The sequence below is a fragment of the Rhododendron vialii genome, chromosome 4a, assembly GCF_030253575.1.
Source record: "Rhododendron vialii isolate Sample 1 chromosome 4a, ASM3025357v1".
In the NCBI taxonomy this organism is placed as follows: Eukaryota; Viridiplantae; Streptophyta; class Magnoliopsida; order Ericales; family Ericaceae; genus Rhododendron; species Rhododendron vialii.
Window position 1 is genome coordinate 13,667,890 of NC_080560.1, and position 286,371 is coordinate 13,954,260.

At 37.3% G+C, this 286,371-nt stretch overlaps 21 protein-coding genes, 1 long non-coding RNA gene and 2 pseudogenes across 54 annotated transcripts; 8 read left to right on the forward strand and 16 right to left on the reverse strand.

The window, feature by feature from the left end:
* Positions 1-17,124: 17,124 nt before the first annotated feature.
* LOC131322412 (zinc finger protein 8-like) lies at positions 17,125-18,112 on the forward strand. The gene has a single exon (XM_058353732.1). It carries the CDS (start codon positions 17,331-17,333, stop codon positions 18,033-18,035), a length of 705 nt encoding a protein of 234 aa, XP_058209715.1. The 5' UTR covers positions 17,125-17,330; the 3' UTR covers positions 18,036-18,112.
* A 7,592-nt stretch (positions 18,113-25,704) lies between these two features.
* Positions 25,705-28,213, forward strand: LOC131324877 (large ribosomal subunit protein eL21z/eL21y). The gene is made up of 2 exons (XM_058357059.1): positions 25,705-26,033; positions 27,787-28,213. The coding sequence occupies exons 1-2, from the start codon at positions 25,797-25,799 to the stop codon at positions 28,042-28,044; spliced, it is 495 nt and encodes a 164-aa protein (XP_058213042.1). The 5' UTR covers positions 25,705-25,796; the 3' UTR covers positions 28,045-28,213.
* A 7,572-nt stretch (positions 28,214-35,785) lies between these two features.
* Positions 35,786-37,243, forward strand: LOC131324878 (uncharacterized). 2 transcript variants are annotated; one of them, XM_058357060.1, is made up of 2 exons: positions 35,786-36,057; positions 36,929-37,243. In XM_058357060.1, the coding sequence occupies exons 1-2, from the start codon at positions 35,880-35,882 to the stop codon at positions 37,123-37,125; spliced, it is 375 nt and encodes a 124-aa protein (XP_058213043.1). In that variant the 5' UTR covers positions 35,786-35,879; the 3' UTR covers positions 37,126-37,243. The 2 variants fall into 2 exon arrangements, 1 of the variants encoding a protein (XP_058213043.1); XR_009199477.1 differs by having other exon boundaries at positions 35,978-36,057; positions 36,731-37,243.
* Positions 37,244-47,634: 10,391 nt separating this feature from the next.
* On the reverse strand, positions 47,635-57,306 carry LOC131324876 (F-box protein At3g58530). 7 transcript variants are annotated; one of them, XM_058357055.1, is made up of 13 exons: positions 57,044-57,306; positions 56,231-56,290; positions 55,922-56,005; positions 54,538-54,668; positions 54,367-54,442; positions 52,190-52,260; positions 51,794-51,880; positions 51,612-51,684; positions 51,457-51,524; positions 51,306-51,374; positions 50,600-50,705; positions 49,122-49,235; positions 47,635-47,869 (listed from the first exon to the last, which is right to left on the reverse strand). In XM_058357055.1, the coding sequence occupies exons 1-12, from the start codon at positions 57,215-57,217 to the stop codon at positions 49,170-49,172; spliced, it is 1,065 nt and encodes a 354-aa protein (XP_058213038.1). In that variant the 5' UTR covers positions 57,218-57,306; the 3' UTR covers positions 47,635-47,869; positions 49,122-49,169. The 7 variants fall into 7 exon arrangements, 4 of the variants coding, with proteins under 4 accessions (XP_058213038.1, XP_058213037.1, XP_058213040.1 ...); XM_058357054.1 differs by having other exon boundaries at positions 47,635-47,862; positions 57,044-57,305; XM_058357057.1 differs by lacking the exon at positions 47,635-47,869 and adding an exon at positions 48,277-48,299.
* A 1,791-nt stretch (positions 57,307-59,097) lies between these two features.
* On the forward strand, positions 59,098-68,159 carry LOC131322687 (uncharacterized). 2 transcript variants are annotated; one of them, XR_009198919.1, is made up of 3 exons: positions 59,098-59,253; positions 61,359-64,506; positions 65,426-68,159. It is a non-coding gene; the product is annotated as an uncharacterized LOC131322687 (long non-coding RNA). The 2 variants fall into 2 exon arrangements; XR_009198918.1 differs by having other exon boundaries at positions 61,359-61,607; positions 67,480-68,159.
* A 1,785-nt stretch (positions 68,160-69,944) lies between these two features.
* LOC131323502 (uncharacterized) lies at positions 69,945-74,600 on the reverse strand (annotated as a pseudogene).
* Positions 74,601-77,658: 3,058 nt separating this feature from the next.
* On the reverse strand, positions 77,659-97,683 carry LOC131322788 (uncharacterized). 6 transcript variants are annotated; one of them, XM_058354252.1, is made up of 8 exons: positions 96,748-97,683; positions 95,481-95,900; positions 88,271-88,549; positions 85,441-85,809; positions 80,187-80,561; positions 79,284-79,370; positions 79,072-79,136; positions 77,659-78,289 (listed from the first exon to the last, which is right to left on the reverse strand). In XM_058354252.1, exons 1-7 carry the CDS (start codon positions 97,681-97,683, stop codon positions 79,086-79,088), a joined length of 2,517 nt encoding a protein of 838 aa, XP_058210235.1. In that variant the 3' UTR covers positions 77,659-78,289; positions 79,072-79,085. The 6 variants fall into 6 exon arrangements, with proteins under 6 accessions (XP_058210235.1, XP_058210233.1, XP_058210239.1 ...); XM_058354250.1 differs by having other exon boundaries at positions 79,272-79,370; XM_058354253.1 differs by lacking the exon at positions 77,659-78,289 and having other exon boundaries at positions 78,422-79,136; positions 79,272-79,370; positions 88,271-88,289; positions 88,461-88,549.
* A 90-nt stretch (positions 97,684-97,773) lies between these two features.
* Positions 97,774-99,558, reverse strand: LOC131323701 (disease resistance protein RFL1-like). Its single transcript, XM_058355548.1, has one exon. It carries the CDS (start codon positions 99,556-99,558, stop codon positions 97,774-97,776), a length of 1,785 nt encoding a protein of 594 aa, XP_058211531.1.
* Positions 99,559-100,627: 1,069 nt separating this feature from the next.
* On the forward strand, positions 100,628-104,576 carry LOC131323277 (uncharacterized). 3 transcript variants are annotated; one of them, XM_058354984.1, is made up of 5 exons: positions 100,628-100,859; positions 101,098-101,912; positions 102,041-102,941; positions 103,854-103,984; positions 104,074-104,576. In XM_058354984.1, exons 2-5 carry the CDS (start codon positions 101,163-101,165, stop codon positions 104,176-104,178), a joined length of 1,887 nt encoding a protein of 628 aa, XP_058210967.1. In that variant the 5' UTR covers positions 100,628-100,859; positions 101,098-101,162; the 3' UTR covers positions 104,179-104,576. The 3 variants fall into 3 exon arrangements, with proteins under 3 accessions (XP_058210967.1, XP_058210966.1, XP_058210968.1); XM_058354983.1 differs by lacking the exon at positions 100,628-100,859 and having other exon boundaries at positions 100,925-101,912; XM_058354985.1 differs by lacking the exons at positions 100,628-100,859; positions 103,854-103,984 and having other exon boundaries at positions 100,925-101,912.
* A 1,172-nt stretch (positions 104,577-105,748) lies between these two features.
* On the reverse strand, positions 105,749-107,545 carry LOC131323702 (disease resistance protein RFL1-like). Its single transcript, XM_058355550.1, has one exon. The coding sequence runs from the start codon at positions 107,543-107,545 to the stop codon at positions 105,749-105,751; it is 1,797 nt and encodes a 598-aa protein (XP_058211533.1).
* Positions 107,546-108,614: 1,069 nt separating this feature from the next.
* Positions 108,615-112,563, forward strand: LOC131322612 (uncharacterized). Of its 3 annotated transcripts, XM_058353991.1 has the most exons (5): positions 108,615-108,846; positions 109,085-109,899; positions 110,028-110,928; positions 111,841-111,971; positions 112,061-112,563. In XM_058353991.1, the coding sequence occupies exons 2-5, from the start codon at positions 109,150-109,152 to the stop codon at positions 112,163-112,165; spliced, it is 1,887 nt and encodes a 628-aa protein (XP_058209974.1). In that variant the 5' UTR covers positions 108,615-108,846; positions 109,085-109,149; the 3' UTR covers positions 112,166-112,563. The 3 variants fall into 3 exon arrangements, with proteins under 3 accessions (XP_058209974.1, XP_058209973.1, XP_058209975.1); XM_058353990.1 differs by lacking the exon at positions 108,615-108,846 and having other exon boundaries at positions 108,911-109,899; XM_058353992.1 differs by lacking the exons at positions 108,615-108,846; positions 111,841-111,971 and having other exon boundaries at positions 108,911-109,899.
* Positions 112,564-113,596: 1,033 nt separating this feature from the next.
* On the reverse strand, positions 113,597-139,959 carry LOC131322614 (disease resistance protein RFL1-like). Of its 2 annotated transcripts, none has more exons than XM_058353997.1 (4): positions 139,704-139,933; positions 139,514-139,610; positions 137,871-138,031; positions 113,597-115,619 (listed from the first exon to the last, which is right to left on the reverse strand). In XM_058353997.1, the coding sequence occupies exon 4, from the start codon at positions 115,530-115,532 to the stop codon at positions 113,736-113,738; it is 1,797 nt and encodes a 598-aa protein (XP_058209980.1). In that variant the 5' UTR covers positions 115,533-115,619; positions 137,871-138,031; positions 139,514-139,610; positions 139,704-139,933; the 3' UTR covers positions 113,597-113,735. The 2 variants fall into 2 exon arrangements, with proteins under 2 accessions (XP_058209980.1, XP_058209982.1); XM_058353999.1 differs by lacking the exon at positions 113,597-115,619 and adding an exon at positions 121,723-123,606 and having other exon boundaries at positions 139,704-139,959.
* LOC131322613 (uncharacterized) lies at positions 116,602-120,550 on the forward strand. Of its 3 annotated transcripts, XM_058353995.1 has the most exons (5): positions 116,602-116,833; positions 117,072-117,886; positions 118,015-118,915; positions 119,828-119,958; positions 120,048-120,550. In XM_058353995.1, exons 2-5 carry the CDS (start codon positions 117,137-117,139, stop codon positions 120,150-120,152), a joined length of 1,887 nt encoding a protein of 628 aa, XP_058209978.1. In that variant the 5' UTR covers positions 116,602-116,833; positions 117,072-117,136; the 3' UTR covers positions 120,153-120,550. The 3 variants fall into 3 exon arrangements, with proteins under 3 accessions (XP_058209978.1, XP_058209977.1, XP_058209979.1); XM_058353994.1 differs by lacking the exon at positions 116,602-116,833 and having other exon boundaries at positions 116,898-117,886; XM_058353996.1 differs by lacking the exons at positions 116,602-116,833; positions 119,828-119,958 and having other exon boundaries at positions 116,898-117,886.
* LOC131323703 (uncharacterized mitochondrial protein AtMg00810-like) lies at positions 124,138-124,560 on the reverse strand. The gene has a single exon (XM_058355551.1). It carries the CDS (start codon positions 124,558-124,560, stop codon positions 124,138-124,140), a length of 423 nt encoding a protein of 140 aa, XP_058211534.1.
* Positions 139,960-147,920: 7,961 nt separating the features above from the next.
* On the reverse strand, positions 147,921-152,810 carry LOC131324306 (probable protein kinase At2g41970). 3 transcript variants are annotated; one of them, XM_058356227.1, is made up of 8 exons: positions 152,335-152,810; positions 151,486-151,586; positions 150,796-151,052; positions 150,457-150,583; positions 149,834-150,107; positions 148,930-149,062; positions 148,754-148,840; positions 147,921-148,299 (listed from the first exon to the last, which is right to left on the reverse strand). In XM_058356227.1, exons 2-8 carry the CDS (start codon positions 151,577-151,579, stop codon positions 148,171-148,173), a joined length of 1,101 nt encoding a protein of 366 aa, XP_058212210.1. In that variant the 5' UTR covers positions 151,580-151,586; positions 152,335-152,810; the 3' UTR covers positions 147,921-148,170. The 3 variants fall into 3 exon arrangements, with proteins under 3 accessions (XP_058212210.1, XP_058212211.1, XP_058212212.1); XM_058356228.1 differs by having other exon boundaries at positions 147,964-148,299; positions 151,486-151,668; positions 152,335-152,804; XM_058356229.1 differs by having other exon boundaries at positions 147,964-148,299; positions 151,486-151,668; positions 152,212-152,346.
* Positions 152,811-153,566: 756 nt separating this feature from the next.
* On the reverse strand, positions 153,567-159,242 carry LOC131324308 (DNA-3-methyladenine glycosylase). Its single transcript, XM_058356231.1, has 6 exons — positions 158,828-159,242; positions 157,723-157,794; positions 157,062-157,185; positions 156,309-156,379; positions 154,579-154,636; positions 153,567-154,492 (listed from the first exon to the last, which is right to left on the reverse strand). The coding sequence occupies exons 1-6, from the start codon at positions 159,200-159,202 to the stop codon at positions 154,239-154,241; spliced, it is 954 nt and encodes a 317-aa protein (XP_058212214.1). The 5' UTR covers positions 159,203-159,242; the 3' UTR covers positions 153,567-154,238.
* Positions 159,243-160,224: 982 nt separating this feature from the next.
* Positions 160,225-173,720, reverse strand: LOC131324302 (wall-associated receptor kinase 2-like; annotated as a pseudogene).
* LOC131324310 (uncharacterized) lies at positions 163,320-164,855 on the reverse strand. Its single transcript, XM_058356235.1, has 2 exons — positions 164,419-164,855; positions 163,320-163,396 (listed from the first exon to the last, which is right to left on the reverse strand). The coding sequence occupies exons 1-2, from the start codon at positions 164,790-164,792 to the stop codon at positions 163,393-163,395; spliced, it is 378 nt and encodes a 125-aa protein (XP_058212218.1). The 5' UTR covers positions 164,793-164,855; the 3' UTR covers positions 163,320-163,392.
* Positions 173,721-190,691: 16,971 nt separating the features above from the next.
* LOC131324304 (wall-associated receptor kinase 1-like) lies at positions 190,692-200,578 on the reverse strand. The gene is made up of 4 exons (XM_058356224.1): positions 199,886-200,578; positions 195,555-195,858; positions 193,115-193,300; positions 190,692-192,108 (listed from the first exon to the last, which is right to left on the reverse strand). Exons 1-4 carry the CDS (start codon positions 200,534-200,536, stop codon positions 190,889-190,891), a joined length of 2,361 nt encoding a protein of 786 aa, XP_058212207.1. The 5' UTR covers positions 200,537-200,578; the 3' UTR covers positions 190,692-190,888.
* Positions 200,579-233,164: 32,586 nt separating this feature from the next.
* LOC131324303 (wall-associated receptor kinase 1-like) lies at positions 233,165-242,203 on the reverse strand. The gene is made up of 4 exons (XM_058356223.1): positions 241,535-242,203; positions 237,367-237,670; positions 235,417-235,602; positions 233,165-234,446 (listed from the first exon to the last, which is right to left on the reverse strand). Exons 1-4 carry the CDS (start codon positions 242,183-242,185, stop codon positions 233,227-233,229), a joined length of 2,361 nt encoding a protein of 786 aa, XP_058212206.1. The 5' UTR covers positions 242,186-242,203; the 3' UTR covers positions 233,165-233,226.
* Positions 242,204-256,017: 13,814 nt separating this feature from the next.
* On the reverse strand, positions 256,018-260,819 carry LOC131324311 (uncharacterized). Of its 10 annotated transcripts, none has more exons than XR_009199296.1 (4): positions 260,409-260,819; positions 259,732-259,837; positions 259,542-259,612; positions 257,318-259,255 (listed from the first exon to the last, which is right to left on the reverse strand). XR_009199296.1 is itself a non-coding variant. In XM_058356236.1 (3 exons), exons 1-3 carry the CDS (start codon positions 259,499-259,501, stop codon positions 258,281-258,283), a joined length of 243 nt encoding a protein of 80 aa, XP_058212219.1. In that variant the 5' UTR covers positions 259,502-259,656; the 3' UTR covers positions 257,318-258,280. The 10 variants fall into 10 exon arrangements, 1 of the variants encoding a protein (XP_058212219.1); XR_009199290.1 differs by having other exon boundaries at positions 259,477-259,612; positions 260,409-260,713; XR_009199297.1 differs by having other exon boundaries at positions 259,732-259,864; positions 260,409-260,708.
* An 8,785-nt stretch (positions 260,820-269,604) lies between these two features.
* LOC131324309 (thioredoxin-like 3-1, chloroplastic) lies at positions 269,605-274,383 on the reverse strand. Of its 2 annotated transcripts, XM_058356233.1 has the most exons (6): positions 273,925-274,383; positions 271,284-271,358; positions 270,471-270,537; positions 270,359-270,376; positions 270,107-270,215; positions 269,605-269,617 (listed from the first exon to the last, which is right to left on the reverse strand). In XM_058356233.1, the coding sequence occupies exons 1-5, from the start codon at positions 274,221-274,223 to the stop codon at positions 270,117-270,119; spliced, it is 558 nt and encodes a 185-aa protein (XP_058212216.1). In that variant the 5' UTR covers positions 274,224-274,383; the 3' UTR covers positions 269,605-269,617; positions 270,107-270,116. The 2 variants fall into 2 exon arrangements, with proteins under 2 accessions (XP_058212216.1, XP_058212215.1); XM_058356232.1 differs by lacking the exon at positions 269,605-269,617 and having other exon boundaries at positions 269,787-270,215.
* Positions 274,384-276,184: 1,801 nt separating this feature from the next.
* Positions 276,185-278,439, forward strand: LOC131323704 (protein trichome birefringence). The gene is made up of 5 exons (XM_058355552.1): positions 276,185-276,657; positions 277,010-277,205; positions 277,321-277,514; positions 277,621-277,779; positions 277,978-278,439. The coding sequence occupies exons 1-5, from the start codon at positions 276,185-276,187 to the stop codon at positions 278,303-278,305; spliced, it is 1,350 nt and encodes a 449-aa protein (XP_058211535.1). The 3' UTR covers positions 278,306-278,439.
* Positions 278,440-278,760: 321 nt separating this feature from the next.
* LOC131324307 (homeobox-leucine zipper protein HOX11) lies at positions 278,761-281,884 on the reverse strand. Its single transcript, XM_058356230.1, has 4 exons — positions 281,543-281,884; positions 280,433-280,818; positions 279,934-280,013; positions 278,761-279,340 (listed from the first exon to the last, which is right to left on the reverse strand). The coding sequence occupies exons 1-4, from the start codon at positions 281,826-281,828 to the stop codon at positions 279,091-279,093; spliced, it is 1,002 nt and encodes a 333-aa protein (XP_058212213.1). The 5' UTR covers positions 281,829-281,884; the 3' UTR covers positions 278,761-279,090.
* Between the last annotated feature and the right edge of the window lie 4,487 nt (positions 281,885-286,371).

Genomic DNA, 286,371 nt, shown 5'->3' on the forward strand with positions numbered 1-286,371 from the left:
TGCAGCCGCCATCTTCTCCTCCTATTGCCGCCCCCTTTATTTTTGTTTTCTTTGGTTCAGATTTTTGTTTTTTGTATGGAGCATGTGGTTTTTGTAAATTGAGCATGTGAATTAACAGTTAACACTACTACTTAACAGTAAAAAATCAGCATTTAGGGTTTGGGGATTGAAAACACTGGTAATTAACAATTAAAATTTAGGGTTATAGGATAAAAATACAGCTAATTAACAGTTAAAAATTAGAGTTAGGGGCTCAAAACACAGCTAATTAACAGTTAAAAATTAGGACTTCATAGTTATGGGATTGAAAACGTTGCTAATTAACAGTTACAAAATTAGCAGTGTTTTTAAAGAGCTAAATATGTAAATTTTGAATATATAAATTTAAATTAAAAAAAAAACAAAAAAAGGAGGAAAAAAGAGAAGAGAGAGGATAGAGAGAGATGAAAGGGTATTCTTGAAAAAAATATATGGCCAGGATCTAGTCAGCTATGCATTCTTTTTTATTTGTGCGCTAGGACTTGAAGGGAAGAAGTCCACTCCCATAGGACCGGCCAGGAAGAACTCCTAATTTTAAGAAAAAATTGGAGGTCCAATATACAACATCTATTGCCTTCACTTAGACGGGCCTGTTCATTGCGATTAGGGATCAGTATGATGCTTCCTATTGTTCCCAACTATTGGATTGTACGAGTGGAACTCAACCATTGATTGTCAAAATATCTCAGTAGTAAATGTAGTTATTCAATGTAGTAAGTGTTGCCATATAACATAACTAGTGCTTACCCGTACCTACGGCACTATCCATCTTGCATACTTGGGCTTAGTGGCAGCTTTGTAATTTAGGAAAAAACGATGGGCATTTTAATAAATTTTGAAGAATGCCTCTCAGCCCTTGGATCAAATTAATTTCAATCATTCTAACAACTTGTCCCTACATCATTGTGTTTTATTATATATATAAGTATTGCTTTTGTAAATGACATGTACATTATGTATTTATGGTAAGTATTATTGCAATTTTTTGACAGAAAAATAGTAAAATCATCTCGTTTTTAGCAAATTCACTTTACTTTTTTTGGGTGATTTTGATCTAACTGTTGTGATTTGCATATTTTTAAATCTAATGGTCCAGATATAATCAATGAGAGCATCATGCTCCCATACTATATACTTGAGAGCATGGCAGAAATTCTCTGTTGATTGAGATGGTATAACAACAATAAGCACAAGAAACTGGAGTAGTAATTAATTAAGAAAGGGACTAATAAGGATATCACCAATTAAGCTTGAAGATATGTATGTATGTGCCTAGCTAGCTCCTCAATGCATGCATGCATGTGTTTAATGCGATATCTGAAAAAGCATGCCTTTAATTTTATAATATTAGTGGTCCATCCATGCATAGCTATCTCAGTCTCCCAGACAACAACATGGCAATAACCATATACACGTATACAGTGCCATTCCCAAGCTTTTACGTAGTATAAAGAATTCAAAGAGCTATCCCTTAATGTATTGTACGTATGACAGCTAGCTCAAATAAAATCACTAGACGACGGATTCGATAGAAAACATTTATATATATTATATATAAGGCCCACATTTTTAATTAAACCTTGAGAGATTTTGAACATATTTTTTCCACAATCAGACACAATGTACGTACGTTTTCAGAATATAGATTTGATGAGATAATATAATTTGCTAATTACTATTAGAATTGTGGCTCATATGTTAAGTATGAAGAGATACTAAGGAGTTCTAAAAAGAATGCCAGATGCCGAAGCGGAACGAGTAGAGTGAAGCGCAATGAGTGGAGCGTAGCAGAGCAATGAAAGTAGATTGGACAGAAGGCCTAGGCGTTCCGTAATTTGGGGGGTGCGGAGGGCTACGCCCCTGTGGTATGGTACGGTATCGTACAAGGGTATTTTTGGGATATAGACCAAATCCCAGGTTAGGGCCGATTAGAATAGAGTAAGTATAAATACTCTGTATTGTGAATCCTATTTCGTACTATGATAATTAATAAGAATAGTAGCCGCTCTCGCTCCCGTACCCGGTATTAGAAAACCACGTATATTTCTGTGTTAATTTTTTTACTGTTTTATACTAATAAATCATGCGTATGTGTGTCGATCGTAACAATTACTAATGAGCCAAAATTATGAACATACAAAAAAAAAATAAAAAATTATGCGTACCAGGCACCAAAAGCATCCGTACCATTGTCCAAAACTATATATGAGTACTTATACCCTCAACGCACACCCTGCGTTTATCTGTCGGATGGGTCCTCTCCTCCTTTTCGTTTTCTTTTTTCCTTGTGATCTTGTTTCCGTTGCTTGTAAGCGCCTGTGCTTTGTGAGCTTCATCTCGATGTACCCTGTTTCAAGCTAATAAATTTCTTCGTTTTGCCGAGAAAAAATAAAAAATAAAAACCGAAACATACACAAAAAAATCTGGGTTGCATGCACCAAAAAACATTCGTAACATTTCGATGGCCCGTGTGGACGTGTTTTGATCGATGTGACGGGCTAGCTAGTCTTGTGTTCTGATCTCCTCCACTTGTATAGATAAGCTTTTGGTTTTCAGTGTTTTTTTTTTTACCACCATCCGTACGGACCTCGGCTATGTTCTCAGCTGCTAAAAATATCTATTCCAAACTAGTATTAAGGCTCTATTTGATAAAAGTTGCCAGTTTTTTATATATGAAAAATAAGAAATGAGTTTTTTTTTAATTTATTAAAAAATAAATAAAACAAACATGTTTGGTAACCATAATAGTTTTTGTTTATTTGTTTTTTGTGTTGCCAAAAGTGTTTTTCAAAACAAATGAAGAAAACGCAACTTTTGTAAACTCGTGGAATTAATTATGTATTTTGTAAATAAAAGCAGTAATACAAACATATTTATGGTGGCTGTTTCAAAAAAAATATCGGAAACAAAAAAAATGGAAATAAATTTTTTTACAAACAAAACCTAAATTCGCACAGTTGCGTACAAATTTGGAGTCACTTGTAAATTTGTAATGGAAGGGCAATGAGCAATTAATGTCTTAAAAACCCTTTCATAAGCTGACTTTAAAATTAACGTACGAATAGCCCCAAGTTATCCCAAAAGGCAACGAACTCTCTACTCACAGAAAATGACTTGAGCTCTGGCTGAGGTATTCTTCTAAATGTCCGGTATTCAACGTTCTCCGATTACCACGTGGCATTGCTTACGTGATACTTCGACCGTTTACGTACTTAGTGACGAATTATGTGGTAAGAGACGTTATCGAGCATGATTCTTTTTTATTGGGTGGTTGGAAGACAATGAGTGACCCACATTATGTGATGACGATATTTATTTGCAAAAAGTAACACACGACAATGTCATACGATACTTTGGGAATACCCAATAATTGACCCATCGTAAGGTGCACCGGAGCCAGCAATATTAATTGAATTTTTAAGTGTGGTAAAATAAGAATAAATAAACCACTAATAAGACAATTATTAAACAAAGTTACACGTGTTCGAAGGTTAATAATTAATTGATTAAAAAAAAACCAATCCACAAATTCTAATGTCAATCATCTATCAACATAAATAAAAATAGATTACCAAGTTATCGTAATGGAACTCGATGCTCTTTCAAATATGAAAAATCGTCTAAATTTAAATCAAAATCAAATTTCAAAGGTATTTTATTTTCAATGTATAAAAGCGAATTGCCAGATTAAAAAATACATATTTTTAAACTGGGGTCACACGTCCTCCCCTCTCTTTACCTCCACCTTTGGACCTTGTAAATTCTTTCCGTGGGCGGTAGAAATCCACCACCGCCATTTTGTCTCTCAATGCATTAATCGTAATAATATATTAATATGAATTGTTCATCTTGTAATGCTCATAGATCGAGTTGTATATTCACCCAAAAAAATTAGTTTGATCGGACATTGATAGGCATATCAAAAATTATGTTTTGGTTTATAAAATAGACGGTGGTCACATATAGTTTAACATTATTGACAGAATCATATTGTGAACTCCAATGGTCTTTTCCTTTTCCTTTTCTTTTTTTTTTTTTCCATAAATCTGTCATCTCCAGTGGTCTCTCTCCTTCAAGTTATAATCAATTAGGAATAAGTTTACCTCAAACTCAATGCTAGATGTGCTCCACCTCTTATATCGATGCAAAACTTGAAAGGGATTGTCTCTGATTCTCTATTCCACAATTATATATAGGAAATTCAGAGGATAATATGACCTTGTTCCGTTAAGGGTTTTAGATTTTAAATTTTAATCATTATTTTATTTTTCTCTAATTATTATCCTTATTTTCAATCATTATTCTATTATCTCTATACTTATTACCTACAAATTCAAATTCAAAATTCCAAAACGAATGGGGTCTATAAGTTTTTCTTTTTTGGGGGCTTAATATTTCTTTTCCAATTTGAATATATAGGTTAATTAACTACAAACCCAAATTTGTCTTCCTAGTCACTTGAAATTCAGAAACAATTAAGATAACACTTGGTTAATGAAAAGTGGTAAAATTATATGAAGCTGAAGTACTTATCATATATATATAGTCCACATTTAGTAAGTTATTTTACTTTTATTTTTGCAAATAAACAAACAAAATTGTACGTCCACATCTCTTAACTACAAGCCCAAGAGAGGATATGAACAGTAGACATCTATCCCATTTGGTCCACAAATAATACACAGATGGGAAACACACGTTGCTGGAGAGACAAAGATTGAAGGTCCCAAGACAGGAGTTCATCAAATGCAATGTCATTCTCAAAGCCAACTAGTAGGAACAGAGATGAGGAACAACAAGAGAGTGACCTCTACTTCTTCTTCTTTCACACACACACACATACGTACAGAGAGAGAAACACCCAAATGAGTGCTTTTCTTCGGTGTGTAGCGATCCATCAAGTAGGGTTGCAATAAAAATTCAACTTACCACTAAACGGGTCCAATCAGACCGAATCAAACCGTACGTTTTAATCCGGATTCTTAGATTAATGGTACGATCCAAGCTTAAAAAGTTTGAGAATTGCGGTATAATACGATTTGGTCCATGGTTTTTTGGTATGGAACCAGTGGATCTGAATCGGACTATTCTTTTTTTTTTTTTTATATTTGATCTAGACACATGTATGTTTACTTATATTTATTGTTATCCATTTAAGTACGGTTTGAATGACAGAAATCAAAGATCAAGAATATGTATTATTCATGGGAATCTCATTCTCAGTAATGTGATACGTGGATAATCCTATCTAGGTGTTTGGTTCATGTGGGAATGTTATTAAGGAAAAAAAAAATGATAAGTTCCTATTTAAGCGTTTGGTTCGACCATTAATTGGAGCGAAATGATATTGGTACCGACGGGTACCATCCCCAAATTGTACCGACAGGCTCACCGGGCCCACTCCGGCCACAGGACGGCCGATCCGAGCAGTCCAAAAATTCTAAAAAAAAAAAAAATGAGGGGCCTGCGCTGGAATCAATGGCATCCGACGCGTGTAGGGTGTTCGATCTAAACACTCCATTTTCGTATATATACACGCGTCGGATGCCGTTGATTCTTAATTCTTAATTCTTCAGAAACACCCTTTAACAACTATTCATACATGACACAATTCCTACACGGCGATAGTTAAACAAGAGTAGACTGTGAAAAATGTCCAACTACTAAAACACTTGCCAGTAGCTAAACAAACTCTAAAAATGTCGCACCACTGCAAAAGTGAACTACTAGAACATTAGAGAACCAAAGAACAAATTAAACCAACCACCAAAATTGGTCTCTACTGATTGAAGAAGAATTTTGCCAAGGATTGAAGAATATATCGGTGCATTAAAGTAAACTTTCCATGGTCCCGGCCATGGCCTGGTCCCTTCACAACCTCTGGAACTGTGAATTTAATTGCGAAGAGGGTTTGCATGAATGAAGGGTGGTTGTTATTGGGGTTGGGTGATGTGTGAGGCTTTTGAAGAGGCAATGTTGGTTTGGGGTCCAATTTTGATGAAAACGTACTTCCATAAATAAAATGAAGACGAATAAATATCTTCCCTAAAAAAAATATTGAAAATGGTAATTTGTTAATCATATGTAGCGTTATTGGGTTAGTGCTTAATTTTTTTTTATAGGCAACAAGTTTATTAAAGAAACTTGACAATGAGTACATCTAGTCAGAAAAGGGGGTCCTGAGTTGAAGGCCTGTCTATTTATAGCGACAAGTCTCCAACTCAATAAACCCCCCTTATTCTGCAGCTCCAATGCTCCATTGATATGGAACATTTTTAATTTATTGAAAAAAAAAATCATATTTGCATTCCCAAAGTGCACTACAACAAAAAACACATTTGGTGACATGTAAAAATGTCACTAAATGTCCAAATTTTGTCACCTATTATTTTTGGTGACACAAGAAAGAGTGTCACTGTATCCATGACACTGAAAGTCAAGGGTGACAAAATTTTGTAGGTGTCACGGAATGTTGTCAACGGAGACAAAAATTTGATGTCACCGAAGACAAATTTTCCGTGACACAGTTGTCACCGAAAGTAACAGTGACAACAATATGGTGTCACGAAAGATAGATTTTCTGTGACAAATGTGATTATGTCACAGATAGTAACAATGACAACACCATCGGAAGAGATTATTCTGTGACAAAAATTGTCACTAAAAGTACCGACCATGACAGCCGATTGTGTGTCACCAATAACCTTTTGTTGTAATAGACACACAACAGTGATAATCTCTTTTGTCACCAAAAAGAGGACTTTAGTAGCAATATAATTTATTCCATATATTGTTTTCAACTGCTTACAAATTAAATTTTAGATTTTTTTGTATCTTATAATTCAACTTAGCAAAACTTAAATTGCGAAGCCAAATATAATTCATATCAAATATCCATTAAGTCAACATTCATCATCCAACTTCAAAACGTTTCAAAAAATTCATCCTCTAACAATAACCACTTCAAACATAACATTACCGAAACTACAAAACATCCATATCCAAAAAGAACTCAAAACAAGTGTTCCATTTACTCCATCTTGGTTAGCTTCCAAAAATAACTACCAAAAAGTCTTCAACTCCATCTTGGTTAGCTTCCAAAAAGCAACTGCATCTCCTTATTTACCTGTGCAAAATTGGAAAAAAGAAAAAGTAATTATATATGTAACAATGTCCGACACATGGACAGGCTCCGGACACACTTGAGACACGTGTCTGACACATGAACAACATTAATTCAAGCTTTATCACACTTTTAAAGCCTGAAAAAGCACGATAGTTAAATTGTACGTAAAAAAACAAATTCAATTAAACCACATAAATCACTTCTTTTCATGCACAAATGCTATGTTCTATTTACGTATTTCTTTTTCCCAAAGTACATTAAAAACATCATAAGGCAAGGAGGAGGTATGAGAGGTGATCAATATGGCTTAACTAGCCATAACACAAGAAGTCATACAGTCAAATTAGAAAATAGCAGCTAGTTTTTGCCACGTCAACCTCAATGATATCCTCTCGAACCATAGAAGTGCCACAAGTTCCCTAACCTTAGCAGTGGGCAGTGGCAAAACACAAAACTAGAAGGATGCTACTGCACATTGCGCGGCATGGCCACCAATGAGTACATGAGAGAGCTTGTACAGGTAAAGATAACCAACTGCAGCGAATATAGACTGCAACATCCTTGGAGCTTTAATCTATGAAAAACACTAAAACGGTGGCAATTGTCATGAAGGAATGCTATGATACTAAATTTGAAAGCACATAGACCACATGTTGTGTACCCAATGACAAAAACCAGCCAAAGACCAAATGTTAGAGCTTGGTAAATTGGTAGCCAAAGTGAAACAAACCAGTAGTACAAAAACAAAAACTACAATTACTGTACAGAAACTGAAATTACAATTACTGTAAGGAATATAGCTTAAAATAGCTCTAGTTCCTGCAATACAGCTCTAAGTTCCAATTTTTTATTAGCAGCAAACTTGCTAATTTTGGTTTCATGGAAGGGCAGAAAAGAGCGAATCCGTTGGCACCAATAGGTATCTCCATCTATAGGTCTCCAAAGTGTCCCAAGCCCCCAACAACACACCAGACAGAACACATTCGTGTTACAGCCAAAGCATGAAGCATTCAACTTTCAGTATTAGAACTACTTTTTTCCAGAAGTCTATAAATTATTGGGATTACAATCTCCCATCTACATGAGAGGTCAGAATATATTCTTTACTATCAATTGTGAGCTTCTTGTACCTGGGCAATCATTAAAAGTGGATGTTCCAACTCCAAGTGTCTAATTTGGTTACGGCGTTAGACAATATCACATATCCATGGCCTTATCCAATCCTATAGACAGGTATTTGGAGGAATGGAAGAGTTCATTTCACAATGCATAAAACCATTGGTACAGTTCACATGACATTAATGAGTATATACTATATTGTACTTGTACCATTTAGGACCTTGCAAAAGAATCCAATGGTTGATGTAGTATATGCATAAATTCTTATCTCCTAAAGTTCTTTATCTATCTAATAATAAATCAAAACTTTGTCCCACCAACAATGACTTGGAATCCTGAACATTTTAAGATCACAAACAATGCTTAACATAAACTTGCCATATATGACTTGAACTGGTAAAATTTCCGAAACTTTAGAAGGGGGTACTTACCTTGGGCAGGACATCCTTGAGAGTTTGATGATCCTATCCTAATTATAGAAGAGCCAAATTTGACCTGCACATAGAGAACATATTGCCATTTCTTTAAAAACTCTGCACTTAATACTATAGATAAGGATGTTAGGATATTTGAACAACTAAATAAGCAATGCAAGAACAGTATAAGTCCATATTCTAAGTACCAAATATAATGTAAGCAGTAGACAAAACACAAACACATAAAAGTGTGGTTCCAATGTGTGCAGATTCAAATTTTAGTTCTTCATAACAAATTGATACTCCTGCCATTTAAAAAAAAAAAAAAACAAATTTATTCCCAAAGAGATACGAGAGAGAATACCCAATTATGATTCTGAATATGCTAACCCAAGGATTCTTGAGAAGACTCCAAAATGAAATCAAGCCTATCAAATCTTCAACTCTGCCACTGTGGGTCAGCCTAGGTCTATGAGGGAACTGAGAAATTTAGAGAAATCAACCTGAAACAAAAGAGAGTAATACACTAAAGAAGGTAAAATCATAGTTACCAATTTTGTAAATCAAATTCTCTCAATCACTCGCATCAGTTTGCAAACTCATATAAAACGCAACAAAATATAAGACCCAATACACAATAAAGTTAACGAAAAATTGAAAACCTTACATAGAAATCAGAGAATCGAAATCACTTACAGGAAAAGCAATTGGTGCGCCATGAAATCGAAGCTTAAGAAACCTTCCCCAAATATTTGAAACCCCGATCTGCCCAATTGAAAACCCTAGAGCATAGCTTGCGTCTATATTGTATACACGGATGAATATACCTACGAAGCCGAATCCAGAATATTCGAAATCTTCCCAGCGAAATGGCGAAACCCTTAAATATAGAGAGGGGATTTGAGGTTCAGAGAGATCGAAACCCAAAACTTGATCTAAACCGAACTCTGTGCCTGTGTGTGATCCAAATCGTGTGACAACCAAACAGAAAGGTCGATCAGGAAGAAATCGTGCGTACCTGCGACGCCGGAGAGAGAGATCGACGATCAGTGAAGATGCCAGTGAGAGATCAATGACGATCAGAAAGGACTTGGGGCTTTTTGTTTGAGAAGTTTTCGTTTGGGGGCTGAGGTTAAAAACTTATGAGCTTTTAGTTCAAAAGAAAGGGAAAAAATAGGAGGGAGAAGGAGAAGATTTTGGGTACACAAAGAGGCGACGTCGTTTTAGGAGGGTTGAAATTTCGCAGGTGTTTCTGAAATTATTGACGTGCATAATCAGATTAAAAACGGCATTTTTTTTAATAATGCCGGTTGTGGAAAGACGCAGAGTAAGTGGAGAGAGTAAAGTTGAAGTAAAATTAGGGCTGGTTTTTCAGTAATGATTCTACACAAGTGTATTTGTACATATCATGCACATATATTTTTGTAGGGCTTATATTGGCCTCCCACAAAATAATCCAAACCTCTCATTTTTTTAAAAATATTTTTTGGAAAGTTATTGTAAAAAATCAACTCCAAAAAATATCGGTAAGGGCTTTCTCAGAAATCGTAGGACGAATCAGAATGAATCAGAATGATTCGTCCTACGATTTCTGAGAAAGCCCTCACTGATATCTGTTGAAGCTGATTTCTTATACAAACCCTCCTAAAAATATTTTCAAAAAGATTAGCGGTTCAGATCATTTTAGCGGACCCCACAAAAATATATGCGCCAAATATGTGAAAAACATCTGTACAAGTAGCTAGCATGGTTGCTTGTTTTTGTGATAAGAAAAACTGACGTCGTTTTGAATGAAGAAAAAATTTATTTAACTTTTTATAAGCGTGCCAAGTTCTTACCAGGAAATTCGGATCTTTCAGTGACAACCTTACGCTTGTCACCAAAATTTGCCTTCGGTGACAAATTTTTAGACCTTTCAGTGACAACTTTACACTTGTCACCAAAACTTGTCTTTAGTGACAAATTTTCTGTCACCAAATCCCCTCATTATTTGGCACCCCAAGGCCTGGTTACCCAAAGGTTTTCAGTGACAAGTAGTCAAATTGTTTGTCACCATTGAGTATATTCCGTGACAACACCATTTTTTTGTCACCAAATGGTGTCAAAAGGTGTCACTATTGGTGTTTTTTGTTGTAGTGGTGGGGAAAAAGTCGTGCATGATATATATACTAATTTTTGATTACCACGTGTTCGGGTCAACTTGCGTAGTTGCGCACACCTGAACTAATTTTGCAATGTGTGTTGGACGAGCAGGGTATATAGAAATAGAACGCAAATACCGACCGTGGGAGAAAAAAATTTGTACGGGCAAAGTTTCTTTTGTTAGCTTCATTATACCTAGAACTACTGCTAGTCTCGAAAAGAATATGTGGATGTGCCCAAACCAACAACTCCCTCCGTCCCTATACTTTTGTCACTCGTTCTATTCCAACCGAATAAAAAACTTATTATAACTTTTAATTGGTAATACAGTTTGTATGTAATATGAATATTATTTGATAGATCTCAATGAGATCTTTTAAACGATGGTTTTAAAATCAGCTAAAAAAATTATGGATTGCAACATATAATTAATTGAAAAGTAGTACAGACTCCCAAAAGGGACTAAAGAATAATTGGGACGGAGGGAGTAACTAATACCCAAAGGCTCAGTTTGGATGACAAGAATCTTGAGGAGAAATGGGAATGTGACACCATACTTCTATGATTTTGACGTTTGGAAAGAACATGAATAGGACTGTGATGCTACACTCTCAGGATTCTCATGTTTGAGAGAGACAAGAATAGGATTGTGATTCTCGACGACACATCCGACCAGGAATCACATTATCAAATTGAGTGAGAATCTGATCTCTTCCCTACCCCATGGGAATCTTAGATTCCTGGCTTAATCAATAAAAAAAATGAAATATTGACTTTGATAAGATTTCAAAAAAATTGATTCCTACATAAGATTACTGAATTAATCCAAGCAGTAGAATGAAATTATTTCAAGTATTGTATTTCTAGGAATTTGATTTCTAGTAAATCATATTCATATTTCACTACAAGAAATTACACAATTGCCGACTAAAATTCCCGACTAAACTAAATTTAGTCGCCAATTATTGAACAATTGCCGACTAAAATTATTTAGTCGGGAAATAATTATGTTTGCCGACTAAAATTAGTTTTAGTCGGGAAATAATAATGTTTGCCGACTAGTAAATAAATTTAGTCGGAGAATATCAATTTTCTCCCCGAATTTAAAAACCAATTAATGAAAACGATTTCCCGACTAAACCATTTAGTAGGGAATATTAATATTTGCCGACTAACATTATATTTAGTCGGCGAATATCAATTTTTTTCTAAAATTTAAAAAATTAAATAACGAAAAAAATTTGCCGACTAAATAATTTAGTAGGGAATATTAATATTGGCCGACTAAAATACATTTAGTCGGCGAATGTGTATTTTTTTCCTAAATTTAAAAAATTAAAGAATATTAATATTTACCGACTAAAATACATTTAGTCGGCGAATATCTATTTTTTCCTAAATTTAAAAAATTAATGAAGGAAAAAACATTTCCCGACTAAATAATTTAGTAGGGAATATTAATATTTGCCGACTAAAATTACATTTAGTCGGCAAATATCTATTTTTTTGCAAATTTTAAAAATTAATAAATGAAAAACATTTTCCAACTAAATAATTTAAATAATTTAGTAGGGAATAGAAATATTTGCTGACTAAAATTACATTTGGTTGGGGAATATCAATTTTTCCTCTCTTTGAAACAAAATTTCAAGAAAATCAATATTTGTTTCAACGACATCGATCACACGATGAAACCTTCCCGATCGAAACCGTTCAATTTTTTTTCCTTCTTAATCATAAGATTTCTGTAAATTTTTTGCTCGATTGGGTTAAGGAAAGCTGTTTATCGGCACACAAATTGTTAATTAAAAAGAATATTATTGTCTGATCAAATATCTATTCAAATAGAGTTAACTTCATTCTTGGTATGAATGATTAACTTCATTCTTGGTACAAATGATCTAATTTGTATTACGTAAAAGATAGATGATTTGGATTGCCAAATAAGGCCTCAGGCGGGGCTCGGTTAGTGCACTATAACACTTAAACGTCTCCGAATGCATTAAATATGTTTTTGATTATGTGGTCGCTGATATCGAATGGTCTTTGATTTTGGTGACGATGCTATAATTGGTAAAGACGTGAAATCCTAACGGTTCAGATCGAGTATTACAAAAAATTACTCGGCAGTTATGTTTACAATCTATGCTTTTTTTTATTTACTTGATGATAGTCAACTAAGTCTTATGTTGCACTCATTGTTACAAAAGCCACACGACCACGAGAAAAATATTACGATCGAGACTGTTCATTTTGCTACGCTCGGTGAATAATTCATTCTCATAAATTTGCGGCTCGATTAGGTTTAGAAAACCCCTTTATAGAAAAAGACAAAAAAAACCCTTTATTGAGACACGAACTCATTAGAATAAATAGTATTTTCATGCAATCAATTGTCTAATAAAAAACAATCAACTATAATCTCGGTAAGAATTATCGTTTAAACCATATTTAATAAAAACAAAAGATAAGATGGTTTTAACCGGGGGAAAAAGGACCTCAAAGTGGGGTTTGGGTGATAATGTTCGAATTTGTGCATTGAAGAAATAGGTTCTGTTTGTGAATGTGTGATTGAAATAATTCTCTTTTAGTGTGTGTAAGTTCTAAAAAAGATTATGAACTGCAGTAATGAGTTTTTTTTTTTTTTTTAAGAAAGTAAATTTAAAGAAAAGATAAAAAAAAAGTAAATTTAAAAGCTTATCAAAGAAAAAAAGTAAAGGTAAAACAGACGAAACTAAATAGTATAAATATTTTTATTACTGAAAAGTAAACCAAGTACAGCAGTGGTCGAGTGGTCAGGTGCGCGTGTGATGAAGGCGGAGGTCTCAGGTTCGAGACCTGGAAGTGCCATATTCCCATCAAATGAATTGGGTGGGAAAGGCAAATATATCTCAAAAATGGAAATGAAAATTTTTCACTTTGGTCCCCTGATTTTTTCGTAATGACATTTGATGCCACAATAATTATTATTGCCGACTAAATATTTAGTCGGCAAAAGTTAATTATAATTGCCGACTAAATATTTAGTCGGCAAAAAGTTAATTTTTGCCGACTAAAATAGAAACCCCGACCAAGTTTTTTAGTCGCTAAAACCATACATTAGCCGACTAAACCTTATTTAGTCGGCAATTACATTTGCCGACTGTCATTCTCCGACTAATTTGCCGACTAAATTATTTAGTCGGGAAAACCCTTTGGCGACTAAAAAGTGGACATTTGGCGACTAAAACGTTAGTCGGGAATGGTGTAATTTGTTGTAGTGTTTCCACTCAATAAAATTTCTAGAAATTTGATACTTAATAATCACATTTCTATTTCTACTGAAAATTTCGGTCATCAGACTTGAAAATTGAAAAGCAATAGAATATCTATTTGGGAAACAACCAACCTTCTATTCCTAGAGAATATTTAGCTTGTTACCCAAACATAGAAAAATTAAAGGTTCTGGATTGAGCTAGCCTCTCCAACCAATGAAAATGGACTGCATCGTCTAGTTTGCCCATTTGTATGTGGACTTTTTCTGGGTCCACTTTGATGATCCAAAATGTTCACATATTTTAGAGTTCGTTGAGAACATCAACTACACTAAAAATCAAGTTGACCATATATGGCTTAATATGATTTTGAAAGACATTTGTCTTAGACTATAATAAGAATACAATACCATAGCCCATTTAATCCATTTATATCAAGAAAAATGCATTATGAAATTATATTAAACCATATCCGATCAACTTGATTTCTGGGTGTGACAAATGTTTCCGATGAACTCTAAAATATGAACGATTTGAATCGTTTAACTAAGTCCGGAAAAGGCCCAAAATGGGCAAACTGTACGAGAGAGAGAGAGAGAGAGAGAGAGAGAGAGAGAGAGAGAGAGAGAGAGAGAGAGAAGAGAGAGACTTTGGCAGGAAGAGCGAAAGGAGGGGAAGAGGTAGGACAATTATTTGGTTTGCCAGCATTCAAGTGAAATGCTACAGGTTAACATTTTCAGGACCATAAGTTACAAAAAAAAAAACATTTTCAGGACCACTTTGCACGAAACCCTTGTAAACAGATATAGTACTGTGAAACCAGGCATGCACGAGTTATAAAGAACCAGCACCGACTACTGATACCTGGTCCCCGACCGAGAGAGAGAGAGAGAGAGAGAGAGAGAGAGAGAGAGAGAGAGAGAGAGAGGTCAGAGAGAGAGAGAGAGGTCAGTCATTTCTTTCTCACCCCATGAACTTACCATAGGTGATATATACTATGAAATTGGCTGACCAAAACATTTTGAGATATGACAGTACGTAATTGACATGCACCCTGCTAAATGATACTCTCTCCGTCCCTATTTAATTGTTCATTATGGTTTTGCGTGCATTTTCGACGGTTTATATTTCTCGACCTATATTGTTAAAAATATGCAATATAGATCTTGTTTGATAGATCTCAATTTTTACTATAAGATAACGATTTCAAAAACATAAAACATAATATATGTCGAGAGATATAAGCTGCTGAAAATGTACGCAAAATCATAGTGGACAATTAAATAGGGACGGAGAGAGTACTACAATTAGACCATGTTCGGTTTGGGGTTATGAGAAGGGTTTTTGAGAATAATGAATAGAAAGAGATAACTAAAGAAATTTATTAAAAATCGTGTCCAGAGATTTTGAGACCGTAAAACAATCAAGGCCTTAAATTTTTTGTATCGGTCTGGACACCTGAGTTATGAAAAAAAAAGTCTTCGTACAGCGGTAACAATCCTACTTGTAATTAATACGATGATAACACCAATAGTAGTACGTACGTGCTACTAGCCTAATAGCATTGATTATATATATATATATACACATATACAGTCAGGATCAAGTCAGAAGGTGTGGACCGGAGCTCCTGTCCGCATCTCCCTATTTATCACATTTCCCGATTGAATTTCGATGATCCGAGCCGCTCAATGTGATCAGAATGTGATTTTAAGGGTACTCGCATGAAATCAGCAAACAAAAATGACCGGGAAGGGCTTGATCTGAGCAGTTTTTTTTGAGTTTTTTTTTGAACGGTTCAAAAAAAACTGCTCAAATCAAGCCTTTCCTGGTCATTTTTTTTGCTGATTTCTCGCGGGTACCCTTAAAATCACGTTCTGAACACATTGAATGGTTCGGATCATCGAAATTCAATCGGGAAATGGGAGGTGCAGACAGGTGCGGACCGTAAAGGTGTGGACTTGATCCGGATATATATACATATATCATGATCCTACATGTCATACAATCTCGAATTCATAATGGCACATAATTGTCATATACTTGGTATCAATTATAACTTAAATGATATAAAAAGGAAATCAAGACTCCATCATCTAAGATATGACTCTTTAGATCGATTTTTGAAATGGGCATGTGTAAATTAACCCCGTTCGGCTAAATAAGTTATTTGGCTTATTTTTGTCCTTATTTAATGTTTTTTTGTATTTGTTAGTTTTTCGTCAATTTTTTGAGAATTATGACAAGAGGAATCTGAAAAGTAAAAAATTATGATCGAAATCCAAATATTTTTGAATAAAGAAGAAAAAATTGGCTTGTTGACTTATTTTTGTTTTTATTCAAAAAAATTAGGTTTCGATTGTAATTTTTTACTTTTTAGATTCATCTTGTCATGATAATGCAATAATCCTCAAAAATTGATTAAAAAACTAACAAATATGAAAAAAAAATTGAATAAGGACAAAAAAAATAAGCCAATTAACTTATTTAGTCGAACGGGGTAAGTATGAAGTACTAGCTACACATGAGTTGATAACAATATCAAGAGTTAAGTATGAGATGACGAATAGTAACTTACTCTACGTTTCCAAATGTACCCTCCAATTTATAAATTCAAACCTGCATTGCCGAGCCTGGTTGGACCCTCTCCAGCCTCTAGGCTTATGGATCAATTTGTTTCATATCAGAGAGCGGTGATGGAGACGACAGTATTCGAAGGACCAAACTTTTTACAACCAAAATGGGGGGATTAATTTTCGAAAAAACTGTGAATCGAATTAAGAAACTGAAGTTATTAGGTGGAGAGGGTCCAACAGTTATATAGTAACTAAAATGAAATGATAGTAGTAATTCATTCTATCCCCACATCTACCTCAGTTACCTTCCCTTCACCCTCTTTCTACTACTACAAAATAAGCTGAACACAAAAATTTCAAAAATAAACAAACAAAAAAAATCTAGGAATTAAGCAACAATTGCATGGTACTTGAGAATCCAAAGGCCACTCTCTAAAAGATGGGTCAAGCTCCCCTGTGTCCATGTATTTGACCCTCCCCTTTACATCTCTCTCTCTCTCTCTCTCTCTCTCTCTCCACATCCTCATTCTCCCCTCCTAGACCCCATTTTCCTCCACTCCAAGTTTAATTGTGCACCTCCCCTCTCACCTTTCTTTCCACCCATATCTCCTCCGCCTCTCGCCACCACAAACCACCACCACCATCTCTCCTCCTCCCCATGGAGAAGGAGACTCATGACTTCATGAACGTCGACTCCTTCTCCCAACTCCCTTTCATCCGCCCCACCCCCCTCAAAGAACCCAAATCCACTAGCATTCGCCTCTTCGGCATCGAATTCGGCAACGACTCCGACTCCACCACCACCGTCTCTGCCGAAGCAAACGATGACAGCAACAACAGCAACAGCAACAACGGAGGAGGAGGAGGAGAGAGCGGCGACGGAAGCCGGAGGTTCGAGTGCCACTACTGCTGCCGAAACTTCCCCACTTCCCAAGCCCTAGGGGGCCACCAGAACGCCCACAAGAGAGAGCGCCAGCACGCCAAGCGGGCCCACCTCCACTCCACCATCGGCAGCCGATTCCCCGACCCACACATGTACTACCGCCTTGCCGGCGGCTCCGCCGTAGCGCCGCCGCCTCCGCCGATGAGTTATCACTCGTGGGGTCCTAGTATTGCTGCCGCTAGCGCTAGCCCTAGGTTTTATGGGACTTACTCTTCCAATCATCATGCACCCATAAATGGGAGCCCTACGGGGTTTTGGCGAATCCCAGCCGTTCAAAGCTCGGCTGCCTTTAGTCGTGATCATGATCCGTTGCCGTTGGTTCGTAACGGTGAGTGGTTGAAGAAATCGACGGTGATCAGCGGGTCTGGTACTCAGAAGTCGAGCGTACAGGATCATGTGAGTTTGGATCTTCATTTGTAGTATATAATGTAGTAATTTTTTCGGATCAGGATATATGTATTATATGGTAATAATTAAGAGGTAAAAATTTATATTCTTGTGCTGGGAATGAGGCCCCGTTCTGCTGAAGGTTTTTTTGCTGAGCAAGAAAATTTTATTGATCTTAGAAAGTATATAAAAATTAAAAGGATCTCGGGCATATCGACAAAAAAAGCCACCCAAGAACCAACTCAAAGGAAGTAAAGAAGCCAACCGAAGCCCCACAAACAAGACCGAAAAAATGCACAACCTACGCCTATAACCGAAATCAAAAGGGCCAATATATCATCTTTAATTCAAAAAATAAGTACTTATTTCCCTTCGTGAAATGGGCCTGAGATGCTTCACCTAAGTTTTTATTTATTTATTTATAAAACACATTACCACAAAATAAAGTGCTTCCATAAGCACAATTTCGTTAATTAAGCGGGTATAAACTATTTTAAAAATAATCCATCATTATGGTTCATAATCTTAAAAATGCCATTATCGCTTCAATTTAGATGAATTTTGTGTGCTCGTTTCATGCTTGTGGATAATTTTCCACACCTTTACGAGCATAGGAAAATAATTTCCGATTTTATTTTTTTACAAAAAAACCCCATCTTGAAAAATGTGACAATTATATTGCCTTTTCTTGGTATTTTAGTTTCAAAGGAAAGGAGCAGAAAATACCCCACCTTTTTTCCTTCCTTACAAAGTCCAAATCCCTCTTATTTGAAATTCAATTATATATTTTAAATATTTCTTTTATCCAAGTCATATCATATAAAATTGGCCAATCAAAGAAGAGGAGCAGTCGAGAAATTTGTCGCTTTTATATCTTCAAAAACTCAAAACACGTGGGAGGAATATACTTTTATTGGCATTACTATACTCAAGAAAAAAAAAGTTTGGCATTATTATCAAACAAGGTATGTTTATAGTCTACTATAGATGAGGAGAGACACACGTGTGAGTATTGAAAACCTATGTTTTTTAGATTATGTAGACGGAGGGGATAATGAAAAAGTGTGTTTCCTTTCACTAGAATACAAATTAAAAGAAATTTAACCCTGGCCGGGTTGGTTTTGTGGTCAAGACCTGAGGCTTACTGCTAGGTCTCAAGTTTGAAACCTCTCACATGCTGTTATTTTCTTTGGGGTCGGCCCATACAGAATTTTTCTCTGGCTGATCTAAATGGGAACCCTACAAGTGAGCGGTGAGATTAGTCTTCAAAAATTACTCCGCGGTGTGTGTAAGGTGACCATACACCTGATTTATCAAGAATTAAAAGAAAATTTTCCATGGCGTGCCTGAATTATTAATTTGTGAAAGAACTCCGCCAGTTTCTCCGTGGTATTTGTAAAAAATGTCAATGTAATGCCTGTATATAATATTCCATTCCATATGGGGTAACTTCAATATTTTTGAAATTAGGAGTCCTACTGGGTAGTTTTTAATTGGTTGCATTGCACAGAATCATATATATTTTTTCCCATCTCTTATTAAAAAAAGGAATTAATTTTCACACTTTTTTTTTATATTTACGTTTTATTTTTCGTTTTTTAGGTTGAAAGTGTATGTATTTTTTATTTTTTATTTTTTTATTTTTGAGAAGAATGTGTTATCGAGGGAAACGGAAACACTATTTTTCACCTTCATGTTCCTAACAATAATAACTTGCTCCTATATGAAAACTTAAAAGATGATAGTAGTTTCGAAAACTGTTATCCTGTAGTATTTGTGTGCATGTGTTAACATTAATCCGAGAGAGAGAGAGAGAGAGAGAGAGAGAGAGAGAGAGAGTTATCAGTTATGACATGGGCGATAGAGCAAATCATGTTGGCAGATTTATACCCACTAAACTAATCAATAACGAATCAATTCATTAATTCCAAGATGCAAATATCCCCCCTAAAGTCTCGAGAGAGAGCTCTAGAGAGAGAAATAGAGCTGGGCAGTTGGGTTTCTCCTCCCAACCCCGCCGCCCTCCCTTTCCATTTTCCCCCCTCCCTTTTTTCCCCTCAGTTCTCTTCCTTCTTCCTCATCTCTCTGTCCCTCTTCTGCTCTAACCTCTCTCTCTCCTCTGGTCTCTTCTCCGACCCCCATGGTTGTGATTCGGTTGAAACTCTCTTCTTAGGGAGGGAGATCTTCCCTCACCCATCATTTTTGGACTCGGGAGTCCTAGATCTGGGGAACCGGGTTTGGGTTTTGGCTCTTGACCTGATCGTTCTTGGCGACAGGTTTTTGAGCTCTCCAACGGCATCGATGGTGGCATCTCCAGCGGATCCGATGGTGTTCTGGTTAGATCTGGTCCACCCTCCTTCACGAGTGTGTCTGGTGGGTTTGACTTCGGCGCTGATTTGTTACGGCTTTTCTTTGTTTTGTTTGTTGAACTTTTTTTATTTTTTCGGATCGATGGAGTTCCAGTTCTTTGTATTTTGATTGTTATATATAAATCGAGTTTAATTCTGAAAAAAGAAAGAAAGATGCAACCTGCCCTCAGACCCCTTAATTAGGTATAGGAGGCAGCCCTGAGGTAAAGCTCAAGAGGCAGTCGCCTGAGATTTCCTAAAAAAATGTTCAAATTATGCTATACCAAATTATTTTTAGCACAGTACCATCCGATATTAAAGCTTATTAAGCATATGAGCCAAAAAAGAAAATTTTGAGCCGATTGTTTGAAAATTCGTGTTAGACCTCTAAAATGTCAGAACCAGCCTAGTTAAGCATATAAATTATTTAACTTGAATAACTGATTGAATCTATATGGAATAGATACATACCTCTAGATCTCCATTTGATTACAGATTTTGTTTGATTCAACGAATACCCACCTCTTAGCAAATACTCCTCGGATGAAACGGAAAAACTCCTCGAATAAATCCACGGATGAATACTTTGCGAATGATTTCACAGATCGAACGAAAAGCTCCATGAATAACACCATAGATAACAAACGAATAACTCTCACTTAGCAATCCACTAAACCCAACCCAAAACGATGTTGCATGCCTGTTCGGTGGAAGTTCACCGACTTTGTAGTGTTTTCGTAACAGTAGTAGTAGCTTCTTAACCCTATATGTTTTCATCTAGCTGTGCACATAAACAAGGCTGACCCAGAGATCAAAATTAAGATGAAACTTGTAGTAATAAGCCAGTTAATTAATTATCTTTTCACTTGGATGTTCGATTAAATTAATTTTTATTTGACAATTCCTATAGAATTAGGCAAGTGAGAATAGTGTATGAGACTGTGTGTCACTTTCTTGTTGAAAGTCTAGGATAGAATGCATGGGGCATGGCCACTCTCTTATTCCTGTTTTAACAAATTTTTGGTTACTAGAAAAAACAGTATAAATTAAAGTTTTTATGCCTTTTAAAGGATTTACTTATTTGATCCCTAATATATTTGCAAAAGGCCATATTCGTCCTTCAAATATTGATTGCATAAATTTAGTCCCAAAGTTTCAAATTGTGTGCCAAATAAGGACATGCCTTCCATTCTCACGGTGGAAAATGAGAGGGAGTTTTTCGAAACCATAAATGCAACTTTGCCCTTCCTTCCAACTCAAGTGCCTTCACCCCAACATTTTGATTGTTAATTAAGCGTCATGAATTGAGGTTGCAGCACAATTCTTGGCTGAGGCTAGCTAGGTGAGAATAGTGTATCAACTGTGTGTCACTAGTGCTCTTATTCCTGTTTAAAGTCTAGTCTAGGATAGAATGCATGGGGGCATGGCCACTCTCTTATTCCTGTTTTAACAAATTTTTGTGGTTACTAGAAAAAACAGTACAAAAGTTTTTATGCCTTTTAAGGATTTACTTATTTGGTCCCTAATATATTTGCAGAGTGCCATATTCGTCCTTCAAATATTGATTGCACGAATTTAATCCCAAAGTTTCAAATTGTGTGCTAAATAAGTCCCTAGGTCACATGCCTTCCGTTTTCACTGTGGAAAATGAGAGGGAGTTTTTCGAAACCATAAATTCAACTTAGCCCTTCCTTCCTTCCAACTCAAGTGCCCACACCCTAACATTTTGATTGTTAATTAAGCGTCACGAACTGAGGTTGCAGGCTTGCAGCACAATTCTTTGCTAAAGCTAGCTAGGTGGTAGCCGGGGGAAAGAACCAGTGTGAATAAGAGAGATTTTTAGGTAGGATTGAGACAAACTCCAAAATATGATTTTGTGTACGAAATGCCATAAATACCCCAAATCCTAATGACGAAAATTGATGACATCTGACCTACATACCTATGGAGTATGGAATAATTTGACACACATTAATTCTAATTTTGGGTCAAGGTCTTTTCAACTTTGAGGACCAAAATGACACTTTGGGAAAACATGGGGGACTAAAAGAGTAAATAAGCCCTTTTAAAAATGGCAAAACCAACCATCAGATACAGATTTGCATTCCGTACAGCTGGCTTCAAAGTAACAGATGAACCATGGAAGTAATTTTTTTTTCCAAAAAATAATCTTAAGGTGTCTTTGTTAATTCACGCGTGCTTCAACCAATCTCTAACGAGACAAATTCCACTGCCAACTAGTAGAGAGTCCGGTTTTGTTCACCTTTCTAAAAAGTTGGTGAACATTACCCATCTTCTTATTAGTAGTTGATACTAATAAGATAATTACTTTTCATTAGTTCTCTTTTAACCATAGTTAGTTAGATTAGGTAAAGTTAAAGTCAAATATTGGTAAGGAGTTTCAAATCCTAATATCATAACATGTATTCAATAATGCAACGACGACAATTGGGGACGTAGGGGGGCTTATTAAAATCAGAGTAGCTATGTGGGAGAAGATGAAGTTTGATATATTAATTAAGATTTACACGGTGGAGAATTTTAAGGGCTTTTTTTTTTTTCTCGGCAAACGAAGATTTTTATTAAGTTCAAAGGGATACATTGAGAAGAAGAGAGAACAGAAGGTGCCTCTCAAAGAAACAAAACGAAAAAACAAGCAACCACCATAGCATCCAACCAAAGGTTGGATACAAACACCTCACCAGAAAGTTAAAATTTCAGTTTCCGAATCCCATCTAAATACCCCTTAAAGTCCTCAACCGAGTATATCTTAATGTCGCGTTTGGTCCTCATCCACATGGCTACCCTTGTTTTAACAAGATCCGCCACATCCCAAACCAGCATAGAATTTTAAGGGCTTGCCTTGATGGAATCGGAAAGGTGAAACTTTAGTCTGTTTTTGGGGCGTCGTTGTATCCAATTCTTAGTTGGACTGATGTCTCTTGTAAATTTTTCTATTTTCCTTCTTGAACGAATGAGTTAGTGTCAACCAATCAGAAAGTGGATAACATTCATCCAATTTTTAAGTGGAGAAACAAAATCGGACTCGCTAGCAAAAGGATCAATTAAAATCGCGACAAAGTCCCTCATGAAGCGACCCTATTGGCCCTATAACAATCGATAACACCTAAATCCTTTCCAACTTAAGATCTTAAAAGAGACAGTAGGTTATGATTCTCATGAAGCATGGTAGTTAGTACTCAGCCATCTTTACTTATTTCCTCTTCTTTTTTACCTCAGCTTTTAGGCCAGAGAGAGAGAGAGAGAGAGAGAGAGAGAGAGGGCATGAGGATTTACATTCACTGCAAAATTGAGCAAGTTAGTGGTACTGATATATTGCATGTGGCAGCAAAAAGAGCTAGCTGGCTGCTGCTGCTTTTTTTTTTTTTTTCCACGATGCGGGAGATTATAGAATTCACAAGAAATTACTTTTTTCGCGATCAGACTATAAGAATCGAGCCGTGGTCAATACGATGGGGAGCAAACCCACGGAGGTACGTAGCTGGCTTTGACATGCTAATAAGGGACACTCTTCAATGAATTGACCTTACAAATAACAGAGGTTCAGAGAAAGTACTCAAATAATGCTCTGATCACTGCGTTCTTCAATTGCAGGTAGTTGTATCTTATATGCTCACTGCATACGTGCGAAAGCGCAAATGTTTTAGGTGCTGCCTTAAGCTAAGTATAGCAATCATCCTGGAAATTTCGGGTAGGTTTGTCGATAGACTGGATTAAACTGAATCCGATCCGTTACATTTATGAAAATTCGATTTTTGATAGTCCGTTTGAACTGTTTCTGCTAATTGGAGTACAGATCGGATTCGGATATACCCTGTTTATGAATTCGATCCCACCAATAATTCAAATGAAGGATTTTGGGGGTTGCATGTTCTTTTTTTTTTCTCTGTGATTATTTATTAAGTAGTCCATTTCTTTTTCCTTAAACAGTTGAGGTGCGCGCAAGCACCCAAACACCTTATTTTGAACCGCAAGCACCCAGACACTTGGTTATCAAAAATAAAATAAAAATAAAAAAACGCAATAGGGTTATAAGCTGTGAAGAAGCTAGGAGTGCTAAGTTATAATTATTAAGGGGATGGCAGTCTCGCCCCACCAAAAATATATGTCCGTCATACTTTTATACAGTACAATTTTGTCACGAACGAGGAGAAATTAATATGAAAAGCATCATCTATAATTTTAATGCATGACCAAATTCCATACGATAGCTTAGAAAAATTATTTTCTCTCATAAATTAGGCCTCACTCGAGTCCAAATCCTGATTCCGGGCCCTGCAATAACTTACATCTGCAGCTATAAAAATTAAACAAGTGGATATTTTTCTGCGTTCCATCCATGATTACTCCAGTAAATGTGCAATTTGAGTTCTTTTTTGGGTACAACAATTTAAGTTCATTAATTTGTGAGGTTAATGTGGAGGTTTTGTTTTCTAAACAAAATTAAGAAACTTTCCCTTTCCTGGGAAATCCTTGAAAAATATTCACATGGAGATTAATTAGAGGGTGTTTTTTTATGCCTAAGTGGGGATGAACCCATTTCTCAGAACAAGTTTAAATGACTGCATGTCAGAGTTGTAAGCCCAAAATAGTATTCTATAATTTGAGTAAAAATTTGAGTCTCCCTGAATTTGAATAAAAATTTGAGCCAAACTCACAGTGGTATGAGTATGCAGTCAAGGGTTGGAGTGAGGTTTAGGAAGTTTTTACTCAAATTTTGAGTTTGAGTTATAAATAAAAGGGTAATGGCTGGAGTTGCTCTCAGTACCATCTTAAATTTATGTTCTTTTTAAATAAAAACTACGTCTTAAGCTCAATTTTCTAACGTAGGAAAATAACACTGATAGCTATACATTTGGAACGGTACCCAATATCTTACAGGTTTGATACCAATAAAAAACCCAATACGGCATTCGGTATGTTTCATACATACTTAGGCCCTGTTTCCATAACCAAACATGTAGACCACAATTTTTTGGTTTCTACGTTTTTGGTTTGGTTCTTATTCAAAAAAAATTTGCGTTTGTTATTTTTGCGCTAAATTTTTATGTATTATTGGTCCGTTTAAATGAGAGGAATCAAAAAAGTAAACAGTTATGACTTTTTTTTTGATCCACAAAAAAATTATGACTCGTACGCAAGTGTTTTTGAAAATATCCAAGAAAAAAAACAAAAAAAACCGATCAAACCAATTGCACACAGATTAGATTGGTTTGGTTCAAGAACTCCGTTTATGATCCATTTATATTTCCAGTAGCCCAATTCCAAGCCCAACAAAACAACTAAAATCACCTTCAAGAATATCGGCCCACAAAGGCCCACATCACTACCCAATAAACGCCTGAAGACACCAGTTTAGGGTTTTACCGCCCTCAGCCACACGCAGAGTCTAGAGAGAGAGCGAGAGAGAGAGAGGAGAGAGAAGATGCCGGCGGGGCACGGTCTTCGGTCGAGGACGAGGGATCTGTTCTCTCGACCGTTCAGGAAGAAGGGAACGATCCACCTGTCGACGTACCTGAGGACTTACCACATCGGAGACTACGTCGACATCAAGGTAAACGGCGCCGTTCACAAGGGCATGCCCCACAAGTTCTACCATGGGCGCACCGGTCAGGTCTGGAACGTCACCAAGCGCTCCATAGGTGTCGAAATGAACAAGCAGGTTTTTTTTTTGAATCATCTGGGTATTTTCATTATTTCGTATACTAAGACGGGAGTATTGATTTTTTATTTTTATTTTTTATCAACATGAAGGTGTTGAATTTGTCTGAATTGGTGTTTTGGGTTTGTTGAAATGGTGGAGTAATCATCTGGGTATTTTCGTAAAATTGTAATTATAGAGAGGAAATGTTGGATTGATTTTTGACAACAAGGTGTTCAATTTGTCTGATTTGGTATTGTGAGTTTGTTGAAATGGTGGAGTAATCTCTGGGTATTCGTTTTAATTTCGTATATCTAGACAGAAAATGTCGAATTTGTTTTTGATACTGGTCATTTCGACCTCTCACTCGTATTTAAGTAGTTAGTATTCCATTGTCTGATTTGAGTTTGGTGTCTTGTTTTGGTTGGATCATATGGGTGTAGTTATAAGAAGAGAATCTGTTGAATGTTGAATTTTGAGCTTATGGGGGGTCTGATCTTGTTTTGGGAGTTTTGCTCGTGTTCGAATGGTGGGTAATTACCTTGGTATTTGTATAGAAGAAGGGAAAGGATTGAGTTTGTGTAACTGATACAGACGTTCCATTCGTGTAATTGTATTGTAAGAGTCTAACTAGTTTTGGGATTGATATGAAGGTTTTGATTTGTAATTGTTTTAGTTCCTATGGATTGTAGGGTTAGAATAATGGTGGAGCTTGGTGTTATGATTGTAAGTAGCATGGGTCATTTATTTTGCGGAACAGTATGCCTTTCATGCGGGTTGGACCTTACCCAACTTGGCGACAAGTAATTTCAATAGTCAATAGCAGTACCAATGGCATCTTTAGAGTATACGAATCAGTATTGCTGTCCTCCTTACGAAATTGGTGAAGTAGAAACTTATTAGATACCATTGCACCATATACTGCCGGACCATAAAGACGTGATAACTTGAGTGTAAATCTCTATTAAATACTTTATGAATTTGCAGTTATGAAGAATGACTGCTGCTTGATGTGGAGTCGATATTACAAAAAAGAGGATCACAATGACTTTTTTTTTTATAGTTTGCTATTCTGCTTTAGTGTGAAGGATTTATTACTTCGTTTGCATTGTAAAACCTGTTCTAGTTTCTTCGTAAGTAGAAATATCAAAGCAGAAACGTAGTCAGTGGCCATGCTACCTTAAAATTTAGAGAAAACATTGATTGTAGCTTATTAGTCAATTCGGACCTCTCTTCCCATTATAATTGATCTCCATGCGTCCGGTCTCATATTGGTGTCTAAGAAGGCGTAGCAAATATCTAATGGTAGACCTGCCATACTTGGCAAAGTTCAAAATTAACAGGGGAATACTTGACAGAAGTAAACTGAAAGTTCTAATCGTAACTTCAAAACAGAACTTATCTAGAACAGCGGAAGGAGAACCATGGATGTCTTGAAAATTTTGCAATTTCTTTCTTGCCATATTTATATATTTATAATATGCTACTGTAGCCAAGCTATTTTTCCCAGGATTGATGACATTTAGAAACACAACCAAGGTTGCGGACTCATCCTGACTGATCTGAATCTGCAATTGCTTAGTTTTACGGTTTTACCTGGCATAGTACTCATTATTTCACTGCACCTTCCTTGTTTTCTATTGCATATGCTACTTGCCCTTCCTTGCTCTTCCTTGTTGGCCTTTATTTTTTACTGACACGGTAAGAACTTCTGTGCCTTCTTTGCAAGTGGTGAAGAAAATCTAACCAGTCAAACTGCATGCAATACATATAGGTAGGGAACAGAATAATTAAGAAGAGGATCCATGTGCGCGTAGAGCATGTTCAGCCTTCAAGGTGCACCGAGGACTTCAAATTGAGGAAAAAGAAGAATGATGAACTCAAGGCAGAGGCCAAGGGAAGAGGTGAGATCATTAGCACAAAGAGGCAGCCAGAAGGCCCTAAACCTGGTTTTATGGTGGAAGGTGCAACCTTGGAGACTGTTACTCCTATTCCGTATGATGTTGTCAATGATCTTAAGGGTGGTTATTAGGTTGACTTATGGATTTCTTGTTTCGGTTATGCGCTCTGAATGTCTGAAAACTGGTTCTTGTTTGAAGTCTTTATTTTTATGTTGGTTTTGAGGACTTGTTATTATGAGTTAAACGTAGACACTGGTGCTATTCAAGTTTTGCAAATCAAAGAGATGGTTTTGGCTGAAACTGCTCATTAATCTCTCCTGTGCATGTGTAATTCTCTCTTATTTTCTTGTTGATTTTAACTTGGTATTGGAAGAAAAACCGGCAAGCAACAATTGTCTTAACAAGTAAACGAGCGAGCATCGGTGTGGATAATGGGTGGTTCCATATGATTTGGTTTTATCGAACCTTCTTTCGTGTCATTTTGTTCTAAAGTTTGGTTTAGTTTTGGGTACAACTGCAATATCTCACTCTCTATGTGTATATTAGTGTGCTCGGGCAGGGCTGGGCCGGCTGGCCAGGGGGTAAGCCCCGCAAGCCGGCCGGCTCGGGCAACAAAAATTTTTTTTTTTTGTATGTATACAAAAAAAATTAGAAATTCAGCAAAAATATATATTTAGGGGCAACCAAGTGGAAGGTTAGGCTTGGGCAACCCAAATGTCTGGGTCAGCACTGTTCAGCTCGGGCATGAACATGTGCCCGTGTGAAACTTGCACCCATCTGTGGTCTTTTGGATGACATGTTGATGGTTGACAATTGAAACATGAGAGTCCATCTATGAAGCATAGAAATTCATCATGAATGGGACTCGAAATTATTAGTGCAGGTTATGAAGAAAGAAATGAAGGTAGACTGAAGCAAGAGAGTCCTGGTTAGCTGTACAAAAGTGAGTTTGGTATACAGAATTACATTTGTTAGATCTTGGATTTGTAGGCGGATGTACGGATGGGAAAGGTTGAGTATGTGTTTTAGATATGTACGGCATTGTTAAGTTGCACGGAAATAATGGAAAATGATTGAAAAATATTGTAGGACGCACAATTTAAATTTTTTAACGGGGTAAAGATTTTCTCACAAAATGGATCCTGCCCGAGAGTCTTAAGAAAAATAAATTTCATTTTTCTTTATCTCACTTCACTTATTTTGAGAATCTTTTTCCATGCATCATTCTTGACAACTGAATGGAACGTGAACGGAACAAGGCGAGGGGAAAAAACCAACAAAGTAGAATTCTAAACTTTTCGTTTCATTTACACAATAAACATTTTACCAACCTATTTGAATTTCTTAATTTGCTCTAAATACCTAAAAAACGGTTAAGCCAAGATACCTTAGCACCCATAACGACGAAATTTATATTGCTATTGATGTACTTGATGTTTTATTTTTTTTTAAGAATCTCTATTTCTGCATATTTTTGGGGATCAACAAAAGAATTGGAAGGAATAGGATTCTTTGATGGAAAGAGAATCTATGAACAGTTTCGATCATCAAAGTAAGCCCCGGAAAGAGTTCAAAAAAGACCAAATTGAACCGTCTAGTCGGGGGAGAGGATCCGTATCCTATTTGGTAATGAAGCCAACAGAAAAACTTCATATGGAATTGAAAAACAAAAGGATTTTATGAGATGTACTCATTGATAGCAAACACATTAACCCGAAATTGTTGCAATTGCTTCATAGCTCAGGATACTCCTATCTTTCTTACAGGAAAGTGATTTCTGGTATAGATATTGTCAAATGTCAACCGTGTTCATAGCAACGGATTCATTCATCCAACCCTATTAGATGGCTCGGTTTGGTTGATTGGTTGGTGGTATATTATGACCCGAATTTGAGTTTCGGAAGAATCCAGAAACTACACATTGGAATCTAAAAAACCTCGATATCCATCTTTTTTGGGAAGCCGTTGCAGGTTTTGGTACCGGAATCATTTGGATTCCTAAGGAGACATGTAGCAGGGAGATTGAGTCAAGCAACTGTGAGTTGGGGAAATGCTCTGAGGATTGTTCTAAAGCAGTACCAGATGGTGAGGGGACCTGCAGAGACTCCACACTTGTATCTGCATCTATCATTGGAAGGAACACCCAGTCTAATTATACATGGTGGGTGATCTTTAAAGCTAATGAGTATTTCGTGTTTCTTGAAATTTATTTGACAAATATAGGCGTTGAGATAAAAATTCATTCAGAATGACTCGATAGTTGTTTAGATGATGTATTAATTTACAATCAGGTGTGTTCGCAAAGTAAAGACTACATAAATACTTAACTGCTTGATATTTCAATTGAACACCTGAAATTGTGCTAAATTTTTTGAATTCGGCGCCCGTCGTCAGCTTCTGTCAAGCATCTCACAGAAAATGCTGAGATGATAATTTTTCATTGTGATTTGACCCTCGGACGTTGAGATGACAATTTGTGGAGGAAAAACCTCATGAACCACATTTCAGAAGAAAAATGAACTTAAGTAGCTCCTAGTGTTGTCCCTCTTTGGGTGATGTTTTGGTGGGCGGCGGCAGTGGGGTCTGGGTGATATTTTGGTGTTGGCGGGTGTGTGTAGCTAGGGCGTGTTGTCTGTTTGGGTTTTATTAGTTGGGTTTGTCCCATGTTATTTGGGCTTTTAGGCTTTTTGGGTGTTTGAGCTGCGTCCCATGTGTTTTAAATATTTTATCCGGACTTCTAGGCCTTTCGGTGTTGGGACTTTGTTCCCATTAGGTGTGGCCTGGTTGGCATTTTGTCAATTATGGGATTGGGTCTTGGATTGAACTTTTCGTTCTCTTCTTGTTCTATTAATCTTTGTAACAATTTCAAAAAAAAAAAAAAAATTATTTTTCGCCGTTGAAAAAAAAGTGTTCTACCTCCCTTTCTCTGCCTTACCCTCACTTCATTGTGGTTGCACGCATTAGTTGTTTTGCTGTCATAATTCATGGAAACTGCCATTCTTTCGAGCATTGTGGCTCAATTTGAGTCATAAAACACAAGCTCTACACATAGAGAAATTGCTCCATCAACCCCGTCTTCAAGCATCCATTAGTATGTATAAGAATCAAACTAAGAGCTGAAAAACAATTATTAAATGGCGTAATTCCCTTTGTATTGTTAGGATTATTATCTCTCCTTAACATATTAACAGGGCTATTAGTTGGGTCTGGCTTATACTAATTTCGGACTTGCTTTCATCAAATAATTTCGGACTTGCTTTCAGTTTGATGAAATTCTGATACTCAAATTCTCTTACCACTTATAATAAAATATAAAGAAGAAGAAGATGATGAAGAGCTATTAAAGCTCTCTTAATATATTGAACAATATTGTGGATTTCTAAGCATAACTGCATTTGTAAGTACAAACACAAGAGGCTGCACCGTCATGGGAAATGCATTTTGGAATGCCATTGTGAGCTTTAACACACCGTCGGAAACATTCTGCTACGTCGCAATAAAAGGGGTTAAGGATTTGATTGCAGAACTTAACACCTGTTTGAGCTGTTTGAGCCGTCGTCACTGCAACTGCCAAAATAAAGTAGGGTAACTGTAAGAAAAATTATCGAATAAACATTGAAAGTAGGTTTGTTTACTGCTACATTTTTTCAAATAAGCGTCAGCATAGTCCTTCGCTAGCTTTGCAGGGAGGCGATGTTTAGGTAGTGTCTCAGTATCGTTGTTTCTTTTATCGTTTGTTTTTTCCTATTGTGGGTCTGAAAATTTTCTTTGCTTTTTGGTTATTTACATTTGTATGATCATATGTCACCGTCGTTTATTACTAGAATTAGTTACATTAGTAAGGTTACCTAACTAGCGTAACTAATTCTAGTGATACCCATCTATTATTCTTAGTGTCATGATATTTTTTACGAATATATCCATATATTAAACGTTTTGCTAGAAGTCAAACGGACACTTATATAAAGTAACAAAGTTTGGGAAATTAAACTAATTTTCTCATCTCACTTAAAACATTTCACAAAGAAACTTTTGAGTTTCAAAAAATCTTCACATTCCAGAAATAAAAGTGTTGTTTGCCCATTAGGCTTGAGCTTCTCTCCTGTTACTAGAGAGTCCAGTCCAGTAATTGTATTTACCTATTGCGCATCGAAACCGGACAATATTCCAGTAACATGAAGGCTTTGTTTTGGCTAAAGAAGTTAGATGAATATTTTTTTTGTACTATTTATTTTGTTTCGCATCAAATTTTTATGACTAGTTGATTCATCTGAACAAGAAGAATCGAAAAAACAAAAAGTTGTGTGATTGAGACTCATAATTTTTTGAATAAAGATAAAAATAAGTCAAAAAGACAATATTTTTGACTTATTCTTGTCGTTTTAAAAAAATTAATTATGAGTTTCGATCAAGTTTTGCTTACTTTTTCCGATTTCACTCGACGAAACAAATTAATAAGTCACAAAAGTTTGACGCAAAATTAACAAATACAAAAAAAAAAATTGAATAAAGACATAAAAGAAGTCATTCTGACTTATTGAACCAAAACAAGCCGAAAGAAGCCAAACCTCATATCGTAAGGGTACTACGAAGAATCTATGAACACCAAATCTACCATATGTATGCACATTCAAGACCAGGAAGCGTAATGCACAAACCTGATGAAACAAAGACAAGGAGCGAGATCAGACTAAGATAAAATAACTTGGCCATGTCTGAAAGAGAAAAAGGTACCCTAACAAGTGCCTAGCAAGTACTTGTTTGTTGCTTTTTTCGGAGATTGTGGTGAACTGGAATTCCAGCTCCGGTGGTATTTATACAGGGGAGAATGCATATTACAAAGAATGCAAATTACTCCCTTCTATATATGTATACCGATTCTAGGGTCCAAAATATAGTAGAAAATATAAGGAATTTGAAAACAACCCTTCCATATTATATGGAGTAGATCATTTAACAACAAGAGTAAGGAACAAAAAATTAAAAAAGGAATCTATATATCTATACCAAATTTCATACCAAAGTTGTTCCTGGCTATATGAGATATTCTAAAAAACGGTCTTGCTATTGTCAGCCTACTGGGCTGACGATAACACATCATGTATGTTAATCTCGCCTGAGCATGTTAGTTTTACCCGTGCATAGAACGGGTTGAACACTACTTATATATTAAAGCAAAGTGGTTATTAGTAAGAAGGAACCAAGATGCGACAAGTGCCAACTTTTACTTCTTCTTTTTTTTCAATTCTAACACTCGAAAAATATTCTATGGTAACACAATATCTAGAGTGATTTATATATAATGGTAACTTTTTCTTTTTGTATATTTCCCTCCTAAAAAGAATGGTTTCCCCATAATATTAGCTCTTGATTTTCCCTATAATCTTTTATATATCCTTCTTATTGCTTTTGCTCTTGATTTTCCCCCATAATTACCTTCTGTACATTTGGGAATATTATAGGGTAATTCTGCTCTTGATTTTCAGACATAATATTAGCTCGAGGAATGTTTTACCTGTAATCAAGTTTAATTACGATACTAAATGGAATGGTTTCCCGTAATTAGCTCCTGATTACGTACACATATAGAATTGAACACGTACTTTCGAATGATTTGGAAGCAATGATATTAAGGCAACCCATTATTCGCATTGACAAGAATGATTTCCTTCACATTCTCAAAAACAGTACAAAGTTCATACTCAACCCAAAAAATTCGTACTCTTTTTTTCTTTTTTGCTGCTTCAGAAATAATTGTTCTTCCATATTATTTTTCGGGTGCTTCAAGAATATCAATATTCTACCCTCGTAACATTGGGGTTATCGCACAAAGGTTATGTTTGTTTGTTTGTTTGTTTGTTTTTTTTAGCTTTTTTTGGAAGATCAATGAATATTATTGATAGCAAGAAAAGTACAGTGTGTTATCGCCGTTACAAGAATTAAGAGATGCCAACGACGAGTGTAAACCGAGCAAGATCCTAAGGAACAGAACACAAAGTATTGACTGCAAACACAAAGAACTATGCTATCTCCAGAAGATGAAGGCTAACAAGAATTAGTTTGCATGCTTTCTTTTTTATCGCCCCAATAATATTTTTTTGGTAACTCATAGTCCCCCCTATAATTGATTGGCTTTCTTAATTTTCTTGTAGGTAGATGCCGAAGAAAGAAGACGTCCCTTACTGACTCTAACACATTTCATCAATAGATCCCTCCCTTGAATATTCAAATCGAGCATCGTAGAAGGTAATAATAACTCAGGCCAAGAAACAGATCCCTATGCTCTTGTATTTTCTTTGAAAAACATGTTTACTCATTCCGGTGGCAAATCGACCTAGGAATTCCATTTACTGGGGCACCTATTATTCACAATTTTAAAAAATATTTCTCTGTATGCATACCACTAAATTATTGCTCAATCATTTAATATTGATCACTCATTCTATTCTGCAACTGATTTTTGACAATTTTCATGACTGAAAATACTCTTTCAACTGTCGCGGTGGCAACTGTAAGATTACCAATTAGTCAAGTGAAAGTAAACTAAAGAATATAGTAATTTAGTAAATTTAATTTTCATAATATTTTGGATTGGGAGGAAAACACAAAGAGATAGGAAAAAAATGGAAAAATAAAGGAAAACGGTAGAAAAAAACAAAAAAAAAGAAGGGAGTAGGGCGCCTGAGATTCGAACTCAAGTGTCTGGAACTTATCTCAGCGCCTAGAGTAGAGCCACAGCACCTCGGTAATGTTTTGTACAAGTGTATTAAATTTTTATTTATTTATATCAAAAATAATAATTAAAAAAAAAAAAAAGGCGTGGGTCCGCCCCTGCTTGATTCTTTGTTCGTAGATTTTTTTTTACTAGCTAGTATATACGTAGTATGTTATAACCTTTATGTTGAGAGTAAGATTATTATCTATTTCCTTATTGGAGTAATTAGAAGTTATTTTCAGTGTACAGGATGGATTGGAAGAAAGTTGGCAATTCAGAGACACATGTGGGATCCACATATTATGTGAGAGAAGGGAGTATACCGTTCATATACTCTTAGAGTACTATTGAATAATTAATCAGAAAGTTGGTAAAAAATTGTAGTTTTGCTTGAAAATGGCAATGACCGATAATGATCGATGGTCTTTCTTACTCCATCCGTCCCTTTTTAAATGTCCTGCTTCGTAACTCCAACTTATTAAAAAGACATCATCATTATACCTTTCACATCAACTTTTTCCCCCACTTTCCCTACGTACCCATTATCATTACACTTTTATTCACTAACTTTTCAAAATGGAATCTACTTTTAGGGACAAAATAGACAATTCACCAACTTTTACCCACTAACTTTACAAAATGGACACTTATTAAGGGACAGCCCAAAATAGAATACTGGACTGTAATAAAGGAACGGAGGGAGTATATTAGAAGACTAGGAGTTGTGCAACCAGCTAGAATGTCATAATTAATAAGCATCATATGTGTGGCATTGTACGTTAAGTTGCACGGAAATGATGAAAAATGATGCAAAAATATTGTAGTTGCACAGAAATGATGGAAAACGATAGAAAAATATTGTATGACCCACAATTTCAATTTTGTAACGGGTGAAGATTTCTCACAAAATGAATCTTGCCTAAAAGAAGGAAGTTTAGTTTTTTTGCACGATTCTTTGTCAAGAGTCTTTGAGAAAATAAATTTCATTTTCTTTTATCTCGCTTCACTTTTTTTGAGAATCTTTTTTCACGCATCATTCTCGACAACTTAATGGAGCGTGAAGGGATTGATCAAGAGAAAGGAACAAGGCGAGGGGGAAAAACCAACAAAGTGGAATTCTAAACTTCTCTTTTCGTTCACACAATAAACATTAACAAACTGTTTGAATTTCTTAATTTGCTTTAAATCCCTAAAAAACGGTTAAGCCAAGATACCTTAGCACCCATAACGACAAAATTTATATTGCTATTGATGTATTTTTGTTTTTATCTTTTTTTAAGAATCTCCATTTCTGCATATTTCTGGGGACCAGACCTGTTATATATACTCGGGAAAAAGAAACTTCGACCGGATATTGGAACGCAGAAGTTAGAGTTGATTGTATTCTCCACATTTCCCATCATCCTGCTGCTGCTGCTTATTGCGTCAGGTTAGTCATGATTAAACCTGCTCTCTCTCTCTCTCTCTCTCTCTCTCTCTCTCTCTCTCTCTCTCTCTCTCTCATGTTGATGAAGGTAGACAAAGATGCTATAAGTGTTTCATGTTTTACTGGTACACTTGTGGATTACCATCTACATTCTTGTTCTGATTACCATCTCAGTTCTACATTCTTGTTCTGTTTTTGCTATTGTGGATGTATCTCAAAGAATCATTTATGTTATTTCTTCTTAGATTTATATAATCTTGGGAGTTGTTTAGAAGAACGAACTTAGAACGTTTTGATTCACGGTGAAATTTTGAAAGAAACTATCATTAAAAGTACCATATTCACTGATACGACAAAGGACATACACGTCATGTAAGGGGCAACAAAAAGAACAGATCAACAAAAGAACCGGAAGGAATAGGATTCTTTAATGGAAAGAGAATCTATGAACAGTTTCGATCATCAAAGTAAGCCCCGGAAAGGGTTCAAAAAAGACCAAATTGAACCGTCTAGTTGGGGGAGGATACGTATCCTATTTGGTAATGAAGCCAACAGAAAAACGTCATACGAACTGATGAAAAATGGATTTTATGAGATGTACTCATTGGTATCAAACAGATTAACCAGAACTTGTTGCAATTGCTTCAGAGCTCAGGATACTTTATCTTTCTTACAGGAATGTGATTTCTGGTATAGATATTGTCAATCGTGTTCATAGCAACGGATTCATTCATCTAACCCTATTAGACGGCTCGGTTTGGTTGATTGGTTGGTGGTATATTATGACCCGCATCTGAGTTTCGGAAGAATCCAGAAACTACACATTGGAATCTAAAAAACCTCGATATCCATCTTTTTTGGGAATCCGTTGCAGGTTTTGGTACCGGAATCATTTGGATTCCTGAGGAGACATGTAGCAGGGAGATTGGATCAAGCAACTGTGGGTTGGAGAAATGCTCTGAGGATTGTTCTAAAGCAGTACCAGATGGTGAGGGGACCTGCAGAGACACCACACTTGTATCTGCAGCTATCATTGTAAGGAACCCCCAGTCTAATTATACATGGTGGTGATCTTCCAAGCAAATGTGTATTTCGTGTTTCTTGAAATTTACTTGACAAATAAAGGCGTTGAAATAAAAATTCATGCAGAATGACTCGATAGTTGTTTAGATGATGTATTAATTTACAATCAGGTGTGTTCGCAAAGTAGAGACTTCGTAAATCCTTGAAGTGCTTGATATTTCAATTGAACACCTGAAATTGTGCTAACTTTTTTGAATTCGGGACCCGTCAGCTTCTGTCAAGCATCTCAAAGAAAATGCTGAGATGATAATTTTTCATCGTGATTTGACCCTCGGACGTTGAGATGACATGACAATTTGTGGAGGAAAAAACTCATGAACCACGTTTCAGAAGAAAAATGAACTAAAGTAGCTCCTAGTGTTCTCCCTCTTGGGTGATGTTTTGGTGGGCGGCGACAGTGGGGTCTGGGTGATGTTTTGGTGTTGGCGGCCATGTGCAGCTAGGGCCCGTTTGGGCTTTATTAGCTGGGTTTATCTCATGTTATTTGGGCTTTTAGGCTTTGGGCTGTGTCCCATGTGTTTTAAATGTTTTATCTGAACTTTTAAGCCTTTAGTTGTAGCGGCTTTGTTCCCATTGAGTGTGGCCTAGTTGGTATATTGCCAATTATGGGATTGAGTCTCGGATTGGACTTTTCGTTCTCTCATTGTCCTATTAATCTTTGTAACAATTTCAAAGGTTAATAAAAAAAAATTTCACCGTTCAAAAAAAAGTGTTCTCCCTCCCCTTCTCTGCCTTCCCCTCACCTCATTGTGGTCACATTAGTCGTTTTGCTGTCATAATTCATGGAAATTTCCATTCTTTCGAGCACTGTGGCTCAATTTGAGTCATAAAACACAAGCTCTACACATACAGAAATTGCTCCATCAACCCCGTCTTCAAGCATCCATTAGTATGTATAAGAATCAAACTAAGAGCTGAAAAACAATTATTAAATGGCGTAATTCCCTTTGTTTTCGATAGGATTATTATCTCTCCTTAACATATTAACAGGGCTATTAGTTGGGGTTTGGCTTATACTAATTTCAGACTTGTTTTCAGTTTGATGAAATTCTGATACTCGAATTCTCTTACCGCTTATAATAAAATATGAAGAAGAAGAAGATGATGAAGATGAGCTATTAAAGCTCTCTTAATATATTGAACAATATTGTGGATTTCTAAGCATAAGTGCATTTGTAAGTACAAACACAAGAGGCTGTTCCATCATGGGAAATGCATTTTGGAATGCCCTTATGAGCTTTAACACACTGTCTGTAACATTCTGCTACGTCACAATAAAAGGGGTTAAGGATTTCATTGCAGAATTTACCACCTGTTTGAGCCGTCGTCACTGCAACTGTCAAAATAAAGTATGGTAACTGTAAGAAAAATTATCGAATAAACATTGAAATTAGGTTCGTTTACTACATTTTTTCAAATAAGCGTCAGCGTAGTCCTTCGCTAGCTTTGCAGGGAGGCGATGTTTAGGTAGTGTCTCAGTATCGTTGTTTCTTTTATCGTTTGTTTTTTTTTTCTCTTGCGGGTCTGAAAAATTTCTTTGCTTATTGGTTATTTACATTTGTATGATCATATGTCAGCGTCGTTTATCACTAGAATTAATTACATTAGTTAGGTTAGATATCAGTTTTCTAATTTTATTTTGCCTTTCAAAAAAAATATTAGAAAATTAATACCTAACTAGCGTAACTAATTCTAGTGACAGTACCCGTCTATTATTTCTTAGTGTCATGATATTTTTTACGAATATATCCATACATTAAACGTTTTGCTAGAAGTCAAACGGACACTTAAGTAACAAAGTTTGGGAAATTCAACTAATTTTCTCTCATCTCACTTAAAACATTTCACAAAGAAACTTTTGAGTTTCAAAAAATCTTCATGACACACTCCAGAAATAAAAGTGTTGTTTGCCCATTAGGCTTGAGCTTCTCTCCTGTTACTAGAGAGTCCAGTCCAGTAATTGTATTTACCTATTGCGCATCGAAACCGGACAATATTCCTGTAACATGAAGGCTTTGTTTTGGCTAAAGAAGTTAGATGAATACTTTTTTTGTACTATTTATTTGTTTTGCGTCAAACTTTTGTGACTTGTTGATTCATCTCAACAAGAAGAATCGAAAAAACAAAAAAGTTGTGTGATATTCGATACTCATAAATTTTTTGAATAACTTATTTTTGTCTTTTTAAAAAAAATAATTATGAGTTTCAATCAAGTTTTGCTTACTTTTCCGATTTCTCTCGACGAAACAAATCAATAAGTCACAAAAGTTTGACGCAAAATTAACAAATACAAAAAAAAAAATTAAATAAAGACATAAAAACAGCCATTCTGACTTATTGAACCAAAAGAAGCCGAAAGAAGCCAAACCCCATGTCGTAAGGGTACTACGAAGAATCTATGAACACCAAATCTACCATATATATATATACGGGGCGGTTCCGGGGACACCTAAAAAAACACCTAAAAAAACACCTCATAGCTCCCGATCAAATTTTGATGATCCGAGCCGCTCAATGTGATCAAAACGTGATTTTAAGGGTACCCTAAAGAAATCAACAAAAAAAATGACCGGGAAGGGCTTGATCCGAGCAGTTTCAAACAGTTTTTTGCTGAACGGTTTAAATAAAAACTGCTCAAATCAAGTCTTTCCGTGTCATATTTTTTGCTAATTTCTTGCGGGCACCCTTAAAATCACATTCTGCACACATTGAACGGTTCGGATCATAAAAATTTGATCGGGAACTATGAGAATGAGATTTGGGGTGTTTTTTTAGGTGTTTTTTAGGGTGTCCCTTGAACCATCCCGATATATATATATATATATATATATATATATATATATATATATATGCACATTCAAGATCAGGAAGAGTAATGCATGCACAAACCTGATGAAACAAGGACAAGGAGCAAGATCAGACTAAGATAACATAACTTGGCCATGTCTGAAAGAGAAAAAGCTACAATACCAAGTGCCTCTAGCTACTTGTTTGTTGCTTTTTTGGGAGATGTGGTGAACTCGAATTCCAGCTCCGGTGGTATTTATACAGCGGAGAATGCATAATATTACAAGGAAAGTTAATTACTCCCCTTCCATATGTGTATCATTTAACAACAAGAGTAGAGAACAAAAAATTAAAAAAGGAATCTATATATCTTTACCAGATTTCATACCAAAGTTGTTCCTGGCTATGAGATATTCTCTTTAATTAAACAATAACTGCTAATATAATCAACCATTTTGTGTACGTTTTCCTGTTTTGGCATCTGCCTTTGTAGGTATGGAGATTTTGTATGTAATTAACGTCTATCTTTCTTCCGGACTTCGGGCTGGTGATGCTGTGCGGCAATGCTGCGTATCTTCGAGCCGTCGGATCATGCATCCGACGGCTCGGATCACATCTCGGCAATCAACGATCGAGAGCCGTTCATTACCGAGATGAGATCGATCTGAACCGTCGGATGCACAATCCGACGGCTCGAAGGTGCGCATACCACTGCACAACACCATCTCAATTCCTTATATAGTAGGGTAAATTTCACTTACCTCTCTCCCCAGAGGTTTCTGACGAAAACAAAAACCTCCACTCAGGTTTTTGAAATTGCTCTTACCTTCCCTGTCACTTGTCAGTCTTGCACTTACCTTCCCTGTCACTTGTCAGTCTGTAGGCTAGCTCCTGTTAATTAACAGAGAAATTGTAAATTTACATTTCTACCCCTTCATTGACCTCCCATGAAGTTTATAATAATAATAATACATACATACATACAGACCTCCCCTAAAGAAAAGTTAATTTTTTGTAATTTCTTTCACTTTTAATAATTTCCTTTCAGTAACAAGGCAAAAAAAAATTGATTGAACATTGAACTAACATATTGTAACACCCCATAGCACTTATTTTTGTTAAGCCAAAAATATATTTTACAGTTTATACAATAGAATAAAAATTATTTTAGAGTGGTTTTATTTACATACCTGTGGGCATTTGAATTTAGTAGAATGTTGAGAGGAACGCATACGTGATGTGGGCGACTGGAACTAACACCCAGACTTTTTGGAACAAAAAAGAATAAGGAAAAAGTAAGAGGGTAATCATTTAACGGACCGCTTACCGTTAGGATTTAGAAAGTAAATTGTTTGGGACTTAAGATATAAAACAATTAGAGTAGCATATGCATGTGTCAATTATTAAAACGTTATTGCCTTAACCCTATTAACGACATTGTGGCCAAGGGAAAGGACATAAGTCCCCGCGAGACAGAGAACCGAAACAAAACAATCCGGAAATAGGCGACATCTCATTATAGGGCGAATCGGATCAAATCCTATTATAATATCCCTAGATTTTGTAGGATATACTTAGATTTTATTAGATTATATATAGATTATTCTAGATATTACAAGATATGATAAGATTATAGTTGAATTTTATTAGATTATATATAGATTATTGTAGATATTACATGATAAGATTATAGTTGGATTTTGTTAGATTATAAATAGATTATTCTAGATATTACAAGATATGATAAGATTATAGTTGGATTTTATTAGATTATACATATACAGTCCGGATCAAGTCCATACCCTTACGGTCCGCACCCGTCCGCACCTCCCATTTCCCGATTGAATTTCGATGATCGGAGCCGCTCAATGTGTTCAAAACGTGATTTTAAGGGTGCCCGCGAGAAATCAGCAAAAAAAATGACTGGGAAGGCTTGATCTGAGCAGTTTTTTTCTGAACCGTTCAAAAAAAACTATTCAGATCAAGCCCTTTCCGGTCATTTTTTTTTTGCTGATTTCAAGCGGATACCCTTAAAATCACGTTCTGATCACATTGAGCGGCTCGGATCATCGAAATTCAATCGAAAAATGTGAGAAATGGGGAGGTGCGGACCGGAGCTCCGGTCCACACCTTCTGACTGTATACATATATATATATATATATGTATGTATAATATGTATATATATAGATTACTCTAGATTTGGATAGATATTACAAGTTATAGTTAGATATGGTAGAATATTCTAGACATACATAAGAGCTTGCGATCCAACTCTATAAATAGCCCGCTCATCTACTTCACAAGCACACACCACACACACCACTCTCACACACTCAACTAGAGAGAGAGAGAGAGAGAGAGAGAGAGAGAGAGAGAGGAGGAGGAGGAGGAGGAGGAGGAGGAGGAAAGAAGAGAAAAAGAATTAGATACGAGTCCTTCGAAGTAGTTGATCATAAGCCAAGTTGGTCGGAACGAAAGGTGAGTTATGAATTATCCATGTTACATGAATTTTCGTAAAGTTTATGTTTTTAAATTATGGTTATTTAACAATAAAGTTTTTTTTTTGTAGGAAATATATCGTGGAATTATAATGTTTTGAACAGTTTATGGAAAAAGGGCATTATCGATACATTCGAACAATGTCCCTGAATCTAGAGGACGTTAAAGATACTAGTCAAAATGGTGTTATAAGAATGGAATGGAAAAAGGGGCACAACCAGGTGTCTAACTGAATTGATCAATTCATCATGTTATGTTGGGGGTCACTCCCTCATTACTGGCGGTAATCGTTGGATGGTATATGTAACACCCCGTCCCACATCGGAAGTCTACATGGATGATTTTAGGCATATAACAAACATTGTGGGCTACTACTAGTACCTTGTGCTTAAGCTTTTGGGCCATGTGGTGTGGCTTGTGGATCAAAATCAGGGTATTGGGCCAGTGGTCTGCTTGGGGCGTTACAGGTGGTATCAGAGCCATCTATGTGCACGACCATGTGGGCCTTGGAGTTTGGTTTGATTTGGTTGTTGGTTTGATTTGTATTGGTGATTATAGTGCTCAACCCCTCGCGAGGGCGCGAGGCTATAAAGTTGGGGAGATTGTAACACCTCGTCCCACATCGGAAGTCTACATGGATGATCTTAGGCATATAACAAACCTTGTGGGCTACTACTAGTACCTTGTGCTTAAGCTTTTGGGCCATGTGGTGTGGCTTGTGGATCAAAATCAGGGTATTGGGCCAGTGGTTTGCTTGGGGCGTTGCAGGTCATTGTAACACCCCGTCCCACATCGGAAGTCTACATGGATGATCTTGGGCATATAACAAATCTTGTGGGCTACTACTAGTACCTTGTGCTTAAGCTTTTGGGCCATGTGGTGTGGCTTGTGGATCGAAATCAGGGTACTGGGCCAGTGGTCTGCTTGGGGCGTTACAGTATAACGTATTATTTTTATAGCATGTTATGTTATATACGAACTTGTTTATGATATTGGTTACAGTTTAAACCATATAAAACTGAAATTATGGTTTTGGTTACAATTGCAAGTCATGAAAAACTGAATTTATGATTCCTATTTTTCTTTGATAAAAAGAATTTCATTATAGCTCATGTAACTCTGGTAATTCATAATCTCACACAAACAGTGGCTTATGTTATTGAAATCTCTTCTTTTCAGGTAATCAAAATTAGAAAGATGGGCCAAATATTAGTACTATTAAGCTTAAATCATGGATATGTAACGAATAAGAGAGGATGTAGCCATGTTTCCGTTGGCTGTGAATAAATCTAGTTGTTTTTATTATTATTAAAAATAGCTTCCGCAAATGTTAAGTTTACTTCTATTTGTAAAAAAAAAAAAAAAAAGAGTCCTTTGGTGAGACAAACTCATTAGCCGGTTACGATTTTTAAATCCGCTTGATTTGGGTCGTGACACTGGGAGCTTATGGGCAATTAATAGGGTAGGTTTTGTTATGTGATTTGTAGTTGAAAGATAAAAAAGAAAGGATGTTTAAGTTTGTAAATGCACGCACTGGCTAGAGTGTTCAAATGGTAGCAACGTAATTAGTGACCTTTTTGGCCAAGGAGATTATGCATGCTCGGTGATGGTTTTAAAGTTGTTCAGAGGGTGACAAAATACATAAACTAATCGGTAAGTATAATTTCAGAAGCATGATAATTAAAGTCGTTCATCTAGTATATAAAACATAGTTTTTTCAGCTAATCTGCAAAAGGAAAACAAAAGAAGGGCTCAATCTCAACTTTTGGTAAGTGTTTGATCGAGATCACTTGTCTTAGTTCAAAATATTAATCCTGAAATTTAAACCAAGAATGCTCAAACTCTTACTTACTGATATTCAATTGAATTCATTTTCGTAACATGTAGTTCTTTTTATCAATATTAATGTAAAGTGTTTGAAGGTGCAATTTTTAATGAATGTGGCCTTTTATTTTTTAACGAATGTGGCTCAGAAAGTCCAAAAGTTCAGGAAAAAAATTCGGTTGAAGAAAAAGGAATTTGGGACTAAATTAAACTGTTAACATGATTTTTTTTCATTGTAAAAATACATCGTATAGGTTGTAGAATAAAATTATATTATTCATATATTTGAGAATTTTTTGTTATATATTCTTTGCAAAAAAGAAAAAAAATTCAAGTATCAAAAAATGAAAAGGTACTCTAATTTATTTGTGTTAATGCCTACATATGTATGTGGCTTCAAAAATAATCAAAAAAATTTGAAGCTTCAAATAGGATTAATTGTTTTTGGGTAACTCATAGTCCCCCCTATAATTGATTGGCTTTCTTAATTTTCTTATAGGTAGATGCCGAAGAAAGACGACGTCCCTTACTGACGCTAACACATTTCATCAATAGATCCCTTCGCTTGATTCAAATCGAGCATCGTAGAAGGTGATAATAACTCAGGCCAGGTATTTTCTTTGAAAAACATGTTTACTTGATTCTGTGTTCGTAGGTTTTTTTTTTTTACTAGCTAGTATATATGTTATTACCTTTTTATGTTGAGAGTAAGATTATTCTTTATTTCCTTATTGGAGTAATTCGAATAAAAATCATTCATGAAGTTTAATGTTATTTTCAGTGTACAGGGGATGGATCAGAAGAAAGTTGGCAAAAATTATACAGTATACTCCCTCCTCGGAGACACATGTGGAACCCATATATTATGTGAGAGGAGGGAGCATACTGTTCATAAACTCCGAGAGTACTATTGAATAATTACTCAGAAAGTTGGTCAAAAAATGTAGTTTTGCTTGAAAATGGCAATGATCGATGGTCTTTCTTATATTAGAAGACTAGAAGTTGTGCAACTAGCTAGAATGTCATAATTAATAAGCATCATGTGCATCCTATAACAAGAAGTTCAGGTGTGTAGATAACATCCGCCACGCCACATTACAAACTTCCGGTAGACGAGGATTTTGAGTTTGAGTCCGATGGAGACCAAATTATAGAGGGATATGGAGAACATGGGGAGGAGTAATTGACTACTAATTTCGTACTTGGTTTCATTTACGTTGAACTTTGTAATTGACTAGTAATTTCGTACTTGGTTTCAATATTTGGTTTGAACAATGAACATTGAACTTCTAATCGCCAAGTACTTGGCATAGAAGGTGGAAGATGGCCGGCCGCCTGATTACTGTCAAGCGAGTTTTAGAATATTACGCGTTGGATACAGAAATTAAATAGAACAAACCCAAGAGTAAACCAGTCGATAATTCTTAAAATTAATTGTTTTTAATTTTAGATATGTTTTGGATATGCCGGGATATATATGGGATACAGCAGGGCTTAGAGTTAATTAATTATTCTATAGAATCAATTAAGTAACAATTATAAGGGCAAATTGAAAATATAGTATCTACATAATGATGAGAAGATCTATAGATAGAGAAAATAAGTGACTAAACAAACCCCCAAGACCAAACCAGTTGATCATTGTAATTAAAAGCTTGTACAATTTCTTCTGTTTCTGCGAGTTGTATATGTAGGTTGATTTTTTTTAATTTTTTTTTTTAGAAATCTTATACCCTCTTTGGTTTATTTTTTGATCGGCAAAAGATAAATTTTATTAAAAATAGGAAAAAGGGAAGGGGATCCAACAAACTGTTGGATAAAACACCATAAGGGCCCAAACCACCCAAAAGTCTACCATGATCCACAACATATAATATATTAAAGTCCGACCCAACACCCAAATAAAACAATAAAGCCCAAATACCCAAAACCGGTCCAAGCCTGGACCATCCCACCCAAATAAAACAATAAAGCCCAAGGTTAGAGTGGCCAGGTATGGACACAGAGCAAACTCTCTTAGATGGACCTGTTGCACTAATTTGAGCTCGTCCCCACGGCAGACAGAAGGTTGAAGTCACTGCAGATGCCGCCATCGTTGCCGTTGAACTGGTTCCAAGAAACCAGATCTAAAATCCTAGATCCGGCACTTGAGTCCAAAAATGATGGGGAGAGTGAGAGATTTCAGCTCCCTAAGGACAGAGTCTCAACCACCTCACAACCATATAAAAATAGGAGAGGAGGAGAAGGGAAGAAAATTGAGAGGAAGGAGGTGGAGGAGCTGCCACACGGGAGGGGGAAAAGAAGGGCGAGACAGGAGAAGGAAAAAAAAAAAAAAAGACTTTCCCGGACTCTTCTTACTTTATATTTGAACAAAAAGTTTTAACATTTTTTTTTTCTCATAATTGGGAACCTATATTTAATTACGGAAAATAAATTATTTACACCGACGGTGTAAACATTGGTTTCATCCAAATCATTGGAGGAAACATTAGTTTAGCAATTCCTCTCTCTCTCTCTCTCTCTCTCTCTCTCTCTCTCTCTCTGTGTAGACTCTATAGTATACCCCTTATTGACTCTGTCACTACAATCAAACTTCTTCTTTTTTTTGGCATAACTGGACCATTACAAGTATAACCAAAATCAGTGATATATATAACCAAGGTCTTACAAGGCATAACCCCAAACATTCTTGGGTTATGCCTTGTAAGACATTAATTATACATATCACTAGTTTTGGTTATGCTTGCAATAGTCCGGTTATGCCAAAAATTATGGTGTCTCCAAAAAGAGGGTAAACACCATAGTTTTTCCCGTAATCCTGTATTCTTTGCTAAAGCTATTTTGGGCATTAGTCATTGACTAATCAAATGGAGTAAATACAAATTGGAATCATGCGTGTTATAAACTTGTAACTAGTTAGTATTATGTTCTGTCAAGAGTCCCGGGGATTCGACTTCTTGGTTTTTGTTCAATGAGAAGTCCTGAAATCATGGCAAGTGGTTATTGTGTTTACAATTCCTAGCAGCTGGTAAGCTCTCAAGTGAATTCTGGAAATACTAAGCGAATGTAGATCGCAAACCTCCCCTTGTCGTATCTAGCAGCTATGCTATGATTGTGGTAAGCTACCAAGATCGTAGAAAAATTACAATAATCTCCTGTTTCCTTTTCAATCTAAATGTGTTGAGCAATACATTTAGCTGTTCTGTGATTTATCCTGGAATTCGCTTGCAACGGCAGGAGGTTTGTAGCCTACTGTTTCTGTTACATGCTTCGAATTTCGTAGGTGTTTGTTGTGGCCTATAAAAAAGGGAGAGTTCTTTTCTCATTCCTCTTTCTTTTTTCTTTTTTATTTTTCAGCCATATGTATTATACTAAAACGCAAGAGCTCCATGGAATATATTTAGTTTTAGGATAATATATGCTTTAAAAAAAAAAAGGGGAAAAAAAAGTCAGATCATCTGCCTATCCATAATTAAGACTTGAAATTTTTCCCCAAATGTACTTCACATAGCTAACCCAAGACAGTTAATATACGCTATGTCACATACATGTCACCACATGTTTCCATGCATCAAGCTCATCTGCCTACCCAAAATTTCTCCAGCTTCATAGGCCTGCAAACTCCACAAATAGAAACATCTCATTAGTTTTTTTTTTTTTTTTTCTTTCTTTCTAACTTATATAGTTTAAAGACTCAGAACCAATAGCTATGAAACATCGACGAAACAGCAACTTATTTGGAATTCTAACTATTATTCCCAATAAGAATCGCTGCCAGAAAAAACCTGCAAAAAACAGGTTTCAGTTTCGGAAAGCTACAATGCGAGAGATAGAAATATACTTGAGAAGCTACGGGTTGTGATAAATATGACAAAATTTCTAACTCCATAACAATACATCCAACTGTGTATACTTTTTAGTATTCCCACATAAACTCCTTTTCTTTTATAGTGATGATGAGCAGCAAGACAATTATCTAGTGATTAGAAGTGTTTAGCATAGCATGAGTTTCTTAAACCATCAACTGTTGTGTATCAATTTGCCACATTGACTTGAGTATATAAAAAGTAAGTAAAGGCTGTCACAATCGATAAAATATTCTTTCTAGCATAGTTTAGGTCATGTTGGTAACCATTCTATTTACTGTTTTCTGTTTTCATTTCCAGAATTTCCAACAATTAATTAACCTTAAAAGTTCGTTTGGTGCACTACTTTCACTTACAAATTTTGGTTATCACTTTCACTATTTGTAAAATTTCTGGAAGTTGAAAAACCATGCTTTCACTTTTTGCAAAAGCAAAAACCGGCTGCCAACCCACGCAAGACGGAGCTTTTTTTTTTTCCGGGTCTTTATGATAACTTTCTTCTCCATCTTCCAAATTTCACGCTCTCTCTCTCTCTCTCTCCCCACCAAATCCCTCTCCTGGTTTCTATCACCTCCAGTACTCACCTGAGACCTAGCCACCATTGATCCCATCGGTTGAACCCCCATCTGGCCGAACCTTGCTGGACCACCTTTGTCGCCCCCACCACCTGAACTCTGTGTGAGTTGAGCAATAGGGTTTCAAATCTTCTCCGTTTCAAGCAAAAGGATGGGCTAAGACCGTGCTTGTTTAGGTCTTCACCCGAAAATTTTAAAAACCACCTAGTAATCCCGTGGCCCAGTAATCTTTTGCTTCTTTTTTTTTTAAAACTGGTTGACACAAACATATTTTTCGCTTTCACTTTTTTTTTTAGGAAAAGTAGAAACTAGTTTCAGCAAATAGAAAATAGGAAACAGAAAGGTGGCAGTGTTACCAAACATAGCCAGAAAAGTGGTTACTAGTTCGATAAATTATTTTGAGCAAATAAATTTAGAAGGTGGGATGCTCACACTGATGAAAGGAGATAATCATGTATGGCTTCTTCATAAACCATAAAACTAGCTGTGCACTTTGAAGCACCTCAGATGTGGGAACAACTGAAGGAGTTCTTCACGGCTTCGTCTCTAGGAGAGAGGTATGTAGACATCAACAAAAGATCCATTCCAATAAATATCACAATATAGCGATTAGTGTCTGAAACTACAAACAAATACACTTTTAGAAGAGAAGAATAAAAGACCAATCCTATGAAGCCATTCTTAATTCTCCCAATACCAAGTGGCCAAACTTCCAACTCATCAGATTGACAGCCACCATAGAAAAAACTAGGCTCCTGAACCTAATGGAATTTATGGCAGCTTGTAGGTATTTGGGTAGTGAAAAAGTAGTTGGATCTGATTAGTTCAACAAAATACATTAAAAAGACGGCTGCAGAACGAAGGAAAACACCCTAAGTACAAGTACATAATATCAAAGGTGATATTCAAGAACAAATAAACTATCATGAAATTAAAAGAGTTTTTTTTCTATAGTCATGAAATCAAATTGAGTAGATATCACCATGCAAGCTTCTGAAAAATTATTTGAGCAACTATAAAGATACAAGTTGATAGCATGGAAGTATTCAACTTGCTGCGAGCAACCTAGCCTGTTCTACAGTATGACAGTAACTCAGGGTGGGTTTGGATTAAAAAGTAGGGTAACTTATTTTTTTGTATTTTTGTATTTTTTTTTGCATTTGTTTGTTTTACGTCAAATTTTTGTGACTAATTGATTCGTTTCGACAAGAGAAATCGGACAAATAAAAAAATTTGATCGAAACTCATAATTTTTTGAATAAAGATAAAAATAAGTCAATAAGACAACTTTTTTTACTTATTCTTTTCTTTTTGAAAAAAATTATGAGTTTCAATCATAATTTTTACTTTTCCGATTCCTCTCGTCGTGACAAATCAATAAGTCACAAAAGTTTGACGCAAAATTATCAAATACGAAAAAAATTTGAATAATGACAAAAAAAAAAAGTTACCGTTTGAATTTTGAAGCCAAATTGGGCCTCAATCCAGGTTTATGTTCCTAATGAAAAGAAAGTGGCCAAAAACCTACAGTGCATTAGAGTCATGGAAGCTATGAGAAAGAACATAACAAATGCAAGCCATGGCTAAGTAGTAGGATTTATCGAGGAAGGTTTCAACGAACCATTAGTAGGATTAACCAATTAAGGCTTCAACGTACAATTAGTAGGATTAAACGATTGAGGCTTCACCGTAGTAGGATTAACCGATTAAGGCTTCAATCCATTTAATGGCTAAGCCATCCTTGTTATAATGCTTATTGGGGTCTTTAGTGAGTACATGATGCAAGCAATAAATGGAGCATTGCCAGTTTTCTGATCCATACTTCTTGGTGAATGACTAAGTTCTGTAGCTAAACTTAGACAAAAGCAACACGGTGAAAAATACATTTTTGACAAGTCAAACTCAGATACCTTGATGCCGATGCACCCATTCACATCGAGCGTTGTAATTGTGCTTGAGCAGAACTTCGACAGGGCCTCCAAGCACTTATCAGTCACACCGACAATTCCAAACAAGCTGCAATTTTTGTTGTTGTTGATGAAATCATTAAAAAAGGCCATCTCAATAGGAGACTTTTAATAGCCAGAACATGTCCATGGAGTTTCCCATAAAAGTACAGAATGGTAGCATCTTACTAGTGCTCTTATGCTCAAAATCCAATACTACCTGTTCATGTCACAGTCACACTAAAGCTCTTGTAACTGAGAGAATTACTACTATCAGACACATACCATACAGGTGTCAGGTGCAGGAATGTGCCTAAATTGTGATTTACCCAAATTCCAGGACTGAAAAATAGAAACATGTCATATAAATGTCTTTAATCTTTTTTTTATGCATAACAAGTGTTTCTAGGTAACATAAGACATTAAGCATTAGAAACTTAATGAGACAACTATATACAAGTAACATAATAAAGCACACATCCAACGATGGTGTTTTCCACATTTAGAGGCATCCATGTAGAATTTCGTGCAAATAGCTCAATGAATTGGGACCGCTTTAATACCAAAATGTCCAAAGTTTTACTTGTTGGCCTAATGGCATGCTAAGCTCTTCAGTGAATGCAAAATCAGACATTGACATTCAGAATACTCTAATCTCATTGAGATTTACCTGAGAAATTCAAGAGAGGTGCAACCTTCTGCAAGGGGGATGACCCCCTCATCAGTGACACGCACACACCTGTCAAGATAAGAGGAAGTGGTCCGAGAATTCAAAACACAGTTTGTTTGACCCAGATTATAAAGGAAATTAGCTTGCTCACCATGTCAAATTGAGAGACACCAGATTATTGCATTTGGCTATACAGGAAAGTCCATGATCCGTAAGATTCTAACAACACCCAGTTATATGTCAGTCTAAACATATAGCCAAGAAATCAAGCGTAATGACTATAATAATCTATCATCATGAAATCACCTGGGCACCACATAAATCTAAGAATTTGAGTTCGGTCAACAAGGATATCTTTTTGTAAGCCTCATCTGTAAAGCTACATGACATGAATACAGCCAGTCGTACACATTATAGATCCCAATAATAAGCTATTGTAAGCGTTTTGAAAAAAAAACCTTCCAAAAAAAAAACTTATAACATAATACCTTGAAACAGCATAGAGGTTTAGACTGTTAAGAGAGGAGCATTTGACAAATATCTTACACAAACCACAATCTGTTAGCTTGATGCACCTAAAAAACACCCAATGGGACAAAAATTTAGTTCTCCGATTTAACTTGTTTGCTGCAATGGTTGCAAAAAGTTTCAAATATTAAGAGTTTGAAAAATCATCAACTAGAGGAATATCAAAGCTCTTGTCTGACCAGGCTTTGGGCCATTAGTAGACCATAGCCTACTTTAGCAAACTCTGGATTTGTGGTCATTATATCTTCAGAGAGGTATGAACAAGCTTTTTCTTCTTAAATGAAATTATCATGCTTCTAGTTTTCAATAAGTACATCGAAACAAGAGTCGAATCTACATGAGACAAGCTTACATACCTAGTGAGGTTTAAACACTCCAAGTGTTGGTAATTATCAGCAATCAGTTGTAAGCTTTTGTCTGAAATATTCTGCAATTCTCACATCAAAGCCCACAATTCATAGACGATTCTTCTAAGAAAATGGTATTGAGCTCAATAGCTGAGTACAGAAAACAACTTAAAATTGATAAAATATACTAAAATCCAAGGGATATATGTCCAGGACATTCACATGATACAATCTTGAAAGCGAATCAAACAAACCTCCGTATGTACATGTTTATTTTGTAGCTAAGATTCTATCGCGAAACTGATAATGAACTTAAAAGCATCTCATACAATCATTTTGTAGCTAAGATTCCATTGCAAAACTGATAACGATACTTAAAAGCATCTCACACAATCAGAAACCAATAAGTTTTCCAGTTTTTCCTTTTCTTTAGTTGACAAGCGCACGACTTCAATGACTGCGACACACCATCTACTATTGCAGCTAGTAAGAAAGCCCAACTACTGCCTACTTGGGTTTGGCAACTTGGATCCTAATTTCCTATATTTACAATGGGCTCCCAAGCACATTGCACCTGAGTTCAGCCCAAGACAATAAAAGAATTTCCATCCCGAGGTTCTACTTTTGTGACCCTAAGCATCTCCAACCTTGGCTTCAAAGTTGAGGATATCAAAAAAAAAAAAATTGGAAGGCTTATGTGGCAATTTGACATGTTGAATTTGACATCATGTCAAAGTTATTACTCCCTCCGTCCCACTTTGTTCCGCCTGTTTTCTTTTTGGGACGTCCCAAAAAATTGTCTATATCTCATAATTTATAATATTTTATATATTTAATATGGATCTTGTTTGATAAATCTCAATTTATTTTATTAAACAAAGTTTTCGAAATCATAAAAAACATTATAGATTGTGAGATATAGACAATTTTTTCGGACATCCCAAAAAGGAAACATGCGAAACAAAGTGGGACGGAGGGAGTATTTAAGAAAGTTTTGAAAAGTAAAATAATGACAGACAAATTTTGACATCAATATCAAAGTTGACGAGAGATGAGATGTCAAATGACACATAAGCATTTGACGTTTTGGTTGGACTTGCTTCACATGCCAATTCTTCCACTTGGCAATGCCATGTCATATTTGACATCCTTGGTTGGAGAAGCCAGTCCTCTACTTACAAAAAAGCTCCTTAAAAATTGAAGCCATGTAAAACATAGCCAATGAACTGAACTCCCAGCACAATATCCCTTTATTTACTGTGAGTCTGTGACTAAACACAGGTGATGCCCAGCTGATTCCAAGCCTTCTCAATCCACAAACCCTACTTTCTTTCTGCATGGTGAAATTGATTCCACAAGCTTCCGTAACAATAAGACCACCATCATTTCAATCCTTGGTGCTAGTAAAGTAATTTTTGAAGTACTGCCTTATAAACTCTTAGCTGCTTGCCGTTCAAAAAATACAGCTCTTAGCTGCTTGGTATGATATGTCAAGACAGTAAAGAGTTTCTTCCGCTTTCATAGTCCCATCCAGCCAATATGTCTTTGCAATCCTACACTAAAGGATGAGCTTCGAATTAATGTAATTGGTCCCAACGAAATAGATATTTTACTCAACAGTTGCCTCTGTTTCATTAATGTTCTCTGCTACAAAGAGTTGACTCATATTTAAGTAGCTTTGTCAGGAAAAGTTATGACTGATTAGTTGTTTGCTCTGATTCAGGCTTGAATTGTTTTCCCTTTTCTTGTTCAAACAACCACGTAATCACTTTCCCATGAGTTCTCCATTCCCCTTCGAAAGAAACAAAATTTGATAAAATAGCAACCTGTGCCTACATGCACATTAGGTGTGACAAACACACATGTGAGTTTCTGAGTCACTCCTAATTGCTACAACATGCAAAGTATGCTTGCCAGTCAAACTCCACTAAATAATCAAACCTCAGAATTGCTGTATGTGATGAAATTGTGCAAAGCCATTTATATGGAAATCCATGCTAAAATTCGATAGAGATGATTGTATTCATAGTAAGTAAAAAAACAACTGTAGAGGGTGTAAAGATAATATAAGAAGGAAAATTGGTAGCAAAAAAGAAATAGAAACTTAAGAATGGAAGAAAACATAAAATTCAGTTTGATAGTGAGAAATAAATAGAGTGAACTTGCATTGGTAATTGATCATGTACCTTACAGCCACTCAAGTTCAAATCAACTATATGCTTGCAGTTCTTCACCAAATGCTCTATACCAGTATCTGTAACCCTGGAATTCAATTAGTATACCCAAACTCGTCAATTCGGTTTCTTGAAATTTATAATACTACCGCAGATATACAGTGATAAATGAGCTTAAAGTACCTCACATTCCAATAAATGGAGAAGACCTTCAGATTTGGACAAATTGACGTAATAGCTTCCACACCCCTATCCGAGATTTTTTGGCAGCCATTCAGGTTTAAGGACTCCAAATTTTGAAGGGAATCTGAACACTGTTTAATCACCCAAACACGTTCAAGCCTAAAAGTATGATAAAAGCATCTGGATACAAAAGTATGCATGCTTCAGAGGTATCAGGTGTGTGCATGAGACATATGTAGAACTTGAAAATCAATTGGACTAACTCCAAATTTCATCACAACCTAGGTAGCATGGACACAGATATGACAACCGACACCCCGACATGCAAATTTTCAGAAAATGGGGGACACGACACGTTTAGGGGACACGTTATATATGATATATATAAATATATATATCAAAAATTCAAAAAAGATAAAAGTTTAATAATATCACAAGCAGATAGCCCTAATTCTGATCAAAGAGAGAGAAAGAAAGAGAGAACACGTTCAAACACAGAGAGTGTCCCTAAAGTATCCCCCGGAAGTGTCCCTAAAGTGTACACTTTGATCCATTTTAAAAGTTCTTATAATTGCATTTTTACTCCCGAAGTGTCACTAAAGTGTCTTGAAAGTGTCCGTAAAGTGTCGGACCCCAAATATGGGGAAAAAAACCAGGACACTCCGGGAAAAGTGTTGGACACATGTTGGGAGCGTATCGGTGTTGGACACCGGTACGTCGCCTCCAGCGGAGTGTCGGTGCTACATAGATAACAATGAATTTTGTGCTTTAACAACTAATGACATTCTACCCTGTACTGAAATGTGACAACCAAAAACGAAGGTCGTACCCACTACCCAACACACAAGTATCCTGCGTACAGCATTATCTGGGAGAAGTAGCATCGAAATACCCATCATTCCAATAGCACATACCAAACTTTGGAATTTTATCCGAACCTAAGAAGATGCTTAATTGGATGTTATCAGCTATCATGAGGCCTCAATAAAGTCAATATTCCACCAAAAAAGTGCCGTACCAAATAGATAAGTGGATGCGATAATCCATCTTTATATTGTTTCTCCTAGCAAGCAACTTCCGCATAAAAGTAAAATCCAACTTCTTTCTCAACAATCAAAACACGAGATAAACTACCACTAAAAATCTACATGACATATGATAACTCAGCACCAGTCCCTAGACTCTTCACCTAGTGGTCAGAGCCCTATATTTACTTCAAGTAAACCAAGTGTTAATCCAAAATGAACCTCCAATGGATTGTATATACAATTGTATAACAGGAAACCTAGTTGGATTAAATTCTGCTTCTCATTACCATGTGCATCTCAACTTCTCCAATTGAAGGCATCAATGCAAAGCTACATACTATTGCCAAAAATATTACCTTGCTTTTAATGATATCAAAATGTTTGTCTTCAATGTCTTGTGCAAATTCAAGGCTAATCTGCTTCACATGCTTATATCTCAACTGTGAAAGGAAACAAGAACACAAACTACCAGATCATCATCGTTGTTAATTGTTCCCTCGTCTTTGCAGCAAATCACAAACTTTATATTGCTTCTACCCTTTGCAGAATAGAAACAGATCAATCCAGCAAACAATAGTAATACTATTCCTTGTTCGCATATGATCATTATGCAAATAAATTAATATATTAAAAGCACTGAAGAATTCAGAGTTCTTAAAGCTGACCTGTGAGAGAGTGGAAACAAGTCGATTCCCAGCATTGTTCATCTCGCGGAAATCAAGAACCTGAGACGTCATAACTCAAAACAGCCAAATTTGAACTGGAAACATATGCAGTTATCTACGACTTCCACCCGAGAAGTCAAATTCAATTCCATAGGCATAACCAAAAACAACCCAAATTTCAGATTTGCAGGAATCGAAAAAAAATTGAAACATAAACTGAAAGCATACAATTAACTACCATTTCCATCTGGAAAAGCAAAATTCAACCCCAAAACCATCAACCAAAACAACCCAAATTCCAGATTTTCACGAATAAAAAAAATTGTGCAATGTGCACAGAAGGCATGTGCAGATGATTTTCATCTGACGAGTTAAATTCGATTCCACTACCATAAACCCAAACAACCCAAGTTCCAGGTTTTCATGTGTTCGAAAAAGCAGTGAAATGTGAACTAAGGGGGCGGTTCCGGGGACACATATCTTGTGTGAAACCCATTTTGGACTCCCACGCAAATGATCGGAGCCATTCAATTTGTTTAATCATGTTTTTCGTCAAAATATGTGCCCCAGAACCGCCCCGTGAACTAATAGGCTAATAGCACGTGCAGTTAAGAGTGACACGTTAACTGAAAGCTTATGCAGTTATATACAATTTCCAACCGGGACATCAACATTCAATTGCAAAATTATAAACCAAAACAACCCAAATTCCAGATTCTTGAAATTCCAAAAAAATAAAAAATAAAAAAGCTATCCAGAAAGTAAAGATATACTATATGCATTTGTTTATGTATTTATAGAAGTGAAGTATACCAGCCAGAGGGAGGGGTGGGAGGTGAGAGTGCGGTGAATCCAGGGACTGGCTAGTAAGAGAGATATGAGGTCTCTCTGAGGCAGTCTTGTGCTTACAATCTCCAAAACCCTAGGTACTGTCTCTCTGTTCCATACCACCCCTTCTTCTTCATTCGCCCTTTCTCTCTCTTCCATCTTGGTTCACCGGCTCTGGTGCTATTCTCACTTCTCGGAGCACAAACCTACCTAATGGGAAAGAGGGAAAACTGCAACTGTTAGTAATAACTTAATTCCACTTGTACCACTGTACTTGAAAAGATTTTCAATGATTCACCTTCAACTACGAAGTTCGACAACTATACCCAGAATCTATTAAGGGGCGTTGGGGGGCCAATTATTTTTTAGATTCTGAATTCACATGTGAATTATAGATTTTTGACTTACAATGAAATTTTGATGTATTTTTAAGTAGGTAATATTTGTAGAATAGATTTTGCATTAAAGTTTTGTGAGTGAATATAATCAAAATCCAAAAAGCTCTTCTATGAATAATTTTCAGATTTTGCATTCTCAAGTTTATTTTTCAAAATGCATTTCGACATAAAATCGGCTCCCAATGCATGCTAAATCCAAAAGCAAAATGCATAATGGAACAATATATTCCACACGCAAACAGGAATCAGGAAAAGCCAGAATCTTTATTATGATATGCAAGAGAGAATGTAGATAATGTTACAGGAAAAATTTGAAGAAAATTTTGCCTAACGGCTCAATCCTTAGAATGAATATTGATTGATTAAAGATGATTCTTGTTGCTTAGCTTTTGTGCATTAAGTATTTATTCTTTAATAGATGTGATGTTCTGCTTTCTTTCTTTTTTTCTTCCTTTTTTTGTTCTATGGGTTTGGGATCATGCAATTTGACAAAAAAATTGATTATTGAGGATTTGTCTATTGTTCCATGTATTGTCCAAGTGTTTATACAAATCTCAAAACCCTACAATTTTTTTTAAAAAAAAAAAAAGCCACACAAAATGCTCGAAGTGTCTTACATTTGACATAATTATAAACAACCATAAGAGAATAGTAAGTGTGAATGGTACGAAGAATGATGCATCAACTTTAGCTTAATAATCAGGCAACAAGGTGTGTGACATTACTTTTAGAAAATAATAAAATAATTGCTAGACCAAAAGCACAAGTAAATCCTACATATATATAACTTGTCGAGTTTTCATTGTTACTAAATATTTGTATGTGCAACTTCTTGCAATCATTTAACAGGTGGGAAACGAGTTAAAAGATAATATATTTTCAACGCGATCTCATTTTTACATATGTGATCTCCCTTCTTCGTTTAATTGTAAACTCTATAAGATCTTAAATGAGACTTTAAATAAAAGTTCCAGAGGCAAAACATCATTCTTGGCTCTCTCTCTCTCTCTCTCTCTCTCTCTCTCTCTCTCTCTCTCTCTCTCTCTCTCTCTCTCTCTCTCTCTCTCGCTCTCCCCTTCCTGCCACGCATCCCTTCCTCTGCTGTGTTGGAAACCTTAGGAAAGTGGGAGAAAAGAAAAGAAGAGTAAAATAATAGAGAAATTATACAGTGTACAATTCTAAATTTTCATCTTTCTCTCCAAACCAAACAATGGGAGATAAGTTTGTTAAATTTTTTCTTCCTTTCTCTTCTTTTTCACAAGTTCCAAACGCACCAATGAAGTTCACCTATAGAGATAGACAGACTGAATAGTTTGCGTCTTTCTAAGGAACCTAGACAGTAAGTTGTTCAATTTAAAAAGAGAAAGATAAGTGGGATATAAATGTTTTGACATAAATGTGTTTGAATACGTACAATGTCACTTGAATCCCAAATGGTGTGAGATTCAAGTGCAACAAATGGGCTTTGCATACATGGGTGATAGGTGTTCGATTTGTATGTTAACTTCTATCTCGCTTTGTATATTAGAATAGATGTCTGTTTTGTTTTTATCTAAAAGTAAGGGTTCCATTTGTGACACGAATCAAATAACGGGGCTTACTGTGTTATTTTCTCGTTAATACTAGTAACAAAAAGTCAACTGGCATTGGAAATTCGGATCTTATCCTCCAGGGGGAGCCCCGTCGCCCCCCTTTCCCCCTCTCTCGCCCTCAAACTCCAGTGTTTGCACTTCTGCCGTGCAAAAGAGACCACCGGATCTATCCAGCAAACGGCGCTGTTTGAGAAGCCTTAATCAGGTATCCGAAACATGATTTGTTGCCATACCAAGTTCCTTCGTTTAGTTTTTTAGGTGTTACGTTTCCGAGTATTTTTCATGTTTTGGACTGTTATCAGTCCTGGTTTCATGAGATCTGTAGTGAGAAATCAAAACCCAGAAACCCATTATCCCCAGTGCCAGAAACATCTGGGAAGAGTGAACCTAGCAGTCAGCAGGATATTTCTTGATATTTTGACATTTCTTTGTGTTGGAACATGTGTGAATGTTAAGTCTTACGGATAGACATAACAAAGGTTGAGTCTTAATGGCTTCCTACTTAAAGCCTTAAGCGTCTAACTGGGTCTGAGTTCATTAAGTTATAGGGAAAATTATGGCCCATGACGTGTTTTGATAATTAATAACCACCAAGGACATGCTAAGAACATTTGTTAATACTGAAAATGTCCTTGGCGGGTATTAATTATCAAAACACGTCCTTGGCCGTCATTTTCCCGTGTCCTTGGCGGGTAGTAATTATCAAAACACGTCCTGGGCCGTCATTTTCCCTAATAAGCAACCAGCCTAATTGTATATGTCATTTGTGAGTAGGCATTTTACTACCAAAGAGATGATGTGCGTGTTTGTTGCAACTGAACTTATCATAGAAGTTGATTATTGAAACCAAAGTAAAAAACACGCATCTAAATGGAACTTCTCAAAGATCATATATTTTTGGCCTTTTTTGAAGTTGTTTTTTGGAGTTTTCTGAATTTGGAAAGTCCAAAAGTTGTGGCACTTAAGCCACAAAGCCAAGTTATCAAGTTAAGGTACTATTTCATCAAAGGTTCTAAAAAGTTTGGAATGGCCGCCGTATCTTCTTTAGCCCCTTTGTGTCTCTGCCCCTGTTGTTCTTCAATAGGGGTGGATCTACGCAAGGGTTCAAGGGACCATGACCCCCAATCTCTTGGAATCTATGGCAGTTCAAGTACTTTAAGCAAAAAGTATAATAAAGCACTTTTTAAAGAATTTAAAATATTCTCCACTTAAAGGAAAAAGGAGAGAAATAAGAGACGAATTTACCTCTAGACCAATGTTGAAATGAAAAATCAGATAGTCAACCTGTTCTTGCTTATCAAAAGAAGGCATGCAAAAGAGCCTGTGCCCTCCTTGCCATGGAAGAAGCCAAAAGGCTAAAATTTGGCTTTTGGCTATTATAAATGCGAGGGAATGGTGCAGTTACTTGGATTTTTCTTTTCTAGGTGGGTTGAACAATTTGGCACTTAAGCCACAACTAACTCAAGTTATCAAGTTAAGGTACTACTACATCAAAGGTTCTAAAAAGCTTGGAATGGCTGTATCTTCTTTAGCCCCTATGTGGCTTCGCCCCTGTTGCGCTTCTACAGGGGTGGATCTACGCAAGGGTTCAAGAGATCACGACCCCCAATCTAGGGATTAGTGTCTGAAATTGCAAACAAATACACTTTTACAAGAGAAGAATAAAAGACCAATCCTATGAAGCCATTGTTAACTCTCCCAATACCAATTGGCCAAACTTCCAACTCAAGTTCAAATAAAATAATTGCTAGACCAAAAACACAAGTAAATCCTATATTTAACTTATAGAGTTTTCATTGTCATTACCCTACTAAATGCTCGTATGTGCAACTTTTTCTTGCAATCATTTGGCAGGTGGGAAATAAGTTAGAAGATAAACCATTTTCTAGCGCTGTCTCATTTTATCTTTGTTATCTCCCTTCTTTGTCTAATCATGAGCTCGATAAGATCGTAAATGAGACTTTAGACAAAAGCTAGAGGCAAAACATCATTCTTGGGCCTATTTTTCTTTGCCATGCATCCGTTCCTTCAAGTTCACCTATAGAGATGGACAGATGGATAATTTGTGACTCAGGATCGTGAGTTGTCCAATTTAAAAAAGAGAAAGATAAGTGGGACGTAAATATTTGGACACATATCTGTTGAAATACATACGATGTCATGTGTGTAGGGCTCATATACATGGTGTGAGATTCAAGTGCAATGGACGGGATTTGAACACATAGGTGTTTGATTTGGATGTTAACAACTTAACGTATGTACTTGGCATAAAAAAACTTCTTAACATATGTCCATTTTGTTTTTATCTAGAGCAAAGGCCAAAGGGTTCCATTTGTGACATGAGCGAATCACAGGGCTTACTGTGTTAATTTTCCAGTAATAATACCAAAAGTCAACCGGCGTGGAAATTCGGATCATATCAAGTAGGATCGTCGAACCTTTCCCCTCTCTACAAAAATCGCCATCAAACTCTAGGGGTTGCACTTCATCTGTTCAAGACCACCGGATCTCACCAGAAAATGACACTGTTTGGGAAGCTTTGGTTTTACCTTTAATCAGGTACTCGAAACTGGATTTGTTGATATGCCAAGTTACTTTGTTTTGTTTTTTAGGTATTATATGCTTCCCAGTATTTTCATGTTTTTGATTGTTATTGTCCTGGTTTCATGAGATTTGTAGTAAGAATATCGAAACCAGAAACCCATTACCCTGAAGTGTGCCATATATCCCTTGGAAGAGTGAACTTAGTTGTCAACCCCAACGTGCTGGCCTAGTGTTCAAGGCATGGGACTAGGGGGTTTCTCCTTCCTAAGCTCTCAGGGTTTGGTTTTGATCTAGTGTTCTATTGTCCATTATGGTCCAGTGTGCGGCTGGGATTCATAGTGATACATTCAAGGCTCCAGATCAAGCGATGTTATAGTTCTGTTAACTCCATTATGATGGCCTGAACACCTAAGTTATGAAATAAAGAAGAAGAGTGAACTTAATAGTCAGCAACATATTTCTGGATATTTAGACACGTGTCTTTATACAAATATGTTTTCTGCCAATAAAAAGTTGCACCTGCTTTTTTCCGTCCATGAGCAGTCATTTTACAATCAAAGATGCATGTTCGTTGCAACTGAACTTATCATAAAAGTTGATTATTGAACCAAGTTATTTTTTGAAGTTGATTATCATAAAAGTTGGAACTTCTCAAAGATCATGTACTTATAGCTTTTTTGAAGTTGTTTTTTGGAATTCTCTGAATTTGGAAAAGCCAAAAGTTGTGGCACTTAAGGCACAATTAACTCAAGTTATAGTTAAGGTACTACTGCATCAAAGGTTCTAAAAAGTTTGGAATGGTCGTATCTTCTTTAGCCCTTATGTGGCTCAGCCCCTGTTGCGCTTCAATAGGGGTGGATCTACGCAAGGGTTCGAGGAACCATGGCCAATCTCTTGGAATCTTTGGTAGTTCAAGTACTTTTGAGCAAACAGTTGAATAAAGCACTTTTGAAAGAATTTAAAATCTACTTCACTCAAAGGAAAAAGGAAAGAAATAAGATAATAATTCAACTCAAGACCAATGTTGAAATTAAAAATGCCAAAAGTTGTGGCAATTGAACCACAACTAACTCAAGTTATCTAGTCAAGGTACTACTGCATCAAAGATTCTAAAACGTTTGGAATGGCTGTATCTTCTTTAGCCCCTATTGCGCTTCAAGAGGAGTGGATCTACACAAGAGTGCGAGTTCAAGTACTTTTAAGCAAATAGTATAATAAAGCACTTTTGAAAGAATTTAAAATTTACTCCACAAGGAAAAAGGAAATAAATAAGATAACAATTCGACTCTAGACCAGTGTTGGAATTAAAGAAGCCAAAAGTTGTGGCAATTAATCAGGCCTAGTTTCCCAAAAGTGTTAAGGTACTAAAAATACTAAGGGTGTCTCCAATGGCATAACCAAAATCAGATAATCAAAAGTTGCCACATTAACTTTTAGTTATCCATTTAAGAGATTGGTAAGCTTAACAATATTGAGGTCCACAATGGTCCATAATAAAAATTTATTTTAGTAGATACAGATAGAGAGAGAGTAAGGAATAAGTAGAAGTAGATTGGTCTATTGATAGTGATGGAAATACAGAGAAAGAAAAAAGAGACAGTGGTCCTCATTCAATTTAGCTATCCAAAGCGAAAAAATTGCTAGTTTTGGTTATCTGAAGGCCAAAATTTGGTTATTGATTAATGGGTTGCTAAGTTTGGTTATACCATTGTGAGGCATTTTTTGGACAAACATTGTTAGGTTTAGAAATCTTTTAGTTTTTGTTGGAGTTTGTCCCACATCGGTTAATTAGCTTCTCCAAAACTAGTATATGAGCTTGGACGGCCTCTCCATTCCTTGTCAATTGGTTTGGAGTTAAATGCTTTAACATGGTATCAGAGTTAGGCTTTTGGAGAATTTGTATCCCCTTGCTTGTGCCACACCGTTGTTTGTTGTGATCTAAATGTTGTGGATCGTTTGTTTATCTCTCCACGTGCGAGTTGGGAATTGCACTTGTAGGAGAGTGTTAGAGTTTAGCCCACATCGGTTAATTATCTCCTCCAAAACTAGAATATGAGCCTGGTTGGCCTCTCCACTCCTTGCCAACTGGTTTGGAGTTTGATCCTTTAACAGTTTTGATTATGCCATTATGGATATCCCAAAGGGGCTTTTTTCTTTTTGTATTTTGTAAAGAAAAAAAGAAGAAGCATCTTTAGTACTTATAGCAACTTTGGGAAACTAGGCCTAACTCAAGTTATCAAGTTAAAGGTACTATTGCATCAAAGGTTCTAAAAAGGTTTGGAATGGTCGTATCTTCTTTAGCCCCTATGTGGCTCCGCCCCTGTTGTTCTTCAATAGGGGTGGATCTACGCAAGGGTTCGAGGGACCATGATCCCCAATCTCATGGAATCTTTGGTATTTCAAGTACTTTTAAGCAAACAGTACAATAAACCACTTTTGAAAGAATTTAAAATCTACTCCACTTAAAAAAAAAAAAAAAAAGGGAGGAAAGAAATAAGATACTAATTCAACTCTAGACCAATGTTGGAATTAAAGAAGCCAAAAGTAGTGGCAATTAAGTAGGCCTAGTTTCCCAAAAGTGCTAAAAGTGTTAAAAGTGCTAAAAGTACTAAAGGGGCTTTTTTCCCTTTGTATTTTGTGAAGGAAAAAAAAAGTATCTTTAATACTTTTAGTACTTTTGGCACTTTTATCAACTTTGGGAAACTAGGCCTAACTCAATTTATCAAGTTAAGGTACTACTGCATCAAAGGTTCTAAAAAGTTTGGAATGGTCTTATCTTCTTTAGCCCCTATGAAGCTCCGACCTTGTTGCCCTTCGAGAGGGGTAGATCTACGCAAGGGTTCGAAGGACCATGACCCCCAATCTCATGGAATCTTTGATAGTTCAAGTACTTTTAAGCAACAATATAATAAGAGTTTTTTATGAAAACATCCCTCGAACTAGTACCATTTTTTCTACTTCGTCCTCAACTATCAAATTCTCCTACTTTGTCCTCGAACTATCCAAAACCCCTCCTATTTCGTCATCACCCTAACTCCATCCAACTTTTCCGTCCAAAAACACATCAAATGACATATTCTCCCCACCATTGCAAGGGCAGAATAGAACTTCCACCCTCCCCAACACTTCTGGCAGCAAACCAGTGCCAAAACTAGGGCCCGTGCCAGAAGCTTCAAGTTACACGATGATCAAAAAAAAAAAAAAACAGCTTCAAGTTACACGAATTAGGAAGCCTAATTACAAGGAAATGCGCATAGGCGCTCAATCTGACGCCTTCTTTTTAAAAATTCTTGACTTTGTATTGTTGTTTGAATCGAAACCCATGATCAAATCCATGGCTATGAACTTCATGTCTTGGTTTTGGGAAAACCAAGCAGGATCGAAAACTCAACGAAATTACCAAAATTATTAGAGAGTGAATGAAAGAGATTATCTAAGAAGAAGAAGAAGAAGAAGAAGAGATTAGCTAAGAGGGAGGAGGGCGGCGGTGACTGGTGATCGCGGGATGATTATTATTTAGCGGGTGCAAAATCTGGCAGCGGTGTGCTTCCCTCCCACAAGGCCAACACAGTTACTTTGCAACTTGAACCACAAGAACAACTGCTTCATCCGCTGAACCTCCATCTCTCTCTACTTTAAAACAACTCTCTCCTCAGTTTCTTCCTTGCATTGGTGGGGTCCAGGGGAATATGTCATTTGATGTGTTTTTGGACGGAAAAGTTGGATGGAGTTAGGGTGAGGACGAAATAGGAGGGGTTTTGGATAGTTCGAGGATGAAGTAGAAAAAGTGGTGATAGTTTGAGAGATGTTTTCATAAAAAACTCTTAATAAAGCACTTTTGAAAGAATTTAATATCTACTCCACTTCAAAGAAAAAGGAAAGAAATAAGAGACTAATTCAACTCTAGACCAATATTGGATTAAAGAAGCCAAAAGTTGTGGCTATTAAGTAGGCCTAGTTTTCCAAAAGTGCTAAAAGTACTAAAAGGGCTTTTTTTCCCTTTTGTATTTTGTGAAGAAAAAAAAGCATCTTTAGTATTTTTAGTACTTTTGACACTTTTATCAACTTTGGAAAACTAGGCCTAACTCAAGTTGCCAAGTTAAGGTACTACTGCATCAAAGGTTCTGAAAAGTTTGGAATGGCCGTTTCTTCTTTAGCCCCTTTGTAGCTCCGCTCCTGTTGCGCTTCAACAAGGGTGGAACTACGCAAGGGTTCGAGGGACCATGACCCCCCAATCTCTTGGAATCTTTGGTAGTTCAAGTACTTTAAGCAAAAAGTATAATAAAGCAGTTTTTAAATAATTTAAAATCTATGCCATTTAAATGAAAAAGGAAAGAAACAAGATACTAATTAAATTCTAGAACAATGTTGAAAAGAAAAATCAGATAGTCAACTTGTTCTTGCTTATCAAAAGAAGGCATGCAAGACAGCCCGTGCCCTCCTTGCCATGTGAGTAGCTAAAATTTGGCTTTCGGATTTGATAAATGCGAGGGGATGGTGGTTGGGGATTTACCTGGAATTTTTGTTTCAAGGTGGTTTGGACAATTTGGCATTTTAGATATATAAACTCTGACGGAAGAAGTCAATTTTGGTCAATCCCAAATTTAACATGCTGCAATGCCTAAACTTCTCTCCAATCCTAGAATGCTGGAAAAATAGCCATTGGTGTTGTTTTGGATGATATGGCAATGTCTGACACATGCTCCAAATATAACTACAAGATTTGCATTGCGGAAGTTTGGCAAGACCAACGAAAAAGAGCTTTGGCCAAATTTAGGGAATAGTAGCTTATTTGGCAGTTGCATTGGAGATGCTATCACTATGGACAAGAACAATAGAAATGCAGTTTGCCAAAGTAAATCTTGATTGAAGGGACTAAATACAGAAAAAGCTCTGAAATAAGAAGAGCCCAACTTATAATCTCACACATATTCATATGACTAACGTGAACACTCTTGAAAATGCTTGCAAAATGATTTTGTAAGGCCTAGATATACATCCACACTTGACTCTATATAACATAGACCATGGCAAAAAAAAACAGAGTTTGAAGTGCCTTGGTTCCTACAAACCTCCCTAGCTTTTGCTTTTTCTACGCCTTGACAAGGGTGGGTCTCTGGCAGGGGCCAATGAATTGCCCAAGCTTCAAAACCTTTTCTACTCAAAGTACCCTTTAATAATTGGCTTCCTTGCTGCTATTGCCAAACAACATCCCAAGTACCTTTTTTTGGTCTTGAATGCATAGCTAAAATATGCCAAGTACATGGGCGAATTTGTAAATAGCTTTCTTTTGCCAAACATTGCCACATAATAATTCAAAATAACATTTTTGGACGATATTGAAATAGTATGTATGCAAATAGAAAGTTACAGACTATAGGTAATTTGAGTGGACTAGTTGTGAAAGGGATTATTAGTAGCAGATTATGGTATTGTACATCTATATTTCATGGTCTATTTATCAAACGGATATCTAATGACCGTGAAAAAACGAATATATGAAGGATATGTCGCCCTCTTTGATTTATCGTTCAATCCGATATTTTAATTCGTAGCCTTCCTTTTTGTGGTAAAAAAATGGTCCTTTTATTTTAGTATTATTGATATAAAAGATGTTATTTTAGCTATTCGAGCCAAGGTTATCTGGGGGGAGATAGAGAGAGGGGTGACTTTTTACCCGAAGGTAATCGTGATTTTTACGTATATATAATAGAATTGGTGGTAGGTATAGTAGTTGCTCATTTAATAAAATTATGAAGCCATAATATAACTTGGCTGGTCAGATTTGCAATGTGAACATTAAAATGCTAAACATACGGATACACGAATATTTGTGGATAGAACCTCACCAGAATGAGTTTGGTTATATCCTTATTTTAATTACCAGAGAGAGATGTCTGGAGGAGAAGAAATTGTGAGAGAGGGAGAGATGTGTGGGAGGGAGTGATATTGTGCTGTCCGAAGAAGAAACTGAATGTGAGGGAGAGATGTCTGGAGTAGAAGAAATGGTCGCAGAGGGAGGGGCATTGGTAAAATTGAAGAAGATCATCGACCATGAGCATCCTCTGACTAAGATAGATGGGCGTTTGTGTATGGATGAAAAGCTGCAACCATTGTGATCTTTACATATTCTGGCGTACTAATTTCGCTTGCCACACTTGCAAGTTCTTCATCCGCACTTGTTGCCTCAAACATGTGAAAGAATCAGTTACAGTGGCCGCCAAAGGATCAGAGGATCAGCTCCAGCTCCAAGCTCAATCAATTGCGAATCAGTTAGAGAAGTCAAGCTTTAGTTAGTTAGGCTTGTCATGGGTGCAATTTTAATAACATGTGATGAAATTCCAGAGTCTGTGGCAGAGTGATAGGATCTACTATTGCTATATAAGGAGGTGTGTCTGTATTGTTGAATTTTTTTTTTGGTCGGCGAAAGTCAACATTGTTGGTTGTAGTTAGTAATATTTGAACCATGTCAAGTGCATAAGAGTGCATGTGGTGTCAGTTGGCTGGCACTCCACTTGCCTGTATTCTGGAGTTGAGTTGAGAAAAAGAGAATTTATTTGTTATGAAGTTGAGTCTATTCATCTTCTTCATCTCCTGATTCATTGTTCTACATTTTGAAGTAATTAGTATAGCAAATTTTACAGAACTTCCCTCCGAGATCCATCACCCTCTCCATCCCTGTCACCCTCTCACTCCATCAAGTCCGCCCTCTCCCTCCCATCTTTTACAGATGTTTCTATTGTGAATCGCGTGACCGTGTTCATGACGGCGACTCCTACTACTGTGCCGAATGCTCTTTCGTACTCAAATCCCATTGCGCCCTAACCATACCAACCGTCCTCCAACATCTTAGACCTTTGCGACTATAGGGATGCTCTTATTTATAGAAAGACCACCCTCTGTAGATGCCAATCATGTTGAAAAACATATTAAGTCAAGTCTTGCTTTTGTGTCACAAATAGGGCTGCCTGGCGGATGGACAGATCTGTTCAAACCGAACCGCCAATGAACCAAACCAAGGTAGGTTAAGGATGGATATGGATCCTAATTTAACAATTTTGGCAGATATGGATCGGTTCGGTTGGCGGTTCAAACCGAACCATTTGCCTAAAACAAAAAAATATTTAAAACACTGTAAAAGGACTAAAAGGCAAGAGCAAATTGAAAATGTTAATAACCTTCTCTATTTATTTGGTACATCAGAATCTGAATCTAGTTCATGTTCTAGTCTAGCTCCAAGTTCTAAGTAATGTTGATTTGGTGGATGTAATAGTTTATCTTTAGACTTGTTTGGACTTTAGGATGGATGAATGTTTAGACCTTGTTGGGAAAATGATGGCTCATGACGTGTTTTGATAATTAATATCTGCCAAGGACATGCTGAGAACATTTGTTAATACTGAAATGTCCTTGACGGATATTAATTTTCAAAACACGTCATTGGCCGTCATTTTCCCAACTTGTTTAGACTTGATTGGACTTGAAGTTTTGGGGCTCTATCTTTTAATTTTTTGGTGTATATAAAAAAAACAAATCGCATGCTCAAATCCACCCAAACCGCATCCAAACCACCGACCAAACAACTCTTTAGAAAGAGTGGCTCGAGCTTAGCAGTAGGTCGTTTTTCCCTTTTTTTTCAACAGAAAAATATGTGAGATTACCTTAGAGTTCAATGTTATGAAAAAGTGAACTTTTTAAATTTGAAAAAAGAGAGATTACCTTAGAGATTAATTAGCTTTCCCAAAACTTAACAAACTCGTAAACGAGTTTGGATACCTAGCGGCTTTATTGTTAGAAAATGCCAAAATATGACCATAACACCGACATGCATGTCAGCACACCAGTCACATGGCATGATACTTAAAGATCCTTTCTCACCACACATAGATATGAGCTCCACCACGAGGCCCTCTTTCCAAGATTAGTTCAGCTGCCACCGTCACCGGCATCCCTCCACGGCCTCAACCCCAAAATAGATTTCTTTCTCGAAATCGCAATAAACATTTATTTACTATCGTTTGAACTCCTGCTTAGGTTAGAATTCCATTGTGGGTATTTCTCACGATTTCATATCTGAAATTAACAGTACCACCGGGCTCACAATAAACTTCAGAGTTCACTGTTCATAATAGGTACGTTTTTCCCATAAAATCACCGACCAGATAATAACATTGGATTGTGTTGAGCACAGAAAGGAGTGAAAGTAAGAATACTCCCGTTAAGGACATCTACCCGAACCGATCTGCCTCAACCGGGAACAGCTCAATTCACCCTTGTTTTGTGAACAATGAATTACCTACTTTTTCCAAACTAGCTAGGAGCTGGTACTTACTGAACACTGTAAAGAACCAGTAACGTAAAATTGCATGAGATCAGATAGAATTTCTATACCTATCACACAAATGAGATAATAGCGGGCAAAAATAATGAGTGGTCGAGTAATATTTATACAGCTTGGTAATCTCTATCTCCTATGATCAAGTCAAGAACTTGTGTCCTTTGGTAATGAGTTCAACCAATACCATACATTTACCACTTATCTTTTAACACCAGTTGGAGTGTACATGCTGGATTATCTCCCACTATGCAGATCAGGAAGACAGTGCCACAAAGTCGACAAATCTGTCAAGCAAACATCAAGTTCAGAAAAGGGACAGTTTTCCTGTCAAACGACTTAAACCACACAATTAAAACTTGTACAACCAGAATAGAAAAAACCACCACTGAGTCTGTGAGCACATGGTCCACGTTTACTGTCGATATCAAGATATGTGCCTAGGGGTGCTTCACCCCAGACAACAGGAACAATAATCCGAGAACACAAAATAAAACTGGGGATAAATTCATAACCAAGCACTGTATAATTATATGGTTCATATCTAGAGTCTGTATAATATAGGCGTTGTGCCCAGGGGTGCTTTATATCACAGACAATTTGAATCAATAATCCCTACTTCTTTACCTGCAGAATCAGAGTATGCCAGTGACTCAGTGAGTGAAGCACCCTCGCTGAAAAATCTCCAAAAGATTCTCATCTGTTCTTGACACCAACCAAGCCTGGAAGAGAAATGCACACAAATCAAGAACGCAAATGTAAAAGCAAAACGTTAGATCATCACAACGGAAACAAAATATCAAATTAGGAATATCACCTACAAAGCCAGCTAAGAGTTCACAGTTCTGCAGAAGCAGCTAATGTCTTGGGTAATATGATAGAAAATGAAACTAGATTAAAGACTGGAAAATATAACAAGTGAAAAAGAACTGAGCGAAGACCCGTGCAGATTCTATTCTAAAGAGCTTAACCGGCATTTAGAAAGCAGCAACTCAGATGAACATGGTCAAATCAGGCCTACTGAATATGTTCTGCTCCTCGTCCTCCAGCACAGGATAAGCAGCCACAAGTGCGTCTTGTGCGCCAATATACAGTGAGTTATAGATCTTCCAGTCCACTTCCCGAACCTTCCTTGCTGGATGGAAAAGTCCCTGAAGGCAGTAGTTGAGCACTACAGCCGCACCCATTGCCACTCTCATCCCCTCAATGGCTTCCATGACAGCATTTATAACGTGTGGGGATGTCTCGAAAATATTTGGCCAAACGTAGTTCAGCAAGTGGATTAAAGCATCCTCGCATCCCAACCCAGCAACTCCTAAAGCCATGTGCTTCACAGCAGAAGCAGAGTCTGCCTATGAACCATATCCCTGTCCATGAGAGCATCCTCTAGCAATGGAGTCACTGCATAAATGTAATCCTTTCCCATTTCACCGATGTATTTGAACAGAAACGAGAGCGATTTCAGGACTCCATTCTGGACAGTAAGCTCCGGCACGCGGTATTTGTTCATCAAGGCTGGCAAAACTGTAAAAGGAGAACATGTCTCCGCCACGATTGCAATTGCAACAGTGGTACAAACACGATTCTGACGTTCCTGCACCTTGAGATTATTCAGTAGTGTCGCCAGAACATCTTGTGGTCCAATAGCTTTTGCAATGTACCCAAAAGTATTTACAGTAGCTCTACGGATACCCTTTTTGTGAGCTTTAAGCATCTCCAAGAGCTCAAAACAGATCCTCATCCACTCTCTCGCCGGTACAAACTCAGCACCACGGTCAGCAATTCGACCAACAAGGTCGATACAATTCTCCTGGACTTTCTCCTGACTATTCTTCAAGATTGGTGTCAATCGAGGAAGCAAATCCTTTACTGGAGGAGTCGTTTTCATCATACCAATGACATTAACAATTGCCTTGAGAGCTCCAAGTATCGACCCCAAAACTTCTGGATACTCCTCTCCCAAATACTCATGGAAGACAACCCCAAGATGGCCCATTAGTTGTTCCTCCTGGCACTGCTTCATTACCACTGCAATCCTGGAGATGAGATCAGCTGCTTGCTGCCTTACGTTTGCACTCTTGTTATTCAGATGCCACTTGATAGTACCACATATTTGGGGAAGGCATGGCTTCACTCTCTGCCCAAGAGCATTTACAACTGCACCAAACCCATTAAGCATCACATGAGCATCATCACTGGTCTGCTCCTGGAAGGCGTAAAGAATTCCATCAATCAGCAGCTCCTCCAATCGAGCATCAGTGTCAGATGCTCCCAAATTAGCAACCACTTTTTCAATTGTTTCCATAACCATTCACCGGTACGGTTCACTCTCATCTTTAAGGTCCTCAACTATTCTTCCAACAATGTCAGCAACACCAACCTTGTTAGCTATCCGACAGTGGTTTTGACAATCTGTCGATAGTTTCTGCAATCCAAAGCCATCCTTCTGACCCAAAAGTTTTTGAAAAATTGGGAAGGATGTCACTTCGGATGTAATCAGCCTCTACACCTTCGGTACTCACACATTCCTTCACCACTTTCAGCACGATTTTCTTCATCTCTTCATCGGGCGATTGAAACTCACGGATTAAAATGAACATCACTCCATTTGTAAAGAAGCTGGCATGTTTTGCATCCATCAGAGGAATGATGAAACCAGTTGCGTTAAGGAAGGCAGCCAAGACTTTCCCTCGGTGAGATCTAGTAGCCTTCCACAAAGGCTCCAGAACCGAGTCAAAGCTTTCAATACCATAGAGAGCAGCAGCCTCTGCAAGAGCAGCCAATGACAGAGCTGTAATAGTTCTGACCTTCTGATTTTCATCATTGAGACCATGTTCAATGCTTTCCACAAGAGACGTCAAGTGCGGAAGAAGGGCACAGCCTATCAAAATAGCAATCTGCTGAACAATCTTGATTCCAGTGTGACGAGCTTGCCAAGATTTCTTACTCCGACACACAGCTTTCAAGAATGGCAACAGCGCAGGAATGCCCAGTGCAGAAGCGACGACACTGAAGGCTCTGGCAGTGGTGTTCCTCACGTACTCATCTATGTTATCAATGTCCGGACGCATTGCTGCAATCATGGTTGCAAGGCCAGCTGCCTTGCTGAGATTGGAAATGATCTCCCTGCCCTCTACACGGGCATAATAATCTTCATCAATCAACAGGGGCTCAATCACCACCAGAATTTTGTGCACGAATGGACGGACCAACTCGTCCAACTTATACAGCACCCTATCAATAACCTTAACCAAAAGATGTCTCTCCTGATCTTCCAACGTGGGTTGCATGAGCAAAGGCAAAATTCGATTAAACAGTGGCCCCGCACCCAATTCTTGAGCCTTGTCCGTGAGCTGTCTCAAAGCAGTTTTCCTCTGCGGAGGAGTCCCATTCTTGACCTTGAACAGAAGTTTCATAATTTTCCATTCTTTCTGTTCGGCTGAACTCCTCCTCCTCTTCTTCATTCAATAATGCCCCAAAGTACTGATAGTCCTCTGGCTTCATGAACGGCAACCCACCCGGCAATTCCTTTGAAACATCAAACTGTTGACCCCTGTTTTCCTCAGGAATCGAATAAAGAGGAGTCCCTAGCGGAGACGGCGTAGCAAGGAGCTTCCTAGCAGGTGTTCTAATGGGCACATACGAAGGAAGGGGTTCAATAATCTTATACCCCACCATTGGAAACATTGCATTGAGCTCTTCATCTGTCAACGGGCAATTCCTCTCCTCAATATCTTTCTCCCACCTCAACAAATTATACTGCTCGGGGGTTATGGCCCCACGCAAATTAATAGCTCTGGGAGTAGGCGTAGCAAGTTCAATCCCACCAAGAGGAGTCACACCAGGGGTATATGCAGCAGCAGGAGTAGCACCGGCCATAGGCGTGGCACTTCCAATTGTTGCAGGAGTCTCATCCCGCCTCGACCTCTGCCGTTTAGGAGTGTGAGTAGCAAGCCCAGCTAGCTTAGGGGTAGCATCCCAAGTCATCCCAGCAGGGGTAACCCCACCAGCAGACGGGGTTGCTTCAGAATCAGCCAAACGACCGGGTGTGGGAGTCTCATCCCACCTGTTCCTCCTCGAAAGGGAAGGAGTCGCGTCGCCAATAACCCTACCGGGGTTGGGGTCACATCCCACCTCCCAATCCCGGGAGTTGAATTCGGTAAATCCCAATCAGACTTGGCTTTCTTCGCAGCGTTATCCTCCTGCGACTGACCCCACCTGTTCCTCCTCATCTGGCTAGGCTGCCCAGCAGCAGCACTACTCTCCTTCTTCCCTCCCGCCGCCTTCCTCTCCTCTTCCTCCTCCTCCTCCTTCGCAATCGCCCTCAATGTCTCATCCCTCTCCCTCTCCAACTTCTTTTCTTGCATCACAACCTGATAAGTCCTCGCAGACGCATCAGGGGTCTTATCCCCGGCAGCAAAAGCATCGTGCCTATCCGGAGAAATCACCCCATTCAATATCTTCCTCTTGTACTCATCCTTCCTATAAATAATGCTCCGAGGCCTCTTAAGCCCCGCCTCGTCTAAATCCTCCCCCGTCCCTCTCGGCATATCCTTCAGTATCGACTTGGGGGCCGTGTACGAAGCCAGTTTCCTCGCCACCTCCGAATCCATCGCGCCCAAATTCTCCTCCTTGTCGTTCACTGGTATCGATTGCTCGTAATCCTCGAACCGGCTACCGGACGGTTGATCCGAGCTGTTCAAAAATTCTAAAAAAAAAACTTAGTGGGCTCAAATAAGAATCAACGGCATCCGATGTGTTTAGGTGCTCCGATCCAAACATCCCTATATAACGAAAAAATGGGGTGTTTGGATCGGAGCATCTAAACATATCAAATGCCGTTGATTCGTGCGCGTAGGCCTACTCGGCTTTTTTTATAGAATTTTTGAACGGCTCGGATCAACCGTCCGGTAATCGAAGTGAGCCCCGCGCGGCCGTCTGTGGCTCCGGTTGGTGCACCTCGTCAATTTCCTTAGCATTAGCATTTTCAAAAATATTTGGGTAAAAGTCGTGCTAATTTTTTACTTTTAGTTTGGCACAAAACTAACAAACGTGATTTTTTTTAATCTTTTTGGGTTTTATTTTAGATATTTTAAAAAAATATGTGGATAAAAGTTATATGTAAGTTTTTACTTTTAGTTAGTACAACACTAATAAATGCGAAAAAAATTTGAATAATGATAAAACTCGAAAAGCTCCCGAAAAAGCTAGACAGATTCTTAAAATCAATAGATTTTGAAAAGCTAAAAAAGGAATGAAATGCTAAAATTCCCAAAGTTGGGGTAGCTTGTGGTGCTTTCGGATAAGATTTTTAGATATTATCTTCTATATAAAATTTGATTTTTCATCTTTTTATCGAAGCAATACCAACTTCAACTGTTACTTAATCATAAGTCTTCTACTAAAATTTAAAATCTAGGAATTTGCAGAATCTAAAGATATAATCTAAAATTTGTACATTTATGGTTATTGCCAACACGCCAAACATCTAAAAGCTAACTACTCTTGACCAAGAATCTAAATAGAAAAAGAAAAAAAAAAATATTTAGATTCTATTGTACTCCAATTCTAGTAACAATACTATCATTTTCGCCAAAAGAATTCATTGTTTAGAAAATTGAGGCACCCAACTTACCTTATTTTCCTGTCAAAAAAACTTACCTTATTCGTGTTGCCTTCCAACATTAAATACATTTCTTTTTGCATGAAATTGGTTATTTCAAAACTATCCCATGTCCAAATGAGCCCTCTCCTCCCTATCATCATACTCCATTACTCCTATTATCCTTTTTTAGGTCATATGTTGGGTATATTTTTTATCGGGGAACTAAAAAATAGTTCTATTTTTTTTTATTCTTAATTCATCTCTTACCTCATATATGGGTATGGCCATTAATTAGCTCCTCAAACTTGGAAGCAGAATCTACTGCCAGATTGGCCACCTCGTAGAAGACATTACACATTTCATCAAGGCGATATCAGGCGCAGGTACGATAGTAACGATACCCAATGGTTACGTCTTGGCTATGATGCCTCCCTAATTGGGAAGAAAGAGCCTTTGTTGTGCGGCCAATATTATCAGGCGCTTGATAAGGTATATGCTATGGAGGATTTTAAGGGCTTTTTTGATAGTATCTAGATGGTGAAACTTAGCTGCTCATCATTATTTTGGCCGATTGATCTTCCAATATGCTAGTTTCAACAACTCTCGTTCTTTACATTTTTTTCTAGCTGCTTGGCCTGTAGTAGGTATCTGGTTCACTGCTTTAGGTATCAGTACTATAACTTTTAATCTAAACGGTTTCAATTTCAACCAATCTGTAGTTGATAGTCAAGGCCGTGTAATTAATACTTGGCCCGACATTCAATGCGGGCTCTAGTAGGGTTTTTGGTGTGGTTCCTTTCAACTTTCGGTTGGATGCTTGTGTGTATATTTCTTTCCTTTTTTCTTTTTTTCTTGAACGAGTAAGCGCTTTGTGCTTAGTGTGTTCTTTTTCGATGTACCCCTTTTGAGTTTTATAAAATTTTGTTTGTCGAGAAAAAAAAAATCAAGCGCCTGATTATTTGATTTGAATCTTTTGTCTTTTTTTCTCATTGATCAGGTGACCTATAAAATTCAAGTTGATCGGATTTTTTTAACTACATCATATAAAGATGTTCATCTTGAAGAAAAAAAAAAACTCAACTAGAATTATATTGAGAATGTTCTATGAGATAAATGTGTTTCGCTCATATGACGAAAAATTTGATCAATTAACTTAGAATTTGCATGAATCATGTATTCAACGAGACGGTGAAATTGAACGGTTCAAATAAAATATTCAACTTTTGATGGGAATGATAATGACTACACATCAAGCATGCTATATCATAGCTCCCTATCCCCCTAATTGGGGTGGGAAAAATGGATATTTCTTCTTTCTTTCTCTATTGTTGTGAATCTAAAAAAATCAAACATTCATCTTATTAATCTTTATAAAGGATTACAAAGATTAAAATGATCAAAGGCACACCGGCACTAAGCCACCCGAGACCTAAAAGAAGACAAGACGCTAACTGAACACCAAAAAACCACAAAAACCAACAAGAAACAACCAAAATCCTAAGCGAACCTCGGACTCAACACAAAATCCCCATCATCAATCAGCCAGAGAGCCAAACAAACACAAAAACAAAACCACTGAGACCTAAAAAGAAATGCCACCCCCCAAAATAAAAAAAATCATTCTTTTACCTCCGCAAAAGACTACACTGCTATCTCTCCCTCTCAACTAACACCTCGACCAAAAGAAGCAGCCAAAACCGAAACCAAGAGACCACTGAGCAAAACCAGAAGAAACAAAACACCATGAACCTGCCCAAACTCATAGTCAAAAGGTCACAGAGTGAGAGAGAGGCTTCATCCTCTCGAAATCAATATCGTCCTCCGAGATAAACTCTTTCTCAAAGTCATCTAGCTCTTTTCCGTTAATTCTTTCTCTTGCATTTCAACAAATTTCTTTAGATTATGATTTCTCCCTCCTTTAACTTCAATGTTCAAAGCAGAACTTACATCCAACATCTTGCAAGTTTTCTTAAAAACCATTAAGGAATAAGGGTCCCTCTTATTTCTATGATTCAACTTATTGAACTTAGTCTCAATCTCTGTGAGATGCTTTTTTAATTCATCTTATTGCTTTCTCAACTGATCGAGAAGGAGTATAACACAAGCATCAAAAAGCACAACGGACATTTAGGTTAAGTTCATAAGTTCACGAACCTTATTATTACAATCACAGAACTCATCCGATATTTATTATTACAATCCAAATCACAAACATTATTACAGATATAGTTTGCAAAACAAATGTCCAAGAAGCAATCTCACAAAAGTTCACAAACATGAGAATACGAAGGACTAACAAGTTTCCAATGTGAGGTCTAGCTCGAATTGGAAAGGATCCAACTCCTCTGCAGTTAGACTGTAGAGAAGTCTTGTTCGTTCACTTCTTCAATCAAGGGTTCTGATCTAATACAAACTATTCGTGTGAATAAAAGACTATTTTCGCGAATAGTCTTTCGATAAAATCTAACCATTCAAAATACTTTTGGACGATTGAGATTGTCCGGACCGCTCTCTGCAGTCCAAACGCAGACTGCAGAGAAGCCATATAAAAGCGATTGTAGCTTAAAACACAAACAAACTTGAAAACTAGAAAATTCTCCTTCTTATGGTCCAAATAGAGAAAAGCATCATCGTCAGATGCACCTTCAACTGAACAAGTTTTGCACCTGGATGTAGGAGGCTACTCCAACGCATTCTTGTCTTCCCAGCAACCTGAACGGCGCCCATAACTTCCGGCCAGCGCAAACATTAGGTTTCCTGTTGCATAAAATATATTGATTGTAATTATCAAAGAAACTGAAGCCATGATATTCATTAGGATTTAGGACATAATAGAAGCAGAAAACACCTTTGTTGCAGACTATAAATTAATGCAACTTTTTTTTTTTATAGTACGACGAATGTAGAGATGGAGAGTTGAATTTTTCTCGAAACTTCTTAAGCATGTCCTACTACACTGATCATATGAATTGGTTGTTTGAACTAATTTACTTTTTGGGGAGGAGAAGCGGTATTATTTAATGTTTAGCTACTTCTTTTAATTTTAGCTTTTCGTCATAATTTAGTACCTCGGATCTTTTGTCATGACGAGAGGAATAAGAAAATATAGAAATTTAGACCAATATTGAAAAAGGTTTATATAAGACAGTGCTAAATACACAAAAGACTGTATATTTTGTCATTTTTTTTAATCTTAATTTGTTCTTCTTTAGTGAACTTTTTTTGATTTTGGTTCATACTTTTACCTTTTCCGATTACTTCCTTTTAGACAAACGATTAATCCAAAAATTTGACCCGAATCTAATGAAAATTAAGAGAAAAAACCCAGGAAGCCTCGGTTAAAAAAATCAAAAAAATCAGGTCAGAGGCCGTATCATTAACATTATGATAATTCTTTAATAACAGCAAGTGACATGATTACGTTTGGGCTTAATTTGGCTATCAATAAAGGGAATAAGAAAGAAAAGACAAGATCAAGTTCTTTGCTTCTAGAACAGCCACTTGCTGATGAAACTTTCACATATATTATGTAGCCTTACCATCATCATGATCTTCAGCCTTGTTCACCATTATGGTCACTTTCTTTGCCACTTGTACCACATTCCTAATCCAAAGAAAGTGGAAAACTTAGAAGCTAAAATAAAATTCAAAATCTGAAGCATCAGTCGAATAGTTTCTGGTAAGTATTCACATACAAGTGTTTATTAAGTGACGAAAACCAAGTAATTAAAATCCTAACCTCCGTGGATACCTCTTTCGTAGGGGCCATCTCGTTCCAGAGAAACTCTAAAGTACCTTTAGGGACTAGTTTTATTGTCTCCAATACTGGGAATGCATCCTGCAACAAAATTGATGTCATCGTATTGTTAGTAACTATAGAAGTGAATAAGTTAGGCTAATTGGAATTAACGTTTCCGAAGATTATTGAGGCATGTTCATCTAATAGGAGGAGCAAGCTAAGGATCCACTTTATCATCCGTCAACAGATTACGAGATATAATGGATATATTGTTGCACGATAAAGCCATATGCTATATTACATGGTCGTGGACAAATACAAAACCTGTAGGATAAAACGTAAGGTCATGAGTAATTGACTAATTGTCGGACCGTTTTTCTACTATCAGTACTCCTAAAACCAATTTGTTTTAGGGAGGGTTTCAATTAAATCTTTTACGAGTATTGGACATCTTACTACATGCATGTTTTTAAAGCGGTCGCAGGGAATGATGTTAGGAATCGAACTCCACGTACAATGCACAACGCCCCCTGTGGATCTTAAAAACTATCGATCATAGAAATCACATGGCAAACAAAAATAGTGCGTATGAAACAGAAACACAAAACCACGGAAGCCACAACAGTCCACTGTAATCGAAAAAATAATAGAGTACAAGTCTAGATCTTCTCTCTTTTTTGCCGAAAAAAAGAGTCTTCTAATTTCTTCTCTTTGAGAATAGTTTTCTTTAGCCTCTTTGTTGTTGTTTTTTTTTTCTTCCTTCTGATGAAAATCGAATTAACCCTAATCTCAATTGCGGATCAACTACTCTTTCTCTAATTGCAATGAAACTACAGGATCATACATGTGTGCCCACTATGTTATGTGCTTTCCATGACCATGACTAAGTAAAAAGGGTAAAGACCTTAATTTTACCTTGTTGGAGAAGAAGAGTTGCGTTTCAGTACATAAACTTTTGAGATTAGGCAACTCATTAAGTTTCACGGTCTTTAACTGAGGGAACAAAATGGTATCATTGATGGTGGCTTCTTTCTCCTTCGGGTTCTTTGAGATTATCACCTCCATCTTCGTACATCCGCATATAGTGAGTTCTTGCAGATTCTTTAACTGAGGAAGCATATAGAAGGGCAATATATACTCCAAGTGCACACAACACAGAACATAAATGTCCATAAGTTGGTAGAAGGATTTAGCTTCTTTTTCTAGTTCTGAGAGTGGTTGGTTGTCCCAAATTCTTGTTATCTTATCTAAATTCTCAAAAGACAAACTTTTCAAGACAGGAAAAGCAACCTGCAAAGTTTACAAAACATTCGTTAGTAATTGAATAGTTATGAGGTCCACACACACACACACACACACATATCTATAATATATTTCACGATGGTGTGGGGACTACATATCTCTACATGATAAACCGTTGGATTTATACACATTTTTCTACATAAATGTTGACCCTTTATTCAACCCTTGACATTTTGATAAATACTTTGTGTTTTCTTCTATAATATATTTCACGATGGTGTGGGGACTACATATCTCTACATGATAAACCGTTGGATTTATACACATTTTTCTACATAAATGTTGACCCTTTATTCAACCCTTGACATTTTGATAAATACTTTGCGTTTTCTGGAATAAAACAGAGCAATAAATGGAAAGTTTATATAAAATCTAATCAGCATCTAATATGGCTGGGATTGAATTTCTAATTTGACCCTACGGCTAATAAATTAACAGAAAATTAACATATGGGGAAAGTTTTCTAATTTGAACTACAATAAGTCTAGGTACATCACATCAAATCACTACACCATCCACTATATTTTTGGGGGTCCACTCCGGATCCCATAAAAATACAGAAAAAAACTGCACAGTTTTGTCCTTACGAATCTAGAAATAATACTTACCAATATTCGTTGGAGCTAATTTTTTATAGAACCCCATAAAACATCATTTTAAAATTTATGGATATTTTTTTTGTATTTTTGTGGGACCCAGAGCGGGCTCAAAAAAAATGAAACGAATGGTATAGTGGTTTGATGTAGTGTATGAAGCATCCCTCTTTGAACTAATCAACAAAAATTTTTCTTAGACTAGTAAACATGGAGTAACATATGGGGATGACATACCAGCCTGAAAATGGCGTTCTTCAACATTGATGATGTTGCTAGGAGCATTAGGGGAGGATGGACTGTCAAGTATAGTAAATAGTAATAGTTGATTTGGGCGACCGAAGACTCTGATTGGCATAGTAGCTCCAAATTTTGGGGTAGGTGGAGTACTATATTAGAGGTGGTGGTTTGTAATGGAGGTTGCTAGAGTTTTAAGCTGTTTCTTGTTTGTGAGTTCGTGAGTGTGAGAGAGGAGGGAGTAGATTTTCAAAACAAATGAAATATCAATCCACAAATCAATACATGATTGTTTTTTTCCCCAGACAAGAGGATATTAGAGCATCTTGAATAGGATAGCAAAAAGCGGATGGCTAAATGCACTTTCCTTTTTAGTATTTCAGTAATGGTACTATTATAAATGAGATGTAAACCTTAGGATAGGGTTGAGTTTTGCTGATATATGAAATTATAAAAAGTATTTTCTTTTATGCCAACTTTTGGGTATTCTATGTAAATCAATTATTTGTTGTTTGCCTTTATTCTTGGATATTCTCAGACTAAATAGGTTTGAAGGAAGATTTGTCATAATCTTGTCGCCTGATCTTCTTTTATTACACGCTTAATTCGCTGCATCACACACAAACTCTCCCTCCGAGTAAATGGCCAAACCTAGTGAGTGAGATATTGATCAACAAAGTTATCAACTTATTTAGCTAATTCATTAGAGCAGATTTTTTGCACATCCACTAGTTAATAATTAGCCACCCAAAATTTTTTTTTTTGTCACTAGATAGATGTCTAGCCTACTCCGAAGGGGATATGAAAGTGCTACCTTTAAGCAGCATACACGTGGAGCAAGCCCAAAGGGCATCAACCATCACACAAAGCACTCACACTCATGGTGGGAATCGAACCATCACCTTCCATTTGGAAGAGGTGACAAAACGATATTGGACTACAAGCCCGTTGATGTTGGCAATTAGCCACCCACCTTAATACTAAGGGCTCGTGTGGATGGGGTATTGAGAAGGGGTATTAGTTTTTCCCCCTCCTAAGACCACGGGCCTAGGTTTATCACTTGGTTTGGCAACCCAAAGCGCAAGGATATTTGGTTTCCCCCCTCTTCTCTTGTACTGGCTAATACCCCCTGCGGGGGGATTATTTATGAGTGGGTTTTGGGGTGTTATTAGTTAATACCCCCGGATAAGGCCGAAACAATACCCTCTCCTCCTCCATTTCAACTACAAAATAATTATATCCCCTCATTTTATCTCTCATCCAAATCAAGTACTATTTTATCCCCCATTTTTAGTACATCATCCAAACCAACTACTATTTAAACCTTTTTTCATAAACTTCACATCAATGTGGGCCATCACTTATTAACCAATATCCTCTACTATTTTATCACTACTTCATAAATAATATCCTCAATTCTTATCCCGCATCCAAACGAGCCCTAAGTGACTTATTGAGTCTAATGGAGATGCTCTTAGCTATTAGTATAAGTTAGATTATTGCAAGGGCCAACATTCTATCCATAGGTATCAAATCCTAGACCTAATGCTACACAACCATTGGGTCAAATCGAACCTAGGGACCCTGTTGCCTCTTAGGGACAACATGGATGTTGTTCCCTCCAGGCCATCCAATTACAGCAATTAATGGACGACTTTCATCTCGACAATGGACAGATGGCAAACTGAAATCTGTTCAGCTGAGATGAAATCTAAGTGTCCATTGCCGATATAGACGGCCCGGGTGGGGACAACATCCATGTTGTCTCCTAAGGGACAAAAGGGTCCTCGAGTTTGGTCAAACCCCAAGTTAAGACGTGACTATTAAAAAGTTGATATGTTTCCACTAAGCCTTCTTAAAAGATAATTACTTATTTGTAATTTTTAAGCTTAAAAATAATAGATTTATTGAAATATTTTTTTGTGCAATATGAATCTTGTATGATAGATCTCGATGAGATTTTTTGAATAGCGCAAAACAAATTGAAAAATTATGTTCGTAAATATACTACCCACTATGTCCCAAATTGCTTGTCCATTTCACTATTTGGGACCTCTCAAAAAATTATCTATATCTTTTAATTTGTAGTACTTTTTATATTTGATATGAATTTTGTTTAATAAATCTCAATTAGTTCTATAATATGATATTTTTGAAATTATATAAAATATCATAGATTGTGAGATATAGACGATTTTTTGAGTGACGCGATTGTCCAAAAGGGACCAACAATTTGAGACGGTGGAAGTATTTTTAAGTTTGAAAGTTACAAATAAGTATTCTATAGGAGAAAGTAAGTAAGTTCATATATTTAATACATCAATCAATCGATTAATTAATCAATACTATGTACAAATGTGTTAGAGCCTCAAAAGCCTCTAATTTCCCAAGCCTAAATTCTTAAGAGTTTTACTTTTTAATTTGTTAAAAAAGAGGAAGATTTTTTGTGGGAGGGAAACGTGCATGGGTGGATTGGATGGAGAGAGAGAGAGAGAGAGAGAGAGAGAGAGAGAGAGAGAGAGAGCATGGCAGTTGGCTAAGGGAGGGGAAGACAAATGTGACACGGGGAGGGTTGGATTTTGGGTATCGCAGTTTTTACTGTTCTTGTTTGTTAATTTATGCTCTACGGCATTTTCTTCTTATTTTCTTTTTTAATTGGTAATGATTTTTTTAATTTATACCTGCACATATGTAATAATTACTTTAATAACGAGCGTTGTGTCCCCTTCAATGCAGAAAGCAACAAATAAATTTTATATTTCAATGTTTTTTGGCTATACCGTGCATAGAATGAAATACAACACTAGTATTCTCTAAGAGAAAGTAAGTAGGTGCGTATCTTTTTCCTCCTGTAGAGGATAAAGCATTCCTTCAAAATATAGACGTCATTGTAATTAACCCTTGTAAACATAGAATGGAGTATCATATAGCAAAGTACGTCACGGGAACCCGCGCTGGGTTCAAAATGTGTACCAAAAAACCAATATTGGGAGGGACTTTAGTTTGGTGGATTCGTAGACACCTCTCTCTCTCTCTCTCTCTCTCTCGCTCTCTTATTTGGGGAGGAACTTTCAAATGCAATGAACCACGTTGCCTCACGGACTCACCCCAATCGAATCACCGATTTGCCAAAATCCTATGTTAGGAGGGATATACCAGCACTAACACAATTAAGGCCAGGTTTGACTTAGTAAGCCAGTTACCTTTTCTTAATTTTTTCTTTATTAATTTTTTTTTGTATTTATTAGTTTTGTGTCAATTTTTTTTTTGTGAATTATGATTTAAACTCAAAAAATTTTCTTACCAAAAAAAAAATTCTTACCCAAAAAAACTCAAAAAAAAATTTCTTGAAAAAAGACAAAAGTAAACCCAAAATATTGTCATTCGAAGATCTTGACTAATAGTATTTAGATCGTAAAGTTAACAATTGAATTAATTTATAATCACTAGAGACCCTAATTTTTTTTAGTAGTGATGAAAATTCTTGACCTATTAAACAATCGTTACTCGACTAGACTCACTTGTTTTTTACTGTAAGCCACCGTCCAATATGAATGAGTGGGCCATTTTAGCACGTAAACACCTAGAGCTAGCCCATAACCGAAAATGCTCTTCACTACATCTGAAAACCTATCCACTACCAGTTTGGTCTCCTTCGTCAATAATCTCTCTCTCTCTCTCTCTCTCTCTCTCTCTCTCTCAAGGTCACAATCAACCTGTCATCACCACCTCTCTGCAGCACCTCCTCTCTGGCCTCTGGGCTTACTCTCTTCTTATATTTCCCCTCTATATCTCTTAGACCCAAATCCCTAACTAAACCTCGCCTTCGAACTACCGTTGTGTCTCACATTGGGTTGGTCGAATTAACGAGGTTGTGTGGCTCCATTATGTTGGGTACACGCTACAGGTAGTGTGGCTCTCAGTTACAGATCAAGTCTTTATCCAATTTCAATCAAACTACAAGATTATAGATTTGTGCCCGCTATTATGTACTTTTCATGGCCATGATCAAGTAAAAAGGATAAGGACCTTTGTACCTTGTCGGAGAAGAGGCCTTGCGTTTCGGTATAGAAACTTTTGAGCTTAGGCAAATACCGAAGTGTCACAGACTTTAACTGAGGGAACACAATGATGTCATGGTTGATCGCTTCTTTCTCCTTCAGTTCCTTTGAGACTATGACCTCCAACACGTCACAATTTTCTATCTCGAGTTCTTGCAGATTCTGAGGAAGCATATTGGAGGGAAATACATACAACAATTGGTTACAGCCCCCAATCATAATGCACTCCAGTTTGCTCAAGGATTCAACTTCTATTCTAGGTTGTGGGAGTGGTTGCTTATCCTGAACCTCTGTTAGCTTTGGCGCCCCAACCATCTCTAAATGTTCCAGGGCAGGGGAAGCAACCTGCAAAGTTGTTTACAACACATTCATTTAGTGATTGAATAACAATGAGGTCCAAATCAAGCTCTAAAACAATCAAAATGAGTATTCATTCTAGAATATTATAAATGTTTCTTAGAGCAACTAACTCCAACCTTGCTCAATATCTTCAACTTAGATTGGATAACAATGAGGTCCAATGAAGCTCTCAAATTAGTGCTCGTAACTCGGGTGGGATTGCTGGGGTATTATTCGAAGGGATAAAGGTGATTGGGTTCAAGGTTTCCATCGGAAGGTTGGCTGTAACTCAGTGTTGGGGGCCGAACTTTGGGTTCTTAGAGATGGTTTGAAGCTGGTTCTTGAGCTAAACTTATTCGGTATTGAAGTGGAAATGGATGCTATGCAGGCCATCTCACTGTTGCTTAATCATCAAATTGGTCACCATTCTCTCAGCTCTGTTATTTGCGATTGCAGGCACCTTATGGAGATGTGTCTTGTCTGTGAGATCCGTCATGTTAGGTGGGAAGCAAACCAATGCGCAGATGGGCTTGCCAAGAAATCTTTTGATTTATGTAATCATGTTTTTTTTTTTTTCCGTTGAACCTCCTATGTTTCTGTAGCAACCATTAGTTGATGACTCTGTAGGGGTTATGTTTGAGTTCTGGTTTTATCGTCTATTTCACCAAAAAATAAAATAAAAATGAAGCTCTCAAATCCATCTCTCCTTATAGGCACAAGATTCGAGTCTCAAAATATGGAGAGCTATAGAAGACATATTGATAAATTTGATCACCTTTCATTCTTCCAAATTCCAGTTTTTGTGCACATCAAGAAATATTTAAATTGAATAATCAAACACATCATATTTGATGGGATTTCCAATTTTCCATTTTATTTGATAAATTACTAGTACTCAGAACCCTATCAGTACCACCAATATATTGAGCTGGCGTAGAGGCTTGAAGACTAATCCTTAAATTGTTGATTATTAGTATAATTAGTTGCAACTCACTAATCTTTCTTTTCATCATTAACCGTAGTCCCTTATTTCCCTCAAGTTTCATTTGAAAAATATTTTCATTCAAATATGTGCCTGAAGTTGTGAACTATGATTAAAATAATTCGAATGGAAAGGATATTTTAAGTTCTCCTTTTTCGATAAAATATAAAAAATAAATCACGATTTCAGCAAACACAACTTTTCTAGTTACTCGAAATCCTTAACTAATATTTATCCAAAGTCAAATAAGATTTTTAAAACCAAAAAAGGTTTTAACCACTTTGCAACGAACCGTCAACATTTGAATATGACGAGTGCAGCATTGGATTGTATGAGACTTGGACATAGTTGGAGAAAACGAACCACTTGATAATACAAGTAATATCAAAGCCCATTTGATCGACGAGACCAAGGACTGGCTCATGCTATTGATTGGCTCATTCAACCTATGATCGTGACCCCTGCTACATCAAGAACAGACTCCTCCTGCTTATAGCTATGGTAGCAAATATATATGCATAGACACAAAACTTCAAGTAAGGGCGTCCTTATTGTATTAAGGACGTTCCTTTTCCGACCAATTTGCGATGATCCGAGCCGGTCAATATGTTCAGAATGTGATTTTAAGGGTACTTGCGAGAAATCAGCAAAAAAAAAAAGACCGGAAAAGGGCTTGATTCGAGCAATTTTTGTTTGTATTTTATCGAACAGTTCAAATAAAAACTACTCAAATCAAGCCTTTTCTGGTCATTTTTTTTTTGTTGATTTCTTACAAGTACCCTTAAAATCATGTTATGAACATATTGAGCGGCTCGGATCATCGCAAATTGGTTGGGAAAGGGACGTCCTTAACTTAATACGGTAAGGGCGCCCTTACTTGAAGTTTTGTGATTATATGAATTGAATCATAGCATCATATAATTTTTCAATATTCATATTTTTTTTTTTTTTTGGGGTATGTTATCCAACAAATTAGGTAGGCAATGACTAACGATCAACTAGATATTTTCATGCATACTCGGACAAGAAACAATAAGACATGAACAACATACTATCTAGTCCTCCGTGGACTACTGAAGAGAAATTCCTAATAGCAAGAAAAAAACAAGGACTTGAAAGACGTCATTCCCCTAGAAAAGGAGGAAAATGATGGCAGAATGAGCTCGGATAACGTTAGAGAGTAAGGGTACTAAAAGAAGAAGAACAAAGAATACTGGGTCATAAAAAAAGTACCATCCATTATATTTATCTGGTGTGCGGAAAAGTGTATGAGAGAGAGAGTGAGAGAGAGAGTGATAATGTCACCGTAATCACATGTAAAGCATGGTATAAGAATCGACAGAAAAAGATTCAAAATAAGGTAGAAGGATAATGATAAAGCAAATGTACCGTTTCATTAAAAAGCGGTTGTGCTTGGATAGTAGCAATATCATAGATTCAAAAGACTTTTAACAATATCAAAGTTCTCAATTTGCTGAAACATACCTCATTTCTAAGTCCATCTTCTTCTATTTCTCTCTCAAATTCAGTTATTCCCTTCATGGTTCCATAGTTGCGTAGTACTAACTCTTTTAGATTCTTTAACAGTGGATGCATATTAGACGACAACACATGCATCAGTTTATTGCAACTTTCGACATGCACGTCTGTCAATTGGCAGAAAGACCCTCGTTCCTCCACGACAGCAATTGATTGATTGTCCCAAATCTTTATTATGTTATCCAACATACGAATGAACAATCTCTCCAAGACAGGAAAAATAGCCTACAAAGTAGTTTAATAGACAAATCATTTGGGACTTCTCCATGTAAAGGTTGCTCGCAAAGCATTATCAAACAACTGCTACACAAGGAATAAGCCAGCTAGTTGTTTGAGATCAAAACCATAACTTACACTGTCCTCCAAATAAGAACCTTTCATTTTTAGGAAAAACTAAGGTACCCCACGTTATGGGTGTGCCCAAATTAAAAATGTTATCTTTTTTCCTCGTGAATGGTGTACCATTTGTTGTGAATGTTATGACGGGGACAACATAAAATGTGTTATTTTAAGAATGCTATGCCATTTTGAAAAATATTATGCATTTGCTGAAATGACACGCATTCTTTTGAATGTGCTTATTGTTACATCATTTCTTGTTTTGTTGCTACACCCTCATATGGTTAACTTTATGTATTCGTACGGTGAAAGACAAAGGGGATAATAAACCCCATACAAAGTGGCGCCGGATCCCCTGTCCGACCCCCACTCGGACTGGGGTCTGTCCGACTCTCTCTCAGTCGTTGATTTTGCAAATAAACGGCCAAGATGAGCCGAACACTTTTCACAATCTAATAAAACTCATTGCAATCTATTCATTTGTGGAAAAATATTAATTTTTTAAACGAAACAAATGTATCTTTCTAAAGGTTTAGGTTTACGTGCCGAATACTTATTTAGAGACGGAGGGAGTAACATATTTATTAAGAAAGTAACTTACATTAAAAAAATATGAATTGCTTGAATTGTCTTAATGGGTCAAGTCTAAGAACAATTCACTACACAATATTACAAATCTTGCTCCCACTGCTAATAACTGTTAAAAGTATAAAATGTGTAGCCCTTGGTTAATTTAGGCACTTTTCGTAACCAAATATACTTACTTAGCCACGATTAATTTCGTCGCCATGCCACCGAATATAGTTTTTCTTGTAGTGACAGAATTATTCAAATTTTGAAAACAATGAGTTAGTTTAATTTGGGTGAATATTACCTTCTTTGTAATTGATGAAAATTGTGTAAGGTCCACGGAATCAAAATACTCACTACAAGAAAAATTGCATTGGGTGACGAATGAAAATCGTCGCAAATTGTATGTTTTTCGTCACAAATAATATAGGTGACGAAAAAAAATTTGTCGACTAAAGGTTGTCGAGGATTCCTACCTCGTGACGAAATCTATTTTTCGTCACCTATAGTGCCTTTTGGTGACGAAAAATTTCGTCACGGAAAAATGACTTGGTGACGAAATTTTCTTCGTCACCTATTGTGCTTTTTTGATGACAAAAAATTTCGTTACAAATTATTCCCTTTGGTTCGTCAAAGGTGACCCTTCGATGACGAAATTTTTCGTCACGAAAAACATTCTTATATATGAAAATAATCTCACTTTCTTGCTCCTGCGGGGTTTCGAACCCGTGTCTCCCAAGTTTTGCACGCAAGCTTTAACCAACTACACCATATAAACTTTTTAGCATATGTTTGAAATATCTAATATATAACACATACATTGAACATTAAAATATATTTTGAACGGCATTTTGAACTATTAAACATTAAAATTAGCAATTTTAATAAACACGAAAGTCGTAGCTCTTTATGTTATTGTTGAAACCCAATTTAAATTATCTCAATCGGAGTTCTGAGCAAAGAGTTATGCCCGAAATATATTTGGTGACAAAGCGTAATTCATAAATTTCGTCACCAAAGGATAAAATTTTCGTCACTGAAAACGTAAAAAGAAGACGAAAATATTTTTCGTCGCCAAATTGGTTCATTTGGCGACAAAATATTTTTTCCGTCACCGAATAGTTATCTTTGGCGACAAAAAATAATTTCGTCTCCTTTTTTACTCTTTTGGCGACGAAAATTTTATTTCGTCACTAAATAGGAGCCTTTAGTGACAAAAATATCTTTTTCGTCGCTAAATAGTTATAATTGGTGACAAAATAATTTCGTCAAGGAAGTTATCAAAACAGTGACGAATTTATTTTTTTGTCGCCAAATATACTCATTTAGCGACGAAATTAAATTTTATCGCCACTTTTTCGTCACTAAACATACTTTTTCTTGTAGTGACTTTTAGATAATAATGAATTAGTTTGTGGTGGGAGCCACACAATTTCTACCAATATTCACGAAGAGGATAATGTCTACCCTCTTTGAAGTGAACAAAATTATTCTCAAAGTGGAGGGACGAAATGAAATGATAAAGACCGAACCCTACAACTGGACATATGTATATATAAGGGGATAATTTTGTAATTATACTATTTCGGTTCGGTTTGGTTGTGGATCAATTCGGGTATCAGCTGAACCACAACCGAACCGAACCCATTTGGTTATCTCACATCCTCCACCACATCCACACCTGTGGGGAAAATTTCGATTATGCTTCAGGGAAAAAAAGCGGTTATGGTTCGGCTACTCATCAGTTCAATCGAGATTGTCATCCCTAATATGGTTAGTAGGATTAGCAAAATCATGGAATAGTCCTTGAAAAATAAGAATTTTGCTAGTTTTTTACCTATTCGAACGGCCACGTGGCAACCATCAAGGGACTTCGGTTTGCAATCAACGTCTACAACCATTTTGAGCCCCTATGAATAAAAGGAAGTGAGTTTGCAAACATGGGACACATGTCGTGTCTTCAGGGCCCATCTTCGCATCTTCCACTTTATTGACGGTAATACAAGTGGTTTAGTTGTTTCTTGTTTCATTATTGTTATTCACTAAATTATCAAGTCCTTCACAAGCAAGGCATCTTCGAACCAACTTTCACGACTTTTCTCAAAGGGTTGTGACACATTCATCTCAACAGAAGTCAAATCAGGGTACTACGAGATTCTCTGCCTGTTTAAACCACGTCATGGTCTTAGCACGCCTGCAACATGCTCACTCATCAACATTCTTTGACCGTAAACTCATCAATGTTCCTTGACCGTAGGGTACGTTAAGCGCTTTTTGGAGGAAACAGAAATCACCAGGAATTGTGAAAAATTTATAGACTTCCAACCAACAAATCCATCGAAAGTGGCTTCAATTTATTGGGGTAAAACAAGTGGCTTATAATGACAAGAAGAAGAAGAAAAACCCCATGCCACGTCATTTTGGTGGAGTATGATTTGTAAAATAAAACTTAAATTAGCGATTTTCTCTCTTAAAAATCCTATGGCTTAAATTTTCTTCAATTCACAATAGCCTTCACATGCACCTTTTGGATCGTGAATTCGTAGACATATCTCTCTGTCATATTTGGGGAAGAACTTTCAAATGCCCATGAAGCACGTTGCCTCACCGACTCACCCCAATCACCAATTTGCCAAAATTCTATGATGAGAGGGAAATACTAGCACTGAAGTGATGGGCCCACTTTTAAACCTACAGAGAAATCACAAAGGACGAACAAAACAAAACAAGACTCAAACCCGAGCCCCAAAATAAAACCCGTTTCATTGCTCCACCGTGTCAAGAACCTGACCACCCTTGCATCCTTATGAACCATCTGAAACTCACGTGAAACCTTCTACCTACATTTTCCCCCCTCTCACTTTGGCTGCAACCACCAGTCTCCAATTCCACCTATCTCCACCTTGCTGAAAATTCCATAGGAACCATTGCACTCCATCCAGTGTTGTAAAACCATTGGTCTTCGCAATTGAATCACTAGCTACTAAAATTGAATCCAAATCAACAACAGGAGGAGGGTGTGGGTTCGTGCGTGGTGGCAGTCCTAAAGAGAGTGACTTCCTGGTGGATCTCAGGGTGGTGTCTCTGAGGGTGTGTTGGGGGGCAAAAAAGTTATTTGACAACTTTTTAATTACATCATCCACTCATTTTTATCTCCCCTCATCCATTGGACGCGTATAGATTTTTCATGCATCACACACATGAATCTCTATTAACGATATATATAATTATCAATTCTAAATTAATTCCAACATTACATCTGTCTTGTGCGTAGGGGTGTGTGCGGATGAGAGAGAAAGAGGGAGGGAAGGGCATAACTACCAGTCATAATGTTACCCTATTAATATGTACAGCATAGTTTAAGAACCAGTAGAAAAAGATTCAAACGAAATATTGCTAGCAGAGACAGACTAATTTTAAACGAATCTCAAGTAGTTTGGAGTCGGACAGTCAACAAAATATTGGGTATAGAATCTATAGATTATGATGGTGAAGAGGAAGAAGTCGTTAGCAAGATAGCCTTAACAGAGGCTCGGGATGAGGAGAGAGGGCTGTAATTCAAGTCTAATTATGCATTCACAACATCTATTTATTCTACTCTTTCTGCTCCTTTTTAAATATCCACTACGGTTTTGCGTGTCATTTTTAATTGTCTATATCTCTCAATGTATATTGCTAAAAATATGCAATATGAATATTGTTTTTATATATCTCGATTATTTCTATAAGACAATGATTTTAAAAATATAAAACATAATATACATCGATAGATATAAGACATTAAAAATGACACGAAGAATCATAATGGACACTTAAAAATGACAAAGGTAGCTCCTTTTTGTGAGGACTCTCCCTTGAGGCTGGCTCACACTTATATTTCCAAAACTACCCAATAAAATAGGTAGTTTCTACGACTTGCATCGCTTCTATTCTCCAATAAATGTAAGGCTAAATAAGACATTTCCCGACCATTTTTCCCGTTTGTCGGAAAAGATGACAGTGATAAATCGAGATTGGTTTGACGATGACCCTTCTGAAAGAGCAAATATGCTTGCATAATTTATCTGCGAATGGAGTGAGTGCAAGGAAATGGGTCATGCACCCATGTCATACAAGTGAGTCCCATTATTTTTTCTTAATGATTTTGCTTTCCTGTGTATAGTAGTAATAGAAGTAGAGTTTAATCAGTTTTTTAATTATTATTTTTAATGATTTTGCTAATCTCGGATTTGGGTCTCGGATGGACACATGATTGTTCTTAGCTTAGCATAGAATATGATGTCATCATTTCCTTATCCTTTTAATCTTTGTAACAACCTCGAAGATTAATAAATAAAAATTTCCTTTCAAAAATTTTAAAAAAATTAGAGTTTAATCAGTTTATTGACCCATAAGTAGAACAAAATTGACTTCAGTTTTAATTTTTTTGAGAGAAAAACCCAGCAGCAAGACGGGTGGAAGGAAAGAGAAATATATTTCCCTTATTTTGCTTGATCCTTTTCAAAATTTTCCAGGGATAAGGATATATTTTGCTTCGCATTAGTAGGAGGTTATGCATTGAAAATGGAACCATGAGACACACAAAAAAATGTTATACTTTGTTTGCCTTTTATGTACAAGTGAGTTTTAGGAGTAACTTTTTAGCCTTCCTCCTTTTGGACGTGGTAGAACACGTTGATTGTTATTTTTTTATACAGATTTTATTGTTGAAATTCTTATTGATATTTTACTTTATCTTTTGGCTGCAAACTCATTCGAATAATTAATAGTAAATGTTTTTATTTATCATTTAGAAAATGCGTGTGAGAGCAAATCAATTTTGGGATCAATTCCGCCGTACAATATCATAAGTCAATAACCTCTAAGGCCAATAAATAAAGAGAAGCTATTTGGGAACTAGCAATTCCAAAATTCTTGCCTTTAATTGGCAGAATATAGCTTAAGAATTTTTATAATAATTTTTAGAGATTGGTAGTTGTATCGAGTGGTTTCGAACTTGATGATGTATCTAAATTATAGCTGACTGGAGGTCGGAACACATATGATGTATTTGCAAGTCAAATTTTGCTTGTTTTGTCAAAATTAGATTCAACAAACAATAACCAGGGAGAGATCGTGCATATTTTGTCAAATTCGATTTGCACACGCATTATGTATGCCCGATCACTAGTACAGGTGTTGTCCTTGGATGGGGTGAGTTTACTTTGCGAGTCTTGGAACTAATGGTTCTCTTTTGGGTTGCTTTGGGAAGTGTTTGGGGTTATGTAATTTTTCTTAGTAGTTTGTGGGCTTGTTTGGGTGCGGGGTGTTTGTTTTTCAGAGGTTGCCGTTCTCTTTGGGGTTTTGGGGTGCCTTTATTTTTTTCCGGTTATGTTTGTTGATCTCTTGTAGCCTTTTGGGGCGCCCGCCGCTTGCCCCCCTCACTTCTCCTCTGTCTTCTTCCTATTTCTCAAAATGATTGGCATGATAATGAGCCGACCGGAGGCGGTGACTTGGAGGACAATGCAAGCGTCTATGGATCTCAGCTTTTTTGTCTCTTCCTGGTTGTTTATGGGGGCCGAAGTGATGGTTCCTTGACAATCGTTGATGGGGTCATGGATGGTTTGACAAGGTCGGCATTTTCTGGTATGGTTCTCATGGTTCCTGTCTTCTCCCTCACCCCTTTGTTTTTTCCGACCGCATGCCCTGGTCTGTTGGTTATTTCTCCCACGGCATCTCTCCCCATCTTCGCCCCCTTTCACAGCCATATTCTCCGTTTCAATCTCCAGTCGGTCTTCACATGGATGTTCCAATTTTGGGCTAATGGCAAGAAGATCGGGTGGTTTGGGCTCTTGGTTGGCGTGCCTTCCGCCAAGGTCACTGTTGGGTGCCTCAGTCCTCGTCCAATGGTGGGGTTGAGCTTTCGCGGCAGTTGGCTTGTGGTGTGGTTGTGGTTTTTGGGCGACTATGACTGAAGATTTTCAATAGATTAGGGTTTTGTTTTGGATTTTCTTGGGCTAGCCTAGCCAACTTTTGTGGGTAAAATTTGGGTGTTTAAAGCCCACAGGTGTTTAATTGGACTTTGACCCTTTAGGTGTGTTTGGGTTTTATCTTAATGGCTGTATTTTCTAACCTTGGTTGGAATTTTAAACCCCTTCTCCTATTAATAAAATGCTATTTTGTTGATAAAAAACATAGTCTAATTATTTAAGAACCAGAAGGAAAATATTCAAAATAAGATAGACTGATATTGATAAAGCAAATGTACCTTTTCATTGAAAATGGATTGTCCATGGATAGTAGCGTCGTCGTTGGTTGTGCCCGGTACCGTCCCTGATTCAGTACAGAAGCTTACAAGATTTGGAAGATTTGACAAGCTCAAATTAGTCAATTTGTGGAAACATATCGGATCATTTCTGAGTCCATCTTCACCTAGTTGTCCTTCAAATCTAACCACTCCCTTCATGATTCCACAATCATCTACATTTAGCTTTTCTAGATTCTTTAACAATGGATGCATATTAGACGGATACACATGCATCAGTTTATCGCATTCATCGACATTCATTTCCATCAGTTTGCAGAAGGACCCTTGTTCTTGCCAGACTGCAATTGAGTGGTTGTCCAAAATCTCTATTATGTTACCCACCCCACAAATGGTCAATATCTCCAAGACGGGGAAAACAACCTACAAGGTAGTTTAAGATGCGCATCATTAGGGACTCCCACCAAGCTTTACAAAACAAAGGCTACAAAAGGAATAAATCAGCTAGTTGTTTGAAAAAACAGCAACATGCACTATCCTTCCAAATACGATACCTTTCATTTTTGGGAAATACTATGGTACCCAAACCTTATGGTGTGCCCAAATCATAAAATGCTTTGCTTTTACATGGTGAATGTTATACCATTTGTTTTTGTTGGGAGTGCCCCCATAAATTTGATTACACAATGTCACTCCATGTGACCGTTCTAAAAATAGACTTGCGGGGTGGAATGTCAAATGTCATAAAAGACTTAATAGAAACCCTTCCTACCACCAATTGATTTTAGGAGAGATGATGGAAAAGCGGTCCAACAGTTGTAAATGTTATTACAGGGAGAACATAAAATGAGTTATTTTGCAAATGCAATGCCATTCGGGAAAATGTTATGCATCATTTGGTGAAAATGGTATGCCTTCTTTTGAAAAAAATGCACCATTTTATGGTATTAATCTTGTTACAACATCTGTGCTTATGGTTAGCCAACTTTTTTGTTACACCCTCTCGTGGTTGAATTCATACATTCGTAACGTGAAAGTCAACAGGCCATGGGATACTGTATCCTCAGACAAAGTTGGGAATACTTTAGCATTTCCCTTTTTTTTTTTTTTTCCTTTTTTAAAATTAGAAAGACAAAACTTCTAAACTAGTCTTTGAGGGATTGGCTTACCGTCAATGTGGCACTAAAGCCAAATGTTCAACTAATTCCTCAATTTAAATACCCAAGTAAATTACTAAAATACTCCGTAAAAGGTTAACGATAAAGCTTACCTTTTCATTGAAGAGAGGTTGGGCATGGGCAGAAGAACTTCCCATGGTTGTTCGTGTCTTTTCCTTTTTCGCGTAGAAGCTTATGAGATTTGGTAGATCCGTCAATTGCAATTGACTCAGTTTACTGAAGTTCACCGCACTTGTGAGTTTATCTTCATCATTTTGTCCTTCAAATCCAACTATTTCCTCCATGATTTCACAGGATTTTACTTTTAACTTTTTTAGGTGGACAAGTCCTCTTGTGGAGAATGGGGAGAAGAGATACTTTAACTCACATCTTTCAACAATTACCTCAATTAAATTATTGAACGACTTTGAGGGATATAGTAGCCCATGACTTTGGTCAAATGATTTTGGCTCACCAATAAGATATTCCAAGTAATCATCACATGACCTAACTTCGAGGTATTTCAAGTCAAGAAATCTATTATTACCAACTCCTCTGTCTTGAAGCAACTTCTTCAAACCCTCGATGTCCTTGAGATATAGCGATTCAGCTTTGTCCACCAATGGGATGAACTCATTTGGCAAAGAAGACCGTTCACATTTAAATACCCTTGTCCCTGGTAAATTTGTATACGGCGTGTATCTTTGAGAAGAAATATTCGCAGAGTAAGAATACAGTCCCACTGAGATCCAAAATATCTTCAAATTCTCAAAGTTTAGGCCCTCCTTGGGCAATAGCATGACATCCGGTACATTCATCTGTAAAGTGGTTAGTTGGCCAGTACTCAATGACCACCTTAGCTCCTCGAGGGTCACATTTCTTATGCTTTTGTCCTGCCTCTTGTGATCTGTGGCCTCCCATTGGTCAAAAGTATCTGGTAAGTATAATTCTTCCAGGCTAGTCAAATTGGATATGACACCTCGTGGGATAAACTCCAGCTGTCCACAATCTCTGAGATCTAACAAAAGAAGATTGGTCAACTTTTCCATCTCTTGTGGCAATGCCTCGATAGTAGAACCCCGAAGGCTAAGCACTTCAAGGCTAGTCTTTAGATCCCCGAGTATAGCTATGTCCTCCAACTAGCAATGTTCCAGACATAACATTCCAAGGCTTGATAATTTTGCGAGCGATGATGGTAGTTTCTGCAAACTCATTCGACATAAAATTAACACTGTAAGTTGCTTCATCCCACTAAAAAAATTGTCTGGAACTTTAAGATATGAAAATTTGCTATTGACGAACATCAAGGTGTGGAGTTGCGGACATGTCAACTCATTCGGAAGCCCTTTAATTTTTTCAGCTCTTAATGAGATTGCTGAGTACCGAGGCCCATTAATAGGATTACGAGGCCATCGAACAGCACCATGATCGATAAGAAATGCTTCTTCCTTGCGTGCGATTGAGATGCCAACATCTCTTATGACATCATGTATCCTTACAACATTTTCATCATTGTCATTTAACAGCAGAGAAGCAGATTTGAGGGAACCAACCAGGGTACGTACAGCATCTCTTGCTTCCTCTAGCGTACGCGGGTTTTGAGAGAGCAAACACCTCGTTAAGCAATGTCTCGCCAAGTCATCGATTGAAGTCTCAACATCTTTAGGATACAAACAACATAGCAAGAAACAAGATTTTGCATCCGAGGACCACAACATATCGTAGCTCAACTTTAAAGAAGCCAAAACACTTGGGTTAATGCCCTCAATGTTCGTGATCATGTGCCTCTCAAGGTTATCCAGTGCATTTTTCCATGCATGATCTGGCTTACCTTTTAACGCTGCTCCAAGTGCATTTATGGCAACTGGCAAACCTTTACATTTTTTGCACACTTCACACGCTAGATAATATATTTCTGGCCGAGACTCATCAATAGAATTTCCCGTTAGTTTCTTGAATAGGGTCCATGCTTCTGGCATCGGTAGTTCTGCAATTGGGAAACTTCTATCGACTTTCATTCTAGTTAACAAATTTTCATTTCGAGATGTTAGCAAAACTTTGCAGCCTGTCGTCGACCCATTTACGAGAGGAATACCAATAGCTTTAATGTCCACCTCTTCCCAAATATCGTCCAATATGACGAGATATTTCTCCCCGTTGATGAATTTATTCCACAACTTAGTTGCTCTTCCTTTTTCAGCACTTGTGGCATCCAATTCAATATCCAATCTGTCAGCTAATTTTGATTGTATTTCCTTCACATTGAGATCCTTAGAGACAACTGCTAGTGGGACTTGCTTAAAAGTTCCATCGTGTCGCATTTTCTTGCCCACCTCCTCAACTAACGTGGTCTTACCGACGCCTCCTAACCCGTGTACACCAATAACATTAACACTGGGATCTTTTAATGCATCCACGATATCCTTGAAGACCGGTGCTCTAGAGTCCAAGTTAATGTAATTCTTGTTGGATGGGAACTCAAGTTCTGAAGGAGACGGCCTAGCGTGTGAAATTTCATCAAAATGGCTATCTTGAGTGAGTTTTTGGACACCCGCTATCTTCTCTTCGGCTTGTTTGCTCAGTCTGTAACGCCGCTTGATGTTAGGACATGAGCACGCAAGGCAACTCATGTTTCCCGTACCACTGCTCTGCCCCACAAGTTCCTGAACATCACGTGTCATCCTGTTCACCTCCGTGCGCCAATGCAAAACAGCATTATAAACCTCTTCACCGCGTTGATTGGCCACACAAACGTTTTCTTCAATTATTTCGCTACGATCTTTAAGACTTCCCATTTCAGCTTGCAGATTTTCGAGGTTTGTCTTGTAGTGAATAACATATTTCCCTGCCTTGATTGCTGCTTTGACCGCTTCATCAAAGGCCAGACATCCCAACTTCTCAATTATGCCTTGAGGAGTACACATTTTCAGTTCAGTCTTTTTTCCCTCCTCTGTGGAATTGTTTTCTGTGATGAAATTCTTCGACAAGAGAAATCTCTATGTAGTCTGTTTCTGCAGGAGAGACGGAGATGAAAAGGAAGGTAAGAGCAATGCACCACACTGTATTAGCCAAAAGGAAGTATAATCGCCTTATGACTTTTTTGAAATCATATATGCCCTACATATTCCCTATAAGCAACACTGCACCTATTATTGCTAAATTTGTCCGATCGGTTCAATAAAATCTTCAGTTTTTTCATTTATGACTAATCTTTCTAGTACGTAATGGAATCATATTATCAATTTTTTTTCTTCGTCTTCTTTCTTTGAAAATTTTTGAATTTAGCTTTTTGCAATTGGAGCTGCTTTTGTACTTTCATTGTATACCCTTTATAAAGTAATGATATCTGCAATTTGGTCCCTAGAAGAGATGAAGCGCACGTGAAAATCTTTGAGAGCAACCTTGTCACGGACAAAATGAAAATCGATCTCCACATGCTTGGAGCGAGCATGGAAAACCGGGTTGGCAGTAAGATAGATGGCTCCGATATTGTCGCACCAAAGAGACGGGGCAGTTGGAAGCGAAATGCCGAGCTCAAACAATTAAGACTGTAGCCATGACAACTCGGCAGCCGCATCGGCTAGAGCTTTGTACTCAGACTCAGTGGATGAACGAGCCACAATGCGTTGTTTACGGCATAGTTTTAAATATCGGCCGATACGGTACGTATCGGCCGATTCATACCGGAATTTTCGACTCCCGATTCGGATATAGGCCGATATATCGGTGAGATTGAAATTCACAGGCGTATCGGCCGGTTCCCGATACGTATCGGTCTGTAACCGATATTTGGACCGGTACGGCCGATACGGCCGATACGTATCGGTTCTGAAAAAAAAAAAAAAAAACAGAAAAACCAAAAAACAGAGCTCCTTCCACACACAAAGCATCAAACCATCAATTCCTTCCACTTTTCACAGCTTTTTTCCTAAAATTTTGGATCTTGTCTTGGAAAATAAGTAAATAACACAACAATCTGATCATTACCTGCCGTTGGCTTTCTTATCTTCTCTTCTATCTTCATTCTTTCACAAATTTCTTTCTTCAACAAGTCACTCTTCAACATATTTCAAGAAAGGAAAAAAATTCCAAAAAAATAGTTTAAGATTCTTGAGAAATGGATGATATTGATTGCTGATGCAGAGCATTTGGAGCTGAACTGCTGATTTGGTGAAGTAAACGGAAAGAGGAGAAGAAAGGAATGGTTGTAGATTGAACTTTGAAGGTATTTGTTTCCCCTGATGCTTTGATTTGGGGTTTTTTTTTTGTTTGGGGGGGTGGCGAGAGGAGTTCTCTTTGAAAGGGAAAGAATATTTATACATTGGCAATTTTTTGTTTTCTTCTCATTATTAAGATTTTGTTAGTTTTATATTTTTTTTGGTAATTACTAATTAATGATTTTTGACATTACTTGTTTTTCATAGGTTAATCATCAAATTAAATGTCGCGTGGACGTGGTGCAGGTAGTAGTGGTACTGGGTTTGATCCAAATACTCCTAGTGATGATATTGGGTGGAAGTTTGGAAAAATGGTTGAAAACAACAGAAGTAGATCACAATGCATTTTCTGTGGGAAAATTGTGAGTGGTGGTATAACTAGGTTGAAAGAACATTTAGCACACAAAAAAGGAAAAGTGTCCTCATGTCCTAGTGTTAGTGGTGAAGTTCGGGAGTTAATGATGAAACATTTGAAAGACAATAACAAAAAACAAGAAGATAAAAGAAAAAGACATGAGGAATTGAAGGAACAAATAAGAGCTACTCAATGTGACGAGGAATTTGAGTATCCGGCATTTAACAATGATAGTGATGACTCAGATCCAGAAATGACCATAGCACGACAAGAAAGCGTAAGAATGCAATATGAACACGAGGAGAGACAAAGATTTCAAAACAGAACAGGGCGTAGATATCATGTAGGAGGAAGTAGTGGGGCTGGACGTAGCGGCAATCATGATATTGGGCCTCCTCCTGGTTTTTCTAAACGATGTTCTAGTGTTCACGAGACTAACACAAAAAAGCAATGGTCCAGTTTAACAACACCAGAAGCACGATTGGCAGAAATAGAGGTTGATCTTCATCGGAGTAAAGGGAAGAAACAATCGAAATTGTCTAGTCGATTCATGAAGGCAGCAAAGCAAAAATTGGGAAGGGCAGTTAGCCAATTTGTGCTATATACATGGTTGCCATCAAACATGGTAAATTCTCCATGGCTTGAACCAATGCTTGATGTTGCTAGAGAGGTTGGGAAAGGAACAAAACTTCCAAGTTCATACGAGGTGAGTCTCACAGTTAAAGCTTACAAACATTTCTTCTAGTGTTTATGCTATTGCTATTTGGAAAATAACATTAAGCATGCATTACATTCTGTTTTATATTTTGCTTTATTTTTGGTTATTAATTGTAGGTGGCTGAAGTTTATTTGCCTAAAGAATACGAGGCCATACAAAAATGGATAGGATCTTTGAAGACTACTTGGGAGGAGAGAGGTGTTAGCATTATGTGTGATGGATGGTCAGGACCTAGAAGGAGGCATCTCGTTAATTTTCTTGTGTATAGCAATCGTGGAACAGTTTTTCACAAGTCTATTGATGCAACAGATGTACTTAGCAGAACAGCGGATTACTACTTCGGCCTCATGGATAAGGTAGTGGAAGAAATTGGGGAGCAATATATTGTCCAAATTATAACGGACAACGAAGCTGCTATGAAGGCGGCTGGTAAGAAACTTATGGAAAAGAGGCCCCATTTGTATTGGACCGCATGCACCGCTCATTGCATTGATTTAATTTTGGAGGACATTGGTGAGAAAAAGAATGTGAAAGCGGTGTTGGAAAAGGCAAAGAAAGTCACGCGTTTTATTTATAATTATGATTGGGTCGTTAATTACATGAAAAATTACACCGATGGAAGAGATTTGTTACGGCCTGTCATCACACGCTTTGCCACCAATTTTATTACTTTGGAGAGTTTGGTTAGATACAAGATTGGTTTGAAAGATATGTTCAATTCTACTGAATGGAAAGCTACTAGATATGCTAGAATGCAAGGGGCGAAAGAAGTTAAAGATATCCTTGAATCTAAGGATTTTTGGGCAAAAGCTGCAGATATACTAAAAATACAAGAACCGCTGGTAAAGGTACTTAGGCTTGTGGACGGGGATCGAAAACCCACGATGGGGTTTATATACGAAGCCATGGACAGGGCTAAGATGGCAATACAAAATAATTGTCGTTATTATACCGAGTATTGGAGAATTATCGACCGTCGATGGGCTATTCAGTTACATACGGATTTGCATGCAGCAGGTAAATATTTTACATTTTTATGATGAATTAAAATATTAGTATTTAGTCCTAGTTCTTTTGAGAAAAATCTGAGCAACAAGTGATTTGGCTCCGTTCCGAAAAAAAAAATAAATATTTATTTTTTAAGAAAGTATTCTAAAACAAGGCGTAACAAGTGATATGTTATGTCACCATCAATTTTTAGAACTTGTACTGTGTTTTCTCCGAGCAACAAGTGCCCAGGCGACTCCGAATTCATATTTAGTGGGGTCAACCGGTCAACTGAACACAGTGAACAAACTGTTGAACCCGTACATGCACATACCAATTGTGTCTTGCACGTGAAAATCCCCAGGTAAAGGTACAAGTAGCCTTTTAGGCTATAAAGCTATGAAAACCTATTTGACTTTCTTAATACTTTATAGTACTATTTTATTATTTATTTTTATTCACTAGGAGACAGTACCAAATATGGTAGGATGTTTACCCCTTTTTCCGTGCTCAAAGTTTTACCAATTTGACTTCACCAAATAAAAAAGAGAGGAAAATAGGGAGGCTCAGTGATGAAGCGGTGCCCACTGCCCAGTGATGCCGTTCGGATTTCTAGAATGGCATTGGCGGGCAATTCAATTTGATTTTACCAAATATCATTGCATTTTATGTTCTCCTAGTCTCCTAATGATATTGCCATAAATTGGCGGGCAATTCAATTTTGTATTTGGAGCAAAACCACTCCATTGTTAAAGGGATGCACTGCTTGAGGTGCCAAAATTGCCGACTCCAATTTTATAATTTGTCTTTTCAACTCACTAATGATTTTTCAGTCATGGACTTTTTTAGTTGTTGCTAAATTGACAATTGCAATGTAAAAGGACATATTTGAAAATTTATTTCATTGTTTAACTTTCTTATGGGCTCAATAAATAAATGCAGGTTATTTTCTAAATCCAATATATCAATACGGTGGCAACTTGTCTAATCATAGGGAGGTCATGGATGGAGTTAGAAAAGTAATTATGAGATTACTGCCAGATCTAAATGAGCAAGTGGAAGCCATCAACCAAGTAAGTTGTTGATTTACAGTTCTTACTTCTTATGCCAATATATTGCTCATTAATTTAGATTTGTGATAAAAATATATTATGATGTGCAGATTTCGGTATTTCGAAATAAAGAAGATTCTTTTGGAACAACAGTGGCCCAAGTAGCAGTTCAAGCAACTAATCCTGGTAATTATTTAAGTGACACACTTTTTTAATTTACCATCTTCTTTTATATTATAGTCCAATAAAATACATCATCGTGAGTCTAGTATTTCTAATTTTTTTGTTATGTAGCTGAATGGTGTCCATTATGGCGTATCTGTCCCCCAACTTCAAAAAGTTGCTGTGAAAGTATTGAGTCAAACCACTTCTTCAAATTGTGAGCGAAACTGGAGTACCTTTAGCCTTATACACACAAAGACAAGGAATCGATTAAAATATCAAAAATTAAACAAGATTGTCTATGTGTACTACAATATGAGGCTAAAGATTAGGCATGCGACTAGAAGAAGTGATGAGGAGAGAGATGATCATTTTAATCCCATTAATCTTGATTACATCTTTGACGAGGATGATCCATTAGCTGAATGGTTGCAAGAGGAAGAGCACGCAATATTGGATGATGTAGACAATTCAGAATGGTTGGATACAGGTGATACGCAGAATCCCCAAAATGTAGACCTATCTGAAAACAGTTCAAGTGGAGGTCGTGGTTTGAGTCCGTCTGGTAGTGGCAGTGGGGATGATGATGGTCCTAATGGTTGGGAAACACAAGATAATATAGTGAATCGCACTACTTATCATGAGGAGGATGGTGGAATTAGGGATTCTACACAACAACGACGACACTCTGTATCATCTGATGATGGGGGATTGAATAGGATTAGATGTTCACGTCCTATTAGTGACATTTATACTAATCCTAATCTCAGAGACCAATTTGGACAGCTTGAAGTTGGGCAAGATCATGGGAGAGCACATCATTGGCAGCAAAGACCCATATATCCATATTATCCCCCTCAAGAACAACAATCTTATTTTAATCAACCAGAACCACCATTTATGGGGATAGGATATCCACATCGATCTCACCAGCATTCATACAGTGGGAGCTCTTCATATGGTAGTAATCCTACGGTCAGAGAACCATCAACACATGGGTATTCACAACAACAATCCGATAGTAGCGGCACCACCAATAATTTTGAGCACTGTAATTTCACCAACAACTTCTACGGATACGTATTTGGAGCTGCTGGGCAAAATAGTCATGGTGATGATCAATTTAATGAGGAATATGTAGATCCTGCAGTACCTCCACGTCATTCATTCTGGCATTGAAGTTGTATTAGCAAAATTATGTATGACTTAAAAGCTATGAGCTTGAAACTAGTTGTGGCTAGCGCTTATGTAATGTAAAACCTCTATGGTGTGTTTATTTTAATGTTTTCATCTTATTTTTGCTATTTATGTCAATTATATCGAAACTTATAATGTTGCATTTTTCTCATATTTGTAAAATCTTATTGACTTGCGAGTTTTGATAAATTATCGGATATTTCACATGAAGAGAATGGGCTATTACATGTCTTAAATTAATTAAAATGTGATAATTTAAGCCAATGTTTGGGGTAAAAGTATATTTTTCAAGTTTTATACATGTTGCTGATGATTTTTAAAAATTCACGACCGCGACACCCGATTCCAGCGACGTATCACCGATATGTCCCGATACCGATATACCGCGACCGATACCGCGACGGCGACCGATACCGCGATTTAAAACTATGCCTCCAACTGGCAATGTTCCAGACATAACATTCCAAGGCTTGATAATTTTGCGAGCGATGATGGTAGTTTCTGCAAACTCATTCGACATAAAATTAACACTGTAAGTTGCTTCATCCCACTAAAAAAATTGTCTGGAACTTTAAGATATGAAAATTTGCTATTGATGAACATCAAGGTGTGGAGTTGCGGACATGTCAACTCATTCGGAAGCCCTTTAATTTTTTCAGCTCTTAACGAGATTGCTGAGTACCGAGGCCCATTAATAGGATTACGAGGCCATCGAACAGCACCATGATCGATAAGAAATGCTTCTTCCTTGCGTGCGATTGAGATGCCAACATCTCTTATGACATCATGTATCCTTACAACATTTTCATCATTGTCATTTAACAGCAGAGAAGCAGATTTGAGGGAACCAACCAGGGTACGTACAGCATCTCTTGCTTCTTCTAGCGTACGCGGGTTTTGAGAGAGCAAACACCTCGTTAAGCAATGTCTCGCCAAGTCATCGATTGAAGTCTCAACATCTTTAGGATACAAACAACATAGCAAGAAACAAGATTTTGCATCCGAGGACCACAACATATCGTAGCTCAACTTTAAAGAAGCCAAAACACTTGGGTTAATGCCCTCAATGTTCGTGATCATGTGCCTCTCAAGGTTATCCAGTGCATTTTTCCATGCATGATCTGGCTTACCTTTTAACGCTGCTCCAAGTGCATTTATGGCAACTGGCAAACCTTTACATTTTTTGCACACTTCACACGCTAGATAATATATTTCTGGCCGAGACTCATCAATAGAATTTCCCGTTAGTTTCTTGAATAGGGTCCATGCTTCTGGCATCGGTAGTTCTGCAATTGGGAAACTTCTATCGACTTTCATTCTAGTTAACAAATTTTCATTTCGAGATGTTAGCAAAACTTTGCAGCCTGTCGTCGACCCATTTACGAGAGGAATACCAATAGCTTTAATGTCCACCTCTTCCCAAATATCGTCCAATATGACGAGATATTTCTCCCCGTTGATGAATTTATTCCACAACTTAGTTGCTCTTCCTTTTTCAGCACTTGTGGCATCCAATTCAATATCCAATCTGTCAGCTAATTTTGATTGTATTTCCTTCACATTGAGATCCTTAGAGACAACTGCTAGTGGGACTTGCTTAAAAGTTCCATCGTGTCGCATTTTCTTGCCCACCTCCTCAACTAACGTGGTCTTACCGACGCCTCCTAACCCGTGTACACCAATAACATTAACACTGGGATCTTTTAATGCATCCACGATATCCTTGAAGACCGGTGCTCTAGAGTCCAAGTTAATGTAATTCTTGTTGGATGGGAACTCAAGTTCTGAAGGAGACGGCCTAGCGTGTGAAATTTCATCAAAATGGCTATCTTGAGTGAGTTTTTGGACACCCGCTATCTTCTCTTCGGCTTGTTTGCTCAGTCTGTAACGCCGCTTGATGTTAGGACATGAGCACGCAAGGCAACTCATGTTTCCCGTACCACTGCTCTGCCCCACAAGTTCCTGAACATCACGTGTCATCCTGTTCACCTCCGTGCGCCAATGCAAAACAGCATTATAAACCTCTTCACCGCGTTGATTGGCCACACAAACGTTTTCTTCAATTATTTCGCTACGATCTTTAAGACTTCCCATTTCAGCTTGCAGATTTTCGAGGTTTGTCTTGTAGTGAATAACATATTTCCCTGCCTTGATTGCTGCTTTGACCGCTTCATCAAAGGCCAGACATCCCAACTTCTCAATTATGCCTTGAGGAGTACACATTTTCAGTTCAGTCTTTTTTCCCTCCTCTGTGGAATTGTTTTCTGTGATGAAATTCTTCGACAAGAGAAATCTCTATGTAGTCTGTTTCTGCAGGAGAGACGGAGATGAAAAGGAAGGTAAGAGCAATGCACCACACTGTATTAGCCAAAAGGAAGTATAATCGCCTTATGACTTTTTTGAAATCATATATGCCCTACATATTCCCTATAAGCAACACTGCACCTATTATTGCTAAATTTGTCCGATCGGTTCAATAAAATCTTCAGTTTTTTCATTTATGACTAATCTTTCTAGTACGTAATGGAATCATATTATCAATTTTTTTTCTTCGTCTTCTTTCTTTGAAAATTTTTGAATTTAGCTTTTTGCAATTGGAGCTGCTTTTGTACTTTCATTGTATACCCTTTATAAAGTAATGATATCTGCAATTTGGTCCCTAGAAGAGATGAAGCGCACGTGAAAATCTTTGAGAGCAACCTTGTCACGGACAAAATGAAAATCGATCTCCACATGCTTGGAGCGAGCATGGAAAACCGGGTTGGCAGTAAGATAGATGGCTCCGATATTGTCGCACCAAAGAGACGGGGCAGTTGGAAGCGAAATGCCGAGCTCAAACAATTAAGACTGTAGCCATGACAACTCGGCAGCCGCATCGGCTAGAGCTTTGTACTCAGACTCAGTGGATGAACGAGCCACAATGCGTTGTTTACGGCATAGTTTTAAATATCGGCCGATACGGTACGTATCGGCCGATTCATACCGGAATTTTCGACTCCCGATTCGGATATAGGCCGATATATCGGTGAGATTGAAATTCACAGGCGTATCGGCCGGTTCCCGATACGTATCGGTCTGTAACCGATATTTGGACCGGTACGGCCGATACGGCCGATACGTATCGGTTCTGAAAAAAAAAAAAAAAAACAGAAAAACCAAAAAACAGAGCTCCTTCCACACACAAAGCATCAAACCATCAATTCCTTCCACTTTTCACAGCTTTTTTCCTAAAATTTTGGATCTTGTCTTGGAAAATAAGTAAATAACACAACAATCTGATCATTACCTGCCGTTGGCTTTCTTATCTTCTCTTCTATCTTCATTCTTTCACAAATTTCTTTCTTCAACAAGTCACTCTTCAACATATTTCAAGAAAGGAAAAAAATTCCAAAAAAATAGTTTAAGATTCTTGAGAAATGGATGATATTGATTGCTGATGCAGAGCATTTGGAGCTGAACTGCTGATTTGGTGAAGTAAACGGAAAGAGGAGAAGAAAGGAATGGTTGTAGATTGAACTTTGAAGGTATTTGTTTCCCCTGATGCTTTGATTTGGGGTTTTTTTTTTGTTTGGGGGGGTGGCGAGAGGAGTTCTCTTTGAAAGGGAAAGAATATTTATACATTGGCAATTTTTTGTTTTCTTCTCATTATTAAGATTTTGTTAGTTTTATATTTTTTTTGGTAATTACTAATTAATGATTTTTGACATTACTTGTTTTTCATAGGTTAATCATCAAATTAAATGTCGCGTGGACGTGGTGCAGGTAGTAGTGGTACTGGGTTTGATCCAAATACTCCTAGTGATGATATTGGGTGGAAGTTTGGAAAAATGGTTGAAAACAACAGAAGTAGATCACAATGCATTTTCTGTGGGAAAATTGTGAGTGGTGGTATAACTAGGTTGAAAGAACATTTAGCACACAAAAAAGGAAAAGTGTCCTCATGTCCTAGTGTTAGTGGTGAAGTTCGGGAGTTAATGATGAAACATTTGAAAGACAATAACAAAAAACAAGAAGATAAAAGAAAAAGACATGAGGAATTGAAGGAACAAATAAGAGCTACTCAATGTGACGAGGAATTTGAGTATCCGGCATTTAACAATGATAGTGATGACTCAGATCCAGAAATGACCATAGCACGACAAGAAAGCGTAAGAATGCAATATGAACACGAGGAGAGACAAAGATTTCAAAACAGAACAGGGCGTAGATATCATGTAGGAGGAAGTAGTGGGGCTGGACGTAGCGGCAATCATGATATTGGGCCTCCTCCTGGTTTTTCTAAACGATGTTCTAGTGTTCACGAGACTAACACAAAAAAGCAATGGTCCAGTTTAACAACACCAGAAGCACGATTGGCAGAAATAGAGGTTGATCTTCATCGGAGTAAAGGGAAGAAACAATCGAAATTGTCTAGTCGATTCATGAAGGCAGCAAAGCAAAAATTGGGAAGGGCAGTTAGCCAATTTGTGCTATATACATGGTTGCCATCAAACATGGTAAATTCTCCATGGCTTGAACCAATGCTTGATGTTGCTAGAGAGGTTGGGAAAGGAACAAAACTTCCAAGTTCATACGAGGTGAGTCTCACAGTTAAAGCTTACAAACATTTCTTCTAGTGTTTATGCTATTGCTATTTGGAAAATAACATTAAGCATGCATTACATTCTGTTTTATATTTTGCTTTATTTTTGGTTATTAATTGTAGGTGGCTGAAGTTTATTTGCCTAAAGAATACGAGGCCATACAAAAATGGATAGGATCTTTGAAGACTACTTGGGAGGAGAGAGGTGTTAGCATTATGTGTGATGGATGGTCAGGACCTAGAAGGAGGCATCTCGTTAATTTTCTTGTGTATAGCAATCGTGGAACAGTTTTTCACAAGTCTATTGATGCAACAGATGTACTTAGCAGAACAGCGGATTACTACTTCGGCCTCATGGATAAGGTAGTGGAAGAAATTGGGGAGCAATATATTGTCCAAATTATAACGGACAACGAAGCTGCTATGAAGGCGGCTGGTAAGAAACTTATGGAAAAGAGGCCCCATTTGTATTGGACCGCATGCACCGCTCATTGCATTGATTTAATTTTGGAGGACATTGGTGAGAAAAAGAATGTGAAAGCGGTGTTGGAAAAGGCAAAGAAAGTCACGCGTTTTATTTATAATTATGATTGGGTCGTTAATTACATGAAAAATTACACCGATGGAAGAGATTTGTTACGGCCTGTCATCACACGCTTTGCCACCAATTTTATTACTTTGGAGAGTTTGGTTAGATACAAGATTGGTTTGAAAGATATGTTCAATTCTACTGAATGGAAAGCTACTAGATATGCTAGAATGCAAGGGGCGAAAGAAGTTAAAGATATCCTTGAATCTAAGGATTTTTGGGCAAAAGCTGCAGATATACTAAAAATACAAGAACCGCTGGTAAAGGTACTTAGGCTTGTGGACGGGGATCGAAAACCCACGATGGGGTTTATATACGAAGCCATGGACAGGGCTAAGATGGCAATACAAAATAATTGTCGTTATTATACCGAGTATTGGAGAATTATCGACCGTCGATGGGCTATTCAGTTACATACGGATTTGCATGCAGCAGGTAAATATTTTACATTTTTATGATGAATTAAAATATTAGTATTTAGTCCTAGTTCTTTTGAGAAAAATCTGAGCAACAAGTGATTTGGCTCCGTTCCGAAAAAAAAAATAAATATTTATTTTTTAAGAAAGTATTCTAAAACAAGGCGTAACAAGTGATATGTTATGTCACCATCAATTTTTAGAACTTGTACTGTGTTTTCTCCGAGCAACAAGTGCCCAGGCGACTCCGAATTCATATTTAGTGGGGTCAACCGGTCAACTGAACACAGTGAACAAACTGTTGAACCCGTACATGCACATACCAATTGTGTCTTGCACGTGAAAATCCCCAGGTAAAGGTACAAGTAGCCTTTTAGGCTATAAAGCTATGAAAACCTATTTGACTTTCTTAATACTTTATAGTACTATTTTATTATTTATTTTTATTCACTAGGAGACAGTACCAAATATGGTAGGATGTTTACCCCTTTTTCCGTGCTCAAAGTTTTACCAATTTGACTTCACCAAATAAAAAAGAGAGGAAAATAGGGAGGCTCAGTGATGAAGCGGTGCCCACTGCCCAGTGATGCCGTTCGGATTTCTAGAATGGCATTGGCGGGCAATTCAATTTGATTTTACCAAATATCATTGCATTTTATGTTCTCCTAGTCTCCTAATGATATTGCCATAAATTGGCGGGCAATTCAATTTTGTATTTGGAGCAAAACCACTCCATTGTTAAAGGGATGCACTGCTTGAGGTGCCAAAATTGCCGACTCCAATTTTATAATTTGTCTTTTCAACTCACTAATGATTTTTCAGTCATGGACTTTTTTAGTTGTTGCTAAATTGACAATTGCAATGTAAAAGGACATATTTGAAAATTTATTTCATTGTTTAACTTTCTTATGGGCTCAATAAATAAATGCAGGTTATTTTCTAAATCCAATATATCAATACGGTGGCAACTTGTCTAATCATAGGGAGGTCATGGATGGAGTTAGAAAAGTAATTATGAGATTACTGCCAGATCTAAATGAGCAAGTGGAAGCCATCAACCAAGTAAGTTGTTGATTTACAGTTCTTACTTCTTATGCCAATATATTGCTCATTAATTTAGATTTGTGATAAAAATATATTATGATGTGCAGATTTCGGTATTTCGAAATAAAGAAGATTCTTTTGGAACAACAGTGGCCCAAGTAGCAGTTCAAGCAACTAATCCTGGTAATTATTTAAGTGACACACTTTTTTAATTTACCATCTTCTTTTATATTATAGTCCAATAAAATACATCATCGTGAGTCTAGTATTTCTAATTTTTTTGTTATGTAGCTGAATGGTGTCCATTATGGCGTATCTGTCCCCCAACTTCAAAAAGTTGCTGTGAAAGTATTGAGTCAAACCACTTCTTCAAATTGTGAGCGAAACTGGAGTACCTTTAGCCTTATACACACAAAGACAAGGAATCGATTAAAATATCAAAAATTAAACAAGATTGTCTATGTGTACTACAATATGAGGCTAAAGATTAGGCATGCGACTAGAAGAAGTGATGAGGAGAGAGATGATCATTTTAATCCCATTAATCTTGATTACATCTTTGACGAGGATGATCCATTAGCTGAATGGTTGCAAGAGGAAGAGCACGCAATATTGGATGATGTAGACAATTCAGAATGGTTGGATACAGGTGATACGCAGAATCCCCAAAATGTAGACCTATCTGAAAACAGTTCAAGTGGAGGTCGTGGTTTGAGTCCGTCTGGTAGTGGCAGTGGGGATGATGATGGTCCTAATGGTTGGGAAACACAAGATAATATAGTGAATCGCACTACTTATCATGAGGAGGATGGTGGAATTAGGGATTCTACACAACAACGACGACACTCTGTATCATCTGATGATGGGGGATTGAATAGGATTAGATGTTCACGTCCTATTAGTGACATTTATACTAATCCTAATCTCAGAGACCAATTTGGACAGCTTGAAGTTGGGCAAGATCATGGGAGAGCACATCATTGGCAGCAAAGACCCATATATCCATATTATCCCCCTCAAGAACAGCAATCTTATTTTAATCAACCAGAACCACCATTTATGGGGATAGGATATCCACATCGATCTCACCAGCATTCATACAGTGGGAGCTCTTCATATGGTAGTAATCCTACGGTCAGAGAACCATCAACACATGGGTATTCACAACAACAATCCGATAGTAGCGGCACCACCAATAATTTTGAGCACTGTAATTTCACCAACAACTTCTACGGATACGTATTTGGAGCTGCTGGGCAAAATAGTCATGGTGATGATCAATTTAATGAGGAATATGTAGATCCTGCAGTACCTCCACGTCATTCATTCTGGCATTGAAGTTGTATTAGCAAAATTATGTATGACTTAAAAGCTATGAGCTTGAAACTAGTTGTGGCTAGCGCTTATGTAATGTAAAACCTCTATGGTGTGTTTATTTTAATGTTTTCATCTTATTTTTGCTATTTATGTCAATTATATCGAAACTTATAATGTTGCATTTTTCTCATATTTGTAAAATCTTATTGACTTGCGAGTTTTGATAAATTATCGGATATTTCACATGAAGAGAATGGGCTATTACATGTCTTAAATTAATTAAAATGTGATAATTTAAGCCAATGTTTGGGGTAAAAGTATATTTTTCAAGTTTTATACATGTTGCTGATGATTTTTAAAAATTCACGACCGCGACACCCGATTCCAGCGACGTATCACCGATATGTCCCGATACCGATATACCGCGACCGATACCGCGACGGCGACCGATACCGCGATTTAAAACTATGCCTCCAACTGGCAATGTTCCAGACATAACATTCCAAGGCTTGATAATTTTGCGAGCGATGATGGTAGTTTCTGCAAACTCATTCGACATAAAATTAACACTGTAAGTTGCTTCATCCCACTAAAAAAATTGTCTGGAACTTTAAGATATGAAAATTTGCTATTGATGAACATCAAGGTGTGGAGTTGCGGACATGTCAACTCATTCGGAAGCCCTTTAATTTTTTCAGCTCTTAACGAGATTGCTGAGTACCGAGGCCCATTAATAGGATTACGAGGCCATCGAACAGCACCATGATCGATAAGAAATGCTTCTTCCTTGCGTGCGATTGAGATGCCAACATCTCTTATGACATCATGTATCCTTACAACATTTTCATCATTGTCATTTAACAGCAGAGAAGCAGATTTGAGGGAACCAACCAGGGTACGTACAGCATCTCTTGCTTCCTCTAGCGTACGCGGGTTTTGAGAGAGCAAACACCTCGTTAAGCAATGTCTCGCCAAGTCATCGATTGAAGTCTCAACATCTTTAGGATACAAACAACATAGCAAGAAACAAGATTTTGCATCCGAGGACCACAACATATCGTAGCTCAACTTTAAAGAAGCCAAAACACTTGGGTTAATGCCCTCAATGTTCGTGATCATGTGCCTCTCAAGGTTATCCAGTGCATTTTTCCATGCATGATCTGGCTTACCTTTTAACGCTGCTCCAAGTGCATTTATGGCAACTGGCAAACCTTTACATTTTTTGCACACTTCACACGCTAGATAATATATTTCTGGCCGAGACTCATCAATAGAATTTCCCGTTAGTTTCTTGAATAGGGTCCATGCTTCTGGCATCGGTAGTTCTGCAATTGGGAAACTTCTATCGACTTTCATTCTAGTTAACAAATTTTCATTTCGAGATGTTAGCAAAACTTTGCAGCCTGTCGTCGACCCATTTACGAGAGGAATACCAATAGCTTTAATGTCCACCTCTTCCCAAATATCGTCCAATATGACGAGATATTTCTCCCCGTTGATGAATTTATTCCACAACTTAGTTGCTCTTCCTTTTTCAGCACTTGTGGCATCCAATTCAATATCCAATCTGTCAGCTAATTTTGATTGTATTTCCTTCACATTGAGATCCTTAGAGACAACTGCTAGTGGGACTTGCTTAAAAGTTCCATCGTGTCGCATTTTCTTGCCCACCTCCTCAACTAACGTGGTCTTACCGACGCCTCCTAACCCGTGTACACCAATAACATTAACACTGGGATCTTTTAATGCATCCACGATATCCTTGAAGACCGGTGCTCTAGAGTCCAAGTTAATGTAATTCTTGTTGGATGGGAACTCAAGTTCTGAAGGAGACGGCCTAGCGTGTGAAATTTCATCAAAATGGCTATCTTGAGTGAGTTTTTGGACACCCGCTATCTTCTCTTCGGCTTGTTTGCTCAGTCTGTAACGCCGCTTGATGTTAGGACATGAGCACGCAAGGCAACTCATGTTTCCCGTACCACTGCTCTGCCCCACAAGTTCCTGAACATCACGTGTCATCCTGTTCACCTCCGTGCGCCAATGCAAAACAGCATTATAAACCTCTTCACCGCGTTGATTGGCCACACAAACGTTTTCTTCAATTATTTCGCTACGATCTTTAAGACTTCCCATTTCAGCTTGCAGATTTTCGAGGTTTGTCTTGTAGTGAATAACATATTTCCCTGCCTTGATTGCTGCTTTGACCGCTTCATCAAAGGCCAGACATCCCAACTTCTCAATTATGCCTTGAGGAGTACACATTTTCAGTTCAGTCTTTTTTCCCTCCTCTGTGGAATTGTTTTCTGTGATGAAATTCTTCGACAAGAGAAATCTCTATGTAGTCTGTTTCTGCAGGAGAGACGGAGATGAAAAGGAAGGTAAGAGCAATGCACCACACTGTATTAGCCAAAAGGAAGTATAATCGCCTTATGACTTTTTTGAAATCATATATGCCCTACATATTCCCTATAAGCAACACTGCACCTATTATTGCTAAATTTGTCCGATCGGTTCAATAAAATCTTCAGTTTTTTCATTTATGACTAATCTTTCTAGTACGTAATGGAATCATATTATCAATTTTTTTTCTTCGTCTTCTTTCTTTGAAAATTTTTGAATTTAGCTTTTTGCAATTGGAGCTGCTTTTGTACTTTCATTGTATACCCTTTATAAAGTAATGATATCTGCAATTTGGTCCCTAGAAGAGATGAAGCGCACGTGAAAATCTTTGAGAGCAACCTTGTCACGGACAAAATGAAAATCGATCTCCACATGCTTGGAGCGAGCATGGAAAACCGGGTTGGCAGTAAGATAGATGGCTCCGATATTGTCGCACCAAAGAGACGGGGCAGTTGGAAGCGAAATGCCGAGCTCAAACAATTAAGACTGTAGCCATGACAACTCGGCAGCCGCATCGGCTAGAGCTTTGTACTCAGACTCAGTGGATGAACGAGCCACAATGCGTTGTTTACGGCATAGTTTTAAATATCGGCCGATACGGTACGTATCGGCCGATTCATACCGGAATTTTCGACTCCCGATTCGGATATAGGCCGATATATCGGTGAGATTGAAATTCACAGGCGTATCGGCCGGTTCCCGATACGTATCGGTCTGTAACCGATATTTGGACCGGTACGGCCGATACGGCCGATACGTATCGGTTCTGAAAAAAAAAAAAAAAAACAGAAAAACCAAAAAACAGAGCTCCTTCCACACACAAAGCATCAAACCATCAATTCCTTCCACTTTTCACAGCTTTTTTCCTAAAATTTTGGATCTTGTCTTGGAAAATAAGTAAATAACACAACAATCTGATCATTACCTGCCGTTGGCTTTCTTATCTTCTCTTCTATCTTCATTCTTTCACAAATTTCTTTCTTCAACAAGTCACTCTTCAACATATTTCAAGAAAGGAAAAAAATTCCAAAAAAATAGTTTAAGATTCTTGAGAAATGGATGATATTGATTGCTGATGCAGAGCATTTGGAGCTGAACTGCTGATTTGGTGAAGTAAACGGAAAGAGGAGAAGAAAGGAATGGTTGTAGATTGAACTTTGAAGGTATTTGTTTCCCCTGATGCTTTGATTTGGGGTTTTTTTTTTGTTTGGGGGGGTGGCGAGAGGAGTTCTCTTTGAAAGGGAAAGAATATTTATACATTGGCAATTTTTTGTTTTCTTCTCATTATTAAGATTTTGTTAGTTTTATATTTTTTTTGGTAATTACTAATTAATGATTTTTGACATTACTTGTTTTTCATAGGTTAATCATCAAATTAAATGTCGCGTGGACGTGGTGCAGGTAGTAGTGGTACTGGGTTTGATCCAAATACTCCTAGTGATGATATTGGGTGGAAGTTTGGAAAAATGGTTGAAAACAACAGAAGTAGATCACAATGCATTTTCTGTGGGAAAATTGTGAGTGGTGGTATAACTAGGTTGAAAGAACATTTAGCACACAAAAAAGGAAAAGTGTCCTCATGTCCTAGTGTTAGTGGTGAAGTTCGGGAGTTAATGATGAAACATTTGAAAGACAATAACAAAAAACAAGAAGATAAAAGAAAAAGACATGAGGAATTGAAGGAACAAATAAGAGCTACTCAATGTGACGAGGAATTTGAGTATCCGGCATTTAACAATGATAGTGATGACTCAGATCCAGAAATGACCATAGCACGACAAGAAAGCGTAAGAATGCAATATGAACACGAGGAGAGACAAAGATTTCAAAACAGAACAGGGCGTAGATATCATGTAGGAGGAAGTAGTGGGGCTGGACGTAGCGGCAATCATGATATTGGGCCTCCTCCTGGTTTTTCTAAACGATGTTCTAGTGTTCACGAGACTAACACAAAAAAGCAATGGTCCAGTTTAACAACACCAGAAGCACGATTGGCAGAAATAGAGGTTGATCTTCATCGGAGTAAAGGGAAGAAACAATCGAAATTGTCTAGTCGATTCATGAAGGCAGCAAAGCAAAAATTGGGAAGGGCAGTTAGCCAATTTGTGCTATATACATGGTTGCCATCAAACATGGTAAATTCTCCATGGCTTGAACCAATGCTTGATGTTGCTAGAGAGGTTGGGAAAGGAACAAAACTTCCAAGTTCATACGAGGTGAGTCTCACAGTTAAAGCTTACAAACATTTCTTCTAGTGTTTATGCTATTGCTATTTGGAAAATAACATTAAGCATGCATTACATTCTGTTTTATATTTTGCTTTATTTTTGGTTATTAATTGTAGGTGGCTGAAGTTTATTTGCCTAAAGAATACGAGGCCATACAAAAATGGATAGGATCTTTGAAGACTACTTGGGAGGAGAGAGGTGTTAGCATTATGTGTGATGGATGGTCAGGACCTAGAAGGAGGCATCTCGTTAATTTTCTTGTGTATAGCAATCGTGGAACAGTTTTTCACAAGTCTATTGATGCAACAGATGTACTTAGCAGAACAGCGGATTACTACTTCGGCCTCATGGATAAGGTAGTGGAAGAAATTGGGGAGCAATATATTGTCCAAATTATAACGGACAACGAAGCTGCTATGAAGGCGGCTGGTAAGAAACTTATGGAAAAAAGGCCCCATTTGTATTGGACCGCATGCACCGCTCATTGCATTGATTTAATTTTGGAGGACATTGGTGAGAAAAAGAATGTGAAAGCGGTGTTGGAAAAGGCAAAGAAAGTCACGCGTTTTATTTATAATTATGATTGGGTCGTTAATTACATGAAAAATTACACCGATGGAAGAGATTTGTTACGGCCTGTCATCACACGCTTTGCCACCAATTTTATTACTTTGGAGAGTTTGGTTAGATACAAGATTGGTTTGAAAGATATGTTCAATTCTACTGAATGGAAAGCTACTAGATATGCTAGAATGCAAGGGGCGAAAGAAGTTAAAGATATCCTTGAATCTAAGGATTTTTGGGCAAAAGCTGCAGATATACTAAAAATACAAGAACCGCTGGTAAAGGTACTTAGGCTTGTGGACGGGGATCGAAAACCCACGATGGGGTTTATATACGAAGCCATGGACAGGGCTAAGATGGCAATACAAAATAATTGTCGTTATTATACCGAGTATTGGAGAATTATCGACCGTCGATGGGCTATTCAGTTACATACGGATTTGCATGCAGCAGGTAAATATTTTACATTTTTATGATGAATTAAAATATTAGTATTTAGTCCTAGTTCTTTTGAGAAAAATCTGAGCAACAAGTGATTTGGCTCCGTTCCGAAAAAAAAAATAAATATTTATTTTTTAAGAAAGTATTCTAAAACAAGGCGTAACAAGTGATATGTTATGTCACCATCAATTTTTAGAACTTGTACTGTGTTTTCTCCGAGCAACAAGTGCCCAGGCGACTCCGAATTCATATTTAGTGGGGTCAACCGGTCAACTGAACACAGTGAACAAACTGTTGAACCCGTACATGCACATACCAATTGTGTCTTGCACGTGAAAATCCCCAGGTAAAGGTACAAGTAGCCTTTTAGGCTATAAAGCTATGAAAACCTATTTGACTTTCTTAATACTTTATAGTACTATTTTATTATTTATTTTTATTCACTAGGAGACAGTACCAAATATGGTAGGATGTTTACCCCTTTTTCCGTGCTCAAAGTTTTACCAATTTGACTTCACCAAATAAAAAAGAGAGGAAAATAGGGAGGCTCAGTGATGAAGCGGTGCCCACTGCCCAGTGATGCCGTTCGGATTTCTAGAATGGCATTGGCGGGCAATTCAATTTGATTTTACCAAATATCATTGCATTTTATGTTCTCCTAGTCTCCTAATGATATTGCCATAAATTGGCGGGCAATTCAATTTTGTATTTGGAGCAAAACCACTCCATTGTTAAAGGGATGCACTGCTTGAGGTGCCAAAATTGCCGACTCCAATTTTATAATTTGTCTTTTCAACTCACTAATGATTTTTCAGTCATGGACTTTTTTAGTTGTTGCTAAATTGACAATTGCAATGTAAAAGGACATATTTGAAAATTTATTTCATTGTTTAACTTTCTTATGGGCTCAATAAATAAATGCAGGTTATTTTCTAAATCCAATATATCAATACGGTGGCAACTTGTCTAATCATAGGGAGGTCATGGATGGAGTTAGAAAAGTAATTATGAGATTACTGCCAGATCTAAATGAGCAAGTGGAAGCCATCAACCAAGTAAGTTGTTGATATACAGTTCTTACTTCTTATGCCAATATATTGCTCATTAATTTAGATTTGTGATAAAAATATATTATGATGTGCAGATTTCGGTATTTCGAAATAAAGAAGATTCTTTTGGAACAACAGTGGCCCAAGTAGCAGTTCAAGCAACTAATCCTGGTAATTATTTAAGTGACACACTTTTTTAATTTACCATCTTCTTTTATATTATAGTCCAATAAAATACATCATCGTGAGTCTAGTATTTCTAATTTTTTTGTTATGTAGCTGAATGGTGTCCATTATGGCGTATCTGTCCCCCAACTTCAAAAAGTTGCTGTGAAAGTATTGAGTCAAACCACTTCTTCAAATTGTGAGCGAAACTGGAGTACCTTTAGCCTTATACACACAAAGACAAGGAATCGATTAAAATATCAAAAATTAAACAAGATTGTCTATGTGTACTACAATATGAGGCTAAAGATTAGGCATGCGACTAGAAGAAGTGATGAGGAGAGAGATGATCATTTTAATCCCATTAATCTTGATTACATCTTTGACGAGGATGATCCATTAGCTGAATGGTTGCAAGAGGAAGAGCACGCAATATTGGATGATGTAGACAATTCAGAATGGTTGGATACAGGTGATACGCAGAATCCCCAAAATGTAGACCTATCTGAAAACAGTTCAAGTGGAGGTCGTGGTTTGAGTCCGTCTGGTAGTGGCAGTGGGGATGATGATGGTCCTAATGGTTGGGAAACACAAGATAATATAGTGAATCGCACTACTTATCATGAGGAGGATGGTGGAATTAGGGATTCTACACAACAACGACGACACTCTGTATCATCTGATGATGGGGGATTGAATAGGATTAGATGTTCACGTCCTATTAGTGACATTTATACTAATCCTAATCTCAGAGACCAATTTGGACAGCTTGAAGTTGGGCAAGATCATGGGAGAGCACATCATTGGCAGCAAAGACCCATATATCCATATTATCCCCCTCAAGAACAGCAATCTTATTTTAATCAACCAGAACCACCATTTATGGGGATAGGATATCCACATCGATCTCACCAGCATTCATACAGTGGGAGCTCTTCATATGGTAGTAATCCTACGGTCAGAGAACCATCAACACATGGGTATTCACAACAACAATCCGATAGTAGCGGCACCACCAATAATTTTGAGCACTGTAATTTCACCAACAACTTCTACGGATACGTATTTGGAGCTGCTGGGCAAAATAGTCATGGTGATGATCAATTTAATGAGGAATATGTAGATCCTGCAGTACCTCCACGTCATTCATTCTGGCATTGAAGTTGTATTAGCAAAATTATGTATGACTTAAAAGCTATGAGCTTGAAACTAGTTGTGGCTAGCGCTTATGTAATGTAAAACCTCTATGGTGTGTTTATTTTAATGTTTTCATCTTATTTTTGCTATTTATGTCAATTATATCGAAACTTATAATGTTGCATTTTTCTCATATTTGTAAAATCTTATTGACTTGCGAGTTTTGATAAATTATCGGATATTTCACATGAAGAGAATGGGCTATTACATGTCTTAAATTAATTAAAATGTGATAATTTAAGCCAATGTTTGGGGTAAAAGTATATTTTTCAAGTTTTATACATGTTGCTGATGATTTTTAAAAATTCACGACCGCGACACCCGATTCCAGCGACGTATCACCGATATGTCCCGATACCGATATACCGCGACCGATACCGCGACGGCGACCGATACCGCGATTTAAAACTATGCCTCCAACTGGCAATGTTCCAGACATAACATTCCAAGGCTTGATAATTTTGCGAGCGATGATGGTAGTTTCTGCAAACTCATTCGACATAAAATTAACACTGTAAGTTGCTTCATCCCACTAAAAAAATTGTCTGGAACTTTAAGATATGAAAATTTGCTATTGATGAACATCAAGGTGTGGAGTTGCGGACATGTCAACTCATTCGGAAGCCCTTTAATTTTTTCAGCTCTTAACGAGATTGCTGAGTACCGAGGCCCATTAATAGGATTACGAGGCCATCGAACAGCACCATGATCGATAAGAAATGCTTCTTCCTTGCGTGCGATTGAGATGCCAACATCTCTTATGACATCATGTATCCTTACAACATTTTCATCATTGTCATTTAACAGCAGAGAAGCAGATTTGAGGGAACCAACCAGGGTACGTACAGCATCTCTTGCTTCCTCTAGCGTACGCGGGTTTTGAGAGAGCAAACACCTCGTTAAGCAATGTCTCGCCAAGTCATCGATTGAAGTCTCAACATCTTTAGGATACAAACAACATAGCAAGAAACAAGATTTTGAATCCGAGGACCACAACATATCGTAGCTCACCTTTAAAGAAGCCCAAACACTTGGGTTAATGCCCTCAATGTTCGTGATCATGTGCCTCTCAAGGTTATCCAGTGCATTTTTCCATGCATGATCTGGCTTACCTTTTAACGCTGCTCCAAGTGCATTTATGGCAACTGGCAAACCTTTACATTTTTTGCACACTTCGCACGCTAGATAATATATTTCTAGCTGAGACTCATCAATAGAATTTCCCGTTAGTTTCTTGAATAGGGTCCATGCTTCTGGCATCGGTAGTTCTGCAATTGGGAAACTTCTATCGACTTTCATTCTAGTCAACAAATTTTCATTTCGAGATGTTAGCAAAACTTTGCAGCCTGTCGTCGACCCATTTATGAGAGGAATACCAATAGCTTTAATGTCCACCTCTTCCCAAATATCGTCCAATATGACGAGATATTTCTCCCCGTTGATGAATTTATTCCACAACTTAGTTGCTCTTCCTTTTTCATCACTTGTGGCCTCCAATTCAATATCCAATCTATCAGCTAATTTTGATTGTATTTCCTTCACATTGAGATCCTTAGAGACAACTGCTAGTGGGACTTGCTTAAAAGTTCCATCGTGTCGCATTTTCTTGCCCACCTCCTCAACTAACGTGGTCTTACCGACGCCTCCTAACCCGTGTACTCCAATAACATTAACACTGGGATCTTTTAATGCATCCACGATATCCTTGAAGACCGGTGCTCTAGAGTCCAAGTTAATGTAATTCTTGTTGGATGGGAACTCAAGTTCTGAAGGAGACGGCCTAGCGTGTGAAATTTCATCAAAATGGCTATCTTGAGTGAGTTTTTGGACACCCGCTATCTTCTCTTCGGCTTGTTTGCTCAGTCTGTAACGCCGCTTGATGTTAGGACATGAGCACGCAAGGCAACTCATGTTTCCCGTACCACTGCTCTACCCCACAAGTTCCTGAACATCACGTGTCATCCTGTTCGCCTCCGTGCGCCAATGCAAAACAGCATTATAAACCTCTTCACCGCGTTGATTGGCCACACAAACGTTTTCTTCAATTATTTCGCTACGATCTTTAAGACTTCCCATTTCAGCTTCCAGATTTTCGAGGTTTGTCTTGTAGTGAATAACATATTTCCCTGCTTTGATTGCTGCTTTGACCGCTTCATCGAAGGCCAGACATCCCAACTTCTCAATTATGCCTTCAGGAGTACACATTTTCAGTTCAGTCTTTTTTCCCTCCTCTGTGGAATTGTTTTCTGTGATGAAATTCTTCGACAAGAGAAATCTCTAGGTAGTCTGTTTCTGCAGGAGAGACGGAGATGAAAAGGAAGGTAAGAGCAATGCACCACACTGTATTAGCCAAAACGAAGTATAATCGCCTTATGACTTTTTTGAAATCATATATGCCCTACATATTCCCTATAAGCAACACTGCACCTATTATTGCTAAATTTGTCCGATCGGTTCAATAAAATCTTCAGTTTTTTCATTTATGACTAATCTTTCTAGTACGTAATGGAATCATATTATCAATTTTTTTTCTTGGTCTTCTTTCTTTGAAAATTTTTAAATTTAGCTTTTTGCAATTGGAGCTGCTTTTGTACTTTCATTGTATACCCTTTATAAAGTAATGATATCTGCAATTTGGTCCCTAGAAGAGATGAAGCGCACGTGAAAATCTTTGAGAGCAACCTTGTCACGGACAAAATGAAAATCGATCTCCACATGCTTGGAGCGAGCATGGAAAACCGGGTTGGCAGTAAGATAGATGGCTCCGATATTGTCGCACCAAAGAGACGAGGCAGTTGGAAGCGAAATGCCGAGCTCAAACAATTAAGACTGTAGCCATGACAACTCGGCAGCCGCATCGGCTAGAGCTTTGTACTCAGACTCAGTGGATGAACGAGCCACAATGCGTTGTTTACGGGCCGACCACGAGATTAGATTATGCCCAAGGAAAATTGCTAACCCACCAGTAGACTGACGATAAAAAATGCAACCCACCCAATCGGCATCTGAAAAAGCTTGGAGGCTCATATGAGAATTTCGAGAAATTTCAAGACCGTTGTGAATAGTGTGCTTCAAGTAGCGTAATATGCGCTTCACGGCGCTCCAATGATCTTTAGAGGGAGCATGCATAAATTGACATGCCTTATTGACTGCGAAAGCGATATCTGGACGTGTGAGCGTTAAGTATTGAAGGGCACCCACCACTTGACGATAATGAGTGGGATTAGCTAGGGCTTGGGCCACCATGCTTTGTGTCATGGGGCTGAATTTCGCCTACAGATTCTGCCCGTGATGGCACCAAGTTTCCAGCAAGACTTAGTCTCAGCCAACAAAGTAAAACACACACACGAGTTTGAATGAAGTCTAGCACGCACACAGTTTACAGGAACCCGTCCCAACCTTTTATTGCACTGACAATCCAAGGAAAACACTTAGAGTACTAAACAGAACATCCCTTTGCCTTAGACTCGAAAATGCAGTGCCATTTTATCAGGCTACAATCAATAAAACGTGGCCACTAAGTAAATGAGATCATGGGATGGCCCCACACCCCCAACTGCCCTAGGGTTGTGCTGGCACAGCCACAAGCTGCCAGCACATAGGAAAATAAAACTGCCTAGAAATAACTGCTAATAACTGCCTGATTCTGCTGGGGACACCTGTCCCTACCTGCCAGCAACATGTGCAGAATGCAGTAACCATCAATAACCGTTTTGCCTGATCCCAATCAAGGCTGCCTGGCCAATTTCGTGATCCTACCCAGCTCCAAATACTTAGCCGTTTTCTGATTGCATTGTCCCACAAGCTAGCTTCCCGTTTAGCATCCATGCCCCAATAATCATTGGACTTTCACGTGCATCCCAGCTGCCACTTGCCTAATGGACCAGTGCCGACACCAACCGAAACCATCGGGTCACCTTGAAAAGACATGTCGGCCTCATGCCTTAGTTTCCACCGGTTGGCTAGGGTGCAAAGTGCCACCGCTAGCCAAGCTTAGCAAGCCTTGGAAATCAAGGTGCTAACACTTTGCGAGCTTGGTGGTGACAGAAAAAGGAGTAAGAGCTGGCTTAGAATTGGCCATACCCGACTTCTGAAGAATATCAGTAATGTACCATCACTGCGAGAGATGTAGACCAGTTTAGGTGAAGGAAGCCTCAATGCCGAGAAAGTAGTGAAGTGCCCCAAGGTCTTTAAGTGCAAATTCAGAACTCAATTGAGAAATTAGAGAAGAGATGCACTTTAAAAAATTGCTGGTGATCAATATATCATCCGCATAAACCAATATATAGATAAATCCGAATACCGTCACGACAATAAATAAACAATGACGCATCAGATTTTGAAGTGTGAAACCCAAGTTGTAGTAGAAAGGTAGAGAGACTAGTGAACCAAGCCCGGGGTGCTTGTTTGAAATGGAGCCAAATTAGAAGAGTGGGTTATCAGAAGATAAGGTTGAAATATTTGGTGATAAAGGTTGAAGGGGATGTGAAGTAGAGTTTGGTGGGCCAGAAGGCTTATCATTTACATGTGTGAATGGAGGACTAGGATGGAAGGATGACTCGGTGGAAGTGGGTGTACGAGTCACAGGAGATTGTGGTGCACCTAAAAGAAGACGATGTATTCTTTGTATTTTTGGCTTAACCCAATAATAAGGATTAGCCGTGTATTATAGATCAACGTTGACAAGGCAAAATAAGGAAAGAACAGAAATTATAGCCAAAACAGATGGCCTAAAATAACGTAATGAGATACCATAAGATACGCTAAATAATTCCTAATTCCAACACTCCCCCTCAAGCTGGTGCGAAGATATCAACCAAACCCAGCTTGATAATTGAGGACTGCAACAATGTTGGGCCCACGGACTTAGTGAAGATGTCTGCAGTCTGTTCAGATGAAGGGACAAATGAGGGAGTCATAACACCAGACCGAACTTTCTCACGAAGAAAATGAATGTCTACCTCAATATGCTTGGATAGTTCATGAAGAACTGAATCGGAAGCAAGCATAATAGCTGACTTATTGTCACAAAATAAATGAGATGCTTCATGCGCCACAAAGCCCAACTCTGCCAAAATAGATCAGAGCCAAAGTATTTCACACGTGCCTTGAGCCATAGCTCGATATTCAGCTTCAGCTAAAGATCTTGAAACTACAGCCTGCTTCTTACTTTTCCATGATATAAGATGATTACCATAGAAAGTACAAAATTCAGAGGTAGAGCGTCTATCAGTTATAGATCCTGCATAATCAGCATCAGTAAAGCACGAGAGACCAGACTGAATACCAGAAGAGAAAAATAAACCGAGACCAGGGCAAGTCTTGAGATATCTCAAGATATGAAATACAGCATCCAAATGAGCCATGCGCGGAGCATGCATAAACTGGCTAACAACACTTACTGCAAATGTTAGATCAGGTCTAGTATTGGTTAAGTAAATTAGGCGACCAACCAGACGTTGGTACATAGACGGGTTTGTAAGTACCTCTCCGGATTCAATAGAGAGTTTCAAGTTTGGATCCATAGGAGTAGAGGTTGGTTTACATCCCAACATCCCGGTGTCTTGAAGAAGATCCAATACGTACTTCCTTTGAGAAAGAGATATCTCATAGCGAGAACGAGCAACCTTAATACCTAGAAAATACTTAAGTGCACCCAAATCTTTAATGTCAAATGTTCGGCCAAGATCCTCTTTAACCTGAGCTATGCCAAATGCATCATCTCTAGTAAGAATGATGTCATCAACATATAGCAACAAGATAATACAAGAGCCATCAGAACGACGACGAATAAAGCAAGTGTGATCAGAGTGACATTGAATAAAGTTCATGGATAAGATAACAGCACTGAAACGGCTAAACCACGCCCTAGGCGACTGTTTCAACCCATAGAGAGACTTACGAAGACGACATACCTTTTTAGCATACTCCCCCTCAACCCGAAAACCTAGAGGGGTGTCCATGTAGATAGTTTCATCCAAGTTCCTGTGAAGAAAAGCATTTTTTACATCTAGCTGATGAAGTGGCCAAGAATGAGAGGCAGGCAATGAAACAAGGAGGCGAACGGTGGTCAACTTAGCAACAGGGGCAAAGGTAGCCCCAAAGTCTTTACCAGGAACTTGGGTAAAGCCTTTGGCCACAAGGCGCGCTTTATATCGATCAACCGACCCATCAGCCAAGTATTTCACATTAAAACCCACTTACACCCCACAGTTTTCTCACCAGAGGGTAACGGTACAAGCTCCCAAGTCTGATTATGTTCCAAGGCTTCCATTTCGGTTTGCATAGCGGCGACCCACTTGGGATTCTGAAGAGCCTCAGTCACAGACCGGGGAATAGGGATAGAAGCAATTTTGCCAAGAAAAGCACGATATGTATCTGAAAGACCATCATAAAAGACATACTTGGAGATAGAATGATTAGTACAACTAAGCCAACCATAACGAGAAGGAGGGTGACGATCACGAGACAGATAACGACGAGGAATATCGGACGGACCTAGAGAGGATGAGGAAGTACCTGAACCCATATCCAAAGAGGACTCTGGCAAAGGGGGCGGAGCGTGAGGGCAACGAAAGTATGTCTGCATAGGAGGACCTGCAGAAGAAGGAGAGGCGGAAGGAGACACCACCGAGTCAAAAATGGGAATTGGTCGAGCACTCGGTGATGACTCCACCGCAGAGGAAGACATAAAGGTGTCCTGCAAGACAGAATTAGAACTGTAGAAGGGAATATCCTCAGAAAAAGTGACATCAAGAGAATGGTAGAGGTGGCGAGAGATAGGATCATAACATCTATACCCTTTGGACATAGCAGAGTAACCCAAAAAGATACACCGAACAGATTTATTATCTAGTTTAGTCCCAAGTGGGACTGTGATTTTGAACAAAGTAAGTGCAACCAAAAACCCTAGGCAACAAGGGAAACAACATGCTATCAGGCTTAAGTACTTGAAGTAGTGCCAAGCCTTGCAAAATTTGACTCGGGGTGCGACTAATCAGGTACACCGCAGACCGGAATCATTCTCCCCTCCAAGCAGAATTTTCTTGGTGACCTGATCTTTGATAAGAAAATGTGAGGGATAAAACTCGAAAAAGACACCATTGTCTTTACTAAATTGATAAACATAAAGTAATGACTTAGTAATGGAAGGGACGTGCAAGACATTGAATAATTTAAAAGAAGAGGAAGGAAAGTCTGAAGAGTGGTAGAACCAATGTGAAAGATTGGTAAACCATTACCATTGCCCACACGAAGAAGATCATTGCCATGGTAACCATCGTGTGTAGATAGATTGGCCAAATCTGGAGGGACATGATGAGTAGCACTAGTATCGGGGAACCAATCAGAAGCTTGTGAGCCGCCATTGTAAGATGTAATGTGAGCCAAAGGAGCAGCGGCAAAATGTGCTGAAGGAGGGGCAGTGTGATTATACCGCTGATTACAAGTGGTAGCAGTATGATTCATCCCATCACAAATTTGACAGCGAATCCTTGAAATAGAGAAGTTGTAATCACCTAAGTACTGACCACCAGAATAGTGACTACGGTTGTCAAAAGAATCCGAATTACGATACCCATTGTACCGACCGCGGCCACGACCCCGGCCATGATTGGAGGGACCACGTTGGACAACATTTTGCTTGAGGTGTGAGGTCAAAAGATGTAGAGATAATAACAGAAGAGAATTGGAATGCATAAATTCATGTCTAAGCAAGAGACTGTGAAGTTTGGGGAAGGAAATTTGGTTCAATTGGGCGGCAAGGTGGGTCACAAGATCACTGAAATCAGATTTTAGCCCCTTAAACACATAGAGGTTGAAATCTTGGAGAGAGACAGGACGGCCCGCAGCCGCGAGTTCATCATATAATTCCTTGGCCTTGTGCAAAGAATTGGGTAACCGGCATGCATGTCACCTTGTTTGATGTTCTGAAGGTGCATGTGAAGCTATTAAATTCTGGAATTTGAAGCTGATGCAAGAGAAGCTTTAAGAGTGGTCCGAATTAGGGGAAAGAGCTGTTCGTTTAACGAGGTAATCAAAATGCTAATTATGTACCGGTCTTGATTTTTCCATGTCACGAATACGGGATTGTCGATCTTGACTTCACCTTTGACGATGGTGGCTGGTGGGGCATGCTTGGAACCATTAAGAAATTCCATAAAGCCTTGGCTGTAGGGAAATGGGGACATTTGGGTTTTCCAATAAAGATAAGGGTAAATTACTGTTTACCCCCTCTAACTATGGGTTGGAAACACTTTACCCCCTTTAACTATTTTTTTTAGCACTTAACCCCCTCTAAGTAATGAAAACCCTTATCCGTCCGACTTCTATAATGGAGAGGCATAAAGTTACAAATTTGCCCTTCGCAAAAACACAAATCTGCAATGGCCAAAAAGCCCTTTCTTTCTCTAACCCTAAAACTCAATTTGGCTTTGTTGTTAACAGCAGCGTCAGGAACACAACAGCAACCCGAGTACACAACCAATAAAAGCAGCTCCTCTTTCAACAATTCCAACAACAGCAAGCAACAACACCAATCGGCCATCTCTCGTTTCCCTTCCAACATTGACGCCCACCTCAGGCCTCCCGGCCTTCCGCACCCTCCCTCAACCCCCAACATCATCATCAACAAACCCCTAATCTTAACCCTAATCCTATTCAGCAAAATCAAAACCCTAACTTGAAACCACAACAGCAGCAATCGCAATAGCTATTAGCTAGGGAAGGAAATTCAACCCCAGCGCATGTCTAATTAGCTTTTGCATCTCAGAAATCTTCGTTTCTTGAATTTTTGTTTGTTTCTTCATCTTCGTGGAATCGCTTGAAGTTGGAATCTCTTCATCTCAGAAATCAAAACCCAAATTGCTTGAAGCGTCCATTGACACCGAGAGAGAGAGAGAGAGAGAGAGAGAGAGAGAGAGAGAGAGAGAGTCACTGAAGTGGTGGGGAAACTTTGGTAGGAGAGGAGATGGAAGCTTTGGTAGGAGCAGATCAAGGAAAAGAAAGCTCTAGGAAAAAAAGCTCTGGTAGGGAAAAGAGACTGCAGGCGTGTGTAACTATGTATATAAGGCGTGTGTATGTATATAGATTTGAAAGAGAAGAAGGGTAATAATGTCTATAATTGGGACATGTGACTTACATATGCCACTTACCACGAAAACAGTTTGCATTAGTTAGAGAGGGTTAAGTGCAAAAAAAATAATTAGATGGGGTAAAGTGTGCCCGACCCATAGTTAGAGGGGGTAAACAGTAATTTACCCTAAAAGATAATTGGTGGATTTGAGTTCAATGCAGAGAAAGAGATGAGGACTCTTCGGGGGAAAGGAAGTGTTACTTGAAGAAGCAATTTTTGTTTTTGGAGGCTTTGATACCTATATAAACGAATAATATTGGCATGTAATCTCTCACACTTAAGTCTATGAGAGAGCACTTGTATATATACTTTTAAGGGTACAAGATTGGATATGCATAACCACAAGCGTGGTATATCAATATAACAAACAGATTATTATACCAACAGATTATCATTATCTAATAAATTAAAATTTTAATTTTAATTCAGTTCATTTTCTTAAACTTAACTTAATTCTCATCCTTCCCAATCAAGCCTCAAGGTATATGTGAAATGTTCACAATACCCTTTGTTTAGAAACCCTATAGACTCACTCATTTTACATACTAGCTAGAAGAAGAACGGCCAAGACCTTATCTCATCCCAAGGGATGACGCTGTGAATCCCAAGGGATAGCCATAAAAGGTCCATGCACGAAGGGGACTCCTAAACTTGATAAGCAACCGCAGAGTCCCAAGGCGGGGAGGACACTCCAACACCTATCTATTCCCGTCATGAGTGGATGAGACCCAAGGGATTCCTCCCAAGATGCCTATAAAGATACGAAGGGGACTCCTAAACTTGATAAGCAACCGCAGAGTCCCAAGGTGAGGAGGACACTCCAACACCTATCTATTCCCGTCATGAGAGCGGATGAGACCCAAGGGATTCCTCCCAAGATGCCTATATAAAGATCAAACCTTCATAACTCAAAGGTATGAAAAATAATACATAATCAATTCCATTCTTTCCACATCTCGACTGACTTTTGCATCAGAGGGGCATTAGCGACAACCACGTCGGTGCCATAGTTTGCCGTTTTTTTTTTTTTTTTTTGCAGGTCGTTGATCGAGCACGCCGGAAGACCGCTTCATCAGCTTGGAGACTAGAGGTGAGGCATCAGAGGACCTCATTTCCGGAGGTACCCAAAACAACTTCATCAGGGACTTATCGAAAGATTATTGAGGTTGGGCCATGGCACATTGCAGGGAGACTTCTTCAACAGCGGAAGCCTCAGATGAAGCTAGAGAAAGAACAACTGAGTAGGATTCCTATTTGGGTATAATTTTCAAGTGTTCACTTGGAATTTTTGTGGTAGTGGTGGAGTTGTAATGGTAGTGTCGATGGCGGTAGGAGTAATGGTGGTGGTGGTGGTTATAGTGTTGGTAGTTGCGAAGTGGTGGTGGTGGTATCTATAGTAGTAGTGGTGGCCGGTAGCGGCGGTCAGAGTGGTGGTGGTAGAGTGGTGGAGATGGCGGTGGTGATGACAACAATGATAGTGTGCGGCAGTGTAGAGGGTAGTGGTGGAGGAGGAAGGGATTGTAAGCAAAAAGTCATGAATTCAATCAGAATTTTATCCTCCGTTGAGTGGACAGAGGATAGCAAAACTTTTTTTTTTTTTTGCCATAATTAATTGTAGGAGATTTCATTCATACGAAAATGGAAAACGCATACAACCAAGGACTATCTCAAATAGACACAGTGACAGAAAGTCTAGATTACAAACGTATAACTCCAGAACCTTACAACAACAACCACCTCCTAGACGAAAACAATTAAGGTTGACCAAAATCTTACAACAGCAACCTTCCTAGACAAAAACAATTCTCAGGTTGACCAACCATTTTTCTTTTTCTTTTTCGTGTTGCTCTTATTTTCGTTTGTTGTAGTTAAAGAATTTATAGGCATCCCGATTCTGAACACGATCATCCGCATCCTTCGTACGGACAAAATAAGGCCAAAGTACTTTATTTGTTGTCCATAATCATATCGATACAACAAGCCAACTTTCTTTTCATGAACAACATCAAAAAAGTCGTTAATAAAATTATCCTCTATTTTGGGTTGTGTTTGGCCACCAAAATGCATTTGAGGACTGAGCGAGCATGTCAGGACTTGTCGCGTCCAACGTGAAGGACTGGATGTCCTTTTCTAACTTCGTAACCGTGAGCGAGAGTGCTGCGACCCTAAGGGCTGAGTCATAGTAATGGTTCGTGGTTTTGTCACAACGAGTGTGGACTTAATAATTTTTTAACCACGTAGGAAAAGAAGTAACAACGTAAAAATAACTTCATTAACCGTGTAATAAAGTCAAGGTACAAGGAAAGGTAAAAACCTGAATTACTTGATGAAGTAATTGAGTTGAATGCAATAAAAAATAAGGATAGTTTGCTTCGCTGAGAAGGCTTTAGCTGTAAGCGCTGGGCTTGATTGGTATTGAAATCCCTTCTAAATCTTGAGTTCTTCTATTTATAAGCCAAGAAGCTTCAGGGTTTTGCATGAGATGGATTTTTCCGCCTTGCTCCTTGTGGTGCCACGTGTCCTTGAAACTTCCCCCTCGCTTGAATTGGCGGTTATGGTAATTGCCCATGTGTTATTTTCTAATCATAGGTGGCGGAAATCGGTTTGATCAAAACCAAGTTTTGAACACAAAAACTGATTCTCCTCTTGAAGACGATTCGAGCTCAAACGAAAGTCTCAAGCACCGCTTGAGTTATTTGTACGTCCGAGTTGGTCCGACCAAATTTTCTGACGCTGCACACGGAAAGAAGCATCCACGCAGAAGCATTAAGAAGAAATTAAATAGCCATCCTGTTTGGGTAACTTATTTATGTCACCATCCTAACAGGTTTGAATCATTAAGTTAACATCCTCAAATTCAAATAAATCCCAAATTACCCTTTCTTTATCCTTATTTTCTAAATATTTTCTAATTTATCTCAATTTTAAAGTCTATTAATCCCCTTGAAACTCTCCTCCCTGTACGCACAATCCCCCCACCCTCAAATATCCTCCCGATCTCACATATCCTCTCATAAGATCTCACATATCCTCTCTCAAATTCCTTTCTCGATCAAAACCAATAACTTTTGGCTTCCTCCTCTCCACCATTAATCCACCCAATCTCAAACCTCAAATCACCGCGGCCGCTTCCATCGCCACCCCAGCCGTCCGCACTTTCTTCTCCAACATCACCGACACAGTCCGCCACGGCTTCTCCTAGCACTGCCCCTGGTCCGAACTTGTTGACCGCTTCGCCTTCTCCATGCCCGATCCGCTCTCCGACGCCACCCACTGCATCCGCAAGAACTACTACTACTTTCGCATCAACTACCTCGACAAGTCGGAAGGTGCCCTTGCTGTCAGGTTCCTCTCCTTCCTCTCCGATCCCGCCTCGAACGATTCCGCAGTCGCCACGTCTGACGAGCAGGGTGGTTTGGGTAAATTTGTTGTCGTGTTCAATTTGTATTGTGACCAAACCATTGAATGAGATTCTCAACAAGGGAGTGTAATATATGTGTTATTTGTGTGATTTTTCAAGAAAGTTGTGCTTTTTCTCAGTTCTATGTAGATCGTTTTGACCTGATTTTGGTTTTTAGTTTGGCGATATCCATTTAAATTCGTGCATCTATTCCATCCAAACATGATTAAATGGTAATTTGCAAAAACTTGTCATGATTTTCATGATATTTGATGTATTATGTATGGTTGATTTCATGATGGTTTTGCAGAAATATGTCATAATTTCCATGATGTATATGTTGAATATATTTCTGTCATGATTTTTCGTCATCCATTGTTGTTACCGAGTTTCGTCCAAACTTGATTAAATGATAATTTGCATAAGTATGTCTTGATTTTCATTATTTTTTTTCATAATGTGTGTGGCTGAAATTAATACCTAAGTATATCAATTTTAGGTATTATGTTTTTCAATTTTTGTCATGTTTGTGAATTGATGATGTTTTGTTCATCTACCTCGATTGAAACCTACACTTCTCAAAACTTGTCATGTTTTTTGATTTTTGTCATGTTTTTGATTTGATCATGTTTTGTCATCTATCTCGATCGAAACCTACACTTCTCAAAACTTGCTATGTTTTCCGATTTTGTCATGTTTTTTAATTGATCTGGTTTTGTTCATCTACCTCGATCAGGTTTTATCATGTTTTGTGAATTAATCACGTTTTCCGGCTTACATATTTGTTTTTGTAAGAGCCGTATTTTCTTGTTAGATTTTAGGGGAATGAAGAAAATTCAAAAGATTAGGTAAGAGAAATGTTTGAAAGAGGAGAGACAATTGAGATAATTAGAAAAGATAAAAAAAAAAGAAGAGAGAAAGATTTGAAAATTTGGGAGAAAGAAAGGGTAGTTTAGGATTTAATTGAATTTGAGGATGAAAAGATAAGTATTTAAACACATTAGGATGAACACTTAAATAAGTATGGTAAAAAGGATGGCTAATTAAGTTCCCCAAGCATTAAAGTGTTTGGTCAAAGTGAGGTTTAATTGCAGTCCACCTCTTGCAGTTACAAGTTATCCAATCAAAGCCCAGAGGTTTTCAAAGGTCTTACTTTGAACACCAACAGACGAGATATTGACGAGACAAGCATTGCCGCAAGCAATTTAGACGGTGTACTTTACGGTTCAAGCTCAAATGGCTAAAGAAACCAATTTCTTTACGCTACCACGTTTGGAAAATGAGAAATATGAGAATTGGAGTATCCAGATGCGAGTGCTCTTGGAATCCCAAAAGCCATGGGATTCGGTAGACATGGGATATGTGGAGTATTCCAGGGAGGAAGAAGCGGAGCTTAAAGATGCACAAAAAGTAACGCTTCGTGAAGCACGAAAGAAGGATAGACAGGTGCTGTTGTTAATCTACTAAGGGGTAGAAGATGAGAATTTTGAAAAAATCTCTACTGCCACCACTGCCAAAGAAGCATGGGATATCCTTTGAAATACCAATTGAGGGATCAAGAGGACGATTCGAGTGCGGCTTCAACTATTGCGAGGAGAGTTTGAAGCATTGCAAATGGAGGATGATGAGACCATATCATCATGAAATTCCTTTTTCGCTATCAAATACTCCAAAGCAACGTAATAAAGGAACGAAAAGCAATAATAAGTGAACACAAGAATATACGTGGAAAACCCCTTAAAAAGGGTAAAAACCACGGGAGGAAATCGAACCACTAAAAGTAATCATTGTGCAGTTACAAACGATCTTAATTAAACAATCATGAATCCTCGCCGACTGACCAAAGATCGATTTGTCAAATCCACGTACACCGCACCAAGTGGTTGACTGCCGCACGCCTTGAATCCACAAGTCCTCCGATATACTTCCAGAATCCACTGGAAGAAGGTTTCAAGTGGTTGGAACAATGGTTGAAACGAACACTTGAAGTTTATGTAGAAACGTTCATGATCACCGAATCATGTGTAACTCTAAGAGGTAAGAACCAGTCACCATTAGACATTACTCAGTATTGGAGACAAAGGTAAACAGCTCTGATATCTTCGGTCACTTAAAAAGCCAGCAGAAATAAATATAAATAGGTTGCTGAAGAAAAAACGGAAGGTTGCTCGAGCACTGGAAAAACTGTCTTTGAGTTGCTCAAGCACTGAGACTAGGAAACCCTTCCATAGAATCACCAACGTGATTTCTTCTTTCCTGTACAAAATCAACCCTTCCATATAATCACCAACGTGATTTCTGCTTTCGTGTACGAAATCAACTTGCCAAATGGAAAGCTTCCATGCTACTTTCCTTTGACAACCTCTCTCAATCAATTACAAAATACAATTGCTAGCCTTTCCTAAACTAAATGCTCTAACACAATAAGTTACAATATAATAATGGGATACAAATCAAAAGAGATTTTGTCATGGGATTTGCCAAAATATAGACTTTACACATCATATTTCACGGAGACGTTGACGATTGTGAATCAAATTAGACGATATGGGGAGAAGCTAGACGGTGTCCGAGTGATGGAGAAAATACTTCGTTCACTAAGTGCGAAATTTGAAAATATTGTAGTTGCCATTGAGGAATCCAAAGACCTTAACAATATGACGATTGATAAGCTAATGGCAACCTTAGAGATCCATGAGCAACGAATCAACAAGAGGACGTCTTGGACTTCCCTAGAACAAGCTCTGCAGACGAGATTGCCGTTAATGAGAGACGAAGAAGAGCAAAGGGGGACGTTACAAAGAGGAAGAGAATGTGGACGTGGACGAGTTAGAGGACGAGGAGGTAAAGGTCAACAAGAGACGGTGCAACAAAGACGAGGCAGAGGACCAGGGCAAGGTCAAGGACAAAGACGAGGCAGGGGCTTTGATGTAAACCAGGTAAAATGTTACAATTGCAATGACTACGGTCATTTGAGCAAGGATTGCACTGTAGACGTTCAGTGCTTTATTTGTCTTAAGTACGGTCACTATAGCTATGACTATACAAAGGAAGAATATGGAGAAGTTCAAGAGCAAGTGAATATTGCAAAGACAGGTGAAGCAATGTTACTTAAAGCAGAGGTAATCTTAGCTAAAGAGGAGGAGGGATTCGATGCCGAAGGAATCAAGCTTAAGGGGGATGTTGAAAAGTAAGCTTGAGGGTTGAAAAGATAAGTTTCAAAATGCAAGTGGATGATTGGGAGAGGCAAAAAAAACGTGGAGCGCTATTTCTTATCAGGCTTGAAGACTTTCATGCTTGCGTGATATATTTTGAGATTTGCAAAATAAATGAGAGATTATCTCATCTTTGTTTTCTTATTGTTCTACCTATAAATAGGCTTGTAATCTGTATTGTAAAAGTGTGGGAGTTGAGTGAGAGAAAGACAGAGAGACGGAAGTGAGCTTTGTAATTATTTGTGTGATTTATCAATAAAAGTGTGCTTACTATTGTGTGTGAGAAATCTCCTCCTTCCATCAATGATAACTCTCGCTTCCACTTTCCAATACCTCCATTGTTTTATCTTTATTATTTTATCATTTTTTTTCTAACTCTTTCATTTATTTCTCCATTTTCGTTTTACCTCTTTCCTTTGTTTTTATTTTATTTTCGTTCTACCTCTTTTCTTTATTTCTCTATTTTTGTTCTATCTCTTTTTGTTTTCTTCCCAATCCACAATATCATGAAAATTAAATTACTAAATTATTATATCTTTTAGCTTACTTGCTTTTGACTTTTGTATTAATCTTACTGTTGCCACCGCAGCAGTTGAAAGGGTGTTTTCAGTCATGAATATTGTGAAAAATCGGTTGCCGATCGAATAGAATGAATGATCCATCTTTAATGGTTAAACGATAACTTAGTGGTATACATACAGAGAAATATTTTTTAAGATTGTGAATAATAGGTGCCCACAGTATGTGAAATTCATGGGTCCGCCACTATGTACAAGCTCTTACAATATCGAATACGGAGTTTGCTTACCTCTGTGGCAAGTTGAAGAGGCAACAGAACTAGCGGATGTATTTGTTGCAGAAGAAACTAATCGAGGAAATGAGTTAGCTCTTCTGATATTCTCAAAGCCACAATGCTTTATTTAATTATTCGGTGCCAACCCAAATTTGAGAAGAGAAAGCTCTCTATATCTGCAGTAAAAAGAAAAAAAAAATAAGAAACATAAAAATAAGATAAGAACATTGCATAACGCTGCATTAACCAGAAAGATTACCTTTTCAACATCCCAAAGATAGAAGTGCAATATTTACCCTACAGTTGTTTTTTAAACAATATTCGCCGTCGCCCTACATTTACCTCTTATTTTACTTCGTTATCTCAACAAATGGCAACTCAATATATTTAATTGGGGACACTACGATTCATTTTGCTAATCAAAAGACAAAAATAACATTTTTTTCTGCTGTCAGATATGTTCAATTCTTGGAGGGCTAAGAGTTATGTCCTCAGCCTATTTGCTCTTGCTATTTGTTTTGATGTCAGTCTAATGCTGAATCTGTCAAAGGACAACTCTGTCTCTTTCTACTATGAGGATTTGCTGTCAATCCACTGTTATGGATATCAAAGGTCAAAGGATGGGGCTGTGATGTTTACGGTGCCTATTTCATGGTTCCTATTTGGGCGTATTTGATTCATGGAGGGCTAAGAGATCTAGTTGGGCATATTTCCAACCTTCTCGGTGGAGTTTCCTGTACTACTTGAATTGCTGATAGTCCCATGATGAGCTTTGAGTGGTTCTGCTGCTTCTATTCCAACTACATGGGTCTTGTAGTTTTTGGGCTGGCTTTTCGTTGGGCTCATTCAATTTTATTGAATGTACTTTGTTTCTATTTTTTCTTTTTCTTCTAGACCTCTTACGATACCTCAATCTTTGTGGTCTGTAATTGGTCTATCCTCGATGTATCATTTGTCGAGTTTCTAATATAGTAAAACTTTGTAGCGCATCCAAAAAAAAAAAAAAAGAAGGGCAAAAATAACATTAAATTTGCGTTAGTCATACGTGTAGCAGCTCCATTTCTACCCTGAACGCTGAAGCCCTTTCTTGAATCTAGAAGTTTTAAAAATTGAATGTTTATGATTATCTAATAGGTACGGGACGTGAAGGGTTCACAAAAGGTCTCAACCTGAGGGTGCAGTCCGACTAATTGACTGCAAACAAACTGATTTCCATAGTTTTATTTGTAGGGAACGGAAATCATATTTTGAAACAATTTTTGGTTTCGGACTCCTACTTCTTTTTTTTTCTTTTTTCTTTTTTTTTTTATATTATATTTTGACAAGTGTACAAAGCTATAATATCATCAACAATGGAATTGTTGATTAATTAACAAAAGTCGCCAGTGATAACGAAAAGTAGCCCTTTGATCCATATCAACGAATCTTTTAGCAGATTGTTGGGATTTGAAAGCATATAGTTGTTAATATCTAGCAAGTTAATTTCTTTGGCAACCTAGAAATTACAAAATATTATCCCACTACTAATATAAATCCATCATCCCAACAATATAAAATGGCTTTGTTCTATGAATTTCAGGAAGCCAATTAAAACGAGCTAAAACATGTAACATATACTAGTAATTTTAACATCAAAAGAGTGAAGGTTTAAGGCATACCTGAATAAATTACTTGTGAAGAAGATGAAGAGCCACACCACAGGAAATAGCAAACTCAAGCTTGAGTGGTAGAAATTGAGTGCAAAAGGATTAATGACTGAAAAAGGTGCAAACATGAATTCCTTTAGAAATCTACTTCGGTTAAATTCCACTGAGCTACCACATACAATTTAAACATACAAATGCGTACACAGTACTGCACGGTGCAATCCTCAAGGGCTATCTCAAGCCTTAAGGACGAATGTTGGCGGACCAATGTATGTCCAAGAAATGATACAGAGACAGTTAAGGACGAATGTTGGCGGACCAATATCTGTCGGAGAAATGATACAGAGTAGACAGTTAAGGACGAATGTTGGCGGGGTTCCAGCATGTATATCTTGTGGAAATTTTCAAGGAACGGTGCAGTGCAATCCAAGGAATTCCTTATTCTTGGATTCCCCTTACAGGAAATTTGTCAAGTAAAGGGGCGTGAAATCCAAGTTATTCCTTACTCTTGGATTCCCCCGAGAGGAAAGTTTCAAGGCAAGGTGCAGTGCTATCGAAGTTATCCCTTATTTTTTTTGACCAAAAAAGGAAGGAAGTTATCCTTATTCAAGGATTCCCACCGATAGGATGCTCGAGAAAAAGCTGTTCCCGACTGGGACGGAATCCAAAGCGTCTATCTAATTTTTGGGTCATTTTCTCGTACAATTAAACCCGCGAGGGAAATGGTTCAGTCGGTAGATTTAAAAAAAAAAAAGGTTCTGTCCGAAACCAATTTGATTTTTTTTTTTTAAACGAATCTAGCCTATGTTCATGTACTTTAAAGAAAATGAAAATTCTAAAATCAGTCTAATTGGCGGACAATATTAAGTATATGAATGTGTATTAAAAGATGTAAAAAATACACAGAAATACATATTTTTCTTGTCGTCTAGTGTGTTTATCATCAGCCCAGCAGACTGACAATAGCAAAACCGTTAAAAAAATATATGTTGTCAAAATTAACCATAAAAATTGATTCAAAATGAAAAAAATTCATTATATACAACAAAGTGTACACCAATTTACTTTTTTTTTTAAACTGCGAAACATAGTACTAACAAAGTGTTCACCAATTTTCTGTCTAGTGGGTGGGGCTTTACCATGATGGTCATTGGGTTCAGTGTAGTACCTTAGGCACAACAAGCTCTTGTGTCCTCTAAATGAGATTACTGAGCTTAAAATTTCATCCGGGCGTTTCAACTTGAGAGCTCGCGGTGGATCATTCTTTCAAAAAAATCAAGTTTGTGAAACAATGGTTATCAAATGAATTTTCTTTTGAAGTGCATTCTTAAATTTATGTTTACCGTACTTTTTTTCAAAAATAATTAGACCCCGTTCCACTTTCTTTTTAAACCTTCATTTTTAAAAAGAAGATAATTTCAAGTTCAAATATAATGAAAATGAAAAATAAATTTTTAATTTTTTTTGCACCATTTAAAAGATCTCAATGAGATTTATCAAACAAGATCCATATTGGTAGAAAAATTATTTGTGTAAACACATGATTTTTGAGTTTGAAATTACCTTCCTTTCTAAAACTTCTTTTTTCCCAAAACTGGAACGGCACCTTAGTGTTCTTTGATCATTAGTTTTGCAAAACTAATTAATCTACTCGTCAGCTCTACAATTGGGGCGTTATCCTTCTTGGTTTCTTCCTTGTTTCTGATCTGAGCGTTTCTCCTTTTGACTGACTTCTCGACTACAACGTGTCGTCATAACATGAAGGTAAAAAATCACAAGTTTCACGAGCTTTATGTTTAAGTTCACAAGCTATTAGATAAATGGTTCGGGAGATTGTTTTCGAACAAATTCACCAATCAATCCGTAAAACTAATGAATACAAAGGACCGACAAGTTTCTGATGTGAGACGAAGCTCGCGTAGTGTGGGGTTCCGTTTAATTAGTCTGAATCACTTCGTCTGAGCCTTTGGTTAGGTTGGATGGTTCGCCTAGCCCTTCACCTGGCCTGCACAAGGAGGCACGACTAAAAGATCACACCAGAGGAGCTCTGGAATAACCCTCCGGCGTGAGAGTCAGAAAGTGCAGAGCAAATAGGAATGGACTAGAGTTTGAGTAGGGGTAGAAGCATGTACCTCTTAGGGTTGCCTTTGCTATAGGTATTTATAGAGATCTTCTTGCTTGCCATCCAAGTACAAACTCGTGCATGGCATGCGTCAGATGATGTCACCTTGACGTCATAGATAGGGTTTGGTAACCGCTTTGAGCGTGAGCTAGCACCCCATGTGCGCTCATCATTGTCTTTTTCCATAACCACCAAGGGCGACGTCACACACGTCACCTTGGCCTTAAGTAGTTACTCGCACGTGGATGAGCTGTCCCACTTGACGATGACCGAAGTGAGCAACAGGAGTGTTGGAATGCGAAGACTAAAAGGCATTCCTCATCCGGGCTCAGCCTTGGCCAAGCCTAAGAGCTCGATCAGCAACTAGCTGAGCCCTACGACGGTCATAAGGAAGCGACGCCTGGTTCCTAAAAGCTCCGTCTACCCCAAGACCAACCTTTGTGGTCCGAGCCATGTAGTTCGGCCCGATACATGTAGGAAATTATTAAAGCACTAACCGCTCGTTAATTATAGCTGAAAACACAAACAAATTAAAGAACTGGAATTATAAATCATTCTCCTTCTCACATGCCTAATACAGAAAGCATCACCGTCACCATCAAATTAATGGTCTTTCAACTGAATACAAGGAACGAGAGTTTTTCCCTTGAATCGATGTAGGAGGATCTCCAACACATTCTCATCTCCCTACCAACTTGAACATTGCAACTATAAATATGTTGGCACCTAATACTCCGAGAATCACATCCCCTAGAACCAAAAGAAACAAAGTACCAAGAACCAAATTACGTAGAACAATAATTTTATGTATCCCGAAAATACCCCGAAATGATAAATCAATGGCTCAGACCAATTCGCTTGAGAAATCAATGGCTTAGATTCACTTTGAACAATGTTAAGTACCCCAAAAGGGTACTCCAAAAATACCCTGGGCCATTGATTTCTCATTTCGGAATATTTTCAAAATTTGAGCCATTGATTTGTCATTTCAAGGTATTTTTGGAGTACCCTTTTGGGGTACTTAACATTGCTAGTAATAAAGGACCAAAGCAACCTAACACAGCAGCTAAAGAGGCCAAGGAGAGCCAAGATAGTTGCGACCACACAATTGGCATCAAAAGACACAATGTTCTTGATTGTACGAACAAGTAAATCTAGAAAAGCTAAAGTAAAAGATCAGGTTTGGAGGGGACGAGACCCGATCAACTCACCCAATAACACATTTTAGTATGTAAGATAGCATATGAAAGAAAACAACGAGAGAGGAAAAAGAGTTCATATGGTGTCACCATATTGGCCCATGCACCCATGCTACACTATTAATAGTATTCCACTCCAATCCATTTTAATTTGTTTGTCAACTTTTGTAGAAATTCATGTAGAAACATTTTGAAAAGTTTTTCTACCAATCAAAATACCTAAATAAATTCTTTATCATTCCATTTAAAAGATAGAAAATCTAATTACTTTGATTGGTAAAAACCATTCCAAAAAGATATAGGATGCTGATTTTAGCGCTCTACTTTTGTATACAGGTGCTCTACTTTTAATGTAACTTCATATACAAAGTGGAGTGCCTGCGTATAAAAGTGAAACGCAAAAATCAATTTCCAAAAATATATGGCTTATGTTGTCTTATCCTGCAGTACTTACCTATAAAGTAGGAGTACCCAGAGAATGTTTTTTTTTTTTGGTCAAACAGAATAGATACCCAGAAAATGTTTGCATACAATTACCACGTACTGGTACATTACGGTACGGGTGTGGCTCAAGTATGGAAAAATAAGTTCCCGTTGCAAAAACATATCTGGCCTGTTTGGTGGTTGGATGTACAGCCAGATAAGCCAAGCACCTTGATTTCATCTCCCCTCCACCTCCTCATCTCCGGTTTTTGGTTGCGAAAACCCCCACCTGGATTTGTCTCGGGATTTGGCTAGAGCGCGTGTTGCTGCACTGCCGCGGTGAGAAGAAGAAGAAGAAGACAATGACACTATAGCCCAAATTTTTTGGTTGAGCACGTGTCATTCACGTGAAACATTTTATGTTCTTATATGAAAACTATGCTTTGCACCCTAGAATTAAAGATTCCAACCATAACACCATTAACATTCACGTGAATTTATGTTTCAAGTTACTACAATTTTAAGGTACCAGCTGCGTTCCAAAATTTATTTAAAACTTTAATGAGTTTTATCAAAGTTTTAAAATTTGTTCTAACTAAAATTTATACATTCATTGCCATTGATATCGTCTATATTGGTTGCCCTAAAAATCTCTCTTACATTGTATTTTTTAAAAATGCACTTTCCAATTATGTTTTTTTAATTTTTTTTCTAGGTTTAGACATTGTTAAAATAAATATTATTTTATACTATCTCACAATTAATGATAAATATGATTTACTTTATGCAATAATTAATGATAAATATGTATTAATTAAATAAATTTTTTTTGATCATTTAAAAATTTAAGTGGGGGCAATTCAGTCATTCAACATCAAATCCCATCATATCCACCTTTCATATCCTCCTCAAAAAATCATCCAAACACCTCATTACAAATTCACCATTCTTAACATATCACCCCTCATTAGTCATTACATATCCATCTTCAAATCCACCCTCATTACATATCCATCCAAAACAAATTCTCCCTCCAAACGGGCCGATCATGTATGCTTTAGCATCTGGGTACGTCACCGGTATGCCATGGACCATGGGTATGGGATACGTGCCGCTCTAATACACTTGTGTTTTTTTTTTGCTGTTATAGATGGTTAATATGTATAACATTTTCCCCTTCAATTCTGATTCTCATATCTCTTTATTTGTCCATACTATATTTTCTTATTTGCAAAATATCTACTTCAATTTGGAGTACCCACACACAAAAGAAAAAACAAAACTTACCAGAGGTAGGGACAAAAATATATTACGGCCGGTTCAGTGGTCTCAATTATTGAAATCACGAAAACATGGTAAGAGCTATTGTAATGACCCAAACATGATGGACTGACCATTTTGCCCTGATACCCTAGACCTTGCGTGTCCATTTTTGGATTGCCATTGGTCAAAACATATGTATCTTGACAAAAAAAAACAAAAAAACAAAAACAAAAAAGAACAGAAAAAAAGAATCCGACTAGAATGATCTTGAAAATGAGCTATTAGGAGAATATTCTTTGCTCACATGGCTACAGATGTCTGATGTAATTAGAATTTGCCTGAATCACTTATTATAAAATGAAATGACAATTGACTGAATCACTTATTATAATATGAAAGGACAATTACTTGAATCACTTCTATTACAATTTTCCTGAATCACTTATTTTAACTACATGAAGAAATGAAATGCTTCATATAAAATAATCAAGATTGGAGGGACCTGATATTGACCACACATCACACGTGCAACAACACAGACCCTTATCCCCTAATTGGGATGGTAATAAGTTTATACCTAGCATGATTTCTTCTTTGTTTCTCTTGTCTTGTAAATCTAACAAAAATCATAAGTTTATTGTAACTGTTGATTAATTTTAGCCAAAAATACAAACTTGGAAATTAGAAAACATTCTCGATCTACTTACAGGCCAAATGGAGCTAGAAAGCATCGCCAAGTTTTGACATTGGATGTAACTAGACACTCAATGTCTGCCCAGCTACTTGAACACACCAATAACTTCCGGCGCAAATTACTGATGGAGTGGGAAAAAAAAGAAGTAAAACACGACATAAGGTTCTCTTAGTGCAAGATGCAAAAAGGTTCATAGTTTCACAAAATATTTTGAACTTTGGAAGAGTATACAGTTGTTTGGCCTAAAAAAAGCCATTTGGCTTATTAGGATCTGATAAAACGACATTTAGTGACGGAAAAAAGTGTGAACTCTTTTGGTGCAAGCAGTGGGCTGCTTCGAGTCAAAATTTTCCTCATATCTTTTGGGAAACTCAAAATGTGTACAATCCAGGAGGGGGAGTCGGGATTATGGGTTTGGATTAATCAGGCATTAGAGAGAACAAAACTCATCATACTCCATTGCTCCTATTATCTTTCCTTCGAATTTAAATTTTTTGAACTGTACTCCACCGGGTACTAGAATTTTTCATTAAAACCCATTAAAATTGTCTTAATAATGTCGAGCATTAATTTTTTTTTTTTGATGTAATTCATTCAAATGATTTTTGGGTTAATGATAAGGTGTTGACGAAATAAGAGCAGTAATTAGCTTTACCAAAAAGCGGCTCTTGCTCCCACTGAATTTATGAATGTATAATAAGCGTGTTTAGGAAAAATTTGCACAGCAAATTTTGAGATTCCAACTTTTCCAAATCAGTTTGAAGTGTTAATAAAAAGTTCTACATAACAGATTCTTAAAATCAATAGATTTTGAAAAGCTCAAAAAGGAATGAAATGCTAAAATTCCCAGAGTTGGGGTAGCTTGTGGTGCTTTTGGATAAGATTTTTAGATATTATCTTCAATATAAAATTTGATTTTTCAGCTTTTTATTGAAACAATACCAACTTCTACTGTAACTTAATCATTTTTATATGTTTTTACTAAAATTTAAAATCTAGGAATTTGCAGAATCTGAAGATACAATCTAAAATCTGTACATTTAAGGTTATCGCCAACTCGCCAAACATCTAAAAGCTAACTACTCCTGACCAAGAATCTAAATAGAAAAAGAAAAAGAATAATATTTAGATTCTATGGTACTCCAATGATCTAGTAACAATACTATCATTTTCGCCAAAAGAATTCCTTGTTTAATTAGAAACTTTGAGGCACCCAACTTAGCTAGTGACGGCCAATGACATGTTTTGATAATTAATACCCGCTAAGAACATTTTCAGTATTAACAATTGTTCTTAGCATGTCCTTGAAGGGTATTAATTATCAAAATACGTCTTGGGCCGTCATTTTCCCATTACCTTATTCGTGTTGCCTTCCAACATTAAATACATTTCTTTTTGCATGAAATTGGTTATTTCAAAACTATCCCATGTCCAAATGAGCCCTCTCCTCCCTATTAATTACTAGGTTTACTGGAGCCTATCATTCACTAGAGCAACACAACAAACAGTAAGATCAGGCTTTGTTAGAAGGAAATGGCCAAGTTTTCTTACTCTTATTTGTGCTTTCTTGTCTTTTTTTACTCAGGTTTGAGCATTTGTCCTTTATGTATGTGTCTTAGTTTGTGAACTTGAGGTTCATATATATTATCAAGCAGACTTGTTCCTGTGCTTGGAGAGGTCTCAATTGAGATACCCACCAACTTCAAGTCAAGCAAAATTGAAAACCACGGGTAGGTTATGCGCTCAAGTTTTAACCATGAAGGAGGTATCCGCACATAGCGATAACCACAGGAGGGTCAAAGTGGACTTTGCCCACTTTAATCTTTTGAGTATACAGTAGCAACAATAAAGACAAAATGAGTTTCATCAGTTCTTTGGGCTGCAGCCTAATAAATATAAGGCATTGTAACTATTGCTAGCATGGGTGATTGGGCAAAGACTAAAAAGGGATCTTTGTTGATTATGGGGCTTTCAAACTATGGCAAATCTTTTGTGCCTGCGCGAGTCAAACACACAATAATACGTGAGGAAAAAACTCTGATCTAGCTTGTATTAATCAACGAAATACAAGAATCATGAAAAACCCTCTCTCTCTCTCTCTCTCTGGTTCTTGATCTCTATCTCGCACACCCTCGCCACACTCATCTCTCTGGGTGTACGTACATATATGCAAAGAGGGAACAAAGTACGTAGTAGCTCAATCCTTCAAGGCTTTAAGCGTGAAACCGGTGAAACGGTGCACTACATGACCAGGTCAACTAAATCTCCCCTAAGGATTATGTTTTGTCTCGGTCTATTGCAAAAATGGAAGGTGTGCTTTCCTTGCAGCCTTGTATGATATTTGAATCCTTCTCAGTTACCCAAAATAGAAGACCAAATGAGTTGTGTATTGAGTTGAAATGCTTATTTTGCTTTTCATTGCTGTTTTGTTTGCTCATGAAGCTCTTCTATTTAGGCAAAGAGAAACAGAAACAACGGGCTTAGCCACTTGTGGTTACGAGTGCAAGGTAGTTTCAATGGCACTGCGCATTGCTTTCCTCCTCCTAGTGCCCGCTTAACAATCTGAGCCTTTTACTCCTTTCACACGTGATTGTGGAGAAAAGATACGTGTACGCATTACCCTAGGACCCACCTCCTGTAAAAATAGCGAGTCTGTGAAACACGACGTCTCTTAATGCTCCAATCTGTGTTCTTTAGCGGCTGCTCCAATGAATATAGTTCAAGTGTTGTTTTTGGAAGGTCTTTGGATGAGTTCTTTATACATATTTTTTTGACATAATTCCTCTTCTTTATCTGATATCTTCATAATTGCATTGTATCTCGCAACGCGACTAAGGGAACGTTTGCCTATGTTGAAATACAAAATTTCAAGCAGAATGTAGAACGACTGAAGACTCTCGAATAGAGAAGAGTACCGTCAAGAATACACAAGTCTGATCCTACTACTTTGCAAGTTCATATGTATATGCTAAGCATGAGAGTCCGGGCCTCCTGCTGGTTTTGAGTTAAGAAGGGGCTGAAGAGCCTTGACGACGATTGTCATATTCGGCCGGAAGTCTGCTTCATATTGAACACAAAGTGCTGCAACAGCTGCCATCTGAAGAAAGGAAGGGGGGAAAAAAAAGAGAGAGCATAAAATGAGTAGCAGAACTAATCCCAAAGTGAAAAGGGCAAAATTATTGGCCCAAATTGGTTTATAGAAAAGAGTGCAAAACTCTGTAATAGCAGCACTGCATTCATTTCTAAATGGAGTCTGCACTCCATTCGAATGGATGTTGTGCCGCCACACTGTACGTCATATTTTACGAGTCTAAAGATATCTATCGAGAAATAACCAATGAATAGGAGAGTTTCCAGCCTAAATATTGGTAGTTTCTATCCCCTTAAAATCATTATTTGGGACTCCTTGAACACATAATACATCAGAAAAGCACCCCCATCCTACACACACACACACAGAGAGAGAGAGAGAGAGAGAGAGAGAGAGAGAGAGAGAGAGAGAGAGAGAGAGAGAGAGAGAGAGAGAGAGAGAGGGAGGGAGGGAGGAAAACCTTGGCAATAGCTTTGGGTGGATAATCGTTGTTTAGCTTGGGATCCACGCATTGCTTCACTTTATCCTCGCTCAGTCTTGGAGTTGCCTGTGGAATTTAGGAAACATGAATTGTAGACATAGAAGAAGGGTGGCAAAAACAAACAGAAACCATAATTAGTAGCAGAAAAAGCACACCCAAGTAACAAGACTTTGCTGCCCTTTGGGCATTGTATGGTCTACCGGCTTCCTCCCTGTTAACAGCTCTAGAAGAACAACCCCGAAACTGTAAACATCACTCTTTTGAGTTATCTGCCCTGTCATTGCGTACCTGAAGCAACAGCAAGATATTTTTTATGTGAAACTTTGTATGCACTTCTATTTCAGGATTTCTTAGACAGCAGACAATCGAGATCGACAACTCCAAGAGACCATTTATTGGATACTGTAAAGTTCACTAGAGAAACTTTGTATGTCTAAATTAAATTTTACCCAATTCAAGCAAAAAAGAAGAAGAAGAAGATTAGGAATATGATAAACGTAGGCTAGAGATGAATGGATTTAGAATTCAAATTATCACCAATCACTTTAGAAGAAATTAGATTTTCATTTCCAGGAAACCGAAACTCGAACTTAAATGCATTTGCAGGGTGTACAAATGTATTCGCCTTCTTGCACTTGTCGCCTATCCCTGGCTAAACAAACATATGGAAGATTAGATACCTTTCTCTTTTGATCACTTTCTTCCACTCTCTTGCTAATCAAACAGACACGATAATAAATTTGTTTTGTTTTGTCTCCAACTAGCATTTTGAACATGTTTTCTTCAAGTATTGGGAGGAGCGAAAACGTCAAGAATTGACTCAATGCAGCGCTGCTTAGACCAAGATCGACTAAATAATACATGAAATGGACTCATTGAAAGTTCATAGTCACCCAGCGTCGTAACATAAAATTGATAAAAAAAAGAAAAAGAAAAAAAGACCAGTTCATAACACACATGAAGAATGAAACTTTCTTAATGTCTTTCAACTGATATCCTTGATCTATAGAACGAAAAACGCATGTTTGGTTGATTCCGAAGGGGTTGAGATAGGCTTACTCAGGAGCATGATAGCCAAAAGTCCCCAAGACCCTTGTTGAGTGCAATCGAGCTGCTGTGTCGGAGGACTGATTTGTCAAGTTGAAATCGGCTATTTTGGACAAAAAATCATCAAAAACTAGGACATTGCTCGATCTGATGTCGCGATGACAAATAGGAGGCTGAACCTTTTCGTGTAGATACTCTAAGCCTTTTGCTGCACCATATGCAACTTTAACTCTTTGATTCCAAGTAAGAACTGGACCTGGTTCAGCCCCTTGTACACCTTTCCTCCCTACAACATTGAAAATAAGCCGTCTTACCTGATCAATATGAGGCTAAACCTAAGAACACAAATTCTTGATAAATAAATGGAGGATTTGCTGAGGCTGTTCAGAAGGGATAGGCCAACTAAATGACGTTCTTGATTAAAAAAAAATAAAAAATTTAAATGGTATTCCTATAGCAATTGGTTTATTCTTTAACGAATCACACCAGCCATTGCAAAAGGTAGATATGGTCATACGCCTTAATGACCAGTGGTCATGATGGCTACAATTCTTCAGAATAAAAAGCCGGACAATTGAATTTACTGAACAAGGACTACATATGTTAGAAATCGTTCTCAAGAGACGAAGACATACCATGTAATACGTCATGTAAAGAGCCCATCGTTGCAAATTGATACACCAAGATTCTGTTATTTGCCTCCAAGCAATAGCCCATCAACTCGGCAAAATGCTCATGCTTAAGTCTTGACACTACCGATAGCTGCACAATCACAAAAAATCAACACCAAAATTGTGCAAGGATTCATGGAGTGGAAGGACAAAATAAGAAGATGAAAGAAGTGAATAACGCCAAACTTTTCTTTTCTTTTCCTTCATTTCATTGATAAATCCCCTCCACAAATCAACTATCAAAACACTGCCTTGAGTTGGACAACATTGACATTCATGTTTTATGATGCTCGAAGGACTGACCTGACTGGCAAAATCATCCTCCGGATCCGGTGAAGAACTTGTATCCAGCTTCTTTATGGCAGCCTGCTGGCCATCGCTTAACGTGGCAAAAAATACGCGCCCGTATGAACCTTCTCCAATCAAAGCTTTTGAGCCAAAGTTACCGGTTAATCTGTTTAGCTCATCCAATGAGAAAGCCGGCGTCTCTATAGGTAAAACTTTCTGAGGAGCTCCACTTCGTACAGCAGCGTTACTCCTTGGCTCTCCTCTTCCACTCCCTAAAATACGAAGAGGGAGAATTGGATCACGCCCATGATCAAACTTGCAATTGACTTCTAATCAATTTTAAGAGCTGCACTACTTAGATTGAGAAGTAGGAGAAATCTCTACAAAAGAATAACGGGAGAATACTTAAACTCTTATGACCATCTAAGTATCGTCTTAACTTGAGAAGAAACTCAATCATTTGCTTTTCTCTTGGTAATCCCTCTGTTGATATTCATGATCCAAACACAACCTAAATTATCTTGTTTTGGACCAAGACAGTTATATATGAATATTCGCATGCCCGAACTAACACGAGAAGCAGATAATCTACTACGAAGTCCCAGAAATGTAACGAAAGAAGAGAACTGTATGTCGAGAAAGAGGGTATCAAGAAAAAAAAAACTATCACCGGATTGAGCAAAGACGAGGAGAATAAAGTATTACCACCACCATAAAGATTCCCCCCTCTAGCCGGGGCCGTGTATTGGCTCACAGGTGGTCCGTCGTTTTCCTCTTCACCGCCTCCGCAGCACAACATAGTTCAACTGTCAGGCAAAGAAGTTCCAAGAAGTAGATTCAGTGAGCCACACACCACAGGCTCTCTAAGGTATTTATCCAAGCAAATTCCTGACAATGCCAACACTAAAGAATAAGGGGTGAACTTTTCGAAACCCTATGTCATTTATACACCCCAACATCTTATCTTTTTCAAAAATGAAATACTATCTGCCAACCTGAACAGTTACTGTAAGCCAAAATATTTGTTGGGGAAAAAACTGAAAGTCAAGATGCCTTTAGGAATCCCCATTTGGGAGGAGAAAAAAATTTAGCAGAAAAAATGCAAGATGGGAAGTAATGGAGCCCTAAAAAAGATTTAAGCGAACGTACCCGTGATCCCAAGCACGGAATTCACCCCCCCAAAAAAATCAATTTTTATTTCTCTTTGTATTCGGAAATTAAAACAATGCCGCTAAACCAATTTAATCCAGAGAAAAGAAAATTACGAATGTCAAGAATATAGTTACTTGAACAAATAAATTTGATCCACCTATATCAGGATTACATACTTTGACCAAAAGACCAAAGAAAAAGAGAAGAAATGTACAAAAAAAAAAAAAAAAGAATGAAAGAAAGAGAAGAAGAGGAAACTATAAATGATAGCAGAAAAACCTTGCTCAGAATCGGTATCTGATCAATAAACAAAATAGAAAATCAAACAAAAGCATATCAAACCCATCATCATAGAAAACGATTTGGAGGAGGAAACAGAGATTTTGGAAGAGTCGCACGTACCGAAAAGCTGCAACCAGTTTTGGACCCAACAAGGGAATAAGAGGCTGAATCTGTAACAGAGAGAGAAGAAGAAGATGAAGAGATTAATGTCTCTCTCTCTCTCTCTCTCTCTCTCTCTCTCTCTCTCCTGTTTCTCTGTCCTGAGGGGAGAAGACAAACAATTCGGTTTGCTTCGCGGGGAATTCGGTTGGAATGTTTTAACCGCAAAAAAAACCAACGCCTACGTTGGCGACATTATGATCTTGTTGCATGTCCAAGCTTGTTCCTCGGTATGTATTCTGATCGGACGGCTCCGATTTAAGGGGAATATTCCTTTAATAATTTATAACTTCCATAATGTAGGATACTAAATTAGAACAACTTTCAAAGAAATAATCCTTTCAAACAAGATTTAACTCACTGATTTCACAATTAAGAGTGCACAGGGGTGGAATTGTCGTGGTCAAAATTCTTAAATGATGATTGGGTTTTGACTCAAACCCTTTTTTTGTGAGAGACTTGGATCTAACTTGCACAAAATATCCGAAATTTCGTAAACAAATACTAATTTTCTTTAGATATCTTTATTTATTTATTTTAGTTTTCGATTTCTCAATCTTTTTTATGGGAGAATAAGTTTAGGAGTAAATATATAGATAGACCATATTCATGACCTCAGAATAATAAAGGTCTATATTTGAATCTTTTTATACTATTAAATATTTTCATCACACTAATAATATAAAAATAATTAAAAATTATATGGTTTAGTCAAACTGATACTAATATCTAATTCACCTAACTTTTTGCATTCTTGATACTTTTGGGAGTCTATAAAATGACCCCGCTCAAAACATTAAAATAGAATCTATTATAAATCCACAGTTGCTATCATTTTGACCAAAAAAACAAAAACAACCATTCAGATCATTAAAATAGAATCTGTTATAAATCCACAGCTCCATACTATGGTACAACACTTCTGTACCGGAATAAAATGTTTGACAAAAACACAATACAAGAATAAAATTACTCCACAAGATATACATTGGTTCGGCAGTGTGCCTACGTCCAGGAGATAGGGAAGAACAATGCACTATTGTGCAACAAGAAATGCAATGCTCCACTCTCACCCTTTTCACTGTATCTCTCTGTTTTTGCAAAATTCTCGCACAAACCCCGACTCGAAAATACATGCTCCCAAAACCACATAACTGAATCAAATCCTGTACAAATCTCTTTCAAAGAGCATATGGTCATGATGTACAACACAAAAGTAAATGATTATACTTTTTTTTCAAGAGTATATGGTCATGATGTACAGCCCAGAACTAAATCCTGTACAATCCAAATCAGATACAATGTAGGAAGGAAAGGCGGGGGAGACCAATATCATCCATCCTAAAGAAAGGCAGGTCGTGTTAAACCGCAGCATCTCTGACCTCTTCCAACGTCAGTGCACCTACGAACAAAGCCAGGTTATTTGGATATATTGCTAAGTGCCTGAGTCCAGCCAATCAACGAGATGACCACCATCCTTATTCAACTGTCTCATGCTCTTTCTGTATCTTCTTGTTGGAACATCAATTGTTGCACTTCTTCGGTTTCAAGAAGTACAACCATTGGTGCTTGAACTAGAAGCTATAGAAAGAGAGACAGAGCATGAGACATTGGAATAGGGACAATGGTCGTCTCATTGATTTGCCCACATCCCAATGGTCAATGAAGACGAAGCAGCACCCATAGCTAGGTTGGCAGTGGAATTAGGTTGCGGGCTCGGAATATATGCAAATAACCTCGCTTTGTTGGTAGGTGCAATGAAATTGGAAGAGGTCAGAGATGCTGCAGTTCAATATGACCTTCCTTTCTAAGAATCCCCTTGTCTGGATTTGCCTTTCTTTAAATTACTCTACAATTTCTATATATTATGTTTTCCTCTTCTTTAGCATTTTACTCTCCATTATTTTTCCTTGCTCAGCCTCGTCCCCACTGTCACTACCAACAATTGGAGATTCAGGATGTGGTCTGAGGGTGCTTCTTGGGGCACTTATCCAAGGGGTATCAGCAATGGCAAATCTCCATAATGCACTGATATGCTCAGGTGAAGCATACTCAATGCCCACACGAGGACCAATCAGTATCTTTTCCGGCTTCGGCCCATCTAAGATTTCTAAACCTCCTGGGCATATCCATTATAAGTTGTATCAACATCACATAAAAAGTTCCCATATATTATGAGGAAGGATGGTGAGATAGAAAACTTACCAGGAATGAAAAGAGGATGGGAGGACCATTCTGTTGAAATCCCAAGTGCTTGACCAACCTAGACAAAGGAAGTAGAAACAGTTAAAAGAAAAAAGACCCATCAAATCCAAGGAGCCTCTGCATAATAACAAATATAGGCTACTTTTATTTGTCCTTGGGACATAACTGCTATATCGCTCTTGAATAGGTTAGTTAATTTTCCCTCTTCTTTCTAATTAGCAGAAGTGTCCTGTGGTTTGGGAGTGATTTGGCAGAGAAACCAGCACATCTATAGTTAGGACGGGCGCATGAAAGGATGGTATGGAAAGAATAGACAAAAAGCGAACTGGTAAAGCATGTCATGAAAGCTATAGGAAGTAGGAACAAGGTGATGAATTTGTCAAAAGTCCCCAATACTCAAACCCATCTTTCCCTCAAAATCAAGCAAAAAAAAAAAAAAAATCTGTTGGAATGACCATAATCAACTTAATATACATTACTATTCCAGCGTTCCTAAAAAAATACAGTTTTCTGTCACAGAATATATGATTTGCTGGATAGGTGTCAAAAAGAATGTCCATATTCTACAAAACTACGAATCTAAGACAAAACTAAAATTCAATGTATGAGGTCAGCTATATTCCACCAATCCTTTTTTGTCACCATTTTGCTTTCTCAGGAGATTAGGGCCACATGTATTGTTAAGTCATAAGCAATGAAGCTTTTATCCCAGAGTCTTTGTCTTCCAAGTGCTTTATACCCTAATCACGACCCTTCAATGGTGCAGACTTGGGCCTTCATTGCATAGGATGATGCAATCACAAATGAATTTATCTCATCTTATTCTTCGTCAGTGAAACCTCATATATTTCATAAGTGAAGTTATCAATCATTCCACCATTTACTGTCTCCCATCATCGACCTCAACATCCTCCTTTGTGCAAACACCAAATTCACGAGGATGTCATTTCTCAACTTTGACTGTTCATTAGCATGCCTCATAGATCCAATTCCCATTTCAACCAAGAATCTATGTGGAGGAATGCGGATCCGGTACTTAAAAGTTCCTTTTAAAAGGCTGTTGATAAATATGTTTCCAACCCCTTAGTTTTATCACCATTATTCTTTCTGTTTCCTTATTCATAAGCAATTTATCCTTTGCATCTTTCGCTGAAGGTCATTCTTCAAACTGATAATAACACAACAACACTAACAGTAACCGTGTAATCCTGAATCAATGGGGTATGGGTGGGAGAGGACCGGAGTTAGACCTAACATTTGGCAATATATGCACAAAGTGGTTTTGCAGAACGTTTTACAACTGAAACAGTAGCCCACCTATAGCTCCAAAAATTAAGGAACTCAAGGGACATTATGCCGTGGACGGTGGAACCATTGTCCCAAGTCAAAGCCGGAAGGCATCAGAGAAGGCAAGCCTGGAGACCCAATTCAATTTTTGGGCTAATTACCATTCTTAAAACAGAGAGAGAGAGAGAGAGAGAGAGAGAGAGAGAGAGAGAGAGAGAGAGAGAGAGAGAGAGAGAGAGAGAATTATCAGCTTTGGTATTGGCTAGTTAACGAGGTATGTCAAAAGCACTTTCTCTCCTATGATCATACACCTGAGCAGACACAAACTTTGAACACACATAAGGAGACCAACTTCTTAGTAGTAGTACATGGACGACCCAAATCGCATATTCCAGCACTAATCATAAGAAGAAAATGGAAAAAGACCAAAACTAATTACTAACCTTTCCAGGGCCAGCGAGTAGAACAGGCTTCTCACTTTTCATACCGCGACGCTGCTGAATGGTATCCAGCCCTGTCATTTAATTCATAATCCAGATCAAGTATTCAAATGCAGGAAGCATGCTCCCTTCCCCATTTAAATGTAAAGAATATTGGTTTTTGTACTAGCTTTTTGGGATAATGAGATGAAGGAAATCCATTGTTCCTTCATTCTCTTTCCTCTTTTCTTTCATTTTCATTTTTTTGGAAGGTTTTCCAGCTCATTGTAAATAGTCCAAAATTTGAGCGACTCTATCTGCCTAAGTCATGCTCCCTCTGTCCCATAGTTTGAGTCTTTTTTTGAAAGTTGTGGTCATTTGTCGGATATAGAATAAAGCATTTCCATACATAATTTTCTGAATTTATCTGCATCAATTTTAAGTTTTGACAGTAAGTGTAATCATTCAGTGCAGAAAATTGTCATAAAACATCAAATCTGCTCTATTAAGGTTGTGTTTCATTATTATCCTTCCTTTTCTATTTGTTCGCTCAAACTCCTAACAGACAAGGTCTTTTCACTAATCTAAAGGAAAATGTTCTTTTTCTATCTTTCTTTCATTCATTTTTTTTTTCTCTTTTTGTAATTCAATAAAAATCTGTCATTCAGTTAAAGGTCAAAAGAAATGAATGACAAGCCATGTGAGCGTACCAATTGAAATAAAAAGAAAAGTGAAACAAAATCAGGAATTTCGTAGGAATAGCCACCCGGAAATTACCACTGACAGGAGCACAGGAGCGAATCAAGACTGCCGCTCCAACTCCTTCCTTGTCTGCCACAACATTGAGCATGGTATGAAGTCCATAGCAAAGATAAACATATGCGTGCCCCCCAGGTCCAAACTGTTACCAGAAAATTATCACAAACATAATAAGCAATTGCTATATGCCTGCAGGCTGCAACAATAGTTTAGAATGCAATTCATCGCGGTGTATGAAGCCGAAACATTTGTGTTTCCAAACACTGAAACATTTCATTTTATTTATTGAATATGCCTCTTTGGCATTGAATGAACTTAGTCCATCTAATATGAGGATGAGATGGACGGATTCAGTTGAAGTTCGTTTTACTAGAGTCAAAGTATATGAAGAATCTACGCTAATTGTCGAAGATGTAGTTGTTCCAATTTGATAAACTGAAAGCATGCATGAGAACTGACTGTATATAGACATTGTAATCCAAGTGGGCACTTTGACGTAAGTCTAGAAATCAGAGCGGTAGTCATCTCAGTCCAAGTAAGAAAATCACTCGCCTTATAATACCAGTGTAATAAACAAATTTCAACCTTAAAAAATAAAATCAAAGCAACTTTTAGACACATACTACAGGTAATAAGACTGCACGAAGAAGGCATTTTAGTTATAGCAAAAATATCTTACTACAGGGGCTGTTCTAGCTGTGATGCCAAACCGACCATGACAAGCTGAATCATTTGGTCTATATGCTTCTACCTGTCCAAAATACAAAAACCTATTCACATCAGGAACCAAAAAAATTATTAATACATTTTGACATTTTGTACGTAAATAAAGATACATAATATATGATATTATGGAATGAAAAAAGAGAAAAAAAATTTGAGCAATCAGAAAAGAGCAAAAAGAAATAACTTAGTTCAGCGTAGCTTCTACATTCACAAGCTAAGAACAGCGAAGACCTAACGACCCGAGTTGTTAGCACTTAAGAAGTTTTGGACCAAAGACTTAACGGCCCATTTGGCAGGCAGAGAAGGGAGGAGGATAAGGGCATTGAGAGATGAGCTAATCCACCCCCACCATTATCCCGTGTTTGATTCCTCCATTTGCACCCAGATTGCTACCCGGCGGATGAGCTAAGACTCTGCAGGGGTCTTAGCGAAACCCACCATGCCATCCCACCCACATTGTGCCCCTCAAACCTCATCATACCCTTTTTGCATTGTCATTATAAGAATTACATAAGGGTAACTAAGTAAACTCTCATATTATTTCTTTATCCACACACTCTTATCCATCCATCCATCCATTTCAACTACGAAACCCACCCCTTCTTCGTTTTTCTTCTTTTTGGTGAATAAAAGACAAAGTATCGAACTAGTCTCTATTTCACAACAAACAAGGCACACACGACCAAACCATATCTTCCTTGCTTAAAACAAAAGCCTAGTAGTGCCCCTTCTTAGTTAATCCCTCCTTAACTAATTCCCCTTTCATAGCATATGCACCTCTTATCGTCCTTTCTCATCCCAAAAACTTTATCCGCCCGCCAAACAAGCCGTCAGAGTGAGCAATCCCAACGTCCCAGCTACCAGGCCAACAGGCGGGAAAAACCAAATGCCCCATGATAACAAAAGGGGTTCTAACCTAACCGGGTCACAGACGCATTCCACATATAATCCAGCTAACTCAAAGAACCCCCAACAAAATCAACACCCAAAGAATATGCTTTTGAGCTGACCGAAAATCTACCCATTTGAGGACATTCATCGAACACATCTTTCGTTACCTCAGTAATCCGAAGAACAACATCGTCCCTCCTGAGGTACTTGCCCAGAAGAAGTGGCGCGAGCTCGAGAGCGTCAATTTGGTAGAAATCACGAGCCAAGATTGTTGGGCTCGGTGGATGACGGGTGGACGTTAATGAGACGGAATCGAACTGGGTTCGAAGCTGGGATTGAGGTTTGACTTCGGGATTGAGTTTGGGTTTGGCCCTAATGGTAGATGACTTGGTGAGCAAAGGCGTTTGAGCTTTGCGATCGTCGTTGGGGTCGATTGTGTCGACGTTGGATTTGAGGACCCGCTTGAGGCGTTGAGTTCTCTTCATTTGGTTGCTTGAAGTGCAAAAAAGTGGAGAGGTTTGTGATCTGAAGAATGTGTGCATTTGGTATAGGGAAGTTTTACTCGGTGAGGATTTTGGCGGGTGTCCGTAATTTTATCATCAAGTCTGCACTCACCCCACGAAACCACCGCTGGGTCTATGGCATGTGGTGGACTCGTGCGATGAACGTAACATATTTGGTATTTTTATTGAAAGTCCCTACAACTAGGCATGTAATCAGGTTGCACATAATTGTGCTCAGAAAATCTTTTCTAATGGTTTGTCCGGTCTGTGGACGTCCATTTTGACTCCACGAGATTCTCAATTGTCTGATGTTTAGACTCTTAGCATATCAGTTTAATAAAATTTCTCTCCTTGACAAAAAAAAATACCCTAGTATTTTTTATTCCTAAGCTTGGCGTCGCTTCTAAAGAGCCGTGGAGTGGGATTGACTTTTCTCATTGACAATAGGTAGTATTTTGGTTCAATTAGTTTGACACTTGAGGGAACGATCGTCAGTGCCGTCTAAGAGCAAATGTGAAGCTCCACCCCTTATCTAAAGCACCCAAATCGCCGGCAAGAAATCGCTGACGGAAGAATCCTCATAGACAGGAAACTTGGCCTTTTTTGTTTTCTAATTGAACCTTGGTCTGGGGAACACTGTTTAATTTGGGTGCGAAAACTTATTTAGGAGGAAAACTAATAGTAAATAACTAAATTTAAATCCTTGTGTTTGGCTTACCAATCTCACTCACGGGATATCTCTCTCTGTTTTTTTGAATGGATCCAGCTCCCTCCCCAGGAGGACCCTTGCATTATTCAAATTCAACGAATTATAGATTTATGTTGCGAGCTACTCTGCCAACAAAAGAGACTGCATTTTGACAAAACACTACCAAAAGACCATAATTTATTTTTTTTAAAAAAAACCAAGAAAATCACGAGACAAACCCAGAAAATGGATTCACAAACCATCTTCAACATGAACAAAAAAGATCTTCAGTACCTTATTACACACAATTCCGACTAACCCAAATGAAGAACAATCTACTTTTAGGAAGCCTGACACATTACCCCATAATGCTATTAGGAAGCCTGACACATTACCTTGGTATACCCATTACAACAAAGTACCGCCTCTTAATACCGGGAGCTGTTTAGCGGAAACGTCATGCTACAGTTGAAACTATATTGCCCAGTTATGTCACTAGTGCTGGTAGAAAGACTTATTGGCGGCCCAGTGTAAGAGTCTACTTGTGCTTCTTCACTCAGCAAACTTTCACTCTCTTCATGACTTTGTTGATTAACCCATGGATCCTTTCTATACTTCCTCAAATGTTCCAATTCCACAACCACTTCTTTCATTAAAGGCCTTTCTTCACTTTTCAAACAAAGACACCTCTTCACAAGCTCCGCAATTGCTTGAAGTTGCTCTGACGTCCCTTCTCTCGCCACTCGAGGCTCCCAAATTTGGGACAACCTATTTTCTTTCATTTGAAGTAGGTTGCCAAATTTCTTTCCCTTTCAAACCTCTCAAGACAAATAGGATTTTTTCCGGTCAATAATTCCGCCAGAACCACGCCGAAACTATAAACATCAGTCTTCTCTGTTAACTGGCTAGATTGTAAGTACTCAGGATCCAAATAACCTACAGTCCCTTGTACAAGTGTAGACACTTGAGTTTGGTCCAAATGGACTAATCTCGAAGCACCAAAATCAGCTATTTTTGCCACGTAATTAGAGTCTAGCAATATGTTGGCAGACTTGATATCTCTGTGAATTATCGGGATGGAAGCGGCAGAGTGAAGATAAGAAAGTGCACTGGCTGCTTCTACTGCTATTCTCAATCGATGATCCAACGTTAACCAGGATAATGTCTTATGAATATGCTGGTATAGCGTGCCATTTGAAATATATTCGTAAACAAGCTCGGGAACTTTTGATTCGAAACAACACCCCAAGACCTTCACAACATTCCTATGGTTAACTTGTGTCAAGATCAACAACTCATTGATGAACTGCTCTATTTGGCTTACGTCCATTACTTTGGACTTCTTGATGGCGACTACGCGTTTGTCAGGTAAAATTCCCTTGTAAACCACACCGTAACCACCTTGGCCAAGTATCCGGTCCTCGGCATAGTTGTTAGTGGCTTTCTTTAGCTCTTCAGCTGTGAAGAATTTCGTCGACTGATCTGCACTTGTTCCATCAATTGAAGAAATTTTTTGTTTCATTAACAACCCACCAATTTGTTGGAAGAATTTCTCCCTTAGTTTGATTAGCTTCTTTCTCCTTATGCCGAAGTATAGCAAAGTTACACTTATCAGTAAAGACAAGAAGCTAAAGATCAATCCTGCGGAAAATTTAGGTATAGATTCAGACGTCATTAGGTAATCTCTCTACTTAAAACAAATAAAAACTATTTTTGAAGTATGTTGTAATGGCGGATCAAAGAAAGTATGCTGTAATGTGCTTTGCCAAGACTTTTTGTTTCATAGGAGTAAATTGGTTATGATTCGAATGGATTGGCAGTAGATGTGATATCATTCACATTTTTTTCACCATTCGTGTCTTTATTTATTTTTATTTTTTTCAACATTCGATTAATTCTAGGATCTTGTAGTTAACGATCGGCCAAATCTCCAATGACCTCAACGTTTGGAATGTTTGCCTATGTGGAAATAGAACATGTGATCTCATGGAGGAGCAAACACAATTCTTGTCTTTTTCCCCGTAAAAATGGATGAAAACTTCCTTAATTTCCATTTAATGTGGAAGAATTCTAAAAAAAAAAATGCTTGATTTGTGGTACTATGTCAATGGTGAAATTTGAATATAAACCATAATATTCAAATGAGAATGTTCAAATATTCAAATGCAGGAAGCATGCTCCCTTCCCCATTTAAATGTAAAGAATATTGGTTTTTGTACTAGCTTTTTGGGATAACGAGATGAAGGAAATCCATTGTTCCTTCATTCACTTTCCTCTTTTCTTTCATTCTTCATTTTTTGGAAGGTTTTACAGCTCATTGTAAATAGTCCAAAATTTGAGCGACTCTATCTGCCGAAGTCATGCTCCCTCCGTCCCATAGTTTGAGTCTTTTTTTGAAAGTTGCGGTCATTTGTTGGATATAGAATAAAGCATTTCCATACATAATTATCTGAATTTATCTGCATCAATTTTAAGTTTTGACTGTAAGTGTAATCATTCAGTGCAGAAAATCGTCACAAAACATCAAATCTGCTCTATTAAGGTTGTGTTTCATTATTATCCTTCCTTTTCTATTTGTTCGCTCAAACTCCTAACAGACAAGGTCTTTTCACTAATCTAAAGGAAAATGTTCTTTTTCTATCTTTCTTTCATTCATTTTTTTTTGTCTCTTTTTGTAATTCAATAAAAATCTGTCGTTCAGTTAAAGGTCAAAAGAAATGAATGGCAAGCCATGTGAGCGTACCAATTGAAATAAAAAGAAAAGTGAAACAAAATCAGGAATTTCATAGGAATAGCCACCGGGAATTACCACTGACAGGAGCACAGGAGCGAATCAAGACTGCTGCTCCAACTCCTTCGTTGTCTGCCACAACAACATTGAGCATGGTATGAAGTCCATAGCAAAGATAAACATATGCGTGCCCCCCAGGTCCAAACTATTACCAGAAAATTATCACAAACATAATAAGCAATTGCTATGTGCCTGCAGGCTGCAACAATAGTATAAGAATGCAATTCATCGCGGTGTATGAAGGGGAAACATTTGTGTTTCCAAACACTGAAACATTTCATTTTATTTATTGAATATGCCTCTTTGGCATTGAATGAACTTAGTCCATCTAATATGAGGATGAGATGGACGGATTCAGTTGAAGTTCGTTTTACTAGAGTCAGAGTATATGAAGAATCTACGCTAATTGTCGAAGATGTAGTTGTTCCAATTTGATAAACTGAAAGAATGCATGAGAACTGGCTGTATATAGACATGTAATCCAAGTGGGCACTTTGACATAAGTCTAGAAATCAGAAAGGTAGTCATCTCAGTCCAAGTAAGAAAATCACTCGCCTTATAATACCAGTGTAATAAACAAATTTCAACCTTAAAAATAAAATCAAAGCCACTTTTAGACACATACTACAAGTAATAAAACTGCACGAAGAAGGCATTTTAAGTTATAGCAAAAATATCTTACAACAGTGGCTGTTCTAGCTGTGATGCCAAACCGACCATGACAAGCTGAATCATTTGGTCTATATGCTTCTACCTGTCCAAAATACAAAAACCTATTCACGTCAGGAACCAAAAGAATTATTAATACATTTTGACATTTTGTACGTAAATAAAGATACATAATATATGATATTATGGAATGAAAAAAGAGAACAAAATTTTGAGCAATCAGAAAAGAGCAAAAAGAAATAACTTAGTTCAGCGTAGCTTCTACATTCACAAGCTAAGAACAGCGAAGACCTAACGACCCGAGTTGTTAGCACTTAAGAAGTTTTGGACCAAAGACTTAACGGCCCATTTGGCAGGCAGAGAAGGGAGGGGGATAAGGGCATTGAGAGATGAGCTAATCCACCCCCACCATTATCCCGTGTTTGATTCCTCCATTTGCACCCAGATTGCTACCCGGCGGATGAGCTAAGACTCTGCAGGGGTCTTAACGAAACCCACCATGCCACCCCACCCACATTGTGCCCCTCAAACCTTACCACATACCCTTTTTGCATTGTTATTATAAGAATTACATAGGGTAACTGAGTAAACTCTCATATTATTTCTTTATCCACACTCTCTTGTCCATCCATCACGAAACCCACCCCTTCTTTGTTTTTTCTTCTTTTTGGTGAATAAAAGACAAAGTATCGAACTATAGACCTATTGCACAACAAACAAGGCACACACGACCAAACCATATCTTCCTTGCTTAAAACAAAAGCCTAGTAGTGACCCTTCTTAGTTAACCCCTCCTTAACTAATTCCCCTTTCATAGCATATGCACCTCTTATCGTCCTTTCTCATCCCAAAAACTTTATCCGCCCGCCAAACAAGCCGTCAGGGTGAGCAATCCCAACGTCCCAGCTACCAGGCCAACAGGCGGGAAAAACCAAATGCCCCATGATAACAAAAGGGGTTCCAACCTAACCGGGTCACAGAAACATTCCACATATAATCCAGCTAACTCAAACAACCCCCAACAAAATCAACACCCAAAGAATATGATTTTGAGCTGAACGAAAATCTACCCATTTGAGGACATTCATCGAACACCTCTTTCGTTACCTCAGTAATCCGAAGAACAACATCGTCCCTCCTGAGGTACTTGCCAGAAGAAGCGGCGCGAGCTCGAGAGCGTCAATTTGGTAGAAATCACGAGCCAAGATTGTTGGGCTCGGTGGATAACGGGTGGACGTTAATGAGACGGAATCGAACTGGGTTGGAAGCTGAGGTTGGGGTTTGACTTCGGGATTGAGTTTGGGTTTGGCCGTAATGGTAGATGACTTGGTGATCAAAGGCGTTCGAGCTTTGCGATCGTCGTTGGGGTCGATTGTGTCGACGTTGGATTTGAGGACCCGCTTGAGCCGTTGAGTTCTCTTCATTTGGTTGCTTGACGTGCAAAAAAGTGGAGAGGTTTGTGATCTGAAGAATGTGTGCATTTGGTTTAGGGAAAGTTTTACTCGGTGAGGATTTTGGCGGGTGTCCGTTAGTATTTTATCATCAAGTCTGCACTCACCCCACGAATTCACCGCTGGGTCTATTGCACGTCTACGTAGAGCTCAGGCCCCAAAAATACATACAAATATTTATGAATTTTTAAATATTCTCTTACGGAGCCTTATAAAAATCAATTTAATCATATATCAGTAGGTATATTTTTTGAATTTCGGAAGCCGAAATTGCTCAACTGTTTAGTTTCGACCTTACGAATTCAAAAATCATATCTATCGATATGCGATTGAGTTGATTTTGTACAGGGGCTCCATAAAAAAATTCTATAATTTATTGGCATTTTTCTGTATTTTTCTATAGTCCGAAGTGGGCTCCATGTAGGCGTGTGGTGGACTCGTGCGATGAACGTAGCATCTTTGGTATTTTTATTGACAGTCCCTACAACTAGGCAGGACCTTCTGTCGAAAATCCTTATGCCTCTATGCTGATAAATTTTTTGACCGTTGAATTTAAAACATAAAAGAATCACATAATATAACGGCCGAAAAACCTGCTGTACATAGACACGGGGCTTTTCGGAACTGAGAAGATGGGACCCAAACCTGTTTTGGGGGCAGACTAACCAAAAAATATACTTCTATTCTTTTGGTGTTTTAAAGCTTAAGGTATTAATCACAATCCACATAACAGTTTCTGGTAATTTTTTTTTTGGATATTAATCTTGCGAGATTGTTTGTTTAACTTAAAATGTGCAATCCCAATCCACATAACAGCTGCTTGGACTCACACACTTCCCCTTTGAAATTTCGGTGATTATACGGGATTGTCTTGAGTTAAAGAATCGATTGTTTCTTGTGGTTTTAGTTTCATTAAACGTAAATGCATGTAATCGGACTGCACATAATTGTGCTCAAAAAACCCTTTCTAATGGTTTGTCTGGTTTCTAGACGTCCATTTTGGCCCCATGAAGTTCTCAATTGTCTGATGTTTAGGCTCTTGCCTACCAGCTTAATAAATTTCTCTCCTTTGACAACAAAAATACCCTAGTATTTTTCATTCCTAAGCTTGGCGTCGTTTCTTAAGAGGCGTGGAGTGGATTGACTTTTCTCATTAACAATTATTTTAGTTCAATTAGTTTGACACTTAAGGGAACGATCGTCAATGCCGTCTAAGAGCAAATGTGAGGCTCCACCTAGGGCTGTAAATGAACCGAGCAGTTCGCAAGTTTGGCTCGACTCGGCTCATTTAGTAAATGAGCCGAGTGGAGCTCGGCTAGTTCGACAAAAGCTTGGCTCGTTAAGGGAGACTTGACTTAATTAAAGAGGCTCGTATAGTAAATGACTAAGCTCGGCTCGTTAAGGCTCGAGCCGAGCTAGAGCTCAAGTTTTTGGCTCATTAAGTAAACGAGCCAAGCTTGAGATCGCCAAAGCTTGATTCGGCTTGGCTCGTTTACACCCCTAGCTCCACCCCTATCTAAAGCACCCAAATCGCTGGCAAGAAATCGCTGACGGAAGAATCCTCATAGACAGGAAACTTGGCCATTTTTTTTTTTTTCTAATTGAACCTTGGTCTGGGCAACACTGTTTAATTTGGGTGCGAAAACTTACTTAGGAGGAAAACTAATAAATAACTAAATTTAAATCCTTGTATATTGGGTTTACAAATCTCACTCACGGGATATGTTTGTCTTTTTTTTGAATGGACCCAGCTCCCTCCCCAGGAGGACCCTTGCGTTATTCAAATTCAACGGATCATAGATTTATGTTGCGAGCTACTCTGCCAACAAAAGAGACTGCATTTTGACAAAACACTACCCCATGCAAGACCATAATTTATTAAAAAAACAAGAAAATCATGAGACAAACCCGGCAAATGGATTCACAAACCATCTTCAACATGAACAAAAAAGATCTTCAGTACCTTACAACACACAATTCCGACTCACCCAAATGAAGAACAATCTACTTTTAGGAAGCCTGACACATTACCCCATAATACTATTAGGAAGCCTGACACATTACCCCATAATGCTATTAGAAAACCCGATACATTACCTTGGTATACCCATTACAACAAAGTACCATGCACCTCTTAATACCGGGAGCTATTAAGCGGAAATGTCATGCTACAGTTGAAACTATATTGCCCAGATATGTCACTAGCGCTGGTAGAAAGACTTATTGGCGGCTTAGTGTAGAAGTCTACTCGTTCTTCTTCACTCAGCAAACGTTCACTCTGTTCATGACTTTGTTGATTAACCCATGGATCCTTTCTATACTTCCTCAAAACGTTCCAACTCTGTAACCACTTCTTTCATTGTAGGCCTCCCTTCACTTTCAGAACAACGACACCTCTTCACAAGCTCTGCAATTGCTTGAAGTTGCTCCGACGTCCCTTCCCTCGCCACCCGAGGCTCCAAAATTTGGGACAACCTATTTTCTTTCATTGAACCAATGAAATAGTGCACCAAATTTCTTTCCCCTTCAGACCTCTCAAGACAAAAAGGCTTTTTTCCGGTCAATAATTCTGCCAGAACCACGCCGAAACTATAAACATCACTCTTCTCTGTTAACTGGCTAGATTGTAAGTACTCAGGATCCAAATAACCTAAAGTCCCCTGTACAATCGTAGTCACTTGAGTTTGGTCCAAGGGGACTAATCTCGAAGCACCAAAATCCGCTATTTTTGCCACATAATTAACGTCTAGCAATATGTTGGCAGACTTGATATCTCTGTGAATTATCGAGATGGAAGCGGCAGAGTGAAGATAAGAAAGTGCACTGGCTGCTTCTACTGCTATTCTCAATCGATGATCCAACGTTAACCAGGATAATGTCTTATGAATATGCTGGTATAGCGTGCCATTTGAAATATATTCGTAAACAAGCTCGGGAACTTTTGATTCGAAACAACACCCCAAGACCTTCACAACATTCCTATGGTTAACTTGTGTCAAGATCAACAACTCATTGATGAACTGCTCTATTTGGCTCACGTCCATTACTTTGGACTTCTTGATGGCGACTACGCGTTTGTCAGGTAAAATTCCCTTGTAAACCACACCGTAACCACCTTGGCCAAGTATCCGGTCCTCGGCATAGTTGTTAGTGGCTTTCTTTAGCTCTTCAGCTGTGAAGAATTTCGTCGACTGATCTGCACTTGTTCCATCAATTGAAGAAATTTTTTGTTTCATTAACAACCCACCATTTTGTTGGAAGAATTTCTCCCTTAGTTTGATTAGCTTCCTTCTCCTTATGCCGAAGTATAGCAAAGTTACACATGTCAGTAAAGACAAGAAGCCAAAGATCAATCCTGCGGAAAATTTAGGTATAGATTCAGACGTCATTTGGTAATCTCTGTACTTAAAACAAATAAAAACTATTTTTGAAGTATGTTGTAATGGCGCGCGGATCGAAAAAAGTATGCTGTAATGTGCTTTGCCAAGACTTTTTGTTTCATAGGAGTAAATTGGTTATGATTCGAATGGATTAGTGGCAGTAGATGTGATATCATTCACATTTTTTTCACCATTCGTGTCTTTATTTATTTTTATTTTTTTCAACATTCGATTAATTCTAGAATCTTGTAGTTAACGATCGGCCAAACCTCTAATGGTCTCAACATTTGGAATGTTTGCCTATGTGGAAATAGAACATGTGATCTCATTGAGGAGCAAACACAATTCTTGTCTTTTTCTCCATAAAAATGGATAAAACTTCCTTAATTTCCATTTAATGTGGAAGAATTCTATAAAAAAAATGCTTGATTTGTGGTACTATGTCAATGGTGAAATTTGAATATAAACCATAATAATGCGACAACTAGTATTCAATACAAAATGATGCGATAAATTTATAAAGATTTAAGTCCTATCCATTTAAACTAAAACCCGTCAAACTTCGTCACTACATTGAAATGTTATTGCGTCCTCATTTTGATCGAGTACTGTCTATAAAAAAAAAATGTTTTTGATCAGCTCAAAAAAACAAGGTTAAATTCCTCTAATCTTCCCCAATATTTCTAAAAAATGCATAGACCTCCCATGAAGTTTTTGAAATATCACTTCTCTCCCTTACTTTTCAAACTAATGTAAAGCTGACTTGACCAGTTTCAAAAAAAAAAAAAAAAAAACCTTTGGCTTTGACGGTGCAAATTTTGGAGACAAAAAATTTGTGCGATAGCTCCAACCAAAATACTTGATAACTACTGTGTTAACGTAGCAACCATATTAATTGTGCATGACTTTATCAAAAAAGGAATTGGATTTGAAAGCAGGTTATATTAGTTGGAAAATTACGAACGTACCTAGAGTTAACGCTGAGAATTGTGAGGCCTTGGGAATGATGGGAGCATTGGGAGCGCACCCAGTTCCATTTGTTGTTCCATCGCCGTCAGAGTAATGATCCAGACATTTACAGTTAAAACTTCCTGGAGTATTGATGCAAGTCGCATTCGCGTGACAGTTATTGAGGATGGGATTGTCACACTCGTCAATATCTGCCAAAACATCATTAAGGAATTAATTGGTATGCTAAACTTGTGATTTTATATCGAAGTACTCTATCGGAAAGAATTTAGGGGTGTTTCGGTTTCTAGAAAAAGAAACTTTTAGAAAATGAATGTAATTTCAAATTCAAAAATCATGTGTTTACTTACGTAAATAATTTTTTTACCAATATGGATCTTGTTTGATAGATCTTATTGAGATCCTTTAAATGGTGCAAAAAAAAATAAAAAATTATTTTTTATTTTCATTATATTTGAGCTTAAAATTATCTTTTTTTTAAAAAAAAAAATATTTAAAAAGAAAGTGGAATGATGACTTAAAACATCACTTTCACAATCAAAGGTGCTACATGCACAACGATTGTACAAAACATCAAATACAACCAATCTTCATCCGTTCATTGTTGTAATAAATTGTCAAGATTCCTTCAAACTTTTCCTTGAAAGAGTTAAATTTTTCATTGGAAGAGTTTTTTTAAAATCTAGAGCATCCAAATACATCTGAACGGTCAGAATTGATTATGCAACACACACAACGATTGTGTGAGTATCATTAGTGATTTCCCAATTGTCTATGTATGTAACGAATATTTAAAGGTGGAGATTTAATACAAGCCGACAGAGCACTAAAGTGGTACTTGCTTTGACCCATTCTTCCTTCTTTACTTTTATAGCATCTTTACCAAATATATCTAAAGTTTAACATCAAAATTATGTACTTTGCATGCTATCGTCTCTCGAAATTTAAATGGTGAGTTTCTGTGCTGCACTACTACAAATCCTTAAACTATGTTATTTTATCTTCCGTCCCACAAATTCATTTTACTATTTACTTGTCTCAACAAATTATTTATATTTTGATATACACAATAATTTGTATCCTTACAAATATTTTCTCAATAGAATTAAGTAGTATCAATCAAATAATATCCATATTATACATAGAAAATATACTCTAAATTTGAAAATATAGGAAATTTTATGAGAAATGTGAATGGTGTAAATTAACAATATGAATTTATTGGAAGGGAGGGTGTATGACTTTTGATATATTTCTACTTTTATTGCTCTAAATATAAAATAATATGACTTTCACCTTACTAAAAAGCTTTGACCACACTGCATTATTTCTTAATTACTTCTATTATAATTGTTTTCAAAATATTGAGTAGTTAGAAAATCATGTGTTATACAAAAAAAGTATTTTTATTTTTGAATCATCTAGTCAAATACTTAACCTTTCAAATTTTGAGAATCCATGTTTAAATTGGTAAGAGAAAAACAAGTGAAAGACAGACAATAGATGGAATTTTTTATTGTGAAACATGTGGAAAATGCATTCACACACACACACATATATAGACACACACACTTAATACATATACATATATATTGATTGACGTTTAACGGATGAGGGTCGACATTCCCTATTTGAAGGATGACTTCAAATTATTTAGGATTTCAGGGATCTGTTGAAGCACAGAATTCATGCTTGATCGCTTAAATATTCTATTTGAGGAATGTAATTAATGGAGATGCTCTTATGATCATGAGTTTACCCCAATAGCAGCATGATGTGGAAAAACAAAAATAGCATAGCCAACAACAAACCTGTGCATCCAGGATTGAGATAAGGATTGCCCTTATAACCGTTTTTGCAACTGCAAAGATATCCTCTATTATACTCACTATCTGAATCAGTACATGAAGTATTGTCATGGCACAAATATGTACTCAAGTTTTTAGCTTCAGCACAAGTCTCATTTCCAATCACAAAATCTAGTACCACGGGTACATTATCCAAGATTCGGTTTTCGAAACTGTCTGGGTTGTTGAAATCTGATTCACCGTTGAACTTAAAGCTATCCTGCTCCCCCAGAAATGCATAGGTACAATAGCTCCCAAATGACAAATCCTGTAAGAGACATAAGATCAAGATAGAAGAGAATGACTTTTCAGTTAGTTTCGATCTTAAGAAGAAAATTGGGAAAAAAGAGAATAGGGTGAAACTTCTATCCAAGGGACTGGAGCGTCCAATTTTACCAATTTGGGGCCGGGGACAATCGAAACCATTGATTTATTATAGCTTGTCGAGATCATCAATCATGTTGAATTTCGTATGTACAGGATTAACAAAGAGTTTTTTTTAAGAATACGGGATTAACAAAGAATTTTTTTAAGAATAAATTATTACGTAATAATTAATATCTAATGGTATTTGATGAACATGATGGACTCCACAATGTTTAAACTTGAAAGATGATGATACGTTGGGTTAGAAACAACTGACAACTGGACAAACTATACGGTTCAATGCCTTTTAGAGACTAGAGAAAACCTCTGTTGCCAGAGAGAGAGAGAGGGTTCAATGCCTTTTAGAGACTAGAGAAAACCTCTGTTGCCAGAGAGAGAGAGAGAGAGAGAGAGAGAGAGAGAGAGAGAGAGAGAGAGAGAGAGAGAGAGGTAGAGGTACATGCGATCCTTCACCTTGCAGGCCGGTTGGTTTGATGCTACAATAAAATTGAAGTGGACTGGATTAGGACTTGGGTACGTATCCTTAATATTGCTTTGTTCGGGAGGGGAGAATACTCCTATTTGTTTCTTTATATTGATCACTATGAGGAGAGTAAATATTAGCTAAATTATATTCTCCCTTTCCCTGCTCTTGATATACCCCTCTCCATCTATCGATCCAAAAAATATTTTCCTAACTTTTGTTATCATTTTTCTTATCTAACCAAATTTTGGTATAGCTAATTACACAATCCAACAATTTGTATAATCCCATATGTCATCTAGCTAGTCAATTTTTTATTTTTTATTTTTTGGTAAGCAAATTTTCATTAAGAGACACTATATATAATTAAACAAAAAAACATGGGCCAAGGCTACTATAACCTTTAGAGTCCTACAATCACCGAAAGGAAAAAGCAAAGAATCTAGTGGATCTTGCAAGTTCTCTCGAAGGGGGAAGCTGAATGGTGGAACTACCAGAGACGAGTTTCGGCCGGGAAAGATTGAATCCGCGGCTGCAGCAGCAATAGGAGAACGTGTGGACGCAAACATCCTTATGAAATTATCCCTTTCTAATCAAATAAGGGGATTGATACGATACATGAAAGTGTTCTATGAACAGGAACATGAAAGAGAAATTAGCGATTCAGATTTACAGCTCATTAACGGTTCAGAATGCTGTGAATCTGAACAATTAATTCTTTTTTCATGTTTCTTTTCATAGAACACTTTCATATATCATAACATTTTCCTTTTAAATATAGTTTTCAATCTGAATCCTCCTCTCTCTCTCTCTGTTGCCGCCGCTGCCGCTGCTCTCTCACTCTCACACACATACAAGTTCTCTCTAGTTTCATTCATTATCTTCACCGCTTTAAATTCATTGTCAAACAAATTTGAAAATCTAACATGACTGGTAAGTTTTGAGTAATCATTTAGTGAACTTGGGGCCTGGTGCACTGCCACCATACTCTCTACAATCAAACACAAGTTTGTAGCTGTGGTTGAAATTTGAGTGTTAAGTTGCGGTCAGAGTACCTTATAAGTAATAATTTGCGGTAAATGAATTTTTTTTTATTGCTTTTCGTAATTATTTTTCATGTGATGTGTTGGTTTTCAGAGGAAAAAAAAGGGAAAAAAAATCCAAACCTTGGTATGACCGTAAACCCTGCCAAGGGAACCCTCGAAGTTTTTGAGCCCATTTGGAATATTGATTTGGCAGCAACCAATCCCCGTGCAATCCCCAGCAACCACGTCCGAACTATTCGAGCATATACGGACAAACATCCAGTACTGAAATTCCGGCCTTGACGCAACCACGTGATCAGAGCGTAGGCATCGCAGCCGACGACCGTGAACTTATTTGCCGTGTCAGAAAACGTGTATGGCCAGCGATCCCCCCACTTCATCCAGGCTGGCTCATCATAGGCGATGGCCCCGGAAGTCTGGTTGTAGCACTTTAAAGCGACGGTGTTTTGGAGTCTTTGGACCCGGACTTGGGTTCGGGAGATTGATAAGACCCGGAGGCTGCCTAGGAAGAGCTTTGGAGGGTCGTAAGAAGTACTGTCGCACGTGAGGTTGAACCACGGGCTCATGGAGCAGCCCGACGACGATGCATTTCCTATGCCAAACGGGTAAGGGACAGTTATGTCTCCGCACTTGGGTTGGCAGTCGGGCTTGGCGACGAAGAAGCTGTTGTTGGTTACAGCGGCGAGATTTGCGGTGATGTTGGTAGTACTCGTGTTCATTCCTAGCGTGGGTTGTGCTAATAGGAGCCTGGAGAGAAACAAGAGGAGTGCGTGGAGATACATGTTTAAGGATATTGAACACATAGTTGGAACTTGGAAGAGAATGCACTTTCAAGTTTCAACAATCAAATGCGTCTCTCTCTCTCTCTCTCTCTCTCTCCCCCCAGATGTGTGTGTATATATATACACACACTACATATACTAGCTAAGTATCAAAAATACTACTCCGGGGGTGTACCGGTTTCTCCGAAAAGGAACTTTTTGAAAAAGAAGACAATTTCAAGCTCAAAAATTATGTGTTTACGTAAATAATTTTTCTACCAATACAGATCTTGTTTGATAGATCTCATTAAGATCTTTTAAACGGTGCAAAAAATATTTTTTATTTTTATTATATTTGAATTTGAAATTACTTTCGTTTGAAAAAAAAAGTACTTTTTTTTTTAAAGTGGAACACCACCTCCATCCGTCTCAATTTAAATATCCTTCTTTCTATTTGGGAATATCTCAAAATAACTGTATAGTACTTTCTCAAAACAAATCAAACTTTCAATTTTATCTTTCAAAATACTATTTTCATCCCAATTAGTTTATCCAATGTTGATATTCGTGTCATTTTTAATGGGGAGTGATTTTGTCACTCCCCTTTGTGTTTTTATTAAATGATTTATTCTCTAAGAGAATAAAACTGACATTAGCAAAAATGGAAGACTCATTAAAACTTATGTGAAAATGTGTCCTATTTTTATTGTTAATGGCTGGGGAGATCCTTCTCAAGTCCAACTGCTGGAGTAGGTCCTATGCGTGTATTTTTACTAGTACAGTATTTCCCTGATGGTGCCGAGAGCTGCTTTTCCCCCCTTCTGACAACCCCCCCCCCCCCCCCCCCCCCCCCCCCCCCCCCCCCCGCCTTTCCCGTTTTACCCTTCCCCCTCCTCTTTTTCTTTCCAGTTTCTTCTTCTTTTTCTTCTAACTTCTTTTTTTCTCTATTCTCCCCTCCCGTTCTCTCCGGTTTTAATTCTTCTTCCTTTTTTTTCTTTCTAATTTTCAATTCTTTTCTTTATTTGTTTCCTTTCTCGTTTTCCCCCCTTCTTTCTTTTTTGGTAAACTCAAATTCTATTTTCAATTAACCACCCCAATCTCATATTTAAGACCAACGCTCCGCGCCCAAGCTAACATATCTTCTATGCTTTTAAAAATCTATATAAAAAAAAACGAATATGTATAAGTACAACATTAACCAGTCTAAATATATTTTCTCTACTTTTAAAATAGGAAATTGATAATGCCAAAACAATTTGAGTTCGTGCTTGGATTGGATCCTGACTGTGCTAAGTAAATTTTTTGCTCTAAGGCTTTTCAACGAGCACCTTAAGACTCTTTATTTGGTTTCAGGACTCTTTTAGGGTGTTCATTGAAAGGCCTTACAGCCAAAAATTTATTACGACCATTTAGGATGAAATGCTCAGAAAAATAACATCTTTGCACCGGTTCAAATGGATTGAAAATTGAAACACTAATTTTTTTAATTGTATATATATATATATATATATATATATATATATATATATATATATATATATATAAGGAAAAAAGAAAAAAAACAGTCGGATTAATTTTTAACTATATTTTTGAATATATAAACGGTGTAAAAGAAATAAGAGTTTCAATTTTCAATTTGTTTGAACCGGTACAAAGATGTTATTTTTCTAATTATTTCATCCTAGATGGTCATAGTAAATTTTTTGCTCTAATGCCTTTCAATGAGCACTATAAGCCTCTTTATTTAGTTTAGAGCTCTTAGGGTGCCCATTGAAAGGCCTTAGAGTCAAAATTTTATTACGACCATTTAAGATGAAATGATTAGAAAAATAACATCTTTGCACTGATTCAAACGGATTGAAAATTGAAACACTTATTTTTTTAAACCGTTTATATATTCAAAAATATAGTTAAAAAATAAACCGACTATTTTTTTTCCTTTTTTTCCCTATATATATATATATATATATATATATTAAAAAATATAGTTAAAAAAATAAGTGTTTCAATTTTCAATCCATTTGAACCGAGCAAGTATGTTATTTTTCTAAACATTTCATCCTAAATAGTCGTAGTAAATTTGAGGATGTCTAGAGAGAGAGTGAGTGAGAAAGAGCGAGAGGGTGGTGGCTGGATACCGGTGATCAACAACCATAGGAGTCAGGCGGTAAAGCTATCGAAGAATATGGAATCAACGATAAAGGAGAGATTCACTTTGTTTGTGGATAACATTCCAGAAGATCGGGACCAGATATGGTTGCAGAGAACTTTCAATAAATTTGGAGTTGTTAAGGATGCCTTTATACCAAGAAAGAGGAGCAAACGTACTGGCCATAACTTTGGTTTTGTTAGATATGAATGCCATGTGTCTGCAGGGATGGCAGTGGCTCGGATGAATGGAGTTTGGGTGGAGTCTAACAGACTTTTTGTTAAGGAGGCCTGCTTTGATCACTGTAATACTGCCTTGAAACAGAGGGTTCCCACTTTCCACAAGGCCAATGAGCACGCTTTCAAGTTCTCCTCTGAACCAAAGGCCAAGGAGCAGGTATCCAGATTCAATGAGCCAAAGAAGCCAAATATGGGTCAGCTTGGGTTGTCAAGATCAAGATCATATATGCATGTACTAAAAGGGGAATCTTCAAAATCCCTTCCTGATCAAAGTATATCTCTCCAAGTCAAAGCTGTGGGTAATGGAGGTTTACTTAGAAGTGCTGTGGCTATTATGCACAAAGTCGTTTCCATGAAGACTCTGAAAGATAGCTTCAGTTGTGAGACTGATAGAGATACCTAATTTAGGGCCATGGGGGGGAAAATCAGTCCTAATAACGTTTCAGAGCCAAGTAGTTAGGGACTCTCTTATTAAGGATCTGTGGATGCATCTTTGGTTCGAAGAGGTTAAATCGTGAAGCGGGGAACCAGCCAGCCTTGAAAGATTTGTTTGGTTGAGTTGTCAAGGCGTTCCTTTAAATGCATGGAATGCTCAAACATTCAAACGGATTGGGGAGATTTGGGGCGATTTTATCTCGGTGGATGAGGAGACTTTAAAGGAATTATCCTTTATACAGGGGAGGGTGTTGATAGCCACTAAGGAGAGCCAAAAAATTGACAGGGGGATATCAATGGTGGTCCACGGGGTGGTGTATGAGGTGAGAATTGCAGAGGTATTCTCATTTGTCAACCCAGATGAGGTGGAAAATCGTATCCCCGCGGTTGAAGCCACCTGTGGTGCCTTCTGGCAGCCAAATAAATTTCAGTTGGGCAAGGGATTGGAACCTCAAACCAGTGGCAGAAAGGTAGAAGATGATGACGTGGCTCCCTTTGCAGACTCATCCACCAACAGAAAAGAAGGGGTAGGTGACAGTGCTGCTGATGTTTCTGCAAGGTCACATGGGACAGACAAAGGGCTTAATAGGGAGCTGGGAGCTAAGCGTGAGGGGGCAGGCAAGCATTTAATGCTTGAAGCAAGTTGGTACTCAAGCCTCATCAGGGGATTTTGAATCCCTAGTTGAGGATTCGTTGGGTTTGCACGAGAGTGAACTCGCCAAGTTAGCTCTTGTGGGCCAGACCTATCTGCCCATTAAGGAAGCCCATTTAGTGGATTCAAAGGGCCTGGTCAATAATGGGCCGCTAGTACCTTGTAGCCCAACTGGGGCTGTGGGCTCTCAAATTGGTGGTCCATGTAAGGTGGTGGCCGATTCTCTAGATTCAAAGAAGGGGCCTAATTGTGAGGGTGTTCCAGAGCTCAAGCTGGGAGGGGATTTCTCTGAGGAACAGCCCCACGTAGTTCGATGCTCCCAGCTGCCGGGCATCAATCTGCTGGTCGATCTCAATGACGCCGAGTGTCGAAGAAGGAGAAGACGCCAGCTCTCCAACCTGGTGCTTTCTTGTGAGATGGTGAACAGAGATCACACTCAATTGGAAAACTCTATTTCGTCTACTGAGTGTTCTCCTCAAAGCGATTCTCAAGTGATGCGTGAGGTCAGAGCTGCGATGGCGGTCGGAGGTGAGTTGGGTATTGACTTTCAACCTAATGATGAAATTATTTTGCGATCTATGATTGAAATGGAGGCTCGGGAATACTCTCTCATGCTTGAGAGAGAAGCGGAGGTCTAGGTCAGTCAACTTGATTTGGTGTATCTTTGAGGCTATTTCAGTTTTAATGCAGTTGTTATCCTGGAATATTAGAGGTTTAGGGAGCTTTACAAAAAAAAAGTTTTTGTCAAAGCTTATCAAAAGACAGAATCCTGATGTGGTTTTCATTCAAGAAACAAAATTGGAGTCCATGGATAGAATATCAGTGCAAAGGATGTGGGGTAATACTGATTTTGAGTATGTTTTCTCTAGTGCTGTTGGGTCCTCTGGGGGTTTGCTTTGTGTTTGGAACAGAGACTTTTTTAAAGTAGACAATATTATCCTACAGAGGTCGTTTATATTAATGCAAGGGGTGATTAATAATAGCTTTCCTTGTGTGGTGGTGAATATTTATGCTCTGAATGAGGAGATAAGTCGTAGACTTGTTTGGGAGGATCTTCTGAACCTTAAAGCTAGTTTGGCTTTTCCTTGGTGCGTGGGGGGGTGATTTCAACGAGATTAAAGACGTGAATGAGAGGGTGGGGTGTTTAAGGATTGATAGGGGTATGAGGGACTTCATTGAGTTTTGCAATTCTATGGAACTCATAGATCTCCCTATGCAGGGGAGAAAATTTACTTGGACTAACTTTCAAGATCACGCTATTCACAGTCGGTTGGACAGATTTCTGGTCTCTATCCAATGGACGGATAAGTTTAAATTGCTTCAATGGGGATTGCCTAGGCCTATTTCTGAACATTGTCCCATTGTGCTTCTTGACGATGGGAGGGATTGGGGTCCTAGACCTTTCAAATTTTTGGATATTTGGCTCTCAAATCCAAGTTGCATGAAGTTTGCCAAAACAACGTGGAATGAATGTCAGGTGAGTGGATGGGCAGGCTTTATGATCTTACAGAAGTTGAAGGCAGTAAAAGATAAACTTAAATGGTGGAATAAAGAAGTGTATGGTGATGTCACCCTAGCCGTACAAAAAACCGAGTCTGATCTCCACCAGTTTGAGCTCCTAGAGGAAGAGAGACATTTGAATGAGGATGAAAGGGCGGCAAAATGCAGAACCAAATCTGAATTTTGGAGGCTATCTCGCTTATCTGAATCTTTGTGGAGACAGAAATCAAGAATCAAATGGCTGAATCTGGGGGATAAAAATACGAGGTTTTTTCAAGTCATGGCTAATAACAGGTTCAGAAGGAACATGGTAGGATCGATTAAGGTCAATGGAAGAATTCTGGAGAATCCAAAGGAGATTAAAGATGCAGCTGTTGATTATTTTAACTCCAATTTTAAAGAGGAGGTTTCGGTCTGGCCAGTGTTGAGGGGGGAGTTTAGCAGGAAACTCAATGCATTGGTATCGTCTTCTTTGGAAAACCAGTTTGGGGAGGAAGAGATACATGCAGCTCTAAAGCAGTGCAGTAATTTCAAAGCGCCAGGCCCGGATGGTTTCAACTTTTCTTTTGTTAAGAAAGGTTGGGATTTTTTGAAGGCGCTGATTCTCCAGTTCTTCTATGATTTTCATGCCAATGGAAAGCTTACTAAAGGTATCAATTCTACTTTTGTGTCTTTGATTCCTAAGGTTGACTGCCCTTTTTCTTTCAAAGAGTTTAGACCTATTAGCATGGTGGGGTGGGTCTACAAGTTACTTTCCAAGGTCTTGGCTAATAGATTTAAAGTGCTTCTCCCCTCTTTAATTGGAAAGTCCCAAGCTGCTTTTATAGGGGAAAAACAGATTCTGGATGGTGTTCTTATAGCAAATGAAGTGATTCATAGCTGGAAAAATAGTCGCTCTAGGGGCCTCATTCTCAAAATAGACTTTGAGAGAGCTTATGATTGTGTTAATTGGGGATTCTTATTAGATATGCTTTCAAATTTGGGCTTTGGGCAAAAATGGCGTGGATGGATTAAAGAATGTATTTCGTCTGTAGCAATGTCTATTCTTATTAATGGTTCTGCTTCTCCGGAATTTCATACCCAGAAGGGTCTTAGGCAAGGGGACCCTCTATCCCCTTTCCTTTTCAATATTGTGGTAGAAGCTCTGAATATTTTGTTGGTTAGAGCAAGAGAGTTAAATATTATCAAGGGTACAAAGATAGGGGCAAACGGAGTTATTCTATCCCACTTACAATTTGCAGATGATACGATTCTATTTTGCAACAATGATGGTGCGGAGTTGGCCAATATAAAAAGAATTTTGAGATGTTTTCAGCTTATGTCGGGCTTGAAGATTAATTTCTCAAAAAGCTCTCTTTATGGTGTTAAGATTTGTCATCTTGATGTTGCTAATCTGGCAAGGGTGATGGGGTGTAAAGTAGAGACCCTTCCAATTAAATACTTGGGGCTTCCATTGGGTGCAAATCCGAAAAGAGCGAAGACATGGGAACCTGTCTTGAATAGAATGGGGAAAAAGTTGAGCATTTGGAGAAGTAGACTCAATTCGATGGGAGACAGACTTACCCTTCTAAACTCCAACTTTGGTCATTTGCCTATTTACTTTATGTCCCTTTTTAAGATGCCAGCAGTTGTTGCTCAGTTCATTGAGAAGCTGCAGAAACAATTTTTTGGGGTGATTCTGTTGATAAAAAAAAGCTTCATCTGGTGAATTGGGGTATGGTTGCCAAGAAAAAAGAGTATGGGGGTTTGGGGGTAAAAAATTTGAAGATTCAAAACCTGGCTCTTCTTGCTAAATGGTGGTGGAGATTTAGTAATGACAAGGATTCTCTCTGGGTCAAGGTCATTAGAGGAAAATACAACCTTGATCAGAATTGTTGGCTTCCTTATCTTCCCAATTCTAGACAAATCACGGCTATATGGAGTGATATATGCTCCGTAGGGAATGCGTCTTCGGGCATCGGTTCTATAATTCAAGCAGGGTTCAAAATTCAAGTGGGGTCAGGCCAAGAAACGTTGTTCTAGGATCATATTTGGTTGGGGGAGGTGGCTCTCAAAGATGTTTACCCGAGGTTATTCCGAATTTCCACTCAGAAAGACCAAGTGATCAGTGTGGTTAAGGAAGGGGTTGGTGAAGGCAGTTGGAATTTACGTAAGACGTTTATATGATTGGGAAGAACTCCAAAAAGTGGAGTTACAACAAAGGCTTCAAAATGTAGCTCTGGACTGTTCTAAAAAGGATACACTGCAATGGATTTGGTCTTCAAACAAGTGCTTCTCAGTGAAATCTGTTTATGATCAGTGGGAGCAATTGGTCCAAGTTAAAAATGAGGTTTTGGGGTCTTTATGGAAGAACCTTAGTCCACCTAAGGTGGAGATCGTCTCTTGGTTGGCTGTACAAGGGAGAGTAGCAACTAGATCTCTTCTCGTGAGCAAAAATGTGATTCAGGAGGGTCCATTGTCCAAATGCCCATTTTGTGTTACATTCGAGGAAACCCCGGAACACCTATTCTTGCATTGTCAGTTTTCATGGAATACTTGGTCTCTTATTCTAGGGTGGTGGCAAATGCTCTGGGTCTGTCCCCCTTCTTTGGTGGACCTAACAAATTGGTGGTTTGACAACAGGTTTAAGAGTTTGGAAAGGAACATTTGGGAGGTGACTTTTTTTGCTACCTTATGGTCTTTGTGGCTTGCAAAGAACGACCTTGTTTTCAACAATGTGTTACGGTCAGCTTGCGAGGTGGGGGACCAGATTCATTTCTTCTTTTGTTTTTCATGTTTTCGGTTTGAGCTAGTTTGCTCATCCCTTTCTATCCTCGATGTACCCCTTTCGAGATTTAATAAATTTATTTCGTTTGCTGAGCAACAAAAAAAAAAAAAAATAGTCGTAGTAAATTTTTTAATACACTTATTTTTTAAACTATTTTTTTAATATATAAACGGTGTAAAAAAATAAGTGTTTCAATTTTCAATTCGTTTGAATCGGTTCAAAGATGTTATTTTTATAATTATTTCATTCTAAATGATTGTAGTAAATTTTTGGCTCTAAGACATTTCAATGAGCACTCTAAGAGCTCTAAACTAAGTAAGGAGCCTTAGGTGCTCGTTGAAAGACCTTGTAGCAAAAAATTTACTATGATCATTTAGGATGAAATAATTAGAAAAATAACATCTTTTGAACCGATTCAAACGGATTGAAAATTGAAACACTTATTTTTTTACACTGTTTATATATTAAAACAATAGTTACAAAAAAGTGTTTCAATTTTCAATCCGTTTAAACCAGTGCAAAGAAGTTATTTTTCTAATCATTTCATCCTATATGGTTGTAATGAATTCTTGGCTCCAAAACCTTTCAATAGGCACCTTAAGAAAATCCTGAAACTAAATAATGAATCATAGGATGCTCGTTGAAAGGCTTGAGAGTAAAAAATTCATTATGACCATTTACAATAAAATGATAAAAAAATATGATCTTCGTCCCAATTAAATTGAATTAAAAATTAGAGCACTTAATTCTTGAATTATATTTTTTAATATAGAAAGGGTGTATTTATATAAATTAAATAAATAAGATAAAAGTAATTAAATAAAGAAAGAAATCAAAAACTGTAAGGGGAGAGAGAGAGAGAGAGAGAGAGAGAGAGAGAGAGAGAGAGAGAGAGAGAGGGGGAGGGGGGGGGGGGAATCCCGGAAAAGGGACGTGGGGCCGGGGGGGTGGTGTGGTGTCAGGGGAGGGGGAATAGCAATTTGCGATGGTGCCAGACGGCATGTTGTCCGGTCCACTTCTCTCTCTGGAACCTCCCCCCGACACGGCCGAGACTTTCCCCATGAGAGAGACTAGTCAACGAAAGTAAAGGACCACGGGGGGAGGGGGGGAGAGACTAGTCAACGAAAGTAAAGGACCACGGGGTGGGGGGGTGGGGGCAGGGAGGGGAGGGGAAAGAGAGGAGATCTGTCACAATCATAAGAGCAAGTACACGAGCAAAAATATATATTTTTGCTATTTTACCTAAAAGAAACATAAAAAATAGTTTACACCAAATGTGCTAAAAGATGAGCTAAAATGCATTTATGAATAATTGTTCTCTATTTTTACCTATGCACTATTCATACTCCTTTCTTTTTTTATTATTTCTTTCTCTCTCTCTTCCCTCCTTTAAATATAATAAAAAAATGAGTGAAAAATATATTTTTTAATTGGAGTTAGGTAAAATAGATAATATTGGTATAGTATTGAAAGAGATGCGAGTAGATAAAATGAAAAAACTACACTATTGATCAACATTTTTACATTTTCATTGGTGTACATGCTTAAGCATTTTTGCTGCCCTTCTGAGAAAGGGGAAGGATGTAGCGCGCGTGCCCATTATGCACGTGAGAGAGTCGCACTACAGGCGCGAGTTTTAAGGGCATCTTGGAAGCGAATAATGAACAGGACTCCATGGGTTATGCTCTTTTTCTGAAATTAGTGGGGAGAATCTATTGGGACATTATCCATCCACGTAGGATCGGTCCCAAAAAAACCCTTAAAAATAATGAACACAACTCCATGGGTTATGCTCTTTTTTTGAAATGAGTGGAGAGAATCTATTGGGACATTATCCATCCACATAAGATCGGCCCGAAAAAAGCACTTAAATCATATTGGTCCACGCTGATTATTGGCTCACTTTGAAATTATCTTATTTTTTGTTAATGTCACTCTCCTTTGTTTTAATATTGGCCCACGTTAATTATTGAGTTAAATATCCAAGAAATTTCCAAGGTCAAGTGAAGACTCATTAAATCATACTAAAAATCGACTGATAGATTTTAATATCGGCCGATGCTGATTATTGAGTTAAATATCCCAGAAATATCCATGGTGAAGACAAGACTCTTTGGAGGATTAATATTGACTTGGAATTCGTAAAAGTCTTTTGTGGTATTAGGATTTGGCACCTTGTGGCATATCACCATCTCCCATGAAGAAGAGTGTGGGGGTGGTTTTCTTTGTGATCCTTCCTATATAGCTGTCTCCGTGTGTTGGATCGTGAGAGACAACGCCGTTCTTGATGTACCTGCAGAATCGGAGGGGGATATTCCTCCGGGAAGAAGCTCCGACGAACTTGTCAGTAAGTGGAGAAGAGAAGAAGTTTAGTAAGAAAAATATGCTAGTAAAGGGAAGAGAGTGTTGTTGTTTTTCAGTTTTTTGAGAGAGTTTCTTAGTGGTAATGCTCTACTATTTATAGGCGAAGGGGTAGAGTGCTGAGCAAGTTGGTCCTACTTTTCACGTGTCGTGTAATGCTCGGATGGCGTCCTACAGCAGGGCCATTTAATGAACACCACTTCCCAAGTTTTTACAGAGCCACATGGGTCGATGTCAGAAAGGTCACATCGTTCAGAGATGTCACTTCGAATATCAGAAATGATAACTTATCAAAGGATATTTCTGGAAGGTTCCATAATCGCCTGTACTCGGTGGAGCCCACTTCTGACACACGATGAAGCTCCGAGCATCTAGTGTTCTTACCGAAGAACGACACAGCCGAACAAGAGTGCACCCGAGCGTTCGGGAAAGATTACCGAGCGAACTCAAATACATTTACGCTCGGATAAGGCACACAACGTTCGAAAAAAATCCACGGGGATCCGTCTATTCTTCGGATGACTAATGACGTAACAGGCCGAAGCCCACCTCCATTTACAGATGAACTGAGACAGCTGGACGATGGGTCAAACAACGTGGACCTTTATCCGCCCTACTGGACCTTATGAACCTTTGAATATTTCGGCCCCCTACAAAGAGCTAACGCCTAACACTAACACATCAGATATAAAGTTATGAAAAGAGAGAATCGCAATAATAAAGGCCTTAAGAGCATGTACATCAACAATAGGTTAAATACCTAGTCAAAAAGTATCTTTTTTATTTTACCTATTCTTATTTTTCTCTCACACTACACCCGTCTCTCTACTATTTTCTCTATTCCCATTAAATATGATATAATACTCCTCCTCCGAGAACCTCAACTACCGCCACCACCATCGTCAATCCTCAATCCACAACAACCAAATCCTCGACCCACCACCAAACTCGATCAACGATAATCAAAACTGGTCGACTAGAATCAGAACTATTCAACGAGAATCAGAACCGAACTCCGAACTCAAAGATCTAAATCCCAAATCCCACCAACAAGGCCCAATCGACGATGGCTCCTCCTCAAACCCACCGCTTGTCTCTAGCGCAACTCTCGGGGACGCTCTTGGTCTTCTCGATCTCCTTTGGGTGGCGGAAGAAGGACCAGTACTGGTTCTAGTTGTCCATTTTGAGTTCAAGAGAGAGAGAGAGAGGAGTGTACTTGTGGGCAACATGCCCTAAAAGATATAAGACAGATCGAGGGAGCGCTAGCGGGATGAGCGCTCAATTCAGAGTTGTAACTTGGAGTTTGAAGGTCCGACACCCAAGGAACCGAACTTGAAATGCTCGCTGCGCTGTTTGATTTGAAAAAATGGAAAGCACTAGTCTGTCATAACCATATCTGAGTTCGGGAGTCAGGTTACGAGAGGAGAAGGATTTTAAGGCACCCCCTCTCGCTCAATCCGCAGATCGGTCTCTACTTAGGCATTTGCGAAAGATGTTTGCGATTTTATTTGATTAATCAATTATTTAGCCATTTAGGGGCGAAGAATAGTTTAATGGGGATTAAAACTGTAACAGTTTGCAAGATATGATAAATAGCATGCATGAGAAAGCAGTAACTTGGATAAAACCAATTTCTGTTGACTAGAATCAAACCCAGTACACACATCTGGATTTTACGCGCATAAGAAAGAACTTGCATCCACTGACCAAAGCCACTGCACGTAGTTCAAACCTACGCGTGCGAATCCATAACATGCGCGCGTGAGTTTGCTTCACTCACAAATTCTGTTTTTAGTCCCTTCTAGGCTCTAAAAGGACCAGTGCTCACTCAGGACAAACCAAGCAGTTTATATAGCAGTTAATATAAAGTTTGAAATGGCTGAAAAACCCTAAAAATTAACAAAACACACCCATAAATAGTGTGGGGACAAAACAGTGGCCTAAGGCCAAGTTACCCATGCAAAGGCCACTCACTGGTCAGAGGACAATAAATGCGCGCAGGTAAGCCACAGTCTTGCACTGGTTTGAGTCTACAAACTAGTGTTTGGTTTTACATGTTTCTGAGTTCTGGGACAAGTCCAGAGAGATCCCAGGGGTACTCCACAGCAGCAGGTAAACATATTGAAATAAAACTAGTAGTTTATACTAAGGAAAGCAGTAAACTGATTTTTATCATGTTTATAGCTGATTTATATAACAAGAAAAGCATAAAAAGAGCAAATAACCAATCCCCACGTAGATCCACGCGCACAGCCATGGAGTGGCGCGCGCTGGTCCAATGCTCACACAATTTTGAAACCTTGCCGGTTTTAGGGTTAGAACTGGTATTGATTATCAGTCTTGACCCTGCCAGCCCCCGTAGGGATCAGAACAGAAAACAGAAGGTATGCTATACCTAGATTGAGTTTGAAAGAGGTTGAGCTTTGAGGTTTGAGGCTTGATTGAGGTGGAAGAACAAGCTATGTTTTTGAGAGAGTATGAGTGATGGAAGCAAGGAAACAAAGTAGCTTGTGTTGTTTGGAATTAGAGTTAGGGTTTTGTATCCTTTGGAATTTGATATTTGGTTACCCTTTGAAAGAGAGACAATGGGGGCTATTTATAGAGAGAGAGGTGGTAGGTATGGTGGCAAAGAGAGGAGCTCAGCCAGTCCACGAGGTCTGGCTGAGGTTGCTTGGTGGTTAAGTTTTTCCCATAAAGGTGATGAGGACAGGCTTTGACTGGCGCGCGCATGTACCACCTACTCACGTGTTGGTTAACGGTCAAACTTTGACCATTGTCCAACACCTGTCAAGTTGATCTGAGCGCGCAGGCTCCAAACCAGCGCGTTCCAGTAGGGTTTTTGGCTAAGGTTAGGGGTTCAAGGATTTTTCAAACACTCAAAGTTCAAACGTTTATCATTCCCGAGGTGTTCTTGATCCGTTTCTTTAAAACCGAAAGTAAACTAATCTGGAAACCCAGATTGGAGTGTCTACAGTACTAGAGTGTGTGTATGAGGAAGTCGCAGTACATCGGCGAGGAAGGACGAGAGAGAATGAGAGAGTGGTAGGAAGGAGAGAGAAAATAAACAGTATTTTAATGGATACTTTGTGAATAGTAACTCTGTATAAGTACCGAGCAATTTTCAAAAATGGAAAATGGCTTCCTCTTTACCTAGGGTGGTGCAGTGCCCATTTTAGATTTTTTGTTAGGCAAAATACCTAAAATGCTCTTTTAATTAAGCTGGTGTACAGGCTTAAAAAACAAACAATACATTTATTAACAAAGATGAGAAATGACAGGTAAGTTGTCCTGCAGAGTGCAACACATGTATCTTGAGCACAACACGTGTAAACCTTACAGGCGAATATATATAACAGTCGGGTCGGGTCGGGTTAGGCGGTTTCGTCAGTCGTTCACCCGAAACACTATTTTTTTTACAAATTCAAACCCTCACCTGACCGTGACAGTGGTTCGAAGCCAACCGAAACCCTTCGGGTCGGGGCCGGTCGGGGCCGGGTAGATGGGTAATTTGCTCAGCCCTACCGGTAAAAGGTCCCCCATTATTTTCCCTACCATTCTCGTCCTTAGTCTACGCCCCGTTCCAGAAATCTTCTTAAAAAATAAACAGCTTATTTCACATTTCAAACTCAAAAATAATATAAGTAAAAAATAATTTTTCAATTTTTCTTTTACATTGTATAAAAGATTTCATCGAGATCTTTTAAACAAGATCTATATTGCATATTTTTATATTTCAATAAGTTCATAATTTTTAAATTTGAAATTGCCTTCTTAAAAAAAAAAAATCGTTCTAGAACGGGGCCTACGTATGACCGATGAAATGTCTCTTGTCTGAACCAGTTGTCTTTGATCGTTCGTCAAATCCTTATCACACATAGAATTTTCACTTTGTTCTTTAAACAACTGTTGTATTGTAATTCGGCCCTTCCGCTTTTTTTTTAAACGTTTGTTGTTTTTTCAAAAAGAAGATAATTTTAAATTTAAATATAACGAAAATAAAAAATAATTTTTGGATTTTTTTTGCACTGTTTAAAATATCTCAATGAGATTTATCAAACAAGATCTATATTGGTAAGAAAATTATTTGCGTAAACACGTGATTTTTAAGCTTAAAATTACCTTACTTTTGAAAAAAAAGGTTTAGAAAAAAAGCGGAATGACCCCATTACTGCGTAAATGTGCAAAATTCTTTCAGGAAAAAGTTTCGCATTTTCCTTGTTGAGGTGAAAAACTTGACATGTAGTTCCAAGTACAAAACTAATTAGAAACCAAATATTTACAAACTCCGAGGGGCCAGTTTCGCTCACATCTTTTTTTGACACCTAAAATGACACCCAATTGTGTGAAACTCGTTTTGGAGTTACATGCAAATGATTCATGCTGTGTTTGAATGAGTTTTTAAGAAATTTTGTAGTGTTATGAGTGAAGAGAGAGAAATAAGAGTAATGATTGAAAGTAGATATAATGATTGAAGAGAGATAGAGAGAGAAATGAAAATAATAATTAGAGATAAAAGTGAGTAATTATTGAAAGTATAAATAATAAGTATTTTTTGACTTGAGAAATTTTTTTCAAAACACAATCCAAACAAATAATGAAGTAGAATATATCCTGTGGAAAAGAGAGTTGGCTTTGCTTTTCCCTGTGGAAAAGAGAGTTGGCTTTGCTTTTCCCTGTGGAAAAGAGAGTTGGCTTTGCTTTTCCCACTGGAGTGTGAAGGCATTTTATGAGGAAGGAGAATATATCCTGGACTCTATTCCATGATAGACGACTTCTCTGTTGACGGGCCGGGCCCTTGTCGTAGGATGGGGGGATGGGGGGGGGGGGTTCAAATTAACCTACAGTCTCAAACGGCTTTGAGGACCTGTTTGAGCCGTTGAGTTGTCTTCATTTGGTTGCTTGACGTGCAAAAAAGTGGAGAGGTTTGTGATCTGAAGAATGTGTGCATTTGGTTTAGGGAAGTTTTACTCGGTGAGGATTTTGGCGGGTGTCCGTCAGTATTTTATCATCAAGTCTGCACTCATCACACCAATCCACTGCTGGGTCCACAACACGTCTACGTGGGCTCACTCTAGGCCCATCTAGGCCCAAAAAATACAGAAAAATATTCATAAATTTTAAAATATTTTTTTATAGAGCTTTAAAAAATCAGCTCAAGCGCATAATGATAGGTATGTTTTTTGAATTCGGAGGCCGAAATTGCTCAACTGCTCAATTTCTCCCTTGCGAATTAAAAAACCATACCTACAGGTATGCGATTGTATTGATTTTGTACAGGGCCCCATAAAAAATTCTAAAATTTATTGGTATTTTTCTGTATTTTTGTGTAGTCCGGAGTGGGCTCCATATATGGAGGCGTGTGGTGAACTCATGCGATGAACTTAGCATCTTTGGTAGTATTTTTATTGACAGTCCTTACAATTAGGCAGGATCCCCCTGCCGAAAATCCTTATGCCTCTGTGCTGAGAGATTTTTCGGCCGTTGAATTCAAAACATAAAAGAATCACATAATATAATGGCCGAAAAACCCCTCTGTACAAAAGCACGGGGCTTTTCGGAACAGAGAAGATGGGACCCCAAACATGTTTAAGGTGCAGATTAACCAAAAAATATACTCCTATTCTTTTGGTGTTTTAAAGCTTATGGTATTAATCTCAATCCACATAACTGTTTCTGGTAAATTTTTTTTTTTGGATATTAATCTTGCGAGATTTTTTACCAAACCAAATCGAGCCTTAAGTCCCAATCACTTGGGGTCGGCTTCATGAATCATTTTCCTCCATTGAGCTCTGTCAAGAGCCATTTGTTCACACAAACCTACTATACTCATATCGTTGCGTAATACAGCATCTAATGTCAATTTAGGTCTACCCCTCCCCGTAGCATTACTACCCAAAACTATCTTATCTTCTCTCTTAACTACTGCATCTCCTGGTCTACGGTAGACATGCCCAAACTATCTGAGCCTATTTTCCCGCAACTTCTCTTCTATGGGTGCTACACCTACCATCTCGCGAACCGTTTCATTTCTAATCCTGTCTCTTCTAGTTTTACCACACATCCACGTCAACATTCTCATTTCTGCTACACTCATCTCGTTCACCTGTTGTTTCTTAATAGGCCAATATTCTATCCCGTAACAGCTACTTGGACTCACACACTCCCCCTTCTGAAATCGCGGTGATTATACATGATTGTCTTGAGTTAAAGAATCTGATTGGTTTTTGTGGTTTTAGTTTTATTAAACGTGAATGCATGTAATTGGGCTACACATAATTGTGCTCAGAAAACCATTTCTAATGGTTTGTCCGGTCTGTGGACGTCCATTTTGACACCATGAGGTTCTCAATTGTCTGATGTTTAGACTCTTGTCTATCAGTTTAATAAAATTTCTCTCCTTGACAAAAAAAAATACCCTAGTATTTTTTATTCCTAAGCTTGGCGTCGTTTCTAAAGAGCCGTGGAGTGGGATTGACTTTTCTCATTGACAATAGGTAGTATTTTAGTTCAATTAGTTTGACACTTGAGGGAACGATCGTCAGTGCCGTCTAAGAGCAAATGTGAGGCTCCACCCCTATCTAAAGCACCCAAATCGTCGGCAAGAAATCGCTGACGGAAGAATCCTCATAGACAGAAAACTTGGCCTTTTTTTTTTTTATAATTGAACCTTGGTCTGGGGAACACTGTTTAATTTGGGTGCGAAAACTTATTTAGGAGGAAAACTAATAGTAAATAACTAAATTTAAATCTCTGTGTTTGGTTTACAAATCTCACTCACGGGATATCTTTCTCTCTGTTTTTTTGAATGGATCCAGCTCCCTCCCCAGGAGGACCCTTGCATTATTAAAATTCAACGAATTATAGATTTATGTTGCGAGCTACTCTGCCAACAAAAGAGACTGCATTTTGACAAAACACTACCACAAGACCATAATTTATTTATAAAAAAAAAAAAAAAAACAAGAAAATCACGAGACAAACCCAGAAAATGGATTCACAAACCATCTTCAACATGAACAAAAAAGATCTTCAGTACCTTATTACACACAATTCTGACTTACCCAAATGAAGAACAATCTACTTTTAGGAAGCCTGACACATTATCCCATAATGCTATTAGGAAGCCTGACACATTACCTTGGTATACCCATTACAACAAAGTACCGCCTCTTAATAACGGGAGCTATTTAGCGGAAACGTCATGCTACAATTGAAACTATATTGCCTAGATATGTCACTAGTGCTGGTAGAAAGACTTATTGGCGGCCCAGTGTAAGAGTCTACTTGTGCTTCTTCACTCAGCAAACTTTCACTCTCTTCATGACTTTGTTGATTAACCCATGGATCCTTTCTATACTTCCTCAAATGTTCCAATTCCATAACCACTTCTTTCATTAAAGGCCTCTCTTCACTTTTCAAACAAAGACACCTCTTCACAAGCTCCGCAATTGCTTGAAGTTGCTCTGACGTCCCTTCCCTCGCCACTCGAGGCTCCCAAATTTGGGACAACCTATTTTCTTTCATTGACAAAATGAAGTAGGTTGCCAAATTTCTTTCCCTTTCAGACCTCTCAAGACAAATAGGATTTTTTCCGGTCAATAATTCCGCTAGAACCACGCCAAAACTATAAACATCACTCTTCTCTGTTAACTGGCTAGATTGTAAGTACTCAGGATCCAAATAACCTACAGTCCCTTGTACAAGTGTAGACACTTGAGTTTGGTCCAAAGGGACTAATCTCGAAGCACCAAAATCAGCTATTTTTGCCACGTAATTAGAGTCTAGCAATATGTTGGCAGACTTGATGTCTCTGTGAATTATCGGGATGGAAGCGGCAGAGTGAAGATAAGAAAGTGCACTGGCTGCTTCTATGGCTATTCTCAATCGATGATCCAACGTTAACCAGGATAATGTCTTATGAATATGCTGGTATAGCGTGCCATTTGAAATATATTCATAAACAAGCTCGGGAACTTCTGATTCGAAACAACACCCCAAGACCTTCACAACATTCCTATGGTTAACTTGTGTCAAGATCAACAACTCATTGATGAACTGCTCTATTTGGCTCACGTCCATTACTTTGGACTTCTTGATGGCGACTACGCGTTTGTCAGGTAAAATTCCCTTGTAAACCACACCGTAACCACCTTGGCCAAGTATTCGGTCCTCAGCATAGTTGTTAGTGGCTTTCTTTAGCTCTTCAGCTGTGAAAAATTTCGTCGACTGATCTGCACTTGTTCCATCAATTGAAGAAATTTTTTGCTTCATTAACAACCCACCATTTTGTTGGAAGAATTTCTCCCTTAGTTTGATTAGCTTCCTTCTCCTTATGCCGAAGTATAGCAAAGTTACACTTATCAGTAAAGACAAGAAGCTAAAGATCAATCCTGCGGAAAATTTAGGTATAGATTCAGAAGTCATTAGGTAATCTCTCTACTTAAAACAAATAAAAACTATTTTTGAAGTATGTTGTAATGGCGGATCAAAAAAAGTATGCTGTAATGTGCTTTGCCAAGACTTTTTGTTTCATAGGAGTAAATTGGTTATGATTCGAATGGATTAGTGGCAGTAGATGTGATATCATTCACATTTTTTTCACCATTCGTGTCTTCATTTATTTTTATTTTTTTCAACATTCGATTAATTCTAGTATCTTGTAGTTAACGATCGGCCAAACCTCTAATGGTCTCAACGTTTGGAATGTTTGCCTATGTGGAAATAAAACATGTGATCTCATGGAGGAGCAAACACAATTCTTGTCTTTTTCCCCGTAAAAATGGATGAAAACTTCCTTAATTTCCATTTAATGTGGAAGAATTCTAAAAAAAAAAATGTTTGATTTGTGGTACTATGTCAATGGTGAAATTTGAATATAAACCATAATAATGCGACAACTATTATTCAATACAAAATGATGCGATAAATTTATAAAGATTTAAGTCCTATCCATTTAAACTAAAACCCATCAAACTTCGTCACTACATTGAAATGTTGTTGCGTCCTCATTTTGATGGAGCACGCTCTATAAAAAACGTTTTTGATCGGCTCGAAAAAACAAGGATAAATTTCTCTAATCTTCCCCAATATTTCTGAAAAATGCATAGACCTCTCCCATGAAGTTTTTAAAATATCACTTCTCTCCCTTATTACTTTTCAAACTAATGTAAAGCTGACTTGACCAGTTTCAAAAAAAGAAAAAAAAACTTTTGGCTTTGACGGTGCAAATTTTGGAGACAAAAAATTGTGTGATAGCTCCATCCAAAATACTTATGATAACTACTACCGTGTTAACCTAGCAATCGTATTAATTGTGCATGATGACTTTATCAAAAGAGAGAAATGGATTTGAAGCAGGTTTTATTTTATTAGTTGGGCATGCAATTACGTACGTACCTAGAGTTAACGCTGAGAATTGTGAGGCTTTGGGAACAATGGGAAGGCACCCAGTTCCGTTTGTTGTTCCATCGCCAGAGTAATGATCCAGACATTTACAGTTAAAACTTCCTGGAGTATTCGTGCAATTCGCATTCGCATGACAGTTATTGAGGATGAGCCCGGTATTGTCACACTCGTCAATATCTGCCAATACATCATTAAGGAATTGGTATGCTAGCTGAACTTGTGATTTTATATCGAAGTACTCTATCGGAAAGAATTTTGACACTAATAAAAATAATTTTAACATTATCGCTATCAATAATTAAAGGTGGAGATTTAATACAAGCCGACAGAGCACTAACTAATAGGAGTACTTGCTTTGACCCATTCTAGCACTGGCAAATCAGTGTTTGCCACCACAGGCTGTTGCAAGTATATATATCTTTGGGTCTGTATAACATTATATGTACCCAAAGATCTAATAATCAATAGGGTCCCTTATCAATATCATCATTACTACGTACTTTAACAAAAAACCATCCACACATAGTTTTAGTACCCAAAGAAATAATAATTGTTGTGTGGTTTGAATTCAAAAATGATGTAATTTCTGGTCACATCCAAGATCATTATGCTCTGTAGAATTTCGAATTTAGGGAACAGTTGTCAGGCTGCATTCTCTTGAACTTGACTTAAATCTGTGAGTTTTGTTTTTATTTGAATTTTTTTTACATTTGTTAGTTTTGCGTCAAATTTTTATGAGTTATTAAATTATCTCGACGAGAGGAATCGAAAAAGTAAATTTTTTTTACTATTACCCAAGTATTTTGAGAAATAACTATTTTTTAGCAAAAAAATGTCACTTTTTTTGGCTAAAAAGTGGTTATTTTTCAAAATACTTAGCTAAAGTAAATTTTTTTTACTTTTCCGATTTCTCTCGTTGAGACGAATCAAATAACCCACAAAAATTTGGCGCAAAACTAACAAATGCAAAAAAAATTCAAATAATGACAACTTTCAAATTTAAGTTAAGTTCAAGAGAACACAACCTTACTTCGATTCCAAAAAAAAAAAAAAGAATTGTTTTTAGTTCACCCCTTGTTGCTAGTTTCACCCCTTGTCACACAAAACTATTAAAACTCTGTCTAGCAATAACTCCATTTATTCTCCAAATTAAAATGATACCCAATCTAAAGTGTAACAAATCGATACATGCAGCACTAGTAGCACGACATTCGAGATGCTTTCTTCGGATTCTCATTGTCTTCCTTGTTTACTCACAGCACCTTTACCAACTATATCTAAAGTTAACATCAAAATTATACTTTGCTACTCCCTTCGTCCCTTTTTTTGTGTTCAGTATTCTATTTTGGACTGTCCCTTAATAAGTGTCCATTTTGTAAAGTTAGGAGGGTAAAAGTTGGCGTATTGTCTATTTTGTCCCTAAAAGTAGATTTTTTTTTGAAAAGTTAGTGAGTAAAAGTGTAATGATGATGGGTAAGTAGGGAAAGTGGAGGAAAAAGCTGATGTGAAAGGTGTAATGATGATGTCTTTTAAATAAGTTAGAGTTACGAAGCAGGATACTTAAAAAGGGACGGAGGGAGTATCATCTTTCGAAATTTAAATGGTGAGTTTCTATGTTGCACTACTACAAATACTTAAACTAGTAATTTTATCTTCCGTCCCACAAAGATTGTTCATTTTACTGTTTACTTGTCTCAACAAATTACTTATATTTTGATATTCACAATAATTTGTATGGTTATAAATATTTTTTCAATAGAATTAAGTGGTATCAATCAAACAATATCCATATTATACATAGAAAATATACTCTAAATTTGAAAATATAGGAAATTTTACGAGAAATGTGAATGGTGTAAATTGACAATATTTATTGGCAGGGAGGGTGTATGACTTTTGATATATTTCTACTTTTATTGCTCTAAATATAAAATAATATGACTCTCACCTCACTAAAAAGTTTTGACCACACTTCTTTATTGCTTAATTACTTCTATTATAATTGTTTTCAAAATATTGATTAGTTAGAAAATCATGTGTTATGCAAAAAACATTTTTTATTTTTGAATCATCCAGTCAAATACTTAACCTTTTAAATTTGAGAATCCATGTTCAAATTGGTAAGAGAAAAACAAGTGAAAGAAAGACAAGAGATGGAATTTTTTATTGTGAAACATGTGGAAAATGCGTTCACACACACATTTATATATATATATTGATTGATGTTTGATGGGTGAGGGACATTCCCTATTTGAAGGATGACTTCAAATTATTTAGGGTTTAAGGGATTTGTTGAAGCACAGATTTCATGCTTGATGGCTTAAATTTTCTATTTGAGGAATGTAATAAATGGAGATGCCCTTATGATCATGAGTTTACCCCAATAGCAGCATGATTTAAAAAAACAAAAATAGCATAGCCAACAACAAACCTGTGCATCCAGGACTGAGATAAGGATTGCCCTTGTAACCATTTTTGCAGCTGCAAAGATATCCTTTATTGTACTCACTATCTGAATTAGTACATTCAGTATTGTCATGGCACAACAATGTACTCAAGTTTTTAGCTTCAGCACAAATCTGGTTTCCAATCACAAAATCAAGTACCATGGGTACGTTATTCAAGATTTGGTCTATGAAATTGTCCGGGTCGTTGAAATCTGATTTACCGTTGAACTTAAAGCGATCCTGCTCCGCCAGAAACGCATAGGCACAGGGGCTGCTATATGACAAATCCTGTAAGAGGCATAAGAACAAGATAGAAGAGAATGACTTTTCAGTTAGTTTTGAGCTTAAGAAGAAAATTGGGAAAAAAGAGATTAGGGTGAAACTTCTATCCAAGGGACAGGAGCGTCCAATTTTACCAATTTTGGGCCAAGGACAATCGCAACCCTTGATTTATTACAGCTTGTCGAGATCATCAATCATGCTGAATTTCATATCTACGGGATTAATAAAGAGTTTTTTTAAGAATAAATTATACGTAAAAATTAATATCTAATGGTATTTGATCAACATGATGGACTACACAATGTTTAAACTTTATAAATATGATGATAAGTTGGATTAGAAACAACCGACAACTTGACAAACTAGACGGTGCATTGCCTTTAGATATATATATATATATATATATATATATATATATATATATATATATATATATATATATATATATATATATATATATATATATATATATATAGAGAGAGAGAGAGAGAGAGAGAGAGAGAGAGAGAGAGAGAGAGAGGTACATGTGATCCTTCAACCAAGTACCTAATTTCTTTAATTAGCCTTTTAGAATTAAATTCGATTCCTTCGCTTATGTATCACCAAATATAATGTGGTGAAAGGTTTATTTCCCTTCACCTTGCCGGCCGGTTGGTTTGATGCTACAATAAAATTGAAGTGGACTTGATTAGGACTTGGGCACATACCCTTAATATTGCTTCTTCTTCTTTTTTTTTCAATCGATAGAAAATATCATTTTACATCAATTATTTAAAAGTTTCTATAACGGCAACCCAACCTAGCTGACTAGAGATCTCAATATCTAGGTTCAACGGAACAACCGAGTTGTATGAGACTTAGGAGTATCACTGAGGAGAAATCTTTCCAACTCATTCCTATGGTGAAATAGTGATGCATGCAGCATTTTAGGTTAAGTTTACCTTTTAATGATTCTTATACCTTGGTAAATCTATGTAGGGTATAGCAGGATATATACTTTTAATAAGAGATCACCTATGTGAGTGTCAAGTGGGGTTGCTTCTGTGAAAACTTCTAAGGCTGAATTCTCTAAAGCACTCTCTGAAACAAGTCGGTGTTCCAGGGCTAAAATGGGCACAACCGTAAGAACCAACTGTGTTCAGAAAAATTCTGTGTGGATCCTGTTGTCTTGGTTTACACCAAACGCTGAACAGTTCAAGACATCGCGTCCAGTGATTAGCAAGTAAATCCGATAGTCTTTCACAAGGGAAGATTCAAAGTCAAAAACTACATATCCTATGCAGACAATTTCCACTTGTACTCTCTCAGCGTTTGCATTGTTTTTGCATTGGTTATCGAGTCAATTTCATTTATGTGGGGATTGTTGAAAAATATTATTGGAATAAAATATTTTTATTTGGTTTGAATGTAAATTGACTTGATTTAGTGTTATATCTTTTCAGAGACACCTATTTGTCATGGACGGATGCATCTTATACATATATAGATGTGTCTCCTCCCATGATGAATATTCTGAATAGTCACCAGTTGGTCTATATATAAGATGTTCCCCATTCATCCTACATCAATTTTCGAAAAGATGTTTATGTCCATAATTTCATCGAGTTAGAGTCATTCATTTTGAGAGACTACAAAACACAAAGGGGGTTCAACAGACCCATTGATTGTAGTGCTGCTTTTATGGGGAGTTCGATCATGTAGCTAGTGCTGGGAGATAAACGTTTATGCAAACCGTAAGCACCGTAACAGGGACGAATCTGTCTTAAATACAAAGTGTTACACACCTTAAATACAAAGTGTTACACACTAACACTCGCCTTGATCACCAATCTGTTTTCATCGATTTCCAGGTTTTGAGTTCCGATTTTATTGCATTCATATTATTGATTTTCATCATAAAAAGGAAGCATATTTTTCCAATACCCGGGACACTACATCAATTGTGAGAGTTCATGAGATAATCAAGCTCAACAACTCAAACAATACAAGAAATAAGCTCATTATAAGGTAGAAACAAAGAAAAAAAGGAAAGCCCTATGAGAGAAGAACATCCAGATCCTGGATAAACCCATTATAGGGTAGAAACAAACAAAGAAAGAAAAAGCTCTTTGAGAAAAGAACACCCACACACAGGCAGAGAGACTCGAGCTCCTGACCTCCTAAATGCAAGCATCCTAGCCAACTATGCTAGCCTCAGTTGGTTATATTGCTTTGTTCAGGAGGGGAGAATATTTGTTTCTTTATATTAATCACTATGAGGAGAGGAGAGTAAATATTAGCTAAATTTTCCCTCTCCCTGCTCTTGATATCTACCTCTCCATCTATCGACCAAAACATATTTTCCCAACTTTTGTTATCATTTTTCTTATCGAACCAAATTTTGGCGTAGCTAATTACATAATCCAACAATTTGTATAATCCCATTTGTCATCTAGCTAGTGAAACTTTTTTTTTTGGTAAGCACATTTTCATTAAGAGACACTAATTAAACAAAAAAACATGGGCCAAGGCTACTATATAACCTTGAGAGTCCTATAATCACCAAAAGGAAAAAGCAAAGAATCTCGTGAATGTTGCAAGTTTTCTCGAAGGGGGAAGCTGAATGGTGGAACTACCAGAGACGAGAGTGTCGGCCGCGAAAGATTGAATCGCCGGCGACAGAAGCAACAGGAGAGCGTGTGGACACGAACATCCTTATGAAAGGGGGAAACAATGATGTTCGTTATTTTCCCTTTCTAATTGAATAAGGGAATTGATACGGTACATAAAAGTGTTCTATGAATAGGAACATAAAAGAGAAATTAACAATTCAGATTCACAGCACATTAATGGTTCATTAATTCCTCTTTCATTTTTCTTTTCATGGAACACTTTCATATATCATAACATTTTCCTGTTAAATATAGTTTTCAATATGAATCCTCCTCTCTCTCTTGCCACCGCCACTGCGCGCTCTCTCTCTCTCACTCTCACACACATACAAGTTCTCTCTAGTTTCATTCATTATCTCACCGCATTAAATTCTTTGTCAAACTAATTTGAAAATCTTACATGGCTAGTAAGTTTTGATGTGACGCCCCGCCTCTGGGGAGTTTCAGGTAGTGGTCGACCGGCCTGAGGGCAGTTGGAACTTGTGCGGGGGACTGTCTAAACGGTGACCAGAGGGGTCAGTCAGGGGTGGTCCCACATCACTCGGTGAAGTGTAAGTTATGTGCTATAAATAATAGATCATCATCCTAAGTTGTACAAGGCTTTTTAAAGCCGCAAGGGTGTCAAAGCTCATTAGAACTTCATAGTTAAGTGTGCTTGTCCTGGGGTAATCCTGGGATGGGTGACCTTCTGGGAGTTCCATGGAACTTGGGTGGCCAGAGCGGACAATATTGTACAGGGCGGGAGCAGGTCGTTAGATTTGCCTAATCATTTAGGCTGTGTTCTTATGAACTTAATTTAAACTTAACTTAAATTTGAGAATTTTGTCTTTATTTGAATTTTTTTTTGCATTTGTTAGTCTTGCACCAAACTTTTGAAGCTTATTGATTCATCTCGACGAGAGAAATCGAAAAAGTAAAAAAAAATTATTTTTACCCAAGTATTTTGGGAAATAACCAATTTTTAGCAAAAAACTTTTTTTGCTAAAAAGTGATTATTTCCCAAAATACTTGGGTAAAAGTAAAAGAAAAAATTTACTTTTCCGATTCTTCTTGTCGAAACAAATCAATAACTCACAAAAGTTTGGCACAAAATTAACAAATACGAAAAAAATTCAAATAAAGACAATTTTCAGATTTAAATTAAGTTAGTAAGATAGTGAACTTGGGGTCTGGGGCACTGGTGCACTGCCACCATACTCTCTACAGTCAAACACAAGTTTGTAGCTGTGGATGAAATTTGAGTGTTACGTTGTGGTCGGAGTACCTTATAAGTAATAATTTGTGGTAAGTGAAATTTTTTATTTATTTATTGTGGTCGGAGTATTTTTCATGTGATGTGTTGTTGGTTTTCAGGAAAAAAAAAATGAAAACAAAATCCACACCTTGGTTTGATCGTAAAACCAGCCCAGGTAACCCTCGAAGTTTTTGAACCCATTTGGAATATTGATTTGGCAGCAACCAGTCCCCGTGCAATCCCCAGCAACCACGTCCGAACTATTCGAGCACACGGACAAACATCCAGTACTGAAATCCCGGCCTTGACGCAAAAACGTGATCAGAGCGTAGGCATCGCAGCCGACGACCATGAACTTATTTGCCGTGTCAGAAATCGTGTATGGCCAGGCATCCCCCCACTTCATCCCGGCTGACCAATCATAGGTGATGTCCCCGGTACTCTGGTTGTAGCATCGAGTAGCGACAGAGTTTTTGATCCGGACTTGGGTTTGGTTGATTGATAAGAACTCGATGTCACCTAGGAAGAGCTTTGGATGGTCGTAAGAAATACTGTTGCACGTGAGGTGGAATCCCCGGCTCATGGAGCAGCCCGACGACTCATTTCCTATGCCAAACGGGTAAGGGACAGTTATGTCCCCGCACTTGGGTTGGCAGCCGGGCTTGGCGATGAAGAAGCTGGTGTTGGTTACAGCGGCCACATTTGCAGCGATATTCGTGTTCATTCCTAGTGTGGGTTGTGCTAATAGGAGCCAGGAAAGAAACAAGAGGAGATACATGTTTAAGGATATTGAACACATAGTTGGAATTAATTAACTTGGAAGAGAATGCGCTTTCAACAATCAAATATGAAAGTCCATGGGTATATGTAGAGGGACGGATTTAGAAATGTCATTTAGTAGGGTCACCTTCTTAATCATAGTGGCGAAAATTTATTTTTCTAGTAAACCACAATAAGATTTTTACATAATTAAAGCATGCAATACAAACTACAAAAATATATAACACATCCTTTCACTTAAATTATGTAAAAAATAAGTACAAAATCTCAAACAAAATTTGATTTTACATGAACATCGATAAGTTTTAGAATGATCGATATAATTTTATTAATGATATTATTTTAAAATATTGCTCTTAGACGGTTAAAGATAAGTACAATTAAGAAATAATCGATCCAAGTAGACAAATAGTTCGAAAATCAACAAGTATAAATGCACCATATGACGAAATTGAAACATTAAACTAATTTTATATGTATATTTTCAAGATATATGCACTTGTTTATGTGTAGTAGCACACCTAATTTCATAATTATGCAAAAATATACGAAAATATAACAAAATTATTTTAGTTTCGAGCGGGGGCACGTGCCCCCCTTTCCCTTCGTCCCTATATATATATATATATATATATATATATATATATATATATATACACACACACACACACACACACACAAAACTTCACCTGACGGCATCCACACTGTGTTAAAGTGCAGACGTCCCCTTTCCCGATTGAATTTTGATGATCCGAGCTGTTCAATATGTTCAGAACGTGATTTTGAGGGCATCCACGAGAAATCGACAAAAAAATAACCGGGAAGGGCTCCATCTGTAACGACTCGGATTTTTGACCCAATTTTTTTTAATACAAATTTATATTGTTAAATTTCTAATTCAATAATTAATTAGATTGAATAATTAAAATATATTATTATGTGTACAATTAATATTATTTGCATTATTGTATAAGATATGTATTTAAACTTTAGATATACAGGGACTCAGTGATTCATATTCATCTCTTATCTTTCCTATCTAAACCCTAAGTAGAACTCTATTCAAACTAATTCTCCACTTCTCTATCTCTTATCCTATACATACACGCGTCCAGATACATTCTCACCCTGTACATACATGCGTCCACATATATTAGAATTGAAACCCCCCCAAATGTGGCACTTGTCCCCTATCTTTTTATCATTATCAGTATCACTCTCCTTCCTCATTCCACCACTTCTACACTTATTCTCTCACCTTCTCACTACCTTATTCTCTCTCATTATACATACCCACATAAATCCAAAAATTGAACACCAGTATATTATTTTACTCCCAATTCTATTGTTGAGTCTAGAGAGAGAGAGAGAGAGAGAGAGAGAGAGAGAGTTGTGGCCATAGATGTGTGCACACCGTGACTTTCGTGGGCACACCGCTGCTGCGGCCCTGTCAAAGTGCCGCCGGACGCTGCTTCAAGATTTCAGAACCACCTCGGCGATCTACGAACACCGTATAACACTTATTCGGATTTAGAATCGCGTTTGAGGTAGTTTTCTGGAAACCCGAAACCTTAATCTGCATTTTAATAGAGTTAAGACTTATATTTAAAGTTTATTGAAGATGATAACCTGCTGTTAAATTGTTAATTTATTTTTAGTCCTGTTTATATTAAATTCAGTCCGGTTGTGCTGGAATGATTAGTGTTATACCCTGTGAAAATTTATGATCGTTTAACAAGTGTTTGATTGTGAAATTATGATTGATGATGCATTGTTAATTTGTATTTGAGTGGACGTTTACGTGTTTAATAAATTATTGGGGTAAATAAATATTTATGAAATATTCACAAGAATATTTTACTAGTAAAAATTTATTTAGATTATAAACAAGAAATATTTTTCATTATATATTAGTTAATCTTTAACACTAATAAATATTGACTAGAATAGCCTCGCATAATTTTGTTGTTATGAAAATCTCATATTAATACTTATAATAGTTAGTAAAATTTAGCAATAAGTATTTTTCAATAAAAAAAATTAGTTTGTAAAATCTATAAATAATATGAGAGTTAAAGAAAATGTTTAAATAGTAGAAATGTTTTATAAAATTTCTAAATGAGAGAAATAGACTTAATTTTAAGTGTAGTAATTAATTATTTGACTGAATATTATTTTGTTACTCGCATGATAAATTCTATGACATGATAAATTTTATCGCAAGGTTATGTGTTGTTAGTACTTTTAGTTGAAATGTTGAATCGTGTGATATTTTGTTGTGGCTGTAGATTGGACAAATAGGTTCCCTGGGTGGTTACGAGTAGTGACTCATGTAGACAATGTTAAGTAAATGAAAATTGATAAAGTGTTGGAAGTGTGATTGTGTGGATTGTGATTTGAGCCATGGTGATGGCAAGGGTAACCTATGGGGCCCTGTGTTGAAATGGGTTACCTGAGGGGCCCGGTGTTGTGACGCTAACGTATGATACGTCATGGGAAGTTTCTCTTCGAGGAAGAGAATGGGTCCCATGAGACGGTTATAGTTAGTGAGACGTTAATGTATGATACGTCATGGGAAGTTTCTCTTGGAGAAAGAGAATGGGTCCCATGAGACGGTTATAGTTAGCGTGGGGTAGTGGATGTCCGACCCTAATGTACGATACGTCATGGGATGACTCGATCCTCCTGTTATGGTCTTAAGTGAGAACATACTCGGTACATAACTTAGATGCGCTCACCTAGGACCCTGGTGCAGGACAAGCAAGAGGAAGGGTAGACCCATGAGACGATTGTAGTTAGTGGATGTGGGAGGAAAGGATCTCGCGGAGAGAATCCTTAGATTACATGTAAGATGATGGATAGTAAAGAAAAAGACGATATGTTATTATTTTGTATCTCCGGTGTATTATGAATTATTATATTGTTGATCTACATATTGTGGTATTGGGTTTTAGGATTTCTACTTAGTGAATTATCACTCAGGATACGTTTGTATCCTGGCAAATCGTTTGCTTCGGCGTTCAATTTGCTAGAGTGTGCAGGATTCCACAGTGGAGCAGTTGATACAAGTGGGACCCCTGAAACGGAGTCTGGGCCAACATTGCTTGGAATTTCGTGTCAAAACTAGAGTCGCTCTGGAGTTGTTTTTGTTAAATAAATGTACATAAATTTTTGTATTATTTTGAAATTGTAATTTTTGTATAAGGATAAATAAGGGCCTAATAGTTTGTAAAATTCAGTGTATTTTAGGGTTAATGCTTCCGAAATCCCTTGGAAAATCGGGGCGTTACACCATCCGAGTAGTTTTTTTGAACCGTTCAATAAAAACTGCTCAGTTGAAGTCCTTCCGGGTCTTTTTTTTGCTGATTTCTTGAAGGGACCTTTAAAATTATATTTTGATCATATCGATCATATTGAACGGCTCGAATCATCAAAATTCGATAGGAAAAGGGGACGTCTGCACATAATTTGCTGAGTCGGATGCCCTTATAGGAAGTATATATTCTTCTTTCTATTTTGGAATATCTCAATTCGATATTGTAAAGGCGTTTACAAAACATCCACTTTAAAGGGATCATAAACAAAATATTTTGAACAAAACTAATTGAGCGGCTCAAATTTTTTTTAGGACTCGAGATGGGTCTAAAGTGTGTATGTACGCAATATATATATGTACGTTAGCGTATGTACCTATAGTAGGGTCAATTATTTTATCAAATTTTGATATTCATGTCATTTTCAAATTGTTTATATCTTTTAATTTGCAACATTTTTCATGATTTTGAAAATCTTGTATTATAAAACTAATTGAGATCTATCAAACAGGATTAATATTTTACATTTTCTGAGATCTATATTAAAAGATATAAACAATCGAAATACGTTTAGTTAATCTCAATTTTAAAAGTTAATTTTTGAAATCTAACACATTGATTTTGAATCATTAAAAATTTGAATTTCCCGTGGGGATGTTTAAATTGGGACGGAGCGAGTATTCAAGTACAAGTGGAATGATATGAATCTCAACATATAGAAAAAGAATAGTATTGTTTAAGTACAAGGAACACAGTTCCATTTTAACGACGAGTGAGCCTTTAACTATGAATGAACAATGTAGCCAATGTAGGCTGGTTAAGAAAACTGGTTGGTTTTGAAAACAATGAGTGATAAAGTAGTAGTAGAGAATAGTAGTTTAATGTCACCTTATTTGTAGTATCACTTGATAATGATGTGACGAACGATCAACGACGATTGGTTCAAACAAGAAATATCATTGGTCTTTCGTAGGGTGAGGACGATAATGATGTGACGAACGATCAAAGACGACTGGTTCAAACAAGAAATATCATCGATCTTTCGTAGGGTGAGGACGATAATGACAAGTAAAGTGCAGTGGGTCTGTTAACCTCCCAATTAAAAAGGTCCCAAAATGATAGGCAATTCCTAATAACCATTCGCCATTCTGGGACCCGTTGGAATTTTTGGGGGCAGCGAAGGCAAATAATAATAAATAAAAAAAGAAATAAAGAAGTTTTTGAGATGTAGGGCTCTACCGTACAGAGCTCCTGTTAAACTAGAACTTTATCAGAGAAGATTCGATAATAAAGAATATGATAGGCTCGATGATATTTCTGAATATTGATAGTATTTGTCAGAGAAGATTTTTAATTGTGTTGATTGTTGTAACATAGAAATGTCCTTTTATATATAGGACCTTATGGATGAATCTAGAGAATGAATCACATCAAGTCGCAAGAGGACGTTGCATACATATCCCTATATGATTCAATTAAATATTATTATGTATCTTGCTAAAGATACATGCACCCCCAAATTTCTAAAAAAATTATGAATTACAAATTCCAACAAACAGACCACCAAAACTTGCCTTGTTACTTGATTCATACAAGCAGCCATCAGTGTTTAACTTCACCAAACCTGCACAGGGGGTACCTACATATTTAGTCTAGGTTTAGGAAAGTCATTGATGAGGGGGGACTTGAACGGTAAAAGAAGAAGAAGAAGAAGTTAGCCACATCACCCAGTTAGCAAAACCGGTAACAATTCCTGTGCTCCTTAGCATTTCTCAGACCAAATTAATCTCCTTAATAAACTCAAAATCAAAACTCCTTAAGATTTGTTTTGCGCTTCACTCAAAGCTACACAAAGTTGATGAAGCGACTTATCCTCCTTATCCCTTCTTAAAACTTCTTAATAGCGCCTTAATCCAAATCAGCGAGAATTTTGTGGTGTTGAAGGTAGTTGTGGTATCAAGTAACGATGCCCCAGAATAATTACTCGACTCCTATAGTACTCACTCAACATTACAATGATTGACACAAATGTGAGTGTATTAGTGCATTACAGGATTTCTAAGTTGGATCAGCGTGAGATTGAATATCTTTCGGGCGGTGCAATATGCTTCGAGAAAAAAAAAAGTTGACTGTAGATAACATATAATTTCTTAATTCTTTCACTACTACAATAATAGATATGCGTCACACTAAGGAGATTCACAAAGATCACGGATTTCAGTAAAAGCGTGATAAAAAGTGGTGCTTAATTTTTTTTTATCTCAGTGTAAGTCCAAAGCTGAGATAAAAAGTGGGTTTTAGCGCGAAATAAAAGACCTCACTCTTGCGGTGAGATAGAAGAAAAACAATATCTGTAACGCCCCGATTTTTCAAGAAATTTCGGAAGCATTAACCATAAAATACACTGAATTTTACAAACTATTAGGCCCTTATTTATCCTTATACAAAAATTACAATTTCAAAATAATACAAAAATCTATGTACATTTATTTAACAAAAGCAACTCCAGAGCGACTCTAGTTTTGACACGAAATTCCAAGCAATGTTGGCCCAGACTCCGTTTCAGGGGTCCCACCTGTATCAACTGCTCTACTGTGGAATCCTGCACACTCTGGCAAATTGAACGCTGAAGCAAACGATTTGCCAGGATACAAATGTATCCTGAGTGATAATTCACTAAGTAAAAATCCTAAAACCCAATACCACAATATGCAGATCAACAATATAATAATTCATAATACACCGAAGGTACAAAATAATAACATATCGTCTTTTTCTTTACTATCCATCATCTTACATGTAATCTAAGGATTATCTCCACGAGATCCTTTCCTCCCACATCCACTAACTACAATCGTCTCATGGGTCCACCCTTCCTCTTGCTTATCCTGCACCAGGGTCCTAGGTGAGCGCACCTAAGTTATGTACCGAGTATGTTCTCACTTAAGACCATAACAGGAGGATCGAGTCATCCCATGACGTATCGTACATTAGGGTCGGACATCCACTACCCCACGCTAACTATAACCGTCTCATGGGACCCATTCTCTTCCTCAAAGAGAAACTTCCCATGACGTATCATACATTAACGTCTCACTAACTATAACCGTCTCATGGGACCCATTCTCTTCCTCGAAGAGAAACTTCCCATGACGTATCATACGTTAGTGTCACAACACCGGGCCCCTCAGGTAACCCATTTCCACACAGGGCCCCATAGGTTACCCTTGCCATCGCCATGGCTCAATTCACAATCCACACAGTACTCACACTTTCAACACTTTATCAGTTTCCATTTACTTATCATCGTCTACATGATTCACTACTCGTAACCATCCCGGAAACTTATTTGTCCAATCTACAGCCACAACAAAATATCGCACGGTTCAACATTTCAACTAAAAGTACTAACAACACATAACCATGCGATAAAATTAATCATATCATAGAATTAATCATGCGAGTAACAAAATAATATTTAGTCAAACAATTAATTACTACACTTAAAATTAAGTCTATTTCTCTCATTTAGAAATTTTATAAAACATTTCTACTATTTAAACATTTTCTTTAACTTTCATATTATTCATAAATTTTACAAACTAATTATTTTTATTGGAAAATACTTATTGCTAAATTTAGTATTTACTAACTATATTAAATATTAATATGAGATTTTCATAAGAACAAAATTATGCGAGGCTATTCTAGTCAATATTTATTAAAGTTAAAGATTAACTAATATATAATCTAAAATATTTCTTGTTTACAATCTAAATAAATTTTTTACTAGTAAAATATTCTTGTGAATATTTCATAAACATTTATTTACCCAAATAATTTATTAAACACGTAAACGTCCACTTAAATACAAATCAACAATGCATTATCAATAATAATTTCACAATCAAACACTTGTTAAACGATCATAAATTTTCACAGGGTATAACACTAATCATTCCAGCACAACCGGACTAAATTTTAATATAAACAGGACTAAAAATAAATTGACAATTTAATAGCAGGTCATCATCTTCAATAAACTTTAAATCTAAGTAACTCAATTAAAATGCAGATAAAGTTTTGGGTTTCCGAAAAACTACCTCAAACGCGATTCTAAGTCCGAATAAGTGTTGTACGGTGTCCGTAGATCGCCATGGTGGTTTTGAAATCTCGAGGCAGCGTCCGACGGAACTCCGACAGGGCCCGCAGCAGCGGTGTGCCCACGAAACTCACGGTGTACACACACCTACGGTCACAACTCTCTCTCTCTCTCTCTCTATCTCTCTAGACTCAACAATAGAATTGGGAGTAAAATAATATACTGGTGTTCAATTTTCGGATTTATGTGGATATGTATAATGAGAGAGAATAAGGTAGTAAGAAGGTGAGAGGATAAATGTGGAAGTGGTGGAATGGGGAAGGAGAGTGAAGGAGATGGATACTGATAATGATAAAAGGATATGGAACAAATGCCACATTTGGGGGGGTTTTCAATTCGAATGTATGTGGACGCATGTATGTACATGGTGAGAATGTATTTGGACGCTTTAATGTATAGGATGAGAGAGAAGTGGAGAGTTAGTTTGAATAGAGTTCTACTTAGGATTTAGATAGGAAAAATAAGAGATGAATATGAATCACTGATTCCCTGTATATCTAAAGTTTAAATACATATCTTATTCAATAGTGCAAATAATATCAATTGTACACATAATAATATATTTCAATTATTCAATCTAATTAATTATTGAATTAGAAATTTAACAATATAAATTTGTATTAAAAAAAATTGGGTCAAAAATTCGGGTCGTTACAATATCACCCTTGTGGCGTGATAAAAGATTTTAGGGCGGAAAAAAATGAAATAAAAGATCTCACTCTTGTGGCGAGATAAAAGAGAAAAGACCTCACTCTTGTGGCGTGATAAAAAAGAGAAAAGACCTCACCTTTGTGGTGTGATAAAAGATTTTAGGGTGGAAAAGAATGAGATAAAAGATCTCGCCCTTATGGCGAGATAAAAAAGAAATGACCTCACTTTTGTAGCGTGATAAAAAACTTTAACGCGGAAAAAAGTGAGATAAATAATCTCACTCTTACGGCGAGATAAAAAGCCTACCTATTTAGGCGCGCAGTCTGAATTTTCACGTGGACGGGTTGGTACTCGTTTAGGCAGACTTTGAAAAGTTATGTGAGAAAAGCGATGTCGTTTACGAATTTTGAAAAGGTTTTTTTTCTTTTTTACAAAAGATAAGAAGATAAACCTTAATTACACTCATCCCAAAAAAAAATTATGTTTCATCTTCATCTTCACACTCAAAAAGATTGAGAGAGAGAGAGAAGGTAAATCCCACAACTGGATTCCACCAGTGCCAGTTGTTTCTTCAATGACAGGCGGACTGTTCCACTAGTGCCCGATTTTCAAGTGGGCGAGCCGTGATCTTTATGGTTTATTGTAGTAGTGGAATTTAGTTATTTTGGATGTCTTCCAAGTATACGTTTAACATATTAGGTAAAAAAGTAATTATATTACTATGGCTTAGCCTTATCTGAAAAGGATTAAAATTCAATTGAGAAGCCACCATTGAAATTCAATATAAACACAAAATCCATGTGAAATGGTTAGTTTAAAAAAAAATCTAAAGTTTGTCTATAATGTAACAATCTATAGGTTGTGATAATTTTCATAAAAATATAAAGCATACACTACAACAAAAAACACTATTGTCTACTAAATTTACTAGCTAAAACTAAATTTTTCGCCCCAAGAAAATCTTTTGGTGACCAACAACTAATTTTGATTGGCAAAAGATCTATTGTCATATTTTTAAATTTTTTAAAACAATGTTTATATATGTATTTTTATATATTTTAATATCATGTTAATTGCATTTCAAAAAATTCAACAAATTTTAAGAAAAAGCAAAAGTTTTCTCAATTTAGGAAGTAAGTATAAATATTTTTGTTTTCCTAATGTAACAGAAGTTCTTGGCTAGCATAGTGGTAAGGGCATGAGAAATCAACTAAGGGTGCATGAATTAGAAACTTGGCAATGACAAAAAAAAATGGTCTAGTGATACAAATAAAAGATCACGCGCAATAATTTTTCATCTCAGTTTATGGTGGTGTGATCATTTTGAACTTTCAATCACGGTTATAAACCGTGATCTAAAATGACATACAATCGCACCCAGAAAAAATAAATGATCATGCCCAAGAGAAACAATCACGGTTTATAACCGTGATAAAAGAGAAACGATCACACATTTTGGCCGTGATTGTTTATCTCTTTCAATCACGGTTAATAAAAGAGAGTGACTTACAATCACACCGAAATCCATCACAGTAGTAGGAGTGTGATGTAAAACTTACAATCACAGCTAATAGCTGTGATCTTTATACTCTCTCCGTCCCTTTTTTAGAGTCCAGTATTCCATTTTGGGCTGTCCCTTAATAAGTGTCCATTTTGTAAAGTTAGTGGGTAAAAGTTGATGCATTGTCTATTTTGCCCCTAAAAGTAGATTCCTTTTTGAAAAGTAAGTGAGTAAAAGTGTAATGATGATGGGTAAGTTGGGAAAGTGGAGGAAAAAGTTGATGTGAAAGGTATAATGATGATGTCTTTTTAATAAGTTGGAGTTACGAAGCAGGACACTTAAAAAGGGACGAAGGGAGTAGTTTATTGTAATAGTGTTTGTCGTGGTCGGGGCTGAACAAACGCAATTTAGAACAATTTTGCAGGCATATTCTAAAGAATAAGGGTTTCTCACATGTAGGAAGATGATCGCACCGCGAATTAACAAAAATGAATTGTTAGGAAAGAGGGGTAGAACCACCTCCTTGGATTCCAAACTCAAATTTCAAAATGTAATTCAAAATAAATAATTAGCTAAGAAGTTTGTTCAGCCTGATCAGTAATAATAGTCAATATTGAAGATATATAACTTTAAGGCGGAGAAAATGATTTGGAAAGATTTCAAAGCTCTTTTCCAATAGTTTTAATTTGACAAACATATTATTAACATTCTCACTAGACTTGGTAATTTTGGAACGTGAGCCAGTGTGGACTTTTGTAAAATAAATCCTTGCTCCTTTCCATGCTAATCAAGAAAAAGTAGTAACTTAATTAATTTGTCTTTATTCAAAAATATTTCGCATTTGTCAATTGTCAGTTTTGCATCCAACTTTTGTGATTTATTGATTCGTCTCAACGAGGAGAATTAAAAAAGTATAAATTTTAATCGAAGCTCATAATTTTTAAAAAAAGACAAAAATAAGTATAAAAGAAAAGTTGGCTTTTTGACTTATTTTTGTCTTTATTCAAAAAATTATGAGTTTCGATAAAAAAAAATTTCTTTTCCGATTCCTTTTATTGAGACGAAGCAATAAGTCAAAAAAAATTGATGCAAAACAATCAAATGCAAATAAAAAAAATCAAATATAGACAAAAAAAAATAAGTTAATTTTTCAATCCAAACCCGGCACTAAATCCTTTTTCCTTTTCTTCTCCAAGGCAAAAAAATTTACCGTTGAAAGCAACTAGAGGGGAACGATAAGGGGGTATAACAGTCATTGTATCATGGCTTTACGTGATTCCCAAAAGTATTAATGGGGACTGGGGACCAAACATAAGTCCTGCATTATATGCTCATCAACCTCACCGATTTGAACCTTCCGTTGACCATTGATACGGTTTCTATCCACAAAAATTCTAACAGAAGAGACGATTTGCAGAGGATCACGCAGAAAAAAATACGTTTGGCCTTATTTCGGATTCCGAAAAAATCTAGAAAAATATCCATAAATTTTTGAATATTATTTTATGGGGCTCTGTAAAAAATCAGCTCCACGGATATCGATAAGTATTACTTTTGGATTCGTAGGGGCGAAACTGCTCAGTTTGCTCCTACGAATCCAAAAGTAATACTTACCGATATCCGCTGGAGCTGATTTTTTACAGGGTCCCATAAAAATAATATTAAAAAATTTATGAATATTTTTCGAGATTTTTTCGGGACCCGAAATGGGGCCAAACGCATTTTTCTCTACGTGGTTCTCTGCAAATCGTCTCTGCGGATAGCAGGGCTCTTCTATCCACTTGTCGCTACGTGATTAGTTCGCAGTATTTTTAGTTGAATGCATATGGCGACCCGTTCAACTATCATTTGTTTTCACAGAGACTCTCTGACATTTAAAACCGTTCATACAAGCCCTCTCAATTATATGAAATATAAAATTGGCTAACAATATTAATAGAAAGGCTATTTACGTGTGAGTACATAAAATAAAAAGTAATTCTCACATAAACAAAAGTTTGAAATACAATTCAGAATACTTCTGTATCCTGAACTGTTCAATACATGTGGATCATATTTAATGTAGATTGAACAATCATTGATAGAGTTTTGTCCGAAGTGATGGTTTAAAATTGTGTGTGTAGTGTAACCATTTTCGTGACGAAAGTAGAGGAGAAGAATAATAAATGCTGATTATTGAGTTCAATATCCAAGAAATTTCCAAGGTCAAAAGGAGACTCATTAAATCATAAAAACGATATTGGGCCCCAATAATTTCCAATAAGATTGAGTTAAATATCCAAGATATTTTCAAGGTCTAGAGGAGGTTCATTAAATCATAAAAATCAACTGATAGATTTTAATATTGGCCCCCCCCAATAATTTCCTAACATATTGGTTCCCTACCATGTGGAGGAATATTTAAAAGACTTGGAATTCGTAAAAGTCTTTGTCATATTAGGATTTGGTACGTTGTGGCATATCACCATCTCTTAACGCCTGACATATCTGATCCTAGAATTTATGAACATTCTTGAGGAGAAATTTGGGATGATCGAGACTAACAATGTGAGAATTTTTGTTTGGGTTCATTAAATCATAAAAATCAACTGATAGATTTTAATATTAGGCCCCAATAATTTTGCTAGCTTATTGGTTCCCTACCATGTGGGGGAATATTTAAAAGACTTGGAATTCGAAAAAGTCTTTGTCATATTAGGATTTGGCACATTCTGGCATATCACCATCTCTTAACGCCTAACATATTTGATACTAGAAGTTTATGAATCTTCTTGAGGAGAAATTTGGGATGATCGAGACTAACAATGTGAGAATTTTTGTTTGGTTGATGATTTAATAATACTCAGGAAACCTTTTTTTTTTGTCATTTTTGCAAAAGAAACCATCTCATTCTTAACAATGTGACAATTTGTTGAATTATTTAAGGGTATTATGTTAGTCCTAAATCTAACCAAAGTAATACTCACGCTTCTTTTAAAATGGGAAACCTACGGGTTTTTTAAGATTGTTAGAACCCGTGTTTTCCGAAGCGACAATTTTTTTTTCCTTTTGGCCGTCGAATAGAGGGTTGAAGAGCAAAAAAGGGGTTCATAGCGAGGTTTGTGAATGCGTTTGAGATGGAATAACCCTAAGTTAAGTAGCTAACTGAAAATAGAATATGGATGCTAGGCGAATGGTTCTTCCTGTTAGGCTAAGGATTTTCCTGCCCTTTGGAAGGTACGTGCACACTAAGTTTATCATTTTACTCGCCTAAGTTGGTTCAGACACTTGAGTTACTATGAATGTATACTTTGCATGAAAATGTGCGGCTCAAAAGGCAAATCGCAAGAATATACGCCAGCATGAGTTTCTAATGTAAAACGCCACACGATCTCAACTTTCCAAATTTATGGCACCTTGTGGCATATCACCATCTCTCATAAGTTTCCAATGTAAAACGCCACACGATCTCCACTTTCCAAATTGACTTGGAATTCGTAAAAGTCTTTGTCGCATTAGGATTTGGCACCTTGTGGCATATCACCATATATCTCTCATGAAGAAGAGCTAACGCCTAACACATATTTTATCTTTGCGTATAGGAGGAGGCAGGCAACATTTATTGATAAAGATGAGAAATGACTGGTTAGTTATCATGAGCCCCCGTTCTAGAGCAGGTTTAAGAACTTATTTTTTGTCTAATAATAAGGCGTGTTTTATAAAATGGTGAATATGTACTTATTTTTTAAGAAGGCAATTTCAAACTCAAAAATCATGTGCTTACGCAAATAATTTTCCTATCAATATGGATCTCGTTTAATAGATCTCATTGAGTTCTTTAATATGGTGCAAACTAAAATTGAAAAATTATTTTTCATTTATATTATTTTTTAGTTTGAAAATATGAAACAAGTTGCTTATTTGGACTTTGTGGAATAACCCTTCTTATTTTTCTTTGAGAAATTCCAAAATAAATACTTATTTTTTAAGAAGGTTTCTGGAATGGGGCCAATACATATATCTTGAGGACAACACGTGTAAACCTTATACGCGTATAAAATAGTCGGTCGGGTCGGATTAGGAGGTTTTGTCACTCGTTCACCCGAAACCCGTTTTTTTTTACAAATTCAAACCCTCACCCGACCGTAACAGTGGTTCGAAGCCAACCGAAACCTTTCATGTCGGGTCGGGTCGAACCCGGATAGACGGGTAATTTGCTCAGCCCTACCGGTAAAAGGTCCCCCATGATTTTCCCTACCGTTCTCGTCCTCAAGTCTACGTATGACCGATGAAATGTCTCTTGTCTGAACCAGTTGTCTTTGATCGTTGGTCAAATCCTTATCACACATAGAATTTTCACTTTGTTCTTTAAACAACTGATGTATTGTAATTCGGCCCTGTTCCACTTTTTTTTTAAACGTTTTTTTTCAAAAAGAAGATAATTTTAAATTTAAATATAACAAAAATAAAAAATAATTTTTGGATTTTTTTTACATCATTTAAAAGATCTCAATGAGATCTATCAAACAAAATTCATATTAATAGGAAAATTATTTAAGTAAACACATGATTTTTAAGCTCGAAATTACCTTACTTTTGAAAAAGAAGGTTTAGAAAGAAAGCGGAACGGCCCCATTCCTCCATAAATATTCTTTTAGGAAAAAGTTTCGCATTTTCCTTGTTGAGATGAAAACTTGACATGTACAGTAGTTCCGAGTACCAAACTAATTAGAAACCAAATATTTACAAACAATTCCGAGGGCCGGTTCTGCTCACACATTTTTTGACTCTTAAAATGACACTTAAATTGTGTGAAACTCGTTTTGGAGTTACATGCAAATGATTGAAGCTGGAGGCTCAGAAATCGGCCAACAGATCAAAGCCCTTTTGGGTTTGCAAAAAGAGATTGAGATTGAGTTTGGGTTTGGCCCGTATTGTAGTTGATTTGGTGATCTTTTGGGTTCGCAAAAGAGATTGAGTTTGGGTTTGGCCCTTATTGTAGTTGATTTGGTGATCAAAGCCGTTCGAGCTTTGCGATCGTCGTTGGGCTCTCTAGGGTCGATTGTGGTGTTGGATTTGAGGATCCGCTTGAGCCGTTGAGTTTTCTTCATTTGGTTGCTTGACGTGCAAAAAAGTGGAGAGGTTTGTGATCTGAAGAATGGTTTGAGTGCAATTTTGTCCATCTCTTTAAAAGAGGGTGGACATTATCCTCCTTCCTATTGGTTGAAATAGTATGAACCTCACCACAAAGTGATGTCATGTTTACCATACAATACACTTTTTGATAAGCATGACATCACTTTATGATGGGATCTACACCATTTCAACCAATAAGAATGAGGGTAATGTTCACCCTCTTAACTGGAGGGTGAACAAATGATAAATCTGCCCACAAAAAAAATCTATGCAACGATTGTGCGCATATTTTTTTATGGAGCCCACCATGGATTCCACACAAATGATCCGAGACGTTTATTAAATGTAAAACATTTTTCAAGGGTCTCTATAAAAAATCAACTCAATCCAATACCTATAGATGCTTGATCTAATCATCTAACTTTTCATTACCCGAAAATCTGAATGAAAATTTAGATGATTGGATTGAGCACTTATAGGTATTAGATTGAACTGATTTTTTACGGGAACTCTCGAAAAAATATTTTATATTTAATGAACGGTTTGGATCATTTGTATGGGATTCGTGATGGGCCCCACAATAAAATCTGTGCACAGATATATGTGTGGTTAGCAGGATTCGTGAACAAAACTCAACTCGGTTTTTGATATGAAGAATGTGTGCATTTGATTTAGGGAAGTTTTACTCGGTGAGGATTTTCGCGGGTGTTCGTTAGTATTTTATCATTAGTCAACACACTCAGTCCACCACACACCTACGTAGGGCTCATTCAGGGCCCTCACAAAAATTAAAAAATATATATCCATAAATTTTTTTTAAAAATTACTCCATTTGTCCCCTATTTAGAGTCCAGTATTTCATTTTGGGCTGTCTCTTAATAAATGTCTATTTTGTAAAGTTAGTTAGTAAAAATTAGTGCATTGTCTATTTTGTCGCTAAACGTAAATTTCATTTTAAAAAGTTAATAAGTAAAAGTGTAGTGATGATGGGTAAGTAGGGAAAGTGGAGGAAAAAGTTGATGTGAAAGGTATAATGATGATGTCTTTTTAATAAGTTGGAGTTACAAAGCAGGACACTTAAAAAGGGACGGAGGGAGTATGAGGCGGCGTAAAAAATTAGCTCAATCGCATATTGGTATTTGTGTTTTCTGAATTCGTAGAGACGAAATTGAGTGTCTCTGATATTTTTAAATATATTTTTTAATAAAATTTATAGGTTTTTTCTGTAATTTTTGTGAGGCCCACATGTATGTAGGTGTACGGTGGACTCGTGCGATGAACGTGGCATCTCTGGTATTTTATTGACAGCCCCTACAACCAGGCAAGATCCTCTGTACCGAAAATTCGTATGCCTCTCTGCCAAAGGATTTTCCGGCCATTGATTTTAAAACATAAAGAAATCACACAATCTAACGGCCAAAAAACTCCTTGACGCAAAAGCACATGGGCTTTCGGGAATCGGAATAGAAGAGATTGGACCCCCTGAACCTGTTTGAAAACTGTTATATTCTTGGACAAAGTATGGATTACCTCCCTATGATTTGGCCTTTTGACACTTTACCTCCTTGACATTTAGAAATGACTAATTCGACTCCTTATGGTTTTGGACTAAATTGCTATGCTAACACCGTTAACTGAAAACTGTTAAATGACAATAGTACCCTACATCTAGTTTCATTTCTTTACAATATACCTTTTACTCGTAATTTCTCTCCTGGGTTATGGCACTTGGTCGAGTTCATACTTTTTTGCCCCATCTAAAAATAATGAACTCTTTTCTCCCTTTTTTCCGTGGAAAATCATAAAAACTTAATAAAGCAACATAATGTAAAGAACCTTTAACTGAATTATTTTCTAATTTTTTTTGACAAATCATTAATGCGAGGAGGATTACAAAAACAAGGATCAAGAATTACAGTTTTAAAACAAAAATTCTACAACCACACCCAAAATCACACACCTAAATACATACCTTCTCACAAAACACAAGAGTTCCACACACACTATGTGTATAGTGTGTGTGAAACCCTTGTGTTTTGTAAGAGGGTGTGTATTTAAGTGTGTAAATTTGAGTGTGGTTGTAACATCTCTCGTTTTAAAATTACCAAGATTCCAATTATTTTCTTAAAAAATACCCAGAGAGAGAGAGAGAGAGAGGGAGGGAGGAGGTACGACCCTCCTGGAGGTTACCACCACCACCACCGGATCCACCTCCGGCAACCACCACCGACGCCATTACCGATCAAATACGTCGGTGGTGGGTAATCCCAATCCTTCCCGTTGGTGGTCGGTAAAGAGCTGTTAATCCCCCCCAAACCCAGTATTGATTTTGAAGTCCGAAGCTTTTAGCTTGGTGAGCTGTAATCAATGGTACAATATGTTACAGTCCACAGATTTACATTTGTTTCAATATGTTATCAGTGGAATTTTTTTCCAGGGGTATGTTAATCCCAATCATTCTAATTGGTGGTCGTAATGGCGTCGGTGGTGGTCGCCTCCGGGAGCGGGGGTCGTAGCTCCTCCTTTTCCTCCTCCTCCTCCTCCTTTCTCTCTCTCTCTCTCTCTCTCTCTCTCTCTCTCTGGTTCGAACCAGATCTGGGTTGGGGTGGAGGGAAGATTACCGGGCTAATTTTTTGCAGTCGGCGGCTTTAACTGGAGGAAGATAAAGGCCGTGCAAAAAAAAGAAGAGGAAGATAAAGAAGGGTAGTATTGTCTTTCTCCATCGGAATTCAATTTTATTCAAGTACTTTTGTCATACCAAGTTTCAAGATAGGCGCATCTAATACACTTCCCGTCAAAATGGACAGCATTTTTAACGGTGGGAAGGTAAAATGCAAACTAGATGACAACCATGAGGTGTCGAATTGGTCATTTTCAAATGTCGGGGAGGTTAAGTATCAAAAGGTCAAACCACAGAGAGGTAATTCGTACTTTGCCTTATATTGTTTTTTGGGAATCCGGCAGATTACCAAATAAAATACACTCCTATATTTTCGGTGTTTTAAAGCTTATGGTATTGAATCCCAATCGATATAACAGTTTCTGGCAATTTTTTTGGATATTAATCTTGCGAGATTGTTTGTTTAACTGTTCAATGTCATACTCTCTCTCTCTCTCTCTCTCTCTCTCTCTCTCTCTCTCTCTCTCTCTCCTCTTTATATTGAAGGTTCACAATTCTCATTTAAGATGTCTCAATATGTCAATTTGTTTTGAAAAATTAAATTATTTTCACAAACTCACTCTTATAAATAACTAAAAAATATTTTTAAAAGTAGAGATTCATATAGAATTTAAAAACTTTAATTAAAATCTGTAATGAAATATGGATTTTATGTGATTTAAAGAAAATAGAGTTTCTCATGCAGGACTAATAATATGAGAAGGAGGGATATGTACAAAGGAATGTGGGATTGGTGTGAGGATGAGGGATGATCGAGACTAACAATGTGAGAATTTTTGTTGGGTTGATGGTTTAATAATACTCAGGAAACCTTTTTTTTTTTGCCATTTTTGCAGAAGAAAACTATCTCTCTCTCTTAATAATGTGAGACAATTTGTTGAATGATTTAAGTGTACTATGTTAGTTCTAAATCTAACCAAAGTAATACTCACACTTCTTTTAAAATTGGAAACCTACGGGTTTTTTAAGATTGTCAGAACTCGTGTTTCCTGAAGCAACTTTTTTTTTTCTTTTTCTTTTGGCCGTCAAATAGAGGGCTGAAGAGCGAAAAAGGGGTTCATAGCGAGGTTTGTGAATGTGTTCGAGATGGAATAACCCTGAGTTATGTAGCTAACTGAAATAGAATATGGATGCTAGGCAAATGGTTCTTCTGGTTGCAAAGCTAAGGATTTTCCTGCCCTATGGACGTTGCACACTAAGTTTATCCTTTTACTCACGTTAACTGGTCTAGACACTTAAGTTATCAAAAAAGAAGTTTATCCTTTTTGCACTATGAATGCGTACTCTGTGTGAAAATGTGCGGCTCAAAATGCAAATCGCAAGATGTACGTCAGCATGAGTTTCCAATGTAAAAACGCCATACGATCTCAACTCTCCAAACTTATGGCGTTCACAAGATTATCATTCTCATTCCTCAGAAAAACTTCCAGGTTACGCCAAGGCAGATTGAGGTTCTTGCTGTACAAACATGGTTCTTGCATTTGATGTACATATGGTTGTAACGCAAACATGGAACGAGAAGGGGAAGACGGAGAGCGAAAAAAGAAAAGAAAGCTTCATCTGAACTTCTGAATCATTTCTCTCACTTCATCCAAGACAAGCCATGCTTTATGCCCTCCAATGACTTCTGCTTTCATCTCTCCATCTTTCCATAGCTGTAATTAATGAAACAGGAACCCCATTTTATACCACTTCCAATTCTTTTAAAAAGAAATTTTACCTAGGATTTTCTCGCTCGGATTAACTTAATCCGATGGAGAAAATCTTGTGCACTTTAGAGAAAAGTTCGAGATTGAACTGACCTGGATTGCCGGCATTTTCTGAGTAAATGTCACAAAGAGAAAACGATTGTCAGTACAGGGAAGATCATATAATGATCCAAAACGGTGGATAACTAACGGTAACCTGAACTTACAGAGATGTTTCCTCGTTTAACTAGCGCCTGCGGTCTTTGTTGACATCCACACAATAGAATTTGATTCTGTTACAAGAAATAGAATTTACTCCATTATAAGTTTTTTCATTTTGCTAAAGTTGTTTGGTCCCATGAAAATTACTCCCTAATTTGGTCATGTTTAGTAAGCTGTAACCAATTCAAACAGAGAAGAGTAAAGAGGTACCAACGTAGATTGGAGAATTAACAATAATGTACAAGACTTCAGAAAGTGGCTCAATATGGAGTGGCTAGCGTTGACGAATTCGTCGCCATTTTTTTTTCCACTTTGTTTGCCGGAAAAGTAAAAGGAAGCTATTGGTGGGTTTTCAAATCGGGGCTCCTTCCAAATCTTACATATATGATATTGAACTACTGCCCTGGCCCAGTTTGTTAATTAAGTAATAGTATAATTCTCGATCCTTCTTATTTGGTCTTGGTTTGAAACATTCAAATATACTTCATATGGCCTCTTCCTCTTCTTCTATTTTTTTTTTCCGACTAAACATGATTAGAGTCCTATTTTTCAAATTGAAAAAATATTTTATATTCATGTTTTTTCATGCTATTTTCCCGGAATATTATGGGTTTTCAAGTTCCGTCGAGAAATCATGATTTTGGTTTATTGTTTTTCATGATATATTAACCATGAAAAACATGGTCATTATTGTGTATGTTCCGAAATATTTCTTCAGATCATTTTGTAAAAAATAAAAACATGGTCAATCCACCATGTTTCAAAAAAGGGCTATTTTTCCGGAATGTTATGAGTTTTTAAGTTCCGCCGAAAAATGGATTCTACACGTTGAAAAATGGTGGGTAGGGTCAAATCTGGGGTATAGACTTGGTTCAATTTAGCTAAAGTTAAAATTTTGCACCATTGCTTCTGAGGATTCAATCACACAGGATAATTCCACCTCTTTCTTCAACCTCAACACCCAAGTCACCCACTGTACGTGTTAGAAAACTGGTTTTTGGAGTCTCTCTCTGCACTATCGCGCTCGTTTTTATTACGTTTTCCCTTCAAATCTCTCTCTCTCTCTCTCTCTCTCCCTCTCTCTCTCCCTTCGTAGCATATATCTTGCCCTCTCATCATCATGGTCGTAGATCCGACGTGACGTCGATCCAACATTTCTCGATTATGATTCCGGTGACGGAGTTTTTGTCGTCGGAGTTGGGGGCGGCAGGCATGGATGTAGTAGGTAGACAGTAGTGGCATTTCTGATGATGAAGTTGAGCTTCGCAGCGGATTGGTGTTCGAGGGTATTTTAAGAAATGTTGCGGCTATAAGGATCTCCAGCGTTAAGAACAGTTTGAATGAACTAATTGTACCTTAATCTCCATAACTATGGACTGTTCACCAAAGAGACTGTTAATTCATATCGGCCCACACTGATTATTGGGCTAATTGGCTCATTTTTTACTTTTGTTTCTTTACAGTTTAGGTTTTTTTAAGGAGTATTTAATTATCAGAAATGATACTGGTACATGTCTGTACCAATGCGTACAAACGCCTTTTTGGGCATGTTTTGGGTCAAAAAAATGATCGGAGCCGCTCATTTTGTTTAAAATACTTTGTTTGTGGTCTTTGCAAAAAATAAACTCAATCCGGCACCGGTAAGGAAGTTTACAAAACATCCACCTTTGCTTTAGAATTTAGGCCTGAATTCTGTAACAAAGATGGATGTTTTGTAAATGCCCTTACTAATATCGAATTGAGCTTATTTTTTGCAAGGATCATAAACAAAGTATTCTAAACAAAATAACTGGTTCCGATCATTTTTTTGAGATCCAGTCATTTGTACTCGCTGGTTCAGATTTTAAATCTGTACTAGTAGCACCACTCTTTTATTATCCATCCTCAAAATCCATTTCACGCACTACAAGAAAATTGTTCTATAGCAACGGTCGAAAGCGTCACCAAAAATCCAAAAATAGAGACCCGTTTAGGCTATACTAACGGTTGAAGAACCGTTGTCCAAACCATTGCAATATATCCGTTGCTGTAGAGGTATAGTAACGATTTTGACGAGCGTTGGTACAAATTTTTTTTTACTAACGGTTTCATTAGCAACGCTTATAACCGTTGCTAAATGCAATTTTCATTTTTTTTTAAACCAACCATAGTGTGATGTAAGCCTCCACGTGGCGCTGACGTAGCGCCCGCATGGCGGGCGAAATAATCTTGCTCCTCTTGAGAATCGAACCGCCAACATCCCACGCGCGCGCGCGTGCGTGAACCAACTGTGCTAGTCCATAACTTGTGTAAAATCATACACCTTTTAATATTTATACTATACAAACCGGATTTTTTAATCTTTTTTTTTTAAATCCGGTTTAAACTATACAAACACTTACTAAAATCATTTTTTTTCGATCGGGAGCGTCTATTTTGTAATATTCATTTACAAAAAATGATATCTCGTGTGAGAAAAATAGTTCCATTATTCACCCATCTTCAATTAAATTGACATGCACCATGTACCTGTACCAAAAAAAAAACCTCTTTGTTTTTTTGATTATTTTTTCAATATTAATTTTGCCTTTTCTCAATTTTTGTTAGATTCACATAAATTTTTTTGATTGGTCAGTCATTTCTATGAGATGAGTCTAAAAAATAAAATAAAATGCAATTAAAAGCATAAAAAATCAATATGAGCGAAAAAATATCAAACAACTAACATTTGTTGTCTTTAGAGTCATCTTATATGATATTTTTTTCAACTTCGGTCCACAATTTTATACCTTTTTTATTCTTGTTAAGATGAATGATTAATCGCAAAATGAATGATTAGTTTCAAAAATTACCACAAAAATGCTAAAAAAATACTTTAAATAAACAATACCGGAAAAAATACCACAACAAAAATTTACGAAAAATAGCCCTAACGAAAGCAACGGTCTCGATCATCATGATTGTGTCACGGTCGAGTGGCTAAAGTATGACCAAGAATGAAGTTAATCGAGTATCGCTACACATTTATCGGACAGAAAAACTCATTTTATTAATGAAATTGCATGTGTATTGATAAAGAAATTTTCTAAATCCGATCAAGCCAAATTTGTACAAGAACGATTTAATCAACATGAAAAATAAAATCATCGGTCTCAATTGTTAGTTCGGGTTTGAAAAACCGATCGCATGAAAGAAATTTGGTTTTGGCGGTATAAAATTCTACTAACGGTTAATGAAAACCGTTGCTATAGTCCAGTTTATAGTAACGGTTATTAAAACCGTCGCTATAGTCCAATTTTTAGTAACGATTAATGAAAACCGTTGCTATAGTGTTATAATCTACTAACGGTCACATGAAAACCATTGCTATAGTCCAGTTTCTAGTAACGTTTTGCAAACCGTTACTATACATCATCTATACCGACGATTTTTTCAACCGTTGCGAAAAAAAACCGTTGGGAGATCCGGAATTTCTTGTAGTGACGTAAGTATCCATCCTGTACTTTTTTAACAATTATGATTTCATTCTCATTTTTTCATAATACCAATTGTGTCCTCGGATATATATATATATATATATATATATATATATATATATATATATATATATATATATATATATATCACAGAAAAATGGGACGAAAAGATAACTCCGGCAGTTCCGGCTCGTAATTCAATCCAATCCCGTAAATCTCTTCCAAAAATCTGGACCACCACCTCTCCAAAACCGTACAAAACCATTTCATCCTTAACCATTTCGATCAAAACGGGATGGTCAAACCCCCACCAATCTAGACCACTGCCGTTGCAAAACTCATCTGGCCAATCGTCTTCACCGATCAAGCAAACACTACAAGAAAAAGTATGTTTAGTGACGAAAAAGTGGCGACAAAATTTAATTTCGTCGCTAAATGAGTATATTTGGCGATAAAAAAATAAATTCGTCACTGTTTTGATAACTTTCTTGACGAAATTATTTTGTCATCAATTATAACTATTTAGTGACGAAAAAGATATTTTTGTCACCAAAGGCTCCTATTTGGCGACGAAATAAAATTTTCGTCACCAAAAGAGTAAAAAAGGAGACGAAATTATTTTTGTCACCAAAGATAACTATTCGGTGACGGAAAAAATATTTTGTCGCCAAATGAACCAATTTGGTGACGAAAAATATTTTCGTCTTCTTTTTACGTTTTCAGTGACGAAAAATTTATTCTTTGGTGACGAAATTTATGAATTACACTTTGTCACCAAGTATATTTCGGGCATAACTCTTTGCTCAGAACTCCGATTGAGATAATCTAAATTGGGTTTGAACAATAACATAAAGAGTTACGACTTTCATGTTTATTAAAATTGCTAATTTTAATGTTTAATAGTTCAAAATGGCGTTCAAAATATATTTTAATGTTCAATGTATGTGTTATATATTAGATATTTCAAACATATGCTGAAAAGTTTGTGTGGTGTAGTTGGTTAAAGCATGCCTGCAAAACGTAGGAGACTCAGGTTCGAAACCTCGCAGGAGCAAGAAAGTGAGATTTTTTTCACATTTAAGAATGTCTTTCGTGACGAAAAATTTCGTCACCAATGGGTCACCTTTGACGAGCCAAAGGGAATAATTTGTGACGAAATTTTTTGTCATCAAAAAAGAACAATAGGTGACGAAGAAAATTTCGTCACCAAGTCATTTTTCCGTGACGAAATTTTTCGTCACCAAAAGGCACTATAGGTGACGAAAAATAGATTTCGTCACCAGGTAGGAATCCTCGACAACCTTTAGTCGACAAATTTTTTTTCGTCACCTATATTATTTGTGACAAAAAACATACAATTTGCGACGATTTTCATTCGTCACCCAATGCAATTTTTCTTGTAGTGAAATCGTTGCCGATCAGGTCACAACGGGATGGCCGCAATCGCCGAGGCGACGGAACCGATGGCGCTCGCCGTTCGACAGATGCTTGCCGCTCTTCCTCCACAGCTGCCACCCAGAGTGGTTAGCATTGATGAATTCGTCGCCATTTTTTTTCCCACTTTGTTTGCCGGAAAAGTAAAAGGAAGCTATTGGTGGGTTTTCAGATCGGGGCTCCTTTCAAATCTTACATATATGATATTGAACTATTGCCCCAGCCCAGTTTGTTAATTAAGTAGTAGTATAATCCTCGATCCTTCTTATTTGGTCTTGGTTTGAAACATTCAAATATACTTCATATGGCCTCTTCCTCTTCTTCTATTTTTTTTTCCGACTAAACATGATTAGAGTTCTATTTTTTAGATTAAAAAAATATTTTATATTCATGTTTTTTCATGCTATTTTTCCGGAATATTATGGGTTTTCAAGTTCCGCCAAGAAATCATGATTTGGTTTATTGTTTTTCATGATAAATTAACCATGAAAAACACAGTCAGTATTGTGTATGTTCCGAAATATTTCTTCAGATCATTTTGCAAAAAATAAAAACATGGTCAATCCACCATGTTTCAAAAAAGGGCTATTTTCCCGGAATGTTATGGGTTTTCAAGTTCGGCCGAGAAATCATGATTTTGGTTTATTATTTTCATGACAAATTAACCATAAAAAAACATGCTGAGTACGAATATTGTATATGTTCTGAAATATTTTTAATGATAATTTTGCAAAAAATAAAAATATATATGGTCAATCTACCATGTTCCAAAAGGTTTCATGATAATACGTGGTATAAATGAAAAAATAAATATGGTTTTTGAATGTAAATCGGTGAAATTTGGTTATTACGAATCTTTTAAATTTTGAAATCATCTTTCATAATTATCTCCCGCAATTATTGAGATTGAATCCCACTAAATTAGGGGATGGTTGAATCCTACTAAATTAAAAAATGGTTGAATCCCACTAAATTAAAAAATTGTTGAATCCCACTAAATTAAAAAATTGTTGAATCCCACTAATTTAGGATGTCAATTTAATAAAACATATATTAATATATTATTAAAAGGGTAAGATAGGTAATTCACAATTTGAAATGATGAAAACATAACTGTTCAAAATGACCGGGATGAATTCTTATGTGGGATAAGGTCTGAGGATGGATATTTAAGTCTCTCTTTTTTTAATCGGCAAAAATAACATTATTATTAACGTTTTCCCATATTTTAGTTTAAACATACCGAACATTTTTTTATCGGCAACATTCCAAACTTAAACGAGTAGCAAAAATAACATTATTATTAACGTTTTTCCACTTATTGTTCTTTTTTTCTCTCATACGACATTATTTTTTTTTTCTTACAACACACAAAAAAAAAAACTTTATCTGTTACATTAATAAATAATAAAAAATTTGGAAGATACAAGGAATACATGGGCACAAATAAGGTTATTTGACTTTATTTTGTAGCAATAAAAAGATAAATTGATAGAGATAACGTTACCTATTAACATTTGAAAAGGGCGTGTTACCTATCTATGTGGATTTAGGATTGTGGAAACAAGCAATACATGAAAGAGAATTGTGTTGTTGAAAGTTTTGAACCAAAAAGTTATAACTAGAACATATTTTCAGTAGACAATTGAGATTTGGGGTTGGTTCTTTTTCTCATATTCGTTGCATTGCTAGTTGGTGAAAGAAAATAAAATTAAAAGAGATTTTCTTGTAATTTGAATGTATATTTTAGAATTGTAGTCAACTAATAGAGATGACATTATCTATTGCTTTATTATGGAGCGATAAAATGTGAAATTTGATGGTGATGATGTTATCTGTTATTTTATTTTGAAAGATATAGACAACAAATTAGCAAATACAAGGTTATCTATTGTTTAATTTTTTAAAAAATACAAAGAATAAATTAGCACATATAAGATTATCTGTTACTTTATTTTTGAGAGATAAAAATAATAAATTGGTAAAATAACGTTATCTATTGTTTTACTACAAGAGATTGTGGACGACTAATGGAGTTGATGTTATCTATTACTTTATTTTGCAAAAGACAAAGAATAATTTAGAACATATAAGTTTATCTGTTGCTTTATTTTGAAAAATACAAAAAATAAATCAGCACAAATTGGATTATCTATTGCTTTATTTTGAAAGATGCAGAAAATAAATTATCACAAATAAGATTATTGATTACTTTACTTTAAGAAAATATATAGCTTAAATTAAATCAGGTAATGTTACCTGTTACTTTATTTTAGAGATATAAAAAGAATAGATTGGTAGAGATAACATTAATTATTGTTTTCCTCACATATATAAAATTTCAACCTCAACACCCAACTGACCCAAGTCACCCACTGTACGTGTTAGAAAACTGGTTTTTGGCGTCTATCTCTCTACACTATCGCACTCTGTTTTTACTACGTTTTCCCTTCAAATCGGTGTGTCTCTCTCTCTCTCTCTCTCTCTCTCTCTCTCTCACCTGTACTCCCTTCGTAGCATATATCTTGCCCTCGCATCATCATGGTCGTAGATCCGACGTGACGTCGATCCAACATTTCTCGATTATGATTCCGGTGACGGAGTTTTTGTCGTCGGAGTTGGGGTGGCAGGCATGGATGTAGTAGGTAGACAGCAGTGGCGTTTCTGATGATGAAGTTGAGCTTCGCAGCGGATTGGTGTTCGAGGGTATTTTAAGAAAGGTTGGGGCTATAAGAATCTCCGGCGTTAAAAACAGTTTGAATGGACTAAATGTACCTTAATCTCTATAACTGTGGACTGTTCACCAAAGAGACTCGTCGAATCATATTGGCCCACGATGATTATTGGCCCATTCTGAAATTATATTCTCTTTTTGTTAATATCACTTTCTTTTGTTTTAATATTGGTCCACGTTGATTATTGAGTTAAATATTTAAGAAATTTCCAAGGTCAAGCGAAGACTCATTAAATCGTACTACTAAATTAAAATCGGCTGATAGATTTTAATATCGGCCCATGCTGATTATTGAGTTAAATATCCAAGAAATTCCTGAGGCGAAGACGAGACTCATTTGGAGGGATATTGACTTGGAATTCATAAAAGTCTTTGTCGTACTAGGACTTGGCATGCACCTTGTGGCATATCCCCATCTCTCATCAATGAAGAAGAGCTAATGCCTAACACATCAGATAAAAAGTTATGAAGAGAGAGAATCGCAATAACGAAGGCCTTAAAAACAAACAGTACATTTCAGACCACTTTCTGAAGTTTTGTACTACAAAGAAAGGAGGAGGAGGGGCCGGTAACATTAATCTCTGCGTGTAGGAGGAGGCAGTCAACATTTATTTTTTTCCGGACAAACGGAAATTCGCAGGCAACATTTATTGATAAAGATGAGAAATGACTGGTAAGTTATCCCTCTCTTTTTTTCTCGGCGACTGGTAAGTTATCCTGCAGATCGAGTGCAACACATGTATCTTGAGGAAACAACGTGTAAACCTTATACGCGTATAAAATAGTCGGGTCGGGTTATCCGGTTTCATCACTCGTTAATCCGATTTTTTTTGCAAATTCAAACCCGCACCAGACCGTATATAACAGTAGTTCGAAGCCAACCAAAACCCTTCGGGTCGGATCCTGGATAGACGGGTAATTTGCTTGGCCCTACAGGACGGTAAAAGGCCCCCCATTATTATCCCTACCATTCTCGTCCTCAATCTACGTATGACCGATGAAATGTCTCTTGTCTGAACCAGTTGTCTTTGATTGTTCATCAAATCGTTATCACACAGAGAATTTTCACTTTGTTCTTTAAACATCTGTTGTATTGTAATTTCCTGCATAAATATGCAAAATTCTTTTAGGAAAAAGTTTCGCATTTTCCTTGTTGAGGTGAAAACTTGACATGTAGTTCCAAGGACCAAACTAATTAGAAATCAAATATTTACAAACAACTCCGAGGGGCCGGTTCCTCTCACACATTTTTTTACACCTAAAATGGCACCCGAATTACGTGAAACTCGTTTTGAAGTTACATGCAAATGATTGTCAGTTGTGAAAGGGCAGGCTGGAGGTGATTTTGTAACTTCCAAAATACGTTCTCAGAAACCGCGTCAGACACTTTCGTAAGTACTACTGCAATTCAGAAAGAGAATCCAGAACCCGTACTGGCAAACACTTTCTTTATCCTTTCCAGCTAACTTTCCCTGTGGATAAGAGAGAGTTGGCTTTGCTTTTCCCACTGGAGTGTGAAGGCATTTTATGAGGAAGGAGAATATATCCTGGACTCTATTCCATGATAGACGGCTTCTCTGTTGACGGGCCCTTGTCGTAGGATAGGGGATTCAAATTAACATACAGTCTCAAACGGATTTGAGGACCCGCTTGAGTTGTCTTCATTTGGTTGCTTGACGTGCAAAAAAAGTGGAGAGGTTTGTGATCTGAAGAATATGTGCATTTGGTCTAGGGAAGTTTTACTCGGTGAGGATTTTGGCGGGTGTCCGTCAGTATTTTATCATCAAGTCTGCACTCATCACGCCAATCCACTGCTGGGTCTACAACACGTCTACGTGGGCTCACTCGGCCCCAAAAAATACAGAAAAATATTCATGAATTTTAAAATATTTTTTTATAGAATTTTAAAAAAATCAGCTCAATCGCATAATGATAGGTATGTTTTCTGAATTCGGAAGCCGAAATTGTTCAACTGCTCAATTTCTCCCTTACGAATTAAAAAACCATACCTACAGATATGCGATTGTGTTGATTTTGTACAGGGCCCCATAAAAAATTCTAAAATTTATTGGCATTTTTCTGTATTTTTGTGTAGTCCGGAGTGGGCTCCATATATGGAGGCGTGTGGTGGACTCATGCGATGAACGTAGCATCTTTGGTAGTATTTTTATTGACAGTCCTTACAATTAGGCAAGATCCCTTGCCGAAAATCCTTATGCCTCTGTGCTGAGAGATTTTTCGGCCGTTGAATTTCAAACATAAAAGAATCACACAATATAACGGCCGAAAAACCCCTCTGTACAAAAGCACGAGGCTTTTCAGAACAGAGAAGATGGGACCCCAAACCTGTTTAAGGTGCAGATTAACCAAAAAATATACTCCTATTCTTTTGGTGTTTTAAAGCTTATGGTATTAATCCCAATCCACATAACTGTTTCTGGTAATTTTTTTTTTGGATATTAATTTTGCGATATTGTTTACCAAACCAAACCGAGACTTAAGTCCCAATCACTTGGGATCGGCTACATGAATCATTTTCCTCCATTGAACTCTGTCAAGAGCCATTTGTTCACACAAACCTACTATACTCATATCGTTGCGTACCACAGTATCTAATGTCAATTTACGTCTACCTCTCCCCGTAGCATTACTACCCAAAATTATCTTATCTTCTCTCTTAACTACTGTATCTCCTGGTCTACGGTAGACATGGTCAAACCATCTGAGCCTATTTTCTCGCAACTTCTCTTCTATGGGTGCTACACCTACCATCTCGCGAACCGTTTCATTTCTAATCCTGTCTCTTCTAGTCTTACCACACATCCGCGTTAACATTCTCATTTCTGTTACACTCATCTTGTTCACCTGTTGTTTCTTAATAGGCCAACATTCTGTCCCGTAACATCTACTTGGACTCACACACTCCCCCTTCTGAAATCGCGGTGATTATACATGATTTGTCTTGAGTTAAAGAATCTGATTGGTTTTTGTGGTTTTAGTTTTATGGGGAAAAAATTGAAATAGTCCATGTAGTTAAGTGTTTGTGTCAATTTGGTCATTTTAGTTATAATTGGCTCGATTTACACTCTATACTTTCCATTTTGTTCCAATTTGGTCCAATTACTAACTTCCGTTAGTCCTTTAAACAGCAAAATCATATGGCCCCCTTTTTTTGGGTTAAAACAGACCCGTTTCGCTAAATAAGCTAACTGGCTTATTTTTTTTATTCTTATTCAATTTTTTTTCGTATTTGTTACTCTTCCTCCGTCCCATAATATTTGTCCGGTCCGCGAAACGAGGACTACAAAATAATACATTTCTTTCAAGAAAAAATTTAATTTTTTTTCATAAGTTAAAAGAACTCGTCGAGATCTAGTAAATTGTTGAATTTTTTTTCAACTTTTCTTACAAAAATAGTATTATTTTTACGTCTCCGTTTTGCGAACAGGACAAATATTATGGGACGGAGAGAGTAGTTTTTTGGAGGTTATCGCATCGTCATGACGAGAGAAATCTAAAAAGTAAAAAATCATGATCGAAATTCAATTTTTTTTGAATAAAGACGAAAAAATTGACTTATTGACTTATTTTTGTCTTTATTCAAAAAAATTAGGTTTCGATCGTAATTTTTTACCTTTTAGATTCCTCTTATCATGATGATGCAATAATCCCAAAAAAAATGACGAAAAACTAACAAATACGAAAAGTATTTGAATAAGGACAAAAAAATAAGCCAGTTGGCTTATTTAGTTGAACAGGGTTACTCATTCCCCTCTTGCCCTAACATACCTCTAAACCAAAACACAGCTCATTCTTCCATTTTTCATTGATAAGGAGGCACCTGAGAAGAAATTTGGTTATAGTTTTCTACAAAAAATTGCCCTCAAATTCATCACTTTCATGATCAGCCATGAAGTATCATAACCACTGGTATTGTCTATCTGTTCAACTTGTGGACAAATACTAAGATGCCTTATTTTTCTGCATAGTACTAAAAATGCATATAGAACCATGTTCAAAAGTCACAATATGATATAGATCCAAAAGTCACAATATGATAAAGAACCATGTCAAAAAGTCAGAATATTACATAAACTCAGTTCCAATTTAGCAAGTCATAACCTAATACATAGACATAACAAACCACTCAACTAGGTTACAATAAACCTAACTTAACAGCCCAAGTGGTTACAAAAAATAGGGCTATGTCATTTCATTCATTTTCCTACGCTTGGCCCATGCACTGATTCTTGACTAGGAATGTTGAAAAATAAACATAAGTCAATTTTTTCGTCTTTATTAAAAAAATTGAATTTCGATCATAATTTTTTACTTTTTAGATTTATCTCGTCATGATGATGCAATAACTCCCAAAAAATTGACGAAAAACTAACAAATACGAAAAAAATTTGAATAAGGATAAAAAAAAAAACCCCAGTTGGCTTATTTAGCCGAACGAGTCTGTTTTAACCCCCAAAAAAGGGGGGCCATATGATTTTGCTGTTTAAAGGACTAACGGCGGACTAACGGAAGTTAGTAATTGGACCAAATTGGAACAAAATGAAAAGTACAGAGTGTAAATCGAGCCAATTACAATTACAGGGACCAAATTGACACAAACACTTAATTACATGGACTATTTCAGTTTTTTCTCCTAGTTTTATTAAACGTGAATGCATGTAATTGGGCTGCACATAATTGTGCTCAGAAAACCCCTTTCTAATGGTTTGTCCAGTCTGTGGACGTCCATTTTGACCCCATGAGGTTCTCAATTATATGATGTTTAGTTTCTTGCCTACCAGTTTAAAAAAATTTCTCTTCTTTGACAAAAAAAACTACCCTTGTATTTTTTATCCCTAAGCTTGGCGTCGTTTCTTAAGAGGCGTGGAGTGGATTGACTTTCTCATTAACAATTATACTCCGGTAGTATTTTAGTTCAATTAGTTTGGCACCTAAGGGAATGATCGTCAGTGCCGTCTAAGAGCAAATGTGAGGCTCCACCCCTATCTAAAGCACCCAAATCGCCGGCAAGAAATTGCTGACGGAAGAATCTTCGTAGACGGGAAACTTGGCCTCTTTTTTTTGTTTTCTAATTGAACCTTGGTCTGGGGAACACTGTTTAATTTGGGTGCGAAAACTTATTTAGGAGGAAAACTAATAGTAAATAACTAAATTTAAAGGAAAATTCTAAAATCAGCCCAATTGGCTGACGATAGTAGGTGTGTGAATGTATATTAAAGGATGTAAAAAGTGCACAAAAATACGTGTTTTTCTTGTCTTTTAGTGTGTTTATCGTCAGCTCAGTGGGCTGACAATAGCAAGACCGAAATTTAAATCCTTGTGTTTGGTTTACAAATCTCACTCACGGGATATCTTTCTCTCTGTTTTTTTGAATGGATCCAGCTCCCTCCCCAGGAGGACCCTTGCATTATTCAAATTCAACGAATTATAGATTTATGTTGCGAGCTACTCTGCCAACAAAAGAGACTGCATTTTGATAAAACACTACCACAATACCATAATTTATTTAAAAAAACAAAAAACAAGAAAATCACGAGACGAACCCAGAAAATGGATTCACAAACCATCTTCAACATGAACAAAAAAGATCTTCAGTACCTTATTACACACAATTCCGACTTACCCAAATGAAGAACAATCTACTTTTAGGAAGCCTGACACATTACCCCATAATGCTATTAGGAAGCCTGACACATTACCTTGGTATACCCATTACAACAAAGTACCGCCTCTTAATACCGGGAGCTATTTAGCGGAAACGTCATGCTACAGTTGAAACTATATTGCCCAGATATGTCACTGGTGCTGGTAGAAAGACTTATTGGCGGCCCAGTGTAAGGGTCTACTTGTGCTTCTTCACTCAGCAAACTTTCACTCTCTTCATGACTTTGTTGATTAACCCATGGATCCTTTCTATACTTCCTCAAATGCTCCAATTCCATAACCACTTCTTTCATTAAAGGCCTCTCTTCACTTTTCAAACAAAGACACCTCTTCACAAGCTCCGCAATTGCTTGAAGTTGCTCTGACGTCCCTTCCCTCGCCACTCGAGGCTCCCAAATTTGGGACAACCTATTTTCTTTCATTGACAAAATGAAGTAGGTTGCCAAATTTCTTTCCCTTTCAGACCTCTCAAGACAAATAGGATTTTTTCCAGTCAATAATTCCGCCAGAACCACGCCAAAACTATAAACATCACTCTTCTCTGTTAACTGGCTAGATTGTAAGTACTCAGGATCCAAATAACCTATAGTCCCTTGTACAAGTGTAGACACTTGAGTTTGGTCCAAAGGGACTAATCTCGAAGCACCAAAATCAGCTATTTTTGCCACGTAATTAGAGTCTAGCAATATGTTGGCAGACTTGATATCTCTGTGAATTATCGGGATGGAAGCGGCAGAGTGAAGATAAGAAAGTGCACTGGCTGCTTCTATGGCTATTCTCAATCGATGATCCAACGTTAACCAGGATAATGTCTTATGAATATGCTGGTATAGCGTGCCATTTGAAATATATTCGTAAACAAGCTCGGGAACTTCTGATTCGAAACAACACCCCAAGACCTTCACAACATTCCTATGGTTAACTTGTGTCAAGATCAACAACTCATTGATGAATTGCTCTACTTGGCTCACGTCCATTACTTTGGACTTCTTGATGGCGACTACGCATTGGTCAGGTAAAATTCCCTTGTAAACCACACCGTAACCACCTTGGCCAAGTATCCGGTCCTTGGCATAGTTGTTAGTGACTTTCTTTAGCTCTTCAGCTGTGAAGAATTTCGTCGACTGATCTGCACTTTTTCCATCAATTGAAGAAATTTTTTGTTTCATTAATAACCCACCATTTTGTTGGAAGAATTTCTCCCTTAGTTTGATTAGCTTCCTTCTCTTTATGCCGAAGTATAGCAAAGTTACACTTATCAGTAAAGACAAGAAGCCAAAGCTCAATCCTGCGGAAAATTTAGGTATTGATTCAGACGTCATTAGGTAATCTCTCTACTTAAAACAAATAAAAAATATTTTTGAAGTATGTTGTAATGTGCTTTGCCAAGACTTTTTGTTTCATGGGAGTAAATTGGCTATGATTGGAATGGATTAGTGGCAGTATATGTGATATCATTCACATTTTTTTCACCATTCGTGTCTCTCTTTTTTCACCATTCAATTAATTATAGGGTCTTGAAGTTAACGACCGGCCAAACCTCTAATGGCCTCAACGTTTGGAATGTTTGCCTATGTGGAAATAGAATATGTGACCTCATGGAAGAGCACACACAATTCTGTCTTTTTCCCCTTAAAAATGGATGAAACTTCCTTAATTTCCATTTAATGTGGAAGAATTCTAAAAAAAATTCCTTGATTTGTGGTACTATGTCAATGGTGAAATTTGAATATAAACCATAATAATGCGACAACTAGTATTCAATACAAAATGATACGATAAATTTATAAAGATTAAGTCTTCTCCATTTAAACTAAAACCCATCAAACTTCGTCACTAAGTTGAAATGTTGTTGCGTCCTCATTTTGATCGAGTACTCTCTATAAAAAATGTTTTTGATCAGCTCGAAAAAACAAGGAAGTTTTTGATTAAGTCTTCTCCAATATTTCTTAAAAATGCACCGACCTCCCATGAAGTTTTTGAAATATCACTTCTCTCCCTTATTTTTCGAACTAATGTAAGGCTGACTTGACCAGTTTCAAAAAAAAAAAAAAAAAACTTTCGCTTTGACAGTGCAAATTTTGGAGACAAAAAATGGTGTGACAGCTCCGTTCAAAATACTTATGATAACTAGCTACTATGTTAATTAACCAGCAACCATATTAATTGTGCATGACTTTATCAAAAAGAGAATTATATTGGATTGAGTACTGCTACCGGTACAGAAAAATTAGTTGGGCAATTACGTACGTACATACCTAGAGTTAACGCTGAGAATTGTGAGGCCTTGGGAACGATGGGACGGCACCCAGTTCCGTTTGCTGTTCCATCGCCAGAGTAATGATCCACACATTTACAGCTAAAACTTCCTGGAGTATTGGTACAAGTCGCATTCGCATGACAGTTATTGAGGATGAGCCCGGAATTGTCACACTCGTCAATATCTGTCAATAATACATCATTAATAAGGAATTGGTAAGCTAGCTGAACTTGTTATTTTATATCGAAGTATTCTATCGGAAAGAATTTAAAACATCACTTTTACAAATGTCTATATATGTAACCAATAATTAAAGGTGGAGATTTAATATATACAAGCCGACAGAGCACTAATTAACTAATAGTACTTGCTTTGACCCATTCTTCCTTGTTTACTTACAACATCTCCAATCTTGATCCATTTTAAGACTCAAATTTAAAATTTGGGCAAAATCCTCAAAAATTCATATTCAATCATGACATAAATCCTTCCCAATTTTTGAGTTTTACCCATTTTTTTGCCCAAATTTGGGACAAGAAAAGGCTGACCCATTTTTCTAGCAGCTATATATATATATATATAGAGAGAGAGAGAGAGAGAGAGACCTGGCGTACTCTCTGGATTGGGTGTCGACGACCTTGCCGGAGGTCCTTTTTTTTTTTTTTTTTTCCTAATAGGCACCTTGCCGGAGGTCTTGCGGGTGCCGGACTGGGCCTAGGCGATAGCGGAGGGCTTCTTGTAGCCGTAGTGGTGCTGGGTGGGTGGTGGTGGTTCGAAGGGAGAGAGAGGGTGCAATGGGTGTGGGTCGGAGGAGGAAGACAGACAGAGTCGAGAGAGAGAGAGAGAGACGGTTTGTGAGAGAGAGGGGGACTGAATTTGGTTTTGATTGCTCTACTTTATTTACCATTATGCCATTAAGAATAATATATATAGGTAAAATTTGGATTTGATGGTTGGAGATGTGCCTACCCAAAATGAGTTTTTACCCAAATTTTTACCCAAATTTGAGTAAAAATTTGGGTCAAGGCTGGAGATGCTCTTATAGCATCTTTACCAAATATATCTAAAGTTAACATCAAAATTATATACTTTGCTATCATCTCACGAAATTTAAATGGTGAGTTTCTGTGCTGCACTACTACAAATCCTTAAACTATGTTATTTTATCTTCCGTCCCACAAATTCATTTTGCTATTTACTTGTCTCAACAAATTATATATATTTTGATATTCACAATAATTTGTATGCTTATAAATATTTTTTCAATAGAATTAAGTGGTACCAATCAAACAATATACATATTATGCATAGAAAATATACTCTAAATTTGAAAATATAGGAAATTTTATGAGAAATGTGAATGGTGTAAATTGACAATATTTATTGGAAGGGAAGGTGTATGACTTTTGATATATTTCTACTTTTATTGCTCTAAATATAAAATAATATGACTTTCACCTTACTAAAAAGTTTTGACCACACTTCTTTATTGCTTAATTACTTCTATTATAATTGTTTTCAAAATATTGATTAGTTAGAAAATCATGTGTTATGCAAAAAAAGCATTATTATTTTTGAATCATCTAGTCAAATATAACCTTTTAAATTTTGAGAATCCATGTTCAAATTGGTAAGAGAAAAACAAGTGAAAGAAAGGCAAGAGATGGAATTTTTTATTGTGAAACATGTGGAAAATGCATTCACACACACATTTATATATAGATATATATTGATTGATGTTTGACGGGTGAGGGTCGACATTCCCTATTTGAAGGATGACTTCAAATTATTTAGGATTTAAGGGATCTGTTGAAGCACAGATTTCATGTTTAATCGCTTAAATTTTCTATTTGAGAAATGTAATTAATGGAGATGCTCTTATGATCATGAGTTTACCCCAATAGCAGCATAATTTGAAAAAACAAAAATAGCATAGCCAACAACAAACCTGTGCATCCAGGACTGAGATAAGGATTGCCCTTATAACCGTTTTTGCAGCTGCAAAGATATCCTCTATAGTACTCACTATTCGAATCAGTACATGAAGTATTGTCATGGCACGACGATGTACTCAAGTTTTTAGCTTCAGCACAAGTTTGGCTTCCAATCACAAAATCTAGTACCACGGGTACATTATCCAAGGTTCGGTTAATGAAATTGGCCCAGTCGTTGAAATCTGATTCACCGTTGAACTTAAAGCTATCCTGCTCCCCCAGAAATGCATAGGTACAGTAACTCCCAAATGACAAATCCTGTAAGAGACATAAGAACAAGATAGAAGAGAATGACTTTTCGATTAGTTTTGAACTTAAGAAGAAAATTGGGAAAAAAGATAATAGGGTGAAACTTCTATCCAAGGGACTGGAGCGTCCAATTTTACCAATTTGGGGCCGGGGACAATCGAAACCATTGATTTATCACAGCTTGTTGAGATCATCAATCATGTTGAATTTCATATGTACAGGATTAACAAAGAATTTTTTTAAGAATACGGGATTAACAAAGAGTTTTTGTATCCTTGTTCACTTCCCTTTTCAAAAAGTATTTTTCAAAAAATTTCCCCTACTTCCAACATTTCTCTCTCTATCTCTCTCCACTTATTACCCTTACTATTTTTCAAAAAACTTTTCAAATACCAAACCAAACACAACAAAACGTAATAATTAATATCTAATGGCATTTGATGAACATGATGGACTCCACAATGTTTAAACTTAAATATGATGATACGTTGGGTTAGAAACAACCAACAACTGGACAAATTAGACGGTGCAATGCCTTTTAGAGACTAGAGAAAACCTCTGTTGTCACACAGAGAGGGAGAGAGAGAGAATGCCTTTTAGAGACTAGAGAAACAGAAGTCTAAGGTTCCCGACCGCGCGAAGGGATCCGACGGCGTGCCATGCCCACTCCGGCCATCGGACGGCTGATCCGAGCCATACAAAAATTCTAAAAAAAATCCCGGGTTGGCTCTTGTGAAAATCAACGGCATCCGATGTGTATAGGTGGTCGATCCAAATACTCCATTTTTTTGTATACGTATATAAAAAAAGAGAGTGTTTGGATCGGCCGCCTACACACATCAGATGCCATTGATTTGGTTGGGAACTGTAGCACCGTTGCTAGAGAAAACCTCTGTTGCAAGAGAGAGAGAGAGAATGCCTTTTAGAGACTAGAGAAAACCTCTGTTGCCAGAGAGAGAGAGAGAGAGAGAGAGGTACATGTGATCCTTCACCTTGCAGGCCGGTTGGTTTGATGCTACAATAAAATTGAAGTGGATTGGATTAGGACTTGGGTACGTATCCTTAATATTGCTTTGTTCGGGAGGGGAGAATACTCCTATTTGTTTCTTTATATTGATCACTATGAGGAGAGTAAATATTAGCTAAATTATATTCTCCCTTTCCCTGCTCTTGATATCTACCCTCTCCATCTATCGATCCAAAAATATTTTCCTAACTTTTGTTATCATTTTTGTTATCTAACCAAATTTTGGTATAGCTAATTACACAATCCAACAATTTGTATAATCCCATATGTCATCTAGCTAGTGAATTTTTTATTTTTATTTTTATTTTTTGGAAAGCAAATTTTCATTAAGAGACTCTATATAATTAAAAAACAAAAAAACATGGGCCAAGGCTAATATAACCTTTAGAGTCCTACAATCACCAAAAGGAAAAAGCAAAGAATCTCGTGGATCTTGCAAGTTCTCTCGAAGGGGGAAGCTGAATGGCGGAACTACCAGAGACAAGAGTGTCGGCCGGGAAAGATTGAATCGGCGACGGTAGTAGCAACGACGGTAGTAGCAACAGAAGAACGCGTGGACGCGAACATCCTTATGAAAGGGGGAAACAATGATGTTTGTTATTATCCCTATCTAATCGAATAAGGGGATTGATATGGTACATGAAAGTGTTCCATGAACATGAACATGAAAGAGGAATTAGCAGTTCAAATTTATAGCACATTAACGGTTCAAAATGCTGTGAATATGAACATGCACTTAATTCTTCTTTCATGTTTCTTTTCGTGGAACACTTTCATATATCCTAACAGTTTCCTTTTAAATATAGTTTTCAATCTGAATCCTCCTCTCTTTGTTGCCGCCACGGCTGCTCTCTCTCTCTCACTCACACACATACAAGTTCTCTCTAGTTTCATTAATTATCTTACCGCTTTAAATTCTCTGTCAAATTAATTTAAAAATCTAACATGACTGGTAAGTTTTGAGTAGGGGTGGCAAATGGGCGGGTTTGAGTCAAAATGGGTAAGTTGCAAGTGGGTTGGGTTTTTAATGGGTTATTGACCCATTTAGACCCATTAATTATGAGTCTAATTACCCATACCCAACCCGACCCATTTATTTAAAAGCAAACCCAACCCGCCCATTAGCCCAATTACATACGTATATACTAAAATTTAAAATGACTAAAATATCAATGTACACTAAAATGACTATATTACCCCTGTAAATTTAAATGACTAAAATTACCATACTATCCCTCTACTAATAAAATGACCAAATTACCTCTGTACGCTTAATTTTTCCGATACGTAGCAGAAGTAGCATGTCGCTAGCTACCGTGAATTTTTTAGAACGCCTGAAGCGAATATATGGGAAGCGAGCTAAAAATTGGATAAAAAACTATTCATCACAAAAATCGACCGATAAGGATGAATTCTTGCTAGCGCCGTAATAACCCTTATTTTTATGTGCCACTCGTTCATGTCAGATTTGGAAACCCGCTGTCGCTGAACCAAAATCGAAGCCGAAGCTCAATTAGTCTGTTTTCAAGAGGGTAATTTAGTTAAATAATTAGACAAGAATATGTATTAACTAATGAAACAGGTTATTATTAATTGGAAATAATTAAGGTTAGGGGGTTCAAAAATCAAAGTAAGTAAAAATGTGTATGAGTTTCGAAAAAGATAGTCGAAGCTATCTTTGGTGTGGTTAGACAAAAAAAAGATAGTTGTTTGATACTTTTTTGTCTTTAATTTTTTTTTTTTTTTTGCTTTTGTCATAAATTTTTTACTTTTTTAACTCTTTTCATCGAGACGAATGATTGATCCAAAAAAAATAACGAAATCTAACTAAAATTAAAAAAAGATGAAAAGCAGACAAAACGAAGAAAAAAAAATAAGTTTATAAATATTAAGATCGAAACCTAATTTTTTTGAATAAAGACAAAAATAAGTCAATAAGTCAATTTTTTCGTCTTTATTAAAAAAAATTGAATTTCGATAAATTTTTTTTACTTTTTAGATTCCTCTCGTCATGACGATGCAATAATTCCCAAAAAAATTAACAAAAAACTAACAAATACGAAAAAAAATTGAATAAGTAAAAAAAAAGAAGCTAGTTAGCTTATTTAGCCGAACGTGACTTCTCTCTCTTAACTTTCAGCACGCACAAACACACATGTATCTATCTGTTGTATCTATAATTCTACACATACATACACATATTATATAAACCTTGCCAAAAAAATTTGCTAAGATTTCACGTTAAGTATTATCGAAAGTCCTTATTTTATTTTAGGATTATCGATTTTCCCTTTTTATTATTAGTCTATATCTCCGTCGCCATCGACTCGAGAGCAGTTAGAAAACCTTCGCGCCTGATTTCCAGTCAGGCCCTGCTTTTCGTTTGTTCCAGAAAGTACTGTGGTAGCTATATTTTTTTGTTGGGTAATGTTCACGACCCAATGGGCATTTAAATTGATCCAATTGAAACTCAATTAAGACCCAATAATAAATGGGTTAGTTGGGTTTAGACCCATTCTGACCCAACTAATAAATGGGTTGGGTTGGGTCTATTTTTTAATAGATGAATTTGGGTTTCTTAATGGGTCTGGGTTCAATTTGCCACCTCTAGTTTTGAGTAATCATTTAGTGAACTTGGGATCTGGTGCACTGCCACCATACTCTGTACAATCAAACACAAGTTTGTAGCTGTGGTTGAAATTTGAGTGTTCCGTTGCCGTCGGAGTACCTTATACGGAGTAAGTAATAATTTGCGGTAAGTGAATTTTTTTTATTGCTTTTCGTAATTATTTTTCATGTGATGCGTTGGTTTTCAGAAGAAAAAAAAAGGAAAACAAAATCCAAACCTTGGTTTGACCGTAAACCCTGCCAAGGGAACCCTCGAAGTTTTTGAGCCCATTTGGAATCTTGATTTGGCAGCAACCAATCCCCGTGCAATCCCCAGCAACCACGTCCGCACTCTTCGAGCATACGGACAAACATCCAGTACTGAAATTCCGGCCTTCATGCCGCCCCGAGATCAGAGCGAAGGCATCGCAGCCGACGACCGTGAACTTATTTGCCGTGTCAGAAATCGTGTATGGCCAGGCATCCCCCCACTTCATCCAGGCTGGCTTATCATGGGTGATGGCCCCGGTACTCTGGTCGTAGCACCGAGCAGCGACGGTGTTTCGGACCCGGACTTGGGTTGGGTTGATTGATAAGACCTCGATGTGGCCTAGGAAGAGCTTTGGAGGGACGTAAGAAGTACTGTCGCACGTGAGGTTGAACCACGGGCTCATGGAGCAGCCCGACGACGATGCATTTCCTATGCCAAACGGGTAAGGGACAGTTATGTCTCCGCACTTGGGTTGGCAGTCGGGCTTGGCGACGAAGAAGCTGTTGTTGGTTACAGCGGCGAGATTTGCGGTGATGTTGGTAGTACTCGTGTTCATTCCTAGCGTGGGTTGTGCTAATAGGAGCCTGGAGAGAAACAAGAGGAGTGCGTGGAGATACATGTTTAAGGATATTGAACACATTGTAGTGCTAAACCAGAGTCAAACCAAGCAAACACAAACACACAACACAGAGAAACACAAGGATTTACGTGGTTCCCCAATAATCGGGTACATCCACGGAGGGGCAGCGGATTCACTATATTTACTGGAGGAGGATTACAACAATCACTCAGACTCACACAGTATTGCCTCACAATCTACTCGTGTATCACTCTCTTCTCTCTGATTTCTGATACAAAACTTTGAGCCAAAGGGTCTCCATTTATAGGCCATTCAAAGAATGGCTGTCATGCCATTTTCAACAAAGGCTGCACCTCTCAGCAGCCCATGTGGTTCAACAAAGGCTGCACCTCTCAGCAGCCCATGTGGAGAATTGATGCCAATTGTCAACAATCTCCACCTTGACGACAATTCTCCAAAGGTCCGATGTTGCCCCCAACACACAACACTGCCCCTCTGCGCCCTTAGGCGCGCACTGCTCGAGAGATGTTGATCAAGTCCAAGCAATGTTGGAACTTGATCCCTGCAACCACTTTGGTGAGCATATCCGCAGGGTTATCTGCAGTCGGAATCTTCTGAAGAAGAACATCCCCTTCCTCTACAATCTCCCTGATGAAATGAAACCGAACATCGATATGCTTGGTGCGGGAATGGTGAACCTGGTTTTTCGCCAAACAGATGGCACTCTGACTGTCACAAAAAACCTCCACGTTTTCTTGAACAATTCCCAAGTCCTCAATCAAACCATGTACCCAAATAGCTTCCTTGAAAGCCTCTGTCACTGCCATATACTCTGCCTCTGTAGTAGACAAAGCCACCGTTGACTGTAACGTTGACCTCCAACTGATTGGCCCTCCAGCAAGTGTAAACACATACCCTGTAGTCGACCGTCGCTTATCTAGGTCACCAGCATAATCGGAATCCACGTAACCAACCAAATGCTGACCAAGTTTTCTGTTTCTCTCGTACTTCAATCCAACATCCACAGTACCCTGAAAATACCGTAGAATCCATTTCACAGCCTGCCAGTGCTCTTTCCCTGGATTGTGCATGTATCGACTGACCATGCTAACTGCATGTGAAATGTCCGGCCTCGTACAAACCATAGCATACATCAAAGCTCCCACAGCATTGGCATAAGGAACCTGAGCCATTTGCTTCCGTTCGTCTTCCTTCTGCGGCGACATCGATGCACTAAGTTTAAAATGAGCGGCCAAAGGTGTACTGACAGGTTTGGCTTTCCTGTCAATCCCAAATCTCTGCAACACTCGCTTCAGATACTGCGTCTGAGTCAAACAAACTGTGCCTTTCGCCTTGTCCCGCTGAATTTCCATGCCGAGTATTTTCTTTGCCTCCCCGAGATCCTTCATGTCAAACTCCTTACTGAGTTGAGCCTTCAGTCTGTCAATCTCCACCTTGCTCTTACATGCAATCAGCATGTCATCTACATATAAGAGCAAATAGACAAATGATCCATCCGGGAGTTTGCAGAAGTAAACACAATGGTCAAAGTGACTTCTTGTGTACCCCTGCTCCATCATAAACCGATCGAAGCGCTTGTACCACTGTCTCGGCGACTGTTTCAACCCGTATAGCGACTTCTTCAGTTTACAAGCCCAATTCTCCTTTCCTGCAATTCTGTAACCATCTGGTTGAGCCATATAGATCTCCTCATCCAGATCTCCGTGTAGAAAAGCGGTCTTGACATCGAGTTGGGCTAACTCAAGGTCAAACTGTGCTACCAATGCAAGCAAGATCCTGATCGACGAATGTTTGACGACAGGGGAGAACACCTCGTTGTAGTCGATCCCCTCTGTCTGTGCGTAACCCTTGGCTACCAATCTTGCTTTGAACCTGACTTTCTCAGATCCTGTACCTTCCTTCTTCGCATAAACCCACTTGCAGCCAATAGATTTCTTGCCCTTGGGAAGTTGAACCAAATCCCATGTCTGATTCTTGGAGAGTGAACCCATCTCCTCATCCATTGCCTCTTTCCACTTGTTACTATCTGTACACTGCACTGCCTCCCGGTAAGTGGAGGGGACATCATCGTCTGTCACTGGAAGTGCATAAGCTACTGTATCAGCATATCGAGCAGGTTTCCGGATTTCCCGCCTCGGTCTGCTGGTTGCAATGGATTCTGGCTGCTGTGGTATTTCCTGTAATGAAGCCTCCTCTTCAATAATGACATCCTGATCAACGGGTTGATCCTCAGGACGGCTGACTGTCTGAACAGTCTTGGCTGGAACAAGGGGAGTCTCAACCTCCACCTGTTCTGAATGCTCCACCTGCTGCTGGGCATTCGGCTCCACATTCTCCTTGGAAGGAACCTGCTGTAACATAGCAGATTCGTCGAAAGTAACATCCCTACTTAGAATCACCTTCCTGGACTCGGGACACCAGAGCCTGTATCCCTTAACACCTGAAGTGAAACCCAAGAAAACAGCTTTCTTGGCTCGTGGATCTAACTTGGACTCAGTTACATGATAGTAAGCAGAACAACCCCAAACATGTAATGAATCATAATCTGTAACTGGTTTGTCAAACCATACCTCCATCGGAGTCTTCCCTCCGATTGATGCTGACGGTAAACGGTTGACAAGATGGGAGGCATATTTGAGAGCCTCGCCCCAGAACGCCTTGCTAAGCCCGGCATTTGACAACATGCACCGAACTTTCTCCACCAAAGTACGATTCATGCGCTCTGCTACTCCATTCTGCTGCGGCGTCCCCGCAACTGTGAAGTGTCTGACTATCCCCTCCTCCCGACAGACTTGGAGAAAAGGATCTGACTTGTACTCGCCACCGTTATCTGACCTCAGCTTCTTGATTTTCCTTCCTGTCTGCGTCTCCATCATTTTCTTCCACTGAAGGAAGATTGGAAGGACCTCATACTTGTGCCTCATGGTATAAACCCAGACACGTCTGGAGAAATCATCAATAAATGTCACGAACCATCGTTTGCCTCCCAAAGTTACATTTTTGGTCGGCCCCCAAACATCTGAATGAACATAGTCAAGAATCCCCTCTGTGCGGTGAACTCCAGTGCCAAACTTGACTCGAGTTTGTTTGCCCAATATACAATGCTCACAGAAGCCAACTTTCCCTGTCTTGGCCCCTTTCAACAAGCCTTGCCTTACTAAACCCTGTAAGGCCTTCTCGCCAGCATGCCCTAAACGCATGTGCCATAGCTTGGATGCATCGTCTTCGTCTGAGCTAGTAGTAACGGCCACTCTCCCTGTGACTGTGCAACCGTCTAGGAAATACAAGTTTCCTTTTCGGCTACCTTTCAAGACAATGAGCGCCCCTCGAACTATCTTTAGCACTCCACCCATCATCGTAATCTTGTATCCTTTCACATCAAAGGCTCCAAGCGAAATGAGATTCTTCTTCAAGTCCGGAACATACCGAACGTCTGTTAGCACCCTAAACGTCCCATCATGCAACTTCAAACGGATTGAACCTATCCCTTGGACTTTGCAAGCGGTGTTATCGCCTAGCAAAACAACTCCTCCATCGAGATCTTGAAAACTCGAGAACCAGTCCCTGTTGGGACACATGTGGTAGGAACATCCCGAATCTAGTATCCACTCATCTGAATGGTCAGGTGATGATGAAACTAATAGTGCTGACTCTAGATCATCCTCTGTCTCCTCTGCAACATTTGCAGCTGGTTGTTTGTTCGGACAATCTTTCTTCCAGTGCCCCTTTTGACGACAAAGGGCACACTCGTCTTTCCCCAATCTTCTCTCTACAGACTTCCCCCTTGATTTTGAGCGAGACCTCCTTCGCCCTCCACCACCAGTCCTCCTAGTGTCGGTTCTGCCTCTTGTTGTCAAAGCTGATGCGGACGGGTCACGGTGAGCTTGCTGATCCCTCTTCCGTACCTCGTTATTCATCAAAGCATTTGAAACGTCATTAAACTTGATTTCTTCTTTACCGTACAATAAAGTAGTAGTCAAATGATCATAAGTATCAGGCAATGAATTTAACAACAGTAAAGCTTTATCCTCATCTTCTATGGAAACGTCTAGATTTTGCAAATCAGCCAAAATCTTATTGAAATTGTTCAAGTGTTGGTTCATAGTCGTACCTTGCACGAACTGGAACCCGTAGAGCTTCTTCTTGAGATACAACCGATTCTCAATACTCTTCGTCATGTACTTGTTTTCCAATTTCTCCCATAGCTCTTTAGCTAACGTTTCCTTCATCACGAAGTATTTCTGATCCTTCGTAAGACAAAGTCTGATGGTGCCACAAGCTTGGCGATTAAGCTTTATCCAATCCTTGTCTGAAATGTCGTTCGGCCTCTCCTCTAACGTAATATCCAACTCCTGTTGATACAGAACATCCAAAACTTCGCATTGCCACATGCCAAAGTTACTTGTTCCGTCAAATTTCTCCACCTCGAACTTAGCATTGGAAACCGTATTCCTTTGCCCATAACTGCTCGAAGTGACCTTGGGATGCTCGGTATTCTTCTCTGCAGATGAAGAAACTTCCGAGGTCTCCTTAAACTCTTCTTCCGCCATTAGAACTCCTTAAACTCCACCCACGTGAATATCCGGTGCACAAAAACACCAAAAAACGGCGCTTTTTAGCCAACCAACGGACAAAACACCAATGTCGGAGCTGAGTTACGGAAAACGGAGTGCGGCGTTGGATCCGGAACGTCGAGAATAGTCAGGAACGACTACTCACTTGCGCAAATCAGAGTTGAAACGGCTCCGAAATCGCAAAATAACACCTTCTGGAATATTCCTTGGATCAGAGAATATTCCCTCTGGTTAGGACTGACTGGACCTGCTGACTCAGCAATAAATGCTGACTGGGCGCTAATGACTGGGCCTTTTTTGCTGATGTGGCGCACACCTGGCGCTGACGTGGAAAGACACGTGGCTGAATACGTGGCTGATGACTCAGCCTCTCTGATGATGTGGCTGGTGATGTGTCTGGTGACTGGGTGACACGTGGCGTGCTGACTGGGCGTAACCTTCTGAAGCTTCTGGATCGATGATGTCAAGCTGACATCAGCGTCTCTAGGGGAGCCAGTAGCACTGGATAATTTTCCCTGGCTTTGACTAGTCAAAAACCAGCACCTGGTTTTCCTCCTTACAGATATTAAAGTAAAAAAAACTCTGTTTTCTGAAAAGAAAAAAAAACAGATCCGGCGAGCAGCAGCTTCTTTCACGCTCAACCGTCGAACGGAGCGTGTGACCTCGTTGTTACTCCGTTTCCGATGGGTCTTGGTGCGTTGGAATCGTCTCGCAAGGACGCACAAGACTCAGTGGTCAAACGGATTCTTGGATCAAAAAAAAACGTGGCTCTGTGACTCGGACAGAACACGGACTGAGAAGCAGAGTCGGAAACTATGGTGGTTTTTGTGTTCTTGGTTCTACACTACGTGCTCTGATACCAATTGTAGTGCTAAACCAGAGTCAAACCAAGCAAACACAAACACACAACACAGAGAAACACAAGGATTTACGTGGTTCCCCAATAATCGGGTACATCCACGGAGGGGCAGCGGATTCACTATATTTACTGGAGGAGGATTACAACAATCACTCAGACTCACACAGTATTGCCTCACAATCTACTCGTGTATCACTCTCTTCTCTCTGATTTCTGATACAAAACTTTGAGCCAAAGGGTCTCCATTTATAGGCCATTCAAAGAATGGCTGTCATGCCATTTTCAACAAAGGCTGCACCTCTCAGCAGCCCATGTGGTTCAACAAAGGCTGCACCTCTCAGCAGCCCATGTGGAGAATTGATGCCAATTGTCAACACACATAGTTGGAACTTGGAAGAGAATGCACTTTCAACAATCAAATGTGTCTCTCTCTCTCTCTCCCGAGGGGGGTGTACGTATATATATATATATATATATATATATACACAACCAATTTAAATATCTTTCAATTTAAATATTTTTAAATATCTTTCAAATATCTTTCAATTTAAATATCTCTCCCCCGAGGGGGGTGTGTGTTTAAATATCTTTCAATTTATATACACGACCAATTTAAATATCTTTCAAAAATACAACTCCATCTATCCAATTTAAATATCTTTCTTTCTATTTTGGAATATCTCAAAATAAGTGTCTAATACTTTTTAAAAACAACCATCAAAACAAATCAAACTTTCAATTTTATCCTTTTAAAATTACTCTTTTCATCCCAATTAGTTTATCCAATGTTGATATTCATGTCGTTTTTAAAGAGGAATAATTTTGTCATTTCTCTTTTTGTTAATGCCACTTTCTTTTATATCTTTATTAGATAATTTATTTTGTAAGAGAAGAGACTGACAACAGAAAATTGGTCAAAAGTCCAAATGCATATGCCTATTGGCCCATTAAGGGCAAAAAAGTCATTCACGAGGTCTTTGAATTGACAAAAATGCCACCTTAGCTTTTCACAAGTCCTCGTAAAAGAAAAAGGGTTTGTATTTGGAAAATTCTAAAGGTTGATAATAATAAGTGTATGAATGTGTATTAAAGGGTGTATAAAGTACATAAAAATACGTATTTTTCTTGTCTTTTAGTGTGTTTATTGTCAGCCCAGTAGGTTGACAATAGCAAGACCGTTTATCTTTTATGAGTCAAATTTTCGATCTCTCTGTTCTCTCCATCGTGATACACACTATCTCTCTCTGTTGTGCGTATTCGGTGACATCGTCAATCTGTGGCAGCTCCCATAGCTGCTGCTATGGTGGTTTTACGGGCTTCCAATCACAGCCATGGTGATGTGAGAGGAAGATTTATTCAACAAGGGGGGCAGAGGTGAGGGAGAGAAAGAGAACGCATCGATCCGGATGGAAAACGGAGTTTTAACTATGGCGATATGTGAAAGAGAGAGAGATCCAAAAACCAGTTTTTTTTTACATGTGGTGGGTGAGAGGTTGAAGAAAGATTAAAATTATCCAGTGTGGTTAAACTCTGAGAGTCTACGGTGAACTATACTAACTTTAGCTTAATCGGACTATCTTTGACTATTCATTTAAGGCTACTCGTTTAACTATACTAACAATCATTTCTCGACGTGTAGAATTCATTTTTTACCTTTGTTTCTTTACATTTTAGTTTTTTTTAATCGGCAAAAATAACATTATTATTAACGTTTTTCCACATTTTAGTTTAAAAACATTTTGTTATCGGCAACATTCCAAACTTAAACGAGTGGCCTTAAACGAATAGATTGGTGGAGAAAGAAAACATTATTTATTGTTCTTTTTTTTTCTCTCATACTACATTATTTTTTGTTTTTCTTACAACACAAAAAAAAAACTTTATCTGTCACATTAATAAATAATAAAATTTTGGAAGATACAAGGAATACATGGGACCAAATAAGGTTATTTGACTTTATTTTGTAGAGATAAAAAGGATAAATTGATAGAGATAACGTTATCTATTAACATTTGAAAAGGGCGTGTTACCTATCTATGTGGATTTAGGATTGTGGAAACAAGCAATACATGCAAGAGAACTGTATTGTTGAAAGTTTTGAACCAAAAAGTTATAACTAGAATATATTTTCAGTAGACAATTGAGATTTGGGGTTGGTTCTTTTTGTCATATTCGTTACATTGCTAGTTGGTGAAAGAAATTAAAATTAAAGAGATTTTCTTGTAATTTGAATGTATATTTTAGAATTGTAGTCAACTAATAGAGATGACATTATCTATTGCTTTATTATGGAGCTATAAAATGTAAAATTTGATGGAGATGTTATCCGTTATTTTATTTTGAAAGATATAGAGGATAAATTAGCAAATACAAGGTTATCTATTGTTTAATTTTGAAAAATACAGAGAATAAATTAGCACAAATATAATTATATGATGTTAAATTTAAAAAAATATAGAGAATAAATTAGCACATATAAGATTATCTGTTACTTTATTTTTGAGAGATAAAAATAATAAATTGGTAAAATAACGTTATCTATTGTTTTACTAATAGAGATTGTGGACGACTAATGGAGTTGACATTATCTGTTACTTTATTTTGCAAAAGACAAAGAATAAATTTTTTTTTTTGCTTGGCAAGACAAAGAATAAATTAGAACAAATAAGTTTATCTGTTGCTTTATTTCGAAAAATACAAAAAATAAATTAGCACAAATTGGATTATCTATTACTTTATTTTGAAAGATGCAGAAAATAAATTATCACAAATAAGATTATTGATTATTTTACATTAAAAAAATATAGAGTTTAAATTAAAACAGATAATGTTACCTGTTACTTTATTTTAGAGACATAAAAGGAATAGATTGGTAGAGATAACATTAATTATTTTTTTTCATCGCATATATAAAATTTTATTTGTTGTTTTTTCTTACAACACACAAAAAAAAAAAAAACTTTAGCACAAATAAGGTTATCTATTACTTTATTTGGAGAAATTAAAAGAAATAACATTTGGTTAAAAGTGGCTTTTATTCTATAATGAGATAGGTTGGCATATTTAGGTGGCTAAAATAACATATTCAAATTTTACAATGTTCGAGTAATTAAGATTCAATTGTTGATCTAAATAAATGACTATTGGAAAAAGACTACTCATTTATGATTAAAAAAATTAAACAAGAATCTAGAAAAATAGATGTCAAAAATGGATTCTACACGTTGAAAAATGGTGGGTAGGGTGTCAAATCTGGGGTATAGACTTGGTTCAATTTAGCTAAAGTTAAAATATTGCACCATTGCTTCTGAGGATTCAATCACACAGGATAATTCCACCTCTTTCTTCAACCTCAACACCCAAGTCACCCACTGTGCGTGTTAGAAAACTGGTTTTTGGCGTCTCTCTCTCTCTACATTATCGCACTCGTTTTTACTACGTTTTCCCTTCAAATCGGTCTCTCTCTCTCCCTTCGTAGCATATATCTTGCCCTCGCATCATCATGGTCGTAGATCCAACGTGACGTCAATCCAACATTTCTCGATTATGATTCCGGTGACGGAGTTTTTGTTGTCGGAGTTGGGGCGGCAGGCATGGATGCAAATATGGAAGCAGGGGGTCTAGTGGCGACGGCCACCACATCAAGAATTTTAGAAAATGCAATTACTATATGTGACAATTTTTTTTATCCCCAACTTATATAGTCTCGTCACTGTTAGGTTTTTTTTCTTATTTTTTTATTACATTCTGGTCATAAATCTTCTATTTTTTTTTTCAAGAAAGAAGACCCAAAAAAGTATTCCAAAACTAAATTCAATGGGCCAAAGTGAAATAATATAAATGATGATGTGTAATTAAGAAAAAAAATTCCACACTCTAACCCTAAAACAACTGAACCTAAAAAATTAAAGAAATTTAATTATTATGCCATTATCGATGCCCAAAATTAAAATTAGTCATTTTTTATACTCCATGTGTAAATAACAAACATCATTTAGTTTAGTTTTTGTTATTTTATTTTATTTTTTTCTGGAGCCGATAACTATTAATAGTGCAATGCATTTTTGTATTGAGGATCAGTCTTTACGAACTTTATCTCGACTTTAATTGAATCTCCGCTAATAAACAGTGGATGAGATCTATCTCCAAATTAGTCGTTCTATTAGGTTGGATATTGAGTCATACAGAAAGATGGGTCTTCAAGCCAGCATAAGGAAATTAATGAGTACAAGGATATATATATATATATATCGGAACGGTTCAATGAACACCCTAAAAAAACACCCAAAAAAACACCCATAATCTCATTCTCATAGTTCCCGATCAAATTTTTATGATCCGAACCGTTCAATGTGTGCAGAATGTGATTTTAAGGGTCCCCGCGAGAAATTAGCAAAAAAAATGACCGGGAAAGGTTTGATTTAAGCAGTTTTTATTTGAACAGTTCAATAAAAAACCGTTCGAAACTGTTCGGATCAAGCCCTTCCCGGTCATTTTTTTTGCTGATTTCTTGCGAGTACCCTTAAAATCACGTTCTGATCACATTGAGCGGCTCGGATCATCAAAATTTGATCGGGAGCTATGGGGTGTTTTTTTAGGTGTTTTTTTAGGTGTCCCCGGAACCGCCCCGTATATATATATATATATATATATATATATATATATATATATATACATACATACATACATACATACATAGAGATTTTTCAGTGCTTTGGGAACACAACAACGTGGATATTCTTGTATTCTTAATTTAGTTTACTTTTGCTTGAACCCAATCAAATCTACGACTATGACTATGCAACCAAAACTAATGAGCTAACCAAGATTAAGAGTGATCAATCTGATTCAAATATAGCCAGGTTCATTAGAAAACATTATTTGGAGACAGCTGTATTCCTTACTTTTTATAATCACGTATATCTCAGTGTCTCGTGCCACTTATAATTAATTAGTTGGAGATAGATTCCTTAAATTGTCTTTCGAGACCATTCCAACTATAACATTCATAAAATCGAGAATTAAGAACCAGATCAGAAGTTACTATGGGAGGATTTCTTGACCTGGGAATTATTTTGCTGACAAGTACGTATGTGTACTATTCAAATAGTCTTGGTCTCTCTTTTTGGTTTCATTTAATTGAGAATGATGGTTTGGTGTCTAATGAGAGAATATTATCAACTTATTGTTGAACGAGGGAATTGAAAAGGACTGAATGAAATTCATTTCCCACTGAATTAATAGGTCCCCACTTTATCAGCTGGTGGCAAATAAGGGCCTCATACGTTGTTATTGAAGCTGACTGCAGGAGTCTTCACCGAAAGTCTGCTAAAATAAACAAACGAAATGTCTCAAATGCACATTGAATGAGCTTATCCCCACACATAGTCATTCTCGTTTTTGAGAAGGATTGTGTGTGGAATTTTTTTGCTCAAATCCAATATTGAAAGATTCCGCACTTCATTAATTTGTTCGTTTGTTTGTTTGTTTGATTGAAGATTCGTCCATTTGGATTGGAGAAGCCAGTAAATATTTTTTTTTTGTTGTGGAAATTAGTATTTTGCGAGACTTAATTTAAGAGAGAGTTTTGGTTAAGAGTTTTTGATTGCACTTTTGGTGAGAGAATTTATAATAAATGGCCATACACTATAATATTGCATCATTATAATGTATGACCTATAATGACTTGCGCCAGCTGACATGCTAACAAAGGATGGAACAAAGGAGGTCTAATGGCGGCGACCGCCATGACAAGAATTTTAAAAAATGCAATTATTATATGTGACAATTTTTTTTTTATTCCCAACTTATGTAGTCTCGTCACTGCTAGGTTTTTTTCCTTATTTTTTTATTATATACTAGTCATAAATCTTTCTTTTTTTTCATGAAAGGAGATCCAAAAAAGTATTCCAAAAATAAATTCAATGGGCCAAAGTGAAATAATAAAAATGATGATGTGTAATTAAGAAAAAAATATTCCACGCTCTAACACTAAAACAACTTAACCTAAAAAAAATTAAAGAAATTTAATTATTATGTCATTATCGATGCCCAAAATTAAAATTAGTCTTCTTTTGTACTCCATGTGTAAATGACAAACATCATTTAGTTTAATTTTTGTTATGTTCTTTTAATTTTTTCTGGAGCTGATGACTATTAATATTGAAATACATTTTTTTAAATTTTGTTAGTATACATTTCGCTACTGCTAGGGTAAAATCCTAGTTCCGTCCTTACATAGATGTAGTAGGTAGACAGCAGTGGCGTTTCCGATGATGAAGTTGAGCTTCGCAGCGGATTGGTGTTCGAGGATATTTTAAGAAAGGTTGGGGCTATAAGGATCTCCCGCATTAAAAACAGTTTGAATGGACTAATTGTACCTTAATCTCTATAACTATGGACTGTTCACCAAAGAGACTCGTTAAATCATATTGGCCCATTCTGAAATTATATTCTCTATTTATTAATGTCATTCTCTTTTGTTTTAATATTGGCCCACGCTGATTATTGAATTAAATATCCAAGAAATTTTCAAGATCAAGCGAAGACTGATCATTAAATCGTACTACTAAATTAAAATCGACTGATAGATTTTAATATTTGCCCATGCTGATTATTGAGTTAAATATCCTAGAAATTTCCGAGGTGAAGACGAGACTCCAGTGGGAAAACCAAAGCCAACTCTCTCCTTTCCACAGGGAAAGTTAGCTGGAAAGGATAAAGTGTTTGCCAGTACGGGCTCCGGATTCTCTTTCTGAATTACAGTACTTACGAAAGTGTTTGACGCAGTTTCTGAGAACGTATTTTGGAAGTTACAAAATTACCTCCAGCCTGCCCTTTCACAACTGACAATCATTTGCATGTAACTTCAAAACGAGTTTCACATAATTCGGGTGTCATTTTAGGTGTAAAAAAAGGTGTGAGCGGAACCAGCCCCTCGGAGTTGTTTGTAAATATTTGGTTTCTAATTAGTGTGGTACTTGAAACTACATGTCAAGTTTTCACCTCAACAAAGAAAATGCGAAACTTTTACCTAAAAGAATTTTGCACATTTATGCAGAAATGGGGCCGTTCTGCTTTCTTTCTAAACTTTCATTTTTAAAAGCAAGGTAATTTCAAGTTTAAAAATCATGTGTTTACGCAAATAATTTTACTATCAATATGGATATTGTTTGATAGATCTCATTGAGATCTTTTAAACGATGCAAAAAAATCCAAAAATTATTTTTTATTTTCGTTATATTTGAATTTGAAGTTATCTTTTTGAAAAAAAAAAAAACGTTTAAAAAGAAAGCAGAACGGGACGGAAGAATGGTAGGGAAAATAATGGGGGACCTTTTACCGGTAGGGCTAAGCAAATTACCCGTCTACCCTGGGTCCAACCCAACCCGAAGGGTTTCGATTGGCTTCGAACCACTGTTACGGTCAGGTATGGGTTTGAATTTGTAAAAAAAATGGGGTTTCGGGTGAACGAGTGACGAAACCGCCTATTCCGACCCGACCATTTTATACGCGTATAAGGTTTACACGTTTCCTCAAGATACTTGTGTTGTACTAGGGATAACTTACCAGTCATTTCTCATCTTTATCAATACTAGGTTCTCCACGCGTGCAAAGCACGAATGCCATGCCCGTTGAAGGGAGGAAATTATGTCTGGGGCCAGCAGTTTTCCTAGGTTTTGAGTGAATTGGTGGAAGTGTAAGAAGTGGCTGGTAATAGCTATCAAGGGAGAGCATGCGTATATTGTTGAAAAGAACAAAAGCATTAGTTGTTGCCTGTATATGGATTTACATAGCGTGCAGTGTATTGACTGCTGTTATAGGAGCATAAATGCTGAAAAGTTTGTCTTTGTTGTAGACTGATAGTTTAACAGTAGCAAAAGGTTTTTTTTACAGATGCTGTATTATGCAGCTGCTAGGAAGTCATTCATAGTCGTACACATGGAGCAAAAGTACTGGAGGGAAATGGTGTGCCTAAAACTTTTTGCATGGAAGTTTGGTTGGCTTTAGTCGAGCCTAGCTAGGCTTCTTGCCTGAATTTGGTTCTGTTGGTTGGTTAGATGCTGATGCTGCGTGGAGCTTCTCATTCTTATTTGGTGTGGCAGGAGGCACAGCAAGGGGATTTATGGGAGCTGCTTATTGCTTGTACTTGTAGTGCTGGTTTGTTGGTCAACAAACTTTACAAACCATATATGCATGCGCCTATCACACACGCACGCAAGCAAGCATACACACACATCTCACTTTAGCAACCATGACCCTAAACTTCTGAATGTAACTGTAACAGTAAGGTTTCAGGATCTTCTCACAGAGCATGCAACTTTTTATTATTAGGTTTAAAAGCCTCATACCCAAATCAGGCCCTCCTATTTTGCAAAGCATGTGAAAGAATGAACTTGAACCAAAAAACAAAAATCTGGAATAGGAAATCGTTTCCCTTGATTTTGAACCAAGGGATGGTTGATTGGTCATGGGAATTTCCACCAATCATGGAAGCTTAGTACCAAATCAAGTTGAAGCAGATACACGTATATATAACAGAGAAAAATATATATTGAGGGCTCAAGAAATAGAAAACGAAGCAGAAATGTAACTTATCAAGTTGGATGGGTATGATATGTTTGCCGCAAGTTGAAGTTTGGTAAAAAAAATATATAACTGAAGCAGACCACATATATAGCTCTCCCATGGCTGAGAGGATGCGTTGAAGCAAGTTGCAATGAGCATAACCTGCGAAAAGGTAGCACCAACAGCCAATTGAACATGCCAAATAGTCAACAGACAAAACCGGAAATTAAATGTCGTGGATAAGACAAAAGGGGATCTTTGAAATATAGTACTTCTTACAACCTTTGTGGAAAATATATTGATACAAGGGAAATTAGGGGGGTTAACATGCAATTAATTGACATTGAAAAAATCAGAGAGTTCACGTGCCCAGACAAAACATTAGAATCTTTCGATCCCAAACATCAAAATATAGATCACTAGCATCCCCTAACGATCACGAAAGACAGAACCCCGATCACTAGCACTAGGATCCATACTTTTACTAAATTATGGATCTACCCCCCGATAACGAAGATCATAATCTCTATTACGAGCATCCGTAACTGCATAGCATCAGAAGCACTGCAGGCATATATACGTAGGGGTCCATTGAAGAAGGCCTGGCATAACATGAAGCTGAGATTTTGGTTTAAATAAGAGCTTTTTGTTCATTACTTGCTGCTTCCATGCCTTTATATTGATGGTGACGACTTTACGCCTCTATGATGTTTCCATTTTCATAAATATAAGAAAATGTTCGATTTTTTAACACACACTGCAACCAGCTTTGAGTTGGGACGGTCAATTTTAGCCACAACACAAAATCAAAATAAAAACCAGCGGCAGTGCTTTCTAGATACTCCAGATAAGCTTGGAAAGATACTACATCTTGTAATGTACCCCATCGCTCAAGCACAAGGATAGATTAAGAAGGTAAGAAAGATTCAGAATTCAGAAACCAAAATAAGAAAGTAAGAAACATATACAGGTTGGTCAACTATACTGTGAAGTCATGGAGTCAACAGGATTAATTTACCTTTTGGATCAATCGGCAACCATACATCTGAAGGCTAAGAGTGAGGACATGCCCAGTTAGCTGGTCAGCCGTACCAGGTCAAGTTAAAAATACCCATCTCAATGGTGCCACAAACTTAGGGTTTTTGTGTGTGGGTGTGTGTGTGTGAGTTGAACCACCTTACATCGAACAAAACAATAGAAAGATAATAAGAACCCTAAATCAAACAATCAAATTACGGAATTGAAACACTAAGTCAAAGAACTCTGAAACATAATTTTTATAATCTCTAAAAATCAAATAAACGGGAAATAATAGAGATTCTGATCAAGCCCTATGGCCACAGTCAGCAATGGCAAAGAGATGATTGCTTCCGCTCAAAGAAGTTTTTGAGTCCCGATTACTTTACCGATTGGCTGAATCTTAGTGTCGTGAAGAAAGATCGCAAAGAGAGAGAAAGAGAGAGAGAGAGGGAGAGGAAAGAAAAGTAGATGGGTAGACGGCGAAGGTCTGAGAAGCTCTCCCCCTATCCCAACATGTAGCCCGCAATACATAAGAAGCAGAATGACAATTAAGGACAACCGGTAAAGAAGGCATCCCCAACAATTGAGGGACAAATGTGTCCCAAATTGAAAATTAGCATCTGAAAAGTCCTTATTAGTTCAGGGCAGGATATGGCGTTAGGAAGCAAAAGTGAAAGTTTGGATCTTGCACTTCACCCATACCCATTGCATAAACTGACATGAAAGACAATTTCGTGACTTTTACCCTGCAGAAGAAAGCAAAACTACACCACAATAAACATTAAAAACAAGATGGTCAAAGCAATATAAACTCATCTAGACATACATTACTCTATGCGACAAGTTATGAGACACTTATATCATTGACTATCATAACAACCTACACAAGGACCACAAACAATGGTAAGTACGTGAAGTTTAAAGAATAATTTTTACTACCTATCTGGTTTTTCAACTCTCAACAGCTTGCAACCTCTCCTACGTCTTCTGTAATTGACTTTGTAAAGCATCTATTGTCTGTTTTGCCTCATTGTCAACTACGAGGGAATTCACTATTCGTAGAACTTTTGTATTTGTAGAACAAAAATCAGCCTAACCCAGCTGCAAAGGGAATACAAAGAAAAATGCTTTAGGTACAATGAATATTTCTTCTATCATACTGTGTTATTGGCCACAAAAGAGAATTTCTTTTGTCATACTTCGAACTCTGCTGAAAAATGACAATTTTTTATTTTGAATATGACTTTTCTTTTTCTTTCAGCATAGCTTTTCTGAGTATTACTAACATTGAAAAGTTTCGATTTGGAAAAACGTCCAAAAGCCCATTATTAGTGTTTTCAACAATTATTATACAATTTTCATAGGCGACACAGAAATTGGCTTTTGCTGGAAAATGTACTAAACTTGGGCATCCTGTTTGAACTTTTCCAGCAGCAATCTCTCCTCCGTCACTACCCTCGCACCCAAAGCTTTTACCCTGTCTCATAGTTTCTTGCAGTATGTGCGTGTTGTGTTCACTGCAAGAATTTTATGTACAAGTTTCCACAACAAGTTAGTACCTATTAAGACCTTCTCAACTAAAAGGAAGTCTTAGAACCACAATACTAATAATGTCTATAACAACCTTAACTCTAGCACAAGTATTTGCACAGAGAGTGACCTAATAATACCACGACATGTGCACGACATTGTAACAGGATCCACATTTTCTAAATCCTCGCTTGCTCATGCCCTTAGAAGAAACAAACTCTGACGAACCTAAAATGTGAGTGGTACATACAAACAAATATATAATGGTACTGAAGAGTTAGAACGATAAAAAACCAGCAGGATGCCAAGTATGTTTAGTTATGGTAAACAAACCTTGGAATTCAATAGGGAAATTTCAGAACGAATACGGTTACCCTCCTTCTCCAATGACTCCATTCTTCTTGCCTTGTTATTTCTCTTTTCATTGAGCACCTTCAATTCATTGTGCTGATGACTATTAATTTCTTTTCCTGCAACTAAATTAGTTTCCAATTCCTTGACATAGCTTTCCTGTTCGGTAAGACATGATTCAAGCTCCTGTCCTTGGCAATCAAAACAACAAACAAAGACCCCATCAGGGACGAAAATATCCTGGAGCAACAAATAAAACAGGTTTGGATGTGCAAAACCCTAAAAGGAAAGGGAGCTATTTTAAACCAAGAAGGTAGAACAAAGCATTAGAACAAACCACGAAACAGAACACAAAAAAGGGCTAAAAATTTCAGTGATTCACTCTTCTGGAAATCAAGACCGCTTACCGGCAAGGTCCGCGAGGAGCTTCATGTAACTAAGATTGAAAAGTAGAGTCGATCGCAAGAGTTACCTCTTCAAAGCCACCAACAGGGCAGAAGATTCCGAACACCAAAAACAGAGACCAAATTACTCCTCAGAGTCCTTGCCAACCGAAAAAAAAACCAAGTGAAGAGAAAACAAACAAACCAGAATTAACAGATTTGTGCAAATTGAATACGCAATTCGTCAAAATTTGGAGAAACTTAGTATAACAAAATTACCTGTCATTTGCCTTCTTCATTGCTGTCTTTTTCGTCGTCGTTATCGTCATCGTCGTCATTGCCATCGTGGCCGCCTTCATTGTCCTCTTTCCCTCGCTCTCTCTCTCTAAAACGCCGTTCTTTGTAATTGTTTCTTTGTGTAATACGGAGTAAAACGTAAAAAGGAGAGACCCCAAAAAAAAGCGGAAGGTCTAAAGCAGCAAAACATAGTCGCCGCAGTCAGAACCACCAAGCAATAAAAGGAAACACAAATTTGCAGCCAAGAAAATCACAGAGCGGCAGCACGCAAAATAACAAAAGCAAAAGCAGATCTTGCAGGCCTAAAAACACAATCACACAACACGACCACAACAAATAATCAAATCAAAGGAAACGCGGTTTTTGGACCAAAACCTAACCAAACGCAACAACCATCCTCATCAATGAGAAAACCCAGAACGCACAGAGGTCGCACAAATGGCTCAATGGCACAACCAATACAAACAACGGGAAGGCAGTTTGCGTACCCCAAAACACAAACCCGCTATCAAAAAACAAAACAAAACAAAACCTCAAGCAACCACGAAACAAACTCGCAAAAAGAGGAGAAACTATAATCGACGAAACCACAATCGATGGTACACCATAAAACACATCAAACGCCGAGGTGGGGGGAGGATGGAGAGGAAGAACAATACCTGGAGCACAGCGCCGAAGAGTCTGGAAGCCCGAAGCAAATTCACAAGCCCCTCGCATATATCTACACAAAACCCGGTGAAGAAGAGAACCGCGGGGGAAAACACACAAACGAACGGCGCAGATGCAACACGCATCTCGCGGAGCCCCCGATTACACCAGCTAGCACGCAGCCGGAAAGACCGAACTACCCAACTGGCCAAGCTTGCACTGTTTGCAATCGAGGGGCAAATTCGTCCCAAATTGAGAAATTGACCTCGAAAAACTGCTCCTTTATATATAGGAGGAGGAAAAATGTTGCCTGCAAATTTCCGTTTGTCCGGAAAAAAATAAATGTTGCCTGCCTCCTCCTACACGCAGAGATAAATGTTGCCGGCCCCTCCTCCTCCTTCCTTTGTACAAAACTTCAGAAAGTGGTCTGAAATGTACTCTGTTTGTTTTTAAGGCCTTCATTATTGCGATTCTCTCTCTTCATAACTTTTTATCTTTTGTGTTAGGCGTGAGCTTTCCTTCATGATGAGAGATGGGGATATGCCACAAGGTGCATGCCAAGTCCTAGTACGACAAAGACTTTTACGAATTCCAAGTTAATATTCCTCCGAATGACCAAATATTTACAAACAACTCCGAGGGGTCGGTTCTGCTCACACCTTTTTTTACACCTAAAATGACACCCGAATTATGTGAAATTCGTTTTGAAGTTACATGCAAATGATTGTCAGTTGTGAAAGGGCAGGCTGGAGGTAATTTTGTAACTTCCAAAATACGATCTCAGAAACCGCGTCAAACACTTTAGTAAGTACTGTAATTCAGAAAGAGAATACAGAACCCGTACTGTCTAACACTTTCTTTATCCTTTCCAGCTAACTTTCCCTGTGGAAAGGAGAGAGTTGGCTTTGGTTTTCCCACTGGAGTGTGAAGACATTTTATGAGGAAGGAGAATCCTGGATTCTATTCCATGATAGACGACTTCTCTGTTGACGGGCCCTTGTCGTAGGATAGGGGCTCAAATTAACCTACAGTCTCAAACGGATTTGAGGACCCGCTTGAGTCGTTGAGTTCTCTTCATTTGGTTGCTTGACGTGCAAAAAAGTAGAGAGGTTTGTGATCTGAAGAATGTGTGCATTTGGTGTAGGGAAGTTTTACTCGGTGAGGATTTTGGCGGGTGTTCGTTAATATTTTATCATTAAGTCTACACATTCACCGCACCAGTCCACCGCACACCTACGTAGGGCTCACTCTGGACTCCCACAAAAATTTTAAAAAAAATAACCCAAAAATTCTTTAAAAAATTATGAGGCAGCGTAAAAAATCAGCTCAATCGTATATTGGTATTTATGTTTTCTGAATTCGTAGAGGCGAAATTGAGCATCTCTGATATTTTTAAATATATATTTTAATAAAATTTATGGGTATTTTCTATATTTTTTGTGAGGCCCACATGCATGTAGGTGTACAGTGGACTCGTGCAGTGAACGTATCATCTTTGATATTTTATTGACAGTCCCTACAACCAGGCAGGATCCTCTGTACCAAAAATCCATATGCCTCTCTGCCAAGAGATTTTCCGGCCATAGGTTTTAAAACAGATTTTTTTTTCTTTTTATCCCCAAACTATGCACATTTTCTCTACTTAATCCATAAACTATCAATTTGACGATTTTATCCCCCCAACTATCATACCGTTACCTACTTAGTCCAATAGATAACGGAAGTTAAGAAGTTGGACGGAAAATGTCATGTAAGGCCTGTTTGGGACCCCGTAGAACAGATACTTGATTATGAGAGCCTTAGAGATAAAAATTAATTATGACCCTTTATGATAAAATGATCAGAAAAATAATATCTTTGCACCAGTTTCAGCTGATTGAAAATTGGAACAATTAATTTTGTAACAATATTTTTTAGTATATAAACCTTCTAAAAAAACTTAAGTGCTCGAATTTTCAATCAGTTTGGAACGGTGCGAAGATTTTATTTTTCTAATCATATTATTCTAAAGAGTCATGATTAATTTTTATCTCTAAGGATATCATAATTAAATATCTATTTTTTATTTGGGACCCTTTAGAGCAGATACTTGATTATGATTTATGAGAACTTTAGAAAGAAAAATTAATTATAACCGTTTAGCATAAAATGATCAGAAGAATAAGATCTTCACACTGATTCACAGGGATTGAAAATTAGAGCCCTTAATTTTTAATCATATTTTTAATATATAAACAGTCTAAATTCTATATAAAAAACTCAATTTTTTTTATAAAAAAAAATACGTATGTGTTAGTCTTTATAAAATGCCATGTAAGATTCTAATATATGAACCTTATAAAAAAATTAAGTGCTCCAATTTTCAATTCATTTGAACCGACGCGAAGGTCTTATTTTTCTAATCATTTTATCCTAAAAGGTCATAATTAATTTTTATCTCTAAAGCTCTCATAATTAAGTATCTGCTTTACAGGGTCCCAAATAGGGCCTTACGTACATGACATTTTTCGTCCAAATTTCTAATTTCTGTTATCTATTAGACTAAGTAGGTAACGGTATAATAGTTGAGGGGATGAAATCATCAAATTGATAGTTTAGGAACTACGTAGAGAAAAGGGGAATTTGCACTTGCACCCCTTGTATTATCACTGATTTGCACATACACCCCTTGTACTCCAAATTTAGGCACTTACACACCTTGTACTTTGGACTAAAGTGCAACTGTTAGAAAATCCGTTAAAATAGATGGAAAAAACTACTGGCGAGAGATTTTCCTCCAAAATAAGGGAAAAAATGCCCTAACTAACCCTTATAATAATTTATAAGCCCTGTCAAACTCTCATTCCCAAAAACAGAGCATCCAAAACATCTCCAAATGTAGCAACAGAAACACTGATCAACAAAAAAAGAGAGACTTACATTGTCTAAATCCACAACATAAATACATAACAATAACAACAACAAAATTGACTTCAAATGCAGATATTCAATACCAGGTAATTCAAACTGAGTTCTTTTCCAAAATATAAGTCACACATACTTACAAACTGACTTGAAACAAAGTTCCCAAAACAGATTTCACAAACAAAAGTCAACATGAACAGAATTCCCACAAAACAGAGTACCCAAAATAGAGCATGCATATGTAATAATTAAACCAATTTAGTTGAAATTCCGTTTGACAAAAAAAAAAAAACCAATTTAGTTGGGCCTTGGTGCGCTCCACCCCTTAACAGTTTGCCTTTTCCCTTCCCCTAACTGCAATTGCCTCTCTATGGCTGCATTTGCAGATGCTGGATGTTGTTGTTTTTCTGTTGAAATTGATAGGCTTCTTGATATTTGAGAAGATATCTGGTGGGAGAAGAGAGAGAGTGGTTAGGAGAAGGGAGGGGTTTGGATCCTCTATTTTTTGGAAGGAGAGTTTGACAGGGCATATAAATGGCTATCAGGGTTAATTTGGGCATTTCCCCCCTCATTTTGGAGGGAAATCTTCCACCAGTAGTTTTTCCATCCATTTTAACGGATTTTCTAACAGTTGCACTTTAGTCCAAAGTACAAGGGGTGTAAGTGCCTAAATTTGGAGTATAAGGGGTGTATGTCACTACAAAAAATTACACCATTACCGACTAAAATTCCCGACTAAATAAAATTTAGTCGCCAAATTTCTAACCATTACCGACTAATTATTATTTAGTTGACAATTTAAATTCTAACCCCAACTAAACAAATTTTAGTCGGTATATGCACATAAATTCCGACTAAATATAGATTTAGTCGGTAAATATATATTTTTTCACGAGTTTATATACCAATAAATGAAATAAATATACCGACTAAACTATTTAATCGGTAAATGTTAATAAGTGCCGACTAAATATTTATTTAGTCGGGAAATATATTTTTTCCTGAGTTTAATAAATCAATAAATATGCCGACTAAACCATTTAATCGGTAAATCTTAATAATTTCCAACTAAATGTAGATTTTGTCGAGAAATATTGTTGTCCCTGAATATAAAAAACGAAGAAAATAAAAAAACGATGCCGACTAAAATCATTTGGTCGGAAATTATTATTTATTGCCGACTAAGGTGATAATTTAGTCGGAAAATATATTATTTTTTGCCCTTTGTAAAAAATTTCAAGAAAGACGGTATTTGATTGACCACACTAATCACGATGCAACCTTTCCGATCACTACCGCTCATGTTTTTTTCCTTCTTAATCATAAGATTATAATAAAATTTTGGCTCAATCGGGCCAAGAAAGCCCCTTTATGGGCGCATAGATTCTTAAATGTAAACAATTTTGTTGTCCGATTAAGTGTCTATCCATATGCGGTTAACTTCATTCTTGGTACAAATGTTCAAATTCATATAACGTCAAAGATAGATGATTTCGATCGGGAAAAAATACCTCAAGTGGGGCTCGGTTAGTTCACTATAACACTTAAATGTCTCCTAACACATTAAATGTATTTCGATAATGTGGTCGCTAATATCAAATGATATCCGATTTTAGTGACAATGCTATAATAAGTAAGACGTGAAATCCTATCGGTTCAGATTGATCATTATAAAAAATAACTCGGTAGTTACCTTAACTATATATATGTTTGATGTATTTGATAGTCAACTAAGTCTTATGTTATATTTGTTCTTGCAGTAGCCATAAGATCGCGATACAATCTTGACGATCAAGATCATTGATTTTGTTGTACTTGTTGAATTATACATTCTTGTAAATTTGCGGCTCGATCAGATTTAAAATTTCCCTTTATCGAGACGTGAATTCATTAGCAAAATAGTATTTTTTGTTCGATCAATTGTCTAACGGAAAACGATCAACTGTAATCTCCATAAAAATGGTCTAACCAATAATATTAGAGAAGATAAATGGTTTTGATCACGCAAAAAAAACTCAAGTGGGGCTCGGGTGGTGTGTTATAAGACTTTAATGTTTTTGAACTTAATAAAAATCTTTCCGAGTAAAAGATTTATTCCCAACTAAATATTTAGTTGGCCAAGACAACAAATCACCGACTAATTAATTTTTAGTCTGGAATGGTACAATTTTTTGCGCCAATTGAAAATTTTCGCGGAAAAAAAAGGCGGGATTTGGGTAATTTCCGACTAACTATTTAGTCGGTAATCTCTAATATGATACTAAACGGTGCCGTTACACCTTATCCAAAGCCATCCAGTTATACGTACACACCTCCCCAATCCCCTCACATCGTCATTCAGTCCCTCCCGGCCCCCTCCCAGTCGACCCTCTCGCTCAACCCCTCTCTTCAGCCGTGGTCTTCACCGTGCTTCAACACTGCCGCCGCTGCCACACCCCTGACGAAAACCTCTCTCTCCTCCGACTGCATGTGGTCTTCACCGTGCTTAATGGTATAGCGTATAGCCTTAATGACATAGCCTTTGTTTGCGTGCTCGTGTATGCTAATGGAAGAGGAACAACTCATTCTGTTTTTTTTATTAGGTGCATTCCTTTTTGGGTTGGTTTTATAAACATGTCACACTGCCTATAGGCTGGTGGTTACCAGTATTCACATCAGCTCGGCGCTCTTTCTTTTTGGCTTGTTGCTCATAATCATGAGTTCATGACTACCTTATGGTACATGTGTTGGATTATAATTTGTATTCCAAAGATAGTTAACTGTGAGGTACTTGAAGTGCGTGCTAAAGTTTGTTATACTTAAAGCTAAGCATTCTATTAGTTATGTCTCAACATTCCAACTTCTACTGGAATGAATGAAGATGTGTTTTTGATTGAGATCACGTGGTCTGAAAAGACTTGCAATTCTAATTTCTGTACCTATTTTGCGGGAATCAAGTAACCAGTAACAAATTCTACTCCTCAATTTTCCATCATGGTCTGAATGCTAAATTGTTGTGAGTTGGCTTATTTACTTGCATTATCATGTTGATTTCAGAGGCCATGGACGACCAGGTGTTATAAGTGTAAACTATTTCATGTGTAAAATTTGGAAGTTTTTGCCTTCAGGGTAATTGATTTTCTGAGATTTTTTTACTGATTTTGGGATGAATGAATTTTTTTGTTTCTGCTTTCATATTATTTTCAGCTGATAGCTATAAGAAGAAAGATCTTGATTTTGGGTCTAATTATTGTGTTTTGTTTTTTCCACAGATATTGGAGTATCTGGCATTTCGTTGAGGACTATATATGAAGAAGTTAGATTTTTGCCGTAGATTCGATCGTAATCTAGTTCTCTTGAATTAGATTACAAAAGTTAGATTTTTGCCGTGGATTCTACCGTACACTAGTTTCGTTATTTTGTACATTTGCGAATTCGGATACCGTATGTTAAGTATTTGGTGAACAACTTTTATTTATGGAAGTTATGAATGAATTGTTCTTGAATTTCAGTGCTTGATTAGAGGATATTGGTGAATAGATGTTCAATTTAATTTATTGTGAATCACCAAAAAATATATATATATTCTATGCAGATTTTAGAATTAATTTTAAAATTTGCAATATTATATTTAAAACAAATGTTACATTTCCCGACTAAATAATTAGTTGGTAATTTATTAAACATTTTCGGTAATTTGTCAAATATTTTCTGTGAAGCATTTGCCGACTAAATAATTAGTCGGTAATTTATATAACATTCTCCGACTAAATAACTAGTCGGTAATTTATGCAATATTTTCCATAATTTATTAAATATTTGCCGACTAAATAATTAGTCGGTAATTTATATAACATTTTCCATAATTTATTAAATATTTACCGACTAATTATTTAGTCGGTAATTTATTGAATATTTGCCGACTAAATAATTAGTCGGTAATTTATTAAACATTTTCCGACTAAATAATTTGTCCGACTAATTACTTTGTCGGCAATAATTTAAGTTAGCCGACTAAATAATTAGTCGGGAAAAAATAATATATGCCGACTAAATAATATTTAGTCGGTAATTACCTTTGCCGACCGCAATTCCCCGACTAAATCGCCGACCAAAGTTTTTAGTCGGAAAATACTATTGCCGACTAAATTTCCATCTTTTGCCGACTAAACTGTTAGTCGGGAATGGTGTAATTTTTTGTAGTGTGTGTAAATCGGTAATAGTACAAGGGATGTAAGTGCAAATTCCCCTAGAGAAAAGGTGCAAAGTTTAGGGGATAAAAAGAAAAAAAACTCTTTAAAACATAAAGAAATCACACAATCTAACGGCCGAAAAACTCCTCGATACAGAAGCCCGAGGGCTTTCGGGAATCAAGATAGAAGAGATTGGACCCCCCGAACCTGTTTGAAAACTGTTATATTCTTTTTTGGGAATCGGACAGATTTAAAGCTTATGGTATTGAATCCCAATCCATATAACAGTTTCTGGTAATTTTTTTGGATATTAATCTTGAGAAATTGTTTGTTTAACTAAATGTTCAATGTCTCTCTCTCTCTCTCTCTCTCTCTCTCTCTCTCTCTCTCTCTTTCTCTCTCTCCCTTTATATTGTTGGTTCACCATTCTCATTTAAGATGTCTCAAAATGTCAATTTGTTTTGAAAAATTAAATTATTTTCTCAAACTCACTCTTATAAATAACTAAAAAATAATTTTAAAAGTAGAAATTCATATAGAATTTAAAAACTTCAATTAAAATCTGTAATGAAATATGGATTTTATGTGATTTAAAGAAAATAGAGTTTCTCATGAAGGACTAATAATATGAGAAGGAGGGATATGAACAAAGGAATGTGGGATTGGTGTGAGGATTAGGGATGATCGAGACTAACAATGTGAGAATTTTTGTTTGGTTGATGGTTTAATAATACTTAGGAAACCTATTTTTTTGCCATTTTTGCAAAATAAAACTCTCTCTCACTCTTAATAATGTGACAATTTGTTGAATGATTTAAGGGTACTATGTTAGTTCTAATACTCCCTCCGTCCCTTTATTATAGTCCAGTATTCCATTTTGGGCTGTCCCTTAATAAGTGTCCATTTGGTAAAGTTAGTGGGTAAAAGTTGGTACATTGTCTATTTTGTCCCTAAAAGTAGATTCCATTTTGAAAAGTTAGTGAGTAAAAAGTGTAATGATGATGGGTAAGTAGGGAAAGTGGAGGAAAAAGTTGATGTGAAAGATATAATGATGATGTTTTTTTAATAAGTTGGAATTACGAAGTAGGACATTTAAAAAGGGACGGAGGGAGTAGCATATTAGTCTAAAGTCCAAATGAAACAACCCTATAGGAGATTTAGTCCAGCCTAAGTTTCTGTGATGTGTAGAGTCCATTAATAAAAATATAAGTCTAGAGTCCGTGAAAAGACAAAATTGTCTTTAATGAGACAATGGCTTTATTTGGCTAACACAAAAAATGTCTTTTTCATTTAAATTGTCTTAAATGAGACAATAGTCTTGTTTGGCTAACCCAAAATATGTATTTTTTCGTGTTTTTTGATCTTGTTGCACTTTTATAGGGTACTCTAGGGTTTTAGGCACTTTTATAAGGTACTCTAAGGTTTTAGGCATTTTCATAAGGTTTTAGGGTCTACTTTCCTATTATAGGGTTTTAGCGATTTAGGTATTTTCATAAGGTACCCTAGGGTTTTAGATACTTTCATATATAAGGTACCTTAAGATTTTAGGTACTTTCATAGGGTACCTTAGGATTTTAAGCACTTTCAACCTTGGTCAATGCCAGTCAACCTTGGGAGGGATTTTTTGTAAATCCTAGGCAGGATGTCCTTTAGACTTTAGGAGAAAATATTTATGTTCTTATTATACTCCCTCCGTCCCTTTTTTTGTGTCCAGTATTCCATTTTGGGCTGTCCCTTAATAAGTGTCCATTTTGTAAAGTTAGGGGGGTAAAAGTTGGTGTATTGTCTATTTTGTCCCTAAAAGTAGATTTTATTTTGAAAAGTTGGTGAGTAAAAGTGTAATGATGATGGATAAGTAGGGAAAGTGAAGGAAAAAGTTGATGTGAAAGGTGTAATGATGATGTCTTTTTAATAAGTTGGAGTTACGAAGTATGACACTTAAAAAGGGACGGAGGGAGTAGCAAAAATCCTTATAATATGTTCTCCTATTCAATTTGCCCCCAAAGTAATACTCACACTTCTTTTAAAATTGGAAACCTACGGGTTTTTTATGATTGTCAGAACTCGTGTTTCCTGAAGGACTTTTTTTTTTCTTTTTTCTTTTTCTTTTGGCCGTCGAATAGAGGGCTGAAGAGCGAAAAAGGGGCTCATAGCGAGGTTTGTGAATGTGTTCGAGATGGAATAACCCTGAGTTAAGTAGCTAACTGAAGTAGAATATAGATGCTAGGCAAATGGTTCTTCCGGTTGCAAGGCTAAGGATTTTCTTGCCCTATGGACGTTGCACACTAAGTTTATCCTTTTACTCACGTAAACTGATCCAAACACTTGAGTTATCAATAAAAGAGTTTATCCTTTTTGCACTACGAGTGAGTACTCTGTGTGAAAATGTGCGACTCAAAATGCAAATCGCAAGATGTACGTCAGCATGAGTTTCCAATGTAAAAACGCCATAAGATCTCAACTCTCCAAACTTATGGCGTCCACAAGATTATCATTCTCATTCCTCAGAAAAACTTCCAGGTTACTCCGAGGCAGATTGAGGTTCTTGCTGTACAAACATGGTTCTTGCATTTGATGTATATGTTGTAATGCAAACATGGAACGAGAGGGGGAAGATGGAGAGCGAAAAAAGAAAAGAAAGCTTCATCTGAACTTCTGAATCATTTCTCTCACTTCATCCAAGACAAGCCATGCTTTATGCCCTCCAATGACTTCTGCTTTCATCTCTCCATCTTTCCATAGCTGCAATGAAACAGGAACCCCAGTTTATAACACTTCCGATTCTTTTAAAAAGCAATTTTACCTAGGATTTTCTTGCTTGGATGAACTTAATCCGATCAAGAAAATCTTGTGCACTTTAGAGAAAAGTTCGAGATTGAACTGACCTGGATTGTTGGCATTTTCTGAGTAAATGCCACAAAGAGAAAACGATTGTCAGTACAAGGAAGATGAGATAATGATCCAAACAGTGGATAACCGACGGTAACCTGAACTTACAGAGACATTTCCTCGTTTAACCAGCGCCTGCGGCACTTTGTTGACATCCACACAATAGAATTTGATTCTGTTACAAGAAATAGAATTTACTCCGTTACAAGTTTTTCATTTTGCTAAAGTTGTTTGGTCACATGAAAATTACTCCCTAATTTGGTCATGTTTAGGAAGCTGTAACCAATTCGAACAGAGAAGAGTACAGAGGTACCGAAGTAGATTGGAGAATTAACAATAATGTACAAGGTTGGTTGTTGTAATCTTCGGGGAATATCTAAAAAGACTTCAATCAAACCCATCGTGAGCTGAGTTACAACAAGTATATCCGTTGATGCCAAAATAGTATTGTAAAAGTCGAGCTACAATCTTATTTTGCCAAAAAAAAAATTGGCACGATTGCACCACCAATGCAATGTCATTTTTGCATAACTACCTTTTCTTCTACCTTTGCAACTGCCTTTCTCACCTCTGAAGGTGGATATGGCAAGTTTGGCATTTGTAAAATTTGATGCCAAATTTGACAGTTGGAATGACATAATGTTTTTGGCACAAAGGTGAAGCGTATTTTGCAATTTTTAGTGTCAAATTTTCCCTTTGACGTGACATTTGGCCCAAGGGTGGGATTTGCTCATTAGAGTATTTGGTGTATCTTCTAGTATTTGAAATCATACTTTCCTAGAGTATAGATAGGGTTCTTCAAGCGGGTTAGAGCCGAGCTTAGAAATTTAAAACCACTTCACAATAGGTGACGCTCTGTTTGTGAATGATAACATGCACACGCGCACACATAGACGGACAGACACAGAAAAAGATTCTTACTGTGTATCATATTCAGCTGCCATTTTCTCCAATTTAGGCTTCAAGTATATGCACTTGCGGCACCAAGCAGCCATCCTTTCAACCAATTCAAACAATTAATTTACAGAACAAACTAAAACCTCCGTGAACCACAAAATCCAAATCATTCAATAACTTGCGACAACACAGGTAATAAGAATATGGGCCCGGATCCTCTCCAGTCCAATGGTTTGGACTGGGCGAGACAGTCCATACATTGACGTCCACTGGTATAATTAATGATTCGAATTTGTTCAAAAACTCTTCTATGGAAGAGTTCACTTTTCCATGAAAGAGTTTTACAACAAATCTTTACCATTTGCAGAAATAGACGGTTGATACATGGATTGTCTCGTCCAGTGCAACTTTCAGACCGGAGAGATCCATTCCCTCAGAATATAATGTAACACACACTTTATTAAGGGCAGATCCATCATGGATAACATCCTACTTATGCAGGAGTTAGTGAGAGGTTATCATCGTGATCAAGGCCTTGCTAGATGTGCTATCAAGCTGGATGTGATGAAGGCTTATGATAGTGTCGACTGGGCATTTCTTTTTGCGATTATGCAATGGATGGATTTTCCTTCACAGTTTATTAACTGGGTTAGGACTTGTGTCTCTACTCCATGCTATTCAGTAATCATTAATGGGGAATTGAAGGGCTATTTTCCTGGGAAGCGAGGACTGAGACAAGGCGATCCAATTTCCCCAAATCTCTTTCTTTTGGTTATGGAAGCTTTCTCTGCCATCTTGCAGTCTAGAATTAACCTTGGGGGTTTTCTATATCACCCTAAATGGGCTAATATTAACATTTCTCATCTGATTTTTGCCGATGACATATTCATTCTCTGTGGAGCCAGCCTTCAATCTTTTTCTACTACTGATGTCCTGTTAAAAGATTTCTATTCCTATACTGGGTTGCAGCCTAACTTCTAAAAGAGTGCTTGTTTTCTTGCTGGAGCTAATGAAGACTTAAAGTAAGTTTTAAGAGGTATTCTGGATATCCCTGAGGCAAAATTACCAGTCAAGAACACAGGGGTCCCTTTGATATCTACCAAACTAAGGTATTCTGATTGTGTGGTTTTGAAAGAGAGAATGCTCAAGAGAATTCATTCTTGGTCCAATAAGTTGTTGTCCTTCGGGGGTAGAGCTCAACTAAGAAGCTCTGTCTTATTCAGTATCCAAAACTACTGGTCGTCCATTTTTATCTTGCCCCAAAAGATCATTAAGGAGATTGAAAGTTTACTTAGTGCCTTTCTTCGGAAAGGCCTGGAGCTGAAATCTACAGGTGCAAAAGTAGCTTGGGAAGCAGTTTGTAAACCTAAAAATGAAGGTGGTTTGGGTTTCAAAAGACTTAAGGAATGGAATAAAGCATCTATGATGAGGCATCTATGGGCTATTTGTAAAAAAGAGGATATTCTTTGGGTCAAGTGGATTCATTCTTATATCAAGCATCATTGTTTCTGGTCTATAAAGCTTCCCAATGACTCATCTTGGACTCTCAGGAAAATTTTTGAACTAAGGAGGGCAGGGCAGTAGTTCATTAAAGTTCACGTTGGAAATGGTCTTAATACCTTTCTTTGGTATGATAATTGGCACTCTCTTGGTCCCTTGTACCTAAGATTTGGAGATAGGGTTGGTTCTTTGTTTGGTAGATCATTAAATGCAAAGGTCAGTTCTATTATTCATGATGGGGAATGGCGTTGGCAAAGGGGTAGAAGTGATCTTGTTAGGGATATCATTGCTTCCACTTCTCATGATCTTGTGCCTCATATGGATAGAGAAGATAGAGTTTTTTGGTGTTTAAATGCCAATGGCTGCTACTCAACTTTTTCTGCCTGGTCAGGTATTCGTTCATGTGCTCCAGAAGTGGATTGGTTTCACATGGTTTGGTATCCAAAATCGGTTCCAAGGTGGTCTTTCATTCAATGGATTGCTATTTTGAATAGGTTGTCCATGAAAGATAGGCTATCTGCGTGGGGTGTGCTAAATGATAGAGAGTGTGTTTCATGCAATGGGGGTTTAGAATCTCATGCCCATTTATTCTTTGATTGTCAGTTCTCCTCAAGAATTTAGCTTAGCATTAGAAGCTTACGTGGGATTATTCCTCATGCTTGGGATTTACATTCAGAAGTTCATGGGGCATTTCCAATTGTAAGAGAGGTTCCATCCAATCTCTCCTTTTCAAACTTAGCCTCTCTGCCTCTATCTATTACATTTGGAAGGAGAGGAATAATAGAATCTTTCAGCATATTGGACATGATTTTGCTACTGTTGATAAGCAGATTGTGAATGAAGTGAAAGCCTGTGCAGTCTCATGGAGGAGGATTCCTAAGACTACTGAGAATATTAGGCTTTGTCTGGGGTGGGGAATTCCTGAGATAGTGTTTGGTCTAGCTTAAATTGCTTTCAATTGTCAGTTCCCATTGTTTTATGGGTTTGTTTTCGCTGCTTATATTTGATTTTCAGTCTTGTATTGTTCAGTTCCTTCTCAAGGTTTTTCCTTGAGTTCTTGGGACTTGTCCCTTTATAAAATTGTCCAGTTCCCAAAAAAAAAAAAAATTAATGCAACGCGCGCACACACACACCCAGAGAGAGAGAGAGAGAGAGAGAGAGAGACCAGTCAATGATGATGGGTTGGGAGAGTTGCTGTGAAGTGAGTAGTATCTGATCCAGCTGATCACAATCCAGAATGGGTTCCAACTCTACTGAAGTGGGTCTTGGCGAATCTGGCCAGAAGGCATCCACTCTGAAATTTCTCTTTTCAATCTTCTTCCCATCGTATTTCCTGCGATCGAAACCGACCCAATATGATTTCAACACAACAGCACAAATCGCCCCGTTCCAAGATGTATGTTGTTGGTCCCTCTGAGGTGTTTCTCTGTACAAAATGTGAGGGTTTGGCGCCAATATAGACATCCCCCCCTCTCTCTCTCTCTCTCTCTCTCTCTCTCTCTTCAGCTTATGGGTCGAAATGGGATAAGATGCTAGCCTGGTGATGGGCCATAATTGAAATATTCGTTTCTGATTCTTAATTCCTGTTTTTCTATAGTACGGAGTACTATTATGCAATTTGCAAAGAAAAATACAGAGAGGGAGGGGTGAAAGCTTATCCGAAATTTGCCGACTTGGAAATCGCGAGGGGTGAAGGAGAAAGTTTGTGGGCCCGCAGTGGGTTTGGGGATGGGCTGAAAGCAATAGTGGGCTTCGCCAACATGTTTTTTACGAGGGTGATTGGTGTAAATGAATTGAGTCATTTGCGAATTGTTCGATACTCAATCTAGTAAGAGCTTCTTTGAGTGCTATCCGTCTATTGCAAAATAAAATCTGAAAATAAACCTTAATTTTTGGTTCGTTCTACAAAGGACTCGAACCTGAGCCTAACTATATTCGGCTTAATTAGTCTCAAGAATCTGGGGTTAAATTGTGATTAAAAATAATTTTGGGTCTATTTATAAATAATAGTATTATTTTAGGGGCACATATATTGTTTAACAATTCTTTTTTTTTCTCCAACTAATATGATATCAGTCACATATTATTAAGATTATGATCTTGGTGTTTTTTTCCTTCGTCATATATCAGGGAATATTGATGTAGAACTTGACAAAAAATTACTGAAAATATGAATTCGAGTCTAACTTTAGCTCAATTCGGCTCGTTTGAGTTTAATGACCCTGTCAAACCGAGCCTGTGCTTTGAAAAAAAATTACTGACGACCTAAATTCTAGCCTAAATTCGGCTCAGTTAGGCTCATTTGAGTGTAGCGAGCCTTGTTGAACTAAGCTCGAGCTTTGGAGTTATTTACGAACTGAATTTGAGACTAAGCTCGAGCTTTGGAGTTATTTACGAACCGAATTTGAGCTCACTTGTTCTGGCTCAAATAAAGCCCGCTCCGAACTCGAACCTAATTCATACTTAAATGAATTGATCCTGAATCTAACAGGTTTGACCAGTTTACACCCGTATTCCCATAAAGGTGACTCCCCAGTTGCGGATAGAATCGGGATCAAGTATTAACCCGGTTTTCATATTCCGTGCCCTTGAGCATCACTTCGTGCTGATTTGAAATAATACTTTCATTTTTCTAGTAACAGAAACGGAAACACGTTGATTAGAAATAATGAACCCTTTCTAATGTGCAAGTGGAGTGAAGTGTAGTCAGTGTCTCCTTTGAACTCTCATGCATTTGGGCAGAGTTCGATTTCCGGAAGTACCAATCCCTTTCCCAAGTCCCTTAGGATAGAGTTGATTAAGTTTAACGAATGAAAAAAAAAAAAAAAAAAACCTTTTAATGTAATCGATTTAGAAGGGAATCTGCAATAATGGAGTAGTAGTAATAGATATGGGGATATGGTTAATCCCTTAAAAATAGAGAGAAGAAAATGGATATGTTTAAGCGGTGAGTGTCAGACAAAATGATTGATAGACCAAAATTGCATTTTGCAGTTCAAATTTTTCTTCAATTCATTTAGGATTTTGATATTCACGCTCTACTTTTTATTGATGACACTCTACTTTGTTCATGAAATTACATCACGTTAAAAATGAAGCGCCATCAGTAAAAAAATAGAGCGTGAAAATCACTTTCCTTCATTTATTAGACCTTGAAGAAAAAAAGGTACTTTCACTTTTCTTATAGATACGGAAACATGTTGATTCCAAATTACAAAGGTAATCAACCTTTTTAAAGTGTAATCAACTTAAAAGGAAAGCATGTAGGAAAGCATATGTTACCATTCATATTCCCTAGAACAGATAGGTAAACCTAGATTCATACTTATTAGAGAAAAAGGCAATGCTTAAATGGGAAGAGAGACAGATTTTATTAACAAATACTCGATACAATGTGCAAAAACGAAAACAAAAACAAATCCCTGATGGCAGATGCAGCAAAGCATCCGTCCATCAATGACTGGAGGCCGGTCGCACAACTCAAAACCCTCTACTCTCTCCCCAAAACCAAGAGATCCTCTGTTCTCTATTATGGATTCATGTTCGCTTTCGTTGCTTTCGTTCTGTTCTTAGCCTTTACTCCTTCCTCAGACTCTTCTTCCCTGTGGTTCGCCAGCATCTTTACTAGTTTTAGCACTGGTAATAGCAGCATTGCTCTCAGTAGCTTCAGTTCTTCGGTTGTGAAGAAACCGAGAAATGGGACTAATGCCGGTTTGGGGGAAAAGCTGACGAATTGTGATTTATTTGATGGAGAATGGGTTAGAGATGATTCATATCCGCTTTATAAACCGGGGTCATGCTCGTTGATTGATGAGAAATTCAATTGTTTTGCCAATGGTAGGCCTGATGATGCTTACTGTAAACTCAAATGGAAGCCAATGGGTTGCAGTCTCCCAAGGTACGAAGACAGCGCTCATACTGGTCATATTATTTTTTTGTGTGGTTATTTTAAGATTTTCGGTTCATTTCTTTGCAAAAATTTTATTGGGTTTTTTCATTCCAAAACCTCTGGATTTTGCAGTTTTGTATTCTGAAAAACCCTGAATTTCAAGTGATCAATCAGAGTTTGTTCCAATGATTATCTTATTGGCGGTTTAAATATTTTTCGACAGAGAAGTTAGCTGTTGATTGACCGATAAGTTTTGTAGGGTTCCGTTACAAGTTCAAAAAAGCTATGTGACGTTTTTTTCAGAACGAAAATTTCATTGCAAAAACTATATGACTATTATTGAGGAATTTTGCGTATGCAGATTGAATGGAAGTCACATGTTGGAATTGTTAACGGGAAAAAGGTTAGTTTTCGTTGGCGATTCTCTCAATAGGAATATGTGGGAATCTCTAATTTGCATTCTCAGAAACTCAGCAAAAAATCAAAGCAATGTTTATGAAGAATATGGCAGCAGGCATCAGTTTCGGTCCAGAGCATCTTATTCTTTTGTGTTCAAAGTAAGAGTTACACTAAATTGAACACTTTTCTATAGAGCAAAACAAATTATTATGACATGCCTTCTCTCTTCATTGCGTGCGATTTGTGGGTAATTTATTGAAATTCCTTGGTTAGGATTATGATTGCACTATTGAGTTCTTTGCGTCTCCTTTCCTGGTTCAAGAATGGGAAACGCCGTTTCAAAACGGATTGAAGAAGGAAACGCTTCGTCTTGATATGATAGAGAAGTCCGCCGATGAGTATAAAAGCGCGGATATCTTGATCTTCAACACGGGACATTGGTGGACTCATGAGAAGACTTCCAAAGGGTAAAGTGAGACAATTGAAGTATTTTTTCATACCCAAAAATTTAATTTAGACTGGTTATCTTCTTCTTCTTTTTTTGGCAAGAATTGATAAGAGTGAAAATTGCAGGAAAGACTATTACCAAGAGGGTAGCAATGTGTACGTTGAACTGAACGTTCTTGAGGCGTTTCGGAAAGCTTTGACAACATGGGGAAGATGGGTCGACGCCAATGTTAATCCAATGAAAACTCTAGTTCTCTTCCGAGGCTATTCAGCCAGTCATTTCGAGTATAAAACGCAACATTGGTTACTCAATTTTCTCTCTGTTCCTTCTTTTGTTGTTGGATCCAAGGAAAAGACATTGTCTATAGCGAATTCAATGTCTATTGTTTTTTTCCATAGCGAATTCCTTGTTTCATCGCTATTGATACAATTTGGAACTGGAAATGTTAACAAAAAATGTTGTTTGTTTTTGTCACTCAACAGCGGTGGACAATGGAATTCTGGCGGGCAATGCGACCAAGAAACAGAGCCAATCAAGAACAAGACCTATCTATCGTCGTACCCACTGAAAATGAAAGTGTTGGAGAGAGTATTGAAAGGGATGAAGACCCCGGTGGCTTATATGAACATCTCGAGAATGACAGATTACCGAAAGGATGGCCACCCATCGATCTACCAGAAGCAAAATTTGTCCAAAGAGGAAAGAAAGTCGCCATTGAGGTCTCAGGATTGTAGCCATTGGTGCCTCCCGGGCGTGCCAGACGCGTGGAATGAGCTGCTTTATGCAGAGCTTTTGAGAAAACAAAAGTAGAAGTCGGAACAACAGAAAAAAGACCATAGGTGAATGGTGATAACACAAACACTTTCGTAGGTTGCAAATTGTATATCTTGTATTCATTTCTTTTTAAGATTATAGAATCAAACAACCACTGTCCTGCTGCTAAATTTTTTGGTAAACGTAAAACCGAGAAATAAATTGCGGTGAGCGTAAAAATTTTGTTAATAGTTTTTTTAGTGAAATACATTTTGATCATAATCCAAAAAGTAAGAAAAGCAGGCTCCCAAATACCTCATGTATCATGCAAGTTGGACAAGAGCAGGTTATAAATGCAGTTACACTAACCCGTTAAACCCGAATCCAACAAAATTCCCCAATTTCATTCAGAACAAACAATGCCCAAGACTATCACAGTCTGTATGAGCATATCAGAATTCAGATAAATTTTGATTTCTCTCCTCTAAAGCAACAGACTTGATCCAAATCCCTTCTCCAACGATCTTACTCTTATAGATTTATTAGTCAAGCACTCGCTCTGCCTCGAAAACATGCCTGGAAAGAAACTCTCACAATTACAAAAATAGGCAAACATAGGGAAAGAAAACACAATGTTCAAGCCACTGCTATAGCCAAAGCCAAGACTACATTTATACAGATGCAAAAAAACAAGAACATCTTGCTAAATTGTCCTAATCTCACAAAGCAGCCTGCTGGATCACATCGGCTTCCGATATGTTCGAGGGATATGGAAGGTGTAGGTTTACAAAGAGAGTGGTGTATTGTTAGTAGGTGGTGGTTGTAGCACTGCGGCCGTGGTGTTAGTGCCTAGTCCTTGCGGTGTCAATCACTGCAGTGGCGGCGGCGGCAGCAGTACTGGATGCCACACGCTCGCACGAAAAGCACACAGTGAGAGTGGTGGCGGGAAGCAACTGATTGTAGAAAGGTTGAGAAGTGTTCAAAACCTTCAACTCATGAACCTCCTTCTGTAACCTCCTGTTCTCTTCTGTCAGTGTCTCGTAGCATCTCTTCAAGTACTCACAATCTACCTCCGTCTGCTTCAACTTTGTCCTGTTCATCGAATTGCTCTTTAACTTTTACTACAATATGATTTTTCCGAACAAACGATAAGTGAACTAGGTTTCACGATCAAAAAGGGTTTTTTGACGCTAAACTTCATGAATTTTTTTTTTTTATTACAGGCGATAGAAGAATATAAGTATCAAAATTAAATCAAATAAGACATTAGACTATAATTACACTATGTCCAACTGATAGCTAGCCCATCATTCAAAGGACAAATAGTTAAACGATAACGTCCATTCAGGGAAAGAAATAATCAATCAATGCTTTTGGCGATGATTGATCTCCTGATCTCTCCTATGAAAATGTATAAGGTTGACCAATTAAGCTAATCCCGGTATGTTTTTCTTGAAATATTTGAAATGACCATTCGCCAGAGTAACTATCAATTAGGAGCAATTTGTTCTTGGATTAAGACCCTGTTCTGTTAAGGTTTTTATATTTTAAGACTTATTTTTTGGGAGATATATAGGCCATTCTCTTACAATGCATCTACATCACTTATTTTGAAACCATACTTCTACTTGGGACAGAGAGAGCTTTACAAATGACAACATCAATGGTGGATAAGAATAGAGTACCTTGCTCTTCTATTCTGAAACCATACTTCTACTTGGCGAGATCGAAGATTCAATTGCTTAGCCAGATCTAGCTTTTGCTTCTGCATTCATATACACAATGAGAGACTACAAAACTGAAAGCAAACCAAAAACGTACTCCTTAAACTAGTTTCCAACCACAAATTTCGTAGTCTCTCATTGTGTACTCCTTAATTTTTTTCATCATGATTTTTTACTTGTTCGATTTAGCTGATAGACATTCGAACAAGTAAAAAATCATGATGAAAAATGAAAAAAATTTTGAAAAATGCAATTCTGTTATTTTAACTTTTTAAAACTACATTCCATGCTGTATCGAGATGGATGATTAATTTTAAAAAAACTTAACGGAAGAACCTTAAGAAAATTACTGAACATCGACAATTAATACCAACAACTATCACTTAAAAATAATTACTCCTATCATCAAGTTCAAGAGAATCAAAACCCATCTCTCTCTCTCTCTCTGCCTTGGACTTACAGGGTTGAGGGTATTATGTTCTCTGAATCTGTCTTCAAGAAAAGCTGACTGTTCTTTGGAGAGCCTGAGTTTCTTCCGAGTCATGAACCCATTCTCTTCTTCTTCTTCTCCTTCATGATCACTTCCTCTTGAAGAACTTCCATCTCCTCCTCTCCTCTCTGTATCACGCTCGTTATCAGTGCAAATGCTGATTGTCTCCGCCGAGTCCCTTTTCCTTCTTCTATTTACTGACAAGTCCAATGGATTCTGAAATGATGAAATGGTGGTGCTAGGGGATGATAGCGACGCTCCTCCATCCTCTGATCTCTTCTCTGCTGCCAATGACGCCCGGTTCAGTACTTCTGCCCCTCTTCCTTGTGCCCTTGATGAACCGGGTTCGGAGGATACTGTTCATGAAATTTATCTATACGAAATCAGACTAACCACCAAAACAAGCAATTAATACCAATGGAAACAGGTCCTCGAAAAAAAAGGCAAGTATGTTTTGCTAATGACAAGTGTATCATGTATTAATAAAACGCGGTATATAAATTGTTAACCATTAATCCATAATTATATGAAAACAAGTCTGGTTTGGCTTAAATAAGCCGCCTGGCTTATCTTCTTTTTTTTTTTGGTCTATATTTAATTTTTATTGCATTTATTAGTTTTACGTAAAAAATTTTTTTTGTAGATTATTGGCTAGTCTCAATGAAAGAATTCAGAAAGATAAAAAAAAATAACTGTAACTCCAAATTTTTTTGAATAAAGAAAAAAAAAACCAACAAAAATCTGTATTTTTTACTGATAGTTATTTTTGGGGGCAAAGCACTTGAAGCTGTTTTAGCCGCTGGACAACTATTGATCACCGGTATATTAAGGCACAATGCTACCTAAGGGCCGAAAAATCAATACGTAACGTTCAATATTTAAATCTATAGCAAGCAATTTAATGATCGGCAAAACTTTAACAATGTTTCTTTTTTTATAATCAGATATTCAAGTCAACTCTAACAGTATTATTTACCGAAAATAAGAAAGGCGTTGACAGGGGTAAGAAAACAACTTAAAAACACATAGAAATTACAGAAAATGGTTTTGAGAGAAAAAAGAGGGAGTAGTGTTATTTACAGTTGTGAGTAAGCAGCCATGGGAGCCGGAGCTCTAAGGGTACTGGTTGATTGCGTGGAACCGGACAGAGAGGCAGAAGATCAAGCTGGACCACCGGTTTATCTGACGAGCCTCTTGTATTTTCTTGATCACCAAATGATCTGATCTGATCACTTCCAATATCCTTGGCCAAAGGTCCTCCTAAGCCCATGCAAAATCCTACATCATTTTTAACCCTGTTTATAGCACTTTTGTCAAGAAACGAGAATGACTTTGGGGTGTCTCCTAAACTCAGAGCCAATTCCATATCAGAGAGAGAGAGAGAGAGGGAAAGAGAGGGAGAGGGAGAGGAATGGTTTAAGATGGTTGAGGAGAGAGGGAGATCAGACCTAAATAAGAGTTGTGAATACCAAAGAAGTTTAAAAAAAGAAAAGAAAAAAGAGGCAAGTCCTGGAAAGAAAATGCAGTAAAAAAGGACAAGTCCAATTGCGTTTTTTTTAGCTTACCGAGGGTTCAGGGATGTTGCCGAGTAGCTCCCTCCCGAGCAGGTTTAGAGTGGCTGATTCAACCGTTCATCTCGACATGGACGACTCGGATAGAATATGACCGCATGCAAATCGCATGCAAATTCAATCCGTTCATTACTCAGTTAAGATCGAGCCGTCAATTGCCTACTCTACAAAAGCATCTCCCATTCTGGAGTATAGATTTTTTATTTATTTATCCGCATTCTGGAGTATAGATTGACCGACAATAATTTGTTGACGAAACGCACGTGAATTCAATATAAATATACAACGGTTCATACGTGTAGTGTTATTATATATATAAAAGGAATCCTATAATAGTGGCAGAGCCATCAATATTCATAGACAGAGTAATTATTTAACGGTTTTGGGCATCGTTGCGTAGTGCTCCAATACTCTTATGCGCCACGTATTTTGTGAGGTCTAGTACTATTATAGAGCATTTTAACCATGTTTATATGCAGAGTCTCTCTCTCTCTGTGCATGGTTCCCAATAAATTTTCTCTTAATTATTACCTTCATTTTTTTATCTATCTCTTTTTACACATTATTTAAAATCCCAAAACGAACAGGAACATATCTTTTACGCAAGGAATTGGAAATGTGTGTAGGTAATAATTTAAGAAGATGTCCTTGCGGCAACTTTTTAATATGTTTTCTTTTAATTATCGAATGTCCAAACTAAATTGCACACACGTCAATAAATTTCGGATCTTTAAAGTTGTCAATTCTATAATACATGTGACTTCAAATCAAATACGTTTAGGGTGATTAAACTCTGTACAAATTCTGTCAATGAGCTCTAGCCTAGTTGGCATCTCCTGGCCCTTCCCTTATAGAAAGCCAGAATTCGAGACCCGTCAGGGACATTTGTGGTTCAGAGTTATGAACAACCTTTGGGGCCCATATGGACTAACTTGCTTAACTTTTTCTAACCCCGCTAATGTATACCGTTTGCAAAAAAAAAAAAAAACTATGTACGCATTCTAGAAAATCGTTACAAATCAGTGGGATCGGGTGATCTGCGTGTCGTGACTCCATCCATACGTACACTTAGTTATGTGGTTATTTTCGGTCAATAAATTATCGCAACACAAATTCTGGTAATCACTCCCTTCTTTTTTAATGAGCCAACAAAAGTGGTTATTAATTAATGCCCTCCGGAAAAATTTGTGACTAATTGCTTCATGATTTGTTGAGAATATCATGTCAAAATAGCCCGTGATGGATACACCGGAAGCATTGAATAAGTACTCCATATAGTGTTCCACATCAAAACCTCGACAAGGCTTGTTGGGTTAACACGAGTTTGACGGCAACTTCTCCGCCCAACCATATCATCGTGTTTTACTTGGCCGGTCAAAGAGGAAACAACTTGGGAATAAATATTGGGCGAAGAAAAAACAGACCAAATGAAAATGACTACAAAGGTGATCATGCCATGTTGTCTCTGGAGTTCGTTACTAGTAGTCAATAAAATCCGTACACCTAAGAATAACACGATAAAAAAAGAAAGTGACATAATAAAAATTTAACCAAATTATCTCTTAATTTGTGAAAGACGAATTAACTTAATTATAAACAGCTCCCAACAATTTATTTGGATACCAAAATACTCAATTTTGGATACTCTATAAATACTATTCCTTTCTTTGAATGTCATTTTTCATTTTCCGATTTTAAAAATAAATGAAATCGTTCAAATGTTTAAATAGAATTATGATGGTTACGAAATTTGTGATAGACAAGCACAAATGAAACCCCTCAAGTGCTATCTCTTTTAGGACCAGTTCCATACAGAGTTTGCTATGATTTTCAATGAGGCTTCCGTTAGCAGACCATGAGATTGTGGACATGCAAAAAGTGTTAGCTAGTAAGTTGTTGTTAAAGAGATTTTAACCATTGGTCTTGTGCATGGGAGAATATAATGACGAGATTGGTCCCTCAAAATTAGCCGAGTCATGCGTATGTTAGTCCAGTCACGAGTATTCTGGTCCAGAGACTCCAGACACCTGGTTATTAAAAATAAAAAATAAAAAGTTGTAGACATGCAATATGAGTTGTTGGGTAGATGAGTGTGTATGGTGGTCCCACACGCGTGGCGTGGCTTTAGAAGGAGAAGGAGGATTGTAATTAAAGATCAAATCTAGAGGAAGGTGAGACCAGGTCAGATTTGTCATGCTTTTGGGATCATTGCAATTATTGAAGTCATGCAGGGCTTTAATGATAAGTACGATAACTGATGAGAGAGAGAGAGATAACTGATGAGAGAGAGAGAGAGAGAGAGAGAGAGAGATGGAAGAACCAGCCCGAGCCACCTACAATTCTCTAATCACTAGTTTGACAATTATTAGGTTTAATTAAGATCGAGCAGCGGCATGATTTGGTCAAGCGAATAAATTCTGGTTAATTTGGACCAACAGGAAATAATTTCAGCATTGTCTCAATCACCTAGCGGAAATTATTTGAGTAATGATTTTTTCCACTTTATCCCTGCGTATTTATTTTCTTCATTCGCCCAATAACGTAAATTTTTCGTTTTATATATATATGTGTGTGAAAGAATTAGATTATGGTTGTTTTTCTATCTTTTCATAGATTAAACGAAACAAAAGGTTCAAGTAGACAAAGAAGTGAAAATCAATTCCCAATTTCTTTCTTGGACAACTTGAAATGCATATGTAAATAGAGATAAGACTTTTTCACGCAGGTTCCGTAGACAATCTGTTCACGGAGCGGCGTAATCTCAACTGTCCATTCGCGTAATCAATGGATGAGATTCGTTTTCAATTATAACCGGTCACGATTAATTATTACCGGTCATAATTGATTTTTAATCCGAATCGTCCAAAAAACACTCTGGACGGTCGCGATTAGGCTCTGTAACTTCTTTTTACGGAAACGACCATAAAGAAGATTTTCTCATGTAAATAATGCACAATGTCATTAAATTCATGTCATATTATGCATGTAGTTTTGATACAACTGATTACGAGATGGGATGTTGAGTATATAATTTTGAAAATTAATGACAAAAATGAATTATTTTTATCACGCAACCTTAGACAGGATAGTTCCGACCTAACTTTTTGTATTTTCTCAAAAGTTGAGCGCAAGGACATTACCAAGCCCATGTCTTCTTGCTAAGAGAAAGCTCTAACATCATTCAGGCGTCCCCCAATTGCAACAGACCAACACCTTTAAATAAAGAGAGAGTGCATATCCTAATGTTCCATCGTTGCTTATTGATGCAGGCGCTCCACTTTTAATGTGAAGTTACTAGTAACTTCATGAATAAAATGAAGCGTCTGCATCATTAAAGGGAGCGTGAATATCAATTTCCTAAACTATTTAATTATCTTTTCAATTACTTAGTCTTTTTGAAAAAAAAAATTGATAAAAATGTAGGACTAAAAAAAGCCAATTATCAAAATGAGGCCTGCTATTGGTACCAATTAACCAAACCCGTACCAATGGGGTACCGACATGTATGCGGGGCCCACCCTGGGTCTCGCAAGAATGATCTCAGCCGCTTAATGGTTTTAAAAAAAAAAACTGAGTGAGTCCGTAAAAAATCAACTCAACGACTCGGATCATCCGTGCGGAACCCCGAATGAACCCCGCATGCCTGTCGTTACCCCATCAGCATGGGCTTGGTGCGGTCCCCTTAGAATTGTTGTATCAAAACAGACCACGAGGCATGAGGTCAAGACTGGGTGGTTCAGTCCACTTCATCGATAGACTAGAGACTAGAGAGAACTGAAGCCTCAGCCGATTAATTTTTCAATACCACGCCATTGAAAACTATGAATGAGACTCGGACGAAGAGGCTAGGAAAAAAACAGTTTGTTTGGAACGGAGTACTGCTTATAATAACCAGAACGATTGTGATCTAACTACTTACTGGAGGCGGGGATCAATCCCGCTGTTGTTGGCGGACATACGGGCCTCGTCCCGATCTTGAAGGCGTGATCCAAACTGTTCACTCTGTAGAGATCGACAAAATCAAGTTGAAAGGACATTTGCAACTTGGTTAGCAAATCATGTTTTTAATTTCTTCGGTAAATGAAAATAGCAAAAAGGATAATAAAAAGAGTCAATATCAACATATTCCCTCCGTCTCAAATTGTTTGTCCGGTCCGCAAAACGAGGACTAAAAAATAATGCATTTCTCTCAAGAAAAATTTTAAATTTTTTTCATAAATTAAAAGAACGCATCGATATCTAGTAAATTGTTAAAAAAAAATTTAATTTTTCTTGCAAAAATTGTATTATTTTTATGTTATTGTTTTGCGGACCGGACAAATATTATGGGACGGAGGG

Excerpts from the sequence above, each read along its gene's own strand:
- LOC131323703 (XM_058355551.1), bottom strand. The coding sequence starts at position 124,560 with ATGGTGGCCCAAGCCCTAGCTAATCCCACTCATTATCGTCAAGTGGTG.
- LOC131323702 (XM_058355550.1), bottom strand. The coding sequence starts at position 107,545 with ATGTGTACTCCTCAAGGCATAATTGAGAAGTTGGGATGTCTGGCCTTT.
- LOC131322412 (XM_058353732.1), top strand. The coding sequence starts at position 17,331 with ATGGAGAAGGAGACTCATGACTTCATGAACGTCGACTCCTTCTCCCAA.
- LOC131324877 (XM_058357059.1), top strand. The coding sequence starts at position 25,797 with ATGCCGGCGGGGCACGGTCTTCGGTCGAGGACGAGGGATCTGTTCTCT. Across the intron at positions 26,034-27,786 it reads GTGTCGAAATGAACAAGCAG|GTAGGGAACAGAATAATTAA; the intron begins GTTTTTTTTTTG and ends CAATACATATAG.
- LOC131324309 (XM_058356233.1), bottom strand. The coding sequence starts at position 274,223 with ATGTCTATATTGGCGCCAAACCCTCACATTTTGTACAGAGAAACACCT. Across the intron at positions 271,359-273,924 it reads CAACCCATCATCATTGACTG|GATGGCTGCTTGGTGCCGCA; the intron begins GTCTCTCTCTCT and ends ATTGGTTGAAAG. Across the intron at positions 270,538-271,283 it reads GCAGCTGAATATGATACACA|AATCAAATTCTATTGTGTGG; the intron begins GTAAGAATCTTT and ends TTCTTGTAACAG.
- LOC131324310 (XM_058356235.1), bottom strand. The coding sequence starts at position 164,792 with ATGCACACATTCTTCAGATCACAAACCTCTCCACTTTTTTGCACGTCA.
- LOC131322612 (XM_058353990.1), top strand. The coding sequence starts at position 109,063 with ATGTCGCGTGGACGTGGTGCAGGTAGTAGTGGTACTGGGTTTGATCCA. Across the intron at positions 109,900-110,027 it reads AACTTCCAAGTTCATACGAG|GTGGCTGAAGTTTATTTGCC; the intron begins GTGAGTCTCACA and ends TATTAATTGTAG. Across the intron at positions 110,929-111,840 it reads TACGGATTTGCATGCAGCAG|GTTATTTTCTAAATCCAATA; the intron begins GTAAATATTTTA and ends AAATAAATGCAG.
- LOC131324308 (XM_058356231.1), bottom strand. The coding sequence starts at position 159,202 with ATGCACACATTCTTCAGATCACAAACCTCTCCACTTTTTTGCACTTCA. Across the intron at positions 156,380-157,061 it reads CTCCTGTGCTCCTGTCAGTG|GGCTGGATACCATTCAGCAG; the intron begins GTAATTTCCGGG and ends ATTAAATGACAG. Across the intron at positions 154,493-154,578 it reads CCATCCTCTTTTCATTCCTG|GAGGTTTAGAAATCTTAGAT; the intron begins GTAAGTTTTCTA and ends GGATATGCCCAG.
- LOC131323277 (XM_058354983.1), top strand. The coding sequence starts at position 101,076 with ATGTCGCGTGGACGTGGTGCAGGTAGTAGTGGTACTGGGTTTGATCCA. Across the intron at positions 101,913-102,040 it reads AACTTCCAAGTTCATACGAG|GTGGCTGAAGTTTATTTGCC; the intron begins GTGAGTCTCACA and ends TATTAATTGTAG. Across the intron at positions 102,942-103,853 it reads TACGGATTTGCATGCAGCAG|GTTATTTTCTAAATCCAATA; the intron begins GTAAATATTTTA and ends AAATAAATGCAG.
- LOC131322788 (XM_058354250.1), bottom strand. The coding sequence starts at position 97,683 with ATGGAAAAGTTGACCAATCTTCTTTTGTTAGATCTCAGAGATTGTGGA. Across the intron at positions 95,901-96,747 it reads AACCTCTCTTCAATGAAAAG|GTTGTTTTCCCCGTCTTGGA; the intron begins GTAAGCTTTATC and ends ACTACCTTGTAG. Across the intron at positions 80,562-85,440 it reads AAGGCCTCTTCTCCGACAAG|GTTGCTTTTCCTGTCTTGAA; the intron begins GTACAAAGGTCC and ends TAAACTTTGCAG.
- LOC131324878 (XM_058357060.1), top strand. The coding sequence starts at position 35,880 with ATGTATTTTTGTTTTTATCTTTTTTTAAGAATCTCCATTTCTGCATAT. Across the intron at positions 36,058-36,928 it reads GCTGCTGCTTATTGCGTCAG|GTTTTGGTACCGGAATCATT; the intron begins GTTAGTCATGAT and ends AATCCGTTGCAG.
- LOC131322614 (XM_058353997.1), bottom strand. The coding sequence starts at position 115,532 with ATGTGTACTCCTCAAGGCATAATTGAGAAGTTGGGATGTCTGGCCTTT.
- LOC131323704 (XM_058355552.1), top strand. The coding sequence starts at position 276,185 with ATGGCAGATGCAGCAAAGCATCCGTCCATCAATGACTGGAGGCCGGTC. Across the intron at positions 277,515-277,620 it reads CATGAGAAGACTTCCAAAGG|GAAAGACTATTACCAAGAGG; the intron begins GTAAAGTGAGAC and ends TGAAAATTGCAG. Across the intron at positions 277,780-277,977 it reads TATTCAGCCAGTCATTTCGA|CGGTGGACAATGGAATTCTG; the intron begins GTATAAAACGCA and ends GTCACTCAACAG.
- LOC131324303 (XM_058356223.1), bottom strand. The coding sequence starts at position 242,185 with ATGTATCTCCACGCACTCCTCTTGTTTCTCTCCAGGCTCCTATTAGCA. Across the intron at positions 237,671-241,534 it reads GGGTTTACGGTCAAACCAAG|GATTTGTCATTTGGGAGTTA; the intron begins GTTTGGATTTTG and ends TGTCTCTTACAG. Across the intron at positions 235,603-237,366 it reads TCTCAGTCCTGGATGCACAG|ATATTGACGAGTGTGACAAT; the intron begins GTTTGTTGTTGG and ends TATTATTGACAG.
- LOC131322613 (XM_058353994.1), top strand. The coding sequence starts at position 117,050 with ATGTCGCGTGGACGTGGTGCAGGTAGTAGTGGTACTGGGTTTGATCCA. Across the intron at positions 117,887-118,014 it reads AACTTCCAAGTTCATACGAG|GTGGCTGAAGTTTATTTGCC; the intron begins GTGAGTCTCACA and ends TATTAATTGTAG. Across the intron at positions 119,959-120,047 it reads AAGTGGAAGCCATCAACCAA|ATTTCGGTATTTCGAAATAA; the intron begins GTAAGTTGTTGA and ends TATGATGTGCAG.
- LOC131324306 (XM_058356227.1), bottom strand. The coding sequence starts at position 151,579 with ATGTTGTGCTGCGGAGGCGGTGAAGAGGAAAACGACGGACCACCTGTG. Across the intron at positions 151,053-151,485 it reads GGGGAATCTTTATGGTGGTG|GGAGTGGAAGAGGAGAGCCA; the intron begins GTAATACTTTAT and ends TTCGTATTTTAG. Across the intron at positions 150,108-150,456 it reads TTTACATGACGTATTACATG|GGAGGAAAGGTGTACAAGGG; the intron begins GTATGTCTTCGT and ends TCAATGTTGTAG.
- LOC131324307 (XM_058356230.1), bottom strand. The coding sequence starts at position 281,828 with ATGGAATTGGCTCTGAGTTTAGGAGACACCCCAAAGTCATTCTCGTTT. Across the intron at positions 280,819-281,542 it reads ATGGCTGCTTACTCACAACT|TATCCTCCGAACCCGGTTCA; the intron begins GTAAATAACACT and ends TTTCATGAACAG. Across the intron at positions 279,341-279,933 it reads TTTCAGAATAGAAGAGCAAG|GACAAAGTTGAAGCAGACGG; the intron begins GTACTCTATTCT and ends TTCGATGAACAG.
- LOC131324304 (XM_058356224.1), bottom strand. The coding sequence starts at position 200,536 with ATGTGTTCAATATCCTTAAACATGTATCTCCTCTTGTTTCTTTCCTGG. Across the intron at positions 195,859-199,885 it reads GGTTTTACGATCAAACCAAG|GATTTGTCATATAGCAGCCC; the intron begins GTGTGGATTTTG and ends TGCCTCTTACAG. Across the intron at positions 193,301-195,554 it reads TCTCAGTCCTGGATGCACAG|ATATTGACGAGTGTGACAAT; the intron begins GTTTGTTGTTGG and ends ATGTATTGGCAG.
- LOC131323701 (XM_058355548.1), bottom strand. The coding sequence starts at position 99,558 with ATGTGTACTCCTCAAGGCATAATTGAGAAGTTGGGATGTCTGGCCTTT.
- LOC131324876 (XM_058357055.1), bottom strand. The coding sequence starts at position 57,217 with ATGGAAGAGAGAGAAAGGGCGAATGAAGAAGAAGGGGTGGTATGGAAC. Across the intron at positions 56,006-56,230 it reads TTGTTTCCACTCTCTCACAG|TTGAGATATAAGCATGTGAA; the intron begins GTCAGCTTTAAG and ends TTCCTTTCACAG. Across the intron at positions 49,236-50,599 it reads ATGGGTGCATCGGCATCAAG|AGACGAAGCCGTGAAGAACT; the intron begins GTATCTGAGTTT and ends CCTCTCTCCTAG.
- LOC131324311 (XM_058356236.1), bottom strand. The coding sequence starts at position 259,501 with ATGAAGCTCCTCGCGGACCTTGCCG. Across the intron at positions 259,261-259,476 it reads GCTCCTCGCGGACCTTGCCG|GACAGGAGCTTGAATCATGT; the intron begins GTAAGCGGTCTT and ends TTGATTGCCAAG.